The sequence below is a fragment of the Ranitomeya imitator genome, chromosome 1 (genome assembly GCF_032444005.1).
Source record: "Ranitomeya imitator isolate aRanImi1 chromosome 1, aRanImi1.pri, whole genome shotgun sequence".
NCBI lineage: Eukaryota > Metazoa > Chordata > Amphibia > Anura > Dendrobatidae > Ranitomeya > Ranitomeya imitator.
Window position 1 is genome coordinate 777,496,578 of NC_091282.1, and position 260,111 is coordinate 777,756,688.

The 260,111-nt window shown below is 46.3% G+C and overlaps 2 protein-coding genes across 3 annotated transcripts; both read right to left on the minus strand.

The window, feature by feature from the left end:
• Window positions 1-100,878: 100,878 nt before the first annotated feature.
• On the minus strand, window positions 100,879-184,230 carry KCNK10 (potassium two pore domain channel subfamily K member 10). Of its 2 annotated transcripts, XM_069736412.1 has the most exons (8): window positions 182,701-183,509; window positions 182,467-182,662; window positions 148,763-149,121; window positions 125,797-125,914; window positions 124,737-124,897; window positions 121,116-121,302; window positions 104,243-104,385; window positions 100,879-103,188 (listed from the first exon to the last, which is right to left on the minus strand). In XM_069736412.1, exons 2-8 carry the CDS (start codon window positions 182,516-182,518, stop codon window positions 102,571-102,573), a joined length of 1,638 nt encoding a protein of 545 aa, XP_069592513.1. In that variant the 5' UTR covers window positions 182,519-182,662; window positions 182,701-183,509; the 3' UTR covers window positions 100,879-102,570. The 2 variants fall into 2 exon arrangements, with proteins under 2 accessions (XP_069592513.1, XP_069592518.1); XM_069736417.1 differs by lacking the exons at window positions 182,467-182,662; window positions 182,701-183,509 and adding an exon at window positions 183,684-184,230.
• A 19,310-nt stretch (window positions 184,231-203,540) lies between these two features.
• On the minus strand, window positions 203,541-223,356 carry LOC138658107 (uncharacterized). Its single transcript, XM_069745647.1, has 3 exons — window positions 223,276-223,356; window positions 205,480-205,580; window positions 203,541-205,053 (listed from the first exon to the last, which is right to left on the minus strand). Exons 2-3 carry the CDS (start codon window positions 205,567-205,569, stop codon window positions 203,785-203,787), a joined length of 1,359 nt encoding a protein of 452 aa, XP_069601748.1. The 5' UTR covers window positions 205,570-205,580; window positions 223,276-223,356; the 3' UTR covers window positions 203,541-203,784.
• Between the last annotated feature and the right edge of the window lie 36,755 nt (window positions 223,357-260,111).

The window sequence follows — 260,111 nt, forward strand, 5'->3', positions numbered from 1 at the left end:
ACCCCTAACCCTACCCCTAACCTAACCCTACCCCTAACCCTACCCCTACCCCTAACCCTACCCCTAACCCTAACCCTAATTTTAGCCCCAAATGCTGTTCTCCTGCCGGCCGGCAGATGGAGACAGATGGCGGGCGCACTGGGCATGCGTCCGCCATGTTCTGCTGCCGGCGGCCAGGAGGAGCAGCAAGAGGATCCAGGGACCTAGGTGAGTATGCTAGGGTCCCCGAATCCCCCTATTTCTCTGTCCTCTGATGTGCGATCACATCAGAGGACAGAGAATTACACTTTACTTTTTTTTTTTTTTTGCGGTCGCCGGTAAACAGTTAATTACCGGCGATCGCAAAACAGGGGTCGGTAATACCGACCCCGATCGTGCTCTTTGGGGTCTCGGCTACCCCCGGCAGCCGAGACCCCAAAGATTCTCCCGGTGCCGGCCGGCGGGCGCACTGCGCATGCGCCCGCCATTTTGAAGATGGCGGCGCCCACCGGGAGACACGAGGAGCATCGGGGGAGCTAGGTGAGTATTGGGGGGCCACCTGGGACCCCTTTTCTCTGTCCTCCGATGTGCGATCACATCGGAGGACAGAGAAATTAAAAAGAGATCGCTTTTTTTTTTTTTTGCGATCGCTGGTAAACGGTTAATCACCGGCGATCGCAAATGCGGGGTGGGTTAAAAACCCCCCGAATCATGTTCTCTGGGGTCTCGGCTACCCTCGGCAGCCGAGACCCCGGAGAAAATCGGCCTCTGGGGGGCACTATGGACTTTTTCCACAGCGCCGTTAATTAACGGCGCTGTGGTTTAAGTACCCTTAGCGGCCGCCGTTAAAAGGCGTATCGGCGGTCGCTAAGGGGTTAACATACTGTTTGTTTATGAAAAGATAGCATATGTATACTACAGTATTGGGTAAAAATGAGTTAATTATATTAGTCCGGCCTTCTGAAACCATCCGAATTTCTCATGCGGCCCCACGGCAAAATTAATTGCCCACCCCTGCTTTAAGGGGTCCGCTGGGGTGATGTTATGGCAGCTAGATGGTATACCTTCCCACTTGTGAAGTATATCCCCAGGGCTTGCCGGTGTGTAAATGGTGGTATGGTGAATGTTGCAGAGAAGAATTAGGACACAAGGTTGCAGTCTCTTTACCTTTTACTGAAGGCTTCAGCATCCACAGTCCAGAGCACCAGACCACAGGGCAGGCAGAGTCCGGCCGGTTTGGAGGCAAGTCCAGAGTCCCCTTGTCCAGGTGGAAATCAGAAGCCTTCCCTTGCGCTGCAGTGGTGTAGTTCCTTACTGCCTATGGCTTCACAAAAGGGTCTCACAGATGCGATGTTTCGCTCTCTCTGCCCTCCGTATAGGATAAGACAAAACCCGTATGACTGGTGATTTGAGCCTGTTTATAGGGACTCTTAGATAACCCAGCTGTGTGGGTGTCACCGTGCCTCCTGGGTGTAGGTGCGGACAGGTAATCTGCAATTAGCTGTCCTGCCAGTCACTGAAATAAGGCGTAGAGGTCCTTACTCCCTCGGTGTTCTGGCTACCAGGATTTTGCGCCTCAGAAGGAGGCAGCCTGTTCGGGGCTGGTCCCCTTCTGGTATCCTCTCCTTTGCTTCGACTTCCTTCACGCTCGCTGCAATACAATTCTGCCTTTCAATGTCTCTTTCTGGGAGCTTTCTCCTGTCTGGAACTAACTTTCCCTACAGACTACTAGTTATATATACAGTGGGGCAAAAAAGTATTTAGTCAGTCAGCAATAGTGCAAGTTCCACCACTTAAAAAGATGAGAGGCGTCTGTAATTTACATCATAGGTAGACCTCAACTATGGGAGACAAACTGAGAAAAAAAAATCCAGAAAATCACATTGTCTGTTTTTTTATCATTTTTTTTGCATATTATGGTGGAAAATAAGTATTTGGTCAGAAACAAACAATCAAGATTTCTGGCTCTCACAGACCTGTAACTTCTTCTTTAAGAGTCTCCTCTTTCCTCCACTCATTACCTGTAGTAATGGCACCTGTTTAAGCTTGTTATCAGTATAAAAAGACACCTGTGCACACCCTCAAACAGTCTGACTCCAAACTCCACTATGGTGAAGACCAAAGAGCTGTCAAAGGACACCAGAAACAAAATTGTAGCCCTGCACCAGGCTGGGAAGACTGAATCTGCAATAGCCAACCAGCTTGGAGTGAAGAAATCAACAGTGGGAGCAATAATTAGAAAATGGAAGACATACAAGACCACTGATAATCTCCCTCGATCTGGGGCTCCACGCAAAATCCCACCCCGTGGGGTCAGAATGATCACAAGAACGGTGAGCAAAAATCCCAGAACCACGCGGGGGGACCTAGTGAATGAACTGCAGAGAGCTGGGACCAATGTAACAAGGCCTACCATAAGTAACACACTACGCCACCATGGACTCAGATGCTGCAGTGCCAGACGTGTCCCACTGCTTAAGCCAGTACATGTCCGGGCCCATCTGAAGTTTGCTAGAGAGCATTTGGATGATCCAGAGGACTTTTGGGAGAATGTCCTATGGTCTGATGAAACCAAACTGGAACTCTTTGGTCAGAAACACAACTTGTCGTGTTTGGAGGAAAAAGAATACTGAGTTGCATCCATCAAACACCATACCTACTGTAAAGCATGGTGGTGGAAACATCATGCTTTGGGGCTGTTTCTCTGCAAAGGGGCCAGGACGACTGATCCGGGTACATGAAAGAATGAATGGGGCCATGTATTGTGAGATTTTGAGTGCAAACCTCCTTCCATCAGCAAGGGCATTGAAGATGAAACGTGGCTGGGTCTTTCAACATGACAATGATCCAAAGCACACCGCCAGGGCAACGAAGGAGTGGCTTCGTAAGAAGCATTTCAAGGTCCTGTAGTGGCCTAGCAAGTCTCCAGATCTCAACCCTATAGAAAACCTTTGGAGGGAGTTGAAAGTCCGTGTTGCCAAGTGAAAAGCCAAAAACATCACTGCTCTAGAGGAGATCTGCATGGAGGAATGGGCCAACATACCAACAGTGTGTGGCAACCTTGTGAAGACTTACAGAAAACGTTTGACCTCTGTCATTGCCAACAAAGGATATATTACAAAGTATTGAGATGAAATTTCGTTTCTGACCAAATACTTATTTTCCACCAATATATGCAAATAAAATGTTAAAAAAACAGACAATGTGATTTTCTGGATTTTTTTTTCTCAGTTTGTCTCCCATAGTTGAGGTCTACCTATGATGTAAATTACAGACGCCTCTCATCTTTTTAAGTGGTGGAACTTGCACTATTGCTGACTGACTAAATACTTTTTTGCCCCACTGTATATGTGGGGAGTGACCTAATAAATAGGAGCTAAAGCTCCCCCTGGTGGCCTGGAATGTGAATGTGTTGCATGTTTGTGATACCTGGATCTAGTTATCCTTCCTTGCCTCCAAACGTAGCATCACCCTCCCTTGGAGGAAAGCAATACTACTGTGATGACCAGGACCCTGGGGCACGCATGTACACAGTGACTGCACCGGCGGAATAGTGAGTGCAGTTCTGGGGTATAATACAGGATAATAATAATAATCTTTATTTTTATATAGCGCTAACATATTCCGCAGCGCTTTACAGTTTGCACACATTATCATCACTGTCCCCGATGGGGCTCACAATCTAGATTCCCTATCAGTATGTCTTTGGAATGTAACTCAGGATCAGTACAGGGTCAGTAATGTAATGTTTGTACACAGTGACTGCACTAGCAGAATAGTGAGTGCAGCTCTGGGGTATAATACAGGATTTAACTCAGGATCAGTACAGGATCAGTATTGTAGTGTAAATACAGTGACTGCACCAGCAGAAAAGTGAGCGCGGCAGTGATATACTATATATGTAGGGCATGCTCCCAGGATGCTTGTGGAGTTGCATGAACCAATAGCTGGTCACCAGGTCCATTCCCAGCTCACAGAGCTGTAAGTACAAAACCTCTTTTTATCATGTTGTAATATTAGAGACTTTGACATTTATAATTTTGCTTTCAGATGATTCACAAACCACAAACAGAGAAGGAAATGACAAAAAAATCAGTGAGGAGGAGCCGTGTGTAGAAAGCTGTCGAGCCGCAGGCGATGGTCACTCAGCAGTTCTGTCTGTAAACTTCTCACACGTTACCAATCGGATTGAAGACTGGTTTTGAGCAGCATCTCAGCCACGCGGTGAGGGCTGCATGCGCTGGCGGACACAGGCAGAGGCCCCTGTGTAAGAATAGTATATGGGCCCTTAGCTCTGATAATGCACAATCTCACCTGCCATGGAGATAGAAGTGGCCCTGTTGCCGCTAGTGCCTATGCAAAGTGCAGCTGCGCAAGTTGCACTAAAGTTGTGTCCTAACGTCCAACAGGACGTGTTATCTGGGGGATCAAAATTGTCAGCGGTCGTTGTTAAAAATGCTTATTTCGCACATTTATTTAATCAGGACTAGTGTTGAGCATTCCGATACCGCAAGTATCGGGTATCGGCCGATATTTGCGGTATCGGAATTCCGATACTGAATTCCGATACTTCCCGCGTATCGGATACCGGAATCGGAAGTTCCCAGAATTCAAATTGAACGCAGCAGCCAATGAGGAATGAATGAAAGTGTGGGCACATCCTGTTTAGCATGGTGGGCATGTAAGTACTGGCAAGGCTTGGATTGGCTGCTGAAATGATGTCACTCTGCACTATAAAAAAGCGCTGCCGCCATTTTGCGCTCACTCTGCTGTGATTTCAGTTAGGGACAGGACGCTGTGTTCTAACTGAGGGCCAGTTGAGCTAGCTAATTGCTTTATTTTCCTTTCCAAAGGCTAATTTAGCAAAACGCTGTGTGTTCTTCACTGTTCACCTTGCTCTTGCCTTGCAGCGCTGTTTTAACAGTGTTCTGCAAGGTCTCTGTGTGTGTGTGTGTGTGTGTGCAGCTCACTCTGTAGTCTGTGTGCAGCCATATACCCGGTTGTATTCAGCTCAGGGGGGGTTCACACTGCCTCACACAGTTGTTCTTTTTTGCTCTTAGTGCAGCCTGCTGCACATTTTTTCTCAAATTTCCTATTAGTGTTTTTCCACCAGTCTCCAGCTCTATTGTGGAAAAACACTACATAGGATAACCTAGAGGGGGGTTTTTGGGCCTTGCAGCGCCGTTTACGGCTGTCTGCACGGTCTCCGTGTGAGCCCAGCTCGCCCTGTAGTCTGTGTGCAGCCATAGCCGGTTGGATTCAGCTCAGGGTTCGTTACTGGCTCATACCTTGAGAAAAATTTTCCTTTTTTTCAAATAGTGCAGCCTGTTTAAAATTTGAAAAAAAAAATTCCTATTAGTGTCTTTCCACTCGTATCCAGCTAAATAGTGGAAAAACACTATATAGGATAACCTAGAGGAGGGTTTTTTGGCCTTGCAGCGCCGTTTACGGCTGTCTGCACGGTCTCCGTGTGAGCCCAGCTCGCCCTGTAGTCTGTGTGCAGCCATAGCCGGTTGGATTCAGCTCAGGGTTCGTTACTGGCTCATACCTTGAGAAAAATTTTCCTTTTTTTCAAATAGTGCAGCCTGTTTAAAATTTGAAGAAAAAAAAAATTCCTATTAGTGTCTTTCCACCAGTCTCCAGCTCAATTGTGGAAAAACACTACATAGGATAACCTAGAGGTTTTTTTGGGGGCCTTGCAGCGCCGTTTACGGCTGTCTGCACGGTCTCTGTGTGAGCGCAGCTCGCCCTGTAGTCTGTGTGCAGCCATAGCCGGTTGGATTCAGCTCAGGGTGCGTTACTGCCTCATACCTTGAAAAACAATTTCCTTTTTTTCAAATAGTGCAGCCAGTTTAAAATTTGAAAAAAAAAATTCCTATTAGTGTCTTTCCACTTGTATCCAGCTAAATAGTGGAAAAACACTATATAGGATAACCTAGAGGAGGGTTTCTTGGCCTTGCAGCGCCGTTTACGGCTGTCTGCACGGTCTCCGTGTGATTTAAACTAGCTCTGTAGCCCGATCTGCACCAAAAAAAAGGTTAAGTTCACCAAACACAACTTACACTTGTGTAGGCCACATTTGAAAAATAATAAAGTTTAGTCCACAATTTACAACATTAGTGTTTCTTACACCTGTTAGGAGGAGCATTACAGGAATAAGCACACTAAGGCCTTAGTACTTTTCTGCTTATCTTTATCTGTCAACCAAGATGAAGAGGGCAGGGAGTAAGGCACGTGGGCGTGGGCGCGGAGCAGGGAGAGGAGCAGGGAGAGGACGTGGTGATTCTGTGCCTGCTGCGGGCGCCGGTGACTCGTCGTCACTCAGTTTCAGCAGGGAACAGTCCTTCATGCGCAGCTTTGTCGGAGAGCGCCGTGCACCGCTGCTGCGTGAAGACCAAATTGAAGCCGTTGTCGGGTGGATGGCAGCTAACGCCTCGGCATCGACTTCAGTTAGTGCCACATCCTCTCAGGCACAGAGCACTGGAGAGCAGCCATCTGTCTCTTCACCACCTGCCAAATTGGCCAGGCAGTCAGAGAGCCCAGGACAGGAGCCGTCTCTACTTCTGTTCTCTGAATCTCTTGGCTTGGAAACAGGGGGCCAGCCAAGCAGCATTGGAGAAATGGAAGAAGAGGCAGTGTGCAGTGATGCCCAACACCTTTTTCTCTCTGACTCTGAAGAGGCAGGTGGGCCAGTGCCTCCGGTGACCACAGCGCAGTACGCATCTGATGATGAAACTCAGGTGCCGCTTTCTCGTGCGTACTGTGCTGCTGAGACTACCCAGGAGGAGCAGTTGGTGGCAGAGGGTAGTGGAGATGATGAGGTCCTTGACCCATCGTGGCGTGAGGAACAGGAAGGTGGTGGGAGCAGCTCAGAGGAAGAGCTTCCTCTTACGGGCCAAAGAGGGAGAGGGAGGGGGAAGACTGCGGAGCCTGTAGCCTCCACTTTGGCACCCGTTAGGAGCCTGTCTCTTTCCAAAGCCAAAAAGGGCGCTCCCAAGACTTGCAGTGCCTGGTCCTTTTTTGACACAGTTGCAGATGACATTTGTTTTGTCAAATGCAAGCTGTGTCATCATAAAGTAAAAAGAGGGAAAAATGTCAGCAACCTCAATACCACAAATATGTGGAAACATGTGCGGACCAGGCACGCGGTGGAGTTACAGAAACACACTGAAGATGTAGGCCAACCAACAGCGGCAGCTACCACCTCTTCAGCTCGTGTTGCCTCTTCCTCCAGCTCACGCACAGCTGGTTTGGCTTCCTCCCAGAGACCTAGTGTAATTCCACCCACAGCACCACCTTCCCAGTCATCCTCACACTCCCAGTCTACTCTACAGCCATCGGTAGTCCAGGCATGGGAGAAAAGGCGGGCATTCTCGGCCAACCACCCCCGAGCACAGGCTCTGAATGCAGGCATTGCCAAACTGTTGTCCCTGGAAATGCTCTCGTTCAGGCTGGTGGAGACTGACAGCTTCCGTGACTTGATGGCATTGGCAGTCCCACAGTACAAGGTGCCCAGCCGCTTTTACTTCAGCAGGCAGGCTGTCCCTGCCCTGCACAGGCATGTTGAGGCAAACATAAAACATGCGCTACTGAACGCCGTCAGTAGCAAGGTCCACCTCACCACCGATGCGTGGACCAGTCAGCATGGACAGGGGCGATATGTTTCCCTCACTGCCCATTGGGTTAATGTTGTTGAGCCAGGTACAGATCGTGCGAGTGGCGCAGGACGTGTCCTGCCCACTCCAAGGATTGCAGGAATCCAGTCTGTACGCATCGACTCCTCCTCTTACACCAGTTCCTCTGATTCCTCTCTGCAGGATCCGTCACAGTCCACCCCCACATGGACCCGTGAACGTTTACCTATGACCGACATGAGCACAGTCGTGGCCAAACGTCAGCAGGCCGTCTTGAAACTAGTTTCATTGGGGCATCGAAGCCACACAGCGCAGGAGCTCTGGAATGCCATAAAGCAGGAGAGCGATGTGTGGTTACTGCCAGCGAATCTCCAGCCAGGCATGGTAGTGTGTGACAATGGCCGAAATCTGGTGGCAGCTTTGGCCCTTGGCAACCTCACTCACATCCCATGTCTGGCACATGTGCTCAATTTGGTTGTGCAGAGTTTTCTGAGGGACTATCCGGATCTTGATGCCCTGCTGCACAAGGTCCGCCTAGAGTGTGCTCACTTGCGGCGTTCCAGCTTGGCCAGATCCCGCATTGCTGCTCTGCAGCGCCGATTCCGCCTTCCGGAACACCGCATCATATGTGACCTACCTACCCGGTGGAATTCCACGTTACATATGTTGGAGCGGTTGTGTGAGCAGCAGCAAGCAGTTATGGAGTACCAGCTGCATCAGGCGCAAAGAAGTCGCAGTCAGCGCCGATCAGACTTCACAACCACAGAGTGGGCCACTATGAAGGACGTCTGCCAGGTTTTGCGTCCTTTTGATTATTCCACGCGGATGGCAAGTGCAGATGATGCACTAGTCAGCATGACTGTCCCCCTTATCTGCCTGCTTCAGCAAACTTTGCAAGGGTTAAGGGATGATGTGGTGGAAGAGGTGGAGGATGAGGAGTCACCTTTTCCATCAGCTTCTGGAGAGTCAGCGCCACGTGGTTCCTCACAAAGGGGTACGCAGGGGCCAATTTGTGAGGAGGATGAGGAGGAGTCAATGGAGGAGGAAGAGCTCCGTCCAGAGGAGGGAGCGACACAATTGTCCAGTGGTCAGTGTGTACAGCGAGGGTGGGGTGATGACGAGCGGGCAGAGATCATGTCTCAAGCAGGGGACAGCGTTTCTGGGCCGGTTGGCACTCTGCAGCACATGGTGGATTTCATGCTGCAGTGCCTGAGAAACGACCGCCGCATCGACCACATTCTCAACATGCCTGATTATTGGGTGTTCACCCTCCTCGATCCTCGCTACCGGGACAACGTCCAAAACCTCATCCCTGCGTTGACCCGGGAGCGTAAATTGCGGGAGTACCACGACACACTGGTCAATTCCATCATCTTCTCCTGTCCAACTGAGAGGAGTGCTGCTAGTGCTTTACAAAGCAGCTCAGTGCGTCGAGGCAGTGGGGGAGGCTCTGCCCAAAGAGGGAGCAGAAGCAGTGCCTCTGCCCAAGGCAAGCCCAGTATGGCACAACTCTGGCACACTTTTGTGTGCCCGCCCCAAATGTCTACACCATCACCGGCGGCTCCAGTCAGCAGGAGGCAACGGTTCCGTCAGATGGTGACAGACTACATGGCTTGCCCTCTTACTGTACTCCCAGACGGCTCTTCCCCGTTCAAGTTTTGGGTCTCTAAGCTGGATACATGGCCAGAGCTAAGCCAGTATGCATTGGAGGTGCTGGCTTGCCCTGCGGCTAGTGTCTTATCGGAACGTGTCTTTAGTGCCGCAGGTGGTGTACTAACAGACCGTCGCATGCGACTATCCTCCGATAACGTTGACCGGCTTACTTTCCTGAAAATGAACCAGGCCTGGATCTCGCAGGAATTTGCCACTCCTCTGCCTGATTAAGTAATTGGGTGTCATCCAGGTCTCCTGCTGTGTTCATCTTTCTACCACCTGATCTGCTATTCCTGGGCTCCAACACCGCCAGTTGCGGCTCAGAAGTGCAGGCTGCACAGTAAAAACATACGACCCAGTGTTATTGGGTTTCAGTAACGTCAGCTGATCCCCAGCTGTGTAGCCGGCAATGTGTCCTGCGACCGCCACGCTGGCACAACAACCTAAATGTAAGGGAACCTCTCCCCCCCCCCCCCCCCCGTCGTTTGTTACTGAAAGAGCCATCTTGTGCAGCAGTAATGCTGCGCAAGGAAAAGGTAGCTCTTTTTTTTTAGCTCTTTGCACACGCAGAACTTAACACTTATAAAATGTGTTCACTGATACCGTTATACCGTCCCGGAGCTGGGACTTTCCTTCGTAATGTGACGCAGCACAGCCGTCATTCCTACCCCCTTGGTGCCATGCGCTGCCTCCTCAGCGTTGTTTTAAGCTGTCACGGAGCCTGCGCTGTTCTGTTATCCCTTGGGCATGCCCTATTTGCGCTGCCTGTCTTCTGACATAATTTGGTGTCAGGCTGGCTGCGCCTGTGCGGCCGCGGTGCCCGAGATCCCGCCTCGCAGTGTCTTCTGATTGAGTCACACTGCGGGCCTGGGATCCATGGGCATGCGCAGTGCATATCTTCCCCTCGGGCTCTCGCTCATTTCCCTCCGCCTTCTTTAGACTGTGCGCCGTCAGCTGATCCCTAGCATGCCACGGCCGTGACACCGCACAGTCTGAAGAAGAGGGAAGGAGGGGAGTGAGAGTCGAGGTTATGCACTGTGCATGCCCATGGTTCCAAGGCCCGCAGTGGGATTACGTTAGATGAGACTGCGAGGTGGGATCTGGAGCAGCGTGGACGCACAGGCACTGACAGCCTGACACCAAATTATGTCAGAAGACAGGCAGCGCTAATTGGGCATGGCCAAGGGCTAACAGAACAGCGCAGGCTCCGTGGCAGCTTAAAACAACGCTGAGGAGGCAGCGCACGGCATCAAGGGGATAGGAATGACAGCTGTGCTGTGTCCCATTACGAAGGAAATTCGCACCTCCGGAACGGTTTAACGGTATAAAGGGACACATTTTTAGTGTTTACTTCGGTGTTTGCAAGGAGCATAATTAAAAGAGCAACCTTTTCCTTTTGCATCCTTAGTGCTGCACAACATGGCTCTTTCAGCTACAAACGTCTTGGGGGGGGGGGTTAAAGGTTTCCTTTCAACTTGCTCCAATCAGGCTTCGGCCTACACTCTGTTCCTCTGCTCCTCCTGCTGTCCCTGGGCTCTAATACCGCCAGTTGGTGCCTGGAAGTGCTGTGTGCACAGTCAACAGTCGCTCCTCTGTTATTGGGGTTCAGTAACGTCAGCTGATCCCCAGCTGTGTGTGCGGCAATACCTCCAATCTGCTCCTCCTGCTGTCCCTGGGCTCTAACACCGCCAGTTGGTGCCTGGAAGTGCTGTGTGCACAGTCAACAGTCGCTCCTCTGTTATTGGGGTTCAGTAACGTCAGCTGATCCCCAGCTGTGTGTGCGGCAATACCTCCAATCTGCTCCTCCTGCTGTCCCTGGGCTCTAACACCGCCAGTTGGTGCCTGGAAGTGCTGTGTGCACAGTCAACAGTCGCTCCTCTGTTATTGGGGTTCAGTAACGTCAGCTGATCCCCAGCTGTGTATCCGGCAACGTGTCATGCGACCGCCACGCTGGCACAACTAAAATGTAAGGGGACCTGTCCCCGCCCCCCCTAGGCGTTTGTTACTGAAAGAGCCACCATGTGCAGCACTAATACTGCACAAGGGAAAGGTCGCTCTTGAAATTATGCTCCTTGCAAACGCTGAACTACACACTCATGTAATGTGTCCCCTCACACCGTCCAACCGTCCCGGAGGTGGGACTTTCCTTTGTAATGTGACGCAGCACAGCCGTCATTGCTACCCCCTTGGCACCGTGCGCTGCCTCCTTAGCGTTGTTTGATTCCGTCATGGACCCTGCGCTGTTATGTTATCCCTTGGCCATGCACAGTTTGCGCTGCCCGTCCTCTGACATCATTTGTTGTCGTCCTGGCTGCGCCTGTGCGTCCACGCTGCCCGAAATCACACCTCGCAGTGTCGTCTAATGTGATCCCACAGTGGGCCTGGTATCCATGGCCATGCGCAGTGCATATACTAGCCTCTCACTCCCCTTCTTCACGCTTCTTCAGACTAGGCGGCGTCAGCTGATCCCTAATAGCATGCCACGGCCGTGACGCCGCACAGTCTGAAGAAGCAGGAAGGAGGTGAGTGAGAGGCGATGATATGCACTGCGCATGCCCATGGATCCCTGGCCCGCAGTGGGACTACATTAGATGACACTGCAAGGTTGGATCTCGGGCAGCTTGTACGCACAGGCACTGCCAGCCTGACACCTACATGATGTCAGAAGACGGGCACCGCTAACTGTGCATGGCCAAGGGATAACATTACAGTGCGGGCTCCGTGACAGAACCAAACAACGTTGAGGAGGTGGTGCCCGGCACCAAGGGGGTTGGAATGACGGCTGTGCTGTGTCACATTACAAAGGAAAGTCCCACTTCCGGGATGGTTTGACGGTGTGAGGGGACACATTATATGAGTGTGTACTTCAGCGTTTGCAAGGAGCATAATTTTCGGAGCCACCATTTTCCATGTGCAGTATTACTGCTGTACAAGATGGCTCTTTCAGCAACAAATGCCTGGGGGGGGGGGTTAAAGGTTCCCTTTCAACTTGCTCCACTGCAGGCTTCGGCCTACACTCTGCTCCTCTTTGATTCCCTGGGTTTCAACACTGTCAGTTGCCACCTGGAAGTGTTGTCTACACAGAAAAAAACACTAGGTGATGTGTCAGTGGGGTTCAGCACCGCCAGCTGTTCCCCTGCTGTGTAGTCGGCAACGTGTCCAGCACAAGCCACGCTGGCACAACAGAACAAAAGCTGCCACCAGTGCAGGCTTCGGCCTACACTCTGCTCCTCTCCTCCTCCTGCTGACCCTGGGCTCAAACACCGCTAGTTTTTGCCCGGAAGTGCTAGCTGCACAGAGAAAAACACCAGCCAATGTGTTAGTGGGGTTCAGCAACGCCAGCTGTTCCCCTGCTGTGTAGCCGGCAACGTGACCTGCAAACGCCATGCAGGCACAGGAACTGAAATTAAAAGGGAACCTGGCCCCACCCCCCCAGGTGTTTCTATGTATAACAGCCACCTAGTACAGCAGTACTGCTGCATTTGTACAAGGTGGCTGACTTTTTCTCCTTGCCCACGTGGAACTCAACACGTACAAAATGTGTCTCATTGAGACCATTCCACTGTCCCTGAGGTGTGACTTTCCTTTGTAATGATACGCAGCACCCCCCTTGGTAGCGTTTCCCGTCTTTTGTCATCATGGTTAGCTGGCTGCGCCTGTGCATCCGCCCTGCTAGAAACAACGCCCCTCGTTGTCATATTTATTTTGTCAGCGAGGGTGTGGTTTATGGGCACGAGCAGTGCATATGTTCGCCTGTCTTAACTCATCTCCTTCCGCCTTCTTCAGACTGTGCGGCCTCCTGGCCGTGGTAGGCGATAAGGGATCAGCTGAATCCGCCCAGTCTGGAGCAGGTGTAAGGACATGTGTAAGCGGCAAACCTATTTACTGCACAAGGCCACGAATCCCAGCCACGCAGTGTGATTTTTTGAAAACACACTGTCGGTCTGGGATTCATGTCCATCGCTAACCGCAACGGCCGACATGAAATGAGGTCAGAAGACAGGAAGCGCTCACAGCGCATGGCCAAGGGATCACAATAGCGCAGACTCCTGTACAGCAAATAACAACGCTCAGGAATCTGCGCCCAGTACCTAGGTGCAAATTTTGACACCTGTGCTGCGTCTCGTTAAAAAGACAAGTCACGCCTCCACAACTGTTTGACAGTATAATGGGCTAAATAGTGTACGTGTTTTAGTCAGCGTGTGCAAGGAGCAAAACAAATAGAGCAACCTTTTACTTGTGCAGCATTAATGCTGCACAAGGTGTGGCTCTTGTACCTTGCAACACCTGAGGGGGGGGTTAAAGGTAACCTTTGAAATTGGTTCAACTAGGCTTCGGCCTACACTCTGCTCCTCTACTCCTCCTGCTGACCCTGGGCTCAAACACCGCTAGTTTTTGCCCGGAAATGCTAGCTGCACAGAGAAAAACACCAGCCAATGTGTTAGTGGGGTTCAGCACCGCCAGCTGTTCCCCTGCTGTGTAGTCGGCAACGTGTCCAGCACAAGCCACGCTGGCACAACAGAACAAAAGCTGCCACCAGTGCAGGCTTCGGCCTACACTTTGCTCCTCTCCTCCTCCTGCTGACCCTGGGCTCAAACAACGCCAGTTTCTGCCCGGACATGCTAGCTGCACAGAGAAAAACACCAGCCAATGTGTTAGTGAGGTTCAGCACCGCCTGCTGTTCCCCCGCTGTGTAGCCGGCATCGTGTCCAGCACAAGCCACGCTGGCACAACCGACCAAAAGCTGCCACCAGTGCAGGCTTCGGCCTACACTTTGCTCCTCTCCTCCTCCTCCTGCTGACCCTGGGCTCTAACACCGCTAGTTTTTGCCCGGACATGCAATCTGCACAGAGAAAAACACCAGTCAATGTGTCAGTGGGGTTCAGCAACGCCAGCTGTTCCCCTGCTGTGTAGCTTGCAACGTGACCTGCAAACGCCACGCAGGCACATGAACTGAAATTGAAGGGAGCCTGCCCCCCACCCACAGGTGTTTCTATGTATATCAGCCACCTTGTACAGCAGTACTGCTGCATTTGTACAAGGTGGCTGACTTTTTCTCCTTGCCCACGTGGAACTCAACACGTACAAAATGTGTCTCATTAGAGACCATTACAATGTCCCTGAGGTGTGACTTTCCTTTGTAATGACACGCAGCACCACCCTTGTTAGCGCTGCCCGTCTTTTGACATCATTGGTTAGCTGGCTGCGCCTGTGCATCTCCCCTGCTCGAAACAACGGCCCTCGGTGTCTTATTTTTTTGGACAGCGAGGGTGTGATTGATGGGCATGTGCAGTGCATATGTTTGCCTGTGTTCACTCATCTCCTTCCGCCTTCTTCAGACTGGGTGTCCTCATGGCCGCGGCAGGCGATAAGGGATCAGATGAGGCCGCCCAGTCTGAAGCAGGTGTAAGGACATGTGTGAGCGGCAAACATATTTAGTGCACCAGGGCACGAATCCCAGCACCGCAGTGTGATTTTTTAAAAACACACTGTGGGTCTGGGATTCATGTCCATCGCTAACCGCAACGGCCGACATGAAATGAGGTCAGAAGACAGGAAGCGCTCACAGCGCATGGCCAAGGGATCACAATAGCGCAGACTCCTGTACAGCAAATAACAACGCTCAGGAATCTGCGCCCAGTACCTAGGTGCAAATTTTGACACCTGTGCTGCGTCTCGTTAAAAAGACAAGTCACGCCTCCACAACTGTTTGACAGTATAATGGGCTAAATAGTGTACGTGTTTTAGTCAGCGTGTGCAAGGAGCAAAACAAATAGAGCAACCTTTTACTTGTGCAGCATTAATGATGCACAAGGTGTGGCTCTTGTACCTTGCAACACCTGAGGGGGGGGTTAAAGGTAACCTTTGAAATTGGTTCAACTAGGCTTCGGCCTACACTCTGCTCCTCTACTCCTCCTGCTGACCCTGGGCTCAAACACCGCTAGTTTTTGCCCGGAAATGCTAGCTGCACAGAGAAAAACACCAGCCAATGTGTTAGTGGGGTTCAGCACCGCCAGCTGTTCCCCTGCTGTGTAGTCGGCAACGTGTCCAGCACAAGCCACGCTGGCACAACAGAACAAAAGCTGCCACCAGTGCAGGCTTCGGCCTACACTTTGCTCCTCTCCTCCTCCTGCTGACCCTGGGCTCAAACAACGCCAGTTTCTGCCCGGACATGCTAGCTGCACAGAGAAAAACACCAGCCAATGTGTTAGTGGGGTTCAGCACCGCCAGCTGTTCCCCCGCTGTGTAGCCGGCATCGTGTCCAGCACAAGCCACGCTGGCACAACCGACCAAAAGCTGCCACCAGTGCAGGCTTCGTCCTACACTTTGCTCCTCTCCTCCTCCTCCTGCTGACCCTGGGCTCTAACACCGCTAGTTTTTGCCCGGACATGCAATCTGCACAGAGAAAAACACCAGTCAATGTGTCAGTGGGGTTCAGCAACGCCAGCTGTTCCCCTGCTGTGTAGCTTGCAACGTGACCTGCAAACGCCATGCAGGCACATGAACTGAAATTGAAGGGAGCCTGCCCCCCACCCCCCCAGGTGTTTCTATGTATAACAGCCACCTTGTACAGCAGTACTGCTGCATTTGTACAAGGTGGCTGACTTTTTCTCCTTGCACACGTGGAACTCAACAAGTACAAAATGTGTCTCATTACAGACCATTACAATGTCCCTGAGGTGTGACTTTCCTTTTTAATGACACGCAGCACCCCCATTGTTAGCGCTGCCCGTCTCCTGACATCATTGGTTGGCTGGCTGTGCCTGTGCGTCCCCCCTGCCCGACACAACGCCCCCCGTTGTCTCATATATTTTGACTGCGAGGGTGTGATTGATGGGCACGAGCAGTGCATATGTTCCCCTGTTTTCACTCCCCTCCTTCCGCCTTCTTCTGACTGTGCGGCCTCATGGCCGCGGCATGCGATAAGGGATCAGCTGAGGCCGCCCAGTCTGAAGCAGGTGTAAGGACATGTGTGAGCGGCGAACATATTTACTGCACAAGGCCACGAATCCCAGCACCGCAGTGTGACTTTAGGAAAAGCCACTGTGGGTCTGGGATTTATGGCCATCGTTAACAGCACCGGCCAACATGAAATGAGGTCATGAGACGGCCTGCACTAACAGGGTATTGCCAAGGGATAACACAAGAGCGCAGTTTCCTGTACTGCAAATAACAACGGTAAGGAATCTGCGCACAGCACCTAGGTGTAAATTTGTACACCTGTGCTGCGTCTCCTTAAAAAGACTAGTAGTCACGCCTCCACTACTGTTTGACAGTATAATGGGCTAAATAGTGTACGTGTTTAATTCAGCGTGTGCAAGGAGCAAAATTAAATAGAGCAACCTTTGACTTGTGCATCATTAATGCTGTTCAAGGTGTGGCTCTTGTACCTTGCAACACCTGAGGGGGGGGTTAAAGGTAACCTTTGAAATTGGTTCAACTAGGCTTCGGCCTACACTCTGCTCCTCTACTCCTCCTGCTGACCCTGGGCTCAAACACCGCTAGTTTTTGCCCGGAAATGCTAGCTGCACAGAGAAAAACACCAGCCAATGTGTTAGTGGGGTTCAGCACCGCCAGCTGTTCCCCTGCTGTGTAGTCGGCAACGTGTCCAGCACAAGCCACGCTGGCACAACAGAACAAAAGCTGCCACCAGTGCAGGCTTCGGCCTACACTTTGCTCCTCTCCTCCTCCTGCTGACCCTGGGCTCAAACAACGCCAGTTTCTGCCCGGACATGCTAGCTGCACAGAGAAAAACACCAGCCAATGTTTTAGTGGGGTTCAGCACCACCAGCTGTTCCCCCGCTGTGTAGCCGGCATCGTGTCCAGCACAAGCCACGCTGGCACAACCGACCAAAAGCTGCCACCAGTGCAGGCTTCGTCCTACACTTTGCTCCTCTCCTCCTCCTCCTGCTGACCCTGGGCTCTAACACCGCTAGTTTTTGCCCGGACATGCAATCTGCACAGAGAAAAACACCAGTCAATGTGTCAGTGGGGTTCAGCAACGCCAGCTGTTCCCCTGCTGTGTAGCTTGCAACGTGACCTGCAAACGCCACGCAGGCACATGAACTGAAATTGAAGGGAGCCTGCCCCCCACCCCCCCAGGTGTTTCTATGTATAACAGCCACCTTGTACAGCAGTACTGCTGCATTTGTACAAGGTGGCTGACTTTTTCTCCTTGCACACGTGGAACTCAACAAGTACAAAATGTGTCTCATTACAGACCATTACAATGTCCCTGAGGTGTGACTTTCCTTTTTAATGACACGCAGCACCCCCATTGTTAGCGCTGCCCGTCTCCTGACATCATTGGTTGGCTGGCTGTGCCTGTGCGTCCCCCCTGCCCGACACAACGCCCCCCGTTGTCTCATATATTTTGACTGCGAGGGTGTGATTGATGGGCACGAGCAGTGCATATGTTCCCCTGTTTTCACTCCCCTCCTTCCGCCTTCTTCTGACTGTGCGGCCTCATGGCCGCGGCATGCGATAAGGGATCAGCTGAGGCCGCCCAGTCTGAAGCAGGTGTAAGGACATGTGTGAGCGGCGAACATATTTACTGCACAAGGCCACGAATCCCAGCACCGCAGTGTGACTTTAGGAAAAGCCACTGTGGGTCTGGGATTTATGGCCATCGTTAACCGCACCGGCCAACATGAAATGAGGTCATGAGACGGCCTGCACTAACAGGGTATTGCCAAGGGATAACACAAGAGCGCAGTTTCCTGTACTGCAAATAACAACGGTAAGGAATCTGCGCACAGCACCTAGGTGTAAATTTGTACACCTGTGCTGCGTCTCCTTAAAAAGACTAGTAGTCACGCCTCCACTACTGTTTGACAGTATAATGGGCTAAATAGTGTACGTGTTTAATTCAGCGTGTGCAAGGAGCAAAATTAAATAGAGCAACCTTTGACTTGTGCATCATTAATGCTGTTCAAGGTGTGGCTCTTGTACCTTGCAACACCTGAGGGGGGGGTTAAAGGTAACCTTTGAAATTGGTTCAACTAGGCTTCGGCCTACACTCTGCTCCTCTACTCCTCCTGCTGACCCTGGGCTCAAACACCGCTAGTTTTTGCCCGGAAATGCTAGCTGCACAGAGAAAAACACCAGCCAATGTGTTAGTGGGGTTCAGCACCGCCAGCTGTTCCCCTGCTGTGTAGTCGGCAACGTGTCCAGCACAAGCCACGCTGGCACAACAGAACAAAAGCTGCCACCAGTGCAGGCTTCGGCCTACACTTTGCTCCTCTCCTCCTCCTGCTGACCCTGGGCTCAAACAACGCCAGTTTCTGCCCGGACATGCTAGCTGCACAGAGAAAAACACCAGCCAATGTGTTAGTGGGGTTCAGCACCGCCAGCTGTTCCCCTGCTGTGCAGCTTGCAACGTGACCTGCAAACGCCACGCAGGCACATGAACTGAAATTGAAGGGAGCCTGGCCCCCACCCCCAGGTGTTTCTATGTATAACAGCCACCTTGTACAGCAGTACTGCTGCATTTGTACAAGGTGGCTGATGTTTTCTCCTTGCCCACGTGGAACTCAACACGTACAAAATGTGTCTCTTTGAGACCATTCCACTGTCCCTGAGGTGTGACTTTCCTTTCTAATGATACGCAGCACCCCCCTTGGTAGCGCTTCCCGTCTTCTGACATCATTGGTTGGCTACTTGCGCCTGTTCGTCCGCCCTGCCTGAATAAAATGCTCCTCGTTGTCTTAATTATTTTGACTGCGAGGGTGTGATTGATGGGCACGAGCAGTGCATATCTTCGCCTGTCTTAACTCATCTCCTTCCGCCTTCTTCAGACTGTGCAGCCTCATGGCCGCGGCATGCGAGAAGGGATCAGCAGAGGCCGCCCAGTCTGAAGCAGGTGTAAGGACGTGTGTGAGCGGCCAAAATATTTACTGCTCAAGGCCACGAATCCCAGCACCGCAGTGTGGCTTTATGAAAAGACACTGTGGGTCTGGGATTTATGGCCATCGTTAACCGCACCGGCCAACATGAAATGAGGTCATAAGATGGGCAGCGCTAACAGGGCATTGCCAAGGGATAACACAAGAGCGCAGACTCCTGTACAGCAAATAACAACGCTCAGGAAGCTGCGCCAAGCACCAAGGCGTTATTTTGGACACCTGTGCTGCGTCTCATCAAAAAACCAAGTCACGCATCCACTACAGTTTGACTGTAGAATGGGGTAAATTGTGTATGTCTTTCATTCAGCGTGTGCAAGTAGACAAATTAATAGAGCAACCTTTCACTTGTGCAGCATTAATACTGCACAAGGTGTGTCTCTTGTACTTTGTAACACCTGAGGGGGGGGTTAAAGGTTTCCTTTGAAATTGGTTCAACTAGGCTTCGGCCTACACTCTGCTCCTCTCCTCCTCCTCCTGCTTCAACACGGGCTCTAACATCGCTAGTTTTTGCCCGCAAGTGCTAGCTGCACAGATAAAAACACACGCCATTGTGTTAGTGGGGTTCAGCAACGCCAGCTGTTCCCCCAGTGTGTAGCCGGCAAAGTGTCCTGCAAACGCAACGCAGACACAAAGCTGCCTCCAGTGCAGGCTTCGGCCTACACTCATCTCCCCCTGCTTACCCTTTGCTCCAACACCGCTAGTTGGGGCTCTAGGAAGACAATCTTTAATAGGCAAGGCAACGCATCCGGGTTCCAGCACCGCCAGCTGGTTCTCGGCAGTGTTCTTGTCACAGGTACTCCCTCGTGCCAAGCCTGGTTTCAGCACCGTCAGCTGTTTCCGGGTTGTGTCAACTTCACTGAGACGCCTATGCTTGCCCCGTCGTGGGGCGGTCGAGTTAGCCAACTCCAGGGTGCCTCCAGTTTAGGAGCTTCCTATGTGGGCTGCGTGAACTGGTAGTCAAGGCTGGTTCTGTAGTGCCAGTAGGCCCAGCTCCCCCTGTAGGACTGTTGGGGTTCGGTAACTGCGGCTGCCTCGCGGCCTAGCTGTTCTCTCCTCTCCTGTGGGCCTTGGGGTCCACCACCTGGTTCCAGCACCGTCAGCTGGTTCCGGGCCGAGCCTTTGGCTTAGGTGCCTCCTCCTGGGTATCCGAGTTCCGCCAACGCCAGGCGGTCCTTGGTAGTGCTTTTAAGCGCGGGCACCTACAGCTTAGTAACCGGGTTCCAGCACCGTCAGCTGGTCCTCGGTCGTGCCATTGGCTCTTGCACACTGGGGCAACGCATCCGGGTTCCAGCACCGCCAGCTGGTTCTCGGCAGTGTTCTTGTCACAGGTACTCCCTCGTGCCAAGCCTGGTTTCAGCACCGTCAGCTGTTTCCGGGTTGTGTCAACTTCACTGAGACGCCTATGCTTGCCCCGTCGTGGGGCGGTCGAGTTAGCCAACTCCAGGGTGCCTCCAGTTTAGGAGCTTCCTATGTGGGCTGCGTGAACTGGTAGTCAAGGCTGGTTCTGTAGTGCCAGTAGGCCCAGCTCCCCCTGTAGGACTGTTGGGGTTCGGTAACTGCGGCTGCCTCGCGGCCTAGCTGTTCTCTCCTCTCCTGTGGGCCTTGGGGTCCACCACCTGGTTCCAGCACCGTCAGCTGGTTCCGGGCCGAGCCTTTGGCTTAGGTGCCTCCTCCTGGGTATCCGAGTTCCGCCAACGCCAGGCGGTCCTTGGTAGTGCTTTTAAGCGCGGGCACCTACAGCTTAGTAACCGGGTTCCAGCACCGTCAGCTGGTCCTCGGTCGTGCCATTGGCTCTTGCACACTGGGGCAACGCATCCGGGTTCCAGCACCGCCAGCTGGTTCTCGGCAGTGTTCTTGTCACAGGTACTCCCTCGTGCCAAGCCTGGTTTCAGCACCGTCAGCTGTTTCCGGGTTGTGTCAACTTCACTGAGACGCCTATGCTTGCCCCGTCGTGGGGCGGTCGAGTTAGCCAACTCCAGGGTGCCTCCAGTTTAGGAGCTTCCTATGTGGGCTGCGTGAACTGGTAGTCAAGGCTGGTTCTGTAGTGCCAGTAGGCCCAGCTCCCCCTGTAGGACTGTTGGGGTTCGGTAACTGCGGCTGCCTCGCGGCCTAGCTGTTCTCTCCTCTCCTGTGGGCCTTGGGGTCCACCACCTGGTTCCAGCACCGTCAGCTGGTTCCGGGCCGAGCCTTTGGCTTAGGTGCCTCCTCCTGGGTATCCGAGTTCCGCCAACGCCAGGCGGTCCTTGGTAGTGCTTTTAAGCGCGGGCACCTACAGCTTAGTAACCGGGTTCCAGCACCGTCAGCTGGTCCTCGGTCGTGCCATTGGCTCTTGCACACTGGGGCAACGCATCCGGGTTCCAGCACCGCCAGCTGGTTCTCGGCAGTGTTCTTGTCACAGGTACTCCCTCGTGCCAAGCCTGGTTTCAGCACCGTCAGCTGTTTCCGGGTTGTGTCAACTTCACTGAGACGCCTATGCTTGCCCCGTCGTGGGGCGGTCGAGTTAGCCAACTCCAGGGTGCCTCCAGTTTAGGAGCTTCCTATGTGGGCTGCGTGAACTGGTAGTCAAGGCTGGTTCTGTAGTGCCAGTAGGCCCAGCTCCCCCTGTAGGACTGTTGGGGTTCGGTAACTGCGGCTGCCTCGCGGCCTAGCTGTTCTCTCCTCTCCTGTGGGCCTTCGGGTCCACCACCTGGTTCCAGCACCGTCAGCTGGTTCTCGGCAGTGTCTTTTGCTCTTGTACCTTCTGCTCCCCATCCTGGTTCCAGTACCGTCAGCTGGTTCCGGGCAGAGCCTTTGGCTTAGGTGCCTCCTTCTGGGTATCCAAGTTCCACCAATGTCAGGTGGTCCTTGGTAGTGCTTTCAGGCACGGGTACCTCCTGCTTAGTAACCGGGTTCCAGTAACGTCAGCTGGTCCTTGGTAGTTCCATTGGCTCTTGGACATTCGGCTACCCATCCGGGTTCCAGTACCGTCAGCTGGTTCTCGGCAGTGTCTTTTGCTCTTGTACCTTCTGCTCCCCATCCTGGTTCCAGTAACGTCATCTGGTTCCGGGCAGAGCCTTTGGCTTAGGTGCCTCCTTCTGGGTATCCGAGTTCCGCCAACGTCAGGCGGTCCTTGGTAGTGCTTTTTAGCACGGGTACCTCCTGCTTAGTAACCGGGTTCCAGTAACGTCAGCTGGTCCTCGGTAGTTCCATAGGCTCTTGAACCTTCGGGTAGCCATCCGAGTTCCAGTTCCATCAGCTGGTTCTTGGCATTTTCTCAGCCTTCTTGTACCTTCTGCTACATTTCCAAGTTGAAGACCCTAACGTCGACAACCCGGAAGACCACCCCGATGACGACGACCCGGAAGACCACCCCGATGACGACGACGACGACGACGGCGGAGACGACGACGGCTGAGACGACGACGGCGGAGATGACGACACTGGAGACGAAGACCCTGGAGACGACAACATGGAAGACCGAGAAGCAGAAGAACAAGAGGCTGCAGAACAAAGAGCAGAAGAACATTAAGCATAAGACTTAATATCAGAGCAAAAGATATTATCTAAATTATATGCAGAAGAAGACTAAGCAGTGTATGGGGGTGAGTCCGTTCCTCCTCGTGGTGCCCCTGGATAAAGCCTGATGCTGCAGGCCAAACTGAACGCGGACAAATGTAACTTTTGTGACTGGCAGAACGGAAGGTGTAATCTTCCAACTTTTATAGATAACAACTACGGGAATGCCTGTCACAAATGAGAATATGATGAAGAAGTAGAATAGGAAGAATAATAACAGTGGAATAAAAAGAATATGTAGAATAGGAAGAATAATAATAGTTGAAGAAAATGAATATGAAGAATGTAATAAAAAAAAAAAATAGGTAGAAGATGAAGAAGAAGATGAATAAGGTGAAGAAGTTGATGTCAAGGATGCTGATGATGATGAAGATGAAAGTGTGGGAAAAGAAAAAAAAAAAAAGAAAAAAAGAAGGGGAAGGGCGTGGAATAGTGAAACATCAATATCTGACAAAATAAAAAAAATTTACATACTCAATATCTTTTTCAATCCGAACGTCTTTAAAAAAAAAACAAAAACATGCTATTCTATTTGATTGGACTAATCCTCATTGCCTTTAATGTCTCCGCCACCTCCCCCATACATCCTACATTATTCTTAGTTGTTTTCCTTCAGGTAGAATGAACCTACAAGGAAAGAAAGGGTTTATTTTAATTCCGATATTTTGGTCCCATTGACTTGCATTGGGATCGGGTATCGGTATCGGCGATATCCGATATTTTTTGAATATCGGCCGATCCAAACCGATACCGATACTTTCCGATATCGGAAGGTATCGCTCAACACTAATCAGGACTATTCACCAGGTGCTTACTCTTAAAGAAAAATGTCATGGTATTCTCCTAAAAGGTATAGTGATTTATTGAATTGTCCACAGAAAAACCACATTGCAGCAAAACATAAAAATAGATGAAATAGTTACGAACAGATTGTCCATGTGTAAATATCAGAGCTTGTCTTGTTACTCATCTTTTCCAAGGTCCTGAATGGTAAAACCGTCTGTCTGTGTGAACTCTGAAGTCATCATGGCTACCGGCTGTTGTTCCTTGTGTCTTGTCTCATGTCCATGGAGAATGATGGTGAAGGCAGGAGGTGGCAGCCCCCACATGACAAAAAGCCCCCACCCTCCTAAGAGACGTTATTTATATGTCCCACAGATCACGTGTTTTCTGTATATGGTGTTAACTTATACTCTGAGCTACATACACAGAAATAGCTTCTGTAATGTCAGCAAGAAGCAATGTGCTCAGTACAGAATAAGAATAATTCAATTAATTAATATTTAATAGTCAATTAATTAATATTTAATAGTCGTATCACTGTTACGGCCGTGTTCACGTGTTTTAGATTTGCTGTTGACATTTATAAAATCTCATCTGCTGCAGACGTCTCGCTCCCAGCAGAGCTTCCATGTCGGCCTCTGATTGACTGTGACAGTCACATGATTCTGGGGCTGGGAGACCCCAAAACCGGAGTGGAAACCTACTGGGAGCAGAGAAATTGGTAACAGAGATGAATATTAATATATTTTTTATTTATTTTTTAATTTAATTTAGGATTATCAAATTTTGCTGTGGAATATCAGCTGAAAAATCAGGAAAAACAGGATTTGTGGATTTTTCCTGCTTCACTGGATTCAGCAGAGAAGAGCGTTATTGTAGGAAATGAGGATTCAAGAGATCAGCATCACAAATAAATAATAATTTTGCCTGACGCTCATTCTTCTAAATGTAGATTTGTGATGCGATTGATTCCATAATGTGTGGAGATCAGGGGACACCCCAATGCAGGTCACCCAGGGCCAGGTGACTACTCGTTCAGGTATTTCGGGCCTTCACTTCAGTCTTGAACCCCCCGCCCCCCCCCCCCCCCCCCCCCCCCACAGCTTCTTCTTTGTGTGAAGAGTATTTATCAGATCAGTCTCCGAGTTCAATGAACTGGCAAATGTTCGGGAAGCAGAGCTTACACTTAGGACGCGGTCAGACAGCCATATATTGTACCGAGATCGGAACACAGTGCACGGACTAAACAATGGCTCTCCTGGCCCAAACTTGACAGCTGTATAGACAAGAAGGTGTCATGCTTGGATCGAGAGAGCCGCCAGCCAGTCGGTGCATTGCAGTACAATGAACAGGCGGGTGTTTGGGAAGCTGAGCTTACACTTAGTACGCAGTCAGATGGCCGTATAAAGATCGGAGCGCAGTGCACGGACTGGCTGGTGGCTCTCCTGACCCAAACTTGACAGCCGCATAGAAATATAAGGTGTCACGCTTGGGTCGTGAGAGCCATTTGGTGCATTGCGGTCCAATAAACATGCCTATGTTCATGAATCAGAGCTTATATTTAGGACGCAGTCAGATGGCCGTATAAATTGGAGCGCAGTGCATGGATTGGCCAGTGGCTCTCCTGGCCCGAACTTGACAGGTGCATAGACAAGAAAGTATCACGCTTGGGTCGGGAGAGCTGCCAGCCAGTCGATGCATTGCGGTACAATGAACAGGCAGGTGTTCGGAAAGCCAACATTCCGCACACGTAGAACAGTGTACACTGTCCTCTGTGCGCATGGACAGCCGCGGGGAAAGCAGCGCTACTGTAAGCCGCTGTTCCCCTGCGTGTGGTGCTGAACCTGGCTTTCATCCATTGTCCCCTGCTCGGCCGGCGAACAGCAGAGAATGAATAAAGAAAAAAACGACGTGGGGTCCCCCCTATCTTTTACAACCAACCCGGCAAAACTCACAGGTGCGGGCTGCTATTCTCAGGCTGGAAAGGGGCCATGAATATTGGCCCCCAGCCTAAAAAAAAGCAGCCCACAGCTGCCCAGAAAAGGCGCATCTATTAGATGCACTAATTCTGGAGCTTTGCCCAGTTCTTCCCACTTGCCCTGTAGAGGTGGCAAGTGGGGTAATCAGTGGTTGATGTCACCTTCCTATTGTAAGGTGACATTAAGTCGGCTTAGTAATGGAGAGGTGTCAGTAACATTACTAATCCTATAGTTGTTAAAGGGTTAATCAAACACACCACACAGAAAGAAGTCTTTTAATGAAATAAAACAATATAGACATTTTTCCATCTGTATTAGTGTGCCATTCCAAGCGAAGCCCTCGATCTCCTGGAAAAATATTAACATAATAAACCAACAATATACCATACCTGTCCGGCGTTCAGTCAGTCCCACGCAGTAATCCATATCTAGGGGAATGTACAGTTTACAACTGGGAGTGCTGCTAATGCGACCACTCCTGGCGGTAAACTACTGGTGAATGAATTAAATGCTGGGAACGGAGCTTTGGTGAATAGCGGTGACGTCTCCGAAGCTGCGCTACCGAGCGGCCTGAACTAAAATGAACTCTTCAGTGTGGGAAAATGCCAGCTGAAAAAAAGCGGGCTGTGAGTTTTGCCGGGTTGGTTGTAAAATATAAGGGGGACCCACATCGTTTTTTTCTTTCATTCATTCTACCCTGCTTGCCAGTCGATCAGGGGTGAACGGATGACAGCCGGCTTCAGCATTACATGCAGGGGAACCGCTTACTGTAGCGCTGCTTCCTGGCAGCTGACCGTGTGGTCCTGATGCAGCACACGGGCAGCATACAGTTGCCACATGTGTGCCACATGGACGTATCAAATGTACACGGATATCTCCGGTACCGTGTTTACTGGTACCGGAAATATCAGGACGTGTGAAACCTGCCTATTAGTGTGGTATGCTGCCACCAGTTCCTCGTTAGATATAAGTCCCGTCCGACAACAAGCTTATATCTGGTCAGAAACCAACCCCGGGGTAGCGTATATTAAAGGGAAGGTACCGCGTTTGTAGATCATTAATAAATCAACGGACGATGTGAAAATTAAAAAATATAGTGATGTACTACAGAGATACTTGACTCATGTTAAACATGATGCAGAGGAGCTATCAACTTTAAAGATCATTAGCACTCCTGAATCTGATCACCAACAATTGTTGATTTCTGAAGCTGATAAAAATACAGATGTTTTTGAAATTGTAAGTCATGTAAATCCTCGATATAAAAAGAATGCAAACTTTTTACTAAGCAGGTTGTTACAGAACCAAAATATTACATCGTGGAATGACAAAAGTGAATTTACATTCAAAGGAACTGTAATTCCCAGCTCTAACATGCTGGATTTGGTGCTTAACACAACTCAGAGTCATGCCATGTCCAGGAAGAATTTACCCCGGACTGGGATACGTTTATGCAGGCTATGGCTGAATTAAATATGCCCTCCACCGTTGTGGGTAATTCCACTACTAGAGAACAATTTGATCGATTAAAAATTCCATTGAACTAAACTGATGGGGCATCTAAGCCACGATCTCTATTCACACCACGCCGTGCGATCCGTCCATTACACTCCACCCAAATAGGTATCGCTCAAGGGCCAATGAGGCTTAAAAAAAGAGTATCGCCGATACTACAATCCACGTGGTTCACTATGTAGCATTTATCAATTGTATTGCTATAAATTATTATGTAAGAAATATTATGTTTTCATCTATATGATTGTAATAGCGAGTGTTGAGTGATAATTGATTTGATTAAAATAAAAATAACTTTTATCTGAAAAAAGATTTGTTTAATTGCTCTGTATTTTGGATTTCAATTAATGTGGTGTAACTGATTGATTCTAATTGAACAATGAAATTTATTCATACGTCTTTATAAAATGTCGTTGATTTTGTTCAATAAACATTATAACTTTTATCTGAAAATCACGTCTCTCATTCTTTATTTTACTCCGTTTTAGCATATCAAATTGACAATAAAAGCATAATATCGACGCTATACATAATAGAACCTATATAAATAATAGCTGCAGCAAAAACCTATATAATTATTGTCCCTATAAAATAATAGGCACAATCAAATTCTGATTATCGTTACACTTTGGAATAATTATTGGCCCTGTAAAATAATAGGCACAAGGAAACAATTCTGATTAACGTATCAATCGGCTTATAAAACAAATTTGTTATCAATTTGTAGGAATCGTGCCAGTAATCAATTTAATACACTTTCATACACTACGATCACCGTATAATATCTATTTTATTCCCTTTAATACACTACGATAGCCGTACGATATCTATTTAATTCCCTATAAGATCAATTTGATACAATTTGATATCACTTTGATATCAATTTGATAGTGGGCGGGGCACCTGTCAGATTTCTTTTTGACAAGACATCCATCCCCCTTACTACTCATGTGAAGCATATTTTGTGTGTTATATAAGTTTAAGGAAGGCACTGGGGGCTGACATCTTGTTTTCACAGTAGCAGCACGACACTATCAGTGTCATAATACGGCACCCCATGGTCATAGGAGATAACAGATGGACACTACCACTCTCTCTAACATTGCAACCGCATTAGCAGTGAACTGGGCATGCCTCTGTGGGCTGCACAATTCACTGCTGTAGGTGTGGCTGGCTGCCATTTTATCATAGCCCAGTGCTATCCGCTGAGCTCCACTTACTCTCTATCACAGGACCTGTTCTGCCAGAAGCTGTACTGTTCACTTCTGTCATAACAGGTCCTGTGTTGTGAGGACAGGCTGTAGATGTGGAGAAGGTGGACAGCAGAGGAGAGAAGCGCTCACCGGAGCCGGAGGATGGAGAGTGGTGAGTTCGGGTGATTTGCCTCTGTGCTCCTCTGTCCTGTTACTTCAGGCACTGCACTGTGTGTCCTGAGCAGACATCCTCTGCTCCTCACATGCTGCCCTGCTTTGTGTCCTTCTCCTGCTCTGTCTCGCCTCCCCACTCACACACAGTCCCAGTGATCTCTGATCTCCAGTAAGCTGCACTCACAGCCTGCACAGAGAGGGAGCTGAGAAAGAGCAGGACAGCTGACAAGACATTGATTAAAAGGTCGGGGATGACAAGAATGTTATTCACGAAACAGGGGAGAGAAGTAGTTGCACAAAACAGGGATCATATATCCTTCCACCATATACAGTGCCTTGCGAAAGTATTCGGCTCCCTGGGACTTTTCAACCTTTTCCCACATATCATGCTTCAAACATAAAGATACCAAATGTAAATTTTCGGTGAAGAATCAACAACAAGTGAAACACATTTGTGAAGTTGAACGAAATTTATTGTTTATTTTACATTTGTTTGGAAATTCAAAAACTGAAAAGTGGGGCGTGCAATATTATTTGTCCCCTTTACTTTCAGTGCAGCATCACAACCGTGATACTGTTGTGGAGAAGCTTAAAGCCGGATTTGGATACAAACTTATTTCCAAAACTTTAAACATCCCAAGGAGCACTGTGCAAGCGATCATATTTAAATGGAAGGAGTATCATACCACTGCAAATCTACCAAGACCCAGCCGTCCCTCTAAACTTTCATCTCAAGTAGAAGATTGATCAGAGATGCATGAACTGCAGAGATCTACAGCTGAGGTGGTACAGTCTGTCCATAGGACAACAATCAGTCGTACACTGCACAAATCTGGCCTTTATGGAAGAGTGGCAAGAAGAAAGTCATTTCTCAAAGATATCCATAAAAAGTGTTGTTTAAAGTTTGCAACAAGCCACCTGGGAGACACACCCAACATGTGGAAGAAGGTGCTCTGGTGAGATTAAACCAACATCAAACTTTTTGGCAACAATATCAAACGATATGTTTGGCGTAAAGGCAACGCAGCTCATCACCCTGAACACACCATCCCCACTGTCAAACATGGTGATGGCAGCATCATGGTTTGGGCCTGCTTTTCTTCAGCAGGGACAGGGAAGATGGTTAAAATTGATGGGAAGATGGATGGAGACAAATACAGGACCATTCTTGAAGAAAACCTGTTGGAGTCTGCAAAAGACCTGAGACTGGGACGGAGATTTGTCTTCCAACAAGACCATGATTCCAAATATAACGCAAAATCTACAATGGAATGGTTCACAAATAAACATATCCAGGTGTTAGAATGACCAAGTTAAAGTCCAGACCTCAATCCAATCGAGAATCAGTGGAAAGAGCTGAAAACTGCTGTTCACAAACGATCTCCATCAGACCTCACTGAGCTCGAGCTGTTTGCCAAGGAAGAATGGGCAAGAATTTCAGTCTCTCGATGTACAAAACTGATAGAGACATACCCCAAGCGACTTGCAGCTGTAATCACAGCAAAAGGTGGCACAACAAAATATTACGTTAAAGGGGCCGAATAATATTGCACGCCCCACTTTTCAGTTTTTTGAATTTCCACAAAAATATAAAATAACCAATAAATTTCGTTCAACTTCACAATTGTGTTCCACTTGTTGTTTATTCTTCACAAAAAATGTACATTTGACATCTTTATGTTTGAAGCATATGTGGAAAAAGGTTGAAAAGTTCCAGGGAGCCGAATACTTTCGCAAGGCACTGTATCTCCTCTGTGATCTCCCATAGTTCAGCACACTACTTTCCTGAAATACTCTGTGCTGCGGACAACCTGCTCCTTCACCCATATATCTACCTCTGTGACCCTGGAGGTGACTGTCTCTCCCCATGTGTGCTGTTTCTTTCACCATTTGTGATCTCTATCCCTCTGTGCCTGGTCTCTGTCCCCATGTGTCATCTCTATCCCCCTGTGCTGTGTGCTCATCCTCCTGAGCCTGGTCTCTCTCCCCATGTGTGCCCTCTATCCTTCCTGTGTGCTCATCCTCCTGTGCCTGGTCTCTCTCCCCATGTGTGTCACCCGCGGTAATGCTACTGCCAGTACTGTTGGTCACAGCGCTGCGGGATCATGCTGGCAGATGTAGCTGACTGTGACCTGCAGCGGTGACCTGCGGTAAAAAAGCAGGCACGGACAGATGAGACTTCTGCTCCCATCGGGCTACGTCTGATGGGAGAGTAGTATCATCTGCCGGCACCTGTGCTCAAAGTTTAAAAAAAGTTTCATTATATTCATATTCACATAAAAATAAATTTATCCCCTTATTACCCCATATGCCACCTCTACAGGGCAAGTGGGAAGAGCCGAGCAAAGCGCCAGAAAAGGCGCATCTAATAGATGCGCCATTTCTGGGGCAGCTGAGAGCTGATGGTTTTAGCCTGGTGGGGCAATATGCATAGCCCCTTCCTAGATAATTAATGTTATCCCACAGCTGTCTACATAGCCTTTGCTGGTTATTAATTAATAGGGGACCCCACAATATTTTTTTTAGGTCCCCCATTTTAATAGCCAGTAAAGGCTAAGTATACAGTTGTGAGCGTCAGTGTGAGTGTTAGCACGCTCCCCCCCATAGAACAGCACACTGCTCTCCTGAAATACTCTGTGCTTCTGTCACCCTGCTCCCTCCACCATATATCTCTGTTACCCCCCATAGACCAGCACACTGCCATATGATCACACATAATGCCGCCATATCTATCACATATTACTCCCATAAAGACCACACATTTTACCGCCATATACTGTATATTTAATACATAATACTGCCATATAGATCACACATGATGCCGCCATATATATTTTTTACATAGTACTGCCATATAGATCACACTTGATGCTGCCAAGTATTATGTGTGATCTGTATTATGGCATTATGTGTGATCTATATGACGGTGTTATATGTGATCTGTATGGTGGTATTATGTTTGATCAGTATGGTGGAATAATGTAAAAACTATATGACGGTATTATATGAGAACTACAGTACAGACCAAAAGTTTGGACACACCTCATTTATAGATTTTTTTTGTGTTTTCATGACTATGAAAATGGTACATTCACACTGAAGGCATCAAAACTATGAATTAACACATGTGTAGGTGGCTACTTTGAAGAACCTAGAATATAAGACATAATTTCAGTTGTTTCACACTTTTTTGTTAAGTATATAATTCTACATGTGTTAATTCATTGTTTTGATGCCTTCAGTGTGAATGTACAATTTTCATAGTCATGAAAATACAGAAAAATCTTTAAATGGGAAGGTGTGTCCAAACTTCTGGTCTGTACTGTATATTGTGGGATTATGTGTGATCTATGTGGCAGTATTATGTGAGTATTATATGGTGGTTTTATGTGTGATCTACATGGTGGTATTGTGTGTGATCTATATGGCGGTATTATGTGAGAAGTGTATGGTGGTATTATGGGAGAAGTATATGGCGGTATTATGTGAGAACACTATGGTGGTATTATGTGTGATCTATATGACATTATGTGAGAACTATATGGCGGCATTATGTGTGATCTATATGGCGGTATTATGTGAGAACTATATGATGTTTATAGCCTAGGAAGGGGTTAATACCCATGGATCCTCCCAGGCTATGAATATCAGCCTGCAGCTGTATATTTAGCCTTCACTGGCTATTAAAATAGGGGGACCCCCCAAAAAAACGACGTGGGGTCCCCCTATCTACTATATAATTGTCTAAGGTTCACTTCCGTCTGTCTGTCCTTCTGTCACAGTTATTCATTCGCTGATTGGTCTCGCCAGCTGCCTGTCATGGCTGCCGCGACCAATCAGCAATGGGCACAGTCCGGAAGAAAATGGCTGCTCCTTACTCCCCGCAGTCAATGCCTGTTGCCCGCATACTCCCCTCTGGTCACCGCTAACACAGGGTTAATGCCGGCGGTAGCGGACCACGTTATGCCGTGGGTAACGCACTCCGTTACCGCCGCTATTAACCCTGTGTGTCCCCAACTTTTTACTATTGACGCTGCCTATGCGGCATCAATAGTAAAAAATGTAATGTTAAAAATAATTAAAAAAAAACAAAACCTGCTATACTTACCCTCCATTGCAGCTCGCGCCGGCCGCCATCTTCCGTTGCAGGTTCCGGTGGCAGAAGGACCTGCCATGATGTCACGGTCATGTGACCGCGACGTCATCACAGGCCCTGCGCGCCTGCGCGACAAGGACCTGCCATGAGGTCACAGTCATGTGACCGCGACGTCATCACAGGTCGTGTGCTAATACCAACCCTGGGACCGGAACCTGCCGTGGACGACAAGGGCTCCCTCGGAAAGGTGAGTATATATTTATTTTTTCACCTGTGACAAACCTGGCTGGGCAATATACTACGTAGCTGGGCAATATACTACGTGACTGGCCAATATACTACGTGGCTCTGTGCTGTATACTACGTCACTGGGCAATATACTACGTGGCTGCGCAATATACTACGTAACTGGGCAATATACTATGTGGCTGGGCAATATACTACGTGGCTGCGCAATATACTACGTCACTAGGCAATATACTACGTAGCTGGGCAATATACTACGTCACTAGGCAATATACTACGTGGCTGGGCAATATACTACATGTCTGGGCAATATACTACGTGGCTGGGCAATATACTACGTCGCTGGGCAATATACTACATAGCTGGGCAATATACTACGTGACTGGCCAATATACTACGTGGCTCTGTGCTGTATACTACGTTGCTGCCGTAAAGCTTGCACACTACACCAAATAATATATGAAAATATTTTTATTAGGTACAAAAAACACAGCAAAAAACACATATAAAACATAAGTAAAACCAGAAAACTGGTTACGGCGATACGCGTTGGGTCGCGCCCCACTCTCATTTTCATCTGGGGCCCGCTCCTGGTTGGTATCTCACTCTTTGTTGGCCTGCTGGTGTCATTTGCTATTTGGTCTTTGGCACTTGGCCCTGTGCCATTCTTGGTACACATATGACTGTGGCCGTGTTCTATGGCCTTTTCTATCTGTGTTGACCTGGGTATCTGTCCTTCATGGACGACTATGGCCCTTTTGGATCGTTTTTGAGTATTACTCACCCTCCGTTATAAGCCCACTGGGGTCCGTATATTATGCATTCTGGCCACTTTATTAGATGTGGCGGAGCGTTATATATGCTATAGGGTCACTATAGGGGGTTCATGTATTTTCCTTCCAGATGCATTGGCATTAGCTTAGATGGTTTTTATAACTATTATATACTGACATTTATATGCTTATTATTTTGTGTATCTGCTGTTACTACACCATCTTTGCTGTATGAGACAATTGCCATGCTTGTAGGGGGTCCATGAGTGGGGTGCCAGTTTTCTGGTTTTACTTATGTTTTATATGTGTTTTTTGCTGTGTTTTTTGTACCTAATAAAAATATTTTCATATATTATTTGGTGTAGTGTGCAGGCTTTACGGTAGTTCTTTTTTCTCTGTTTCGTTCATATGGTCCTTTACTACCGGCCTTTTGGCACCTCCCTGCTATTTGATTTATAGTTGTGCGTCTTGTTTTTCTTTATTATATGTATACTACGTTGCTGTGCAATATACTACGTGGTTGGGCAATATACTACGTGGCTCTGTGCTGTATACTACGTCACTGGGCAATATACTACGTGGCTGCGCAATATACTACTTAACTGGGCAATATACTATGTGGCTGGGCAATATACTATGTGGCTGCGCAATATACTACGTCACTAGGCAATATACTACGTAGCTGGGCAATACACTACGTGGCTGGGCAATATACTACGTCACTAGGCAATATACTACGTGTCTGGCCAATATATTACGTGGGCTGTGCAATATACTACGTAGCTCGGCAATATACTACGTAACTGGGCAATATACTATGTGGCTGGGCAATATACTACGTGGCTGCGCAATATACTACATCACTGGGCAATATACTACGTAACTGGGCAATATACTATGTGGCTGGGCAATATACTACGTGGCTGCGCAATATACTACGTCACTAGGCAATATACTACGTAACTGGGCAATATACTACGTAGCTGGGCAATATACTACGTCACTAGGCAATATACTACGTGGCTGGACAATATACTACATGTCTGGGCAATATACTACGTGGCTGGGCAATATACTACGTCGCTGGCAATATACTACGTAGCTGGGCAATATACTACGTGACTGGCCAATATACTACGTGGCTCTGTGCTGTATACTACGTTGCTGCCGTAAAGCTTGCACACTACACCAAATAATATATGAAAATATTTTTATTAGGTACAAAAAACACAGCAAAAAACACATATAAAACATAAGTAAAACCAGAAAACTGGTTACGGCGATACGCGTTGGGTCGCGCCCCACTCTCATTTTCATCTGGGGCCCTCTCCTGGTTGGTATCTCCCTCTTTGTTGGCCTGCTGGTGTCATTTGCTATTTGGTCTTTGGCACTTGGCCCTGTGCCATTCTTGGTACACATATGACTGTGGCCGTGTTCTATGGCCTTTTCTATCTGTGTTGACCTGGGTATCTGTCCTTCATGGACGACTATGGCCCTTTTGGATCGTTTTGGAGTATTACTCACCCTCCGTTATAAGCCCACTGGGGTCCATATATTATGCACTCTGGCCACTTTATTAGATGTGGCGGAGCGTTATATATGCTATAGGGTCACTATAGGGGGTTCATGTATTTTCCTTCCAGATGCATTGACATTAGCTTAGATGGTTTTTATAACTATTATATACTGACATTTACAGTTAGGGCCAGAAATATTTGGACAGTGACACAATTTTCGCGAGTTGGGCTCTGCATGCCACCACATTGGATTTGAAATGAAACCTCTACAACAGAATTCAAGTGCAGATTGTAACGTTTAATTTGAAGGGTTGAACAAAAATATCTGATAGAAAATGTAGGAATTGTACACATTTCTTTACAAACACTCCACATTTTAGGAGGTCAAAAGTAATTGGACAAATAAACATAACCCAAACAAAATATTTTTATTGTCAATATTTTGGTGCAAATCCTTTGGAGGCAATCACTGCCTTAAGTCTGGAACCCATGGACATCACCAAACGCTGGGTTTCCTCCTTCTTAATGCTTTGCCAGGCCTTTACAGCCGCAGCCTTCAGGTCTTGCTTGTTTGTGGGTCTTTCCGTCTTAAGTCTGGATTTGAGCAAGTGAAATGCATGCTCAATTGGGTTTAGATCTGGAGATTGACTTGGCCATTGCAGAATGTTCCACTTTTTGGCACTCATGAACTCCTGGGTAGCTTTGGCTGTATGCTTGGGGTCATTGTCCATCTGTACTATGAAGCGCCGTCCAATCAACTTTGCAGCATTTGGCTGAATCTGGGCTGAAAGTATATCCCGGTACACTTCAGAATTCATCCGGCTACTCTTGTCTGCTCTTATGTCATCAATAAACACAAGTGACCCAGTGCTATTGAAAGCCATGCATGCCCATGCCATCACGTTGCCTCCACCATGTTTTACAGAGGATGTGATGTGCCTTGGATCATGTGCCGTTCCCTTTCTTCTCCAAACTTTTTTCTTTTTTTCTTCCCATCATTCTGGTACAGGTTGATCTTTGTCTCATCTGTCCATAGAATACTTTTCCAGAACTGAGCTGGCTTCTTGAGGTGTTTTTCTGCAAATTTAACTCTGGCCTGTCTATTTTTGGTATTGATGAATGGTTTGCATCTAGATGTGAACCCTTTGTATTTACTGTCATGGAGTCTTCTCTTTACTGTTGACTTAGAGACAGATACACCTACTTCACTGAGAGTGTTCTGGACTTCAGTTGATGTTGTGAACGGGTTCTTCTTCACCAAATTAAGTATGTGGCGATCATCCACCACTGTTGTCATCCGTGGACGCCCAGGCCTTTTTGAGTTCCCAAGCTCACCAGTCAATTCCTTTTTTCTCAGAATGTACCCAACTGTTGATTTTGCTACTCCAAGCATGTCTGCTATCTCTCTGATGGATTTTTTCTTTTTTTTCAGCCTCAGGATGTTCTGCTTCACCTCAATTGAGAGTTCCTTTGACCGCATGTTGTCTGCTCACAGCAACAGCTTCCAAATGCAAAACCACACACCTGGAATCCACCCCTGACCTTTTAACTACTTCATTGATTACAGGTTAACGAGGGAGACGCCTTCAGAGTTAATTGCAGCCCTTAGAGTCCATTGTCCAATTACTTTTGGTCCCTTGAAAAAGAGGACGCTATGCATTACAGAGCTATGATTCCTAAACCCTTTCTCCGATTTGGATGTGGAAACTATCATATTGCAGCTGGGAGTGTGCACTTTCAGCCCATATTATATATATAATTGTATTTCTGAACATGTTTTTGTAAACAGCTAAAATAACAAAACTTGTGTCACTGTCCAAATATTTCTGGCCCTAACTGTATATGCTTATTATTTTGTGTATCTGCTGTTACTACACCATCTTTGCTGTATGAGACAATTGCCATGCTTGTAGGGGGTCCATGAGTGGGGTGCCAGTTTTCTGGTTTTACTTATGTTTTATATGTGTTTTTTGCTGTGTTTTTTGTACCTAATAAAAATATTTTCATATATTATTTGGTGTAGTGTGCAGGCTTTACAGTAGTTCTTTTTTCTCTGTTTCGTTCATATGGTCCTTTACTAACGGCCTTTTGGCACCTCCCTGCTATTTGATTTATAGTTGTGCGTCTTGTTTTTCTTTATTATATGTATACTACGTTGCTGTGCAATATACTACGTGGTTGGGCAATATACTACGTGGCTCTGTGCTGTATACTACGTCACTGGGCAATATACTACGTGGCTGCGCAATATACTACTTAATTGGGCAATATACTATGTGGCTGGGCAATATACTACGTGGCTGCGCAATATACTACGTCATTAGGCAATATACTACGTAGCTGGGCAATATACTATGTGGCTGGGCAATATACTACGTCACTAGGCAATATACTACGTGGCTGGCCAATATATTACGTGGGCTGTGCAATATACTACGTAGCTCGGCAATATACTACGTAACTGGGCAATATACTATGTGGCTGGGCAATATACTACGTGGCTGCGCAATATACTACATCACTGGGCAATATACTACGTAACTGGGCAATATACTATGTGGCTGGGCAATATACTACGTGGCTGCGCAATATACTACGTCACTAGGCAATATACTACGTAACTGGGCAATATACTACGTGGCTGGGCAATATTCTGCGTCACTGGGCAATATACTACGTGGCTGGCCAATATACTACATGTCTGGGCAATATACTACGTGGCTGGGCAATATACTATGTCGCTGGGCAATATACTATGTGGGCTGTGCAATATGCTACGTGGACATGCATATTCTGGAATACCCGATGCGTTAGAATCGGGCCACCATCTAGTAATTAATAACCAGAAAAGGCTATGCAGACAGCTGCAGTCTAATATTAATAGCCTTAGAAGGGGCCATGGATATTGCCCTCCCCCGGCTACAAACGCCAGCCCACAGCCACCCCAGAAATGGCGCATCTCTAAGATAATATACTATGTAGCTGTGCAATATACTACGTGGCTGGGCAATATACTACGTCACTAGGCAATATACTACGTGGCTGGCCAATATATTACGTGGGCTGTGCAATATACTACGTAGCTCGGCAATATACTACGTAACTGGGCAATATACTATGTGGCTGGGCAATATACTACGTGGCTGCGCAATATACTACATCACTGGGCAATATACTATGTAACTGGGCAATATACTATGTCGCTGGACAATATACTACGTGGCTGCGCAATATACTACGTCACTAGGCAATATACTACGTAACTGGGCAATATACTACGTGGCTGGGCAATATACTACGTCACTGGGCAATATACTACGTGGCTGGGCAATACACTACATGTCTGGGCAATATACTACGTGGCTGGGCAATATACTACGTCGCTGGGCAATATACTACGTAGCTGGGCAATATACTACGTGACTGGCCAATATACTACGTGGCTCTGTGCTGTATACTACATTGCTGTGCAATATACTACGTGGCTGGGCAATATAGTACGTGGCTCTGTGCTGTATACTACGTCACTGGGCAATATACTACGTGGCTGCGCAATATACTACGTAACTGGGCAATATACTATGTGGCTGGGCAATATAGTACGTGGCTGCGCAATATACTACGTCACTAGGCAATATACTACGTAGCTGGGCAATATACTACGTGGCTGGGCAATATACTACGTCACTAGGCAATATACTACGTGGCTGGCCAATATATTACGTGGGCTGTGCAATATACTACGTAGCTCGGCAATATACTACGTAACTGGGCAATATACTATGTGGCTGGGCAATATACCACGTAGCTGCGCAATATACTACATCACTGGGCAATATAATACGTAACTGGGCAATATACTATGTGGCTGGGCAATATACTACGTGGCTGGGCAATATACTACGTCACTGGGCAATATACTACATGGCTGGGCAATATACTACATGTCTGGGCAATATACTACGTGGCTGGGCAATATACTACGTCGCTGGGCAATACACTACGTCGCTGGGCAATACACTATGTGGACTGTGCAATATGCTACGTGGACATGCATATTCTGGAATACCCGATGCGTTAGAATCGGGCCACCATCTAGTAATTAATAACCAGAAAAGGCTATGCAGACAGCTGCAGTCTAATATTAATAGCCTAAGAAGGGGCCATGGATATTGCCCTCCCCCGGCTACAAACGCCAGCCCACAGCCACCCCAGAAATGGCGCATCTCTAAGATGCACCAATTCCGGCACTTAGGCTCGCTCTTCCCACTGCCCTGTAGTGGTGTCATATGGGGTAATATTTGTGGGGTTGATGTCACCTTTGTATTGTAAGGTAACATCAAGCCGGCTTAGTAATGGAGAGGAGTCAATAAGACACCTATCCATTACTAATCCTATAGTTGTTAAGGGGTTAAATAAACACACAGCCAGAATAAAGTATTTTAATGAAATAAAACACTACACAGTTTCCCATCTTTATTATTCAACTAATCTATGTGACGCCCTCGATCTGTAAAAAAATAAATAAACCAACAGTATACTCCCTGTTCCCACACTCACCCGCACACACACATACACGCAGATACACACTCACACAGTCTCTGCCCACACACATAGTCTCCACCCACACACTCTTCCTCCTCCCTATCTGCAGCGTTTCTCGCATGCAACACCGCAGCAAAACCACAGATTTTTAAACCTGCGGTTTTGCTGCGGGTTTGCCTGACTCAATGATTGTAAATGGGTGCAGAAACACTGCACATCCACAAAAAGAATTGACATGCTGCGGAAAATAAAATGCTGCAAATCTGTGGGTATTTTTCCACAGCATGTGCACACCAATTCTAAACTTCCCAATGACTAACATTGGTTGTGCACTACACTGCGGACTTGATGCAATTCTGCTTGTCCAAAAACGCTGCGGAAACGCATCCAAATCGGCAATGTGTGCACATAGCCCAAGTGTCTCATGCCTGCTATTCCATGTCCATCTCTCTCCCCTGATATTCGATGTGTATCTCTCTCTCCATCAGGCTCCATGGGTCTCACTCATCATACTACATGTCTCTCTCCCCATCGCTCTCCAAGTGTCTCACCCCTGCTATTCGATGTGTATCTCTCTCATCATACTACATGTCTCTCTCCCCATCACACTCCAAGCGTCTCACTCCTGCTATTCCATGTATATCTCTCTCATCATACTACATGTCTCTCTCCCCATCACACTCCAAGCGTCTCACTCCTGCTATTCCATGTATATCTCTCTCCCCATCACGCTCCATATGTGTCTCACTCATCATACTACATGTCTCTCTCTCTCCCATCAGACTCTCTCAGCCAGATTACACAATGCTCTCACCCCCTACACATTGCCTGGCCATTCACTGCAGACCTGGGGCTCCTTATCATACTGACGGATGAGTCACAGACAGCTACACTGCGGATTTGATGTTTTTGCGCTCATCCAAAAACGTTGTGAAGCGCATCAAAATCCGCATCGTGTGCACATAGCAAGTGTCTCACACCTGCTGTTCCATGTCCATCTCTCTTCCCTGTTATTCGATGTGTATCTCTCTCCCCATCACGCTCCATATACAGGTCCTTCTCAAAAAATTAGCATATAGTGTTAAATTTCATTATTTACCATAATGTAATGATTACAATTAAACTTTCCATATATTATAGATTCATTATCCACCAACTGAAATTTGTCAGGTCTTTTATTGTTTTAATACTGATGATTTTGGCATACAACTCCTGATAACCCAAAAAACCTGTCTCAATAAATTAGCATATTTCACCCATCCAATCAAATAAAAGTGTTTTTTAATAACAAACAAAAAAACCAACAAATAATAATGTTCAGTTATGCACTCAATACTTGGTCGGGAATCCTTTGGCAGAAATGACTGCTTCAATGCGGCGTGGCATGGAGGCAATCAGCCTGTGACACTGCTGAGATGTTATGGAGGCCCAGGATGCTTCAATAGCGGCCTTAAGCTCATCCAGAGTGTTGGGTCTTGCGTCTCTCAACTTTCTCTTCACAATATCCCACAGATTCTCTATGGGGTTCAGGTCAGGAGAGTTGGCAGGCCAATTGAGCACAGTAATACCATGGTCAGTAAACCATTTACCAGTGGTTTTGGCACTGTGAGCAGGTGCCAGGTCGTGCTGAAAAATGAAATCTTCATCTCCATAAAGCATTTCAGCCGATGGAAGCATGAAGTGCTCCAAAATCTCCTGATAGCTAGCTGCATTGACCCTGCCCTTGATGAAACACAGTGGACCAACACCAGCAGCTGACATGGCACCCCACACCATCACTGACTGTTGGTACTTGATACTGGACTTCATGCATTTTGGCATTTCCTTCTCCCCAGTCTTCCTCCAGACTCTGGCACCTTGATTTCCGAATGACATGCAAAATTTGCTTTCATCAGAAAAAAGTACTTGGGACCACTTAGCAACAGTCCAGTGCTGCTTCTCTGTAGCTCAAAAGTGGCTTTACCTGGGGAATGCGGCACCTGTAGCCCATTTCCTGCACACGCCTGTGCACGGTGGCTCTGGATGTTTCCACACCAGACTCAGTCCACTGCTTCCTCAGGTTCCCCAAGGTCTGGAATCGGTCCTTCTCCACAATCTTCCTCAGGGTCCGGTCTCCTCTTCTCGTTGTACAGCGTTTTCTGCCACATTGTTTCCTTCCAACAGACTTACCATTGAGGTGCCTTGATACAGCACTCTGGGAACAGCCTATTTGTTGAGAAATTTCTTTCTGGGTCTTACCCTCTTGCTTGAGGGTGTCAATGATGGCCTTCTTGACATCTGTCAGGTCGCTAGTCTTACCCATGATGGGGGTTTTGAGTAATGAACCAGGCAGGGAGTTTATAAAAGCCTCAGGTATCTTTTGCATGTGTTTAGAGTTAATTAGTTGATTCAGAAGATTAGGGTAATAGGTCGTTTAGAGAACCTTTTCTTGATATGCTAATTTATTGAGACAGGTTTTTTGGGTTATCAGGAGTTGTATGCCAAAATCATCAGTATTAAAACAATAAAAGACCTGACAAATTTCAGTTGGTGGATAATGAATCTATAATATATGAAAGTTTAATTGTAATCATTACATTATGGTAAATAATGAAATTTAACACTATATGCTAATTTTTTGAGAAGGACCTGTATGTCTCATTCATCATACTACATGTCTCTCTCCCCATCACACTCCAAGTGTGTCACCCCTGCTATTCCATGTGTATCTCTCTCCCCATCATGCTCCATATGTGTCTCACTCATCATACTACATGTCTCTTTCCTCATCACACTCCAAGTGTCTCACTCCTGCTATTCCATGTGCATCTCTTTCCCCATCACGCTCTATGTGTCTCACTCATCATACTACATGTCTCTCTCCCCATCACACTCCAAGTGTCTCACCCCTGCTATTCCATGTGTATCTCTCTCCCCATCACGCTCCATATGTGTCTCACTCATCATACTACATGTCTCTCTCTCTCCCTTTAGTCTCTCTCAGTCCCACACCCCCCTCCACAATGCCTGGCCATTCACTGCAGACCTGGATCTCCTTCTTATCTTACTGAGGGATGAGTCACAGACAGCTCCCGCTCCGATAATGCTATAAGGCTGTGTGCCCACATTCCGGATAGTATGCAGAATTTTCCTGATAAAATCCGGACTCACTTCGCAGGAAATCCGCTTGCATTTTTTTCCGCATTTTTATGGCGGATGTGTCGCATTTTTTTGTGGATTTATAGCGTTTTTTTTACAATGGTCCACATACCGCTGATTTTCAGCAAAATTAATGAACATGCTGCGTTTTTTTCCACAATACTTTTCTGCTGTGGAAAAATATGCAACAGGGACACAAATATTGCAGAATGCATTAAAATGACGGGATGCTTAATGTAAGCGTTTTTAAGCGTTACTGCAGCAGAAAACCGCTGCAAAAACGTTAAAATGCTAAAAATCCGGAACGTGGGCACATATCCTTGTGCTGCTCCATACACACCAGATGTCTTTACTCTTCCTCAGGTCCACGATGCTGCTGAGTCCAGTGTCTTCTGCTCCTCTCTAAACAAGCTGCGCTTCTGATGAGTAACTGCTGGTGATATCAGGTCACAGGGCAGTCACACATAAAATGGCGCTGCCCTGTGATGCAACTCTTCATTTTGCCCCAGGGATACTAGGCCACCCAAAAGGGTCAAATGGTGGTGCCAGCAGTTGCTGCCCCAATTTTCCAGCTAACAGTAAAGCTGGTAAGTCTCACTATAGCTACTTGAGGTCTAAAAAGAAAATGCTCCCCCTAGTGGTAAATATATATATTTGTAAGAAAATATATAATATTTTTCATATAGAAATATTTGCAAACATTGCATTAATACATTTTAATTACTATTTTAAGCTTAATTTCACACAAAAAAACTACAAGAAAACTGGTGGCACCTTCCCTTTGAGCAACCGAGCGTGCGGATGTGGAATCGAGATAAAAGAGCAGCCCAAGATTAATTTTATATTTAATCGCCAAAAGGTGCACTAGAAAGATACAGGTATATATATACAAGAGTAAATATACAAGTATACAGTCAAAAGTGTAATACAAGGGTGGGATACAGATAGATTACAATTACCATGTTATGTAGCATGTGACTACAGGGAGACGCTGATGAATCACAGGTCCAAAGCTTTGTTACGTAATTCTCTGGCTGCGTCACCTAACGGGTCTCCTGCCAGTAGAAGAACTGAGCCCAAATTGAGGAGCTGCCTGTTATCCCCTAGGCTGCCCTCTCCCACACGCTGTGCCAACCCCTGGGCTGTGCAGCCTCTCTCCCATATCTGAGAACATGGTTTTCTGGCTAGAACTGTGGAAGCCCATAACTTTCCACCCAAATATCTAAATGGGACGGCGGTGGCGCCATTGAGTTCTGCTGGATTTTATCTGTGCAGGGAGACCAAATATAGCTACCGTATTTAATTCCTGGTAGCTAGGTCATTTTCTAGATTTTCTAGACTGCACAAGAGTTCACACCCCTGTGATAATTGCAGAACTTGGTGCTGGGGGATGCAGGGTCTATGCCTTCCCCCCCCCCCCCCTCCCCTCCAAGAGCGTTTCAAAGTCCTTTTTTGCTTGGGTGAGGTGGGGGCTGAGTTTGTGAGCAAGTATTTTGGACCAAACTGTATCTGATAGGAAATTCCATCAGATATCAAAATAATATCAATTAGGTTTAGCATAGAACAAGTTGAATTCTTTGCTTTTTGGCACGGTGCAGTCAGTGCCAGATACAATGGAGCATTCACCTGCGTTGTAGCTGCCGCTCATATTGCTTATTGACCACCTAGCCTGTGTCCCAACCAAAGACGCGCTCAAGAAACGATTTCATGGTAGCTGTGCCAATTGGAAATATTTGCAGATTGTGATGTAATTGTGGTAAGTTTTAGATCTCCGTGCATCCCCATAGGAAATCCTTAGACAAACTGTTGCACAACACGTCTCCCTTCAGTCCCTTGGAGCTTTGCTGTACTGTTGTGTGGGCTGTACGCTTGGTTCCTACTTTTGGGAAAAAAATGCACAGTAAAGAAATTGCAATAAGAAGCAGAGTGAACTGGGTGTTAAATAAATGATCCTGTATTATGGCTGAGCAGTCTGTTGTTGTACATTATAACCACTAGATGGCAGCATTGCTCTGTTCTCTACACTGGGAAAACTGATAATTCTGCAGATAGAGTGAGAGGATAGGAGGAGTTAACCCCTTCACAACCTTGGGGTTTTTGCATGTCTGGCTTTTTGCTCATCTTCTTCCCAGAGCCATAACTTTATTTAGTTTTCTGTCCATATGGCCTTATGAGTGCTTGCTCTTTGGCAGGACCAGTTGTACTTTTGAAGAACACAATTGGTTTTACCATATAATGTACTAGGAAATATTTCAAAGCTGCGGTGAAATTGCCAAAAAAAAGTGCAATTCCACAATTCCTTTTTCTTTTTTCTTATTTCCTATTTTATCTTTCTCTCCTCCTCTCACCCCTTCCTATCTTCGCCCCCTTTGGACATTGCATGTCAACTACTCATTGTCGGATACATCCCACGTATATACCCACTACATGCATCTACCATGCGCACTACCTTATTTTCCTATCCCCAGCACCGCTTATGGGATAGGCGAACCCGGCGTGATCCTACCTATTATGGTGGAACACACCACCATTGTACTTCCTGCCATTTGTGGAACGCATATTATGGTGGAACGCACCACCATTCCACTTCCTGCCCCCTGTGACACGCATGTAAACACCGGCATTTGGGTTGCGTCACTTCCGGTGACGCACTTCCGGTATACAGCTGGTAATGGGTCCCGCCCGCAACATACAAAAGAGCGCTCAGCATTATGGCACCTCACCACAGAACAAGCGGCGGACACCGCGTTCCTTACGGATACCTGTGCCATTCCTGGGTAAGACACTCTGTACTAGTCGGCGCTTCATTTAAGGAGGTTACTCTCCCTGCATGTCCACTTATATGGCCACAATTTTCCTTATATCTAGGCAGGGACATCAGTCCGGTCCACTCATTGGATCTGCACATGATCTTAAATCTCCATAGGGTATGTATACTTAGTCCCCTACTGCTCTAGTATATGCACTCTTGCTCATTTTATTTGCTCTCATTTAGATACATCTTATATCCCTGAAGAGGAGTACTACTACTCGACCCTCTCCACATATTATCCTCATTAGGATTGTCATACGGGTCAGTCTTACAACCTACTTTGCATTGATACATACCCCATGTGAATCATCATCTTCTCATTTATGGTACGCTCTCACTCCTATTTAGGATCCACATACTCATATTATCTCTAAACAACAAGGTATGATCTTTTTTCCTCTCCTTTCTTCCTTTTCCCTCATATTATCCTCATCCCTTCTCCCATCCATCACTATATATGCACGATACATGGTTATGTATTAGTCTCCTTATTTTGTTTATGTATTTTGTTACTTTTTGTTATGCATATTGATTGTTAATCTTTATTTTGATATTACTGCAGTACACTGAAGAAGGTCAACATCACTGACCGAAACGTTTGTATAAGTGGCTGCCAATAAAATACTTACATTTTACTAAAGTTGAGTGCCAAAGTTTATTCTATATAGTTTCTGGTTTGGGAACCTTCTTTGTGCACCACCACAGCTGTGCCACGTTACACTATAATATTATGAGTTCACAGACCCCAAACATGTCTAGGTTCTTTTTTATTTAACCCCTTAAGCCCCAAGGGTGGTTTGCACGTTAATGACCAGGCCAATTTTTACAATTCTGACCACTGTCCCTTTATGAGGTTATAACTCTGGAACGCTTCAACGGATCCCAGTGAATCTGAAAATGTTTTCTCGCGACATATTGGGCTTCATGATAGTGGTAAAATTTCTTTGATATTACCTGCGTTTATTTGTGGGGAAAAAAAACGGAAATTTGGCAAAAATTTCGCAATTTTTCAACTTTTAAGTTTTATGCCCTTGTCACACAAAATACTTAATAAGTAACATTTCCCACATGTCTACTTTACATCAGCACAATTTTGGAACCAAAATTTTTTTTTGTTAGGGAGTTATAAGGCAATTTCTCATTTTTACCACACCATTTGTTTTTAGGAACCACATCACATTTGAAGTCATTTTGAGGGGTCTATATGATAGAAAATAACCAAGTGTGACACCATTCTAAAAACTACACCCTTCAAGGTGCTCAAAACCAAATTCAAGACGTTTATTAACCCTTCAGGTGTTTCACAGGAATTTTTGGAATGTTTAAAAAAAATGAACATTTAACTTTTGTTTACCAAAAATTTACTTCAGCTCCAATTTGTTTTATTTTACCAAGGGTAACAGGAGAAAATGGACCCCAAGAGTTGTTGTACAATTTGTCCTGAGTACACCGATACCCCATATGTGTGGGTAAACCACTGTTTGGACACATGGCAGAGCTCGGAAGGGAAGGAGCGCCATTTGACTTTTCAAAGCAAAATTGACTGGAATTGAGATGGGACGCCATGTTGCGTTTGCAGAGCCCCTGATGTGCCTAAACATTGAAACCCCCCACAAGTGACACCATTTTGGAAAGTAGACCCCCTAAGGAACTTATCTAGATGTGTGGTGAGCACTTTGACCCACCAAGGGCTTCACAGAAGTTTATAATGCAGAGCCGTAAAAATATAAAATCATATTTTTTCACAAAAATGATCTTTTTGCCCCCAATTATTTATTTTCCCAAAGGCAAGAGAAGAAATTGGACCCCAAAGGTTGTTTTGCAATTTGTCCAGAGTACGCTGATACCCCATATGTGGGGATAAACCACTGTTTGGGCGCATGGCAGAGTTCGGAAGGGAAGGAGTGCCATTTGACTTTTCAATGCAAAATTGACGGGAATTGAGATGGGACGCCATGTTGCATTTGGAGAGCCACTGATGTGCCTAAACATTGAAACCCCCCACAAGTGACACCATTCTGGAAAGTAGACCCCCTAAGGAACTTATCTAGATGTGTGGGGAGCACTTTGATCCACCATGTGCTTCACAGAAGTTTATAATGTAGAGCCGTGAAAAAAATAATATTTTTTCACAAAAATGAAACTTTCACCCCCAATTTTTTTATTTTCCCAAGGGTACTAGAAGAAATTGTACCCCAAAAGTTGTTGTGCAATTTGTCCTGAGTACGCCGATACCCCATATGTGGGGGGGAACCACCGTTTGGGCGCATGGCAGAGCTCGAAAGGGAAGGAGCGCCATTTGGAATGCAGACTTAGATGGATTGGTCTGCAGGCGTCACGTTGCATTTGCAGAGCCCCTGATGTACCCAAACAGTAGAAACCCCCCACAAGTGACCCCATATTGGAAACTAGACCCCCAAGGAACTTATCTAGATGTGTTGTGAGAACTTTGAACACCCAAGTGTTTCACTACAGTTTATAAAGCAGAGCCATGAAAATGAAAAATCAATTTTTTTTTAGCCCCCCAAATTTTTATTTTCCCAAGGGTAACAAGAGAAATTGGACCCCAAAAGTTGTTGTCCAATTTGTCCTGATTATGCTGATACTCCATATATTGGGGTAAACCCCTGTTTGGGCACGCGGGAGAACTCGGAAGGGAAGGAGCACTGTTTTACTTTTTCAACGCAGAATAGGCTGCAATTGAGATCGAACGCCATGTCGCGCTTGGAGAGCCCTGATGTGCCTAAACAGTGGAAACCCCCAATTGTAACTGAAACCCTAACCCAGACACACCCCTAACCCTAATCCCAACCACACCCCTAACCCCAACCACACCCCTAACCCCAACCCTAACCACACCCCTAACTCCAACACACCCCTAACCCTAATCCCAACCATAACCCTAACCACACCCCTAACCCTGACACACCCCTAACCCTGACACACCCCTAACCCTAACCAACGCGTTTCGAGGGACTGATGAAGAAGGACGGAGTCCCTCGAAACGCGTTGGTTAGCTTTTTTGCCCTAGCAAGGCTCCGTAGCTTCGTGACGTCACACGCTGCAGAGCACCGTCGGCCATTTTTTTCAGCCGCGCATTCAGGAACGCTACCGGCCGGGGCGCTCTGGCTCTGTGCGTCCTCTAACTTACTCCTGCCGCCCGGGTAACCTGAACCCCCACCAGCAACACCCGCAGGCCTTTATACCTACGGGCATATCTTCCACGATCTAGGAAACAAGTAAGTTTTTAGTGTCACCACCGATATCATTATCATTATTGTTAGTTCCAGCATTAGTCGTTTATGGGCGCACTACAGGTTCTATGTAAGAACCCACATGTTTAGTTTGTTGTAGCTGTTCTAGCGCAATACCTCACTTTTTAGATTTTCTTTCTTTCACATTGTAGGTGCGACAGGGGTGGCACGGCACCTGTCTGGTATCAGCAGCTTTAAACCCACTCATTCTTAGCGCCAGTGTGTCACCACCATTTTCTCATGTGAGGTCTTGTTTTTTGTGAGACGAGTTGATGTTTTTATTGGTAACATTTTCGGGCACGTGACATTTTTTGATCGCTTTTTATTCCACTATTCATGAATTTCTTTTGTGGGGGGCATTTATACCGTTCCATGTTTGGTAAAATTTATAAAGCAGTTTTATTCTTCGGGTCAGTACGAATACAGTGATACCTCATTTATATCATTTTTTTATGTTTTGGCGCTTTTATATGATAAAAACTATTTTATAGAAAAATAATTATTTTTGCATCGCTTTATTCTGAGGACTATAACTTTTTTAATTTTTCGCTGATGATACTGTATGGCCGCTCTTTTTTTGCGGGACAAGATGACAGTTATTTACATCCGTCTTTTTGATAGCGTGTTATTTCACTTTTTGTTTGGCGGTATGATAATAAAGCGTTGTTTTTTGCCTTGTCTTTTTTTTTTCTTTTTTTTTAACGGCGTCACGATTCACACCGTGACCGTCACCCCTACGTCAGGGGTCGGGGTGACTTTAGGCCAACAGACGGCTATCACATGTGCAGGGGGGCTTATCTTAGTTATTCCTCCACTCCACAATGTGATGAAAAAACACACACAAGGCTATTGACCTCTTAGTTTACAGCAGGGGCTTATTTTAGGTATCCCACTGCTCTTCAATATACCACGAACGGCAGGGATTTATGTATATCCCAATTACAGTTCCACTTAAGACTTGCAGCTCTCTGGCGCCCCCTTACTCTCAGGTCAGATTAGGTACTGCACCTGGGGTAATTAGTCGCCAGAAAGACTGCCTGCTATGTACTGGCTATTGGGCACGCTGCAGCAATGCGATAAACTACTCCCACTCAGGCAGGAACAATAATTATCAATGCCACAGTCGCTACAACAACACCCAGAGGCCTGCACACGGTAAGCTGCCACCAGCTTCGATTAAACGGGTCTGAAGCTAACCCAAAACAGTAGCGTAATTCCCTTCAGAAGACTTAGGGTACGTTTTAGAGCATGAAGAACGAAAACTAGTAATTTATATATTTTACTCCGAAAGAAGTCAGTGTTTATAAAAAAAGTTATATAAAGATGTTACAATATGAGACAATTGAAAAAATATGTACAAGGTAATTATAAAAATAAACAGGGATTAAATAAGAAAAGGTACAACTCACATGTTCTCAGTTCATATCAATTCAGGCAACCAGGCTAGGTCCATATGTCCCAACGCATTAAGACTGGTTAGGAACAGCTCTTCAGGTCATACTCACATGGCTTCCAGCAGCAGACTGACTGCTGGGATCTGGCCAAAACCTTATAGCTGCAGCCTGTGACATCACAGAAAGGGGTCGGTTTACTCCGTCCCTCCTACCTCCTCAGTTTAAACTAACTTTCCTAAATTTCTCTAATGCTTGTAACTCCGCTACAGAACATGTCATGGTCATAACAAACCCAGCATTCATCTCGTATTAACATTGGCATTCTAATGAGATCAAATATGTCATATGTGTGATGCGTCATTACAGAGAAATCCCTATTTTTTTACCTGATGGAGTTAGAAGCTCAGGTTTACCGTGATGGATAGAGGCTCCGATGGACTTTAGCAATATCTAATTAATATTCTCTTACGCCCAGTAGTTGGCCCAATATCTTATCATATTGAAACAAAGGACTTCCATGGATTTCTGGAAACTTCTAGATAGTTCTGCTAGAGGGAGAAGGGAGATTTGAGCCTAGTCGTAAATACCTTCCTTCAATAAAACTCCCCCACATGCATTGACAAGACAGGCTCTTGCCTGAGTGGAAGGGAAGGGGGGGTTTTAGCCTACCGCCTGGCTAACAAGAGAAACTAAACTTTTATGATATTTCATACAATATCGTGACAAACGGTGTTCACTGAAGGGGTTAACTTGTGGGACAGTTTTATAGGTTGGGTCGTTACGGACGTGGCGATAATAAACATGTGTACTTTTATTGTTTGTTTGTTTTTTTATTTAGATAAAGAAATGTATTTATGGGAACAATATTTTTTTTTCTTTATTTAGGAATTTTTTTTTTTTTTACACATCTAAATATTTTTTTTTTTTACATTATCACATTGTCCCAGGGGGGGACATCACTATATAGTGACAGATCGCTGATCTGACACTTTGCAAAGCACTGTGTCAGATCAGCAATCTGACGTGCACTGCTCCAGGCTTACAGGCGCCTGCTCTGAGCAGGCGCTTGTAAGCCACCTCCCTGCAGGACCCGGAAGTAGCCCCGCAGCCATTTTGGATCCGGGGCCTGCAGGGAGGAGACGCTCGGTACAAGGTGAGCACATCGCCTTGTACCGAGAGTCTCAGGGAAGCCCGAAGGGAGCCCCCTCCCTGCGCGATGCTTCCCTATGCCCCCGGGACGCTGCGATCATGTTTGATCGCAGTGTTCCGGGGTTAATGTGCGAGGAGCAGTCCGTGACCATTTCTGGCACATAGTGCCGGATGTCAGCTGCGATAGCTGACACCCGGCCGCGATCGGCTGCGTTCCCCCCATGAGCCCGGCCGATTGCATATGACGTACTATCCCGTCACTGGGAATTAAGTCCCAGGTCACCTCGACAGGATAGTACGTCATATGGGATTAAGGGGTTAATCTAAACATTAAAAAACAACAACACTTTTTTGTGATCTGGGGCTGGGTGAGGCCTTATTTTTGCGTGCTGAGCAAACTGACCTTTTTATTGATACGATTTGATGGTAGAGACTACTGTAGGTTTTGATCGCCTAATATTGCATTTTATTGCAATATTGCAGCGACTAAAAAAAACTATTCTGATTTCTTTTTTTTTCTCTCACTCGTTATGCCGTTTACTGGCTGGATTAATTATTTTTACATTTTGATAGATCGTGCGATTCTGAATGCAACAATACCAAATATGTGTAGTTTTGATTTTCTTTTCCTTTTTTTTACTTCAATAGTCTCCATGAGAGACTAGAAGCTAATCAGAAAAAGGTTTAGACTATGGCACAAAATAGATGGGACTTTACGAAAAAAAAAGTTACTTTGGATTTCGATCTACCTCTTTAAATCAAAACAACTGCAACCAGCCCAGTATTACTATTAGAATAGAAAATCTGCTGGTCCAACCCTGCCCGCTACCACTGACTATCAGCTTTCTGCCTATGCACAGTGCTGTGGACGGGGTTATACACAGCTCAGCAATAAAAGAGCTGCTACAGCTGCAGCAGAGAAAACACTGATGTTATCAAAACTACAGCAAGCAACCCAGTAGGTGATGCATCGCTTGAATCAGCATCTCGGCCCCTACACAGTGTAGCATATCTTTACATAATGACTTATAAGTACCCCAATGATGGAGGTGGGACAAATTTCATCTGCGGGTCCCTAAGCTAAGTCACCATGATCACAACTACAGTGGCACTCCCTAATCCTGGTGGGAACAGGGGAACGTCACAGGTGCCCGTGCTGACGAATATTCCTGACATATGGTCAGTGGCAGATGCCAGTCCTACCGAACATATAAGAGATTACTGCACAGTTAGGCTGGAGTCACACTAGCGAGTTTTACGGATGTAAGAGCGCAGAAAATATGTCCGTAAAACTCGCCAAACAAACGGCACAATTATTCTCTATGCCCCTGCTCCTATCTGCCGTATTTTACTGATCCGTATTATACTGGCTTCTACGGCCGTAGAAAATCGCTGCATGCTGCGTTTGTCACCGTACTGCGCAAAAAATACGCCAATGAAAGTCTATGGAAGCCAGAAAAATACGGATCACACACGGACCAGCAGTGTAACTTGCGAGAAATACGCAGCGGTGTTAGAGAGAAAAGCCGGTAATTCAGTGCGGTGTACAGTAAAATCACACTGACAGCTTACAGTAGAATAGGTAGAATAAATGTGTGCACATAGAATAGGTATATATATATATATATATATATATATGTCATTGAGACACATATATGTATATATATTATTACTTCAAACAGCGCTAGATAGCTTTAAAGCCGGTAATTCAATTACCGGCTTTTGCTATCTCCTTCCTAAACTCGACATGATATGAGACATGGTTTACATACAGTAAACCATCTCATATCACCTTTTTTTTTCCATATTCCACACTACTAATGTTAGTAGTGTGTATATGCAAAATTTGGCCGTTCTATCTACTAAATTAAAGGGTTAAATGGCGGAAAAAATTGGCGTGGGCTCCCGCGCAATTTTCTCCGCCAGAGTAGTAAAGGCAGTGACTGAGGGCAGATATTAAAAGCCTGGAGAGGGTCCATGGTTATTGGTTTCCCCCCCCCCCCCCGGCTAAAAACACCTGCCCCCAGCCACCCCAGAAAAGGCACATCTGGCAGATGCGCCTATTCTGGCACTTGGCCACTCTCTTCCCATTCCCGTGTAGCGGTGGGATATGGGGTAATGAAGGGTTAATGCCACCTTGCTATTGTAAGGTGACATTAAGCCAAATTAATAATGGAGAGGCATCAATTATGACACCTATCCATTATTAATCCAATAGTAGTAAAGGGTTAAAAAATAACACAAACACATTATTAAAAATTATTTTAATGAAATAAACACAAAGGTTGTTGTAATATTTTATTCAACGCTCAATCCAATCACTGAAGACCCTCGTTCTGTAACAAAAAAATAATAATAAACCAACAATATCCTTACCTTCCGAAGATCTGTAATGTCCAACGATGTGAATCCATCTAAAGGGGTTAAAATATTTTGCAGCCACGAACTCTGCTAATGCAACGTTGTTCGTGGCTGCAAAACCCCGGGGAATGAAGGTAAAGCGCCCTCTGCTGGTTGTTCCTCTTATGAACTCGAGCCTGGGAGCTTTCTAGGAAAGTTCCCACGATCTAGGAACAACCAGCAGAGGGCGCCTCACCGCAAATGAAGATAAATATAGGTCATTGACCTACTTTACCTTCATTCCCCGGGGTTTTGCAGCCACGAACAACGTTGCATTAGCAAAGCTTGTGGCTGCAAAATATTTTAACCCCTTCAGATGGATTTACATCGTTGGACATTACAGATCTTCGGAAGGATATTGTTGGTTTATTATTTTTTTTTTGTTACAGAACGAGGGTCTTCAGTGATTGGATTGGGCGTTGAATAAAATATTACAACAACCTTTGTGTTTATTTCATTAAAATAATTTTTAATAATGTGTTTGTGTTTTTTTTTAACCCTTTACTACTATTGGATTAATAATGGATAGGTGTCATAATTGACGCCTCTCCATTATTAATTTGGCTTAATGTCACCTTACAATAGCAAGGTGGCATTAACCCTTCATTACCCCATATCCCACCGCTACACGGGAATGGGAAGAGAGTGGCCAAGTGCCAGAATAGGCGCATCTTCCAGATGTGCCTTTTCTGGGGTGGCTGGGGGCAGGTGTTTTTAGCCAGGGGGGGGCCAATAACCATGGACCCTCTCCAGGCTATTAATATCTGCCCTCAGTCACTGGCTTTACTACTCTGGCGGAGAAAATTGCGCGGAAGCCCACGCCAATTTTTCCCGCCATTTAACCCTTTAATTTAGTAGATAGAACGGCCAAATTTTGCATATACACACTACTAACATTAGTAGTGTGGAATATGCAAAAAAAAAGGTGATATGAGATGGTTTACTGTATGTAAACCATGTCTCATATCATGTCGGGTTTAGGAAGGAGATAGCAAAAGCCGGCTTTAAAGCTATCTAGCGCTGTATGAAGTAATAATATATATATACATATATGTGTCTACTGATATATATATATATATATATATATATGTATATATATATATATATAGACAGTATATATGTTTTTGGTTTTTTTTTACACATGGATCCCTTGTATAGCCGTATGTTGGTTTTGCAAGCCTGCGAGAAAAACACGCAGTACGGATGCCATACGAATTACATACGGAGGATGCCATGCGCAAAAAACGCTGAAACACCCTGCCTACGGAGGAGCTACGGACCACTATTTTGGGGACTTTTCAGCGTATTACGGCCGTAATATACGGACCGTATTGTCTTACGCTGAGTGTGACTCCAGCCTTATAGATGATGACTTACCGCTGACGTCCTTTCTGAGGGAATCTTTCACTTATCCCGTCTTTTCCATCTCGCCCAGACCAACACGACAACTTCTTCCAGCCAGGACTCGGCTGCAGAGATTACACCTATAAACCGCACTTAAATCATTATTACGCCAGGCAAGTAGTCATAAATACACCAAAGAAAAAGCACTAAGCGAAAGAGTAACAAAATATATAAATTTTATTATAACACCAATAAAATCAATCAAGTAAATACCATACATAACCAAGGGGAACCAAAAAAAAAATACAGAAAAACCACAAGGTATGGCTGGAAAAAGTGGTAACAGTCAAAATGGAGTAACCTTCACAATATCAGCATCATCATAATGACAGCAAAGTAATCACATGACCAAAGGACTATATATAAAACATTAATAATACACTTGATACCACAGCCGTCAATGATAATGAACCCAAAGCCAGTGCATAAATATGATGATAAAAATAATAGACATACTGATAGGAATTCAAGATTGTGAGCCCAATCGGGGACAGTGATGATAATGTGTGCAAACTGTAAAGCGCTGCGGAATATGTTAGTGCTATATAAAAATAAAGATTATAATAGTTTATACAGATAAGGTGCAAAGTACCAGCTAGGAATAAATATAAGTATCAACAAATAGTAACGTTTTTAAGGGTTCAGGATCATTGTAAGCTGAAGCATCAGAGGATATAATAACAGCATTAGAAAGAAGCAAGTAAAGGGAACATATTTACCCAGTATAAACCACCAACCAGGGAGCCACGACACCCGACGCACGTTTCGCTCAGGAAAGCTTCGTCCAGGAGATTACACCAGATTACACGTTGGTGCTACCAGTGCTCCACACGGCAGTAGTTCCCAGTACTGTGCCCCTCGCATAGTAATTGTGGCCTGTTGTGAATTCTGTGGCTGAATTCACTCCTGTGGTCACAAGTGGTACTGCAGCTTCTGAGCTTCCTCCCTCAGGTGTTCTGGTGAGCTCGTTAACTGCTTCATTACTTAACTCCGCCTGATGCTGCTATCCTTGCTCCTTGTCAATGTTTCAGTGTTGGATCTGAGCTTCTCCTGATTGTTCCTGTGACCTGCTGCTCTGTATAGCTAAGTGCCTTTTGCTTTTTGTTGCTTTTTTTCTGTCCAGCTTGTCTTTTGTTTTGCTGGAAGCTCTGAGACGCAAAGGGTGTACCGCCGTGCCGTTAGTTCGGCACGGTGGGTTTTTTTTGCCCCCTTTGCGTGGTTTTGCTTTAGGGTTTTTTGTGGACTGCAAAGTTCGCTTTACTGTCCTCGCTCTGTCCTAGAATATCGGGCCCCACTTTGCTGAATCTATTTCATCCCTACGTTTTGTCTTTTCATCTTACTCACAGTCATTATATGTAGGGGGCTGCCTTTTCCTTTGGGGAATTTCTCTGGGGCAAGTCAGGCCTATTTTTCTATCTTCAGGCTAGCTAGTTTCTTAGGCTGTGCCGAGTTGCCTAGGTAGTTGTTAGGCGCAATCCACAGCCGCTTTTAGTTGTGTTTAGGATAGGATCAGGTGTGCAGTCTACAGAGTTTCCACGTCTCAGAGCTCGTTCTTGTATTTTTGGGTATTTGTCAGATCACTGTGTGCGCTCTGATCGCTAAGCACACTGTGTTTCTGGATTGCCTTCATAACACCTGTCATTAGCAAACATAACAGTACAAGGAGCCCAACTAATGATTCTCAATAGAGGGAAAGAAAAAGTTCTGACATCATTTTTTTTTTTTTTTCTGCTCTGTGTTCACTTTTTTTTTCCCCTAGACATTTGGGTGATTCTGGACACAGGTGTGGACATGGATATTCAGGGTCTGTGCTCTTCAATGGATAATCTCGTTATAAATGTACAAAAAATTCAAGATACTAGTGATCAGAAATCTATGTTAGAACCAAGAATTCCTATTCCTGATTTGTTTTTTTGGAGATAGAACTAAGTTTCTAAGTTTCAAAAATAATTGTAAGCTATTTCTGGCCTTGAAACCTCATTCTTCTGGTAATCCTATTCAACAGGTTTTGATTATTATTTCTTTTTTGCGCGGCGACCCTCAAGACTGGGCATTTTCTCTTGCGCCAGGAGACCCTGCATTGAGTAGTGTCGATGCGTTTTTCCTGGCGCTCGGATTGCTGTACGATGAGCCTAATTCAGTGGATCAGGCTGAGAAAAATTTGCTGGCTTTGTGCCAGGGTCAGGATGATATAGAAGTATATTGTCAGAAATTTAGGAAATGGTCAGTACTCACTCAGTGGAATGAATCTGCGCTGGCAGCTTTGTTCAGAAAGGGTCTCTCTGAGGCTCTTAAGGATGTCATGGTGGGATTTCCTATGCCTGCTGGTTTGAATGAGTCTTTGTCTTTGGCCATTCAGATCGGTCGACGCTTGCGCGAGCGTAAATCTGTGCACCATTTGGCGGTACTGCCTGAGGTTAAACCTGAGCCTATGCAGTGCGATAGGACTATGACTAGAGTTGAACGGCAGGAATACAGACGTCTGAATGGTCTGTGTTTCTACTGTGGTGATTCCACTCATGCTATTTCTGATTGTCCTAAGCGCACTAAGCGGTCCGCTAGGTCTGCCGTCATTGGTACTGTACAGTCCAAATTCCTTCTGTCCATTACCTTGATATGCTCTTTGTCGTCGTTTTCTGTCATGGCGTTTGTGGATTCGGGCGCTGCCCTGAATCTGATGGATTTGGATTATGCTAAACGTTGTGGGTTTTTCTTGGAGCCTTTGCGGTGTCCTATTCCATTGAGAGGAATTGATGCTACACCTTTGGCCAAGAATAAACCTCAATACTGGGCCCAGCTGACCATGTGCATGGCTCCTGCACATCAGGAAGTTATTCGCTTTCTGGTGTTGCATAATCTGCATGATGTGGTCGTGTTGGGGTTGCCATGGCTACAAACCCATAATCCAGTATTGGATTGGAATTCCATGTCGGTATCCAGCTGGGGTTGTCAGGGGGTACATGGTGATGTTCCATTTTTGTCGATTTCGTCATCCACCCCTTCTGAGGTCCCAGAGTTCTTGTCTGATTATCAGGATGTATTTGAAGAGCCCAAGTCCGATGCTCTACCTCCGCATAGGGATTGTGATTGTGCTATCAATTTGATTCCTGGTAGTAAATTCCCTAAAGGTCGATTATTTAATTTATCCGTGCCCGAACACGCCGCTATGCGCAGTTATGTGAAGGAATCCCTGGAGAAGGGACATATTCGCCCATCGTCATCACCACTGGGAGCAGGGTTCTTCTTTGTAGCCAAGAAGGATGGTTCGCTGAGACCGTGTATTGATTACCGCCTTCTTAATAAGATCACTGTTAAATTTCAGTATCCCTTGCCATTGTTATCTGACTTGTTTGCTCGGATTAAGGGGGCTAGTTGGTTCACTAAGATAGATCTTCGTGGTGCGTATAATCTGGTGAGAATCAGGCAAGGAGATGAATGGAAAACTGCATTCAATACGCCCGAGGGTCATTTTGAGTATCTAGTGATGCCGTTCGGACTTGCCAATGCTCCATCTGTGTTTCAGTCTTTTATGCATGACATCTTCCGTGAGTATCTGGATAAATTCCTGATTGTTTACTTGGATGACATTTTGATCTTCTCAGATGATTGGGAGTCTCATGTGAAGCAGGGCAGAATGGTTTTTCAGGTCCTGCGTGCTAACTCTTTGTTTGTGAAGGGATCAAAGTGTCTCTTCGGTGTGCAGAAAGTTTCATTTTTAGGGTTCATCTTTACCCCTTCTACTATCGAGATGGATCCAGTTAAGGTCCAAGCCATCCAGGATTGGATTCAGCCGACATCTCTGAAAAGTCTGCAAAAGTTCCTGGGCTTTGCTAATTTTTATCGTCGCTTCATCTGTAATTTTTCTAGCATTGCCAAACCATTGACCGATTTGACCAAGAAGGGTGCTGATTTGGTTAATTGGTCTTCTTCTGCTGTGGAAGCTTTTCAGGAGTTGAAGCGTCGTTTTTGTTCTGCCCCTGTGTTGTGTCAGCCAGATGTTTCTCTTCCGTTCCAGGTCGAGGTTGATGCTTCTGAGATTGGAGCAGGGGCGGTTTTGTCACAGAGAGGTTCTGATTGCTCAGTGATGAAACCGTGTGCTTTCTTTTCCAGGAAGTTTTCGCCCGCTGAGCGTAATTATGATGTGGGCAATCGAGAGTTGCTGGCCATGAAGTGGGCATTCGAGGAGTGGCGTCATTGGCTTGAAGGAGCTAAGCATCGCGTGGTGGTATTGACTGATCATAAGAACTTGACTTATCTCGAGTCTGCCAAGCGCTTGAATCCTAGACAGGCCCGTTGGTCGTTATTTTTTGCCCGCTTCGACTTTGTGATTTCGTACCTTCCGGGCTCTAAAAATGTGAAGGCGGATGCTCTGTCTAGGAGTTTTGTGCCCGACTCTCCGGGTTTATCTGAGCCAGCGGGTATCCTCAAGGAAGGAGTCATTGTGTCTGCCATCTCCCCTGATTTGCGGCGGGTGCTGCAAAAATTTCAGGCGAATAAACCTGATCGTTGTCCAGCAGAGAAACTGTTCGTCCCTGATAGGTGGACTAATAAACTTATCTCTGAACTTCATTGTTCGGTGTTGGCTGGTCATCCTGGAATCTTTGGTACCAGAGAGTTAGTGGCTAGATCCTTCTGGTGGCCATCTCTGTCACGGGATGTACGTACTTTTGTGCAGTCCTGTGGGATTTGTGCTAGGGCTAAGCCCTGCTGTTCTCGTGCCAGTGGGTTGCTTTTGCCCTTGCCGGTCCCAAAGAGGCCTTGGACACATATTTCGATGGATTTCATTTCTGACCTTCCCGTTTCTCAAAAGATGTCAGTCATTTGGGTGGTCTGTGATCGCTTTTCTAAAATGGTCCATCTGGTGCCCTTGGCTAAATTGCCTTCCTCCTCTGATTTGGTACCTTTGTTCTTTCAGCATGTGGTTCGGTTGCATGGCATTCCTGAGAATATTGTTTCTGACAGAGGTTCCCAGTTTGTTTCAAGGTTTTGGCGAGCCTTTTGTGGTAGGATGGGCATTGACCTATCCTTTTCCTCGGCTTTCCATCCTCAGACTAATGGCCAGACCGAACGAACCAATCAGACCTTGGAAACATATCTGAGATGTTTTGTTTCTGCAGACCAGGATGATTGGGTGTCCTTTTTGCCGTTGGCTGAGTTCGCCCTTAATAATCGGGCCAGCTCGGCTACCTTGGTTTCCCCATTTTTTTGCAATTCTGGGTTCCATCCTCGTTTCTCTTCAGGACAGGTTGAGTCTTCGGACTGTCCTGGTGTGGATTCTGTGGTGGATAGGTTGCAGCAGATCTGGACTCAGGTAGTGGACAATTTGATCTTGTCCCAGGAGAAAGCTCAACTTTTCGCTAATCGCAGACGCCGTGTGGGTCCCCGACTTCGTGTTGGGGATCTGGTTTGGTTATCTTCTCGTCATATTCCTATGAAGGTTTCCTCTCCTAAATTTAAACCTCGTTTTATTGGTCCGTATAGGATTTCTGAGGTTCTCAATCCTGTGTCTTTTCGTTTGACCCTCCCAGACTCCTTTTCCATACATAATGTATTCCATAGGTCGTTGTTGCGGAGATACATGGCACCTATGGTTCCATCTGTTGAGCCTCCTGCCCCGGTTTTGGTGGAGGGGGAATTGGAGTATATTGTGGAGAAGATTTTGGATTCTCGTGTTTCTAGACGGAAACTCCAGTATCTGGTTAAATGGAAGGGTTATGCTCAGGAAGATAATTCCTGGGTTTTTGCCTCTGATCTTCATGCTTCCGATCTTGTTCGTGCCTTTCATGCGGCTCATCCTGGTCGGCCTGGGGGCTCTGGTGAGGGTTCGGTGACCCCTCCTCAAGGGGGGGGTACTGTTGTGAATTCTGTGGCTGAATTCACTCCTGTGGTCACAAGTGGTACTGCAGCTTCTGAGCTTCCTCCCTCAGGTGTTCTGGTGAGCTCGTTAACTGCTTCATTACTTAACTCCGCCTGATGCTGCTATCCTTGCTCCTTGTCAATGTTTCAGTGTTGGATCTGAGCTTCTCCTGATTGTTCCTGTGACCTGCTGCTCTGTATAGCTAAGTGCCTTTTGCTTTTTGTTGCTTTTTTTCTGTCCAGCTTGTCTTTTGTTTTGCTGGAAGCTCTGAGACGCAAAGGGTGTACCGCCGTGCCGTTAGTTCGGCACGGTGGGTTTTTTTTGCCCCCTTTGCGTGGTTTTGCTTTAGGGTTTTTTGTGGACTGCAAAGTTCGCTTTACTGTCCTCGCTCTGTCCTAGAATATCGGGCCCCACTTTGCTGAATCTATTTCATCCCTACGTTTTGTCTTTTCATCTTACTCACAGTCATTATATGTGGGGGGCTGCCTTTTCCTTTGGGGAATTTCTCTGGGGCAAGTCAGGCCTATTTTTCTATCTTCAGGCTAGTTAGTTTCTTAGGCTGTGCCGAGTTGCCTAGGTAGTTGTTAGGCGCAATCCACAGCCGCTTTTAGTTGTGTTTTGGATAGGATCAGGTGTGCAGTCTACAGAGTTTCCACGTCTCAGAGCTCGTTCTTGTATTTTTGGGTATTTGTCAGATCACTGTGTGCGCTCTGATCGCTAAGCACACTGTGTTTCTGGATTGCCTTCATAACACCTGTCATTAGCAAACATAACAGTGGCCCCCAGACAGTACAATTGCTCCTTAGAAAATGCAGGTGGCATTATTTGTGCCAAAAGTCAAAAAACTGACTGACACATCTAGACTAGTGTGAATAGGTGAGTACCAGGCGGAGCTACCTCCATATACAATATACAAAAAAGGTTGCACTCTATCATACTAATGCATGTCAATGTGAAATACAGTATGTGAAATTGGAATAGCAATACAGCTTTGGTGTATTAGGAAAAAATATGAGACGCTTAGCATAAAATTTGGTCAAATATTATCTGCCCATCAACCATTGTCAAGGTGGTCTCAGGTCCCTACTTACCCATAAATGCAGGCATTGCTGACAGATGTGTCCACATTCACCCAGGAATTCAGACATCAGCCTTAGGGCTCATGCCCACTTGCGCTGAAATCGGACGAATTCAATCCGATAAAAAATCGGATTGAATTCGGACCAATGTTAATCTATGATTGTGTGCTCACCTGCATTTTTTTCCAGCTCGGATCGGATCATTATTGGGCTGGAAAAAAATCGCAGCATGCTGCGATTGTAATTGGAAATCAGATCGCATCCCGCAATAGAAGTCAATAAAAATTCATGGTGCGAGTGCTGTGCGATTATTACGCACCGGTGTCCTTTGAAAAGTTGACATTTCATATGCGGCTAATGTAAAAAACACACTGACAGGTTATAATATAAAAAATAGATTACATATATACACGTAGAATAGGTGTGTATATGTGTGTGTGTATATGTATATATATATATATATATATATATATATATATCTTTATATTTCATAGACAGAGAGGAGACATGGTTTACATACAGTTGGTTTGTTATTTTTTCATTTTTTACGGGAGATCGAGGACTTCACTTGGATTATCAGTAACAATAAAATTGTCATACAGTGTTTAGTGTTTTATTTAATTAAAACACTTTATTCTGCATGTGTGTGTGTTTATTTAACCCTTTACAAACTATAGGATTAGTAATGGATAGGTGTCTTATTGACACCTCTCCATTAGTAAGCCGGTTTAATGTCACTTTATAATACAAAGGTGACATTAACCTCTTATTACCCCATATGCCAACTCTACAGGGCAGTGGGAAGAGAGAGGCTATCTGCCGGAATTGGCGCATCTTACAGATGCATCATTTCTAGGGCGTCTGAGTGCTGGTGTTTGTAGCTGTGGGGGGCGGCAATAACCATGGTCCCATCCTAGGCTATGAATCTCAGCCCGTAGCTGTCAATAGCCTTTTCTGGCTATTAATTATAGGGGGACCCCACATTATTTTTTTGGGGGGTCCCTGTATTTTAATAGCCAGTAAAGTCTAAATATACAGCTGCGGGCTGAGATTCATATCCTGGGAAGATCCATGGGTATTAACCCCTTCCTAGGCAACAAACATCGGTCTCCCAGTTGCCGGCTCTCCCTCTCTCGCGCAAAAAAATTGCGCGGGAGCCCACGCCAATTTTTCCCCGAAAAGATTATTTTATTAAATACATACATGTCCCCTAATTTGGACACACGCTATTCTAATTGTATTGGTCACTGAGATCTATATAACTATTCTGCATGGATTAACTGTATGTAATCCTTGTCTCTTATCCTGTCGGCTTCTGCATTGATATTACAGAAGCCAACAAATAAATTAACGGCTATTCTCCTATCTATCTGTCTATGAACTATAAAGATACATATATATACAGTATACTGTATATGTGTGTGTCACTGACTCATTTTCTCCGTTACACCTCTCATTTTCCCCCTCACTCCTCTTATTTTCCCCCTCACTCCTCTCATTCCCCCTAACACTTGTCATTTCGACCTCACATCTGTCATTTTCTGATCACTCCACTATTTTCCCTCACTCCTCTCATTTTTCACTCACACCTTTTCATTTTCACCTCACACCCCTCATTTTCACCTCAGTATATACATGTTTGCCATCTCCCTTATATATAGTATACACCTGTATGTCTTCTCTTGTATATAGTATATACCTGTATGTCATCTCCCCTGTAAATAGTATATACCTGCTGTATGTCATCTCCTCCTGTATATTGTATATACCAATGTGTCATCTCCTCCTGTATATACTATATACCTGTATGTCATCTCCTCCTATATATAGTATATACCTGTATGTCATCTCCTGTATATAGTATATACCTGTATGTCATCTCCCCTGTATATAGTATATACCTGCTGTATGTCATCTCCTCATCTATATACCTATGTGTCATCTCCTCTTTTATATAGTATATACCTGTATGTCATCTCCTCCTGTATATAGTATATACTGTATGTGTGTCATCTCCTCCTGTATATAGTATGTACCTGTAAGTTATCTCCTCATGTATATAGTATATACCTGTGTATCATCTGCTCCTGTATATAGTATATACCTGTGTGTCATCTCCTCCAGTATATAGTATATACCTGTATGTCATCTCCTCCTGTATATAGTATATACCTGTGTGTCAACTCCACTGTATATAGTATATACCTGTGTGTCATCGCCCCTGTACATAGTATGTACCTGTATGTCATCTCCCCTGTATATAGTATATACCAGGTTGTCATCTCCTCCTGTATATAGTATATACCTGTATGTCATCTCCTCCTGTATATACTATATACCTGTATGTCATCTCCTCCTATATATAGTATATACCTGTATGTCATCTCCTCCTGTATATAGTATATACCTGTGTGTCATCTCCCCTGTATATAGTATATATGTGTGTGTCATCTCCTCCTGTATATAGTATATACCTGTGTGTCATCTCCTCCTGTATATAGTATATACCCGTATGTAATCTCCTCCTGTATATAGTATATACCTGTAAGTCATATCCTCCTGTATATAGTATATACCTGTATGTCATCTGCTCCTGTATATAGTATATACCTGTATGTCATCTGCTCCTGTATATAGTATATACCTGTGTGTCATCTGCTCCTGTATATAGTATATACCTGTGTGTCATCTCCTCCTGTATATAGTATATACCTGTGTGTCATCTCCTCCTGTATATAGTATATAACTGTGTGTCATCTCTCCTGTATATAGTATATACCTGTGTGTCATCTCCTCCTGTATATAGTATATATCTGTGTGTCATCTCCTGTATTAGACCACGTTCACACGTTATTTGGTCAGTATTTTTACCTCAGTATTTGTAAGCTAAATTGGCAACCTGATAAATCCCCCGCCAACAGGAAGCCCTCCCCCCTGGCAGTATATATTAGCTCATGCATACACATAATAGACAGGTCATGTGACTGACAGCTGCCATATTTCCTATATGGTACATTTGTTGCTCTTGTAGTTTGTCTGCCTATTAATCAGATTTTTATTTTTGAAGGATAATACCAGACTTGTGTGTGTTTTAGGGCGAGTTTCATGTGTCAAGTTGTGTGTCTTGAGTTGCATGTGGCGACAAGCACGTAGCGACTTTTGTGAGATGAGTTTTGTGTGGCGACATGTGTGTAGCAACTTTTTGTGTGTCAAGTTGCATTTGACAGGTTAGTGTAGCAAGTTGTGTGCAGCAAGTTTTGCGCATGGCGAGTTTTGCGCATGGTGAGTTTTATGTGTGGTGCGTTTTGAGTATGTGCAAGTTTTGTGTGAGGCAACTTTTGCATGTGGCAATTTTTCGCGTGTGCAAGTTTTGCATGTGGCGAGTTTTCCATGAGGTGAGTTTTGCACGTGTGGCGAGTTTTGCGTGAGCCTAGTTTTGCATGTGACGAGTTTTGCGCGTGGCAAGTTTTGAGCGGCGACTTTTGTGTTTCGACTTTTATGTGGCGAGGTTGGTGTATGTGTGGTGAAATGTGTGCTGAGGGTGGTATATGTGTTCAAGCACGTGGTAGTGTGTGGCGCCTTTTGTGTGTGGTGAGTATCCCATGTCAGGGCCCCACCTTAGCAACTGTACGGTATATACTCTTTGGCGCCATCGCTCTCACTCTTTAAGTCCCCCTTGTTCACATCTGGCAGCTGTCAATTTGCCTCCAACACTTTTCCTTTCACTTTTTCCCCATTATGTAGATAGGGGCAAAATTGTTTGGTGAATTGGAACGCGCAGGGTTAAAATTTTGCCTCACAACATAGCCTATGACGCTCTTGGGGTCCAGACGTGTGACTGTGCAAAATTTTGTGGCTGTAGCTGCGACGGTGCAGATGCCAATCCCGGACATACACACATACAGTACATACATACATACACATACACACATTCAGCTTTATATATTAGATTGACGCAGTGACCCGTTACAGCTAGGGGACGCTGTATGTTCTCCTCAGAGTACGCACGGAGGCGTATTGAGGCCATGGGAGTGCATGGCAGTCGCAGGTGTAACTGTGATAATGAGACGGTTTCTGGTGTCATTGGGTGTGGCCAGTATGGGTCGCAGAGGAGAATCTCTGCGCTGTAAGGCAGTAATGTTGTTCTTCTGGGACCTGTAGTCCCACAAGTGTTTGTGTAGTTTATAATAAGAGAGGCTTGCAGGGTTAGTCAGAGAGCTGGGCAGGTCTGGCTAACCCCACACACCTCCCACTTATGGGAGTGGCTACTGTGATATAATGTGACTGAGGTCTGGTCACATTGTCGAAATGTGCAAGGTCCTGAAGGCCTGTGTGTTGAAATGTCCTGGATGCAGGACTGGATTCCTGAAGAGCACGGGGTGAGGCCATGGTCCTGCAGAGCCTGTGACGGCTACTGTGTTGGGAAGCTACCGTCCTTCTGTGGGTCTGGAACTGTCGGGTGGCCTGGCGAGCAAGGCATGGTTCGGGACGGTGATGCCAGTTAGGCAGTTTCCCCGGGAGAGAGGACTGACGAGGAGTCAGCGTGTGGAGCAGGAGCTCCTGTAAGGTAACTCCAGATAAAGGGGGTTATGGGCAGACGAGTATCTGCCAGTGGAACAGACTGTCAGTGCCTATGATGTTCTATGGAAGTTAACGAACGGTGGGGTCGCCCACGGTAACTGGATGGAGTATGTTCCAGCATGTTTAGAGACTGCAACCTAATGTCGTGTAATGCTAAGTGAATAGAGACAGTGATACGGCACATGGACAACCCCGGGAACTAGTCAGAGGAGGATTGGTGGGTGTAGTGTCTGTCAAATGAAGGAAGCCATGTACTATGAACTATGTGTGTGATGTGTAACATGGCGGTTTACGACATATAAATAAACCGCATGGACTATTTAATGGAGAAAATCATGCCTGACTGAATCCCGTTGCTAAGTGAGTGTCCCCCAACACATGCAGTAAGTGCTATCTTACAATATATACAGTACAGACCAAAAGTTTGGACACACCTTCTCATTTAAAGATTTCTCTGTATTTTCATGACTATGAAAATTGTACGTTCACACTGAAGGCATCAAAACTATGAATTAACACATGTGGAATTATATACTTAACAAAGAAGTGTGAAAGAAATGAAATTATGTCTTATATTCTAGGTTCTTCAAAGTATCCACCTTTTGCTTTGATGATTGCTTTGCACACTCTTGGCATTCTCTTGATTACCTTTAAGAGGTAGTCACCGGGAATGGTCTTCCAACAATCTTGAAGGAGTTCCCAGAGATGCTTAGCACTTGGTGGCCCTTTTGCCTTCACTCTGCGGTCCAGCTCACCCCAAACCATCTTGATTGGGTTCAGGTATGGTGACTGTGGAGGCCAGGTCATCTGGCATAGCACCCCATCACTCTCCTTATTGGTCAAATAGACCTTACACAGCCTGGAGGTGTGTTTGGGGTCATTGTCCTGTTGTAAAATAAATGATGGTCCAACTAAACGCAAATCGGATGGAATAGCATGTCGCTGCAAGATGCTGTGGTAGCCATGCTGGTTCAGTATGCCTTCAATTTTGAATAAATCCCCAACAGTGTCAGCAGCAAAGCACCCCCACACCATCACACCTCCTCCTCCATGCTTGCCTGGTCCATCCGTTCACCTTTTCTGCGTCGCACAAAGACACGATGGTTGGAACCAAAGATCTTAAATTTGAACTCATCAGACCAAAGCACAGATTTCCACTGGTCTAATGTCCATTTCTTGTGTTCTTTAGCCCAAACAAGTCTCTTCTGCTTTTTGCCTGTCCTTAGCAGTGGTTTCCTAGCAGCTATTTTACCATGAAGGCCTACTGCACAAAGTCTCCTCTTAACAGTTGTTGTAGAGATGTGTCTGCTGCTAGAACTTTGTGTGGCATTGACCTGGTCTCTAATCTGAGCTGCTGTTAATCTGCGATTTCTGATGCTGGTGACTCGGATAAACTTATCCTCAGAAGCAGAGGTGACTCTTGGTCTTCCTTTCCTGGGGCGGTCCTCATGTGAGCCAGTTCCTTTGTAGCGCTTGATGGTTTTTGCCACTGCACTTGGAGACACTTTCAAAGTTTGCCCAATTTTTCGGACTGACTGACCTTCATTTCTTAAAGTAATGATGGCCACTCGTTTTTCTCTACTTAGCTGCTTTTTTCTTGCCATAATACAAATTCTAACAGTCTATTCAGTAGGACTATCAGCTGGGTATCCACCAGACTTCTGCACAACACAACTGATGGTCCCAACACCATTTATAAGGCAATAAATCCCACTTATTAAACCTGACAGGGCACACCTGTGAAGTGAAAACCATTCCCGGTGACTACCTCTTGAAGATCATCAAGAGAATGCCAAGAGTGGGCAAAGCAGTCATCAAAGCAAAAGGTGGCTACCTTGAAGAACCTAGAATATAAGACATATTTTCAGTTGTTTCACACTTTTTTGTTAAGTATATAATTCCACGTGTTAATTCATAGTTTTGATGCCTTCATTGTGAATGTGCAATTTTCATAGTCATGAAAATACAGAAAAATCTAAATACAGAAAAATCTTTAAATGAGAAGGTGTGTTCAAACGTTTGGTCTGTACTGTATGTTTAATGAATATTTTGTTTTAAAATGATGTGTAAATGACTTAAAGAATTTCTCTATGTAAATGTTCATGTTAAGATCGCATTGGAGTCTGATAGCAATCGCACTGCATTCGGTTGTAAAGCAGATGCTAGGTGTAAAAAATCAGATTGTACTCGCACAAAAAAAGCATGACACTCTCATGACAATTGCATTGCACTCGTCTTACTCTCCAACATCAAAATTGGATCGATTTTTAAATCGCTAGTGTGTCTCCAGCCTAGAGAGGTTTTCACACAGGTCAGGGACCCATCAGACTGAGACCACCTTGACAACTGTTGATGGGCAGATAATATTTGGCCAAACTTTATGCTAAGCGTCTCATATTTTTTCCTAATACTCCAAAGGCGTATTGCTATTCCAATTTCACATATTCCACATTGACATGCTTTAGCATGATAGAGTGTAACCGTTTTTGTATATTATTTGTGCTAGACAGTAACAGTGACCTTTTTTTGCAATGCTCGGAGTACAATCATGGCCAGAAGTTTTGAGAATGACACCAAAATTATATTTTCACATGATCTGCTGCCCTCTGGTTTTTATTAGTGTTTGTCTGATGTTTATATCACACACAGAAATATAATTGCAATCATATTATGAGTACCAATAGGTTATATTGACAGTTAGAATGAGTTAATGCAGCAAGTCAATATTTGCAGTGTTGACCCTTCTTCTTCAAGACCTCTGCAATTCTCCCTGGCATGCTCTCAATCAACTTCTGGACCAAATCCTGACTGATAGCAGTCCATTCTTGCATAATCAATGCTTGCATTTTGCCAGAATTTGTTGGTTTTTGTTTGTCCACCTGTCTCTTGATGATTGACCACAAGTTATCAATGGGATTAAGATCTGGGGAGTTTCCAGGCCATGGACCCAAAATCTCTATGTTTTGTTCCATGAGCCATTTAGTTATCACCTTTGCTTTATGGCAAGGTGCTCCATCATGCTGGAAAAGGCATTGTTGGGCGCCAAACTGCTCTTGGACGATTGGGAGAAGTTGCTCTTGGAGGACATTCTGGTACCATTCTTTATTCATGGCTGTGTTTTTAGGCAAGACTGTGAGTGAGCCGATTCCCTTGGCTGAGAAGCAACCCCACACATGAATGGTTTCAGGATGCTTTACAGTTGGCATGAGACAAGACTGGTGGTAGCGCTCACCTCTTCTTCTCCGAATAAGCTGTTTTCCAGATGTCCCAAACAATCGAAAAGGGGATTCATCAGAGAAAATTACTTTGCCCCAGTCCTCAGCAGTCCACTCCCTGTACCTTTTGCAGAATATCAGTCGGTCCCTGATGTTTTTTCTGGAGAGAAGTGGCTTCTTTGCTGCCCTCCTTGAAACCAGGCCTTGCTCAAAGAGTCTCCGCCTCACAGTGCGTGCAGAAGCACTCACACCAGCCTGCTGCCATTCCTGAGCAAGCTCGGCACTGCTGGTAGTCTGATCCCGCAGCTGAAACAGTTTTAAGATACGGTCCTGGCGCTTGCTGGTCTTTCTTTGGCGCCCTGGAGCCTTTTTGACAACAATGGAAGCTCTCTCCTTGAAGTTCTTGATGATGCAACAGATTGTTGACTGAGGTGCAATCTTTGTAGCTGCGATACTCTTCCCTGTTAGGCCATTTTTGTGCAGTGCAATGATGGCTGCACGTGTTTCTTTAGAGATAACCATGGTTAACTGAAGAGAAACAATGATACCAAGCACCAGCCTCCTTTTAAAGTGTCCAGTGATGTCATTCTTACTTAATCATGACTGATTGATCGCCAGCCCTGTCCTCATCAACACCCACACTTGTGTTAATGGATCAATCACTAAAACGATGTTAGCTGCTCCTTTTAAGGCAGGACTGCAATGATGTTAGCGTGACTCTTACAAGCCCACTCGTCAATTATTGTCCAGAGTGCCAATTAATGCTACCACCAAAGAATAATACCTCCGTATTAATAGGAGAAATGCCCCCTGAACTCCTAAGTTATAAATTCCACAAAAAGGTAATGGTTCCCTCAAGCAGCCTACAAAACTGAGTATTTAGATCAGAGACCATGGCTCCTCTTCTACCTGAATTACATTGGCGTCCCAGGTGGTCCATGTCGGTGGGCGCCTCGCCCCTCACCCCTCTCCCTCCCTTATATACAGAAGACCTCTGTTGTTTCCGAATGCAGTAACTTAGTGTATTCGGACCAGACATGTAACACTAGGTGCACTACCTCTTCCTGCGCACTAGGGGGCACTCTTGGATCAGACGATTAGCCGGAGGCTTCAGTCATTTTGACTCCATTATAATCTAACTTGATAATTATCCACTGTTATTGTTCCATCTTGTCCTCAAGGAAATGTCATATTTCCATACAGCTGATTTATGACCCAATGTGAGGTTTGGTGCAACCGCTTATCTCTAATAAATTCTCATTTTCACTTCTAGTCTCTCGGGAACAAGATTCAGAACCACAAGATAATCTGAGCAGAGGATGAGGCTCTACATGGAGCCGTATACTAAATGCATGGGGGCTTATTGGGGGGAATGCTCCATAGCAAGATCAGATATCTAACACTCCTATATACAGTTCTCCACAGATTTGCCTGGTGGGTCCAGAATTCTGCACGCATTAATTATACAATTTAATTTTATTGCAATCCGAGCTCTTATTTTCTGCTACAAAGCTCCACAACTTCAGCATAGACGGTTACAATATAGTCTTGCATGTACTTACAGCCACCACTAGGGGGAGCTCTTTGTATACACAGATACATGATAAGATCCTGTCTACAGCCACCACTAGGGGGGAGCTCCCTGTATACAGAGATACATGATAAGATCCTGTCTGCAGCCACCACTACAGGGAGCTCCCAGTATACAGAGATACATGATAAGAGCTTGTCTGCAGTCACCACTAGGGGGAGCTCCCTGTATACAGAGATACATAACAAAATTCTGTCTGCAGTCACCACTAGGGGGAGCTCTCTGTATGCAGAGATAAATGATAAGATTCTGTCTGCAGCCACCACTAGAGAGAGCTCCCTGTATACAGAGATACATGATAAGATCCTGGGGGCAGCCACCACTAGGGGGAGCTCCCTGTATATAGAGATTCATGATAAGAATCTGTCTACAGCCACCACTAGGGGAAGTGTTATGATCAGGTGACCTTGGAGCAGCATGAAAACTTTCACTGGAGTAGGTTGTAACTATACTGACCGCAAACCCTGATCATATCACCGCAACTAGAAGTAGCCGTGGGGTGTGCCTAACAAAACCTAGACACCTCGACACAGCCGGAGGACTAAATACCCCTATAGATGGAAATAGGAATTTCTACCTTGCCTCAGAGCAGAACCCCAAAGGATAGGCAGCCCCCCACAAATATTGACTGTGAGTAGTAGAGGAAAAGACATACGTAGGCAGGAAACAGGATTTAGCAAATGAGGCACACACTAGCTAAATAGGAAAGGATAAGACAGGATACTAAGCGGTCAGTATTAAAAATCCTTCCAAAAATATCCACAGCAGAAAATACAAAAACTCCACCAACTAACTAAAGATGTGGAGCGTATATCTGCATCTCCAGAGAATCCAACAAGACCGAGAAAACACTGACACAGTCTAAGCTGGACAAGAGAAAAACAAATGAATAGCACAGAATATAAGCACACTGCATGTGTGCCACAGAAACAAAAACCAGACACTTATCTTTGCTGAATTGACAGCTGAGCAGGAGAAGCCAGAAAGTGATCCAACACTTCAGAAGAAACATTAACAACTGGCAAGGACTAAAGAATCCTGCACACCTAAATATCCCAGTCAGAACTGCAATCAGCAGATACACCTGGCCAGGACTGTGACTCAGAGACAACTGCATTCCCACCTACAACCACTGGAGGGAACCCAAGAGCAGGATTCACAACAGGGAAGCTCCCTGTATACACAGATACATGATAAGATTCTGTCTGCATCCACCAATAGGAGGAGCTTCCTGTATACAGAGATACATAAGATCCTGACTGCAGCCACCATTAGGGGGAGCTCCATGTATACAGAGATAAATGATAAGATTCTGTCTGCAGCCACCACTAGGAGGAGCTCCCTCTATACAGAGATACATATATGAAAAGATTCTGTCTGCATCCACCAATAAGAGGAGATGCCTGTATACAGAGATACATTAGATTCTGTTTGCAGTTACCACTAGGGGAGCTCCCTGTATATAGAGAAACTTGATAAGATTCTGTCTACAGTCACCACTAGGAGGAGCTCCCTTTATACAGAGATACATGATAAGATTCTGTCTGCAGTCACCACTAGGGGGAGCTCCCTGTATACAGAGATACATGATAAGATCCTGTCTGCAGCCACCACTAGAGAGAGCTCCCTGTATACAGAGATACATGATAAGATCCTGGGGGAAGCCACCACTAGGGGGAGCTCCCTGTATATAGAGATTCATGATAAGAATCTGTCTGCAGCCACTACTAGGGGAAGCTCCCTGTATACACAGATACATGATAAGATTATGTCTGCATCCACCAATAGGAGGAGCTTCCTGTATACAGAAATACATAAGATCCTGACTGCAGCCACCACTAGGGGGAGCTCCCTGTAGACAGAGATACATGATAAGATTCTGTCTACAGTCACCACTAGGGGGAGCTCCCTGTATACAGAGATACATGATAAGATCCTGTCTGCAGCCACCACTAGAGAGAGCTCCCTGTATACAGAGATACATGATAAGATCCTGGGGGCAGCCACCACTAGGGGGAACTCCCTGTATATAGAGATTCATTATAAGAATCTGTCTGCAGCCACTACTAGGGGAAGCTCCCTGTATACACAGATACATGATAAAATTCTGTCTGCATCCACCAATAGGAAGAGCTTCCTGTATACAGAGATAATAATAATAATAATAATAATAATAATTTTTATTTATATAGCGCCAACATATTCCGCAGCGCTTTACAAATTATAGAGGGGACTTGTACATACAATAGACATTACAGCATAACAGAAATACAGTTCAAAACAGATACCAAGAGGAGTGAGGGCCCTGCTCGTAAGCTTACAAACTATGAGGAAAAGGGGAGACACGAGAGGTGGATGGTAACAATTGCTATAGTTATTCGGACCAGCCATAGTGTAAGGCTTGGGTGTTCATGTAAAGCTGCATGAACCAGTTAATTAATTTTTTTTTTTTTTTTAATATAGGCCACACAGGGATCGTTAGGTTAATGCATTGAGGCGGTAGGCCAGTCTGAACAAATGAGTTTTTAGGGCACGCTTAAAACTGTGGGGATTGGGGATTAATCGTATTATCCTAGGTAGTGCATTCCAAAGAATCGGCGCAGCACGTGTAAAGTCTTGGAGACGGGAGTGGGAGGTTCTGATTATTGAGGATGCTAACCTGAGGTCATCAGCGGAGCGGAGGGCACGGGTAAGGTGGTAGACTGAGACCAGAGAGGAGATGTAGGGTGGTGCTGAGCCATGGAGTGCTTTGTGGATGAGGGTAGTAGTTTTGTACTGGATTCTTGAGTGGATGGGTAACCAGTGTAATGACTGGCACAAGGTAGAGGCATCGGTGTAACGGTTGGTGAGGAATATGATCCTGGCAGCAGCATTCAGGACAGATTGGAGCGGGGAGAGTTTGGTAAGAGGGAGGCCGATTAGTAGAGAGTTACAATAGTCCAGACGAGAATGAATAAGTGAAACAGTAAGAGTTTTTGCAGAGTCGAAAGTAAGAAAAGGGCGAATTCTAGAAATGTTTTTGAGATGCAGGTAAGAAGAGCGAGCCAGTGATCGGATGTGGGGGGTGAATGAAAGGTCAGAATCAAGGATGACCCCAAGGCAGCGGGCATGTTGCTTTGGAGTAATGGTGGAACCGCAAACGGAGATGGCAATGTCAGGCAAAGGTAGGTTAGTAGAGGGAGAAAACACGAGGAGTTCAGTTTTTGACAGGTTTAGTTTCAGATAGAGGGAGGACATGATGCTAGAGACAGCGGTAAGACAATCACTGGTGTTTTCTAATAAGGCAGGCGTGAGATCAGGAGAAGAAGTGTATAGTTGGGTGTCGTCAGCATAGAGATGGTACTGGAAGCCAAATCTACTGATTGTTTGTCCAATAGGGGCAGTATACAAAGAGAAGAGGAGGGGGCCTAGGACTGATCCTTGAGGAACCCCAACAGTAAGGGGAAGGTGAGAGGAGGAGGAACCAGCGAAACATACAGTGAAGGATCGGTCAGAGAGATAGGAGGAGAACCAGGAGAGAACGGTGTCCTTGAGGCCGATGGAGCGGAGCATAGTGAGGAGGAGCTGATGATCCACAGTATCAAATGCTGCAGAGAGATCCATAAGATACATAAGATCCTGACTGCAGCCACCACTAGGGGGAGCTCCCTGTAGACAGAGATACATGATAGGATTCTGTCTGCAGCCACCACTAGGGGGAGCTCCCTGTAGACAGAGATACATGATAAGATTCTGTCTGCAGTCACCACTAGGGGGAGCTCCCTGTACACAGAGATACATGATAAGATTCTGTCTGCAGCCACCACTAGAGGGAGCTCCCTGTATACAGAGATACATGATAATATCCTGTCTGCAGCCACCACTAGGGGGAGCTCCCTGTATACAGAGATACATGATAAGATTCTGTCTGCAGCCACCACTAGAGGGAGCTCCCTGTATACAGAGATACATGATAATATCCTGTCTGCAGCCACCACTAGGGGGAGCTCCCTGTATGCAGAGATACATGATAATATCCTGTCTGCAGCCACCACTAGGGGGAGCTCCCTGTATACAGAGATACATGATAAGATTCTGTCTGCAGCCACCACTAGGGGGAGCTCCCTGTATACAGTGTGAGGTGCCAAGGGGAGAAGTACTAGAAAACAGATATGTTTCTCCCCGTTTCATTTCATATGTATCACGGTATTGATTGTGAAGCTGTTTATTTCTCTGTAATCCGGTCCTGGTTTCTTTAGTGATCAGCCTGAAAGCTCTGGTGCTTCCCTTCCACACATACGATCCAGCTTTTGCTTCAGCTGATATAATCAAGGAACTGCTGGGATCTCAGTCTCTCATCTGCTGGTCTGGGAGCTGACACAGTAAGGTTGCACAAACTTCTTTCTTGTTGTGTAGGTTTATTTTGCAGTTAGTATCTTGTTGTTAGTTAGTGGCCAGACGGCCTTAGACATTTTATTTCATGTTTGGCACGTGTAACATTGTACGGCAAATGTGTACAATAAATACACCTGACACATACCTGTGTGGAACTCGCTAGCCTGCTATTGTTCGTTGTGACTCCATAGCCACCTGCTTGGGCCAAAGCAGAGATCCCTGATGAGCTATATTCCCACAAATGGTTTTGAGAATGCGGGCATAGTGGCTGTTGGACTGTGACTGCAGATAAAGTGCTCTGTGTATGTCCTGGCTGAAAGCTCATGTGCTTTTGAAGAGCCAAGAGTCCAGTAATATGGAGGAACTAGTGAAACAGTTATTGCAGGCAAATGTGCAACAACAGCAGACCAATACTTACTTCCAGCAAGCCCTGGACCAGCAAAACCAGATTCATCAAGAGCAGTTGAATGCAATAAAGCAGGCTTTGATTCGGCAGCCCCGAGATGAGAGGGATCATGCACAAAGTGTTGCTGGTGCACGGAAAGCCGTACAAAAAACCCTGCTTAAAATGACTGCTGACGATGATGTAGAAGCGTATCTCACCGTATTTGAACGTATTGCAGAACGTGAGCATTTACAGGTGGACACGTGGGCTGAAGTGGTTGCGCCATTTCTGAGTGGAGATCCACAAAAGGCCTATTACGATTTAAGTGGAGTGGATGCTATGGACTATACCAAATTAAAAAGCGAAATCCTGGCAAGGCTGGGAGTAAACACATATGTACGAGCACAGAGGGTACATTTATGGACTTTTGTAGAAGATCAGCCAGCCCGCTCACAAATGCATGATCTTATCCATCTAGTAAAAAAAATGGCTGCAACCAGAGATTTTGACATCTGCAGAGATGGTGGAACGTGTTGTTCTAGACAAGTATCTGCGGTCCTTGCCCCCTAAGTTACAGAGCTGGGTTGGACAAGGTGACCCATATACAGCCGACCAGTTGGTGAATATGGTCGAACGCTACAATGCTTCCGAAAGCCTACTCCAAGGGACGTTATCACCTCGCTGAGCTCCCAAGAAATCGCCAGAAAATACTGCGAGACCTACTTCATCTTCAAAAGAAGAGAACGTTGCAATTAAGGGTAGCAGACCCACAAAGAACTATGGAGGCGGTACAGTCTCACAGCAATTCAGCAGACCCTATCAGGCGTCTCCGGCGAGGAAGCAAGGACCTATACAATGTTGGCGATGTCGCGGGCTTGGCCATGTAGCAGCTAACTACCCAATGACTACAGAGCCAATGGACTGTAACGCTATGAGACGCCTTTCGTTATATGTACAGTCAGTCTGTGTTGCAGAGGTCCTCACAGGAAATGAACGACACGTGTGTTGCCTCGAGGTCGACGGCCATAGTGTGAATGCCGTCTTGGATTCCGGCAGTCAAGTAACTCTGGTACATGCCAGTTTGGTGGACCCTAGAGCCCTAACGAACTCAACCCTGGGCATTAGTTGCATCCATGGCGATATAAAAAACTACCCCACTGCCTGGGTCACCCTTGCCACGCCAGTAGGAACCAAAAGACATCAAGCGGCAGTCCTAAAGTCTATGGGACATAATGTAATATTGGGGAGAGACTTTCCCTTATTTTGGGACTTGTGGAACCTTAAAAATGGCATGAGCACTCTAGTTGAGGAGGGTGCCGTGGGGCTAACCCCTGAGCTATTGCAGCAAGAGGGGGGGAGTCCATCTCAGAGGTAACTCCAGAATCTGTAGACTCACCTCTGGCTGTATATGCAGGCGACGCAAGTGAACTAGAGGAGGCTATAGAAATGCCAGGTCTTGAGGTGGCCCGTGGTAAGTTCGGGACCGCTCAACACCAGGACCCTACTCTGGCAAGGGCATGGGAAAATGTAAAGGTCTCTGAGGGAAGACCATTGTACCCAGGGGCTCAAAATGAGTTCCCACACCTAGCTGTGCAACAGGGTATGCTGTATCATATAGACAAAGTGCGGGGGGTGGCGGTAGAGCAACTAGTGGTGCCCAAGTCCTTTCGCCAGGTAGTTTTGGAACTGGCACATAAACATCCCTTGGGGGGACACCTGGCCGGAGAAAAAACAAAACACCGTATTCTGCAGCGTTTCTTTACATACATAGTAACATAGTAACATAGTTAGTAAGGCCGAAAAAAGACATTTGTCCATCCAGTTCAGCCTATATTCCATCATAATAAATCCCCAGATCTACGTCCTTCTACAGAACCTAATAATTGTATGATACAATATTGTTCTGCTCCAGGAAGACATCCAGGCCTCTCTTGAACCCCTCGACTGAGTTCGCCATCACCACCTCCTCAGGCAAGCAATTCCAGATTCTCACTGCCCTAACAGTAAAGAATCCTCTTCTATGTTGGTGGAAAAACCTTCTCTCCTCCAGACGCAAAGAATGCCCCCTTGTGCCCGTCACCTTCCTTGGTATAAACAGATCCTCAGCGAGATATTTGTATTGTCCCCTTATATACTTATACATGGTTATTAGATCGCCCCTCAGTCGTCTTTTTTCTAGACTAAATAATCCTAATTTCGCTAATCTATCTGGGTATTGTAGTTCTCCCATCCCCTTTATTAATTTTGTTGCCCTCCTTTGTACTCTCTCTAGTTCCATTATATCCTTCCTGAGCACCGGTGCCCAAAACTGGACACAGTACTCCATGTGCGGTCTAACTAGGGATTTGTACAGAGGCAGTATAATGCTCTCATCATGTGTATCCAGACCTCTTTTAATGCACCCCATGATCCTGTTTGCCTTGGCAGCTGCTGCCTGGCACTGGCTGCTCCAGGTAAGTTTATCATTAACTAGGATCCCCAAGTCCTTCTCCCTGTCAGATTTACCCAGTGGTTTCCCATTCAGTGTGTAATGGTGATATTGATTCCTTCTTCCCATGTGTATAACCTTACATTTATCATTGTTAAACCTCATCTGCCACCTTTCAGCCCAAGTTTCCAACTTATCCAGATCCATCTGTAGCAGAATACTATCTTCTCTTGTATTAACTGCTTTACATAGTTTTGTATCATCTGCAAATATCGATATTTTACTGTGTAAACCTTCTGCCAGATCATTAATGAATATGTTGAAGAGAACAGGTCCCAATACTGACCCCTGCGGTACCCCACTGGTCACAGCGACCCAGTTAGATACTATACCATTTATAACCACCCTCTGCTTTCTATCACTAAGCCAGTTACTAACCCATTTACACACATTTTCCCCCAGACCAAGCATTCTCATTTTGTGTACCAACCTCTTGTGCGGCACAGTATCAAACGCTTTGGAAAAATCGAGATATACCACGTCCAATGACTCACCGTGGTCCAGCCTATAGCTTACCTCTTCATAAAAACTGATTAGATTGGTTTGACAGGAGCGATTTCTCATAAACCCATGCTGATATGGAGTTACACAGTTATTCTCATTGAGATAATCCAGAATAACATCCCTCAGAAACCCTTCAAATATTTTACCAACAATAGAGGTTAGACTTACTGGCCTATAATTTCCAGGTTCACTTTTAGAGCCCTTTTTGAATATTGGCACCACATTTGCTATGCGCCAGTCCTGCGGAACAGACCCTGTCGCTATAGAGTCCCTAAAAATAAGAAATAATGGTTTATCTATTACATTACTTAGTTCTCTTAGTACTCGTGGGTGTATGCCATCCGGACCCGGAGATTTATCTATTTTAATCTTATTTAGCCGGTTTCGCACCTCTTCTTGGGTTAGATTGGTGACCCTTACTATAGGGTTTTCATTGTTTCTTGGGACTTCACCTAGCATTTCATTTTCCACCGTGAATACCGTGGAGAAGAAGGTGTTTAATATGTTAGCTTTTTCCTCGTCATCTACAATCATTCTTTCCTCACTATTTTTTAAGGGGCCTACATTTTCAGTTTTTATTCTTTTACTATTGATATAGTTGAAGAACAGTTTGGGATTAGTTTTACTCTCCTTAGCAATGTGCTTCTCTGTTTCCTTTTTGGCAGCTTTAATTAGTTTTTTAGATAAAGTATTTTTCTCCCTATAGTTTTTTAGAGCTTCAATGGTGCCATCCTGCTTTAGTAGTGCAAATGCTTTCTTTTTACTGTTAATTGCCTGTCTTACTTCTTTGTTTAGCCACATTGGGTTTTTCCTATTTCTAGTCCTTTTATTCCCACAAGGTATAAACCGCTTACACTGCCTATTTAGGATGTTCTTAAACATTTCCCATTTATTATCTGTATTCTTATTTCTGAGGATATTGTCCCAGTCTACCAGATTAAGGGCATCTCTAAGCTGGTCAAACTTTGCCTTCCTAAAGTTCAATGTTTTTGTGACTCCCTGACAAGTCCCCCTAGTGAAAGACAGGTGAAACTGCACAATATTGTGGTCGCTATTTCCTAAATGCCCAACCACCTGCAGATTTGTTATTCTGTCAGGTCTATTAGATAGTATTAGGTCTAAAAGTGCTGCTCCTCTGGTTGGATTCTGCACCAATTGTGAAAGATAATTTTTCTTGGTTATTAGCAGAAACCTGTTGCCTTTATGGGTTTTTGGCCGGGTCTAGGGGGGGACGTGACCAGGTATTGTCAGTCCTGTCCTACGTGTCAATTGACCACACCTATGTCACATTTTAGAAGCCCCCTTGTGCCCTTACCAATAATAGAGGTGCCCTTCGAGAGGATAGCAATGGATATAGTGGGTCCATTGGTTAAATCTGCCAGGGGACATCAGTACATTTTGGTAGTACTAGATTATGCCACTCGTTACCCTGAAGCAGTGCCTCTGCGGAATGCCAATGCGAAAGCAATTTCAAAGGAGCTTGTTAATATGTTTTCTCGCACCGGCATTCCGAAAGAAATACTAACAGATCAGGGAACCCCCTTTATGTCTCGAATACTTAAGGACTTGTGTAAGCTACTAAAAATCTCCCACTTGCGTACTTCAGTATATCACCCTCAGACTGACGGGTTGGTGGAGCGATTTAATAAAACCCTGAAGGGAATGTTGAAAAGGGTGGTAGATAAGGACGGGAGGGATTGGGATGCTCTCCTACCATATCTCCTGTTCGCTATACGGGAAGTACCCCAATCCTCCACAGGCTTTTCGCCTTTTGAGTTAGTTTACGGGCGATGTCCTAGAGGCCTGTTAGATATTGCTAAAGAGACTTGGGAACAAGAGGTGACTCCTTATCGCAGTGTAATTGAACACGTAATGCTTATGCAAGATAGAATTGAGGCGGTAATGCCAATAGTTAAAGAATGTTTAGAACGTGCGCAACAGGCCCAAAGCACGGTATATAACCGAGCGGCTAAAACACGAGTCTTTCAACCCGGAGACAGGGTGTTAGTATTAGTACCCACTGTAGAAAATAAATTTCTTGCGAAGTGGCAGGGCCCATACGAGGTGTTGAAGAGAATAGGTGAAGTGAATTATAAGATATATCAACCAGACAAGAGGAAAACCGAACAAATCCACCACATAAACTTGCTTAAGGCCTGGCGGGATAGGGAGAGTCTAATGACAAAAGCCACCCTTAATGATGGACCTCGTAGGGCACCCCCATCTGTGGTAAATGACCCCCAGGTAGCATTGCCAGAGGTGGGTATTGCAGAGACACTATCCGAAAGTCAAAAACGAGAGACTAAGGAATTTATACAGAAAAACGCAGAGGTTTTTTCAGAGCTTCCTGGTCGTACTCACTTAATTAAACACAACATTGTTACTGATCCACAGGTCCGTGTACGACTAAAACCATATCGAATTCCGGAGGCTCGGAGACAAGCCATTGCCCAGGAAGTCGAGAAAATGTTAGAACTTGGAGTCATTGAAGAGTCCCGGAGTGATTGGGCTAGCCCAATCGTGCTAGTGCCCAAACCCGATGGGACTATTAGGTTTTGTAATGATTTTCGGAAATTAAATGAGGTGTCATGATCCCAATGGCAGGGGATCACAAAAGGACAAGCACAAAAACAAAACAAGCTCTAGGGTGATGGAACCTGAGCTGACCGCGATCCTGAACCTAAACACACAACTAGCAGTAGCCGGGGAACGTGCCTACGATGATTCCTAGACGTCTCGCGCCAGCCGAAGGATTAACTTCCCCTATAAGAAGAAACACAGACCTCACTTGCCTCCAGAGAAACACCTCACAGAAATAGCAGCCCCCCACATGTAATAACGGTGAAATGAGAGGAAAGCACATACGTAGTTATGAAAATAGAATCAGCAAAAATGAGGCCCGCCAAAGCTAGATAGCAGAGGATACAAAAGTGAACTGCGCGGTCAGCGAAAAACCCTTAAAAAAAAAACCATCCTGAAATTACTTGAACTCATGTGCCAACTCATGGAACATGAGGAGTAATTTCAGCCCACTAGAGCAACCAGCAGCAAGGAATCACATCTCTGCAAGCTGGACTAAGACAAAAATTAAGCAAAACGTGGAACAGGAAAATGAAAACTTAGCTTGTCCTGAAGATAACAGACGCAGGGAGCAGAGGTAAAAAGACACGCTGATTACATTGATAGCCGGCGAGGAAATGACAAAAAAGCCAGGTTAAATAGGAAACTCCCATAACCTGATGGAACAGGTGGACACCAGAGACCGCAGAGAACACAAGTCACCCAGTACCATCAGTAACCACCAGAGGGAGCCCAAAAACAGAACTCACAACAATGAGGTATCAAAATTCGATGCCTACCCGATGCCGAGAGTTGATGAACTTATAGAGAGACTGGGTTCGGCCAGGTACATATCTACTATCGACTTAACAAAAGGTTATTGGCAGATTCCCCTCACGGATTCAGCCAAAGAGAAAACGGCCTTTGTAACGCCCCAGGGACTGTTCCAGTACCGTGATATGCCATTTGGGTTGCATGGTGCTGCAGCCACCTTCCAACGTCTAATAGATATTGTCCTTAAACCCCACGTCCGGTATGCGTCCGCATACTTGGACGATATCATTGTCTTTAGTGATGACTGGGACACACATTTGTCAAAAGTACAAGCCGTCTTAGACTCGATAAAAACTGCTGGGTTAACTGCCAATCCTAAGAAATGTACCTTGGGATTGGAAGAGGCTCGCTATCTGGGATATAGCATAGGGCGAGGAGTCGTAAAGCCACAGACCAATAAAGTGGACGCTATTCAGAATTGGCCACGACCGGTCAACAAAAAACAGGTCGGAGCCTTCTTAGGGATCGTTGGCTATTATAGGCGCTTCATTAAAAATTTTGCCACCATCGCGGCCCCTCTCACAGAGCTTACCAAGGGCTCAAAATCTATCACAATAAAGTGGAACGCAGAAGCAGAGAAGGCCTTTCAGTATTTGAAAACGGTCCTCTGTGACCAACCAGTGTTGGTTGCCCCTGACTTTAAACGGGAGTTTATTGTCCAAACGGACGCCTCTGGTGTCGGCCTCGGTGCAGTGTTGTCACAGGAAGTGAATGGCGAGGAACACCCAGTAAGCTATCTGAGTAGGAAGCTTACCAGGGCAGAAAAGAATTATAGCGTGGTTGAGCGCGAAGCCCTGGCTGTGAAATGGGCCCTATTCACCTTACGCTATTATTTACTAGGTCGCCAATTTAGGCTAGTAACGGACCATTCACCCCTAACATGGATGTCCCGCGCAAAAGAGGGCAATGCGAGGGTGACACGCTGGTTCTTGGCATTACAACCTTTTAACTTTTCCGTTGAGCACAGGGCAAGCGCAGCGCACGGGAATGCAGATGCGTTATCCAGAACACACTGCTTAGTGACTCATCGTGTCCGACCCTACAGGCTCGAACAAAGGAAGGGGGTATGTGAGGTGCCAAGGGGAGAAGTACTAGAAAACAGATATGTTTCTCCCCGTTTCATTTCATATGTATCACGGTATTGGTTGTGAAGCTGTTTATTTCTCTGTAATCCGGTCCTGGTTTCTTTAGTGATCAGCCTGAAAGCTCTGGTGCTTCCCTTCCACACATACGATCCAGCTTTTGCTTCAGCTGATATAATCAAGGAACTGCTGGGATCTCAGTCTCTCATCTGCTGGTCTGGGAGCTGACACAGTAAGTTGCACAAACTTCTTTCTTGTTGTGTAGGTTTATTTTGCAGTTAGTATCTTGTTGTTAGTTAGTGGCCAGACGGCCTTAGACATTTTATTTCATGTTTGGCACGTGTAACATTGTACGGCAAATGTGTACAATAAATACACCTGACACATACCTGTGTGGAACTCGCTAGCCTGCTATTGTTCGTTGTGACTCCATAGCCACCTGCTTGGGCCAAAGCAGAGATCCCTGATGAGCTATATTCCCACAACAGAGATACATAAGATTCTGTCTGCAGCGACCACTCGGGGGAGCTCCCTGTATACAGAGATACATAAGATTCTGTCTGCAGTCACCACTAGGGGGAGCTCCCTGTATACAGAAATCCTGACTGCATGAATTTCTGTTTGCATTTCCCTCACTTTTAGGTCTACCTGACCCGCTTGCTGCAGGGTTAGGATATGTGTCCACGTTCAGGATTGCATCAGGATTTGGTCAGGATTTTATGCAGGTAAAATCCTGACCAAATCTGCCCCTGAGGTCACTGGCAGGTCAGCTGCGCTGTCCTTGCGTTGTTTCTGCAATGTAAGGACATGCTGCGTTCTTAAAAGACGCGCCACATGTCCGTTTACGCGGGTATGCTGCATGCGTCTTTTAATGCATAGTGGAGACGGTATTTAATTAAATCCCCTCCACTATGCTGTAACATCTGGACACTGCGTTTTTGATGCTGCGGCTCTACGCAGCGTCAAAAACGCAGCATTTCCTGAACGTGGAAACATACCCTTAGAATACAGAAATAGGAGGAAGAGATTTTTATTGGTGGCTTTTTTTTCTGCACCTTGTCAATTTCTTTGTGATTATCATCAGTTTTCTATAATCTGCATTGTGAGAATCTTCCCTTATATTCGTGTCTCCATGTTTCATCATTTGAATTCTTTCTAGTTACTGACAAAACCTTTATCCTCTAGTTGTGGAGATTTGAGACACGGCTCCTTCCCCCGTGATCTATATATTGTGCAATCTCTCAGAACAGGTGGATTTATTTAATTAGATGTCACCGATTATAACAGCGATGAAACTGACGGCTCCAAGATGGGAATCGAACCCCCAGACCCTCCTCCAGAAGATGAGATGCATTGCCATAATACTCAAGAAAATGTCCAATCTCCTCCTGACCTCTCATCCATCAGATATTGACCGTCTGCTGTGCACAGACAGGAAGGAAACGGAAACATGGCTGTTTTAAAGGGACCTAGCATGAAATAGTAATAATCTTTATTTTTATATAGCGCTAACATATTCCGCAGTGCTTTACAGATTGCACACATTATCATCGCTGTCCCCGATGGGGCTCACAATCTAAATTCCCTATCAGTATGTCTATGGAATGTGGGAGAAAACCGGAGTGCCCGGAGGAAACCCACGCAAACAAGAGAACATACAAACTCCTTGCAGATGGTGCCCTTGGTGTGATTTGAACCCAGGACTCCAGCGCAAACCACTGAGCCACCATTCTGCCCTGATAACAGGGAGTAATAGATTGTAGTCTCGTGTCCTACAGTCACCTCCTACGGTGATGGCTGATACCAGGGAGTAATAACTTGTAGTCTCGTCTTTCCTGCATGATGTCCTCTGTCCACTGCTTGCTTCACCATTTGCCTTTCCCCCTCTGACCGCTACAGTGAGATCCATTGCTGGGAGATGGTTAATCTTCGGCTGCTCCTGATTTCTGGCTTCCTCTCTCGCCCTCAGTAAATCACATCCGCTTCGGTGTCAGGACTTGAAGCCAATCAATGACCATTCAATAATCCGGAGAGCAAAATGTGAGTCTGAGAAATTTTACCTGTGAGGAATTAGAACTGAGCCAAGTGAAGGATCTAACATATACCTGCAGTCTTACAGGTGCTTCTCACTAAATTAGAATATCATCAAAAAGTTAATTTATTTCAGTTCTTCAATACAAAAAGTCAAACTGATATATTATATATAGTCATTACAAACAGAGTGATCTACTTCACGTGTTTATTTCTGTTAATGTTGATGATTATGGCTTACAGCTAATGAAGACCCAAAAGTCATTATCTCAGTAAATTAGAATAATTAACACGATACACCTGCAAAGGCTTCCTAAGTGTCCCTTAGTCTGTTTCAGTAGCTCCACAATCATGGGGAAGACTGCTGACGTTGTATATGTCCAGAAGGAAGTCATTGACACACTCCACAAGGAAAGTAAATTTTGCATTTCATTTGGAATTCAAGGTCGCAGAGTCTGGAGGAAGAGTGGAGAGGCCACAATCCAAGCTGCTTGAGGTCTAGTGTGACATTTCCACAATCAGTGATGGTTTGGGGAGCCATGTCATCTGCTGGTGTAGGTCCACTGTGTTTTATCAAGACCAAAGTCAGTGCAGCCGTCTACCAGGAAATTTTAGAGCACTTCATGCTTCCATCTGCCGACAAGATTTTTGCAGATGGAAATGTCATTCTCCAGCAGGACTTGGCACCTGCCCACACTGCCAAAAGTACCAATACCTGGTTTACAAACAACAGTATCACTATGCTCCATTGGCCAGCAAACTCGCCTGACCTTAATCCTATAGAGAATCTATGGGGTATTGTCAAGAGGAAGATGAGAGACTCCAGACCCAACAATGCAGACGTGCTGAAGACTGCTATCAAAGCAACCTGGGCTTCCATAACCCCTCAGCAGTGCCACAGGCTGATCGCCTCCATGCCACGCCGCATTGATGCAGGTAATGATGCCAAAGGAGCCCCGACCAAGTATTGAGTGCAGTTACTGATCATACATATCAGTAGGCCAACATTTCAGATTTTAAAATAATTTTTCAAGCTGGTGTTATAAAGTATTCTAATTTACTGAGGTAATGACTTTTGGGTTTTCATTGGCTGTAAGCCATAATCATCAACATTAACAGAAATAAACACTTGAAATAGATCACTCTGTAATGACTCTATATAAAATATGAGTTTCACTTTTTGTATTGAAGAACTGAAATAAATTAACTTTCTAATGATATTTTAATTTAGTGAGAAGCACCTGTATGTAATCACACAGATAATGTCACTTGCAGTCCTATGTAACAGCACAGATCCTACCATATATGGAGGGTCCAGGTAGCAGAATATAACCACTTTCTTATGGCAGGAACCTCCTCTTTGCCTCCTCCATTATCTGGCTCGCTGGTTTTCCGTTGTCTCTCCAGTTCTGGAGTCAGATGCGACCTCTCTATTTCCATGTTGTCATTGTAATGTTCCTTGATGTCTCACTGCTGATCTCTTTACAATGTGTCGCTGATTGTTTTGTTGTCTTCTGTCAGATGTGATCCTGACAGTGGCTCTCACCAGCTTTTCTACTCCACAGTGCCCCCCGGCAGATTACTAGTGGTCTGGTGGTGATGGTAACAGCAGATAATGCTCTGTTTTCAGTTTTCGCAGCATCCTGGTGAAAGGTCACAGCAGACAACGTGCTGAGGACTTTGCTGTGAGACGGTGGATTTTGCACTTGTGAGACGCAGATTATAAAACTCTTCTCAGGACTTTCTTATGCATCACGTAGTGACAGCAGAATAGATACCAAGAAGCCAAATCAAAATATAGCAAAAATGGTAATTTTTCCTACAAATTGCAGTTCCCTCACTGACCAGCAGATGGTGATGAGCAGAATAGAGTTTAGCGCTCACCTCGGGCAGGATTCCACTATACTTTGGATTTCCAGCTTACAAGCAATGTGACTAGTCCTGTGCACACAGCTGCAGGTTCAAGCACTGAGGGTGTAACACAGGGGAAGGTGTGCAAAGGTGCAGGTCGTCGATGCAGCCGCACAGGGGCCCAAGAGGTCAGAGGCAGGGCCGGCGTCAGCACCCGGCACAGCGGGCAAATGCCGGGGCCCTGGGGAGAGAGGGGGGCCCACTGTCATAGATACAGCTGGGAGAGCAGAGCAGGAGATAACATGCTCTCTCCCCCCACAAAGTCGCTGGCTGCGTTCTCTTAACCCCTATGTGCCAGCTCTGACACAAGGATCTTCTCACTCAGTCAGTGCAGCCAGGCAGGCACACATAGGGGTTAACAGAAGGCAGCCAGTGTGACTGTTTGTGGGCGGAGAGAGCATGTTCTCTGCTCTCCCCCCTGGGTGGCTGCAGACAGTGCTGAAGTTTATCAGGCAGATTCCGGAGGAGCTCCGTCCTACTAGTGCCTGAGTGAGTGTTATGGTATCCAGCAGTGGTTGCAGTTGTGCCTCAGTCTGTGCTGTCTCCGCTGCCTAAAAATGTGGGTGATGTCTGGAGGAGGAGATGGTGGAGAGCAGCCTGCAACCTGCAGCCGCCCAGCTCACCCAGAACCCCAGAATACATGCATTCCTCACCAACCTGCACCAGTGGGGTAGGAAGAAGCTTAACCCCTTCCCATCTGTATGAAGGTTATTGCTGAACCTTAAAGATAACAATCCGACCCGCATAAATGGGGTTAACCAGATGCCAGGAGGAAGGGGAGCTGCTGCCATGGATAAAACTGAGCTGTGGGCTGTATGTTGGGGCCCTGTGGCCCCAGGCTGGTGACAGGAGGGACTCTGCCCAGTGCTGGCATGTGGGTGATTTCTGCTCCGGAGTCTCAGCTTCTCTCCTCCAGGTCACACTGTGCAGTCACAGCAACATTGGTTGTCTCTGTCCAGGTCCCAGCAGCTGCCACTGCTCCCACCAAGGACATGGCATCACTTAACCCTTCCCCTGCAGCCACCGGCAACAAATCCACATTATTCCTTGATTAAATCAGGTTCCAACCCAATAGAGGAGCAGACATTTCCTGCTGCCATTAGGGTCCAGGAGGGGGTGACATTGGCTGCCCTGCTACTCTGTAGTGGGGGGTGACAAGTGTAACATGGGGTAACGATGACAGAGAAATGCACAGGATAATAGTGAGAGCGACAGAGGGCAGTGTATGGTATGGAGCAGTCAGGGGGTGGGCTGCAGGATCCCCCCATACTGTACATGACTGCTCGGGACAGGGAGGCGTTTAATGAGCTTCTAATGACGGGGCACTAATTGGGTCATTAGGGTTTGTGGAAAGGATTCAGCATCAGGTCCCTCATTAATGCCCGAGCCGCCTGTTACTTTGTAGCACAGATCTGTTAGGGCCGCAAAACCAAACAACGTTGTTTATGTAGAAAAGTATTTGTTTCATAGAAAAACTCAAAACAGAAAAGCACCTCTCCTGTATATATACACTGCACAGCACCTTTCCTCCTGTATATATACACTGCAGAATCTACAATAGCTGTCACTCATGTAAGAAGTGAAATCTGGCATTGTACTATACATTTCTCTGCCGTATCTGTGCATCATAAATCGGGGTATGTGTTAAAGGGGGGGGGGGGGGCCCACTGAGACTCTTTCGTCCGGGGCCCTCGAAAACCTGGAGCCGGCCCTGGTCAGAGGGCCACTACCACCTCCAAAGCATGTGGAGTTGTGCGTCACGATGAGCTGTGGGTCTGCATGGGGCTCACATAATGTTCCTGACCCAGGGCCGCTTCTGTCTGCCCCTACTTCGTACCATATAATTTTGGGGGGGCATTTTCCTTCCATGCCATGTGTGTTGTGAATTCTGTGGCCAAGCTCCCTCCTGTGGTCGAGAGTGGTACTTCGGCTGGTTCTGTCTATGAGCTTCCTTTGGTGGATGAGAGTGGTACTGCGGCTTCTGAGTTTCCTTCCTCAGGTGATGAGGTTAAGTCGTTAGGTGCTGCTCTATTTAACTCCACCTGGTGCTTTGATCCTGGCCTCCAGTCAATGTTCTAGTATTGGTCTTGCTTCCTCCTGGATCGTTCCTGTGGCCTGTCTATCCTGCATAAGCTAAGTTTTGCTTGTGTTATTTTTGTTTGCTATTTTTTCTGTCCAGCTTGCTATATTGGTTTTTCTTGCTTGCTGGAAGCTCTGAGACGCAGAGGGAGCACCTCCGTACCGTTAGTCGGTGCGGAGGTTCTTTTTGCCCCTCTGCGTGGTTGTTTGTAGGTTTTTGTGTTGACCGCAAAGCTATCTTTCCTATCCTCGGTCTATTCAGTAAGTCGGGCCTCACTTTGCTAAATCTATTTCATCTCTGTGTTTGTATTTTCATCTTTACTCACAGTCATTATATGTGGGGGGCTGCCTTTTCCTTTGGGGAATTTCTCTGAGGCAAGGTAGGCTTATTTTTCTATCTTCAGGGCTAGTTAGTTTCTCAGGCTGTGCCGAGTTGCATAGGGAGCGTTAGGCGCAATCCACGGCTACCTCTATTGTGGTGTGATAGGATTAGGGATTGCGGTCAGCAGAGTTCCCACGTCTCAGAGCTCGTCCTATGTTTTTGGTAATTGTCAGGTCACTTTGTGTGCTCTAAACTTCAATGTCCATTGTGGTTCTGAATTACCTGCTCATAACACATGTGCCTCCGTTTTCCCAGCTAAAGCCTTGTTGCAATGTATCAGTTCCTTGGATGTGATCCAGTTCTGTGCTTGGATACAACATGCTGCACATTCTCATCCACTGACAGCAAGCAGAGAAATGAAAAATGCAAAGAATTATTTCTACATCCAAGAATCCTGGAGCCGATCTCATATGTCAGAGGATGCAATGAAGCAGATTGCTATGGTTTGGATAGTAGTTGGTGAGTTGTAGGTGGGCAGTACCTCTACCCATGACAGGCGGCTCCTGTCCCGCTGCCACTAATTGTGATGGCGTCCAGCAGCTGGTTCTGACATAACTTGTATCTATCCCTGAAGTCTCTGGTGGTCACAGGACCTCAGGGTGAGAAATTGCGGGCAAGGACCTGGTGTACTCCACCTGTGCTTTAATTTGTCCTGAATGCCCACAGGGTCTAGAGGGTCTCCAGACTGGCTAAGGGTTTGGGTCGAAGAGGGCAAAGTTTTTACAAATGCTGTTGGATGGAGGATGGATGGATGGATCTATAGCTGGAGGATCTCCAGTGTCTCGGTCGGCTCATCACCGTGGTCATATTTCATCCTGCCAGTCATGGATGGCCAGTGCTGACCGTCCAGAAAGGCAGCTCTGAGAGCAGGTAATGGTCACAGGAGAGGTGGGAAATGGATTCCATCGTGTTTAATGGTCATGCATCATTGTTGTAGACCACCAGTCAGCGAGCGGCCGTAGAGGAGACAACAAGTAGATCGATCAGTCTATAGCTTTTGTGTTGTAGTCCCCACTGTTCGGACAGGGACCGAAAGTGATAGAATCCCATCAATTCATGTACCAGTACCCTATAACATCTGGGTGATGTTTTAAGAGTGGGAACCTCCACTGATCTCCAGGACTAAGAGGCCATGATGTGTGGAGAGGAGAATCAGCCTATTACATGCCAGGCAAACTGAAAGGCCCCCAGAGAAAGTCCTGAACCAGCAATGGCCTTCCACAAGAAGAGGGTCCTAGACCACTCATAACAAGGGAGTGTCCTTGAGATGGGGCCACGCCAAGGGAGGGTCCCAGGCAGCCACTGGGTCGTGTCAATACCATCTTTGGCTGAATAATGGTGGTGCCCCCTTTAATTCTGCAGATGGAAGATGGTACCAGTTAGTCCTCACTGATTCCCCCCCCACCAGGTGTGACCCTCATCCGCTGTCACCAGTTAGTCCTCACTCATTACCTCCCCCTCCACCAGGTGTGACCCTCTGCTGTCACCAGTTAGTCCTCACTGATTCCCTACCCCTTCACCAGGTGTGACCCTCCTCCGCTGTCACCAGTTAGTCCTCACTCATTACCTCCCCCTCCACCAGGTGTGACCCTCTTCCACTATCACCAGTTAGTCATCACTGATTCCCTCCACCAGGTGTGACCCTCTTCCGCTATCACCAGTTAGTCATCACTGATCCCCCTCCACCAGGTGTGACCCTCCTCCGTTGTCACCAGTTATTCATCACTGATTCCTCCCTCCAGCAGGTGTGACCCTCTTCCATTATCACCAGTTAGTCTTCACTGATTCCCCCCTCCACCAGGTGTGACCCTCTTCCACTATCACCAGTTAGTCTTCACTGATTCCCCCCTCCACCATGTGTGACCGTCTTCCACTATCACCAGTTAGTCCTCACTGATTCCCTCCCCCTCCATCAGGTGTGACCCTCCTCCACTGTCACCAGTTAGTCCTCACTGATCCCTCTCCACCAGCTGTGACCCTCCTCCGCTGTCACAGGACCTGTTGGCTGGAGATCTCTTCCCCACCATTAAGCAGGGATTTCTGGGAAATGTCTTCATATAGACGCGATTCAACCCCCACGAGACCCTCCAACCTCTTAAGTGCAAAATTATAGTAATTGATTTCTCTTCCCTGAATTGCTGACTCGTCCGGAGCAGGCAGCGCTCCTTGGCCTCCGCACGTCCTCTGATTCACTGGGGAACACAATTTTTTAAGAGTTCGGTCAGACAACTGTTCTTAATTAATTTTTGGATGCTGAATCCAGAAATGATCTCTCTTTTTCTCTATCACGTCAAGTTTTTGAACTATAGGATTTTTGTCTTCTCAAAACTATGTAAACTACTGTACCTAAAAAGTGTTTTTTTTTTAAATAGTACAAATATGAACAAAAAATGAAATATATAAGAAATAGGCATGACAAAGTTGTGACTACTCTTACAAGTTGCCACGTAGCTCTATATGAGTTGAATTGTAATCAGATAACAAGTCTTATTACAGATATCAGTGCAATTGTGCTTCTCTGGCAGGTAAGTTGTGTAGGAAAAACTTGATGTGCTAGAAAAAAAACTGACTACATTTTTGGAATCAGCATGCCAATTTTAGTATAAATCAGCTCAAAAACCTAACTCAACAGAAAATGTTTTTCAACTTGTTCCCCTGTGTTATTTTATTGGAAGCAGCAAGAAATAAAAATCTCCAGCGACGGCTCCTCTGGGGGCATCTCCACAAATGTATAGTCCTGCTACTAAGTCTTGGCCAACCTGGTCACATTCTGTCTGACAACCACTGCTGCACTACTCTTTGAGGTTGTTGGCAGTAATCGTGAACATGGAAGAGAGGGACACTGGTGCCAATAACCAAAATCAGTCCCTACCATCTCAATTATATTGCCGGAATTTGCCACCAAGGACATGATACTGGATGGACCATATCATCTATCCCTCATGCTATGTAAGGGGATGAGAACTTCTGGGCCCTTTCCTCCCAGGGACACACATCTGCTATCTGTACAAGTGTCCGTTTTCTCCGCTCTAGTCATGAATCAGGAGGTTCTGGGTTTAGTGAATATTGGGGGGCCAAAGGTAATGGGGGGGGGGGGGGGGGGGGGCATTTCTGCTACCTCCAAAACAGCAAGGAGCTTCTGTCATAGGAAAAATATTGGGCTGCAAGTGTCCATGTCATGCTCCTGCACAGGGGCCCGGCTCTGCCTGTGTCTGCCCTGGAATTATCTTGTGTACAACTATGGAGCATAGAGAGGATAACCCGGGTCCTTCGGACTGCCTGCTGTTACTCGCACCCCAGAATAGAGCATGGGGCCCCCCTATGACTGTCACATGTTTTATACAGATGTATAGATGTGGCCTGTGTGTTACCTGCTGTAGTTTGGTCCCTTCTCTGATCTGCAGAATCAATAATTCCAGAGGATATGAAAATCTTAATATTCAGGATGTTCTTGCACAATAAACTCTGCAGTAAAAAAAGGTCACTACACCTCCATCATTCATTGTACCAAGACTCCCATTATTGTACCGCAGACCAAAATGATGCGCTTCACAGGACTGTGAGTAACAAGGTGTCATAAATCTGTCCCTGCTGTACCACAACTCTCAGCAGGACACATACAGCACATGACGTAACTGAGGATCTGTATAATCCTCCAGAGCAAGACATTCACTATTCTGGTGGAGCAGTCACTGTGTACATACATTACATTACTGATCCTGAGTTACATCCTGTATTATACCCCAGAGCTGCACTCACTATTCTGCTGGTGCAGTCACTGTGTACATACATTACTGATTCTGAGTTACATCCTGTATTATACCCCAGAGCTGCACTCACTGTTCTGCTGGTGCAGTCACTGTGTACATACATTACATTATTGATTCTGAGTTACCTCCTGTATTATACTTCAGAGCTGCAATCACTATTCTGCTGGTGCAGTCACTGTGTACATACATTACATTACTGATCCTGAGTTACATCCTGTATTATACCCCAGAGCTGCACTCACTATTCTGCTGATGCAGTCACTGTGTACATGCATTACATTACTGATCCTGAGTTACATCCATTATTATACTCCAGAGCTGCACTCACTATTCTGCTGATGCAGTTACTGTGTACATACATTACTGATCCTGAGTTACATCCTGTATTATACTCCAGAGCTGCACTCACTATTCTGCTGGTGCAGTCATTGTGTACATACATTACATTACTGATCCTGAGTTACATCCTGTATTATACTTCAGAGCTGCACTCACTATTCTACTGGTGCAGTCACTGTGTACATACATTACTGATCCTGAGTTATATCCTGTATTATACTCCAGAGCTGCACTCACTATTCTGCTGGTGCAGTCACTGTGTACACACATTACATTACTGATCCTGAGATACATCCTGTATTATACTCCAGAGCTGCGCTCACTGTTCTGCTGGTGCATTACTGTGTACATTACTCCCCCTGTGTGGTGACGTACCCTATATTACACCGGTGATGACGGTGGATGATGTGTTGTCGGGTCGCCACCGCCTGGACTGTGAGGTGCGGAGAGAAGACACAGACTCTGCTTGGTTACATTGTACTGTATTGTTTCGGCTTTCACCATCTGACACTTGTTCCCCGCGTACTTTGTGCCCATTTACAAAGCTGCAGAGCAAATTAGTGCAACATGACGCGCCTTCCAGGTAATCGTCCTCCATCTTCACAGTACAATGTGTCCTGTTTTACAGATGAGCTGGGAAAATCTCAACAGACAAGTTATCAAGTCATAACAGAGAGCGAGGTCCGGCCCAGCAGAGGACCCCACCACCACCACCGCATGACTTCTGAATGGGTTAAACCAGACTGGGCAGGACAGAGTCAATTTATTCAAGGTCCTTGGTGGAATGCATACAAAATCAGCTGGATTTGGTGTCCTAGAGCAAGAAATGACATTCGCTGCTGATTACGAAAAAGTCTTTAAAAAGTGAGACGCCAACATGAACGGATGGAGAGTCCAGATCATCTGTGGGGCTCCAGAGACAACAGGTGAGGACATGATGGGTGGTCTGCAGAAGACCATTGCTGCACATGGACAAGGGACACAAGCACAAGCTTTGCATAGTAAATTTCCATCCTGCAAAATCAATGAGCAGAATTGTCATCTCCTCCTAAAACGTCCCCGTAGGGTTTGGAGCGAGCTCAATCATTCCATCCTTTTCTTTGTTACAAGTCATGTGAATCAAGGAAAGTACATGAATGTATCCCCTGGTATAAACGTGACTGACCCTGGCTGCCGATAGTCTAATGTGTATGGGCTCTTACAGTCCCTAATATCAGTCGAATCCAACATTCTGGTGACAAAGCCACAGTCTAATGTGTATGGGGCCTCACAACTTTCCTCTGACGTCGGGAGATGAGGCTCTCGTGTCTGATATCAGACTGCCGATGTCTTGTTCTCTAGACATAATCTGGCACTGGAGGAGTCGGTCAGCGACTCTCGTAGAGAACACAGGAGCTCGGCAGAGCTGGATTACAGGGGGAGAGCTGCAGACCAAACCGTTGTCTGTATAAGGCCCTTAATATGATCAGCTGAGATCTGGATATTCTCAAGCATTTCATAAAATGTTCAAAAATAACAGTGGAACCATAGCAGAGACCTCCATGTAAACCATCCTGCCCTTAATGATCCTCTTTCATGATGGGTGGATAAACGTCTGGGAAGCTTTTCGGTTAGTTGGCAGCATAGACTGGTGAATGTTGGGATAGGTGGATGGTAGCATAACTTAGTATATGACTAGATGGAGGGACAGATGGTTGCATGGATGGTAGCGTAGCTTGTTGGACTGGAAAGATGACCAGACCGCTGGTTGCATGGCTTGGAGGATGCTTGGATGGTATCATAGCTTGGTGGATGGTTTGATGGATACCTGACTAGATGACTGTTTTCAATGGTAGCATGTTTGGATGGTTGTGTTTGCTGGTAGTAATGGTGGATGATGACTGGATGAATGGACAGATGGCATCAAGGTTTTGTGGATTCTTGTTTGATTACCATCCATAAATGTGGAAGCATGGATGTGTTAAGTGGAAAGTATCATGACTTGGTGAACAGTTGGATCTATGAATGATTTAATGGACAGTTTGGTGGATGCTTGCATAGCTGAATATGTTTTTGGACTATAGGATGGCTTGATGGATTTGTTGTACGGTATAATGGCTTGGTAGATGGTGGTATGGCCTGGTTGTCATTTAGGTGAATGTGTTTGTTGGGGATTAGTATGGCGTGGCTTCGCTGCTTGATTGGATTGGAGGATGATCTGTTAAATTAATGTGTTGGATGGACAGGAGCTTACACTGGTGGATGTTTGGGTAAATGGATGCATTGAATTGGAGAATGTCGTGATGGACATTCAGTCTGATGGGTCCTTGGATGGATGGTTGTCTGAGTGAATTCCCATTTTTAGGTGGATCTTGATGTGGATTGTTGGGATATTGGAGGCTTGGTTGGGTAAAGCAGTAGATGGATGTTGTGTGGATGGACATTGAGATGTATCTAGATGACTGGACTGATCTATTACATAGCAGAACAGAATTGCACATACCCATTGATTCCTGTAATACGTGTAGATTGTAAGCTCTTTACTCCAGGATCCACCTTCCTCTGTTCTGCTACAATCTGACCTCATACTAATAGGACGTCTCTGTGTTAAGTATGATAGAGGCTAAGCTGTATGGGGGTGACAATCCCCAATACTGCAACTGATGGGCCTCAACCCCTAGGGTATCTGATATCTCACGGCTTCATGTCTCAGAGTGCAGCAGGAAAATGAGTGTATGATAATGGACTTGTAATATCATTAATTTCATAAAGTCAGATGGAAACCTTAATAATGTAGGAGCTGAGGCCCATGTCTACTGGAAGCATCACTGATGGTGAATACTGGAGCGGCCATCTGCTGACTCATGAGATGATTCATGCTGAGTCCAGACCAGTAAGGTCTGAGCTCTCTGCCACCCTAATGGAAAGCGTCCATACTAAGCTCCCCTCCCCCTCTGCCACTATTACTATTGCTGGACATCACACAATCACATACAAATGTGCAGCTTCTCCAAATTCTTCCCATCAAGGAGCTGTAGAAAGGATAAAACTAAACCTGTAATGGGAGAATGCATCAGTTTCTGTTTTCTTTTTCACAATTTTTTGTTCCATTTAAAAAAATAATAAAGCCTCCATTGTCAGCACGATCTGGCCTGGATATCGCCCTAATATATAAGGATTAGTGATGAGCGAGTGTACTCGTTGCTCGGGTTTTCCTGAGCATGCTCAGGTGTCCTCCGAGTATTTTGGCGTGCTCGGAGATTTCGTTTCTGTCGACGCAGCTGCATGATTTGCGGTTGCTGGACAGCCTAAATACATGTAGGGATTACCTAACAAACAGGCATTCCTCACATGTATTCAGGCTCTCCAGCAGGTGTAAATCATGCAGCTGCATCGACAGCAACTAAATCTCTGAGCATGCCGAAATACTCTGAGACAACCCGAGCATGCTCAGGAAAACCCAAGCAACGAGTATACTCGCTCATCACTAATAAGGATGTCTGCCTGATAACAGACCCTTCGGCACTGCCTTATAATGTTCTTATTTGCTCGGCACCCCTGATCCTGTGCAGCACGTGAGCGTCCGGTCTGCAGATCTGCGGTACAGTGATGAGCACCAGGAGTCCAGAAGATAAGTCTGATTTATAAAGGTTATCTAAGATTCAGAGAGATCCCAAAAACCTACAATAAATCAAATCCTCCAGCCCTCATGAGTTGTGTGTAAACGAGGCCTACAGCAGCGACGCGGCAGCCGCCCCTGTTCATGCACAGCCAATGACGGGACGAAGGGTCTGCACCTCTTACATTCTGTTATCGTTGGTTGGGGCTGGGTACATTTATCTTTTGTTCTGCTTTGTTCATGATATCCTGTTTCGTCACCAACATGTATAAAAGTACCGTCACATTAAGCGACGCTGCAGCGATATAGACAACGATGCCGATCGCTGCAGCGTCACTGTTTAGTCGTTGTGTGGTCATGCCTACAACCAGGCACAGCACCTATCTCTGATGTGTCCTTAGCACACGGATTCTGACTTACCCATACGCCTCCTGAGGAACCATATCATGGGGGGGAAACGTGTAGAGGCGAGACCTGAACACAGATAAGTGTATCTGGTCTTTTAATTGTTTGTTTTTTGGTATTTCACTATTTGCACATTTACAATTGGGGCACCGCTTTAATGTTTATATACTAGTTGGATTGTGCCCTAGGTAATACTATATCTCTCTCTATCATCTGAGTTAGTGTTGTGGCTATAAGCATCTATTATCTATATATAACTTTACCTGGGGGAGGTCATTGTTATACCGACTTCGTAGCTGTTAATATCTGTTAAATACTCTGGTGTGCTTTAACAATTATACTGTCTTAGACTACTGTGTGCTTGTGTCATTTGGTGGTTGATTATTGTCTGACCGAGTAATAGGGGTAGTTTGGTGAGGCACACCAGTGTAGCCCCCTAGACACCTATTTATCTATAGGATCTCCATTTGATAGGTCAGTAGGGACAGCCGCCGAGGAGCGGGGGCGCCACTTTGCGTTCAAGAGGGTGCCAACCTCCGCTGGCAGGCAGGTACTACCGGGTAGGGTTTTTGTGAGGGTGTAATAGCCATTCAGTAGGAGAGCTAGATATTTATACATCTGTAGGGCTCGGTACGGTCAGATTGGGCTTTCCTAACTTAGTGTTTGGTGATTTACTGTCTGTTTTTTTGGTGGTATATGCAATCTGGTGTGTCTGGGTGCTAGATATTAGGTATGCAAAGGCATTATTAGCATTGGCATCCCCACATTATTATAGGGACTTGTAGGGCTTTTAGGGTTAGCCGTCGACGAGCGGGGGCGCCATATTGCGTTCAAGAGGGTGCCAACCTCCGCTGACAGGCAGGGAATAATCAGGGATGTATAGGGTTTTCTATCCCGCTCCCACCCGTTTGCCCTTTAACCAATAGGCCAGATTTTTATTTACCCATTCCCTGACTATAGGGATTTTGGGCGTTGTGCTAGTTTTTAATCCCATTCTGTTTTTTTGGTATTTGAAATAAAGTTATTGTTTATATTAGTTTTGGAATTCTTCTTTTTTGATTAATACTAATTTGGTCATCTGGTACTATACTTTTCTCGTTGTGTGGTCGCTAGAGAGCTGTCACACAGACAGCTCTCCAGCGACCAACGATGCCGAAGTCCCCGGGTAACCAGGGTAAACATCGGGTTACTAAGCGCAGGGCCGTGCTTAGTAACCCGATGTTTACCCTGGTTCCCATTGTAAATGTAAAAAAAAAAAACACTACATACTTACATTCCGGTGTCTGTCGCGTCCCCCGGCGTCAGCTTCCCTGCACTGTGTAAGCGCCGGCCGTAAAGCAGAGCGGTGACGTCATCGCTGTGCTCTGCTTTACGGCCAGCCGGCACTGACACAGTGCAGGTAAGCTGACGCCGGGGGACGCGACAGACACCGGAATGTAAGTATGTAGTGTTTTTTTTTTTTTTTACATTTACAATGGTAAGCAGGGTAAATATCGGGTTAATAAGCGCGGCCCTGCGCTTAGTAACCTGATGTTTACCCTGGTTACAAGTGAAGACATCGCTGGATCAGTGTCACACACGCCGATTCAGCGATGTCTGCGGGAGATCCAGCGACGAAAAAGTTCTGGACTTTCAGCTCCGACCAGCGATGTCACAGCAGGATCCTGATCGCTGCTATGTGTCAAACACAACGATATCGCTATCCAGGACGCTGCAACGTCACGGATCGCTATCGTTATCGTTCTAAAGATGCTCAGTGTGAAGGTACCTTTAGGCTGTGGAGATGATGTGTTGAATGCGGACCCTGTATACACTGAGGACTTAATGCTAATTTGCACGTTGACACATTGTATCCCTCCCAGGTTTATCTCCAAAGCAGACCTGGTGCAGACGATTATATTGCTATTCTTCAAACTATGTAAGAAATGCATAAGATTTAATGGTAAAATGCGGAGGGAGAGTTTAATACAAAATGCTCCCATGTATATGTACAGCGCCGCAGGATGACGCTTTAAATGCGTCCATTTAATGGGGGATGTGCTGGGAAGTCCGAGGCCTTCAGCACACAGTAAGACAGTGGAGATTCCTTATACTTCTAATCCAGTGAAATCGTAAATCGTACACCCCCGTCCTGATTGCACTTCTAATCTCGGGACAGTGGTGGCGCTATTGGGGTAGCGGAGGTGAAATTGCAGCTGGACCTTTCTAGAAAGCACCACTTTTAGTCTGCGAATGATGAGCGCCACTGCCATATAGTCCCACAATACCAGCGCTCTATGGTGCTGACATAGAAACTCTGTGGCCTCAATCCTCATCATGAACTACAAGATTGGGGCGCAGCAATGGTTCTACCCATAGGGCAATTGCAGCTTTTGCAAATTTCATCTTTCAGTCCTTGTATATTGAGGCATAATGACATGTTACTGATGAGCAATGATGTACAGGGTGAGAGATGATGGGCCGAAGTATCAATACTACTAGGGTCCACTGGAAGCAGAAGAGGGCGAGGTGGACGGGGCGACTATCCTGACTGCACTTTGTTGGCAGAGGAGCAGATATAGTCCAGAATCTGCACCTCTGCCATCGCATGGCGCCACGTGGCACAGTGTATGAGCCGCTTTATCCTCCATCTCCTAATGATTTATTGTTCTGGGTATAAAACCCTCTAATCCCATTAAAGTTGCAGGATGAGCAATAGAAGAACACTGACAGCAGAACCGAGCAATGCAAAAAACTAATTATTGAAAATACTCTTAAAAAGTTACAAAATAAGATGGCACAAAGCGGTGAGCACTTCTCGTCCCTCGCCAGCCGGACTACACGGAGGGACACTCATGTTATGGTGGGTGTTTTTGTTTGTTTTTTTCTTTTGGGTGCCCATGAAATCCTTCATTTTTCAAAGAAGGGAACGAGTCCTGAGATTTGCACATTACATCCCCATGGTTGTGTCTGTAGGTCCTGGGGCTGTTGAAGTCTAATAGCGCGGGGTGGCTTTGAACCACATGCAAGACGCTCCGCTGCCTCCATGTTATACAGCATTGCGACATGACGTTATTTTCAGCAAATATAAAGTGTTTTCAATATAAAAAGATCTCACATGATCTGTTCTTCATTGTTAGAACTGACCTCTTTATGTTCCTCTAGGCGCTGGCCGTGCCAACATCTACAGCTAGGGGCGCTGTCAATCTCTGCTGTTTTCATTGGTAATGGTTGCTGCCACAGTGCTTAAGGGTTAAAAAGCTGACGCAGGGTTTGCTGTAGGGTTTGCTGATGTCATCACTGGCCAGGAAAGGATCCGGCTCATTGAAGAGGTTAAAAACATTAGTGTCACTTTACTATTCCTTCTCCTAGTTGTGTGCCACACAATGCATATATTTATTTGCAAGCTTAAGAATGCTTACTACCACGTTTGAAGTTAGACAGCGAAACGCGTTGCTGTCACCACATTTCCTTGTATTCTGGACCTGCAGGCTTTGCAGTTGCTCCTTGTCTTGTGAGTTGGAGAGTGAATGCGTTGATATCTTTCTATTGTAAGCCTATGATAAGCTCAGACATTGTATCCAATGCATCTGAATCAGAGTGAAACGCATTATCTCCATCTTTTATGAAGCACTGTGTTACAATGTAGGCTCAGATGCTGTACCCAACTAGATATGAATCGGCGAGAGACTCATTGCTTTCCTTGTTTACCCTTCTGTAGACTCGGACGTTGTATGGGATCACATCTGAATCGGCGTGAAACGCGTTGCCACCTCCATATTTCCTTACATAACTGACTTGCAGGATTTACAGCTTTTTGAGTGAAACACGTTGCTGTCTCCATCTTTCCTTGTACACCCTATTGTAAGCTCAGATGTTGTATGGAACCATGGAGTGAAACGCGTTGCAGTCGTAATATATTTTGTTTGCTCTTTCGCCAGTATGGGAAACTCTTCCATTCCATCTCAGTATCGCCTGTAAAGATTGATTCCTGCTCGGGTAACACAGTGCAGTTTTCCACATTCTGTCTGCAATTTCATGGTATCGTTGTTTGTACTCAGAGGTGGTGGGTAACTTTTTTTTGGCAGTCAGTTATGGCACAGTAAACGTTACCACCAATGCAGATTACGGAGCTTGGGTTAATCGGAAAGTCTACATAAGGCACATGTCTCGAACTCCTCTGAAGTCAACGAGTTCTGGTTTACACTCCAGGGCGATTTGGTTTTAACCCCTTCTGTGTTGGAGGGGGCAGTCCACACACCAGGTTGCTGCCTCCTCCAACACAGAAGGGGTCAAAGGTTACTGCTGAGTCAAAGTACAAAGTAACTCTGGGCTCCAGTATGGCAGTGAAAAGTCACCAGTCCGTCCCACATTGCAGCCCACAGCTTGGTTGTGCCATGACCGAGCAATGATCCTCCGCTTTGCCCCGTTAGTTTCGTTCTTCAAGTAATGCTTTGTTCTCGTGCTCCTCATCTTTGGTTTCGCAGGGGACTGAGCCGTTCTCTATGATGGAGTGCTGGATGAAGTCTGAGAGGGTCGCCGTGTCGGAGGTGGACATCCTATCGCCCTCACTCCCATCCTTCTTCTCTTCGTCTGCTGAATACTTTCGAAAGTTCTCGTAAATCTTCCGTACGTCCTCCGGAAGGTTCTTCTTCAGATCTTTATTTTTCCTTTTGGTCAACTTGGCTGAGCTGGAGCCGAACTTATTGATGATATTGTCTTCCGAGAGGCCCTGACCATGCAGACTGTTGAACTGCTCAGTCCCCTTAAGTCTTAGATTGTTGGGTCTGTTGTTAATACTTTCTTGGGACGAGGCCTTGAATCGCCCATTCTCCAGCTCTGCAAACACTGAGCGCTTTTCAGGGGAGAGCATGTCGAGGGAGTGAGCTCTCTGGTCGAGGCCGAGCCGCCTGCGCTCCATGCTCCTGATGGTGGCCGCCCTCTGGAGCTTGTCATGGATCTCCACGCTCAGGCGCCTTCTCGTCTCTCTGAATTCGGCGGTCACGTTGGCTTTCCACTCTGCTGCGTGGGCCTTGATTTCTCCAACCTAGAGCAAAACAAAACAGGTCACACAGGTTCTCTCACATTCACCATTGGGCATTGCCCAGAGAATTCCCTCAACCTCAGCATCAGTAGACTGCCTGATAAGCCTCCACCTCTCCTCCCTCCATGTTCATTCATGGACTGTATGTACAGGGTGTTTCTCACTCCTACGATCAGGGTCTTTTGGCCCCTGGTCATTAGATTTGTGGGGTTCACTGCAGTCAGCACTTGATATTTCTGGAGCATTAATATCTGATTATCCTGAGGCCGCAGACACAGTGTGCACGGTTTATTGCATCCGCTGTCCATTGTGCTGACGCTTCAGGCTATGCAGATAGCTTATCATGATCTGTAAGCCACCACAGAGGGGGTCACAAGTGTAGTGTGTTGTGGGGTTACCTCTGCGGCTCTGCTACATCTGTGTAGTGTTAAAGTACCTTCACACATAACGATATTGTTAACGATATCGTTGCTTTTTGTGACGTAGCAACGATATCGTTAAGGAAATCGTTATGTGTGACAGCGACCAACGATCAGGCCCCTGCTGGGAGATCGTTGGTCGCTGAAGAAAGTCCAGAACTTTATTTCGTCGCTGGATCTCCCGCGGACATCGCTGGATCGGCGTGTGTGACACCGATCCAGCGATGTCTTCACTGGTAACCAGGGTAAACATCGGGTTACTAAGCGCAGGGCCGTTACTAAGCGTCACCGCTCTGCTTTCCGGCCGCTGTGCTCACAGCCAGTACAGGAGGAGTGCAGAGAAGCTGAGCGCCGGGGACAGATAGCGTTAGGTAAGTATGTAGTGTTTGTTTTTTTTACTTTTAGGATAGTAACCAGAGTAAACATCGGGTTACTAAGCGCGGCCCTGCACTTAGTAACCCGATGTTTACCCTGGTTACCGGCATTGTTGGTCGCTGGAGAGCTGTCTGTGTGACAGCTCTCCAGCGACCAAACCGACGCTGCAGCGATCCGGATCGTTGTCGGTATCGCTGCAGCGTCGCTTAATGTGAAGGGGCCTTTACAGAACAATCAGCCAATTTAGTCAGCGACTACTTTACCTCCTCTTTCGTTTTCTTTGATATGACTCGGAGCCAGTCACCGATCATGCTCAGGACTGCGGCAAAATATGCGAGACCCACCAGGATCCAGAACCAGACGAGCGGCTTGTACCACTCCCGGTACTTTATACCTGTATTCCCACCTGTAAGAGCAAAGTCATGTTATGTGGGTAGACCAGACAAGGAATATATCAATATATTCAATACAAACACAGGTTTATGCAATGTAATATGAGACCCGCATGATGTAGGGGAAGAGACACTAATTCCAGTTATGTCACTTAATTTACTGGGTGCAGCAGTTATAATAATAATAATAACAACCTCACTTTTCACTTTTCTCTGCTGCAGAATTATCAGTGCTCAAATGCTGAGCTGTGTAGAACTCCGCCCACTACACTAGCAGGGTGCTGACAATGCACACAAGAAGTGACCAATCAGTGATGGAGGCACGGTTACACAGATTAACTGGACTGCTGTACACTGGAGACCTAGTCTCCTCTAATGATAATATTTTGCTGAAAAAAACATTGATTGTATTGAAACTACAGCACACAGCCTAGTATGTAACCCACCCCTGGAATTGGGGTATCTGCCATTTAATCTGAGCAGCAAGTGCAGCGCCCCAGAGATCTGGTTGTTGCAGTATGACGCTCTGCCGCTAAGGGGAGTGATGGTACGTCTGATGGCACTGAAGGAATTCTACTGACCAGGTATCACCAGCACACATTACACTTCACAATCCGGCCACTAGGGGGAGAAAAAGGCTTTATTTATTGGGCCACTCCTCACACTGGTAAAACTAGGGGTTGGATAGGAAGTTAGTCAGAAGCTGACTGGGTTGGATTCAGGCAACATCCCGTGTCAGGGGGTGTTGCAGGGAGAAGACACAGGGGGGTCCCTGTTGGGCGTGGGAACCTGGCAGGTGCCTAGCGAACAGAGCAGAATGTTACGGAACCCCGCCTGCACACCCCGCGGCGGTATCCTAAGAAAGTGACACGAAGGGAAGGATATTGTGGAACAGTGAGAAACGAGATCAAGCACAAAGGAGAGCCAGTAGGAGTCGTGCCACGAGACCGAGGCAACATCCTACTGAGGCGCGTAGCCGGTGGCCGGAACACCGCGGGAGTAACTGACTCTAGGCCTTACTTCGAACTCCGCAGGACAGTTAATTATAGGTTGGCTGTCTACCTTAAATTTCCTACGAAGACATAGGGGGCAACGTGTGGATAGGGGCGTCTCTAGGGTGCCGGAAGAGCTCCGAGCCTTCCCGTCATACGGGTGCGTCCTAGCCATAACATATCTGGGGACGAGAAACTAGTAATATCTGGAACAAGCGAGAGAGAATTAGAAAGAACAAACGAACGAGAACAGCAGTTGTGAGGACTATTCCGAATGCTCAGCAGGGTAGCACTACAACACACAGGCGCTAGTGGTAGGCACTGATTTCCACCTGCAAAGGGAACTCTGGATGTGCCATCGGACCGGCCGGTCTCTGAGGCTGCCGTCACACTTGCAGTATTTAGTCAGTATTTTACATCAGTATTTGTAAGCCAAAACCAGGAGTGGAACAAATAGAGAAAAAGTATAATAGAAACATATGCACCACTTCTGCATTTATCACCCACTCCTGGTTTTGGCTGAGAAATACTGATGTAAAATACTGACCAAATACTGCTAGTGTGACGGCAGCCTAATAGCCCTGTTAAACGTGCTCTGGATTGAGGATCCTGAAGTCTTCAGTAAAGAGGTAAAGAGACTGCAACCTTGTGTCCTCGTTATTGCCTGCACCTCACACCATCACCATCCATCTTACTGGGAAGCCCTGGGGATATACTTCACCTGTGGGAAGGTATACCATCCAGCTGCCATTCCATCACCCCAGCGGACCCCACAGCAGCGTCGGTCACCCTGACCGAACACCACAGGTGGCGTCACAAATCCCTGATAGACTGTACCACCTTTATTGGACGCCCCTTAGCAGGGTCGCGGACAGGGTCTAGCCACCGTGACAGCCTCAGAACCGAACCAGAGAGGCCCGGTACCGAGAACTCGTGGCCCTGTGTCTGGGGGCGCTCCAACTTGGCGTCATGAACAGGATCGTACTTAAGCCTGGGAAGCAGGTCATGTGTGCCTTGGAACTGTGATTGAAACGTGTTCGGACTGTGATTTATTGCAAAGACTGTGTATTGCTATCTGCCGCGAGATTCCCGCCAAAACTGCCGCCATTGCCGTGCCACAGGGAGCGCAGGAGAAGAAGAAGGGCGTGGAAGTGGGCGTGAAAGAACTGAAGAGCGTGAAAGATAATGGCCGCCCAGTCTAAGTATTGTTGTATCCTGAGGGCGGGCTCGTCAGCCGCTGAGGTCCGCCTTCTCATCCTCTATGGAGGGTGGGGACAGTGGGGACGGAGCCGCCCCCGAAAAAGAGCCCGGGAAGAAGATCCAGAGGAGGGGACAAAGATGGCGACTTCCCGGCCACCACATGGAGACGACCCGGCCAGGCGCAGGCCTGCATCACCCGCAGCGACTCCGGAGTCACCGCCGCTGCAGGGATTGACCGTTGCAGAGCTGCCTGAGGGAAAACCCGGCGGACGGATGCCTGATGGCTGGGTGGCCGCCGCTGAGGCTCGGTGGCTGGCGTGCTGCCTGGAGGCCCGCGCTCGGGTGAGTTCCCGGTTGGGCCACCCGACGGAGATCCGTCTCTCCCCCGTGTCCCCTCCTCTACCCACTCCGGCCGCGTCAGATCCCCGCACCCGACTAGGGAATCGCGCTCCGCAGGAGCCAGACGTGAGGATCCTGCCGGTGACGGAACACCAGCAACGCCTAGTGGCGGCATGGAGGAAACAGCCTCGACCTGTGACCATGATTGACCTCACAGAAGAGGAGAAGGTCCCACCATCACAGTGGGGGGTGGTGGTCTTCTATAACCCCAAGGAGGAGAGGGGGGTCATCCAGGAGATTGGAGAGCCCTTACAGGTCCGTGTCAACCGGAGCGAGGTGGAGCCCTGTTATGGAACGGTCGATGAGGATCGTGACCTGAGGCCTGGGGATGCTGTGACCTACACCCGGTGGCAGAGGGAGACCGGCTGGGTGGCCAGGGGTGTTCAGAGATGCGCAGTCCTTTAGGTTGCAGCTGAGGTTCCAGAGGGTGAAGCCCCTGCTGCGGACCACCAGACAGACCAGGCCCCGCATGTCATTGGGGGTCCCACCCATTCTCGGCCGAAAGGGGTGGTCTGCGAGGTAAGACCGCAACCGTCGCAGCAATAAACCTCGAAACCCCGACAAATGTAAATAGTTAACTGTTTCCTGCTTTTGCTGCCTTAAACCCGTCCAGGGTTATTCCTTAAAGGGGTCCCTTCGTTTACCCAGGATCCCTATTGTTTTGCATTTCTTTTTGCATTGTTTCAAAGACGGCCGGATCATGAACAGTGAATGATTCCAAAACTGTTTTGTATATAGTTTGCACCTTCTTAAAGGTGCTCCCTACTGGTTTTACAAAAGAAAGAAGACTTTGCGAAGATAATGCTTTTGGACATGACGCAGAAGGTCTTGCTTTCATTGGACTTGCAGACAGAGAGAATCTGCACTACTTCCTAGAGACTCGGCTCCCTCTTAAAGGGAATGTTTACATGTTGCCTTAGGAAAGGTTGAAATGTTGATAATGTTGAAATTTAGAAAAGTTTGATAATGTTGATAGAGATTGAGGACAGGAAAGATTGAAAGTGAACCCGTAGGGGTTAGAGAGAGAGTCCTCCTGAGAACCGTAGAACGACAGTTGGTTGTTGGAAGAGAAACAATGACAGTAGGCCCAGCCCGGGAGCTAGGCGGTCCTGCATTGGTGAAGCTAGAAAGAAAAGTTGAGTTATTTTATAGTATTTCATAGTAGGCCTTTAGTGGGTTCAGTGTTGTGAATTCTGTGGCAGAGCTCTCTCCTGTGGTCACAAGTGGTACTTCGGCTGATTCTCTCTGTGAGCTTCTGTTGGTGGAGGGAAGTGGTACTGCGGCTTCTGAGTTTCCTCCCTCAGGTGATCTGGTGAGGTCGTTAGGTGCTTCTCTACTTAACTCCACCTAATGCTTTGATCCTGGCTTCCTGTCAATGTTCCAGTGTTGGACTTGCTTTTCCCTGGATCATTCCTGTGGCCTGCTGCTCTGCATAGCTAAGTTCTTCTTTGCTATTTGTTTGCTATTTTTTCTGTCCAGCTTGTCTAATTTGTTGCTGGAAGCTCTGGGACGCAAAGGGTGTACCTCCGTGCCGTTAGTTCGGTACGGAGGGTCTTTTTGCCCCCTTTGCGTGGTTTTCTTTAGGGTTTTGTGTAGACCGCAAAGTTACCTTTTCTATCCTCGATCTGTTAAGAAAGTCGGGCCTCACTTTGCTGAATCTATTTCATCTCTACGTTTGTCTCTTCATCTTAACTCAGTCATTATATGTGGGGGGCTGCCTTTTCCTTTGGGGTATTTCTCTGAGGCAAGGTAGGCTTATTTTCTATCTTCAGGCTAGTTAGTTTCTCAGGCTGTGCCGAGTTGCATAGGCAGAGTTAGGCGCAATCTACGGCTGCCTCTAGTGTTGTTTGGAGAGGATTAGGGATTGCGGTCTGCAGAGTTCCCACGTCTCAGAGCTCGTTCTATGATTTTGGGTTATTGTCAGATCACTGTATGTGCTCTGACAGCTATGTCCATTGTAGTACTGAATTGCCTTTCATAACAGTACAGGAAGCCAAAAGTACTAATGATTCTCAATAGAGGCAAAAAAAGAAGTTCTGAGACCATTTTTTTTTCTTTGCACTGTGTTTTGCCTTTTTTTTTTCCCCTAGACATTTGGGTGGTTCAGTACACAGGTGTAGCGATGGACATTAGAAGTCTGTCTTCATTTGTGGATCAGCTCTCGGCAAGAGTACAAAAGATTCAAGACACTATTGATCAGAAAGCTATGTTGGAACCAAGAATTCCTATTCCTGATTTGTTTTTTGGAGATAGAACTAAGTTTCTGAGTTTCAAAAATAATTGTAAATTATTTCTGGCCTTGAAACCTCGCTCCTCTGGTGATCCAGTTCAACAGGTTTTGATTGTTATTTCTTTTTTGCGCAGCGACCCTCAGGACTGGGCATTTTCTCTTGCGCCAGGAGATCCTGCATTGAGTAATATCGATGCGTTTTTCCTGGCGCTCGGATTGCTGTACGATGAACCTAATTCAGTGGATCAGGCAGAGAAAAATTTGCTGGCTCTTTGTCAGGGTCAGGATGAGATAGAGGTATATTGTCAGAAATTTAGAAAGTGGTCCGTGCTCACTCAATGGAATGAATCTGCGCTGGCAGCTATGTTCAGAAAGGGTCTCTCTGAAGCCCTTAAGGATGTCATGGTGGGATTTCCTATGCCTGCTGGTTTGAATGAGTCTATGTCTTTGGCCATTCAGATCGGTCGACGCTTGCGTGAGCGTAAATCTGTGCACCATTTGGCGGTATTACCTGAGCTTAAACCTGAGCCTATGCAGTGCGATAGGACTTTGACCAGAGTTAAACGGCAAGAACACAGACGTCTGAATGGGCTGTGTTTCTACTGTGGTGATTCCACTCATGCTATCTCTGATTGTCCTAAGCGCACTAAGCGGTTCGCTAGGTCTGCCACCATTGGTACGGTACAGTCAAAATTTCTTCTGTCCGTTACCTTGATCTGCTCTTTGTCATCGTATTCTGTCATGGCATTTGTGGATCCAGGCGCTGCCCTGAATTTGATGGACTTGGAGTATGCTAAGCGTTGTGGGTTTCTCTTAGAGCCCTTGCAGTGTCCTATTCCATTGAGAGGAATTGATGCCACGCCTTTGGCCAAGAATAAGCCTCAATACTGGACCCAGCTGACCATGTGCATGGCTCCTGCACATCAGGAGGTTATTCGCTTTCTGGTGTTGCATAATCTGCATGATGTGGTCGTGTTGGGGTTGCCATGGCTACAAGCCCATAATCCAGTATTAGATTGGAAATCCATGTCGGTGTCCAGCTGGGGTTGTCAGGGGGTACATGGTGATGTTCCATTTCTGTCAATTTCGTCATCCACCCCTTCTGAGGTTCCAGAGTTCTTGTCTGATTACCGGGATGTATTTGATGAGCCCAAGTCCGATGCCCTACCTCCTCATAGGGATTGTGATTGTGCTATCAATTTGATTCCTGGTAGTAAATTCCCAAAAGGTCGACTGTTTAATTTATCCGTGCCTGAGCACGCCGCTATGCGCAGTAATGTGAAGGAATCCCTGGAGAAGGGGCATATTCGCCCGTCATCGTCACCATTAGGAGCAGGGTTCTTTTTTGTAGCCAAGAAGGATGGTTCGCTGAGACCTTGTATAGATTACCGCCTTCTAAATAAGATCACGGTTAAATTTCAGTACCCCTTGCCATTGTTATACCAAAGCGTTTGATACCGTGCCGCACAAGAGGTTGGTACACAAAATGAGAATGCTTGGTCTGGGGGAAAATGTGTGTAAATGGGTTAGTAACTGGCTTAGTGATAGAAAGCAGAGGGTGGTTATAAATGGTATAGTCTCTAACTGGGTCGCTGTGACCAGTGGGGTACCGCAGGGGTCAGTATTGGGACCTGTTCTCTTCAACATATTCATTAATGATCTGGTAGAAGGTTTACACAGTAAAATATCGATATTTGCAGATGATACAAAACTATGTAAAGCAGTTAATACAAGAGAAGATAGTATTCTGCTACAGATGGATCTGGATAAGTTGGAAACTTGGGCTGAAAGGTGGCAGATGAGGTTTAACAATGATAAATGTAAGGTTATACACATGGGAAGAGGGAATCAATATCACCATTACACACTGAACGGGAAACCACTGGGTAAATCTGACAGGGAGAAGGACTTGGGGATCCTAGTTAATGATAAACTTACCTGGAGCAGCCAGTGCCAGGCAGCAGCTGCCAAGGCAAACAGGATCATGGGGTGCATTAAAAGAGGTCTGGATACACATGATGAGAGCATTATACTGCCTCTGTACAAATCCCTAGTTAGACCGCACATGGAGTACTGTGTCCAGTTTTGGGCACCGGTGCTCAGGAAGGATATAATGGAACTAGAGAGAGTACAAAGGAGGGCAACAAAATTAATAAAGGGGATGGGAGAACTACAATACCCAGATAGATTAGCGAAATTAGGATTATTTAGTCTAGAAAAAAGACGACTGAGGGGCGATCTAATAACCATGTATAAGTATATAAGGGGACAATACAAATATCTCGCTGAGGATCTGTTTATACCAAGGAAGGTGACGGGCACAAGGGGGCATTCTTTGCGTCTGGAGGAGAGAAGGTTTTTCCACCAACATAGAAGAGGATTCTTTACTGTTAGGGCAGTGAGAATCTGGAATTGCTTGCCTGAGGAGGTGGTGATGGCGAACTCAGTCGAGGGGTTCAAGAGAGGCCTGGATGTCTTCCTGGAGCAGAACAATATTGTATCATACAATTATTAGGTTCTGTAGAAGGACGTAGATCTGGGTATTTATTATGATGGAATATAGGCTGAACTGGATGGACAAATGTCTTTTTTCGGCCTTACTAACTATGTTACTATGTTACTATGTTATCTGATTTGTTTGCTCGGATTAAGGGGGCTAGTTGGTTCACCAAGATAGATCTTCGTGGTGCGTATAATCTGGTGCGAATCAGGCGAGGAGATGAATGGAAAACTGCATTTAATACGCCCGAGGGTCATTTTGAGTATCTAGTGATGCCATTCGGACTTGCCAATGCTCCATCAGTGTTTCAGTCCTTTATGCATGACATCTTCCGAGAGTACCTGGATAAATTCCTGATTGTGTACTTGGATGACATTTTGATCTTCTCGGATGATTGGGAGTCTCATGTGAAGCAAGTCAGAACAGTTTTTCAGGTCCTGCGCGCTAATTCTTTGTTTGTGAAGGGATCAAAGTGTCTCTTTGGTGTGCAGAAGGTTTCATTTTTGGGGTTCATCTTTTCCCCTTCTACTATCGAGATGGATCCTGTTAAGGTCCAAGCCATCCATGATTGGACTCAGCCGACATCTCTGAAAAGTCTGCAAAAGTTCCTGGACTTTGCTAATTTTTATCGTCGCTTCATCTGCAATTTTTCTAGTATTGCCAAACCATTGACCGATTTGACCAAGAAGGGTGCTGATTTGGTCAATTGGTCTTCTGCTGCTGTGGAAGCTTTTCAAGACTTGAAGCGTCGTTTTTCTTCTGCCCCTGTGTTGTGTCAACCAGATGTTTCTCTTCCGTTCCAGGTCGAGGTTGATGCTTCTGAGATTGGAGCAGGGGCTGTTTTGTCGCAGAGAGGTTCTGATTGCTCAGTGATGAAACCATGCGCTTTTTTTTCCAGGAAGTTTTCGCCTGCTGAGCGAAATTATGATGTGGGCAACCGAGAGTTGCTGGCCATGAAGTGGGCATTCGAGGAGTGGCGTCATTGGCTTGAAGGAGCTAAGCATCGCGTGGTGGTATTGACTGATCATAAGAACTTGACTTATCTTGAGTCTGCTAAGCGGTTGAATCCTAGACAGGCTCGTTGGTCGCTGTTTTTTGCCCGTTTTGACTTTGTGATTTCGTACCTTCCGGGCTCTAAAAATGTGAAGGCGGATGCTCTGTCTAGGAGTTTTGTGCCCGACTCTCCGGGTTTGTCTGAGCCGGCGGGTATCCTCAAGGAAGGAGTAATTGTGTCTGCCATCTCCCCTGATTTGCGGCGGGTGCTGCAAAAATTTCAGGCTAATAAACCTGATCGTTGTCCAGCGGAGAGACTGTTTGTCCCTGATAGGTGGACCAATAAAGTTATCTCTGAGGTTCATTGTTCGGTGTTGGCTGGTCATCCTGGAATCTTTGGTACCAGAGAGTTGGTGGCTAGATCCTTTTGGTGGCCGTCTCTGTCGCGGGATGTGCGTGTTTTTGTGCAGTCCTGTGGGATTTGTGCTCGGGCTAAGCCCTGCTGTTCTCGTGCCAGTGGGTTGCTTTTGCCCTTGCCGGTCCCGAAGAGGCCTTGGACACATATCTCTATGGATTTTATTTCTGATCTTCCCGTTTCTCAAAAGATGTCAGTCATTTGGGTGGTCTGTGATCGCTTTTCTAAGATGGTCCATCTGGTACCCTTGTCTAAATTGCCTTCCTCCTCTGATTTGGTGCCATTGTTCTTCCAGCATGTGGTTTGTTTACATGGCATTCCAGAGAATATCGTTTCTGACAGAGGTTCCCAGTTTGTTTCAAGGTTTTGGCGAGCCTTTTGTGGTAGGATGGGCATTGACTTGTCTTTTTCCTCGGCTTTCCATCCTCAGACTAATGGCCAGACCGAACGATCCAATCAGACCTTGGAAACATATCTGAGATGCTTTGTTTCTGCCGATCAGGATGACTGGGTGTCCTTTTTGCCTTTGGCTGAGTTCGCCCTTAATAATCGGGCCAGCTCGGCTACCTTGGTTTCGCCATTTTTCTGCAATTCTGGGTTCCATCCTCGTTTCTCTTCAGGACAGGTTGAGTCTTCGGACTGTCCTGGTGTGGATACTGTGGTGGACAGGTTGCAGCAGATTTGGACTCATGTAGTGGACAATTTGACCTTGTCCCAGGAGAAGGCTCAACGTTTCGCTAATCGCAGACGCCGTGTGGGTCCCCGACTTCGTGTTGGGGATCTGGTTTGGTTATCTTCTCGTCATATTCCTATGAAGGTTTCCTCTCCGAAGTTTAAACCTTGTTTCATTGGTCCGTATAGGATTTCTGAGGTTCTTAATCCTGTGTCTTTTCGTCTGACCCTTCCAGATTCTTTTTCCATACATAACGTATTCCATAGGTCATTGTTGCGGAGATACGTGGCACCTATGGTTCCATCTGTTGATCCTCCTGCCCCGGTTTTGGTGGAGGGGGAATTGGAGTATATTGTGGAGAAGATTTTGGATTCTCGTGTTTCTAGACGGAAACTCCAGTATCTGGTTAAATGGAAGGGTTATGCTCAGGAAGATAATTCCTGGGTTTTTGCCTCTGATGTCCATGCTCCCGATCTTGTTCGTGCCTTTCATGTGGCTCATCCTGGTCGGCCTGGGGGCTCTGGTGAGGGTTCGGTGACCCCTCCTCAAGGGGGGGTACTGTTGTGAATTCTGTGGCAGAGCTCTCTCCTGTGGTCACAAGTGGTACTTCGGCTGATTCTCTCTGTGAGCTTCTGTTGGTGGAGGGAAGTGGTACTGCGGCTTCTGAGTTTCCTCCCTCAGGTGATCTGGTGAGGTCGTTAGGTGCTTCTCTACTTAACTCCACCTAATGCTTTGATCCTGGCTTCCTGTCAATGTTCCAGTGTTGGACTTGCTCTTCCCTGGATCATTCCTGTGGCCTGCTGCTCTGCATAGCTAAGTTCTTCTTTGCTATTTGTTTGCTATTTTTTCTGTCCAGCTTGTCTAATTTGTTGCTGGAAGCTCTGGGACGCAAAGGGTGTACCTCCGTGCCGTTAGTTCGGTACGGAGGGTCTTTTTGCCCCCTTTGCGTGGTTTTCTTTAGGGTTTTGTGTAGACCGCAAAGTTACCTTTTCTATCCTCGATCTGTTAAGAAAGTCGGGCCTCAATTTGCTGAATCTATTTCATCTCTACGTTTGTCTCTTCATCTTAACTCACAGTCATTATATGTGGGGGGCTGCCTTTTCCTTTGGGGTATTTCTCTGAGGCAAGGTAGGCTTATTTTCTATCTTCAGGCTAGTTAGTTTCTCAGGCTGTGCCGAGTTGCATAGGCAGAGTTAGGCGCAATCCACGGCTGCCTCTAGTGTTGTTTGGAGAGGATTAGGGATTGCGGTCTGCAGAGTTCCCACGTCTCAGAGGTCGTTCTATGATTTTAGGTTATTGTCAGATCACTGTATGTGCTCTGACCGCTATGTCCATTGTAGTACTGAATTGCCTTTCATAACAGTTCAGCTTATACGCCCTTAAAGGAAAAGTTAAATTATTGTTCAGAATTTGCACTTAGTAGAATACCCGGCTGGGTGATAAGAGTTATTTATAATCATAATGTTATTTAAAAATATTTAATCTTGTTTTTGTTTGTAACGTTCAAGTGTCCTCACCTCCCATAAAGGGAAGCATTGTTCTATTTACTTGTTTTAAGCATTTCAAAATTTTGTGTGTCTTTTGCTGAAATGTATTGATGTTCTTCTTCCCAGTCCAGGAGTACTGGATTTAACCGGGGGGGGAGTGCAGCGCCCAAGAGATCTGGTCGTTGCAGTATGACACTCTGCCACTAAGGGGAGTGATGGTACGTCTGATGGCACTGAAGGAATTCTACTGACCAGGTATCACCAGCACACATTACACTTCACACTCCGGCCTGCAGGGGGAGAAAAAGGCTTTATTTATTGGGCCACTCCTCACACTGGTAAAACTAGGGGTTGGATAGGAAGTTAGTCAGAAGCTGACTGGGTTGGATTCAGGCAACATCGAGTGGCAGGGGGTGTTGCAGGGAGAAGACACAGGGGGGTCCCTGTCGGGCGTGGGAACCTGGCAGGTGCCTAGCGAACAGAGCAGAATGTTACGGAACCGCGCCTGCACACCCCGCGGCGGTATCCTAAGAAAGTGACAGGAAGGGAAGGATATTGTGGAACAGTGAGAAACGAGATCAAGCACAAAGGAGAGCCAGTAGGAGTCGTGCCGCGAGACCCAGGCAACATCCTACTGAGGCGCGTAGCCGGTGGCCGGAACACCGCGGGAGTAACTGACTCTAGGCCTTATTTCGAACTCCGCAGGACAGTTAATTATAGGTTGGCTGTCTACCTTAAATTTCCTACGAAGACATAGGGGGCAACGCGTGGAGAGGGGCGTCTCTAGGGTCCCGGAAGAGCTCCGAGCCTTCCCGTCATACGGGTGCGTCCTAGCCATAACATACCTGGGGGACGAGAAACTAGTAACATCTGGAACAAGCGAGAGAGAATTAGAAAGAACGAACGAACGAGAACAGCAGTTGTGAGGACTATTCCGAATGCTCAGCAGAGTAGCACTACAACACACAGGCGCTAGTGGTAGGCCCCTATTTTCCACCTGCAAAGGGAACTCTGGAAGTGCCCATCGGACCGGCTGGTCTCAGAAAGCCCTGTTAAGCGTGCTCTGGATTGAGGATCCTGAAGTTTTCAGTAAAGAGGTAAAGAGACTGCAACCTTGTGTTCTCGTTATTGCCTGCACCTCACACCATCACCATCCATCTTACTGGGAAGCCCTGGGGACATACTTCACCTGTGGGAAGGTATACCATCCAGCTGCCATTCCATCACCCCAGCAGACCCCACAGCTGCGTCGGTCACCCTGACCGAACACCACAGGTGGCGTCACGAATCCCTGATAGACTGTACCACCTTTATTGGATGCCCCTTAGCAGGGTCGCAGACCGGGTCTAGCCACTGTGACAGCCTCAGAACCGAACCAGAGAGGCCCGGTACCGAGAACTCGTGGCCCTGTGTCTGGGGGCGCTCCAAATGATGTAGGGGCAAACACTTTCTGACAGACTCCCTTTAATGATGTCATCTCCTGTACAATATAACTGATGTCTGGAGAACGATGATGTACCAAGAGAGGCTGATACTCCCCGCCTTACCAGAGATTTACTATGAAGCATACATATCTCAGGTTTTAATCCATTTATAACAATTAATATAACTGACTAGATGGTGGCCCGATTCTAACGCATCGGGTATTCTAGAATATGCATGTCCACGTAGTATATTGCACAGCCCACGTAGTATATTGCCCAACCACGTAGTATATTGCCCAGCCACGTAGTATATTGCCTAGCCACGTAGTTTATTGCCCAGTCACGTACTATATTGCCCAGTCACGTAGTATATTGCCCAGCTACGTAGTATATTGCCCAGTGACGTAGTATATTGCCGAGCCACATAGTATATTGCCTAGCCACGTAGTATATTGCCCAGTCACGTAGTATATTGCCCAGTCACGTAGTATATTGCCCAGCCACGTAGTATATTGCCCAGCCACGTAGTATATTGCCCAGCGACGTAGTATACAGCACAGAGCCACGGAGTATATTGCCCAGTCACGTAGTATATTGCCCAGCCACGTAGTGTATTGGCCAGCCACGTATGTAACAGGTTAAAAAAGACTTAAAATAAAAAATAAACATATACTCACGTTCCGAGGGCCCACTGTAGTCCTGTCGCCTGTGTGCGGTGCACGCGGCAGCTTCCGGTCCCAGGGTTGTTATGAGCGCAGGACCTGTGATGACGTCGCTGTCACATGACCGTGACGTCATGGAAGGTCCTTCTCGCATAGCATCCTTGCCTCCGGAACCTGACGCTTGCACTGCCGAGGAGAGGGCGCACATCGGAGGGTGAGAATACCCTTTTTTTATTATTATTATTTTTATTTGTAACATTAGATCTTTTTACTATTGATGCTGCATACACAGGGTGAATAGCTGCGTTAATGGAGTGCGTTACACCGCGGCATAACGCGGTCTATTAATGCTGCCATTAACCCTGTGTGAGGGCTGACTGGAGGGGAGTATGGAGCGGGCACTGACTGCGGGGAGGAAGGAGCGGCCATTTTTCCGCCAGACTGTGCCCGTCGCTGATTGGTCGTGGCAATGGTCGTGGGCGTTTTGCCACGACCAATCAGCGACTTGGATTTCCATGACAGACAGAGGCCGCGACCAATGAATATCTGTGACAGACAGACAGAAAGACAGACAGACGGAAGTGACCCTTAGACAATTATATAGTAGATATCTGGAGAGTGGTGATGTTACCGCATGAATTATATAAGTTGCAGTATATCTGGGAAATAGTGATATGATCGGTGTATAATAAATGGCACCTTGAAACAGGGGAACTGCTGCAGATTTTGCACATTGCGCCCCATATGACGGCTGCACCACTTTCCATTGATCAGCGAATACATGAGCTCTCGCTGACTCTCCTCCTGGGTCTGACGGCTGCCTCATTGTAGCGCCTCCTCCTTGTTCTGCCGGCTGCTTCATTGTCGCGCCTCCTCCTGGGTCTGCCGGCTGCCTCATTGTCGCGTCTCCTCCTGGGTCTGCCGGCTGCCTCATTGTCAAGAAACCACCGGAGACTAGATGGAGGTGGACATGACTTGGGGATGGGTGGACCGAGAACTCCTGCAGCTTTTGTTTGTATTGCGGTGTAGATTTTAAACAAGAGAGTTCTTGATTTAAGAAGAAGTTTAGATGTTTGTGTCTGGTGTATTACTGTGAGGAGGGTGGGGCTTATATAGGGGAGGCAACTCTGGCTCTCCCTCTTTCTCTCACAGGATGGACAGGAGGAAACATTACCCGCCCTCCCGCACTGTTTATAATCTCTGTCCTTAAACTTTTTAATTATTGCTTGTATAATGATAAATGATTTATTGTATTTTTGTATTTGTCATTGCATAGCTTGTACCAGGTTCAATTGTATATTGGCTATAAGTTATTATTTGTGGTAACCTTCTAAGCCTAAGGGAAGCGCAATCCTTCAGCCATGGTTCCCTGGAGGTTTCCTCCACAGGGGGTTTTTCCTCTCCTGAGGCTTTAGGATGACTCTTTGTGAGTCGGGGTTTGCCAAGTTTAGTCCCATTAATGCTTTTGCAGGGCCTTCTAGTTTTTAAGTTTACAAAAATGATTTAATTATTAAATAAAAAAAAGTATCAAATGAGACTTGGAATTTATAACCCATCACAGCTTTGTGGTTTAGGAGTCAGGTGGAAGTTGCAGACAAGTTAAGGTGGACTAATTTTAACTAATAGAGGATGTTAAACCTCATGGTGGTGAGCAGGCTCGGCTTTGGTGGCCAGCCTCAAGGACGTTGTAATGGTAACATCATTCACGGGTGGGCACAGTGGTTAAGCACAGGAGTGAGGATAATAGGGTCATTGGTGTCCTGAAAGTTTACTGACTCTGCTTGAATGGCAAGCCATTGCATGCCGCCCCTTTATGGCTGTCTGTCCTGGTGCTGTATGTCAGACAGCTGGGGATATCGCAGTACTTGTGAATCCCAATGTACTAGCACTCCACCTGACTCCTACTGTGATTATTTAATCCTGTGATTTGAATAAAAGCTGTGGCCATTTTGACAACCAAAATAATTTGTTTTGTGTATTTATTTTAGTACCTAGGTATACAGTAGTAATGGTGGTTTTAAGAAGGAGTGGGGTCCATCCCATATCCAAAAGTCATGTCTCCTCCTGTCTGCTGGCTGCCTCATTTTCACGTCTCCTCCTGTGTCTGCCGACTGCCTCATTGTCGCGTCTCCTCCTGGGTCTGCCAGCTGCCTCATTTTCGCATCATCTCCTGGATCTGCCAGCTGCCTCATTGTCGCATCTCCTCCTGGGTCTGCTGGCTGCCTCATTTTCGCATCTCCTCCTGTGTCTGCCGACTGCCTCATTGTCGCGTCTCCTCCTGGGTCTGCCGACTGCCTTATTGTTGCGCCTCCTCCTAGGTGTGTCGGCTGCCTCATTGTTACACCTCCTCCTGGGTCTGCCACCTGCCTCATTCTCGCACCTCCTCCTGGGTCTGCCGGCTGCCTCATTTTCGCGTCTCCTCCTGGGTCTGCCGACTGCCTCATTGTCGCGCCTCCTCCTAGGTCTGCCAGCTGCCTCATTGTTACACCTCCTCCTGGGTCTGCCAGGTGCCTCATTGTCGCACCTTCTCCTGTGTCTGCCGACTGCCTCATTGTCGCACCTCCTCCTGAGTCTGCCGGCTGCCTCATTGTCGCCTCTCCTCTGCTGCATCACTTGTGTGTGGGGTTTTTTTGGAGGGGGGAGGATCAACCAGAATAGTTATAACCTAATAATACAGATGGATCTGAGCAGCTCCAAGTCTGCGATGTCTCATTCTTAAAGTAAATCCGGACACTGCAAAGAAGCAGAACCTCCTTCTCCAGTAATAATGTTGTGTGCAGCACGAGGGCGATGCCTCAGAGCCGTACCCGGCCTCCATCGCTCCGCAGACCCTTATTCAAAGGCCTCGCTGCTTACTCTAATTGGAATGAACATAATTAATTTAAAGCTGCTTTAATTGGATGAGATAACATCTAATGACTCTGAAGATGGCGTCTGATTCCTCTCCGTAAACCCATAAATGCAAAATCCAAATCGTTTGTATCTATGCTATAAAAAGTAACACAATAATGCAAAACATGGGATAAAAGTTACAAAATATAATGCGAAAGAACAAAAATAAATGTCACTATGGAAAATAATAAAACTCTAAAGACGCCGTTTAAGAAATATATAACATCACACAAAATGTGATTAACAAGGATCAACTATATATTGTCCTAAAATAAACACGAATATAAAATATACAAGAGAACCTGATATGGGACAAAAGTGAACTAAAATTCACAAAATAATATAAAAGTAATAAAATGTTAAATAAAGAATTTTATATATTATAATATAATTTTATTTTTTTTACTAGGAAAAAAACAAAACCTAATTCGAAAAAAAAAAAAAGAACCTGATCTAACATCTGTATGCCTCATAGTGACCTCCGCTGTGGAGCATCCGCCTCTCTCCTGTAGAGCATCTCCCATGTGCTTCTTCAACCTTTGCTCAGTAACGCAGATAGACCCCCCTGCCCCCAGTGGTAGGTGCCCAATTATTAACCTTGGCACGTGCCTCATTCATAATTCATGGCGGGATGGGCTCATTGGATTATTATAGCGGGGGGAGGGGCACTGTGCAGAACATGTGTATACAGAGGGGGCTCAGCAGTACATGATAGGGGGAGCAGTGCTTTGCGGTCCCCAAAGACCGTCTCGCACATGATGAGATTGGATACACAGCTCAGACATGATCACCCAACATAAGGATTAGATGCACAGTGCTGCAGATGTATTGCACATGACCGGATTAGATACATGCAGCGGTTCTTGCAGTCGCCTACCTGCCACATAGTCCCCAAAGCCGACAGTTGTGAGTGTAACCACCACAAAGTAAATGGACTCCAGCTCCGTCCATCCCTCGATCTGTTTGAAGATGACGGCCGGGATGGTGACGAACACCAGACACCCGGCCACGATGAACAAGATGGTGGAGATGACGCGGATCTTGGTCTGGCTCACCTGCTTCTTCTGGAACAAAGACTCCTGGTTAGATACATTGTTACTGCACGTGCATAATGGAGGGCACCGGATACGGGGGAGGTCAGATACAGATACTAGGGGTTAGAGCGGAGTACGACTCCCATCGGACATGTACTAGATCTATGAACACAGGAGCCGAATCCTTCTCTACATTTGCTCCTTTGTTGCATTTTCCTGGTTTTATATATATATATATATATTTTTTTTAAGATAAAAAACATGTAAATGAGCCTGTATGCAAATGAGGCACTAATGTAACAGGGAAGGGACGGGATGCCATCATGCTCGGCCTCAGAGGAGCCTCCTGGGAAAGTAAAAGACCCAGAGGCGACGAGCGCAGAATCTTGCTGATCTGATATGTCGGGGGCGTTACATTTTATTACTGTTTCCATGGTAACAGTCAGGGGTTTCCTCTGCCTAAAGAAATGGTAATGCCCCTGACAATGAATCAGCAGCGCATCCTCCTCCATAACCAGAGCTGAGAAATGATACAAAGTATTAGGAGGAAGGAGCTTGATTCAGATTCTCTCTACCCATTAACGTAGGTGATTCCAGTGAAGTAGGGCTGGGACCCTAGGGCTCCAGGGGTCTCATAATGGCAACGTTGGGACATGGATCAGTGCACTTGTGGAGATCTGGCAATGCCCTCACTGTAATGGAGAGGTTGGTGACCGGTTTGCCCTCAGCAATGGAGGGAGAAGAGGGCATCTAGTGTATTCTAGTCACCTCCAGAGCTGCAATCACAAAGCTGCTACTGCTCCCATTAGTGGGAAGACTTGATCATGTCGACATTCTATAATGTATTTACGACCATTCATCACACTGGAGCTCGCTCTCTATTACCGGCCACCACGGCGGGCGCTCTCTCTCTTATTCCTTCTCGTTCTCTCTGACTTGCTCTTGTTTGCTCTCCACCACTGTGGGACACTTCCTCTTCCTTTTCGTTCTCTGGCTCGCTTTTGTTTGCTCTCCACCATGGTGGAGCGCTCTTTCTCCCTTCTCTGTCTTGCTCTCCTCCACGGTGGAGCGCTCTTTCTTCCTTCTATTCTCTGGCTTGCTCTCCACCACGGTGGGGCGCTCTTTCTTCCTTCTCGTTTTCTGGTTCGCTCTTGTTTGCTCTCCACCACAGTGGGGAGCTCTTTCTTCCTTCTCATTCTCTGGCTTGCTCTCTGCCACAATGGGGCAGTCTTTCTTCCTTCTCATTCTCTGGCTTACTCTCCGCCACAGTGGGGCGCTCTTTCTTCCTTCTCATTCTCTGGCTTGCTCTCACCACAGTGAGACGCTCTTTCTTCCTTCTATTCTCTGGCTTGCTCTCCACCACGGTGGGGCGCTCTTTCTTCCTTCTATTCTCTGGCTTGCTCTCCGCCACAATGGGGCAGTCTTTCTTCCTTCTCATTCTCTGGCTTACTCTCCACCACAGTGAGACGCTCTTTCTTCCTTCTATTCTCTGGCTTGCTCTCCACCACGGTGGGGCGCTCTTTCTTCCTTCTATTCTCTGGCTTGCTCTCCACCACGGTGGGGTGCTCTTTCTTCCTTCTCGTTTTCTGGTTCGCTCTTGTTTGCTCTCCACCACAGTGGGGAGCTCTTTCTTCCTTCTCATTCTCTGGCTTGCTCTCCGCCACAATGGGGCGCTCTTTCTCCCTTCTTATTCTCTGGCTTGCTCTCCTCCACAGTGGGGCGCTCTTTCTTTCTTCTCGTTTTCTGGCTTGCTCTCCACCATAGTGGGGCGCTCTTTCTTCCTTCTCATTCTCTGGCTTGCTCTCCATCATAGTGGGGCGCTCTTTCTTCCTTCTCATTCTCTGGCTTGCTCTCCACCACAGAGGGGCGCTCTTTCTTCCTTCTCATTCTCTGGCTTGCTCTCCACCACAGTGGGGCGCTCTTTCTTCCTTCTCATTCTCTGGCTTGCTCTCCACCACAGTGGGGCGCTCTTTCTTCCTTCTCATTCTCTGGCTTGCTCTCCACCACAGAGGGGCGCTCTTTCTTCCTTCTCATTCTCTGGCTTGCTCTCCACCACAGTGGGGCGCTCTTTCTTCCTTCTCATTCTCTGGCTTGCTCTCCACCACAGTGGGGCGCTCTTTCTTCCTTCTCATTCTCTGGCTTGCTCTCCACCACAGTGGGGCGCTCTTTCTTCCTTCTCATTCTCTGGCTTGCTCTCCACCATAGTGGGGCGCTCTTTCTTCCTTCACATTCTCTGGCTTGCTCTCCACCACAGAGGGGCGCTCTTTCTTCCTTCTCATTCTCTGGCTTGCTCTCCACCATAGTGGGGCGCTCTTTCTTCCTTCTCATTCTCTGGCTTGCTCTCCACCATAGTGGGGCGCTCTTTCTTACTTCTCACTCTCTGGCCTGCTCTCCGCCACAGTGGGGCGCTCTTTCTTCCTTCTCACTCTCTGGCCTGCTCTCCACCACAATGGGGCGCTCTTTCTTCCTTCTCGTTTTCTGGCTTGCTCTACACCACAATGGGGCGCTCTTTCTTAGTTCTCATTCTCTGGCTTGCTCTCCACGACAGTGGGGCGCTCTTTCTTCCTTCTCTGGCTCGCTCTTGTTTGCTCTCCACCACAGTGAGGCACGCTCTCTGTTATTCTTTCCCATTCTTTATTCTCTCTCACTCTACTACCTACCAGCATCATTCTGAAAGCAGCTTTGGCTGTGACTGGAGTAGCAAACTATGAAATAAAGGAAAGGTCTCCTCCCTAATTTTACCTGGCAGCAGAGATGGACACCTCAATCGCTCTGCACTAATCACCTCCATATCTCTGATCTGCCCAAATTGACATCACACAAGAACTGATGTCACTGTCTACAACAGAAATGTGCCGCCATTAGGGCTGATGAGCAGTAACGACTGGGGTATAAAGGCTGCTTTGTACACGTGATGCAGGGTGAATAATGGATTAGCCCAATGTGTTGGTATTATCCCTGTGCTGCCTTTATTCTCGCCATTCACCTCCTGCAGTGTCAGACCACTGTAACGAGCACTTTATATAATTACTTGTAACTTTTACTTTCTATTTTTTTTCTTGGAGACCTGTCTATAAAGTCACTGTGTCTGGGGTTTACGCACCATGAGCCCAATTTACACGCTCCTCACTGCGCTGCGTCTTCGGAGACTTTCACAATGCAGCTCATTAAATATATATACAGCATTTTATAGCTATCTGCTCATTAGGGTAATGGGCTCAGCAGGAATTAGGGGGCTCCGCAGCAGTACAGAGGCTGGTTCTGACTAATAAGGGACTCTGGGGGCATCGTCTCTGGGTGGGCAACGTGCACATCCTTTTTAATAGGGAGAGAACAAAACGAGGCGAGGGTCAACCCACCCCAATTATCATCTAATATATTGTGCCTGGGCTTTCTAAAGATCCCTGAATAATCAACTTTCACCTACAAGATGCACAAAGTAACTGCTCCTCTGCAACACTTACCCTAAAGACTTTCTCCACCCTCGCGATGCTTTTTCCAAAAATTGTGCCCAGTTGGTCCCCAATTCCAGCCAACAAGAAGCCAAAGAGAGGAATTCCGAAAATTGCGTACAGGATGCAGAAAATCTTCCCTCCTTCTGTACTGGGGGCAATGTTCCCATATCCTGGAAACAGAAGGTGAATCATCACATTTGAAACATTCGGGGGTCTACAGATCGCACTTTTGGGCACGAGAGGAAAACCAAAAATCTCTCAAGTCTGCAACCTTAAGAGATAGTCGCTGCAGTTTGCGCTGCATATATTTGCTCCATGACACTGTACTTTACACCCTGTGTACAATTATGTAGTAATATTGATTATTTTTTTCCTCTATATTCTGTGAATGCTTTTGGTTATGAATAGTACCAAAATCATAAAAGGCAAATAACTGTCCTGAAAAGTGCATCATCTAAGGCTACTTTCACACATCAGGTTTTCAGTGTCAGGCTCAATCCGGCTAATTTTCAAAAAAACGGAACCGGCGAATGTTGCCGCAGGATCCCTTTTTCTCCCCATAGACTTGTATTAGTGTCGGATTGCGTCTGATGACCTTGCGATTCGTCCGGTTTTCGCAGGATCCCTCAAATCTGCCGTTTTTGATTTCTTGAAAAAACGTCCGTAGCAACGTCTTTTGTCTCCGGCGAAAAAGCCAGAAGCGCCGGATCCAGCGCTTCCGGCTGTTTGCAAGAATGGAAGTCTATGGGAGCGGGAAGGTGCCGAATCTGGAAAATGATGGATTCCGGCGCCGGATTCTGTATTTTTAAACTGAGCATGCTCCAATTTTTTTTTTCCAATAATCTAGATATGTTAGCCGGATCTGTCGAAAAAACGGAACCGTCGCATCAGTTTTTCACAATCTGCCGCGGATCCAGTTTTTCCAACATTCGCCAGATTGTGCCTGATGCAAAAAACATGATGTGTGAAAGTAGCCTAAAAGCAGAAAGTAATAGAGTGAAGGGTGGGGGTCTTGGAAATGTAAAGGGCAAGATGGAAGCCACCTGAGAACCTGGCAATTAAAACTCACCTATCGTGGTTATTACTGTCCCAGCAAAAAAGAAGGCGCTGCCGAGGTCCCAGTGGCTGCTGCTATTTGAGTAGTTCCCAATGGGATTAACTCCAGCATTATCTGCTTCAATGGCTTTCTAAAAAAAAGAGAGAGAGGAGGGAAGAAAGGTTTAGGTTAGTAATAAACCTACAAATTGTTGTACTGTAATATAATGAATACTGCCCCTATGTACAGGAATATAACTACTATAATACTGCCCCTATGTACAGGAATATAACTACTGTAATACTGCCCCCTATGTACAAGAATATAACTACTATAATACTGCCCCCTATGTACAAGAATATAACTACTATAATACTGCTCCCTATGTACAAGAATATAACTACTATAATACTGCTCCCTATGTACAAGAATATAACTACTATAATACTGCCCCTTATGTACAAGAATATAACTACTATATTACTGCTCCTACGTACAAGAATATAACTACTATAATACTGTCCCCTATGTACAAGAATATAACTAGTTCCATAATTTCCCACGGGATCAATAAAGTGTATCGTATCGTATCGTACTATAATACTGCTCCTATGTACAGGAATATAACTACTATAATACTGCACCTATGTATAGGGAAAACCTTATTGTTTATGATTGCAGACTTCAGATAATTATTCTTTTCAGAATCTGGGAATGGGGGGGGGGAATTGGTTGCATTAATGGTAATGCTTGGAGTTAGATCTAACACTTCGGGGAAAAGGAGTTGGAGAAGAAGCTTCTTCTTTAATATGAGCTGCTCAACATAATATCAATGTCACGGGTTTACCGTGACAGAGGAGCTAGAAGACCGCAGCGTCTGATTTCTCCTACTCCTTTACTGATTAGATACAATTCACCTTCTTATTAAATGGTGTAAATTTCTTTTAGCAGTGCAGGGGTTAATCTGCTCAGTTGAGAGCTCCTGTAAGCTTTCTTGCATTAAGGCTCTCAGCTGTGCACTATTAGCCACTCCCATCTCCTATATTATCTGGGTTCTGGCTAGCACTCATTGTCAGAGAGAGCTTATGCTGCATGGCTGGAGGTTGTTGGTGGTTGTTATTGGAGAAGGCGTTTGGTGGATTTATCTGTGACTGTTGCTAAGTTTAGTGAGTGTGATTCCCTTTTTGTCCTACTTTGTTTTTACCCCATCCTCCTCTCCCCTGTACATTCCTCTGTTATATGTGTGGGTATAGTTGTATGTTTAGTATTTTTCATTTCCCCTGTTCGTATTACCTTGTTAGTTTGGTTGATGTATTATGGTACACTACTACTCCTTTCTTCCCTGAGTGGAGGAGGGGTACAGACTGAGGGTGGATTCAGGAGATAAGGCAAGGTACGTGACCCCGGCATCTTCACCATCAGAAGTTAGCCGGGGAACATGGCAAGCTAGGGTGCCCTCTGGTGTTAGGGACAAGGAAGGAGCCTCTGGTCCTGGGACACCCAACAACAGTCATAACAGTCAGAGTGTGCGATGGTGTTGGTCGGCTTATCTGCTGACACTCTTACATGGAGATTCAGTGCCTGCTTGCCCAGTGAGTTTTTCTGCTGCCTCCTCACGCTTTTGTTCTAACACACAATTTGTTCATACATTCGTAACTGGCCACTTTTCGCCCTCTATCTGTCTCATCTTTGTCATTGTCTTGTTCTACACTGGATTTTTTTTTTGCGTTTTTTGTTTCTTAATTCAACTAAACCTCTAATGAGTCATTGAAATCTCCTTCCACATCGAGGAGCCTGACATGTGCCAAGTGTGATTACATCCCTGTCCATTAGACACACATCTGCCCTTTTGTGCCAGTCATTAGTGCCTGGCTGCTTGGCAGAGATGAAGCGGTGTGTATGCATGTAAATGTTTGGAGACCCCTGGTCAAAATTACTGTTACTGTGAATAGTTAGGTAGGTTGAAGCTGAAATGATCTCTAAAAGGGCTGAAGTTGAAATGTGTTATCTTTGTATTTTAGGCAAGAAAAAAATTAAATATTATAATAAATCATATAATTTTTATTATATATGATATATTATGATTTTTTTTATTTTTTTTACCTAAACCCAATTGAGCATCTCTGGAGAGACCTGAAAATGGCTGTCCACCAACGTTCACCATCCAACCAGACGGAACTGGAGTGGATCTGCAAGGAAGAATGGCAGAGGATCCCCAAATCCAGGTGTGAAAAACTTGTTGCATCATTCCCAAGAAGACTCATGGCTGTACTGGCTCAAAAGGGTGCTTCTACTCAATACTGAGCAAAGGGTCTGAATCAGTAGAGTAGCTACCGGGGAGGCAGAGGGGGCGGTCGCCCAGGGCCCTGCCCCCAGGGCCCTGCGCTCTGAGGAGGCCCACCCGGAGCTAGGCTACTGTAACTGTATCAATCTCCCTGCTCTGCCTCCCGGCCGCTATGGGCCCCTGAGCAGGTGGCGGGGCGGTGCCAGCAGTGGGCCCCCTGCCTGTCATCGCAGGGTCAGCTGTATCGGCATCTAGCCAATGTAGGTGACCGCATTGATGAGGGAAGGAGTGCTACGCTCCTTCACCCATCATCCCCCTGTCAGCGTCTGACATCACCGACACTGACAGGGGGCGGGATGATGTCACTGCCCGGTGCCCGCGGTCCAGAGGTGAGTGGGAACAGGGAGCAACACAGGAACCAGGAAGAAGCGAGGTGAGTATTTATTTATTGTTTTTCTTTATGGGGGCTGCCTTATATTACAGGGTCTGCCTGTGTGGGGGTGTGTGTTGCCTTATACTACATAGTCTGCCTGTGGGGGGTGCTGCCATATACTACAGGGTCTGTCTATGGGGTGCTGTCTTATACTACAGGGTCTGCCTATGGGGTGCTGTCTTATACTATAGGGTCTGCCTATGGGGGCTGCCTTATACTAGAGGATCTGCCTATTGGGTGCTGTCTTATACTACAGGGTCTGCCTATGGGTGCTGTCTTATACTACAGGGTCTGCCTATGGGGGCTGCCTTATACTAGAGGGTCTGCCTATGGGGTGCTATCTTATTCTACAGGGTCTGCCTATGGGGTGCTATCTTATACTACAGGGTCTGCCTATGGGGTGCTGTCTTATATACTACAGAGTCTGCCTATAGAGTGCTGTCTTATACTACAGAGTCTGCCTATGGGGTGCTGTCTTATACTACAGGGTCCGCCTATGGGGGGCTAACTTATACTACAGAATCTGCCTATGGGGTGCTGCCTTATATTACAGAGTCTGCCTATGGGGTGCTGCCTTATACTACAGAGTCTGCCTATGGGGTGCTGTCTTATACTACAGGGTCTGCCTATGGGATGATGCCTTATACTACAGAGTCTGCCTATGGGGTGCTGCCTTATACTAGAGGATCTGCCTATGGGGTGCTGTCTTATACTACAGGGTCTGCCTATGGGGGCTGCCTTACTAGAGGGTCTGCCTATGGGGTACTATCTTATACTACAGGGTCTGCCTATGGGGTTCTGCCTTATACTACAGAGTCTGCCTATGGGGTGCTGTCTTATACTACAGGGTCTGCCTATGGGATGATGCCTTATACTACAGAGTCTGCCTATGGGGTGCTGCCTTATACTAGAGGATCTGCCTATGGGGTGCTGCCTTATAATACAGGGTCTGCCTATGGGAACTGCTTATGCTATAGAGTCTGCCTATGGGGGTGCATTATACAATATAGAGTAGGCCTATGGGGAGTGCATTATACTATATGGAGTCTTATGGGGAGTGCATTATACTATATAGAGTCCTATGGGGAGTGCATGATACTATACTGAGGACTATCTAGGGGGCTATTATACATTGTGAAGATTACAGTGAGGGGGTCATCTTACAGTGTTGGAGCCATTAAACAGTTTGGGGCTACTAAGGGGCTAGTATACTGTGTGGGTGGTACTATACAGTAAGGGGGCATTATACTGTGTATAAAAGAGCATCATACTGAATAGAGGAGCTGTAAAGGGGGATACTCTGGACATTATTCAATGTTAAGTGGGCACTTATTGTTATAGGGGTACTCAGGTTACTGTGACTCTTTATAGGACAAAATGTGGGCACTGTTTTCTAGGGCACTTGCACCCGGCATTACTGTATTCTAGAGAGTTGCTTTAGAATTTAGAGGGCACAGAGAACCACACAGCAGGTGCAGTAATAGGGACACATACGGCAACAGCGGCTCAGTATTGAGGTATCAGGTACAGTAATAGGGTCACATACGGCAGCAGCAGCTCAGTATTGGGGTATCAAGTGCAGTAATAGGGACACATACGGCAGCAGTGGCTCAGTATTGGGGTATCAGGTGCAGTAATAGGGACACATACGGCAGCAGTGGCTCAGTATTGGGGTATCAGGTGCAGTAATAGGGACACATACGGCAGCAGCGGCTCAGTATTGGGGTATCAGGTGCAGTAATAGGGACACATACGGTAGCAGCGGCTCAGTATTGGTGTATCAGGTGCATAGGGACACATATGGCAGCAGCGGCTCAGTATTGGGATATCAGCAGGATGAGCAGTTTGTGCAGGATGGGAATAGATGGTGATGGGGCTGGACTAAGAGAACTGAAATATGTCTTTGTTGTATTCTCTGTAGACGAGTCGTTGCTGGAAGAAGTTGTCAGGTCGGTCTTGGCCAGATGGAAAAGACAGGAAAAGTGACGACTCCATCAGAAAGAACATCAGTGGTGAGTCATTATCTGTAACTGTGCTGTGATCTGTTATATGTTCTGTAGGGCTGGTATCTACCACTGACCATATGGCGGTAATATCAATGTTGGTGTTTATATAGAGATTATCTTCAGTAACAGCGCGGTTATCTGCTGAGGTTCTCCTACACTATTAAGGTGCGTCACCCAGTTGAAATCAAGGTTACCTGGTTAGGGGCCCACTCAGAAGTTTCGCCCCCCCTGAACCACAACCCTAGCTATGCCTCTGGTCTGAATACTTATGACCATGTGATATTTCAGTTTTTCTTTTTTAATAAATATGCAAAAATTACTACATTTCTGTTTTTTCAGTCAAGATGGGGTGCAGAGTGTACATTAATGAGAAAAAAATGAACTTTTTTGTATTTACTAAATGGCTGCAATGAAACAAAGAGTGAAAAATTTAAAGGGGTCTGAATACTTTCCGTACCCACTGTATATTATACCTGACCAGCCATTGATCACTAGTTATATTAAGGGTTCATGTCTTTTTGATCTTCAGCACTGGATCAAGGAGAGAAATTCTGCAGCAGCATGGATGTGTAGACAGAATAAGAAAACATCTTTCTTTACACCAGGGCAGGATGAGACCCTCCCTAACCCCGATCAGTAGGGGGTCCAAAAAAGTGGAAAGATTTCATTTTTTGCTTTATTCACACACCGCTTTTGCCATTTTTTTTTTTAAATAGATTGTTGATAAAGAAAGAGGAAGAGCGGCCTGGACATCAGACTGATCCATTGTAACAATCTAACAGACATTTGTGCTGATGATGTACATTGTCTTCTCTGGATGTATACCCTTCTCAGCTTTGTGCAGGATTATTGCTGATGTATACCAGTGATCTCATTCTTCAAATGCAAGCAAAGCTCCTGAAAAATCTTAGTAAATTGTAGAACTTTTCACTTATACACAGATTAAACTTTTCTACAAATTGGAGACTCTGTGTCCTCTTGGGTATTTTATAGAATCTGGGTATTTTTATATTTTCTTTGGGGAGCAGAAAAGTCCTTCAACTAAGAACCCGATAGATGAGAAAATAAAATTCAACGTATTTCACCAATTTACTAACAAATCTTGTCACAGGGAACTGAAACCTAAAAACAATTGGGCAGCAGGTTATTGCAGGCAGGGGCAGTCATGTATGAAAGTTCTGCATTAATAGTAAATCCCAGCATATAGTGGAGTTCTGCTGCCGCACCCAATGGTGTTTGCTGTAAATCCTGCAGGCATCGGGATGTGTCATCCTTGCTGTGTACCTCCAACCCGAGCTGTCGCCTCCTTTCTGCATGTGTTGGTGCTGGATCCTGCTGCAATGCAGTATAGAATGGAAGCCACAGATGCTCCGACATCAGCCTACTACCAGCGTGACTGAGCGAAGGATGGGCCACAGACACTCGGGAGGCCGAGACACGAAATGTGTCCCTGCAAAAGAGCAGCGGAATATTGGCACTTAGCTAAATGTTTACATCCAGATGCAGTAATCCAGCCTAAAGCTCTACAGAGGAGACTAAATACTCATGGAGTCTAAATCTGATGACGATCATTTGAACTTGGCTCACTCTGTTCATTTCCTGCTCACTTATTCCTTCTAATTTCTCCTACCATCCCTTCTTTCTACCTTGCTTCTTCCTTATTTTGTCTCTCCCTGCTCACTCTTGCCTGCCTTCCTTCCTTTCTTCGCCCACTCGCTCTTGCTTCCTTTCTTCCCCCACTCACTCTTGCTTCCTTTCTTCTCTCCCCCACTCGCTCTTGCTTCCTTTCTTTCCCTCCCCATTTGCTGTTGCTTCCTTTTTTTTCTTCCCCACTCGCTCTTGCTTCCTTCCTTCCCCCCACTCGCTCTTGCTTCCATTTCCCCCAACCGCTCTTGCTTCCTCCCCCCCACTCGCTCTTGCTTCCTTTCTCTCCCCCCCACTCGCTCTAGTTTCCTTTCTTTCCCCCATTCGCTCTTGCTTCCTTTCTTCCCCCCCACTCGATCTTTCTTACTTTCCCCCCCCACTCGCTCTTGCTTCCTTTCTCCCCCCCACTCGTTCTTGCTTCCTTTCTTCCCCCCCACTCGCTCTTACTTCCATCTTTTTCTCCCCTCACTTGCTCTTACTTCCTTTCTTACCTCCCACTTGCTCTTGCTTCATTTCTTTCCTTCCCACTCGCTCTTGCTTCCTTTCTTCCCCCTCTCGCTCTTGCTTCCTTTCTTACCTCCCTCTCGCTTTTACTTCCTTTTTCTCCCACCCCACTCGCTCTTGCTTCCTTCTTTTTCTCCTAACCCACATACTCTTTCTTCCTTTCTTTGCCTCTTGCCCATGTGTCATTCTTCATTTTTCTCAATAATAGTGAAGTAATATTTTGCAGTTTTCTATTCGGGCTCATTGATCACACAATAAAGTAAAGTTGTGTGCGTTGTAGACAATGCTCTGTAAGCTAAATGTCCTTAATACGTTGTAATTAAGTAGCATAAACTTTTCAGCTGCTGATGTTTAGTTCACAGAGAATGGTCTACACTGGATACAATGATCCCAATTTCATAATTTGGGAGGGGGGTGTTTAGTTCCTTAACTTTTTTTACTTCCAGTATTATTTGCTAATCTTTATGCTATCATTTTCAAAATGTCGTACGCGATTCATTAACTATATACGAGTTGGCGACTCTAGGTTCAGCACCTGTTCACACTTAGTCTATGTTTGGATGTGCCGGTCAGGTTTTTGAAATGTATTCTTTAGCCTTCTGATCGTGCACTCCGCCTCCTAGCTTCAGGTGTTTTAATTACAGCAGGTCCAATACCCCTCCACAGAGAGAGAGAATTTTAGTCTAGGAAGAGGTTTTCACATGTACCCATTCAGATGGAGACGTTTATTCTCAGCGAGGTAAGGCAAGCGTAGGACCTGGTATAAGAGAGATGCTGTAAAGGGGCTACCAGGTACACATAAAATTGGCCATTTTTATGCGCTAAAAGCTCTCATTTTTCATATTTCTAGTGCAGTAATGCAGTTCAAATTTCGTGTTTTCAAGTTTACATGTTTTAGCGCTGCAGTGTGCTGCCTTATTTACTTAACTATATACGAGTTGGCGACTCTAGGTTCAGCACCTGTTCACACTTAGTCTATGTTTGGATGTGCTGGTCAGGTTTTTGAAATGTATTCTTTAGCCTTCTGATCGTGCACTCCGCCTCCTAGCTTCAGGTGTTTTAATTACAGCAGGTCCAATACCCCTCCACAGAGAGAGAGAATTTTAGTCTAGGAAGAGGTTTTCACATGTACCCATTCAGATGGAGACGTTTATTCTCAGCGAGGTAAGGCAAGTTTTAGGACCTGGTATAAGAGAGATGCCGTAAAGGGGCTACCATAAAATTGGCCATTTTTATGCGCTAAAAGCTCTCATTTTTCATATTTCTAGTGCAGTAACGCAGTTCAAATTTCGTGTTTTCAAGTTTACATGTTTTAGCGCTGCAGTGTGCTGCCTTATTTACTTAACTATATACGAGTTGGCGACTCTAGGTTCAGCACCTGTTCACACTTAGTCTATGTTTGGATGTGCCGGTCAGGTTTTTGAAATGTAAGCTAAATGTCCTTATACGTTGTAATTAAGTAGCATAAACTTTTCAGCTGCTGATGTTTAGTTCACAGAGAATGGTCTACACTGGATACAATGATCCCAATTTCATAATTTGGGAGGGGGATGTTTAGTTCCTTAACTTTTTTTACTTCCAGTATTATTTGCTAATCTTTATGCTATCATTTTCAAAATGTCGTACGCGATTCATGAATCTGGTCACATTTTTATTTCTGTTCTAAGTAGTTTTTATGACTTTTTGATGCTAAAAGCTGCTCGTTTCATAAAATGGCGCAAAAACAGCATAAAAAAACTGACCCTCAAACGCACCAAAGGGCGACTGGAGTTGCAGCTTTTTAAAGTCAAATTGTAGCGCAATTGCTGAATCAGGTGACAACATATGGCATCACTAAGCTGCACCCACAAAGTGTGGAGGGGGGAAGCAAAACAGCTGAGCACATATCAAAGACTTAAAAAAGGCAAAAAATAGAATCCTGAATTGGGTGCCAACAAAAAACAGGCGCAAAGACAATGATGAATCTGTGCCCCGGTCAGCCGAGATGGGACGAGCCGTGTACAGAGACGCTGTGTCACGGTGTTACCGCAACAGAGTGGAGCCAGAAGACCACAACGTCTGGTGGCTCCTACTCCGCCGCTGAGAAGAAGTACGTCTCCAGTGTATTAAACCTGTTTGTTTCTTTCAGCAGAACATGGGTTATTCGGCCATGTTGGAAATTCCTGCATTCAGCTGTGCTTGGTTAGCCACTCCTCTTCCCTATAAAAGCTGGGCTCGATTACCAAGTCCTTGTCTGAGTTAGCATTAGCTACATAGATCTGGAGTGGGAGAAGCTGGTGTTGTGAAGGAGAGCTGGAGCAGTTTAATAGCGACTGTTGCTTGGTTTGTACACTAGGAAATTCCTTATCCTTTCCCGTTTTACTTTCTTCCTCCTCCCTACACACCCTGGTGAATATGTGAGTGTATATTTTGTGTGTGTCGTTTACTTTTTACCCTTGTCTGTGTCCCCCTGTCTGTCGGGTTGGTGTACTGCGGTGCACAGTAGCAACTCTCTTCCCCGGGTGGGGGAAGGGGACAGACGAAGGGCTGTTATATGAGATAGGGCAAGGGCGAAGGCCCCAGAATCTTCGCCATCTGAAGTATGCCAGGTAACAGGGCGAGCTAGGGCTCCCCTAGTGTTTGGGCCAGGAAAGGTGCCCCCTGGTCCCAGGTCACTCACCAGTCGAATCGTGACACGCTGCCTCTGAATGGAAGCTGGAAACGTCTCCGTTACTGACTGCAAACCGAGCTCTGCAATATGGTGAGCAACAGTCTAGAAGAGAAGCAGCTTCAACAACTTTGATTTCATGTCACTTTTTAAAAAGAGATTTCTATCTTGATAAGTAATGGTTTATCTCTAGGGTACGACCTCACTTAATTATTGTGAGGGGTCCAATTCCCGCACAGCTGCGCTCCTGTGCACCGAATTATGAAAGGTATTTCAGCTTGCATTGTACACCTTTATTCCAGCCACGCTGCAGTGCATCACTGAGGAAAAACTGTGCAGGGGCACAGAAGCCCCCAAATTCTCCAAATCTACAGTATGTGGTTAGAAGAGGGCGGACCCCTACCACCCCTTAGCCTACATTATAGGGGTATTTCCTGGATAAGTGATAACTGTTAACTCAGTGAGGATCTCACTGATGTGCGATCACCTATTCATTGTATTGGAAACAACTTGTGTGGACTGGAATACTCCTTTGCCCAACGGCGCATACTAGTGGAGTGCCCCTGTCATCGGTTTAAGGTGACAGAGAGGAGCCAAAATACCACAGTGTCTGATTTCTCCTACTCCTGCACCTATTAGAAGCACTTCGCCTTTTTATTAAATGGTACAGGTTTCTTTTAGCATTGCAGGGGTTAATCTGCACAGTTGAGAGCTCCCAGAAGCTTTCCTGCATTAAGGCTCTCAGCTGTGAACTGTTAGCCACTCCCATCCCCTATATAATCTGTGCCCTGGCAAACACTCATTTTCAGAGCTACCTTATGCTGCATGGCTGGAGATTGTTGTTGGTTGTTATTGGAGAAGGCATTTGGTGCATTTATCTGTGACTGTTGCTGGGTTTTGGGTGTATGATAATTCCCCTTCTTTTCCTACTTTGGTTTAACCCTATCCTCCACTCCCCGGTGTTTACCTCTGTTACATGTGTGAGTATGATTTGTATTTTCCTTTATCCCTGTTCGTATTACCTTGTTAGTCTGGTCGGTGTATTATGTTACACTACTGCTCCCCTCTACCTTGGGTGGGGGGAAGGGTACAGACTGAGAGCGGATTCAGGAGATAAAGCAAGGTATGTGGCCTCTGCATCTAAACCATGAGAAGAAATCCGGGAAACAGGTCGAACTAGGGCACCCCTAGCATTGTGGACAGAGATGTAGCCCCTGGTCCCGTGATATCCGACAAGAGTCATGATATTAGCTTTGATCGAAACCCTTTTTTGATACATTATGGTTCATATCCCTGCTCTGACAGGGCATCTGAAGCAGCTCAGCCTGGAGGTGGCAGATCTATGAACTGTCATTTTGCAACACCCTAACATATCAGGTTTGGGGACCGTGACACCCAGGCAACCCTTCGTGGAGCCCGAGATCTCTTTGCCTAACAGGTTATCTGGGGACCATGACAGGTTTGTTGTTTTCAGGGAGGTTGTGACGGGAGTACTGGGTAGACAAAGGCTGGTTACCCGGGCCCCTGTGATATCCCTCAGGCTAGGAAAACCCTGTCTGACCCTCTCCCAGAAGTTACACTAAAGGTGTGCATGTCTGGGCCGCCAGGCTTGACCCTGTCTCCTGTTTCAGCCCTAAGCTGAAACCACCTCCCGCCACCCAGTGAAGAGACCACACACCAATCCCCACAGAAAGTAGACAGGGAAAACTGAAAAACGCGCACCATGCCGCAGTCACACAGGAATACACGAAAATGTGCACAGGGCAAAACAAATAAAAATATAGGAAGAAATATGACAAAGGATAATACATCACCAGATACGATATTCCTTCTCCTAGACCACCACACCAGACCGAGATCACCAGGCACAAGACACAAGCTATAATCGGCGACGCCCAAAGTTCAGCAGAACTATTTAAAGGCAGAGGGCGTGACCCAGCCTCCAATCCGAGTACCAGCTAGATTAACCCCGGACAACCTAGATAAAATCTAGCCGGCGCCACTGAGCGCATAGTGGACGAATGCGGAATTACCGCTGTCTGTCGGACGCCCTAGTGTGAATAGCGTCTGACATGACAGAGGTCTGGAAACTGTACTTGAGAATACGTACTTGTTCCTCAGGAAGTGAGGAGCAACGGGTGGGGATAATCCCTCTCCTTTGGGGAAACCCTCCCCCGTCTTTTCCCCCCAACATGGTCATTCTTTCTCCTGTCTGACTTCCAGTCGCTCCAGACGGTAGAGGAATTTTTTCTGGCGCTGGGTTTTTTATATGACGACCCCAACCGCATCTCCCTGGCTAGGTCCACACTATGTGTCAGCTCCGACAGGCAGACCGGCCGGTGGAGAATTGCTTTGAGCTTTGGAGGTGATCCACTGGCACTTAGTGGAATGACCTCGCACTCAGTTCTGTGAAGGACAATCTGAAAGGGTGAAGGATGCCCTAGTTGTATGAGACTCCAGTTTCCCTTGAGGCAGCCATGCCTCTGGCTATCTGGGTGGATTGACATCTTCACAAGAGACATAAGAGACACCCCAATGTGCCGTAGGTCCGGGGCCAAGGGAAATCTGGTCTGAGTCATCTGAGGAACCCATGCAGTTGGATGGGCAACTTGTTCTGGAATGCAGTCTGTTGTTTGGCGTAAAGGGGAGTGTGTTTTTTACTGTGGTAGAAAGGGCCATTTCGTGGGCACGTGTTCTTCCCGACCTCACACTAAAAAGCCGCTGGAAAAGTAAGAGGCCTGGGTTGCTGGGAGATTAGCAACCCGGGTGTACATATCTCCTCCGTGGGTAGGACACAATTTTTTCTGCCTGCTGAAATCCAACTGGGCAAAAATAAGGTGGTGATTTCTGCCTTTCTGGACAGTGTGGCGGGTTTAATTTGATCGATGCTAGGTTCGTCCAGGGCCTCAAACCACATACACTGTCTAGACTCATACCCATATTCGCTATCGACTGTTGTAAATTCTGCTCTTGGGTTCCCTCCAGTGGTTGTAGCTGGGAATGCAGTTGTCTCCGAGTCACAGTCCTGGCCAGGTGTATCTGCTAATTGCTGTTCTGACTGGGATATTTAAGTGTGCAGGATTCATTAGCCCTGGCCAGTTGTCAATGTTTCTTTGGAAGTATTGGATCTCTGCCTGGCCTCACCTGCTTAGCTGCCAGTTCTGCAAAGATAAGTGTCTGTTTCTTTTTCTGAAGCACACTTGCTGTGAGCTTATTTTCAGTGCTGATCTTTTGTTTCTATTTGCTCCAGCTTTGACTGTGTCAGTTGCTTTTCTCAGTCTGGTTGGATTCTCTGGAGTTGCAGTTATACTCTCCACATCTTTAGTTAGGTGGTGGAGTTTTGTATTTTCTGCTGTGGATATTTTTGTAGTATTTTTATGCTGACCGCTTAGTATCCTGTCCTGTCCTTTTCTATTTAGCTAGAAGTGGCCTCCTTTGCTAAGCCTGTTTTCTGCCTGTGTGTGTCTTTTCCTCTCCAACTCACAGTCATTATTTGTGGGGGGCTGCCTATCCTTTGGGGGTCTACTCTGAGGCAAGATAGTTTTCCTATTTCCATCTTTAGGGGTATTTAGTTCTCCGGCTGTGTCGAGGTGTCTAGGTTTTGTTAGGCACACCCCACGGCTACTTCTAGTTGCGGTGTTAAGATCAGGGTTTGCGGTCCGTATAGTTACCACCTACTCCAGAGAAAGTTTTCATGCTGCTCCAAGGCCACCTGATCATAACTACAACTGGCCAACAATGAGTTAAATGCATCTCAGAAGAAGGGAGGAAAGGTCTTGAGCCATTTTTTTTTTCTTCAGTCTACTTTGTCTTCTCCTCCCTCTTAATCTGTGGGTGGCTGAAGAGCCTTGTGCTAGCATGAATGTTCAGGAATTAGCTTCTCGTGCAGACCAGCTTGCTGCTAGGGTACAGGGTATTTCTGATTACATTGTTCAGACTCCGGCTTTAGAAACGAAGATTCCTACTCTTGATTTGTTTTTTGGTGACAGGTCCAAATTTTTGAGTTTTAAAAACAACTATAAACTGTTTTTTGCATTGAAACCTCGATCCTCCGGTGATTCCATTCAACAAGTTAAAATCATCATCTCCCTGCTGCGTGGTGATCCACAGGATTGGGCATTTTCCCTGGAATCTGGGGATCCTGCTTTGCTTAATGTAGACTCCTTCTTTCATGCGTCAGGATTACTGTATGATGAACCTAATTCGGTGGATCAAGCGGAGAAGACCTTGTTGGCCCTGTCTCAGGGGCAAGAGGCGGCTGAATTGTATTGTCAGAAATTCAGAAAATGGTCTGTGTTGACTAAATGGAATAATGATGCTTTGGCGGCAATTTTCAGAAAGGGTCTTTTGAATCCGTTAAAGATGTTATGGTGGGGTTTCCCACACCCTCCAATCTGAGTGATTCTATGTCTCTGGCCATTCAGATTGACCAGCGCTTGCGGGAGCGCAGAACTGTGCGCGCTATGGCGTTATCCTCAGAGCAAATTCCTGAGCCTATGCAGTGTGATAGGATTCTGTCTAAAACAGAACGACAAGGTTTCAGACGTCTCAATAGGTTGTGTTATTATTGTGGCGACGCTTCCCATGTCATTTCTGTCTGCCCTAAGCGGACAAAGAGGATCGCCAGTTCATTTACCATCAGTACTGTACAACCTAAATTTCTGTTATCTGTGTCCTTGATCTGTTCATTGTCATCATTTTCTGTCATGGCGTTTGTGGATTCAGGCGCTGCCTTGAACTTAATGGACTTTGACTTTGCTAGGTGTTGTGGTTTTCCCTTGCAGCCTTTGCAGAACCCTATTCCTTTAAGGGGCATTGATGCTACACCCTTGGCTAAAAATAAGCCCCAGTTTTGGACACAGGTGACCATGCGCATGGCGCCAGCCCATCAGGAAGATTGTCGATTTCTGGTGTTGCATAATTTGCATGATGCTATCGTGCTGGGTTTTCCGTGGTTGCAGGTACATAATCCTGTGTTGGATTGGAAGTCCATGTCTGTGACTAGTTGGGGTTGTCAGGGGGTTCATAATGATGTTCCTTTGATGTCAATCTCCTCTTCTTCCTCTTCTGAAATTCCAGAGTTTTTGTCTGATTTTCAGGATGTATTCGATGAGCCCATGTCCAGTTTCCTTCCACCGCACAGGGACTGCGATTGTGCTATTGACTTGATTCCGGGCTGTAAGTTTCCTAAGGGCCGACTTTTCAACCTGTCTGTACCTGAACATGCCGCCATGCGGAGCTATATTAAGGAGTCTTTGGAGAAAGGGCATATTCGGCCATCTTCTTCACCGTTGGGAGCGGGGTTCTTTTTTGTTGCTAAAAAAGATGGTTCCTTAAGACCCTGTATTGATTATCGCCTCTTGAATAAGATTACGGTCAAGTTTCAATACCCGTTACCTTTGCTTTCCGATTTGTTTGCTAGGATTAAGGGAGCTAGTTGGTTTACTAAGATTGACCTTTGGGGGGCATATAATCTTGTTCGTATTAAGCAGGGTGATGAATGGAAAACTGCGTTTAACACGCCCGAAGGCCATTTTGAATACCTTGTGATGCCATTCGGACTCTCTAATGCTCCATCTGTTTTTCAGTCCTTCATGCATGATATCTTCCGGAATTATCTTGATAAATTCTTGATTGTATATTTGGACGATATTTTGATTTTTTCCGATGATTGGGAGTCTCATGTGCAGCAGGTCAGGATGGTATTTCAGATCCTTCGTGACAACGTTTTGTTTGTGAAAGGTTCTAAGTGTCTTTTTGGGGTGCAGAAGGTCTCCTTTTTGGGCTTTATTTTTTCTCCCTCGTCTATACAGATGGATCCGGTTAAGGTTCAGGCCATTCATGATTGGATTAAGCCCACATCCGTGAAGAGCCTTCAGAAATTTTTGGGTTTTGCAAATTTTTATCGCCGTTTCATTGCTAATTTTTCCAGCGTGGTTAAACCCTTGACTGATTTGACGAAGAAGGGCGCTGATGTGGCGAATTGGTCCCCTGCGGCTGTCTCTGCCTTTCAGGAACTTAAAGGTTGTTTTACTTCTGCTCCAGTGTTGCGTCAACCGGATGTTTCTCTTCCGTTTCAGGTTGAGGTTGACGCTTCTGAGATTGGGGCAGGGGCTGTTTTGTCTCAGAGGGATCCTGTTGGTTCCTTAATGAAACCGTGTGCCTTCTTTTCCCGTAAGTTTTCGCCTGCTGAACGCAATTATGATGTCGGCAATCGGGAGTTGTTGGCTATGAAGTGGGCATTTGAGGAATGGCGACATTGGCTTGAGGGTGCTAAGCACCGTATTGTGGTCTTGACCGATCATAAGAATCTGATTTACCTCGAGTCTGCCAAATGGTTGAATCCTAGACAGGCTCGATGGTCCTTTTTTTTTTTGTTTTGATTTCGTGGTCTCGTACCTTCCGGGTTCTAAGAATATTAAGGCTGATGCCCTCTCTAGGAGTTTTTTGCCTGATTCTCCTGAGGTCTTGGAACCGGTCGGTATTCTGAAAGAAGGGGTGGTCCTTTCTGCCATTTCTCCTGATTTACGACGGGTTCTTCAGGAATTTCAGGCTGACCGTTGTCCTGTGGGGAAACTGTTTGTTCCTGACAGATGGACTAGTAAAGTGATTTCTGAGGTTCACTGTTCCGTGTTGGCTGATCATCCTGGCATTTTTGGTACCAGAGATTTGGTTGGTAGGTCCTTTTGGTGGCCTTCTTTGTCGCGTGATGTGCGTTCTTTTGTGCAGTCTTGTGGGACTTGTGCGCGGGCCAAGCCTTGTTGCTCCCGTACTAGTGGGTTGCTTTTGCCTTTGCCGGTCCCTGAGAGGCCCTGGACGCATATTTCTATGGATTTTATTTCCGATCTTCCTGTTTCCCAGAGGATGTCGGTTATCTGGGTTGTTTGTGACCGATTCTCTAAGATGGTTCATTTGGTGCCTTTGCCTAATTTGCCTTCTTCTTCTGATTTGGTTCCGTTGTTTTTTCAGCATGTGGTCCGTTTGCATGGTATTCCGGAGAATATTGTGTCCGACAGAGGTTCCCAGTTTGTTTCTAGGTTTTGGCGGGCCTTTTGTGCCAAGCTGGGCATTGATTTGTCTTTTTCTTCTGCATTTCATCCTCAGACAAACGGCCAGACCGAGCGAACTAATCAGACTTTGGAGACTTATTTGAGATGCTTTGTGTCTGCTGATCAGGCTGATTGGGTGGCTTTTTTGCCATTGGCCGAGTTTGCCCTTAATAATCGGGCTAGTTCGGCTACTTTGGTTTTGCCTTTCTTTTGTAATTTTGGTTTTCATTCTTGTTTTCCTTCTGGGCAGGTTGAGCCATCTGACTGTCCTGGTGTGGATTCTGTGTTTGACAGGTTGCAGCAGATTTGGGCTCATGTGATGGACAATTTGGTGTTGTCTCAGGAGGAGGCTCAACGTTTTGCTAACCGTTGTCGGTGTGTTGGTTCCCGGCTTCGGGTTGGGGATCTGGTTTGGTTGTCTTCCCGTCATGTTCCTATGAAGGTCTCTTCTCCTAAGTTTAAGCCTCGGTTTATTGGTCCTTATAGGATTTCTGAGATTATTAATCCGGTGTCTTTTCGACTGGCGCTTCCGGCCTCTTTTGCTATCCATAATGTCTTCCATAGATCTTTGTTGCGGAAATATGTGGAGCCCGTGGTTCCCTCTGTTGATCCTCCGGCCCCTGTGTTGGTTGATGGGGAGTTGGAATATGTTGTTGAGAAGATTTTGGATTCCCGTTTTTCGAGGCGGAGGCTTCAGTACCTTGTCAAATGGAAGGGTTATGACCAGGAGGATAATTCTTGGGTTTTTGCCTCTGATGTCCATGCTGCTGATTTGGTCCGTGCCTTTCATCTGGCTCATCCTGATCGTCCTGGAGGTCCTGGTGAGGGTTCGGTGACCCCTCCTCAAGGGAGGGGTACTGTTGTGAATTCTGCTCTTGGGTTCCCTCCAGTGGTTGTAGCTGGGAATGCAGTTGTCTCCGTGTCACAGTCCTGGCCAGGTGTATCTGCTAATTGCTGTTCTGACTGGGATATTTAAGTGTGCAGGATTCATTAGCCCTGGCCAGTTGTCAATGTTTCTCTGGAAGTATTGGATCTCTGCCTGGCCTCACCTGCTTAGCTGCCAGTTCTGCAAAGATAAGTGTCTGTTTCTTTTTCTGAAGCACACTTGCTGTGTGCTTATTTTCAGTGCTGATCTTTTGTTTCTATTTGCTCCAGCTTTGACTGTGTCAGTTGCTTTTCTCAGTCTGGTTGGATTCTCTGGAGTTGCAGTTATACTCTCCACATCTTTAGTTAGGTGGTGGAGTTTTGTATTTTCTGCTGTGGATATTTTTGTAGTATTTTTATGCTGACCGCTTAGTATCCTGTCCTGTCCTTTTCTATTTAGCTAGAAGTGGCCTCCTTTGCTAAGCCTGTTTTCTGCCTGTGTGTGTCTTTTCCTCTCCAACTCACAGTCATTATTTGTGGGGGGCTGCCTATCCTTTGGGGGTCTACTCTGAGGCAAGATAGTTTTCCTATTTCCATCTTTAGGGGTATTTAGTTCTCCGCCTGTGTCGAGGTGTCTAGGTTTTGTTAGGCACACCCCACGGCTACTTCTAGTGCGGTGTTAAGATCAGGGTTTGCGGTCCGTATAGTTACCAACTACTCCAGAGAAAGTTTTCATGCTGCTCCAAGGCCACCTGATCATAACAATCGACTCCACACCCTTGAAACAAGGGTATTTTACTCAAGTCGTCCGAAGGTTACATCTTCAGGTAGGGGCCATGCATTCTGAAGTAATAGACTGTTGTGTGCTGGAGGGTCTGCCCTCTCCTGTGGTTCTTGTACTTCCTTGGTTTTCTCTGCACAACCCTGTGGTAGATTGGCAGACTCAGGAAGTGATAAAGTGGAGTGAATATTGTCAAGGACACTGCTTGGGTACCCGGCTTGCAAGGGTGGATACCCAGTCAGTACCTAAATAGCTTTCTGACTTTGGGGATGTGTTCTCGGAGCAGGGGTGCCAAAAACTTCCTCCCCATTATTCTTATGACTGCGCCATTAATCTTGTTCCTGGGGCAAAGCTGCAAAAGAGCAAACTATATGATATATCTGGTCGAGAGAGGCAAGCCATGAAGGACTATATCGCGGAAAGTTTGGCAAAGGATCATATCAGACCAGCCTCATCCCCCATTGCTGCAGGGTATTTCTTTATAAAGAAGAAAGATGGAGGGTTACACCCCCTACCTAGATTTCCACGAACTCCATCAGAACACGGTCCAGGATCCATATCCGCTCCCTCTCATCCCGAACCTCTTTAATCAGCTTGCAGAAACAAAATAGTTTTGAAGACTGGACCTCAGGGGGGTATATAATCTCATTCACATTAAAAAAGGGAATTAATGGGAAAATAGCACTCAAAACACATGAGGGACACTATGAGAACCTTGTGATTCCATTTTTGTTGACGAATGCTCCCGCTGTCTTTCATCACTTTGTAAATTACATCTTTAGTCATCTGGTAGGAAGATTTGTGGTTATCTATCTTGATGACATATTAATTTATTCACCTGACCTTGAGTCACATCAGGTACATGTCAGGCAGGTCTTACAGATACTCAGGGACAATAAATTATTTGTCCAACCAGAGAAATTAATGTTTCTGGTTGAGGAGATCCCTTTTCTGGGGTATGTGTGGAGTCATCCACCAGTTTTCGTATGGATCTGGCGAAAGTCCAGGCAGTACTGGATTGGGATCGTCCTGAAGATTTGAAGGCGTTACAAAGGTTTTTGGGTTTTGCCAACTACTACCGTAAGTTCATCAAAAACTTTTCAGTAGTGGCCAAACCTCTGACCGAAAAGTCTGTCCCCTTCCCGGTCATATCCAAGTAGTGCCATCCAACCAGGGAGTCATTTGATACCTAGAAGGAGTATTTTGGATCAGCGCTGATTCTCATACAGCCTGACTTCACTCAGCATTTTATTGTAGAAGTTGACACGCCTGAAGTGGAGGTGGGGGCTGTATTGTCGCAGTGTATGTCTCCTGGTAAATGGCATCCATGTGCATACTTTTCTGTCATCTCTGGATTGAAGTTATGACATTGGTAACAGGGAACTCTTGGCAATCAAGTGGGCCTTTTGCAGAGTGGCGTCATTTTCTTAAGGGGGCAGTTCATCAAGTTATGGTAATCACAGATCATAAGAATCTCGTATATCTAGTATCTTCGAAACGTCTAACGCCTTGGAAGGCAAGATGGGCGTTGCTCTTCATCAGGTTTAACTTGTTTGAAACATATAAGCCAGGGAACAAGAACATTAAGGTGGATGCCTTATCTCGTTGTTTTCCTAGGGGTGGAGATAATTGTGAACCGGGTCCTATCCTACAAAATGGGGTGGCTATTGCGTCTATATGCTCCGATCTTGAGAAAGAGGTTGTTGAGGCTCAGGGAGATGACCCTGCTGCCTGTCCGTTAGGGAAACTGTACTTGTGAATCTCCGTGAGCGAGTTCTTAGTGAACATCATGATTCGGTCTTGGCCGGATATCCTGGTAATAAAGCCACCACAGATCATTTTACTCAGCGTTTTTGGTGGTCATGGGTACATCAGGATGTCTAGGAGCATGTAGCTGCCTGCAGTGCCTGTGCGCGTTCTAAAACCTCTGATACTTGTCCATCTGGGTCTCTCCAACCATTATCAATTCAAAGTAGACCTTGGACTTACTTATTGGTCGATTTGTTTTTTTTTATAAGATTGTAAAATTACATGGAATCCCTACCGATATGTTTCTGATCAGTGGGTGCAATTTATTTTCAAATTTTGGAGGGCGTTTTTGCACTCGTTTGGGAGATCCATCTGTCGTTCTCGTCAGCATTTTACCCGCAGTCTAATGGGCAAACTGAACGGGTTAACCAGAATCTTGAGACTTATCTTAGGTGTTTTTTGTGTCTGAGAATCAGGAGGATTGGGTTACTTACTTACCCCTAGCTGAATTCGCGGTAAATAATCGTTGTCATGAGTCTACCAATAAACAGGCTCTCCATGCATGTGCTGTGACTGTCACACAGCCGCGACACATGCAGCTGTGGCGCCGATCAGCTGATCAGCCGGCGCGATCCAGGAAGCCGGGTTCCCTCTGCAGCTTATTCGGCAAGCGTTATAGTTTGCTGAATAAGAGGGAACCCAAACAAATTCACTCAACTCTACTGGTAAGTCCCCGTTTTTTGGGGCATGCAGGTTTCCTCCTCCGTTCAGCTCATTTAATAGGAATCGTTTTTCTGGAAGACCTGAACGATTTTCATCATCATTTAAGTCTGTGTGGCAAGGGGTTCTTGATAATTTGTGTAAGATGGGATCCAAATATAAGAGTGTGGCTGATTGGAGACATTTGGTGGGTCCGGGCCTGTGTGGTGGTGACTTGGTGTGGTTGTCCTCTAGGAACATTAAGCATCTTGGCAACGGGGTCCCAGGTTCATCAGTCCTTATAAGATTGTGACCGTCGTCAATCCTGTAGCATTCCACCTTACTTTGCTGCCTAGCTTTAGGATTCATAATGTGTTTCCTCGATCTATACTCAAAAAAAAACCTTGAGACCTCTGTACCAACACTGCTACTACCATCTCGCTTAGTTTGTCGGTCGCTTCAGTATCTAGCACACTGAAAGGGATACGGTCCTGAAGAGAGGATGTGGGTACCATCATCTGACATCCATATGGCCAGGCTGATCTGGTCTTTTCACCTGGCAACCCTGATAAGCCATTTTCTGAGGTCCCTCGTAGAAAGGGGGGGCTGGCACTCATTGTCAGAGCTATTTTATGCTGCATGGCTGGAGGTTGTTAGTGGTTGTTATTGGAGAAGGCGTCTGGTGGATATATCTATGACTGTTGCTAGGTTTTGGGTGTGATAATTCCATTTCTTCTCCTACTTTGGTTTTACCCATCCTCCATTCCCTGGTGTATACCTCTGTTATTTGTGTGAGTATATTTGTATGTTTGGTATTTTTTGTTTCCCATGTTCGTATTACCTTGTTAGTCTGATTGGTGTATTGGGTGGGGGAAGGGTACAGCCATGACGGCGGAATAAGGAGCTAAGGCAAGGTATGTAGGGACGGAGAAGGAGCCCCTAGTACCGGGACACTGGTGCCGGTTTACCCCTCCAATTAAGGCTGCGTAGTACGTGGTGGGCAGGATACGTGACGGTGAAGGCAGGGGATTCCACACCCCTGAGTGACACAACATTTACCGTTTCCAGCTGCACAATACGTTTATTGTTAGGATCAGTGATGGTTTATGGGACTCCTTGTCTGAGTGACACTAAGTGCAGTAAACATATATCCATTCCATGCAGACGGTCGAGCTCAGCCGCTAATCGCCAGAAAAATCAACTCACAGATCAATTACACGACCAGACAGAAGGGTTTCCAGCAGATTCAGAGAGCGCTGTGTTATAACTGCATAGACACCATGAACAACGGGTAATATCATAGAGGGAGGGGAAACCCAAATGTATGAAAACATTAAACCGTGTTATTAAGTAACTGATTGAGTCAGTGACATGGAAAACAAAGCGGCATCCTGGGGATCATCCGTCTTCCCATCCACTAATTATACTCAGTGATCTAAATATATAAGGGTATAATGTGCATATGGTCCTCAACCTCAAAATTGTGCCATGGTGCAAGAATTTTGTAATTTTTACTGATCCTGAGTTACATCCTATATTATACTGCAGAGCTGCACTCACTATTCTGCTGGAGGAGCCTACAGTAAAGGAGACTTTATGTACAGACTCACATTTTTTTTCTAGGCTGTGCTTCTAAAATACAAGGGGACAGTTAGATTCCTCACTTTAGATGAAAGAAAGATGTCCATTGAAAAAAAAAAAACACATAATAAACTTCAGAGCAGCATTCACAAGTCTACAGGGCTCCTATGACAAAGGGCTATACTGAGCAGTGCTCCATAGAACATATAGCCGCAGCACTGTCTGTCTGTGTTGTGTATTCTGAAGCCAAATCTTAAATCTTTGCCACAAAAAATTGCATCCTTCTGACTTTCTATCCATACAATAGATGAGAATGAAATATAAGTTAAATACATTTAATTCCTCACTGGTGCAATTTATCATCCATTGAGTATGCTATTACACAGGGATCCACCAACAGCACTAGATCTGCATTACAGAAACTAATACCCAGCCTGCCGCTCACTGACCATGGAGTCCTCGTGGGGTGGATACAAAGTGTAAGATCTGTATACGTCCTTATTACGCTTCTGCATAAAACAAGATCATATAAAAGTTCATCATGTCTGACTCCTTGTAACATAGTTGTTAATGGACAAGGAGGGGGAGAGGAGGGAGATGCAGTTGCAGCATCGCTCTGACAGGATGTGAGAGGGGAAGAAGGAGCAGACATGGAAACGTCTGACCATCTGATCGGATCTGGTGCCATCCGCCCTCCCCATTGTAGGTTCTTTTAACAATTGTGACCATTTTAATAACTGCTCAGTTTAGATCGGTACCTTTATCAGCGCGTCCAGCTCCTGTGGAGTGACACATGAATGAGCCTGCAGGAAATCCAGCTTCTCTTGGGCTATCGTGCTCTTTTGGCTGCTTTCGAAAGGCTGTTCAAGAGCCCGGAAGACGAGGCCGCCACTGACCAAATAAACCACCACCACCACAAAGATTGCCAAGACTGTCTTCCACTTCATGACGGAGCGTAGACCTCTGGAGGTGTTGTCCATCGTGGTGACCATTGTCGTCCGGGAACATACTGACATTCTAGGGGTCGGCGTGGGACTAGTGTGATGCCCGTTTGGCTTCGGATCAGATGGGGGCACAGGTAGAGGGGCAGGCGTGGGCACGGTTGATGGTACAGCCACTGCAAGAAAAATACAAGAATGATTGGTGACAGTTCCACAAGTCTGATACGTTTATTGGGGATGTGGACTCCTGGTCCGGACCCATCGCTATTACATAAAATGAGGACCCACATCAAGATTCCCTGGGTTTTGGTGACCCCGTCATAAAGTAACCTGAAAAATCATGAACCCCTACTGTCTCCAGACGGTCCTGCTGGTTAGTATGAAAATGATCACAATGAGCGTCCATCCATCCACTCACTTGTATTTAGTGGACAGGTGATTATTTAGAAGCTGAAATCTGCCAGTATAAATGAGCCTTTAGCCTCACCCCAGTAATGGCTGATATCAGGGAGTAATAGGTTGTATTTACTTTCCCTGTAAATAAGCATCAGATAGGGTAGTGTCCCTTTAAGAAGTCATGGCTTTGACTGCAAAGAGACAGAAACCAGTGCAGCAGATGCGGCTGCCGATCCCTACAGACGAGCTCATCGCTCCCACATCCAGGACATGATGTTCTCGTCTCTTCCTGCTCATTACTAATCTTCATGAAATGTTTATCAGTCACAGGCGTGATGTACACAACCGTCCGGTGAGATGATCATAGAGCAGTCAGTACTCTCACCTGACAGCGTCCAAACAGTAGCTATATAATGGAGATATACAGGTGCATCTCACAAAATTAGATCATCAAAAAGTTAATTTATTTCAGTTCTTCAATACAAAAAGTGAAACTCAGATTATATAGAGTCATTACAGAGTGATCTATGTCAAGTGTTTATTTCTGTTAATGTTGATGATTATGGCTTACAGCCAATGAAAACCCAAAAGTCATTATCTCAGTAAATTAGAATACTTTATAATACCAGCTTGAAAAATGACTTTAAAATCCGAAATGTTGGCCTACTGAAATGTATGTTCAGTAACTGTACTGAATACTTGGTCGGAGATCCTTTTACATCAATTACTGCATCAATGCGGCGTGGCATGGAGGCGATCAGCCTGTGGCACTGCTGAGGTGTTATGGAAGCCCAGGTTGCTTTGATAGCAGCCCTCAGCTCCTCTGCATTTCCTGGTAGACGGCTGCGCTGAGTTTGGTCTTGATAAAACACAATGTACCTACACCAGCAGATGACATGGCTTCCCAAACCATCACTGATTGTGGAAACTTCACACTAGACCTCAAGCAGCTTGGATTGTGGCCTCTCCACTCTTCCTCCAGACCCTGGGACCTTGATTTCCAAGGTCTACTGTGAATTTTCCACAATCAGTGATGGTTTGGGAGCCATGCCATCTGCTGGTGTAGGTCCACTGTGTTTTATCAAGACCAAAGTCAGCGCAGCTGTCTACCAGGAAATTTTAGAGCACTTCATGCTTCCCTCTGCTGACAAGCTTTTTGGAGATGGAAATGTCATTCTCCAGCAGGACTTGGCACCTGTCTACACTGCCAAAAGTACCAATACCTGGTTTACAAACAACAGTATCACTGTGCTTGATTGTCAGCAAACTCACCTGACCTTAACCCCATAGAGAATCTATGGGGTATTGTCAAGATGAGAGACTCCAGACCCAACAATGCAGATGAGCTGAAGGCTCCTATCAAAGCAACCTGGGCTTCCATAACACCTCAGCAGTGCCACAGGCTGATCGCCTCCATGCCACGCCGCATTGATGGGGCGAGATCCTCCATAACCTTCCTTTATCAATGTTTCCAGGTACACTTACACACTAGGGCGGTCAGACCAAATCTGGATTTACATTGTTTTTCTTCATTTATTTAAAAATGTACGCATTCTAATTTGGAAGCATTCTTACTTTGCAATTGATGCAAAACGAGCCCCGACCAAGTATTGAGTGCAGTTACTGAACATACATTTCAGTAGGCCAACATTTTGGATTTTAAAATCATTTTTCAAGCTGGTGTTATAAAGTATTCTAATTTACTGAGATAATGACTTTTGGGTTTTCATTGGCAGTAAGCCATAATCATCAACATTAACAGAAATAAACATGGGAAATAGATCAATCTGTTTGTAATGACTCCATATAATATATGAGTTTCACTTTTTGTATTGAAGAACTGAAATAAATTAACTTTTTTGATGAAATTCTAATTTTGTGAGAAGCACTTGTATATGCACGGTGCATGCTCTACTAATGTCAGTAATGTGATCATTAATAATAGAATGGTAATCCATTATCTGGCCAAATAGATCCCTGATCTCTCATCATCCCGTCTATCACATGAAGTGATAGAAGGGTCTGCACAAGCCTCATAGACAGGAAATCTGGGGTCAGGTCTCCAAGATGTTTGGCACAATCTCCTGCCGAGATCCTCCATAACCTTCCTTTATCAATGTTTCCAGGTACACTTACACACTAGGGTGGTCACACCAACTCTGGATTTACATTGTTTTTCTTCATTTATTTAAAAATGTACGCATTCTAACTTGGAAGCATTCTTACTTTGCAACATTTTCCACACCGTGCTTAAATCATTAAGATCTCACCTCTGTATAGCGCTCACACACATTAACATCTCTAATTGAAGAAGAAATCTTGTGGACAATTCAGTGACTTTTCAATCTTTTTAATGATCTCCCTCCTCTAAAGAAGAACTTGTATGGTAAAGAAGGCGACTGACACAGTGTAACAGATCACATTCCTTTCTTCACAAGTAGCGACCTCCGGTCCTAAGAGCCCTATGCCAATCATAATGTCCCTGGCGAGCCGTCCACCACTATATACCCATCCTGCTCTGACCTTCTCTGCTACCCATAATCTGTCCTAGGAGACTTTCCCAGAAAGCAAAATGTAATTCCTCCATGATAAACAGCCCTAAATAGAAGCCCTTACCTGCACACAGTGGCCCCCGCCTTGTAGTTATAGAGATGGGTAGCAAATGTGCGAGGGTTAATCTGCAGGATTGGAACTGAATTAATGTATATTCACCTGACCTAATACATGTCAACATGAAGCCTCTGAGCTCCGGGACTCGTCTACATCACAGAACCAAACCTTAGAGCACCAGGGACCACGCTAGTGTTACCAGACGACGATCTGCAGGGAGCAAGACCGTGATCTCATTGCTGGATACACAACAAACACAACCGCACGATACCAGACTGCATCATACCGCAGCTCCAAGACAAAACCCTTGTATAGAGGGCAGTATTATAATACTTATATTCTTGTACATAGGGGCAGTGTTATAGTAGTTATATTCTTGTACATAGGGGCAGTATTATAGTAGTTATATTCTTGTACATAGGAGCAGTATTATAGTAGTTATATTCTTGTACATAGGAGCAGTATTATAGTAGTTATATTCTTGTACATAGGAGCAGTATTATAGTAGTTATATTCTTGTACATAGGAGCAGTATTATAGTAGTTATATTCCTGTACATAGGGACAGTATTATAGTAGTTATATTCTTGTACATAGGGGCAGTGTTATAGTAGTTATATTCTTGTACATAGGAGCAGTATTATAGTAGTTATATTCTTGTACATAGGAGCAGTATTATAGTAGTTATATTCTTGTACATAGGGACAATATTATAGTAGTTATATTCCTGTACATAGGGACAGTATTATAGTAGTTATATTCTTGTACATAGGGGCAGTGTTATAGTAGTTATATTCTTGTACATAGGGGCAGTATTATAGTAGTTATATTCTTGTACATAGGAGCAGTATTATAGTAGTTATATTCTTGTACATAGGGACAGTATTATAGTAGTTATATTCTTGTACATAGGGACAATATTATAGTAGTTATATTCCTGTACATAGGGACAGTATTATAGTAGTTATATTCTTGTACATAGGGGCAGTATTATAGTAGTTATATTCTTATACATAATGGCAGTATTATAGTGGTTATATTCTTGTACATAGTAGCAGTATTATAGTAATTATATTCTTGTACATAGAAGGCAGTATTATAGTAGTTATATTCTTGTACATAGTAGCAGTATTATAGTAGTTATATTCTTGCACATAGGGGCAGTATTATAGTAATAATATTCTTGTACATAGGAGGCAGTATTATAGTAATTATATTCTTGTATATAGGGGGCAGTATTATAGTAGTTATATTCTTGTACATAGGGGCAGTATTATAATAGTTATATTCTTGTACATAGGAGCAGTATTATAGTAGCTATATTCTTGTACGTAGGGGGCAGTATATAGTAGTTATATTCTTGTACATAGGAGGCAGTATTATAGTAATTATATTCTTGTACATAGGGGGCAGTATTATAGTAGTTATATTCTTGTACATAGGAGCAGTATTATGCTAGTTATATTCCTGTACATAGGGGCAGTATTATAGGATTTATATTCTTGTACATAGGGGCAGTATTATAGTAGTTACAGTTAGGGCCAGAAATATTTGGACAGTGACACAAGTTTTGTTATTTTAGCTGTTTACAAAAACATGTTCAGAAATACAATTATATATATAATATGGGCTGAAAGTGCACACTCCCAGCTGCAATATGATAGTTTCCACATCCAAATCGGAGAAAGGGTTTAGGAATCATAGCTCTGTAATGCATAGCGTCCTCTTTTTCAAGGGACCAAAAGTAATTGGACAATGGACTCTAAGGGCTGCAATTAACTCTGAAGGCGTCTCCCTCGTTAACCTGTAATCAATGAAGTAGTTAAAAGGTCAGGGGTGGATTCCAGGTGTGTGGTTTTGCATTTGGAAGCTGTTGCTCTGAGCAGACAACATGCGGTCAAAGGAACTCTCAATTGAGGTGAAGCAGAACATCCTGAGGCTGAAAAAAAAGAAAAAATCCATCAAAGAGATAGCAGACATGCTTGGAGTAGCAAAATCAACAGTTGGGTACATTCTGAGAAAAAAGGAATTGACTGGTGAGCTTGGGAACTCAAAAAGGCCTGGGCGTCCACGGATGACAACAGTGGTGGATGATCGCCGCATACTTAATTGGGGGAAGAAGAACCCGTTCACAACATCAACTGAAGTCCAGAACACTCTCAGTGAAGTAGGTGTATCTGTCTCTAAGTCAACAGTAAAGAGAAGACTCCATGACAGTAAATACAAAGGGTTCACATCTAGATGCAAACCATTCATCAATACCAAAAATAGACAGGCCAGAGTTAAATTTGTAGAAAAACACCTCAAGAAGCCAGCTCAGTTCTGGAAAAGTATTCTATGGACAGATGAGACAAAGATCAACCTGTACCAGAATGATGGGAAGAAAAAAGTTTGGAGAAGAAAGGGAACGGCACATGATCCAAGGCACACCACATCCTCTGTAAAACATGGTGGAGGCAACGTGATGGCATGGGCATGCATGGCTTTCAATGGCACTGGGTCACTTGTGTTTATTGATGACATAAGAGCAGACAAGAGTAGCCGGATGAATTCTGAAGTGTACCGGGATATACTTTCAGCCCAGATTCAGCCAAATGCTGCAAAGTTGATTGGACGGCGCTTCATAGTACAGATGGACAATGACCCCAAGCATGCAGCCAAAGCTACCCAGGAGTTCATGAGTGCCAAAAAGTGGAACATTCTGCAATGGCCAAGTCAATCTCCAGATCTAAACCCAATTGAGCATGCATTTCACTTGCTCAAATCCAGACTTAAGACGGAAAGACCCACAAACAAGCAAGACCTGAAGGCTGCGACTGTAAAGGCCTGGCAAAGCATTAAGAAGGAGGAAACCCAGCGTTTGGTGATGTCCATGGGTTCCAGACTTAAGGCAGTGATTGCCTCCAAAGGATTTGCAACAAAATATTGAAAATAAAAATATTTTGTTTGGGTTATGTTTATTTGTCCAATTACTTTTGACCTCCTAAAATGTGGAGTGTTTGTAAAGAAATGTGTACAATTCCTACATTTTCTATCAGATATTTTTGTTCAACCCTTCAAATTAAACGTTACAATCTGCACTTGAATTCTGTTGTAGAGGTTTCATTTCAAATCCAATGTGGTGGCATGCAGAGCCCAACTCGCGAAAATTGTGTCACTGTCCAAATATTTCTGGCCCTAACTGTATATTCTTGTACATAGGGGCAGTATTATAGTAGTTATATTCTTGTACATAGGAGCAGTAATTATATTCTTGTACATAGGAGCAGTATTATAGTAGTTATATTCTTGTACATAGGGGCAGTATTATAGTAGTTATATTTTTGTACATAGGGAGCAGTATTATAGTAGTTATATTCTTGTACATAGGGGCAGTATTATAGTAGTTATATTTTTGTACATAGGGAGCAGTATTATAGTAGTTATATTCTTGTGCATAAGGGACAGTATTATAGTAGTTATATTCTTGTACATAGGAGCAGTGTTATAGTAGTTATATTCTTGTACATAGGGAGCAGTATTATAGTAGTTATATCTTCCCTAGGACATGACTAAGAATATGTTGCAGTCTGTCTCCAGCAATGCATTTTCGGTCTCACCATAAGGATGGTATTAATCTTTTGCAAATGCTGCAGTTTTTCCATATGGCTTTCATCTTCCATCATTAATTATGGATAATTCTGGATTGGAAAATGCACAGAACAAGCAAGAAAATTCTAGATAACTCAGCTTCATTCTCTCACAGAAACTCATTACTGGTAAAATCAATCCAATAATAAGTTTATAAACCTCAACTGTAAATTCAGTTTGTGAAGCAGCTTTTAAAAACCTCACACATCGGCCGCGCTACGGTAAAGTGAACTCCACATAACTAAAACCGTCCAAGAAGGTTTTTCCTGAATGTTAATATCTGACTATTAACTGCCACATGAGTCCAGGGCAAAATGCTGCATTATCCAGCGCTCCATTTTATCTTGTTCTGGTCCCTTTTTTCGAGGACTGATGACCAAGGATGGCAGGGACTGATAACTTACTTCTCTGGTTTTACATACATTCCCTCCTCCAGACTTTTCTAGAAAGCTGCAGCTTTTGAGCATCTGCCCATTTCCCCTCCGTCAGATATTGGGGTCAATAACCGATCTATGGAGTCCTTCAATCACATCACTGAGAAGAACAATCAAACTACAAAAGTAAGAATCAAAACCAGAAAGAATCCAAAATATCAGACTTGTTATTGAGCTTTGTTACATTCTTCAACATCGAAATTGCAAGAAGCGATGGAAACGTGGAGACGTCTCTGATCTGCAAATGATGGAAAAATGAAAAGAACAATTTCATGACATCTGGTTTTATCCATTTCGGAGTCTGATCCCCATACAGAAATCTGGGCAACCCCGGCCTCGGCTGCTGTCACTGAGGTCATTAATGGTCGTCTGAGGAAGGTTCTGCCACTGATTGTAGAAAGCATCCATATATGCTGCCGGAAGCTCCTGTGTGCTCCTGTGTAATCACCAACTAGTGACATCCTCGGTATGCTCGATGGAGACCAATCTGGAGATGCTGAAGCCATGGTGGTACGCTGGGGTTTGTCATGTGGAAAATGAAATGGCCTCACCGCCACCACCAAATAAATGTAACATCTAGCTTAGTGCGCCTGGAATGAAGATGAGAGGGGTCTGAGTACCCTACATCACAACCAAAATCCTGGATTTAAGGTTGGTGTGATATTCCTTCGTGAAGCCTTTTCATGGAGTGAGCCCACGCGGTCTCCACAACAATCTCTGGCCATCATTGCATCCATGACAAAAGTGGGACAGACCTCCCAGTTCCCCTCTGGAAACCACATTGGCAATGCCATGAAGAGGCCATCACGAGGGAGCATCAAACTGCTCCTACTCCCTGGATTATGGTTCGGTGGCATAATGTACGGTGCACTAACAACTCGGCGCTACCTTGAAAAAATGGACGCATCATGTCCAAATCAAAGTATCCAAGGACAGGTTTCATTTTTTTTCACACTGCAACCCCCATATTGCACTACTGTGAGCACCTGCGTGGCCTAAACCTGCACCCGTGGCTGTAGTGTCTCTGGACTTGTCTCGATCAGGAACGTCACTGGTGGATGATTACACAGGAGCTGCCGGCAGCGTCTCTGGACTTGTCTCCATCAGGGACGTCGCTGGTCGGTGATTACACTGGAGCTGCTGGCAGCGTCTCTGGACTTGTCTCCATCAGGGACGTCATTGATCGGTGATTACCGGTGATTACACAGGAGCTGCCAGCAGCGTCTCTGGTCTTATCTCCATCAGAGACGTCATTGATCGGTGATTACACAGGAGCTGCCGGAAGCGTCTCTGGACTTGTCTCCATCAGGGACGACACTGGTCGGTGGTTACACAGGAGCTTCCGGCAGCGTCTCTGGACTTGTCTCCATCGGAGACGTCATTGATCGGTGATTACACAGGAGCTGCTGGCAACGGATGCTGATGATTTGTTCAATTAGCGGCAGAACATTCCTTAGAGGACCATTGATAACCGCAGTGACAGCAGTCGAGGCTGGAGGTGCCGGGATTACTGCACGTGGCTTCAGAATGAAGAAATCCAGAGGAATTGGAAAGTTTTTCAACATTTTCAAATCAGTAACATCTCCATCCTGTGATTTCCATCTTTCACCACTTCCTCAATGTAGAGGGTATATCTGGTGCTTTATATAGAGATCTGCAGACCATCGTTCCTCTCCCCCTGACAGACCCATAGTGATGTTCTGCAGATGATTACACCACTTCATCCTGGCAGACGCCTGTTGTTTCTTCTGCGCAGGTTTAGTTTTGGCTCCTCTTGAGATCATTATAAGTAGTCTTGACCATATAAGTTCCTGTGATGTCATCCGAATCCCCTCCCCCATACTCACAGTGACACCCGAATAGTGGCATCCTATAGCGGTCCGTCAATAAGGATCCAGTCTATGGGCGCGTCCTCTGCACCATAGTGATTCACAGGAGTTGTAATCCGCACTCGGGCATCAGCACCGGGATGTGATTTGCTTCTGGGCAGCGACAGCTTTTGCTGGGTATGAATTTAGCCATGGTTAATTAATGCATTTGGGCTACTAAAATAGCAAGACCAGCCCAGGGATGAATATTTTATCAGGACATGGAGTACAATGGCTCCGGAGAACACAAACACTTACAATGAGCCTGTAACAACCCGTGGCCTTTGCCGCTCACTGCCCTACATCAGGGAAGTGTCTCTGACCGATCCCAACCACAGAGCCACCAGGGGGGCATCTCTACGGTGACCCGTGCCACAGGTGACATGACCTGGGCGAGGGAGAGGAGTAACAACCCAGCTCTATGTAACTCTGTGGGACCCCAATTACCAGCATTTGAGGGAAGCGGATGCAAAGTTCTGAACACTTCCATTGTACGTCGTGCTCCTCTAGTCAGCCCTGTGCTAGTCCGGTGTCTTCATCTGGAACGACCGGAGTTTCCTTCCATGAATATGGAGGCGCTGATCTGCAGCACTCAGAGATCTGCTTTACAGCGGCAATGTGCACCATAGGCAGCAATAGACATGATCTGACTCATTGGCTTTTATATTAGCATGTTGTGGGCATACTCCGTGTCCTGTGCAGAGGGCATTGTGAAGAGAGGGAGGAGGTGAGCTGTGACATAACACATTGTGGTCGCTGGATCAGATCTTATTTATTATATATGCAGCGCCCCAGAGATCTGGTCGTTGCAGTATGACCCTCTGCCACTAAGGGGAGTGATGGTACGTCTGATGGCACTGAAGGAATTCTACTGACCAGGTATCACCAGCACACGTTACACTTCACACTCCGGCGACTAGGGGGAGCAAAAGGCTTTATTTATTGGGCCCCTCCTCACACTGGTAAAACTAGGGGTTGGATAGAAAGTTAGTCAGAAGCTGACTGGGTTGGATTCAGGCAACATCCCGTGGCAGGGGGTGTTGCAGGGAGAAGACACAGGGGGTCCCTGTCAGGCGTGGGAACCTGGCAGGTGCCTAGCGAACAGAGCAGAACGTAACGGAGCCGTGCCTGCACCTCCTTGAGGCGGTATCCTAAGAAAGAGACAAGAAAGGAAGGATATTGTGGAACAGTGTAAACGAGATCAAGCAAAAAGGAGTACCAGTAGGAGTCGTGCTGTGAGACCGAGGCAACATCCTACTGAGGCGCCTAGCCGGTGGCCGGAACACCGTGGGAGTAACTGACTTCAGGCCTTACTTCAAACTCCGCAGGACAGTTAATTATAGGTTGGCTGTCTACCTTAAATTTCCTAAGAAGACATAGGGAGCAACAGTGGGAGAGGGGCGTCTCTAGGGTCCCGGAAGACCTCCAGGCCTTCCCGTCATACGGGTGCGTCCTAGCCAAAACATACTGGGGGACGAGAAACTAGCAACATCTGGAACTAAAGAGAGAGAGAGAGCTGTAAAGAACGAACGAAACGAGAACAGTAGTTGTGAGGACTATTCCGAATGCTCAGCAGGGTAGCACTACAACACACAGGCGCTATTGGTAGGCAACGATTTCCACCTGCAAAGTGAATTCTGGAAGTGCCCATCGGACCGGCCGGTCTCAGATAGCCCTGTTAAACGTGCTCTGGATTGAGGATCCTGAAGTCTTCAGTAAAGAGGTAAAGAGACTGCAACCTTGTTTCCTCGTTATTGCCTGCACCTCGCATCATCACCATCTACCTTACTGGGAAGCCCTGGGGACATACTTCACCTGTGGGAAGGTATACCATCCAGCTGCCATTCCATCACCCCAGCGGACCCCACAGCAGCGTCGGTCACCCTGACCGAACACCACAGGTGGCGTCACGAACCCTTGACAGACGCCCCTTAGCAGGGTCGCGGACCGGGTGTAGCCACCGTGGCAGCCTCCGAACCGAACCACTGAGGCCCGGTACCGAGAACGCGTGGCCCTGTGTCTGGGGGCGCTCCATATACATAGTTAACTTTCATTGTAATCCTACCTGACATGATAATGAGACCACTGAAAAGTCACTTATACAGAAAAGGGAGCCCTAGTCTAATATTAAGATTAGTCTGAAAAATGGCAAGATTTCAGAGTTGTTTTTCATTTATATTATGGAAATATTAGCTTGTAAACGTTATATACTGATTGCCACCCTGGGTAACAGATTCTGCTTTGCATGATGTTGCCCAAACATGTAATGACGCACAGCTCTGCTCTCCTACCCGGTGACACAGATCCCACTGCTGGCACCTACTGTGATGTCCAGAACCTGGGTGATGGAGCAGAGCTGTGTCATTACATACACCTCTCTGCGTGATCCATAAATGCAGAGCATGTAGTGTCGTATGTACCGCTTTCCTCCCCGCACAGTGATCGCCGGCAGTGAGGTCTGCATGACCTGGTGACAACCCCTGGCCAGCTTTCATACATCCTATATGGGGAGAGAGGAGAAGGCTCCTGCTGTACTCCCCTGTCCTCCCTCTTTGTCACGGGGCTACCGCGACAGAGAGGTTCCAGAGAACCGCAACGCTCAGACAGTGAACAGAAGCTCTTCTCCTGTATTTTGACCTGGCTGCTTTGTGCCAGCAGTGCAGGAGTTAACCTTCTTGCTGAGTTGCTGTGAGCTGGGTCTCTCAGCTGAAATGGATTTTGTAATCTCCTCCTCTATATAGACCCAGCCTGGACTACAGCTATTGTCAATGATCAGTTCTGCTGCCTGGCTTGGAGGTTGAAGGAGCGTAGTGTTGGAGCTTGGAGGTTTATTTACAGAGATTGGTGTCTGCTGTTTTGGTTGCATGTTAAACCTGTTTTCCTTCCTTAATAATAATAATCTTTATTTTTATATAGCGCTAACATATTCCGCAGCGCTTTACAAGTTGCACACATTATCATCACTGTCCACGTTGGGGCTCACATTCTAAACTCCCTATCAGTATGTCTTTGGAATGTGGGAGGAAACCGGAGTACCCGGAGGAAACCCACGCAAACACGGAGAGAACATACAAACTCTTTGCAGATGTTGTCCTTGGTGGGGTTTGAACCCAGGACTCCAGCGCTGCAAGGCTGCTGTGCTAATCACTGCGCCACCGTGCTGCCCTAGTTTATTCCTTCTCTTCCCATCTCCGTGTTTCCTCTGTGGTTGTGTGAGCATTTGGTGAGTTTGAGACTTTTAGTTACCTTGTCTGTATACCCTGTTTATTGTTGTATTTATACACTAGTGCAATCCACCTCCCTAGGGGGGCCACTGATAGGGCCTGCACAGGAGACAGGGATACGCTGGTGGCTCAGGCCTCCTAACCATCATAGGTACCCTTGAGATAAGGGAAAGCCAGGGCCCCATTATAGTGGCAGGGACAGGTGCGGGTCCCAGTACGCCATCCTGCCCTTATCGCCGTTATCGGCGTGATACTCTTCTTACGGACTCCCGTGTCCTGGATCACCCCCTCACTTCTCAGGGGCCAGGAGCCTAGAGGAGACCAATTGGGCATTGAATGTGTGGTGCCCCCGGGTCCTGGTCATCACAGTAGCATTGCTTTCCTCACGGGGAGAGTGATGTTACGATTGAAGGGATAACTGTAACCAGGTACCACAAACATGCAACATATTCACACTCCAGGCCACCAGGGGGAGCTTTTGATCCTATTTACTAGGTGACTCCTCATATAAATATATATAACTGGTAGTCTGTAGGGAAAGTCAGTCAGTTCTTGCCAGGAAACAGACTGGACCAGTCTGAGGCAGAGGAGAGTTTACGGAGCTGCGTAGCCGCAGCGCAGCAGTTTCTGGAAAGAGACATTCAGAAAGCCGAATTGATTGCAGTGAACGTGCAGGAGAGCAAAGCACAGGAGAGGATATCAGGGGGAGACCAGCCCTGAGCAGGCTGCCTCCTTCTTAGGCGCAGAGACCGGTAGCCAGAACACCGAGGTTGTGAGGACCTCTATGACTTACATCAGAGACCGGCAGGACAGCTGAACTCCAAGTTATCTGTCCGACCTAATACCCAGGAGGCACGGTGACATCCTTAGAGGCTGGGGCGTGCTAGAGTCCCTATAAACCGCCTCAAGTCACCAGTCATATGGGTTATGTCCTATCCTACCCGGGGGACAGAGAGAGAGAGAACAACTGTGAGGACCTTATGTGAAGCCATAGGCAGTAAGGGACTACACCACCACGGCACTAGAGGAAGGCTACTGATTTCCACCTGGATAAGGGGACTCCTAACTTGCCTCCAAGCCGGCCGGACCCTGCCTGCCCTGTGATCTGGTGCCCTGGACTGTGGCTGCCTGAAGTCTTCAGAAAACAAGGTAAAGAGACTGTAAACCTGTGTCCTCATTCTTTACTGCGCCATTCACCATCTTTCATCTACACACTGGGAAGCGCTGGGGACATACTTCACCTGTGGGAAGTTATACCATCTAGCTGCCATAACATCACCCCAGAGGACCCCTTAAAGCAGCGTCGGTCCCCATTGACCGAATACCACAGGTGGCGTCACAAACACAAACTTTATTCCCTTTAACCCCTTTACCCCCAAGGGTGGTTTGCACGTTAATGACCGGGCCAATTTTTACAATTCTGACCACTGTCCCTTTATGAGGTTATAACTCTGGAACGCTTCAACGGATCCCAGTGAATCTGACATTGTTTTCTCGTGACATATTGTACTTCATGACAATGGTAAAAATTCTTTGATAGTACCTGCGTTTATTTGTGAAAAAAACGGAAATTTGGCGAAAATTATGAAAATTTCGCAATTTTCCAACTTTGAATTTTTATGCAATTAAATCACAGATATATGTCACACAAAATACTTAATAAGTAACATTTCCCACATGTCTACTTTACATCAGCACAATTTTGGAACCAAAATTTTTTTTTGTTAGGGAGTTATAAGGGTGAAAATTTGACCAGCAATTTCTCATTTCTACAACACCATTTTTTTTTAGGGACCACATCTCATTTGAAGTCATTTTGAGGGGTCTATATGATAGAAAATACCCAAGTGTGACACCATTCTAAAAACTACACCCCTCAAGGTGCTTAAAACCACATTCAAGAAGTTTATTAACCCTTCTGGTGCTTCACAAGAATTTTTTGAATGTTTAAATAAAAATGAACATTTAACTTTTTTTCACAAAAAATTTAATTCAGCTCCAATTTGTTTTATTTTACCAAGGGTAACAGGAGAAAATGGACCGCAATCATTGTTGTACAATTTGTCCTGAGTACGCCAATACCCCACATGTGGGGGTAAACCACTGTTTGGGCGCATGGCACAGCTCGGAAGCGAAGGAGCGCCATTTGACTTTTCAATGCAAAATTGACAGGAATTGAGATGGGACACCATGTTTCGTTTGGAGAGCCCCTGATGTGCCTAAACATTGAAACCCCCCACAAGTGACACCATTTTGGAAAGTAGACCCCCTAAGGAACTTATCTAGAGGTGTGGTGAGCACTTTGACCCACCCAGTGCTTCACAGAAGTTTATAATGCAGAACCGTAAAAATAAAAAAATCATATTTTTTCACAAAAATTATCTTTTCGCCCCCAATTTTTTATTTTTCCAAGGGTAAGAGAAGAAATTGGACCCCAATAGTTGTTGTACAATTTGTCCTGAGTGCGCTGATACCCCATATGTGGGGGTAAACCACTGTTTGGGCGGATGGGAGAGCTCGGAAAGGAAGGAGCGCCGTTTGACTTTTCAATGCAAAATTGACAGGAATTGAGATGAGACGCCATGTTGCGTTTGCAGAGCCCCTAATGTACCTAAATAGTAGAAACCACTCACAAGTGACACCATTTTGGAAAGTAGACCCCCTAAGGAACTTATCTAGATGTGTGGTGAGCGCTTTGACCCACCAAGGGCTTCACAGAGGTTTATAATGGAGAGCCGTAAAAATAAAACAAAAATTTTTTCCCACAAAAATTATTTTTTAGCCCCCAGTTTTGTATTTTCCCGAGGGTAACAGGAGAAATTGGACCCAAAAATGTGTTGTCCAATTTGTCCTGAGTGCGCTGATACCCCATATGTGGGGGGAAACCACTGTTTGGGCGCATGGGAGGGCTCGGAAGGGAAGGAGTGCCATTTGAATGCAGACTTAGATGGAATGGTCTGCAGGCGTCACATTGCGTTTGCAGAGCCCCTAATGTACCTAAACAGTAGAAACCCCCCACAAGTGACACCATTTTGGAAAGTAGACCCCCTAAGGAACTTATCTAGATGTGTGGTGAGCGCTTTGACCCACCAAGGGCTTCACAGAGGTTTATAATGGAGAGCCGTAAAAATAAAACAAAATTTTTTTCCCACAAAAATTATTTTTTAGCCCCCAGTTTTGTATTTTCCCGAGGGTAACAGGAGAAATTGGACCCAAAAATGTGTTGTCCAATTTGTCCTGAGTGCGCTGATACCCCATATGTGGGGGGAAACCACTGTTTGGGCGCATGGGAGGGCTCGGAAGGGAAGGAGTGCCATTTGAATGCAGACTTAGATGGAATGGTCTGCAGGCGTCACATTGCGTTTGCAGAGCCCCTAATGTACCTAAACAGTAGAAACCCCCCACAAGTGACCCCATATTGGAAACTAGACCCCCCCGGGAACTTATCTAGATGTGTTGTGAGAACTTTGAACCCCAAGTGTTTCACTACAGTTTATAACGCAGAGCCGTAAAAATAAAAAATCTTTTTTTTCCCACAAAAATTATTTTTTAGCCCCCAGTTTTGTATTTTCCCAAGGGTAACAGGAGAAATTGGACCCCAACAGTTGTTGTCCTATTTGTCCTGAGTACGCTGATACCCCATATGTTGGGGTAAACCCCTGTTTGGGCACACGGGTGAGCTCGGAAGGAAAGAAGCACTGTTTTACTTTTTCAACGCAGAATTGGCTGGAATTGAGATCGGACGCCATGTCGCTTTTGGAGAGCCCCTGATGTGCCTAAACAGTGGAAACCCCCCAATTATAACTGAAACCCTAATCCAAACACTCCCCTAACCCTAATTCCAACGGTAACCCTAACCACACCTCTAACCCTGACACACCCTTAACCCTAATCCCAACCCTATTCCCAACTGTAAATGTAATCTAAACCCTAACTGTAACTTTAGCCCCAACCCTAACTGTAGCCCTAACCCTAGCCCTAACCCTAGCCCTAACCCTAGCCCCAACCCTAACCCTAGCCCTAGCCCTAACCCTAGCCCTAACCCTAGCCCTAACCCTAGCCCTAACCCTAGCCCTAACCCTAACCCTAGCCCTAACCCTAGCCCTAACCCTAACCCTAACCCTAGCCCTAACCCTAGCCCTAACCCTAGCCCTAACCCTAGCCCTAACCCTAACACTAGCCCTAACCCTAGCCCTAACCCTAGCCCTAACCCTAGCCCTAATGGGAAAATGGAAATAAATACATTTTTTTATTTTTCCCTAACTAAGGGGGTGATGAAGGGGGGTTTGATTTACTTTTATAGCGGGTTTTTTAGCGGATTTTTATGATTGGCAGCCGTCACACACTGAAAGACGCTTTTTATTGCAAAAAATATTTTTTGCGTTACCACATTTTGAGAGCTATAATTTTTCCATATTTTGGTCCACACAGTCATGTGAGGTCTTGTTTTTTACGCGACGAGTTGACGTTTTTATTGGTAACATTTTCGGGCACGTGACATTTTTTGATCGCTTTTTATTCCGATTTTTGTGAGACAGAATGACCAAAAACCAGCTATTCATGAATTTCTTTTGGGGGAGGCGTTTATACCGTTCCGCGTTTGGTAAAATTGATAAAGCAGTTTTATTCTTCGGGTCAGTACGATTACAGCGACATCTCATTTATATCATTTTTTTATGTTTTGGCGCTTTTATACGATAAAAACTATTTTATAGAAAAAATAATTATTTTGGCATCACTTTATTCTCAGGACTATAACTTTTTCATTTTTTTGCTGATGATGCTGTATGGTGGCTCGTTTTTTGCGGGACAAGATGACGCTTTCAGCGGTACCATGGTTGTTTATATCTGTCTTTTTGATCACGTGTTATTCCACTTTTTGTTCGGCGGTATGATAATAAAGCGTCGTTTTTTGCCTCGTTTTTTTTTTTTTTTTCTTACGGTGTTTACTGAAGGGGTTGACTAGTGTGCCAGTTTTATAGGGCGAGTCGATACGGACGCGGCGATACTAAATATGTGTACTTTTATTGTTTTTTTTTTTTTTTATTTAGATGAAGAAATGTATTTATGGGAATATTTTTTTTTTTTTTTCATTATTTAGGAATATTTTTTTTTTATTTTTTTTACACATTTGGAAAATTTTTTTTTTACTTTTTTACTTTGTCCCAGGGGGGGACATCACAGATCAGTGATCTGACAGTTTGCACAGCACTCTGTCAGATCACTGATCTGACATGCAGCGCTGCAGCCTTCACAGTGCCTGCTCTGAGCAGGCTCTGTGAAGCCACCTCCCTCCCTGCAGGACCCGGATCCGCGGCCATCTTGGATCCGGGACCTGGAGCAGGGAGGGAGGGCGGCAAGACCCTCGCAGCAACGCGATTACATCGCGTTGCTGCGGGGGTCTCAGGGAAGCCCGCAGGGAGCCCCCCTCCCTGCGCGGTGCTTCCCTGCACCGCCGGCACATCGCGATCATCTTTGATCGCGGTGTGCCGGGGGTTAATGTGCCGGGGGCGGTCCGTGACCGCTCCTGGCACATAGTGCCGGATGTCAGCTGCGATAGGCAGCTGACACCCGGCCGCGATCGGCGCCGCTCCCCCCGTGAGCGCTGCCGATCGCATATGACGTACTATTGCGTCCTTGGGAAGTAGGGCCCACCCCCCATGGACGCAATAGTACGTCTGATGGCAGAAAGGGGTTAAAGACCTTTCCCTTTTAAATGGGCACCCAGGGCCACGGACCGGGTCGCCACCGTCACATCCCCCTGTGAACCGCAGGACCCGGTACCGAATACCCCACGGACCATGGCTGACCCTTTTCTCCCTTGATATCATCAGGGGAGATTTAGGAGGCCCCATACATTATGGTCTGTTTAAAATCGGCCGGTTCAATCAACTTTAAAAGCCCCCATATACATAAAAGTGCTTCTGTATACAAAGCTGTCCGGGCACTCCCATGCCATAAACCTACTTTGCGTTTTGGTTCCTTAACATTTTAGATCAATTGAAGAACCCCTTTACGATGATGAATTCTGCGCCGTCCCCTTAAATGTAGGTAACCTTTGAAGTTAGACTAGATGTACACATCTCCCGTGATGAAACGTATCACCTGGCTCAGGACAGAGCTTCTCTTCGGTGACATTTTTAAAGGCAATGTTGTGGATATGGGATATTCATACTCGCATGGGACGGACACATTATGATGAAGTTGGCTGTACAGCGACCTCCTCTGGTCACTTTATGTATACATGCAGAAAAGAATAATAACTGTATTTCTTCTATCTAAAGAAGCAAATGGCATAGCCAGTAGACGTAGCAAACCTTGGACCCCATTTATAAGATTCAGTGGTCCCTATCAGGTGTAAATATTGGCCGCCTTCTCCTCGTAATTGCTTCATCGCATCTCTCCACTACTTAGACATTGAACCTTGCTCAAGCTGCTGCCAAACTACAGATCCCAGAATCCTCAGCCAAGAAGTAATTTAATTCTGAAGACAAGCTAATTATCTGGAATTGGCAGCAGAAGACAAATGGCACCGCGATCAGCGGCCAAGATCAGCGGCTAATCTGACTAATATGCCGACATCTTCACCTGTAAAGAAGTAACAAGATGTTGTCCAAGACCAGTAAAAACAACACTAATAAAAAAAAAGCCACCACAGGGTAGAAGGAGTCCAGCATCAGTCAGTGACGCCCCTGATCGGTCCTCACCATCCGCACCGCGACGGTATTAGACAAGGTGGGGCCCCAAATATTCATATTCCAGATCACAGACAAACATGTCGGTTGTATTTCCATGCGCTCAGGTCAGTTAAGGTCGATGAACGATCGTAATCGACAATATTTAAGTCCTTCAGTGATTGTTTCCCGGACTCTTTCCACTGGCTGAGGAAGAATAATGGGGACAGAACAATCACAATTAGATCAATCTGTCCCCATACAGTATCATGTTATCAGCACAACTACAGTTTACACCGGCTATGTGCTGCTGAGAACAAGGATTTCTGTTCCCACATAAACAATCCAATCACCCAATGAATAGGCAGCATTTTGCTTGTTTAGCATAATACATGCCATAGTCCTCCATATAGTATAATGCACACACCATAGTCCTCAATATACTATAATACACATCCCATAGTCCTCCATATCGTAGCATGCTCCCATAGTCCCCCATATTGTATAATACACAAAGCATACTCCTCCATATAGTACAATGCACTCCCCATAGTTTAATGCACCCCATAGTCCTCCCTGCAGTATAATGCACTCCCCATAGTATAATGCAGCTCCCATATAGTAGATACAATATACTGCACTCCCTATATTACTCCTGTATTCTGGTCACCACGTAATCGCTGATTTAAAAAAAACATTCTCTCCTCTTGCCATTCCCCTGCTGCACCGATCTCTTCAGTTCGTTTCCTCAGTAGTGTTTGCACACGATGAAGGGACGTGATCGCGGCCACTGCGTCAGACACAGAGGGGAAATGATTGGAGAGGTAGCGTCATCTGACTCTCCTCCATCATTGCTTTCAACTGTATCGGCATCTACAATATCGATACAGTAGAATGGGGCATCTACAATATCGATACAGTAGAATGGGGGTAGCCAGCCGCTAGCACTGGCCCTGCATTCACCACAATATCCGACCCACTGATGCATTGTACCAATAACATCCTCACGTATAAAGAGCAGACTTGTATTTACGAAAAAAAAAAAAAAGTATTTTGTCTCACATTTACCAGTAGATACTCTTGTACATAGGAGCAGTATTATAATAGTTAGATTCTTGTACATAGGGAGCAGTATTATAGTAGGTATATTCTTGTACATAGGGGCAGTATTGTAGTAGTTATATTCTTGTACATAGGAGCAGTATTATAGTAGTTATATCCTTGTACATAGGGGCAGTATTATAGTAGTTATATTCTTGTACATAGGAGCAGTATTGTAGTAGTTATATTCTTGTATATAGGAGCAGTATTATAGTAGTTATATCCTTGTACATAGGGGCAGTATTATAGTAGTTATATTCTTGTACATAGGAGCAGTATTATAGTAGTTTTATTCTTGTACATAGGGGAAGTATTATAGTAGCTATATTCTTGTACATTAGGCCAGTATTATAGTAGTTATATTCTTGTACATAGGGGCAGTATTATAGTAGTTATATTCTTGTACATTGGGCCAGTATTATAGTAGTTATATTCTTGTCCATAGGGGAAGTATTATAGTAGTTATATTCTTGTACATAGAGCCAGTATTATAGTAGTTATATTCTTGTACATAGGGGTCAGTATTATACAAGTTACTGTATGTTCTTGTACATAGTAGCAGTATTACAGTCGTTATATTCTTGAACATAGAGGGCAGTATTATAGTAGTTATATTCCTGTACATAGGGGGCAGTATTACAGTAGTTATATTCTTGTACGTAGGAGCAGTATTATAGTAGTTATATTCTTATCCATTGGAGCAGTATTATAGTCGTTATATTCTTGTAGGTAGGAGCAGTATTATAGTAGTTATATTCTTGTACGTAGGAGCAGTATTAAAGTACTATAGTAGTTATATTCTTGTACGTAGGAGCAGTATTATAGTAGTTATATTCTTGTACATAGGAGCAGTATTATAGTAGTTATATTCTTGTACATAGGGGCAGTATTATAGTATTATTATTTATTATTATTATTTATTTATATAGCACCATTAATTCCATGGTGCTGTACATGTGAAAAGGGGTTACATACAGGGTTATAGATATCGTTAACAGTAAACAAATTTACGATGACAGACTGGTACAGAGGGAAGAGGACCCTGTCCTTGCGGACTTACATTCTTCGAGATAATGGGGAAGAGACAGGAGGTCGGTGTGCTGCAGCACTGGTGGTGGTGAGGCGGCAGCTCTGGTGGTGATGAGGCAGCAGCTTGCGTGGTTGGTGAGGCGGCAGCTTGGGTGGTTGGTGAGGCGGCAGCTCGGGTGGATAGTGAGGCGGCAGCTCGGGTGGTTGGTGAGGCGGCAGCTCTGGTGATGGTGAGGCAGCAGCTTGGGTGGTTGGTGAGGCGGCAGAATGGTTATTGCAGGCTGTAGGCTTTCTTGAAGAGATGGGTTTTCAGGTTCTGTCTGAAGAATCCGAGGGTGGTGGATAATCGGACATTTTGAGGTGTGAAGTTCCAGAGGATGGGGGATAGAAATCTTGGAGGCGGTTGTGTGAGGAACAAATAAGTGTGGCGGAGAGTAGGAGGTCTTGGGAGGATCGAAGATTATGTGCGGGAAGATAGTGGGAGATTAGTTCAGAGATATAGGGAGGGGACAGGTTGTGGATGGCTTTATAGATCAGTGTTAGTAGTTTGAACTGGATTTGTTGGGGAATTGGGAGCCAGTAGAGGGATTTGCAGAGGGGTGAAGCAGGGGAGTAGCGAGGAGAGAGGTGGATTAGCCGAGCAGCAGAGTTGAGGACAGACTGGAGTGGTGCAAGGGAGTTTGCGGGGAGGCCACAGAGGAGGGTGTTGCAGTAATCGAGGCGGGAGATAATGAGGGCATGCACAAGAGTTTTAGTAGATTGTGGGCTGAGGAAGGGACGGATTCTGGCAATATTTTTGAGTTGGAGGTGGCAAGAGTTTGGACGTGCGATTTGAAGGACAGGGCAGAATCGAAAGTTACCCCGAGGCAGCGGATTTCAGGTGCAGGAGAGAGCGTGATGCCGTTTACCGTAATAGATAGATCAGGTAGGGGGGATACACGAGATGGGGGAAAGATGATGAGTTCGGTTTTGTCAACATTGAGTTTTAGGAAGCGAGAGTTGAAAAAGGAGGATATGGCTGATAGACACTCCGGGATTCTGGACAGAAGAGAGGCGACATCTGAGGCAGTATTATAGTATTGGTTTATTCAGATCCATTTGCACAGTATTATAGTAACTATATTCTTGTACGTAGGACTAGTATTATAGTAGTTATATTATTATACATAGGAGCAGTATTATAGTAATTATATTCTTGTATAGGAGCAGTATTATAGTAGTTATATTCTTGTACATAGGGGCAGTATTATAGTAGTTATATTCTTGTACATAGCGGCAGTATTATAGTAGTTATATTCTTGTCCATTGGAGCAGTATTATAGTAGTTATATTCTTGTACGTAGGAGCAGTATTATAGTAGCTATATTATTATACATAGGAGCAGTATTATAGTAATTATATTCTTGTACATAGGAGCAGTATTATAGTAGTTATATTCTTGTACATAGGGAGCAGTATTATAGTAGTTATATTCTTGTACATAGGGGCAGTATTATAGTAGTTATATTCTTGTACATAGGGGCAGTATTATAGTAGTTATATTCTTGTACATAGGGACAGTATTATAGTAGTTATATTCTTGTACATAGGGGTCAGTATTATAGAAGTTACTGTATGTTCTTGTACATAGGCGCAGTATTACAGTCGTTATATTCTTGTACATAGGGGGCAGTATTATAGTAGTTATATTCAGATCCATTGGCACAGTATTATAGTAGTTATATTCTTGTCCATTGGAGCAGTATTATAGTAGTTATATTCTTGTAAGTAAGAGCAGTATTATAGTAGTTATATTATTATACATAGGCGCAGTATTATAGTAATTATATTCTTGTACATAGGAGCAGTATTATAGTAATTAAATTCTTGTACATAGGGAGCAGTATTATAGTGGTTATATTCTTGTACATAGGGGCAGTATTATAGTTGTTATATTCTTGTACATAGGGACAGTATTATAGTAGATATATTCTTGTACATAGGGGGCAGTATTATAGTAGTTATATTCTTGTACATAGGGCCAGTATTTTAATAGTTATATTCTTGTACATAGGGGTCAGTATTATAGAAGTTACTGTATGTTCTTGTACATAGGAGCAGTATTACAGTCGTTATATTCTTGTACATAGGGGGCAGTATTATAGTAGTTATATTCAGATCCATTGGCACAGTATTATAGTAGTTATATTCTTGTCCATTGGAGCAGTATTATAGTAGTTATATTCTTGTACGTAGGAGCAGTATTATAGTAGTTATATTATTATACATAGGCGCAGTATTATAGTAATTATATTCTTGTACATAGGAGCAGTATTATAGTAATTAAATTCTTGTACATAGGGAGCAGTATTATAGTGGTTATATTCTTGTACATAGGGGCAGTATTATAGTGGTTATATTCTTGTACATAGGGACAGTATTATAGTAGATATATTCTTGTACATAGGGGGCAGTATTATAGTAGTTATATTCTTGTACATAGGGCCAGTATTTTAATAGTTATATTCTTGTACATAGGGGTCAGTATTATAGAAGTTACTGTATGTTCTTGTACATAGGAGCAGTATTACAGTCGTTATATTCTTGTACTTAGGGGGCAGTATTATAGTACAGTAGTTATATTCAGGTCCATAGGAGCAATATTATAGTAGTTATATTCTTGTCCATTGGAGCAGTATTATAGTAGTTATATTCTTGTATACAGGGGCAGTGTTAATCCATCATACTTGTGTATCACTGTTATCACACAATATGTCATTATGATTGATGTCCTCAAACCACATAATGCAGATGCCTCACATAACTCTACATTTTCTGCTTTCATTTAGAAGACAACAGATAATTACCCAGAAAGTAGAACAAACATTTAATTTCTGGACTGGGTGTAATTACAATAGCTCTTAATTTAGGAGACAAATTGTAAACATTTACCACAAATGCACCAGAAGTTTTTGTACAATTGTGCAGCCAATAATAAAAGCAAGCAGAGTACCAAACTCCAGATTATAGAGTTGGAGCCTTTATTGTGTCAATTGTTTCATATCATTTGCATAAGAAGATATTCTGCGGTTTGAAGGTTATATCAGCACTGGAGTGTTATAAGAGGCTGATATCAGTCACATATTATGTAATCTCTGGAGATTTTATCAGTACTGGAGCATTATAAGGGGCTGATATCAGTCACATATGGTGTAATGTCTGGAGGTTATATCAGTACTGGAGCGTTATAAGAGGGGCTGATATCAGTCACATATGGTGTAATGTCTGGAGGTTATATCAGTACTGGAGCGTTATAAGAGGGGCTGATATCAGTCACATATGGGGTAATATCTGGGGGTTATATCAGTACTGGAGCATTATAAGAGGGGCTGATATCAGTCACATATGATGTAATGTCTGGGGGTTATATCAGTACTGGAGCATTATAAGAGGGGCTGATATCAGTCACATATGGTGTAATGTCTGGAGGTTATATCACCACTGGAGCGTTATAAGAGGCTGATATCAGTCACATATTATGTAATCTCTGGAGATTTTATCAGTACTGGAGCATTATAAGGGGCTGATATCAGTCACATATGGTGTAATGTCTGGAGGTTATATCAGTACTGGAGCGTTATAAGAGGGGCTGATATCAGTCACATATGGTGTAATGTCTGGAGGTTATATCAGTACTGGAGCGTTATAAGAGGGGCTGATATCAGTCACATATGGGGTAATATCTGGGGGTTATATCAGTACTGGAGCATTATAAGAGGGGCTGATATCAGTCACATATGATGTAATGTCTGGGGGTTATATCAGTACTGGAGCATTATAAGAGGGGCTGATATCAGTCACATATGGTGTAATGTCTGGAGGTTATATCACCACTGGAGCGTTATAAGAGGCTGATATCAGTCACATATTATGTAATCTCTGGAGATTTTATCAGTACTGGAGCATTATAAGGGGCTGATATCAGTCACATATGGTGTAATGTCTGGAGGTTATATCAGTACTGGAGCGTTATAAGAGGGGCTGATATCAGTCACATATGGTGTAATGTCTGGAGGTTATATCAGTACTGGAGCGTTATAAGAGGGGCTGATATCAGTCACATATGGGGTAATATCTGGGGGTTATATCGGTACTGGAGCATTATAAGAGGGGCTGATATCAGTCACATATGATGTAATGTCTGGGGGTTATATCAGTACTGGAGCATTATAAGAGGGGCTGATATCAGTCACATATGGTGTAATGTCTGGAGGTTATATCACCACTGGAGCGTTATAAGAGGGGCTGATATCAGTCACATATGGTGTAATGTCTGGAGGTTATATCAGTACTGGAGCATTATAAGAGGGGCTGATATCAGTCACATATGGTGTAATGTCTGGAGGTTATATCAGTACTGGAGCATTATAAGAGGGGCTAATATCAGTCACATATGGTGTAATGTCTGGGGGTTATATCACTACTGGAGCATTATAAGAGGGGCTGATATCAGTCACATATGATGTAATGTCTGGGGGTTATATCAGTACTGGAGCCTTATAAGAGGGGCTGATATCAGTCACATATGATGTAATGTCTGGGGGTTATATCAGTACTGGAGCCTTATAAGAGGGGCTGATATCAGTCACATATGATGTAATGTCTGGGGGTTATATCAGTACTGGAGCCTTATAAGAGGGGCTGATATCAGTCACATATGATGTAATGTCTGGAGGTTATATCAGTACTGGAGCGTTATAAGAGGGCTGATATCAGTCACATATGGTGTAATGTCTGGAGGTTATATCAGTACTGGAGCGTTATAAGAGGGGCTGATATCAGTCACATATGGTGTAATGTCTGGAGGTTATATCAGTACTGGAGCATTATAAGAGGGGCTGATATCAGTCACATATGGTGTAATGTCTGGGGGTTATATCACTACTGGAGCATTATAAGAGGGGCTGATATCAGTCACATATGATGTAATGTCTGGGGGTTATATCAGTACTGGAGCATTATAAGAGGGGCTGATATCAGTCACATATGGTGTAATGTCTGGAGGTTATATCACCACTGGAGCGTTATAAGAGGGGCTGATATCAGTCACATATGGTGTAATGTCTGGAGGTTATATCAGTACTGGAGCATTATAAGAGGGGCTGATATCAGTCACATATGGTGTAATGTCTGGAGGTTATATCAGTACTGGAGCGTTATAAGAGGGGCTGATATCAGTCACATATGGTGTAATGTCTGGAGGTTATATCAGTACTGGAGCATTATAAGGGGCTGATATCAGTCACATATGGTGTAATATCTGGAGGTTATATCAGTACTGGAGCGTTATAAGAGAGGCTGATATCAGTCACATATGGTGTAATGTCTGGGGGTTATATCAGTACTGGAGCGTTATAAGAGGAGCTGATATCAGTCACATATGGTGTAATATCTGGAGGTTATATCAGTACTGGAGCGTTATAAGAGAGGCTGATATCAGTCACATATGGTGTAATGTCTGGGGGTTATATCAGTACTGGAGCGTTATAAGAGGGGCTGATATCAGTCACATATGATGTAATGTCTGGGGGTTATATCAGTACTGGAGCGTTATAAGAGGGGCTGATAGCAGTCACATATGGTGTAATGTCTGGAGGTTATATCAGTACTGGAGCGTTATTAGAGGGGCTGATATCAGTCACATATGGTGTAATGTCTGGAGGTTATATCAGTACTGGAGCGTTATAAGAGGGGCTGATATCAGTCACATATGCTGTAACGTCCGGAGGTTATATCAGTACTGGAGCGTTATAAGAGGGGCTGATATCATTCACATATGATGTAATGTCTGGGTGTTATATCAGTACTGGAGCATTATAAGAGGGGCTGATATCAGTCACATATGGTGTAATGTCTGGAGGTTATATCAGTACTAGAGCATTATAAGAGGGCTGATATCAGTCACATATGGTGTAATGTCTGGAGGTTATATCAGTACTGGAGCGTTATTAGAGGGGCTGATATCAGTCACATATGGTGTAATGTCTGGAGGTTATATCAGTACTGGAGCGTTATAAGAGGGGCTGATATCAGTCACATATGGTGTAATGTCTGGAGGTTATATCAGTACTGGAGCGTTATAAGAGGGGCTGATATCAGTCACATATGGTGTAATGTCTGGAGGTTATATCAGTACTGGAGCATTATAAGAGGGGCTGATATCAGTCACATATGGTGTAATGTCTGGAGGTTATATCAGTACTGGAGCGTTATTAGAGGGGCTGATATCAGTCACATATGGTGTAATGTCCGGAGGTTATATCAGTACTGGAGCATTATAAGAGGGGCTGATATCAGTCACATATGGTGTAATATCTGGAGGTTATATCAGTACTAGAGCATTATAAGAGGGCTGATATCAGTCACATATGGTGTAATGTCTGGAGGTTATATCAGTACTGGAGCGTTATAAGAGGGGCTGATATCAGTCACATATGGTGTAATGTCTGGAGGTTATATCAGTACTGGAGCGTTATAAGAGGCTGATATCAGTCACATATGGTGTAATGTCTGGAGGTTATATCAGTACTGGAGCGTTATAAGAGGCTGATATCAGTCACATATGGTGTAATGTCTGGGGGTTATATCAGTACTGGAGCGTTATAAGAGGGGTTGATATCAGTCACATATGGTGTAATGTCTGGAGGTTATATCAGTACTGGAGCATTATAAGAGGGGCTGATAGCAGTCACATATGGTGTAATGTCTGGAGGTTATATCAGTACTGGAGCGTTATAAGAGGGGCTGATATCAGTCACATATGATGTAATCTCTGGAGGTTATATCAGTACTGGAGCATTATAAGAGGGGCTGATATCAGTCACATATGGTGTAATGTCTGGAGGTTATATCAGTACTGGAGCGTTATAAGAGAGGCTGATAGCAGTCACATATGGTGTAATGTCTGGAGGTTATATCAGTACTGGAGCGTTATAAGAGGGGCTGATAGCAGTCACATATGGTGTAATGTCTGGAGGTTATATCAGTACTGGAGCGTTATAAGAGGGGCTGATAGCAGTCACATATGGTGTAATGTCTGGAGGTTATATCAGTACTGGGGCGTTATAAGAGGGGCTGATAGCAGTCACATATGGTGTAATGTCTGGAGGTTATATCAGTACTGGAGCGTTATAAGAGGGGCTGATATCAGTCACATATGGTGTAATGTCTGGAGGTTATATCAGTACTGGGGCGTTATAAGAGGGGCTGATAGCAGTCACATATGGTGTAATGTCTGGAGGTTATATCAGTACTGGGGCGTTATAAGAGGGGCTGATAGCAGTCACATATGGTGTAATGTCTGGAGGTTATATCAGTACTGGGGCGTTATAAGAGGGGCTGATATCAGTCACATATGGTGTAATGTCTGGAGGTTATATCAGTACTGGAGCGTTATAAGAGGGGCTGATATCAGTCACATATGGTGTAATGTCTGGAGGTTATATCAGTACTGGAGCGTTATAAGAGGGGCTGATATCAGTCACATATGGTGTAATGTCTGGAGGTTATATCAGTACCGGAGCGTTATAAGAGGGGCTGATATCAGTCACATATGATGTAATCTCTGGAGGTTATATCAGTACTGGAGCGTTATAAGAGGGGCTGATATCAGTCACATATGGTGTAATGTCTGGAGGTTATATCAGTACTGGAGCGTTATAAGAGGGGCTGATAGCAGTCACATATGGTGTAATGTCTGGAGGTTATATCAGTACTGGAGCATTATAAGAGGGGCTGATATCAGTCACATATGGTGTAATGTCTGGAGGTTATATCAGTACTGGAGCGTTATAAGAGGGGCTGATAGCAGTCACATATGGTGTAATGTCTGGAGGTTATATCAGCACTGGAGCATTATAAGAGGGGCTGATATCAGTCACATATGGTGTAATGTCTGGAGGTTATATCAGTACTGGAGCATTATAAGAGGGGCTGATATCAGTCACATATGGTGTAATGTCTGGAGGTTATATCAGTACTGGAGCGTTATAAGAGGGGCTGATAGCAGTCACATATGGTGTAATGTCTGGAGGTTATATCAGTACTGGAGCGTTATAAGAGGGGCTGATATCAGTCACATATGGTGTAATGTCTGGAGGTTATATCAGTACTGGAGCGTTATAAGAGGGGCTGATAGCAGTCACATATGGTGTAATGTCTGGAGGTTATATCAGTACTGGAGCATTATAAGAGGGGCTGATATCAGTCACATATGGTGTAATGTCTGGAGGTTATATCAGTACTGGAGCGTTATAAGAGGGGCTGATAGCAGTCACATATGGTGTAATGTCTGGAGGTTATATCAGCACTGGAGCATTATAAGAGGGGCTGATATCAGTCACATATGGTGTAATGTCTGGAGGTTATATCAGCACTGGAGCATTATAAGAGGGGCTGATATCAGTCACATATGGTGTAATGTCTGGAGGTTATACTTTACACTTGTGGTCTTTTATCTCTGAACTGTCATATGAAACAACAATCTGAGTACATTCCCCGTTGATCATGGCTGCTTCATGAGAACACCACTAAATAATTGTGGGTACGTCCGTGAATGCATGAGATAATCTCGCAGCAGGGATCACTGTGCAGTATATCGGGATAACCATGAACTAATATTAGTGGATACATTGTTGCTTCTATCCATACTCACAGAATGCGGTCATTGTATGATACATGGTGGCAATTTCAATGTGGATGAATGTACAGTATTTAACACCAGGAATGGAAAAATTCTGGAGTTATGGAGATCGCAGGATGGAGACATCACTGATCTGCAAATGAGGAAAAAATCGGAACATCTTTCAAAACATTAGGCTGCTTTCACACATCGGTTTTTGCCGTCAGTCACAATCCGTCGAATGTTGAAAAAAACAGATCCATCGCAGATTGTGAAAAACTGATGCGAGGGATCCGTTTTTTTTTTTACGGATATGACTAGCTGATACAGCTAATTAGATACTAAAAAAATCGGAGCATGCTCAGCTAAAAAAAAACGGAATCCAGCGTCGGAATCCATCATTTGCCGGATCTGGTGCCTTCCGGCACCCATAGGCTTCCAGTCTAGCAAAAAGCCAGAAGCGCTAGATCTGGCGCTGTGTGGTTTTTCGCTGGAGACAGAAAACGTAACTTTGTATGTTTTTTCCAGACGCCGGACAAACAATTTTTGCTGAGAAAAAAACGGATCCGGCGATATCATCCGTGTCTTTCAAAAATCGCCGGATTGAGCCTGATGACACAAACCTGATGTGTGAAAAGCAGTCTTATGAATTCTTTGTCTTGCGTATAAGAATCAAATGCAGAAATCCCGGCACCTGCAACCTCGTCCGCCATCACTGAGGTTATTAATAGTCGTCTAAAGAAGATTCTGCCCCAATTGCACTTGGGCAAATCTTGATGATCCCCTTCCAGCAGCTCCTGTGTAATCACCAACCAATGACATCCCCGATGTGCTCGATGGAGACAAGTCCGGAGACCCTGCAGCCATTAGAGCACATTTAAGCCACACAGACTATTTGCAATAGGTAGAGGAACATGCAGCCTGATATTTTCGGGATGAAAAACTGCTCCTGGAACACCGGAGAAATGGCCAAACCACTGGTTCTACCACCAGATCAATGCAACGTAGAGCTGTTGGTGACCTGGAGTGAAGGCCAGAGGGGTCCGGCTACCATACTGTCACGCCATTCTGTCTGTATCTGGTTTTCGGCGTGACAATGCATGTTTTCTTTAACCCTTTACTCTTTTCCCCCTAATTTGAGCTGGGATACTGTTGGCTGTTACCTGGATGGAGCCTTCTCAGTTCCCTGCTCTGCTGCGCAGCCGTACATGGTGGCCTTTTCTATTGCATGACCATCCGCATGTGCGGTCCCTGGTTGCCGCTGTGGAAAGCTGTCCACGGGTTGTGAGGTCATTTGCAGCTGGTGCATGACTTTCCACGTGTGTCAGTGCGTGCAGTCGCAGCCTGGTGCCCTAAGTCTCAGTTCCTTGTCCATATGCTCAGCTGCCACAGAGCCCCGGTCTCTGCCCTCCTCTAGTTCGGGTAGGCCCGGGTCCCTCTCTGTGGTATAAAGGGTCTGTATTGGGTCCCTGGGGAACGCGTGCCCCATGCCCTCGTGGTCAGTCGGCGTGGGGGCCGCACCAGCGGCTGCAGCTGATTGTGACACATACATTATGTCCCCCACACCATACTCCTGGAGTAGGACCAGTGTGATGTTTCATCCTCATGGCCTCTTTGTGGCGTTACCCACATGGTCTCTAGATGGGGGCCTCAATCGAGATCTGTCCTTTTTTTGTCTTGGAGATTGGTCTGTAGACCACATGGACAACGCCATGAAGAGGCCTTGAGGATGGAATGTCGCTACTCTCGAGATTCTGGTGCGCTGGGGCATAATGTACAGTAGCCGGACCCCTCTAACCTTCATCTCAGGTGCACTAACAACTCAGTGTGACATTGTGGTAAGACCACATCTCCAGTGTTCCTACTTGTCTCCCATCGAGCACATCAGGGACGTCACTGAACGGAGATCACGAAGGAGCTGCCGGCAACGGATCATGAATATTTGTCCAAGTGCATTCGGTGGCAGAACCTTCTACAACTTCTTTTTTATGCTAGGGAATGTGCATGACAATGGGGAGAGAAAGATACAAATTCCACACACAGGAAGTAATTCATGGCCTTTTGAGTTAAAAACCTCGATTTTTCTATCGGTTAGGTAATCTACTCCTGGACTAAACAAGAAAAAAGCCTCCAGTTATGGTTCTAATTGCCATAATAGTTTCTACATTGATGGTATGGTCACCACTTCACCTGTGCTCTCAGTTTAATGCCATGTTCTCTGTAAATGTCTTTATAGGTGTGGTCTCTAGAGTCATGGTCATCATTGCACCTAGGGTAATTGTCTCTATGGCCTTGATCTGACATTTACTATCCCTTTTCCTTACCAGTAGAGCCCCTCACCTTCTTGTTGAACTTTACATAATCTTTCTAACATGGTCACTGACAAGCCAAAAACTGAATGCGGGGTCCAGACCACACCCAGTGTGACGCCATGACCCAGACCTGTTCACAAGGGTTCTCATATACTCCATACATGTCACATCTGCAGTATCTCTCATGTCTGTTTTGTCTCGTAGCCTTCTCATGTCACAAACTCCAAGCTCCATCCTGGCTTTGATCATTAGCCACATAGTGTATGTGCAGAAAGTACAATGGTGGCTGCACTCTGCGCTCGGCTGTGACCATCATCTCTTGGCTGCATTTTTCAACCAGCTAATTTATAACTGATCAATGTTAATTGAAATATAATGAAGTATTAAGTCAAGTTGGTGACCTTGTGAATTGCCTTACTGCATGTTGCAGCAATACATGATGTATGACCCCCCGCCCCACCCCATCTTGTAAGGAAGTTTCCCAATGTCCCAACTGCACTGTTTATTTCATGCAGGTAGAAATCTGCATTACGTGATGTCTGGGCACCTTTCTCATCTCTCCACCAAACACCAGCCAGACCCAAAGAACAAAAACAATGACGTCATGCGGATGGTCCAGCCAGCGGCATAGTAAACAGGGTGGGAGCAATCGCCACCCCGAATATTGGGATGCCTCTAAACCAAAGCAGTTAGCCCAGTGCCTGGGTCTCCAGAGGTCACATCGTGTATGCGGCCGCTGCAATCACGGGGCTCACATAGGTTACATGGGGAGTCTCTATAAGTGGAGGCCCAATACTGATACTGAACCCCACATACTAGATGGTCAGCTCATCAGTGCGTATATGATTGGGGACTTATCTTCACAACTTTTTGTCAGTAATTTAATGTTGATTAGTTATTAAAAATCCAGTGTTTTAGGGGGCACATGAGGCCTCGGTATATGGTCACCCTGTGTAGCCGAGAGCCACTATTGTTGGTGCATTTACCATCTCCGAGACACAATGTATGTATACTGATGGAGGTAGGTACATTGTGTCTCGGAGATAGTAAGTGATGTACAATATATAATGTTTATCAGTATCATCACTAATAATTATCCAATTCCCAGCTGATGCTCAATTTAACCCTTTATGATGGCAGACCGATGAAGAACCCTCATTATGTGGATGAGCCCCAGTATAACTACATTGGTATAAAGTGCAAACACCAAGCCTCTAATTTGTGACTGCACCCAGATGTGTGAATACAGACCTATAAAACAGCCCCAACACCTGCCTATACACAGACACTAGCAATAACTTCTATGGGCAGCAGGGAAGTTTGTAGCAGTCAGTGGGGTCTTATTGTTGTGCACATGCTGGGGGGGGGATCACGCAAAACTCTGGCATTAATGGGTCTGAGAGGAGGTTGGAGCAGCCCTTGAGCAGCTTTCTAGAGCTGGGGCTCAGCTTGTGGCACAAGGGCAGGAGACAAACAGCACCCACCCACCCACAGCAGCCCTGGTGCAGATACCAGTTTAGCAAGCAGAGGGCATTGTGCTCTGCGGCAGAGCCTGCACCCATGTGCGAAGACGGTGTGCACCCACCTTGGGGATCCCAGATCACCTGCTTCCTCGGGTTCTCTATGGGGAATTTCATGGCTCCTGTAAATGAGTAGTAACCAAGACAGACACAAATCCCAGCCGGTCCGGTCACTGCACCACGAATGTGGAGGGATGGGTAGTCCTACAGATGAGACAGTCCTGGAAAGGGGGTCACAGTCCTGGAGAGGGGGTGACAGTCCTGGAGAGGTGGTGAGACAGTCCTGGAGAGTGGGTGACAGTCCTGGAGAGGTGGTGAGACAGTCCTGAGAGGGGGTGAGACAGCCTTGTAGAGGGGGTGACAGTCCTGAGAGGGGGTGAGACAGCCTTGTAGAGGGGGTGACAGTCCTGAGAGGGGGTGAGACAGTCCTGAGAGGGGGTGAGACAGCCTTGTAGAGGGGGTGACAGTCCTGAGAGGGGGTGACAGTCCTGGAGAGGGGGTGAGACAGCCTTGTAGAGGGGGTGACAGTCCTGGAGAGGGGGTGAGACAGCCTTGTAGAGGGGGTGACAGTCCTGGAGAGGGGGTGAGACAGCCTTGTAGAGGGGGTGACAGTCCTGTAGAGGGGGTGACAGTCCTGGAGAGAGGGTGACAGCCTTGTAGAGGGGGTGACAGTCCTGGAGAGTGGGTGAGACAGCCTTGTAGAGGGGGTGACAGTCCTGGAGAGTGGGTGAGACAGCCTTGTAGAGGGGGTGACAGTCCTGGAGAGTGGGTGAGACAGTCCTGGAGAGTGGGTGACAGTCCTGGAGAGTGGGTGAGACAGTCCTGGAGAGTGGGTGACAGTCCTGGAGAGGGGGTGAGACAGTCCTGGAGAGGGGGTGAGACAGTCCTGGAGAGGGGGTGAGCTGGTCCTTCCTCTGATCACATCAGCTCCAGGCTGGAGGCTGACCCTCTTCTGGATTGGAGCAGCCTGGCATAGCCTGATGGAGCGGTGACTGCAGCATTACACATGTTGTTGCCGCTGGTGGCCACCTCTGCTGACAGACACCCAGGCAGGGTGAGGATGAGGAGCATCTGAAATAACGTCATGGTTGGTGGAGAAGACTGCAGTGTGTGATCTGGGAAGGACCCCAATCATCCCTCCCCCCTTGGCAGGATGAGAAGTTGCCTCCTGGTGAGGCCAGAAGATGAGGACACACGAGGCCCCCTCCCTTATCACACACTGTATGGCAGTGCAGAGTGGGGTGATGATGGTGAGGATGATGGTGATGCCACTGGTACTTACTGGCCGGGAGAGGGGAGCGCAGTGTTCCTGGCTGGCTTTCCTGGCTGGGGCTACGCTTGGCTGGTCAGCAGCACATGGCAGATACATGGGAACTCCCTGCAGCAGAGGCTGGCTCCTCACAATACATATTCAGATGCAGAGCACAAAGCAGCAGACAATGGCAGAGCCCTCAGCCTGCCGCACATGGGCTTCCCTGGCAGCACAAAGCCTGCACAGCTGACAGCTCGCTCTGCCCCATCATCCCTGCACCAGCTGCTGCCGGTTTATATGCCCCAGGTGCCAGGGAGGAGGCTGCAGAAGGGTGAGAGCTGGGCATTCCCAGAGCAGGTGGAGGAGCCCGCCCCTGCCAGGTAACCAGGGAAGGATGGTGTGATGCCCCTGTCAGGGGAGCAGGGCTCCAGATTACCGGGTGACATCAGCTCCTCTGGCTCCAATGCACAAAGAAGGGGAGGAATCTGAGCCCCTCCACCCCCGAAAATGCTCAGCTGCTCCTCACTGGCTCCTCTGCAGAGGATGGCAGTGCCTTCTCATTCACTCCCCAGCCTCCCCATTCCCTGTTTTCACCATTCTTTATCTTTCTCTCCCTCTTCTTCCCATAGACCTGCCATAGCTGGGAGATATCAGCTCTGACTCCTCCATAAAGCTGTACAATAGGATTGAACGGAGATAAGTGGCTGCCTGGCAGCAAAGCCAATGCTGATCCTGGAAAAAAGTCTCTTCTAAAGACTTAAAATCCAGAAGACGTTTTTTCTGATGGCGTCTCATCCGCTAAAATGTGTTCTACCCCCAGGATCCTGCACATGGAGGCATTACTGCTCCCTCAGTGATGATGTCAGGATGTGTAGTAATGCATAGACTCTCCACCACTTCTATAGTAAATAGGAGAACGCGTCGGTCTGTCTCTGCCCTCTGTAGGGGCCCCATAGTGAGTGCTCCCCTATACTAGTCCTCCATCATTCGGGGACGACACCTCTCCATACACCCATATAAGATGTCGTTCTCTTGGATACTGAGTGTCCAGTGTTAAGAAATGACTGGGGGAACAATAAAGCACAATAGGGTGTTATAGCGTTAAATTAAAGGCGGCACCGCTCACCTAATGCGGCTGTGTGAGACTCAACACTGAAAAGGTTTCACACGAGAATCCCACACCTTGGCGGATCCAGAATTGTATGGAAGCAATTCGGAAGCGGCAGGTTATCGGCGCTGCAGGTATTGTAGCCAATAAAGGAGTCCAATTCAAGAGAGATCCCAACAAATGTATTTTCTCTACGCGTTTCGAAGTATTCTTAAGTCTTCAGGAGAACCTCAAAGAAGAAATAAGAATACTTTGAAACACATCAATTAAACCACACTGGAGTCCAATTCAAGAGAGATCAGTGCGGTCTATTCTCGACGCGTTTCGATGTATTCTTACCTCTTCTTCTCTGTGGTCTTTCTGAAGAAGTAAGATGCTTAGAAACACACCGAGAATAAACCGCACTGATCTCTCCTGAAGTGGACATCCGTGCGGTTTATTCAGCGCATTTCAATGTATTCATTACTACTTAAGGAGAACCACAGAGAATACTGCGAAACGCGTTGAGATCTCTCTTGGCTTGGACTCCTTTATTACCCACTACTCCCGAATTGCTTAAGTGTCCAGTTTTCACACTTTTTATTCTCTCTGCTCCCAAGTATTCCAGTGTTTCTTTGTTTTTATTTTGCCATATAGTACCAGAGAAAATGACTTTTTCTAATAGATTTTAGTTTATAAATGGGGTGTGTCTTTAGTCTGCTCTGCATAATTACCCTGAGTACCGCCTCCTTGTAAATTTAGCAGGCGGTGCATTGTGCAATATAGGGGTGTCTTTAGTTTTATGGCATTTGATTAACCTCGATTATATTCATGCAGTAGAGGGAAAATCTGGTGATTTACACTAGGTAGTGCTACATAAACTACCTGTCCTGTGACAGCAAGTGTGCTGTATGGCAGGTCCAATTGTGCAGGGAAAGCGAATGCGCCTGGACGAGGACCCGCTGCACAATCCGTGCACTTCATTGCCATTTGAATAATTTAAAGGGAGTTTCTGAACTTGTTTAATCACTGTATAAGAAAACTGTAAAACGCACCATTGAGGGACTGGTGGTCTGTACACCACTCTTGATCCACAGAGTAAGATGCACCAAATTCATTAAGAGGCGCGCACATCTCTCAGCTGCCTGTGCCAGCGACCAACAATGTGCTGCAGGCCCTTCTGTGGCATAAATTCGAGTGCACTTGTTGGCTGGTGTAAGACCTCACGTCCTTCCACCAAGCCCCACTCATTTATGAAAAAAATGGTGCAGCTTGTGAAAAACTCCACATTTTGTGTTTTTACACAACTATATATTGTGAAAAAATGTGCTTTTGATATTTCAGTTCTTCATATTCGAGATCTCCCGTCTACTTATCGGTGAAGGAATTCGGTTCAATGTAGCCGAGTAAAACTAAACAAACGGCACAAATCTCTTCCCTGTCTGCTGGGTTGCTACAGTGCCTTGCAAAAGTATTCGGCCCCCTGGAACTTTTCTACCTTTTCCCACATATCATGCTTCAAACATAAAGATACTAAATGTAAATTTAAGAATTAACAACAAGTGGAGCACAATTGTGAAGTTGAATGAAATTTATTGGTTATTTAACATTTTTGTGGAAATTAAAAAACTGAGAAGGGCGTGCAATATTATTCGGCCCCTTTAACTTAATACTTTGTTGCGCCACCTTTTGCTGTGATTACAGTTGCAAGTCGCTTGGGGTATGTCTATCAGTTTTGTACATCGAGAGACTGAAATTCTTGCCCATTCTTCCTTGGCAAACAGCTCGAGCTCAGTGAGGTCTGATGGAGATCGTTTGTGAACAGCAGTTTTCAGCTCTTTCCACAGATTCTCGATTGGATTGAGGTCTGGACTTTGACTTGGCCATTCTAACACCTGGATATGTTTATTTGTGAACCATTCCATTGTAGATTTTGCTTTGTTTGGGATCATTGTCTTGTTGGAAGAAAAATCTCCACCCCTGTCTCAGGTCTTTTGCAGACTCCAACAGGTTTTCTTCAAGAATGGTCCTGTATTTGGCTCCATCCATCTTCCCATCAATTTTAACCATCTTCCCTGTCCCTGCTGATGAAAAGCAGGTCCAAACCATGATGCTGCCACCACGTTTGACAGTGGGGATGGTGTGTTCAGGGTGATGAGTTGTGTTGCCTTTCTGCCAAACATATCGTTTGGCATTGTTGCCAAAAAGTTCAATTTTGGTTTCATCTGACCAGAGCACATTCTTCCACATGTTTGGTGTGTCTCCCAGGTGGCTTGTTGCAAACTTTAAACCACACTTTTTATGGATATCTTTGAGAAATGGCTTTCTTCTTGCCACTCTTCCATAAAGGCCAGATTTGTGCAGTGTACGACTGTTTGTTGTCCTATGGACAGACTATCCCACCTCAGCTGTAGATCTCTGATCATGGCCTCTTGGCTGCATCTCTGATCAGTCTTCTCTTTGTTTGAGATGAAAGTTTAGAGGGTCGGTCGGGTCTTGGTAGATTTGCAGTGGTATGATACTCCTTCCATTTCAATATGATCGCTTGCACAGTGCTCCTTGGGATGTTTAAAGTTTTGGAAACCATTTTGTATCCAAATCCGGCTTTAAACTTCTCCACAACAGTATCACGGACCTGCCTGTTGTGTTCCGTGGTCTTCATGATGCTCTCTGTGCTTCAAACAGAACCCTGAGAGACTATCACAGAGCAGGTGCATTTATACGGAGACTTGATTACACACAGGTGGATTATATTTATCATTGTTACGCATTTAGGACAACATTGGATCATTCAGAGATCCACAATGAACTTCTGGAGTGAGTTTGCTGCACTGAAAGTAAAGCGGCCGAATAATATTGCACGTCCCACTTTTCAGTTTTTGAATTTCCACAAAAATTTAAAATAACCACTAAATTTCATTCAACTTCACAATTGTGTTCCACTTGTTAATTCTTCACCAAAAATTTACATTTGGTATCTTTATGTTTGAAGCATGATATGTGGGAAAAGGTTAAAAAGTTCCAGGGGGCCGAATACTTACGCAAGGCACTGTACAATGTATCAGTCTGGAAGTCCAGATTATCTTGAATTGTTTCTGGATCTGATACCTCTCACAGCTGTGATTCTGCTTCAATTGTATCGGACCAGAGTGGGTTATCAGCCTGTGAGTATCAGTGAAGTTGCTGATTTACATTTTTACTAGGGAATCTATTTTGCATAATTTACATGAAATTTTGCTTTTGTGTTACAGCATTTTAAGGGCAAAAAGTAATTTTTGCTTTTAGAGTGAATGCCTGCGATTAGCGGCCGCTCGGTCACGGTCCACGGCCATTGTAGCTGTGCAGAATGAGCAGCGCTCTGGAGATGAGACTGCAACGCGGAATCTGCGACCTTCTGAAAGTCTGGAAATAAATCAGCTTGTCTCGTGATATAAACCATAAATGTGATGTTAGAACATGACTCTGCGCTCCCTCCCTGGGGACCTGGAGGAATGGCTGGTGCATGGTGTCAGGGAAGGACACAGAATGTGGATTATGACAGTGGCTGCTGCGATTATCACCATGTGCACAACTCTTTATAGTGTGGAATCAATACCGTTTCGTAAAATGTGCATTCATCTCCACCTAAAATGGTCAATAAATCTGCAGGCACAGACGTAAGGCAAGAATGGGGGAAAGCTGTGTCTCCGCCAGCGGCCGGTGCTGCGATTGCATTTTGCTTGTTCTGCTTTTCATGGAGGGGAGTGGTGGGGTTACAAGAACCAATATGTAGCTCTGCATTACAGTGGTCTATGTGCTCTATATGGGCGGCCATTGGAGTTGGCAACTAGTTATCCATACACAAGACCATGATAACCCAGGAAAGACTGTACTGTAGTGTTCAAAATACTAGCCGTCCAATATGATGAACGAGGTTAATCCCCGTTTTTGGTATAAATTATATCACTACATGTAACACAATTTACCAGTTGGTGCAGTAGATGCTAAGAAAACCACCAGACTCCACATTCATGATCTGCAGGTTTCTAAGTCTGTGTATTAGAATAATGAATTGAAGGGGAAAGTGTTCAGAATAATAGCAGTGAGGAGATGAATTAGTGCGGTCAATCTGTGAAGAACCAGGTGTGAATCAGGTGGCCTTTATGTAAGGGTGAAGCCAGGACATGTTGTACATGCATTTCTCCTTGAAAGCCTGAGAAATATGGGTCATTCCAGACATTGTACAGAAGAGCAGCGCACTTTGGGTAAAAAGTTGATTGGAGAGGGTAAAGAAGTGCAGACAATGATCGGCTGTTCAGCTAAAGTCATCTCCAATGCTTTACAATGGAAAGCCAAACCAGAGAAGAAAATGGAAGACGACCATTCTAATGGATGGAAGAATAGCCAGAATGGCAAAGGCTCAGCCAGTGATCGGCTCAAGGATGATCACACACCGCCTTAGGTTACCTGTGAGGACTGGGACAGTTAGAAGACACCTGTGCGAAGTGAGTCTCTTAGGCTAAGTTCACATTTGCGTTCGGCAGCCCTGCATACTTTTTCCCTTCATATCCGCACAGCTGCGCATGCATCCTGTGTACCTACCTTTAACATTGGGTACGCAGGGACATGCGTTTGTCTGCGGATGCATCCGCATGCGTCGTTTTGACGTGCCCGCCGACTGCACGGGAACACATGTTGCGTTCAGCGGCACGTCAAAATGAAGCATGCAGACGCATCCGCACACAGAGAGATGGAGAAACATTTTGTGGACTGATAGAAGTAAAATTGCTCTTTTTGGGTCCTAGGGCCGCAGACAGTTCATCAGACGACCCCTAAACCCTGCATTCAGCCACAGTACAGTATGAAGGCAGTGAAGCATGGAGGTGCCAGCATCATGATATGGGCAGGTTACTATGGTGCCAGACCTATTTATCGCATACTAGGAATCATGGTGCCGGACCTATTTATCGCATACTAGGAATCATAGACCACTTTGCATACATTAAAGGGAACCTGTCAGCAGATTTTGCTGCTATAAGATGCGGCCACTGCCTTTCGGGGCTTATCTACAAAAAAATATTATACTCCCCTGGGGGGGGGGGGCTGCGGTCCGGTCCAATGGCTATTGCAGGTCTGGGTCCGGCGCCTCCCATCTTCTTGCGAGCCACTCTCTTGCTTTTTCATCGTTCCCTGGCATCGCGCTCATGCGCAGGCGTACTGATTTGCTCTACAGTACTACAATGCGCAGGCGCTGGGCCTCTCTGACCCTTCCCGGCTCCTGTGCACTGCAGTTGAGGTTAAAGGGAACCTGTCACCCCCGTTTTTTCAGATTGAGATATAAATACTGTTAAATAGGGCCTGCGCTGTGCGTTACAATAGTGTATGTAGTGTACCCTGATTCCCCACCTATGCTGCGAAATACATTACCAAAGTCGCCGTTTTCGCCTGTCAATCAGGCTGGTCTGGTCAGATGGGCGTGGTGACATCGCTCTTTTCTTCCCCAGCTTTGCGTTGGTGGCGTAGTGGTGTGCGCATGTCGCAGTGACGAATCCAAATGCAAACTCGGCTTTGGGAAAATGGCCGCCGTGATCTCTTCTGCGCACGCGCGGCATCCCGCGGCCATTTTCCTGAAGCCCCGTGCAGCAGAGCACTCCATCTGCGCACGCGCGGCCCCAGGAAGATGGCCGCCCCCACCGATGACAGGGGGTAATAGCGCAGATCGCGCGCTGCTTCTTCACGTGCGCGCAGTGGATTCGTCACTGCGACATGCGCACACCACTACGCCACCAACGGAAAGCTGGGGAAGAAAAGAGCGATGTCACCACGCCCATCTGATCAGACCAGCCTGATTGACAGGCGAAAACGGCGACTTTGGTAATGTATTTCGCAGCATAGGTGGGGAATCAGGGTACACTACATACACTATTGTAACGCACAGCGCTGGCCCTATTTAACAGTATTTATATCTCAATCTGAAAAAACGGGGTGACAGGTTCCCTTTAAGGAGTTTCAGCCCAATCCCCGGACCTTAATCTGATAGGACACGGGTGGGGTGACATCAAAAATGCCATTTCTGAGGCAAAGCCAACAAATGCCCCAAAATTTAGGGATGTAGTCCTAGCGTCATGGGCTGGAATAACAGGTGACGGGCCAGAAGTTGGTGACTCTGTGCAACATAGATGTGAAGCAGATCTAAAAACTGTGGATAACAACTAAATATTAGGTCTATGATTCACAGGAATGAGAAATCCTCAAAAATACATATTGTGAGCTTGTAAAGACAAATACAGACACTGCTTTTTTTTTAGAACTGACAGTGTTCATTTTTTATTTTCTGTAAAGTAAAAAAATATTTACATTTCTCTTCATGTTTTGATTTAGAAAACAGTGTGCAATGTTCCTAATGCTGGAAATAAAAACTAGTATAAAGATTTTGTGATGCACTCGTGTTTTTGAACACAATGCTATTATTTTGAACACTACTGTATATAAGATCACACCTAAGGGGTTAATATTTCTATAACCTTGTTATTGATGCAAAAACTTCCATCAGGACATGACCATGGGTGTATGTAATGTTTTGGCTGTGTACACAGCATTAATAGGACTTTCCTATGAGAACACACACATTTAATACATTAGGAAGCATTAATTCTCCTGCAGATGTGTCCTGGCCAGATGCATTCAACACGTCCCCTCTGCACCTCCGTCCTGCACTATCCTCCTCTGTGTTATCTATTTGCGCCCTGGGTCTCGTGTCAAGCTCTTTACTCTGCTCCACCTATCACTCTCCATCATTTTCTCTTGCCTCCAGGTTTGACCATGCTGTATTAAGGCACCCGTGACTCCTCAGTGACATCTTTGGCAGGTGACCAAGGTCATAAACATAAGGGTTGGGGGCACTGGCACTTATCTTTATAGAGTTGAGCGTTCACATAATGATAACCACAACTAGAGGCCCCGGGCCCCCAAGGTCAGCCTTACATGGCCGATTCCCCACCCTTCACCATACTAAATACCTGTGGGTTTCTGAAGGACCCATCACTGTTTTCCAAAATGTGGTTCTTTGATAACTTAAAACTGTAACTCCCAGCCAGCCCTAGCTGGGCCCACGCTAGTGCATGTGAAGCCTGCAGGATCTGGTGTGGGTGAGACGTGCAGCACCAGGGACAGCAACCGCAGCACCAGCAGTAGAAGACTCCCAATTCATGTCAGGACTTCTGTGCCACTGCACAGTTTTGGGTCTGTGCTCTTCAGGATGCTACACAGTCAAGATCCTGTCTCTGTAGGTAGAATCTGAAAAAATAGTACATAGTAGTATTATAGTATAGTAGTTATATTCTTGTACATAGGAGCAGTATTATAGTAGTTATATTCTTGTACGTAGGGGGCCATATTATAGTAGTTATATTCTTGTACATAGGAGCAGTATTATAGTAATTATATTCTTGTACGTAGGAGCAGTATTATAGTAGTTATATTCTTGTACATAGGGGGCCATATTATAGTAGTTATATTCTTGTACATAGGAGCAGTATTATAGTAGTTATATGCTTGCACATAGGGATCAGTATTATAGTAGTTATATGCTTGTACATAGGGGCCGTATTATAGTAGTTATATTCTTGTACATAGGGGCCGTATTATAGTAGTAATATTCTTGTACACAGGGGGCAGTATTATAGTAGTTATATTCTCGTACATAGGGGCAGTACCATGTTCCAAATTATTATGCAAATTGAATTTAAGTGTCATAAAGATTTAGTTGTTTTTCAAATAAACTCATGGATGGTATTGTGTCTCAGCTCAATGGATCACTGAAATCAATCTTAAACACATGTGATAATTAGTTTTCCAGGTGATTCGAATTAAAGAAAAACTACTTAAAAATAATGTTCCACATTATTAAGCAGGTCACAGGTTTCAAGCAATATGGGAAATAAAAAGGATCTCTCTGCTGCTGAAAAGCGTTAAATTGTGCAATGCCTTGGACAAGGTATGAAAACATTAAATATTTTACGAAAACTTAAGTGATCATCATACAGTGAAGAGATTTGTGACTGAAACAGAGCTCAGACAGAATTCATGTAGATAAAGGCATAATGAGGAAGGTTTCTGCCAGACAAATTGATTGGATTAAGAGAGCAGCTGCCAAAATACCATTACAAAGCAGCAAACAGTTATTTGAAGCTGCTGGTGCCTCTGCAGTCCCACAAACCTCAAGGTGTAGGATCCTTCAAAGGCTTGCTATGGTGCATAAACCTACTATGCGGCCACCCTTTAACAGTGTTCATGAGCAGAAACGGTTGCAGTGGGCTCAGACATACATGAAGACTAATTTTCAAAGTCTTGTTTACTGATGAGTGTCGAGCCACCCTGGATGGTCCAGATGGATGGAGTAGTGGATGGTTGGTGGATGGCCACCATGTCCCAACAAGGCTGCAACATCAGCAAGGAGGTGGAGTCATGTTTTGGGCCAAAATCATGGGGAAACAGCTGGTAGGGCCCTTTAAGGTTCATGAAGGTGTGAAAATGACCTCTGCACAGTATATAGAGTTTCTAACAACTTTCTTCCATGGTATAAAAAGCAGAAACGTGCCTTCAGGAGCAAAATCATCTTCATGCATGACAATGCACCATCTCATGCTGCAAAGAATACCTCTGAGTCATTGGCTGCTATGGGCATAAAAGGAGATAAACTCATGGTGTGGCCACCATCTTCACCTGACCTCAACCGTACAGAGAACCTTTGGAGTATCATCAAGCAAAAGATCTATGAGGGTGGGAGGCAGTTCACATCAAAACAGCAGCTCTGGGAAGCTATTCTGACTTCATGCAAAGAAATACAAGCAGAAACTCTCCAAAAACTCAAGAATGCAAGAATTGTGAAGGTGATATCAAAGAAGGGGTCGTATGTTAACATGAAAGTTGGCCTGTTAGGATGTTTTGGAGTTAAATAGCTTTTTTGTTCAGTGAATGTGACCTACTAATGCTGCAAATTCCAGAAATTAGCATTTTCAGTTCTTTTTTAACATATTAAATGTTTAGAAATTCTACTTTGCTTAATAATTTGGAACAGTGCATTTTGAGTTTTTATTCATTTTGGAGATTATACTGTTATCATTGGAAGATTTCTTCAATAAAATTTGATATATAATCTAACGGGTGATGACTTTTATTAGACTGTCATTTGCACTGACCATTTAGGAAAATCCGAGAAAAATATCATTTGCATAATAATTTGGAACATGGTGTAGTAGTTATATTCTTGTACATAGGAGGCAGTATTATAGTAGTCATATTCTTGAACATAGGAGACAGTATTATAGTAGCTATATTCTTGCACATAGAAGGCAATATTTTAGTAGCTATATTCTTGTACATATGAGCAGTATTATAGTAGTTATATTCTTGTACATATTGGCAGTATTATAGTAGTTATATTCTTGTTCATAGGGAGCAGTATTATAGTAGTTATATTTTTGTACATAGTGGCAGTATTATAGTAGTTATATTCTTCTACATAGTGGCGGTATTATAGTAGTTATATTCTTGTAAATAGGGAGCAGTATTATAGTAGTTATATTCTTTTTCATAGGGAGCAGTATTATAGTAGCTATATTCTTGTTCATAGGGGGCAGTATTATAGTAGTTATATAGAAGAACATAGAAGAAGTATTAGGGTGGAGCCACACTACCGTAGAATACGGGCGAGTGCTATGTGAGAAAACATTGCATAGCATTAGGACCAGTGTTAATCTATGGAGCAGCTTATATCAGCGTTTATTTTCTTAGCCTTATTTGGTGTGTGTATAAAATCGCTGCATGCTGCGAATGTCACCGAGACTCGCCAATGCAAGCCTATGGGTGCAGGGAAAAAAAAAAATCACACAGCACTCAGACCATGTGAGTGCTGTCCACTTTTTACACACCGGTGTCCTTTGAAAAGCCACCAATTCATGTGCCATATACAGTAAAATCAAAGTGACAGGTTCGAATAGAAATATACACATAGATATATAGATGTCACTTCACTGAAAAACACAATTAGTACAGTGTGTGCAGCTTACTGTACATGCATTTAATAAACGATTTTTTTTTTTAAAAAAAGGCTCCCACATAGTTTTCTTAACCAGCAGAGGGAAATTTTCCCGCGGTGCTCCCGCTGACATCAGTTAGGTGAAGTGAGTTCATTGGCTATGAACTCCCGGGATCTGTCAGACGGCACTGCGAGCAGGAGACCTTTCTCACGCTCGCGGTGCCGTCAGATATGGAATAGGAGTTCACAGGGAAACACTGAGCACGTGGTGCTCAGTGTCCACTGGATGACAGTGTGTATGGTCGCATCATGCATCCATGCAGCCTGCCATCTAGATGTAGCAGAACTAGACCCGTTGTGGGACAAATAGATTAGCAGCATCTCCGCAGAAAGGTGAGGAATATTGTTTTTATTTTTAACTATTTTGCAGGAGACAATGGCATTGCTGGAATGTGCGAGGTCGTAAGAATGATTTAATTAAGAATATTAAAGGACTCTGTGTCATTCTTTCAATTATAGGACTTTTTTCTGGGTGTCTGTGTTTTCTTATAATGTGACTATGGGGTTAGTAATGGGGGCGTCTTATTGACATCTCTCCATTACTAACCTCGGGGCTTGATGTCACCTGACAATACAAAGGTGACATCAACACCACCAACTATCACCCCATTGGTCACCGCTACAGAGAAAGTGGGAAGAGCGAAGCCAAGTGCCAGAACTGGCACATCTTATAGATGCGCTTTTTCTGGGGCAGCTGAGAGCTGATGGTTTTTAGCATGTGGGGGGGGGCAGTATCCATAGCCCCTTCCTAGGCTTATTAATATCAGCCCGCAGCTGTCTGCATAACCTTTGCTAGTTATTAATTATAGGGGGACCCTATGTCATTTTTTTTAGGGTCCCCCATTTTAATAGCCAGTAGAGGCTAAGTATACAGTTGTAAGCTGATATTCATAGTCTGGGAAGCTCCATGGGTATTACCCCCTTCCCAGGCTATAAAGAATCTGCCCCCAGCTGTCGGCTTTCCCTCTGCTGGTTACAAAAATTTACGTGAGAGCCCACACCATTTTTTTTAAGAAAAAGTATCTTTTATTAAATACATGTACAGTAAGCTGCACCCACTGTGCTAACTGTATATGTCACAGACATCTGTATATCTACATATTCTATGTGTATATACTGTGTGTAATCCATCAATTCTATCCTGTCTACTCCTGCTGTGATTTTATACTATGCGGCGCTGAATTGCCGGCCTTTCTTCTATCTAATACATATGTATGAATGTATGTATTAGATAGATACATAGAAGAAAAGCCGGCATTTCAGCAGCCGCATACAGTAAAATCACAGTGACAGGTTAGAATAGATATATAAGGCAGCACACTGCAGCGCTGAAACTTGCAAACTTGGAACACGAAATTTGGATTACTGCACTAGAAATATGAAAAATGAGAGCGTTTAGCGCATAAAAATGGCCAATTTTATGTGTACCTGGTAGCCCCTTTACGGCATCTCTCTTATACCAGGTCCTACACTTGCCTTACCTCGCTGAGAATAAACGTCTCCATCTGAATGGGTACATGTGAAACCTCTTCCTAGACTAAAATTCTCTCTCTCTGTGGAGGGGTATTGGACCTGCTGTAATTAAAACACCTGTGGCTAGGAGGCGGAGTGCACGATCAGAAGGCTAAAGAATACATTTCAAAAACATGACCGGCACATCCAAACAGACTAAGTGTGAACAGGTGCTGAACCTAGAGTCGCCAACTCGTATATAGTTAAGTAAATAAGGCAGCACACTGCAGCGCTGAAACATGCAAACTTGAAACATGAAATTTCGTGTTTCAAGTTTGCATGTCTCAGCGCTGCAGTGTGCTGCCTTATTTACTTAAAACCCTGCTGTTCTGTTCGGTCTGGGGAGACCTATTTTGAACTTTGGTATTTTTTGGGGTGTTCAAGATGCGGTTCTGAAACTTGTGGTTGATTGACTTAAATGAGGATGGGTCGGTCGGCCACGGGTTTCAGAGCCGCATCTTGAATATTTTAAAGAATATTGAAGTTCAAAGTCGGTCATTTTTGACCAACAGAACAGCAGGGTTTAACTATATACGCAGGGCTGCCACTAGAAATTTCGGGGCCCCATACTGGCAAAATTTTCGGGGCCCCCTTGAGACTCCGCCCAGGCTCCACCCCAGCCCCGCCTCCAGGCTCCACCCCTCGAACTGTCCACAGTCCCACCGCTCTCTCTTGGAAAAACTCCACTTCTCACCAATCACACATTAACAGTTCCCATCACCAGATCACACATATAGCAGGCAGCTTTTGTTTTGGCCAAAAGATTTTTTAAGCCGCCACCATAACACGGTAGACACTATTGGCCGGGCCCTACTCTGCTGTAACCTATTAAATATTTGTTAAAATATGCAATACAATTTAGGTATATTTTTATTTATTTTTCAATTTTTAAAATGCCCAATAATATCACATAGAAGGAACAAATACCACAACACCATGACCAGATGACATATTACCACCACATTGATCGAATAATATCACATACAAGGAACAAATACCACAACACCATGACCAGACCACATATTACCACCACAGTGATCGAATAATATCACATACAAGGAACAAATACCACAACACCATGTCCAGACCACATATTACCACCACATAGTGACTGAATACTACAATTCTGATCAGTAATTTTTAAAAAAGCACCATACTATCACCATAAGTGCCATTATACACAGGAGATCTGTACTTAGTATGCAGTGTCTGTGTACAGATAATATAGTGATCACTAGTGAAATTATACACAGGAGCTCTGTATACAGTGTATAGTGTCAGTGTATAGGTAACACACTGACTCACCAGTGACGTCTCTAGGTGAAGTCCTTCATCTTTCATCCAGCACAGACCGCCATCATTTCATCCAGCCAGGACTTCTCTCTGCAGGAAATAACACAGTTATCTCGAGCTCCGCTTGCAGAACACATTACTTAATTTTTCACAACTTCTACATTACACCACATGAAGAAGGAGACATAGTATCACTCTATACAGTAACAGGACCGCCCCCCATTTAAAACAGTATACTCAAAAAATAAAATAAATACATCACTGCAGTAATAATATCCCTAAATTAGCCCCTATGGTATTAATAATATCACCCAGCCTGGCCCCGTGTGTCTCATTCCTGGCGTCAGCCAGATATTCTCCCATCCTGCCCTCATGAGTATCCATTCTGCCCCATATGATCTCCTTATCCTGCCCCATATGATCTCTCCATCCTGCCCCATCTGTCTCCATCATATCCATCCTGCCCCATGATCCTGCACGATCTGTCTGCAATTCTGCCCCCAGTGTCTCCAATCATGCCCCATGTCTCCATTCTGCCCCCTATGTCTCCAACCATGCCCCCATGTCTGCAATCCTGACACTTGTCTCCAATCATGCCCCCTGTGTCTCCATTCTGCCCCATCTGTCTCCAATCCTGCCCCATCTGTCTCCAGTCATGCCCCCATGTCTTTCATCCTGCCCCGTGTCTCCAATCATGCCCCGTATCTCCATTCTGCCCCGTGTCTCGCATTCTGCCCCTGGGTCTCACAGTCTGCCCCTGTGTCCAGCATTCTGCACCTGTCACTGTGTCCAGCATTCTGCCCCTGTCACTGTGTCCAGCATTTCTGCCCCACTGTGTCCAGCATTCTGCCCCAATGTCCAGCATTCTGCCCCTGTCACTGTGTCCAGCATTTCTGCCCCTGTCTCCAGCATTCTGCCCCACTGTGTGTCCAGCATTCTGCCCCACTGTGTGTCCAGCATTCTGCCCCACTGTGTGTCCAGCATTCTGCCCAACTGTGTGTCCAGCATTCTGCCCCACTGTGTCCAGCATTTCTGCCCCTGTGTCCAGCATTTCTGCCCCTGTGTCCAGCATTTCTGCCCGTGTGTCCAGCATTCTGCCCCACTGTGTCCAGCATTCTGCCCCACTGTGTGTCCAGCATTTCTGCCCCTGTGTGTGTCCACCATTCTGTCCCACTTGTGTCCAGCATTTCTGCCCCTGTGTCCAGCATTTTTGCCCCACTGTGTCCAGCATTTCTGCCCCACTGTGTCCAGCATTTCTGCCCCTGTGTGTCCAGCATTCTGCCCCACTGTGTCCAGCATTCTGCCCCACTGTGTGTCCAGCATTTCTGCCCCTGTCTCCAGCATTCTGCCCCACTGTGTGTCCAGCATTCTGCCCCACTGTGTCCAGCATTTCTGCCCCTGTGTCCAGCATTTCTGCCCCTGTGTGTCCAGCATTTCTGCCCCTGTGTGTCCAGCATTCTGCCCCACTGTGTCCAGCATTCTGCCCCACTGTGTGTCCAGCATTTCTGCCCCTGTGTGTGTCCACCATTCTGTCCCACTGTGTCCAGCATTTCTGCCCCTGTGTCCAGCATTTCTGCCCCACTGTGTCCAGCATTTCTGCCCCACTGTGTCCAGCATCCTGCCCCCATTGTGTCCAGCATCCTGCCCCACTGTGTCCAGCATTTCTGCCCCACTGTGTCCAGCATTTCTGCCCCATTGTGTCCAGCATTTCTGCCCCTGTGTGTCCAGCATTTCTGCCCCTGTGTGTCCACATTTCTGCCCCACTGTGTCCAGCATTCTGCCCCACTGTGTCCACCATTCTGCCCCACTGTGTCCGGCATTTCTGCCCCTGTGTCACTGTGTCCAGCATTCTGCCCCACTGTGTCCACCATTCTGCCCCTGTGTGTCCACCATTCTGTCCCACTGTGTCCAGCATTTCTGCCCCACTGTGTCCAGCATTTCTGCCCCACTGTGTCCAGCATTTCTGCCCCACTGTGTCCAGCATTCTGCCCCACTGTGTCCACCATTCTGCCCCACTGTGTCCGGCATTTCTGCCCCTGTGTGTCCAGCATTCTGCCCCACTGTGTCCACCATTCTGCCCCTGTGTGTCCACCATTCTGCCCCTGTGTGTCCACCATTCTGCCCCACTGTGTCCAGCATTTCTGCCCCACTGTGTCCAGCATTTCTGCCCCTGTGTGTCCACCATTCTGCCCCTGTGTGTCCACCATTCTGCCCCTGTGTGTCCACCATTCTGCCCCTGTGTGTCCACCATTCTGCCCCTGTGTGTCCACCATTCTGCCCCACTGTGTCCAGCATTTCTGCCCCTGTGTGTCCACCATTCTGCCCCACTGTGTCCACCATTCTGCCCCACTGTGTCCAGCATTTCTGCCCCTGTGTGTCCACCATTCTGCCCCTGTGTGTCCAGCATTTCTGCCCCTGTGTGTCCATCATCCTGCCCCCCGGGCCCCCCTGGATTGCAGCAGCTCTCAAAGAAAAAAAAAAACACAACTTCTTACCTGGCCAAGCTCCAGCGCCGGGTGAAGCTCCCTCTCCAGGCTCCACACAGACGCACTCGCCGCCGGGCCCGGCGGCTGACAATGACGTCAGACGCCGGCGGCGGCGAGTGCGCACTGCGGCCCTATTCAGCCGCCAGCCTCAGACTGGCTGGCGGCTATTAACTATTGACGTGCGGGCCCGCACGTCAATAGTGTGCCGCTGCCGCAGCGCCTGCAGGGGGGGCCCGGTGACCAGATGAGACGGGGCCCGATGCGGGCCCCCTCTGCTCACCGGGCCCCATACGCCACTCACGGCTGTCATGCCCTGATGGCGGCCCTGTATATACGAGTTGGCGACTCTAGGTTCAGCACCTGTTCACACTTAGTCTATGTTTGGATGTGCCGGTCAGGTTTTTGAAATATAAGAATAGATATATACACACAGAATAGGTAGATACTGTATACAGATGTCAGTGACACATACATATATATATATGTGTGTCACTGACATCTATTCTATGTGTATATATCTATTCTGTACATATCTATTATATTATATATATATATATATACAGTGGGGCAAAAAAGTATTTAGTCAGTCAGCAATAGTGCAAGTTCCACCACTTAAAGAGATGAGAGGCGTCTGTAACTTACATCATAGGTAGACCTCAACTATGGGAGACAAACTGAGAGAAAAAAATTCAGAAAATCACATTGTCTGTTTTTTTATCATTTTTTTTGCATATTATGGTGGAAAATAAGTATTTGGTCAGAAACAAACAATCAAGATTTCTGGCTCTCACAGACCTGTAACTTCTTCTTTAAGAGTCTCCTCTTTCCTCCACTCATTACCTGTAGTAATGGCACCTGTTTAAACTTGTTATCAGTATAAAAAGACACCTGTGCACACCCTCAAACAGTCTGACTCCAAACTCCACTATGGTGAAGACCAAAGAGCTGTCAAAGGACACCAGAAACAAAATTGTAGCCCTGCACCAGGCTGGGAAGACTGAATCTGCAATAGCCAACCAGCTTGGAGTGAAGAAATCAACAGTGGGAGCAATAATTAGAAAATGGAAGACATACAAGACCACTGATAATCTCCCTCGATCTGGGGCTCCACGCAAAATCCCACCCCGTGGGGTCAGAATGATCACAAGAACGGTGAGCAAAAATCCCAGAACCACGCGGGGGGACCTAGTGAATGAACTGCAGAGAGCTGGGACCAATGTAACAAGGCCTACCATAAGTAACACACTACGCCACCATGGACTCAGATCTTGCAGTGCCAGACGTGTCCCACTGCTTAAGCCAGTACATGTCCGGGCCCGTCTGAAGTTTGCTAGAGAGCATTTGGATGATCCAGAGGAGTTTTGGGAGAATGTCCTATGGTCTGATGAAACCAAACTGGAACTGTTTGGTAGAAACACAACTTGTCATGTTTGGAGGAAAAAGAGTACTGAGTTGCATCCATCAAACACCATACCTACTGTAAAGCATGGTGGTGGAAACATCATGCTTTGGGGCTGTTTCTCTGCAAAGGGGCCAGGACGACTGATCCGGGTACATGAAAGAATGAATGGGGCCATGTATCGTGAGATTTTGAGTGCAAACCTCCTTCCATCAGCAAGGGCATTGAAGATGAAACGTGGCTGGGTCTTTCAACATGACAATGATCCAAAGCACACCACCAGAGCAACGAAGGAGTGGCTTCGTAAGAAGCATTTCAAGGTCCTGGAGTGGCCTAGCCAGTCTCCAGATCTCAACCCTATAGAAAACCTTTGGAGGGAGTTGAAAGTCCGTGTTGCCAAGCGAAAAGCCAAAAACATCACTGCTCTAGAGGAGATCTGCATGGAGGAATGGGCCAAGATACCAACAACAGTGTGTGGCAACCTTGTGAAGACTTACAGAAAACGTTTGACCTCTGTCATTGCCAACAAAGGATATATTACAAAGTATTGAGATGAAATTTTGTTTCTGACCAAATACTTATTTTCCACCATAATATGCAAATAAAATGTTAAAAAAACAGACAATGTGATTTTCTGGATTTTTTTTTCTCAGTTTGTCTCCCATAGTTGAGGTCTACCTATGATGTAAATTACAGACGCCTCTCATCTTTTTAAGTGGTGGAACTTGCACTATTGTTGACTGACTAAATACTTTTTTGCCCCACTGTATATATATATGTAGTGCAATAATGCGGCAGTGACACAGGAAAGTTCAAAGCAAACGTATTTAATGTCCAAAACTCACAGAATGAACAGCACACGATATCTTCCGGATCGTAGCCGGGGCGTCACTAAAGTCTGTATCCAAGACCGGTCACCAAGGGTGACTGCACAACCAAATCATGCTGAAGGGTGCCATGCGTTTGCTGCTCTTGGCTGTGTGCTACCTCATACATGCTGGTTGTTGCAGAGCCATCTGCTCTGCCACTTGCAAACAAACACTGACACACCCAAACCCTTTACTGCAGGGTTTTTAAATGGAAATTTGTGGCCATGGGCTGCTTGTAAGACTCGGTCTGGAGGGAGCGAACTGCCCCACTACCATCCTGCAGTTCGCTCCAAAAATAAATGCCCATGCTGGGTTTTCTTAAATCTGCCTTGGACAAAAAGCTTGCCCAAGACCAGACTTACTTCTATTCTGCACTGCAACAACAGCTATACCTGTGACAGAAATGCACTCCAGCGTCCTTAATACGCTTCTATGCGCATCCTGGGGGATCTATACCGTCCATCGCATATAATACCCGTCACTGCCTCACAATATATATATATATATATATATATACACTCAGTATATATACTATATATATACTAGTGTGTGTATATTTCCTTTGAAAACTATATGTAAATAACAGAAAATTGCTCTATGTGAAGGCTTATGTTAAAATGGCACTGCATTCGGATATAAATCGGATGCTACGTGTGATAAATCGGATTGTACTCACATGACACTTGGATTAAACTTGTGCGACTCTCGTCAGGGAGACTCGGACCGATTTTTCATATGATTAGTGTGACACCCGCCATATAGCCTTGTAGATAGGGGCAGTATTATAGTAGCTATATTATTGTACATTGAAGCAGTATTATAGTAGTTATATCCTTGTACATAGCAGCAGTATTATAGTAGTTATATCCTTGTACATAGGAGTAGTATTATAGTAGTTATATTCTTGTACATAGGGGCAGTATTATAGTAGTTATATCCTTGTACATAAGGGAAGTATTATAGTAGTTATATTCTTGTGCATAGGAACAGTATTATAGTAGTTATATTTCTGTATATATGAGCATTATTATAGTACCGTAGTTATATTCTTGCACCCAGGGGCAGTATTATAGTAGTTCTCACTTACCATGCCCGACATGCATACCAATCACAATGATTATAAACTACAAGGAACTAAACCACAAATCACCAGAGCAAAATTTAAACTTTACAAATACTTAGTTTTATTGACCTTAAGGTACATCATGTCTTGCGTTAATCACATCCAGAGATGCATTAGCATGTTGTTTCCTATTACTCCTCACATACTGCGTTCTATGCATTGTATGTAAAATTATGCATTTGAAGTAAAACTATGTACTTTTTTTTTTGGCGTCTTGGTGATCCCACTTCATATAAAACTTGTGTTTAGCCGACAAACTAACTATGGAAACTATATTATTACTTCTAATGTTGATGAGGTCTTCTTTTCCTGGTGTGATCACTTAATTTACGTGACTTTATCTTTGACTCTTTCTTTATTTTCAGTATTGGCATTATTGGCTTTTCTATGCCAGGTTCTCCTTTCCCTTTGAAGTAATAGGAAGAGTTCAGGACAGTCTGGATGAACTTTGCTTCATCAGCCTTCTGCAAGAGGCTTCGTCTAGAAGCATTTGGGTCTACATGGGATGATTGAGACTCTACTACGATGACGTTCTCCTCAATTGTACTCCTCACATGCCTCTTGGCTCTAATTCGAGTGGGTAATGAGAGATTTAGGGCCTTCTCTGAACAACTAGGCAACACTTTGACCTTTTTGACAAGACTTCTCAAGGCCAAGTAAGAGAAGTTTTCATCAGTTTGAGTTGCCTTTTCTGCTAAGACTACTTTTTCTTGGCTTCCAGTGCCGGATTGGTAAACGCTATTGCCTGTAAGACAAAACTGGTAAAGCAGTCGTGGAGGGTTTGGGCTTCCCAACGAGTCCGTTATGCCACTGCCCTGCTTCTGGCCGAGAGGTGGGGAGTCTCCGCTGCTACCATGGGATGACGCAAACTGTTTCTGAGTAATAAATAGATCTTGACTGTTATCGGACACGCCGCTCACAGCTTCTGGTTTCTGATGGCCATTGGGCATGGTGTTACTTTTTATCTTGGGCCGTGATGTTGGAGAAGACAGCGGAGTACTGGTATACATGTGACTTTGATGTAGTGACACTGAATGTTTTTTTCTTCGTTGATTGATCCCATCATCATGCCTCAATATCACGTTGTGTATCTGGTCATTTGTGGCCTCTACTCCATTGCTCCTTCTGGACGTTTTTTCACCACTGATGTGTTTTGGAGCAGATGACCAGATTTCTTGGGGCATCTGCTGCTTTTTTTTCTTGTGTTTCTTCACTTTTCCAGATGACTCTGAATGTTCAGATCCCCGATGAGTGTTCTTAGCGTTGTTCTTTTCCTGAGCCAGGATATTCCTATAGGAGTCCATAGTAGCCTTACTCCTCGCTCGCTCCTCTCTCCTTACGGAGCTTGATTTACTGGAGGAGCCATGGACCATGCTTGTGTCTTGTCCTTCATCACAAAATTGGGATATGGTTTCACTCTTGAGTCGAGGTGTGCCACCCATCAGGTGACGCTTGCATTCCTTCCTAAGTTTATTTGTGTTTTCCGTAGTTTTTATAGAATTTCTCAAATAAATTAAAACTGAATGGTCCATCTCCATTATGGGTTCATCCAGCTTTCCAAAAAAAAAGAGAAAAAATAATAATCAGTTACATTCTGATGTTACAGCAAATTATGCAAAAAAACAAAACACAAATGTGAATGTCACGGTTTGTCTACTATGTAGCTATGACAAGACAATGTAATCTGGCTACAATAGCAGCCTGTGAAGGAACAATTTTTTCAACGAGTCCCTCTCTGCAGAGTATAGGACAGTGGGCCCATTGTACGCCAGTGGGCCCATTGTAGGCTAGTGAGCCATTGTAGGCCAGTGGGCCCATTGTACACCAGTGGGCCCATTGTAGGCAAGTGGGCCCATTGTAGGCCAGTGGGCTCATTGAACCTCAATGATGCGTGAGGTGTCGGGATGGCAAAGGGTCCAATATAAATAGGAGCCACAATGGAAATGAGAAGATGGCGAGGAGGAGACTGGGGTGAGTACCTTGTACTGCTGTGGGGCTGGAGGCTTCGGTGCAGAGGTCTGACTCGTATTGTGCGCATTCATCTTTTCCTGAGACGTTTTTGACTCCATGTTTTGCTCTGCTTTGAAAAAATTAAAATATCAACATAAGAATACTGAACCTAATGGGGAGGGGGGAAGGTGTCATTGTAGCCTGCAGTCTGGACTAAACGATGGAGTGACCATGGAATGATGTATGGGCTATGAAGGTCTGCAAACGCCCCATCCCCTTGCATCACAGCCTGGGTACTGCAATGGCTGCATCATACGGGAGTGTGTATACTGCACCCGCACATGATCACTGGGTGTACAGTACAGACCAAAACTTTGGACACACCTTCTCATTCAAAATTTTTTCTGTATTTTCATGACTAAGAAAATTGTACATTCACACTGAAAGCATCAAAACTATGAACTAACACATGTGGAATTACCGTATATACTCGAGTATAAGCCGAGATTTTCAGCCCAAAATTTTGGGCTGAAAGTGCCCCTCTCGGCTTATACTCGAGTCAAGGTGGGTGGCAGGGTCGGCGGGTGAGGGGGTGAGGGCGCTGAGGTATACTTACCTAGTCCCAGCGATCCTCGCGCTGTCCCTGCCGTCCCACGGTCTTCTGTGCTGCAGTTCTTCCCCTCTTCAGCGGTCACGTGGGACCGCTCATTACAAAAATGAATAAGCGGCTCCACCTCCCATAGGGGTGGAGCCGCCTATTCATTCCTCTAATCAGCGGTGCCGGTGACCGCTGATAGAGAAAGAAGCTGCGGCACCGAAGACCAGGCAGAGGGACAGCGCGAGGATCGCCAGGACTAGGTAAGTATAGCATATTCACCTGTCCTCGTTCCAGCCGCCAAGCGTCGCTCCATCTTCCCGGCCGGCGCCTCCATCTTCCCGGCGTCTGCGCTCTGACTGTTCAGGCAGGGGGCGCGATGACGCATATAGTGTGCGCGGCGCCCTCTGCCTGATCAGTCAGAGCAGAGACACCGGGAAGATGGAGGCGCCGGAACGAGACGCCGGGAGCTGCAATCAAGGGAGGTGAGTATGTGTTTTTTTTTTTATTGCAGCAGCAGCAGCGGCGGCAGAGATTTATGTGGAGCATCTATGGGGCACAGTGAACGGTGCAGAGCACCGTATATGGCACATCTATGGGGAAATATGAACGGTGCAGAGCACCGTATATGGCACAGCTATGGGGCACAGTGAACGGTGCAGGGCACCGTATATGGCACATCTATGGGGCACAGTGAACGGTGCAGAGCACCGTATATGGCACATCTATGGGGCACAATGAACGGTGCAGAGCACCGTATATGGCACATCTATGGGGCACAATGAACGGTGCAGAGCACCGTATATGGCACAGCTATGGGGCACAATGAACGGTGCAGAGCACCGTATATGGGGCACAGCTATGGGGCACAATGAACGGTGCAGAGCACCGTATATGGCACAGCTATGGGGCACAATGAACGGTGCAGAGCACCGTATATGGCACATCTATGGGGCACAATGAACGGTGCAGAGCACCGTATATGGGGCACAGCTATGGGGCACAATGAACGGTGCAGAGCACCGTATATGGCACAGCTATGGGGCACAATGAACGGTGCAGAGCACTGTATATGGGGCACAGCTATGGGGAAATAATGATCTATTTTTATTTTTGAAATTCACCGGTAGCTGCTGCATTTCCACCCTAGGCTTATACTCGAGTCAATAAGTTTTCCCAGTTTTTTGTGGCAAAATTAGGGGGGTCGGCTTATACTCGGGTCGGCTTATACTCGAGTATATACGGTATATACTTAACAAAAAAGTGTGAAACAACTGGAAATATGTCTTATATTCTAGGTTCTTCAAAGTAGCCACCTTTTGCTTCGATTATTGCTTTGCACACTCTTGGCATTCTTTTGATGAGCTTCAAGACGTAGTCTTGAAGGAGTTCCCAGAGATGCTTAGCACTTGTTGGCCCTTTTGCCTTCACTCTGCGGTCCAGCTCACCCCAAACCATCTCGACTGGGTTCAGGTCTGGTGACTGTGGAAGCCAGGTCATCTGGCTCAGCACCCCATCACTCTCCTTCTTGGTCAAATAGGCCTTACACAGCCTGGAGGTATGCTTGGGGTCATTGTAGTGCTGAAAAATAAATGATGGTCCAACTAAACGGAAAACCGGATGGAATAGCAGGCCGCTGCAAGATGCTGTGGTCGTATGCCTTCAGTTTTGAATAAATCCCCAACAGTGTCACCAGCAAAGCACCCTCACACCATCACACCTCCTCCTCCACGCTTCACGTTGGGAACCAGGCATGTAGAGTCCATCCGTTCACCTTTTCTGCGTCGCACAAAGACACGGTGGTTGGAACCAAAGATCTAAAATTTGGACTCATTAGACCAAAGCACAGATTTGTATTCTTTAGCCCAAACAAGTCTCTTCTGCTTGTTGCCTGTCCTTAGCAGTGGTTTCCTAGCAGCTATTTTACCATGAAGGCCTACTGCACAAAGTCTCCTCTTAACAGTTGTTGTAGAGATGTGTCTGCTGCTAGAACTCTGTGTGGCATTGACCTGGTCTCTAATATGAGCTGCTTTTAACCTGCGATTTCTGAGGCTGGTGACTCAGATAAACTTTTCCTCAGAAGCAGAGATGACTCTTGGTCTTCCTTTCCTGGGGCGGTCCTCTTGTGAGCCAGTTTATTTGTAGAGCTTGATGGTTTTTGCAACTGCACTTGGGGACACTTTCAAAGTTTTCCCAATTTTTCGGACTGACTGACCTTCATTTCTTAAAGGAATAATGGCCACTCGTTTTTCTTTACTTAGCTGCTTTTTTCTTGCCATAATACAAATTCTAACAGTCTATTCAGTAGCACTATCAGCTGTGTATCCACCAGACTTCTGCTCAACACAACTGATGGTCCCAACCCCATTTATAAGGCAAGAAATCACACTTAGTAAATCTGACAGGGCACACCTGTGAAGTGAAAACCATTTTCGGTGACTACGTCTTGAAGCTCATCAAGAGAATGCCAAGAGTGTGCAAAGCAGTAATCAAAGCAAAAGGTGGCTACTTTGAAGAACCTAGAATATAAGACATATTTTCAGTTGTTTCACACTTTTTTGTTAAGTATATAATTCCACATGTGTTAATTCATAGTTTTGATGCCTTCAGTGTGAATGTACAACTTTCATAGTCATGAAAATACAGAAAAATCTTTGAATGAGAATGTGTCCAAACTTTTGGACTGTACTGTATATATAGTGCACCTCCATGATCACTGGGTGTGTATATATCTACTATATAATTGTCTAAGGGTCACTTCCGTCTTTCTGTCTGTCCTTCTGTCTGTCCTTCTTTCTGTCATGGATATTCATTGGTCGTGGCCTCTGTCTGTCATGGAATCCAAGTCGCTGATTGGTCTCGCCAGCTGTCTGTCATGGCTGCCGCGACCAATCAGCGATGGCCACAGTCCGATTAGTCCCTCCCTACTCCTCTGCAGTCAGCGCCCGATGCCCGCTCCATACTCCCCGCAGTCACCGCTCACACAGGGTTAATGCCAGCGGTAACGGACAGCGTTATGCCACGGGTAACTCACTCCGTTACCGCCGCTATTAACCCTGTGTGACCAAGTTTTTACTATTGATGCTGCCTATGCAGAGTCAATAGTAAAAAGATGTAATGTTAAAAATAATAAAAAAAATAAAAAATCATTATATACTCACCTTCCGCTGCCTTTCTCGCTCCTGGCTACGCTCCGGTGACTGCTCCATGCAAGCGGCAGGTTCCGGTGGCAAGGATGGTATGGAGAAGCACCTGCCATGACGTCACGGTCATGTGACCGCGACGTCATCACAGGTCCTGCGCGCCTGCGCGGGAACAGCCTGCGTTGACGTCATGGTCATGTGACCGCGACGTCATCACAGCGCCTGCGCGAGGACCTGCCATGACGTCACGGTCATGTGACCGAACTACAAGGGGCCCTCGGAAGGTGAGTATATGTTTATTTTTTAACCTGTGACATACGTGGCTGGGCAACAAACTACGTAGCTGGGCAATATACTACGTGACTGGCCAATATACTACGTGGCTGGGCAATATACTACGTGGTTCTGTGCTGTATACTACGCCGCTGTGCAATATACTACGTGGCTCTGTGCTGTATACTACATCACTGGGCAATATACTACTTAACTGGGCAATATACTACGTGGCTGGGCAATATACTTCGTCGCTGGGCAATATACTACATCGCTGGGCAATATACTACGTGGCTGGGCAATATACTACGTGGCTGGGCAATATACGTGGCTGGGCAATATACTACGTGACTGGGCAATATACTACGTGGCTGGGCAATATACTACGTCACTGGGCAATATACTACGCGGCTGGGCAATATACTACGTCACTGGGCAATATACTACGTCACTAGGGAATATACTACGCGGCTGGGCAATATACTACGTGACTGGGCAATATACGTGACTGGGCAATATACTTCGTGACTGGGCAATATACTACGTGGCTGGGCAATATACTACGTGGCTGGGCAATATACGTGGCTGGGCAATATACTACGTGACTGGGCAATATACTACGTGGCTGGGCAATATACTACGTTGCTGGGCAATATACTACGTGGCTGGGCAATATACTACGTGGCTGGGCAATATACTACGTCACTGGGCAATATACTACGCGGCTGGGCAATATACTACGTCACTGGGCAATATACTACGTCACTAGGCAATATACTACGTGGCTGGGCAATATACTACGTGACTGGGCAATATACGTGACTGGGCAATATACTTCGTGACTGGGCAATATACTACGTGGCTGGGCAATATACTATGTGGGCTGTGCAATATACTACGTGGACATGCATATTCTAGAATACCCGATGCGTTAGAATCGGGCCACCATCTAGTATATATATATATATATATATATCTATATATATATATATATACAGTGGGGCAAAAAAGTATTTAGTCAGTCAGCAATAGTGCAAGTTCCACCACTTAAAAAGATGAGAGGCGTCTGTAATTTACATCATAGGTAGACCTCAACTATGGGAGACAAACTGAGAAAAAAAAATCCAGAAAATCACATTGTCTGTTTTTTTAACATTTTATTTGCATATTATGGTGGAAAATAAGTATTTGGTCAGAAACAAAATTTCATCTCAATACTTTGTAATATATCCTTTGTTGGCAATGACAGAGGTCAAACGTTTTCTGTAAGTCTTCACAAGGTTGCCACACACTGTTGTTGGTATGTTGGCCCATTCCTCCATGCAGATCTCCTCTAGAGCAGTGATGTTTTTGGCTTTTCGCTTGGCAACACGGACTTTCAACTCCCTCCAAAGGTTTTCTATAGGGTTGAGATCTGGAGACTGGCTAGGCCACTCCAGGACCTTGAAATGCTTCTTACGAAGCCACTCCTTCGTTGCCCTGGCAGTGTGCTTTGGATCATTGTCATGTTGAAAGACCCAGCCACGTTTCATGTTCAATGCCCTTGCTGATGGAAGGAGGTTTGCACTCAAAATCTCACGATACATGGCCCCATTCATTCTTTCATGTACCCGGATCAGTCGTCCTGGCCCCTTTGCAGAGAAACAGCCCCAAAGCATGATGTTTCCACCACCATGCTTTACAGTAGGTATGGTGTTTGATGGATGCAACTCAGTATTCTTTTTCCTCCAAACACGACAAGTTGTGTTTCTACCAAACAGGTCCAGTTTGGTTTCATCAGACCATAGGACATTCTCCCAAAACTCCTCTGGATCATCCAAATGCTCTCTAGCAAACTTCAGACGGGCCCGGACATGTACTGGCTTAAGCAGTGGGACACGTCTGGCACTGCAGGATCTGAGTCCATGGTGGCGTAGTGTGTTACTTATGGTAGGCCTGGTTACATTGGTCCCAGCTCTCTGTAGTTCATTCACTAGGTCCCCCCGCGTGGTTCTGGGATTTTTGCTCACCGTTCTTGTGATCATTCTGACCCCGTGGAGTGGGATTTTCGTGGAGCCCCAGATCGAGGGAGATTATCAGTGGTCTTGTATGTCTTCCATTTTCTAATTATTGCTCCCACTGTTGATTTCTTCACTCCAAGCTGGTTGGCTATTGCAGATTCAGTCTTCCCAGCCTGGTGCAGGGCTACAATTTTGTTTCTGGTGTCCTTTGACAGCTCTTTGGTCTTCACCATAGTGGAGTTTGGAGTCAGACTGTTTGAGGGTGTGCACAGGTGTCTTTTTATACTGATAACAAGTTTAAACAGGTGCCATTACTACAGGTAATGAGTGCAGGAAAGAGGAGACTCTTAAAGAAGAAGTTACAGGTCTGTGAGAGCCAGAAATCTTGATTGTTTGTTTCTGACCAAATACTTATTTTCCACCATAATATGCAAAAAAAAAGATAAAAAAACAGACAATGTGATTTTCTGGATTTTTTTTTCTCAGTTTGTCTCCCATAGTTGAGGTCTACCTATGATGTAAATTACAGACGCCTCTCATCTTTTTAAGTGGTGGAACTTGCACTATTGCTGACTGACTAAATACTTTTTTGCCCCACTGTATATATATCTATATATATATACAGTTGTGGCCAAAAGTATTGACACCCCTGCAATTCTGTCAAATAATACTCAGTTTCTTCCTGAAAATGATTGCAAACACAAATTCTTTGTTATTATCTTCACTTAATTTGTCTTAAATGAAAAAAAACACAAAAAGAATTGTCCTAAAGCCAAATTGGATATAATTCCACACCAAACATAAAAAGGGGGTGGACAAAAGTATTGGCACTGTTCGAAAAATCATGTGATGCTTCTCTAATTTGTGTAATTAACAGCACCTGTAACTTACCTGTGGCACCTAACAGGTGTTGGCAATAACTAAATCACACTTGCAGCCAGTTGACATGGATTAAAGTTGACTCAACCTCTGTCCTGTGTCCTTGTGTGTACCTCATTGAGCATGGAGAAAAGAAAGAAGACAAAAGAACTGTCTGAGGACTTGAGAAACCAAATTGTGAAGAAGCATGAGCAATCTCAAGGCTACAAGTCCATCTCCAAAGACCTGAATGTTCCTGTGTCTACCGTGCACAGTGTCATCAAAAAGTTTAAAGCCCATGGCACTGTGGCTAACCTCCCTAGATGTGGACGGAAAAGAAAAATTGACAAGAGATTTCAACACAATATTGTGCGAATGTTGGATAAAGAACCTCGACTAACATCCAAACAAGTTCAAGCTGCCCTGCAGTCCGAGAGTACAACAGTGTCAACCCATACTATCCGTCGGCGTCTGAATGAAAAGGGTCTGTATGGTAGGAGACCCAGGAAGACCCCACTTCTAACCCCGAGACATAAAAAAAGCCAGGCTGGAGTTTACCAAAACTTACCTGAAAAAGCCTAAAACATTTTGGAAGAATGTTCTCTGGTCACATGAGACAAAAGTAGAGCATTTTGGGCAAAGGCATCAACATAGAGTTTACAGGAGAAAAATCAAAGAAAAGAACACGGTCCCTACAGTCAAACATGGCGGAGGTTCCCTGATGTTTTGGGGTTTGCAGCATAATGTAGGGCCCAGTGTGAGAAAGCTGGGTCTCCCTCAGAGGTCATGGGTCTTCCAGCAGGACAATGACCCAAAACACACTTCAAAGTGCACTAGAAAATGGTTTGAGAGAAAGCACTGGAGACTTCTAAGGTGGCCAGCAACGAGTCCAGACCTGAATCCCATAGAACACCTGTGGAGAGATCTAAAAATGGCAGTTTGGAGAAGGCACTCTTCAAATATCAGTGACCTGGAACAGTTTGCCAAAGAAGAATGGTCTAAAATTCCAGCAGAGCATTGTAAGAAACTCATTGATGGTTACCGGAAGCGGTTGGTCGCAGTTATTTTGGCTAAAGGGTGCGCAACCAAGTATTAGGCTGAGGGTGCCAATACTTTTGTCTGGCCCATTTTTGGAGATTTGTGTGAAATTATCAATGTTTTGCTTAATTCTCTTTAAGACAAATTAAATGAAGATAATAATACCAAAGAATTTGTGATTGGAATCATTTTCAAGAAGAAACTGAGTATTATCTGACAGAATTGCAGGGTTGTCAATACATTTGGCCACAACTGTATATATAGTGCACCATTATCACTGGGTGTATATAGTGTACCCCCCATTATCACTGGGTGTATATAGAGCCCCCATTATCACTGGGTCTGTATATAGTGCACCTCCACATTATCACTGAGTGTGTATACAGTGGTATGGAAAGTATTCATACGCCTTTAAATTTTTCAGTTTCATTGAAGCCATTTGGTAAATTCATATAAGTTCTTTTTTTTCTCATTAATGCACACTCTTCACCCCATCTTGACTAAAAAAAAACAGAAATGTAGTAATTTGTGCAAATTTATTAAAAAAGAAAAACTGAACTGTCACATGGTCATAAATATTCAGACCCTTTGCTCAGTATTGAGTAGAAGCACCATTTTGAGCTAGTACAGCCATGATACTTCCTGGGAATGATGCAACAAGTTTTTCACACCTGGATTTGGGGATCCTCGGCCATTCTTCCTTGCAGATCCTCTCCAGTTCCGTCAAATTGGATGGTGAACGTTGGTGGACAGCGATTTCTAAGGTCTCTCCAGAGATGCTCAATTGGGTTTAGGTCAGGGCTCTGGCTGGGCCAGTCAAGAATGGTCACCGAGTTGTTCTGAAGCCACTCCTTTGTTATTTTAGCTGTGTGCTTAGGGTCATTGTCTTGTTGGAAGGTGAACCTTCGGCCAAGTCTGAGGTCCAGAGCAGTCTGGAAGAGGTTTTCATCCAGGATATCTCTATACTTGGCCGTATTCATGTTTCCTTCAATGACATCCAGTCATCCTGTCCCTGCAGCTGAAAAACACGCCCATAGCAAGATGCTGTCACCACCATGTTGGGATTGTATTGGGCAGGTGATAAGCAGTGCCTGGTTTTCTCCACACATACCACTTAGAATTTTCACCAAAAAGGTCTATCTTTGTCTCATCAGACCAGAGAATCTTATTTCTCAGAGCCTGGGAGCCTTCATGTGTTTTTCAGCAAACTCTATCTGGGCTCTCATATGTCTTGTTTACTATACACAGGTCTCCGCAGTCTTGCACTGAGGAGAGGCTTCCGTCGGGCCACTCTGCCATAAAGCACTGACTGGTGGAGGGCTGCAGTGATAATTGACTTTGTGGAACTTTCTCCCATCTCCCTACTGCATCTCTGGAGCTCAGCCACAGTGATCTTGGGGTTCTTCTTTACCTTTCCCACAAGGCTCTTCTCCCACGATTGCTCAGTTTGGCTGGACGGCCAAGTCTTGGAAGACTTCTGGTGGTCCCCAACTTCTTCCAATTAAGGATTATGGAGGCCACTGTGCTCTTAGGAACCTTGAGTAGTGCAAAAATTCTGTTGTAACCTTAGCCAGATCTGTGCCTTGCCACAATTCTGTCTCTGAGCTCCTTGGCCAGTTCCTTTGACCTCATGATTCTCATTTGGTCTGACATGCGCTGCGAGGTCTTATATAGACAGGTGTGTGCCTTTCCATATCAAGTCCTATCATTGTAATTAAACAGAACTAAACTCCAATGAAGAGTAGATACATCTCAAGGAGGATCACAAGGAAATGGACAGCATGTGACTTAAAATATGAGTATCTGAGCAAAGGGTCTGAATACTTATGACCATGTGATACTTCAGTTTTTCCTTTTTATTTTTTTATTAAAATTGCAAAAAAATCTACATTTGTTTTTTCCAGTCAAGATGGGGTGCAGAGTGTACATTAATGTGAAAAAATTAGCTTGTTTGAATTTAACAAATGGCTGCAATGAAACAAAGAGTGAAAAATGTAAAGGGGTCTGAATACTTTCTGTACCAACTGTATATAGCGCACCCCCACATTATCACTGTGTGTATACATAGTGCACCCCCCCATTATACTGGGTGTATATATAGTGCACTCCCCACCACCACTGGGTGTATATATAGTGCACCCCCATATTATCACTGGGTGTATACTGTATTTTTCGGATTATAAGACGCACTTTTTTCCCCAAAACATTTTGGGGGAAAATGGGGGTGCATCTTATAATGCCGATATACCTTACCGGTACCGTTCCTGGAGGCCACAGGCTGGGATGAGAGGGTGTCTGGCGGTGCTGCAGGTGCCCGGCACTGCTGCAGGGGTGTCCGGTGCTGCTGCAAGTGTTTCCAGTGCTGCTGCTGATATTTTGTGAAAGGCCAGAGCCCCTGAGATGTCATCTCCAGCGATCTTAGTGCCGAGATCTCCATCTTTGCATGCACTGCCCCAAGCTGCCATTTTCCACCGCACAGGAAACCATGGAACTACGGGGGCTCTGGCCTTTCACAAAATGTCGGCAGAGCCCCCCGCAGCAACACCAGAGACGCCCGCAGCAGCACCGGAGAAACCCGCAGCAGCGCTGTACACCCCCGCAGCAGCGCCGGGTACCCGTAGCACCACCAGAAACCCCCGCAGTAGTGCCGGACACCCACGCAGCAGCACTGAACACCCCCGCAGCAGCGCTGGGCACCCGCAGCACCGCCAAAAACCCCCGAAGTAGTGCCGGACACCCACGCAGCAGCACTGGACACCCCGCAGCAGCATTGGACACCCCCACAGCAGCATCCGACACCCCCACAGCAGCATCCGACACCCCCACAGTAGCACGGGACACCCCCGCAGCACCGGACACCCACCGCACATCGGAACACCCCCTCATCCCAGCCTGCAGCATCACTCCACACATGCCTCCTCCAGCAGCGACCCTGGGACCCCGCTTCACCGCAGCCATAACTCCTGGTAAGCAATAAAACGCATGAATTATAAGAAGCACCACCATTTTACTAAAAAAAAAAAAGTCCTATTTTTCTCCTCAAAATTTGGGTTGTGTCTTATAATCCGGAGCGTCTTATAATCTGAAAAATACGGTATATAGTGAACCCCCACATTATCACTGGGTTTATATATAGTGCACCCCCACATTATCACTGGGTGTATATCTATATAGTGCATCCCCCCATTATCATCGGGTGTATGGGTGTATATAAAGTGCACCCCCAACCATTATGACTGGGTGTATATATAGTGCACGCACACATTACCACTGGGTCTATTTGTAGTACACACCCACATTATCACTGGGTGTATATATAGTGCACCCTCCATTATCACTGGGTGTGTATATAGCGCACCCACACATTATCACTGGGTGTATATATAGTGCACCCACACATTACCACTGGGTGTGTCTTTAGTGCACCCTCCATTATCACTAGGTGTGTATATAGTGCACCCCCACATTACCACTGGGTGTATAAATAGTGCACCCACACATTACCACTGGGTGTGTCTATAGTGCACCCTCCATTATCACTAGGTGTGTATACAGTGCACCCCCACATTACCACTGGGTGTATAAATAGTGCACCCACACATTACCACTGGGTGTATATATAGTGCACCCCACATTATCACTGGGTGTATATATATTGCACCCCCACATTATCATTGGGTGTGTATATAGTGTACTCTCCATTATCACTGGGTGTATATATAGTGCACCCACACATTAGCACTGGGTGTATATATAGTGCACACCCACATTATCACTGAGTGTGTATGTAGTGTACCCCCCATTATCACTGGGTTTATATATATAGTGTACCCCCACATTATCACTGGGTGTATATATAGTACACCCCCATTATCACTGGGTGTAATAATAATTAATAATCATTTTATTTCTATAGCACCAACATATTCCGCAGCACTTTACATTTTAGAGGGGACTTGTTCAGACAATAAAAGACATTACAGCATAACAATAATCACATAAATCAGCAGACACAAGAGGAATGAGAGCCCTACTGCTCACAAGCTTACCAACTATGAGATATATTGTGCACCCTCACATTATCACTGGTGTATATATAGTGCACCCCCACATTATCATTGGGTGTATATATAGTGCACTCCCCCATTATCACTCGGTGTATATATATATAGTGCACCCCCACATTATCATTGGGTGTATATATATAGTGCACCCCCACATTAGAACTGGGTGTATATAGTGCACCCCCACATTATCACTGGGTGTATATATATATATATATATATATATATATATATATATATATTTATATTATATATATGTATGTATATATATATATATATATATAAATAAATAAATATATATATATATATATATATATTGCACCCCACATTAGAACTAGGTGTATATAGTGCACCCCCACATTATCACTGGATGTGTATATATAGTGCACCCACACATTATCACTGGGCGTATATATATATATATATACTAGATTGTGGCCCGATTCTAATGCATCGGGTATTCTAGAATATGCATGTCCTCGTAGTATATGGACAATGATGATTCCAGAATTCGCGGCAGACTGTGCCCGTTGCTGATTGGTCGAGGCAACCTTTATGACATCATGGTCGCCATGGCAACCGTTATGACATCATTGTCGCTGTGCCCGTTGCTGATTGGTCGAGGCCTGGCGGCCTCGACCAATCAGAGACGCGGGATGTCTACGTCCTTTATGACATCATCGTCGCTGTGCCCGTTGCTGATTGGTCGAGGCCTGGCGGCCTCGACCAATCAGAGACGCGGGATTTCTACGTCGATGCTGTGCCGGTCTCTGATTGGAGAGCAGGGATTTCCAGGACAGACAGACAGACAGAAAGACAGACAGACAGAAAGACAGACAGACAGACGGAAAAACCCTTAGACAATTATATATATAGATATATATATATATAGTGCACCCCACATTAGAACTGGGTGTATATAGTGCGCCCACACATTATCACTGGGTGTATATATATAGTGCACCCACATATTAGCACTGGGTGTATATATAGTGCACCCACACATTATCACTGGGTGTGTGTGTATATATATATATATATATATTAGCTGAAGAGCCCGGCGTTGCCTGGGCATAGTAACTAACTGTGGTTAGTTAAAACACCTTACTTCTCTCATTTTCCCCTTCACGCCTCTCATTTTCCCCCTCACATCTCTCATTTTCCCCTCACTCCTCCTCTCATTTTCCCCCTCACATCTCTCATTTTCCCCCTTACATCTCTCATTTTTCCCCTCACATCTCTCATTTTTCCCCACACCTCTCATTTTCCCCCTCACATCTCACATTTTCCCCTCACTCCTCTCATTTTTCCCCTCACACCTCTCATTTCCCCCCTAACACCTGTCATTTTGACCTCACATCTGTCATTTTTCTATCACTCCACTATTTTCTCCTCACTCCTCTCATTTTGCACTCACACATTTTCATTTTCACTTCACTCCTCTCATGTTCACCTCACACTTCTCATTTTCCCCTCAGTATATACCTATATCATCTCCCCTGTATATAGTATATACCTGTATATCATCTCCTCCTGTATATCGTATATACCTGTATGTCATATCCTCCTATATATAGTATATACCTGTATGTCATCTCCCCTTTTATATAGTACAAGCTTTGTTAGGCCGGGATCACACACAGCGAGATATGGCAGAGTATCGCAGGTTAAAACCAAGCTCTGGCATCGGCACTCCAGAGCGGAGTGTGCGGCCGCATAGCAATACATGGAGCTGCGCGCTCCTCTCCGGAGTGCCGATGCCAGATCTTGTTTTTAACCTGCGAGACTCGGCTGTATCTCGCTGTAGTGTGACTCCGGCCTTATACTGAGAATGTCCTTTGTTGCCTATATTTACAGAGCTCAGATTAATTAACTGTAGCAAAATAGAAGCTGAGCTGTGATTGGTTGCTATTAGCAGCATGATAAATCCCCAGCCAACAGAAAGCCCTCCCCACTGGCAGTATATATTAGCTCACACATACACATAATAGACAGGTCATGTGACTGACAGATGCCGTATTTCCTATATGGTACATTTGTTGCTCTTGTAGTCTGTCGGCTTATTAATCAGATTTTTATTTTTGAAGGATAATACCAGACTTGTGTGTGTGTTTTAGAGCGAGTTTCATGTGTCAAGTTGTGTGTGTTGAGTTGCGTGTGGCGACATGCATGTAGCGACTTATGTGAGATGAGTTTTGTGTGGCGACATGCGTGTAGCAACTTTTTGTGTGTTGAGTTGCATGTGACAGGTTAGTGTAGCAAGTTGTGTGCAGCAAGTTTTGCGCATGGCGAGTTTTATGTGTGGTGCGTTTTGAGTATGTGCAAGTTTTGTGAGGCAACTTTTGCATGTGTTGCAACTTTTGTGCATGTAGCAATTTTTCCGCGTGTGCAAGTTTTGCGTGTGGCGAGTTTCCCATGAGGTGAGTTTTGCACGTGTGGCGAGTTTTGCTTCAGCCTAGTTTTGCATGTGGCGAATTTTGAGTGGTGACTTATGTTTTGACTTTTATGTGGCAAGGTTGGTGTATGTGTGGTGAAATGTGTGGTGAGGGTGGTATATGTGTTCAAGCACGTGGTAGTGTGTGGCACATTTTGTGTGTGTGTGTTCATATCCCCATGTGTGATGAGTATCCCATGTCGGGGCCCCACCTTAGCAACTGTATGGTATATACTCTTTGGCACCATCGCTCTCATTCTTTAAGTCCCCCTTGTTCACATCTGGCAGCTGTCAATTTGCCTCCAACACTTTTCCTTTCACTTTTTCCCCATTATGTAGATAGGGGCAAAATTGTTTGGTGAATTGGAACGCGCAGGGTTACAATTTCGCCTCACAACATAGCTTGTGACGTTCTCGGGGTCCAGACGCGTGACTGTGCAAACTTTTGTGGCTGTAGCTGCGACAGTGCAGATGCCAATTTCGGACATACACACATACATACACACACATTCAGCTTTATATGTTAGACTAGATGGTGGCCCGATTGTAACGCATCGGGTATTGTAGAATATGCATGTCCACGTAGTATATAGCACAGCCATGTAGTATATTGCACAGCCACGTAGTATATTGCACAGCCACATAGTACGTATATTGCCCAGAGACGTAGTATATTGCACAGCACACGTAGTATATAATACAGGCCACGGAGTATGTAGCACAGCCCACGTAGTATGTAGCACAGCCCACGTAGTATGTAGCACAGGCCACTGAGTATATTGCACAGCCCACGGAGTATATAGCACAGGCCATGGAGTATATTGCATAGCCACGTAGTATATTGCACAGGCCACGGAATATATACTCACCTTCTGTCCGTAGCTGTCACCGCCGCATGTGCTGCGCGGTTTCCTGCTGTCGTGGCCGTCATCAATGACCATGGCCGTCATCACTGACCGCGGCCGCTAATTTAGTCCCCAGCTTTTGGGTGCAGTAGGCCCAACAGCTCCCATGGTCCCGGCCGGCTCCACCCTCCTCATGGCGACTCCGCCCCCTTTGCAGCGCTTCTGGCCGGGCCTGTACGGAGTGGGCGGGGACTAGCTCTGCATACTTCCTGGCTTCCCCTGCCCTTTTGTCTACGCCCACTGGCTGGCCACGACCAATGAATATCCGCGACAGACAGAAAGAAAAACAGACAGATAGACAGAAAGACTGAAGTGACCCTTAGACAATTATATAGTAGATATATATAGTGCACCCACACATTAGCACTGGGTGTATATATACTGCACACCCACATTAGCACTGGGTGTATGTATAGTGCACACCCACATTAGCACTGGGTGTATATATACTGCTGCGAAGCATGGTTCAAATCCCCTGCCAGTTCGCATCTGGACTGCGCCTGTCGCTGATTGGTCGCGGCCGGCTGGGCGCAACCAATCAGCGAAGCGGTGTTTAAATCCCGCACCAAAATCATTGATTGGTCGCAGTCGGCCGGGTGCGACCAATCAGCGAAGCGGTGTTTAAATCCCACGCCAATATCGCTGATTGGTCGTGGCAGGCCCAGCGCGACCCATAAGCGAAACATGGTTCAAATCCCACGCCAATATCGCTGATTGGTCGTGGCAGGCCGGGCGCGAACCATCAGCGAAACGTGGTTCAAATCCCAAGCCAATTCGCGGCCGGACTGCGCCAGTCACTGATTGGTCACGGCCGGCCGCGACCAATCACCGAAGCGATGTTTAAATCTCGCGCCAATATCGCTGATTGATCATGCACAGCCGGCCGCAACCAATCAATCAGCGAAACAGTGTTTAAATCCCACGCCAATATTGCTGATTGGTCGCGGCCGGCCGGGTGCGACCAATCAGCGAAGCGTGGTTCAAATCCCACGCCAATTCGCGGCCGGACTGCGCCTGTCGCTGATTGGTCGCGGCCGGCTGGGCGCAACCAATCAGCGAAGCGGTGTTTAAATCCCGCACCAAAATCATTGATTGGTCGCAGTCGGCCGGGTGCGACCAATCAGCGAAGCGGTGTTTAAATCCCACGCCAATATCGCTGATTGGTCGTGGCAGGCCCAGCGCGACCCATAAGCGAAACATGGTTCAAATCCCACGCCAATATTGCTGATTGGTCGTGGCAGGCCGGGCGCGAACCATCAGCGAAACGTGGTTCAAATCCCAAGCCAATTCGCGGCCGGACTGCGCCAGTCACTGATTGGTCACGGCCGGCCGCGACCAATCACCGAAGCGATGTTTAAATCTCGCGCCAATATCGCTGATTGATCATGCACAGCCGGCCGCAACCAATCAATCAGCGAAACAGTGTTTAAATCCCACGCCAATATTGCTGATTGGTCGCGGCCAGCCGGGTGCGACCAATCAGCGAAGCGTGGTTCAAATCCCACGCCAATTCGCGGCCGGACTGCGCCTGTCACTGATTGGTCGCAGCCGGCTGGCGTGACCAATCAGCAACGCGGGATTTCCGTTACAGACAGTTAGACGATTATGCACCCACACATTAGCACTGGGTGTATATGCATATAGTGCACCCACACATTAGCATTTCGTATATATATATATATATATAGTGCACCCCCATATTAGCACTGGGTGTATATAGTGCACCCACACATTAGCATTGCATGTATATATATTGTGCACTCACGCATTAGCACTGGGTGTATATAGTGCACCCACACATTAGCATTGCGTGTATATATATAGTGCACCCCCATATTAGCACTGGGTGTATATAGTGCACCCAAACATTAGCATTGCGTGTATATATATAGTGCACCCACGCATTAGCACTGGGTGTATATAGTGCACCCACACATTAGCATTGCGTGTATATATATAGTGCACCCCCATATTAGCACTGGGTGTATATAGTGCACCCACACATTAGCATTGCGTGTATATATATAGTGCACCCCCATATTAGCACTGGGTGTATATAGTGCACCCACACATTAGCATTGCATGTATATATATAGTGCACCCCCATATTAGCACTGGGTGTATATAGTGCACCCACACATTAGCATTGCGTGTATATATATAGTGCACCCCCATATTAGCACTGGGTGTATATAGTGCACCCACACATTAGCCCTGGGTGTATATAATACAGCCCCACACTATTACTGGGTGTGTATATATATATATATATATATATATATATATATATATATATATATATATATATATATATATATATACACATAGTGCACCCACGCATTAGCACTGGGTGTATATAGTGCAGCCCCACATTATTACTTGGTGTATTATATATATACATAGTGCACCCCCACATTATCACTGGGTATATATATAGTGCACGCACACATTATCATTGGGTATATTATATACATACATATATATATAGCACTGGGTGCATCCCCACATTCCGTACCTCATGCTGTTTTTTGCGCCGTTTCTCCCCCGCGGTTTCTGCTGTTCCCGGAGCACTGACGTCACGTTGGTAAACAGTGGCTGGTGAGGGGGCGTGTCCTGCAGAGGGGAGGCGAAAGTGAGCGGCCACGGGTCACCCGGCGGTCAGTGCGGCTCTTGTGAGTCTAGCTCCAGCATCAGCAACACAGTGCGGCAACATAGTGACCTGTGCGGCCTCCTGCACCTCACTACACGCACGTCATCCTCCATCACCGTGTATCATAAGCCCTTTACACTCCATACCTGGCTCATCAGCCCCTACACCTCACACATCAGCCCCTACACCTCGCTCATAAGCCCATACACCTCATACATCAGCCCTACACCTCGCACATCAGCCCCTACACCTCGCTCATAAGCCCATACACCTCATACATCAGCCCTACACCTCACACATCAGCCCTACACCTCGCTCATAAGCCCATACACCTCATACATCAGCCCTACACCTCACACATCAGCCCTACACCTCGCTCATAAGCCCATACACCTCATACATCAGCCCTACACCTCGCACATCAGCCCTACACCTCGCTCATAAGCCCATACACCTCATACATCAGCCCTACACCTCACACATCAGCCCTACACCTCGCTCATAAGCCCATACACCTCATACATCAGCCCTACACCTCGCACATCAGCCCTACACCTCATACATCAGTCCTACACCTCGCACATCAGCCCCTACACTCTACACCTCACACATCAGCCCTACACCTCGCTCATAAGCCCCTACACCTCGCACATCATCCCATACACCTCGCACATCAGCCCCTACACTCTACACCTCGCACATCAGCCCTACACCTCGCTCATAAGCCCCTACACCTCGCACATCATCCCCTACACCTCGCACATCGGCCCCTACACCTCGCACATCAGCCCCTACACCTCACACATCAGCCCTACACTCTACACCTCACACATCAGCCCCTACACTCTACACCTCGCACATCAGCCCCTACACTCTACACCTCGCACATCAGCCCCTACACTCTACACCTCGCACATCAGCCCCTACACTCTACACCTCGCACATCAGCCCTACACCTCGCTCATAAGCCCCTACACCTCGCTCATAAGCCCATACACCTCGCACATCATCCCCTACACCTCACACATCAGCCCTACACACTACACCTCGCACATCAGCCCCTACACTCTACACCTCGCACATCAGCCCCTACACTCTACACCTCGCACATCAGCCCTACACCTCGCTCATAAGCCCCTACACCTCGCTCATAAGCCCATACACCTCGCACATCATCCCCTACACCTCACACATCAGCCCTACACACTACACCTCGCACATCAGCCCCTACACCTCGCAAATCGGCCCCTATATCTCGCACATCAACCCCTACACTCTACACCTCGCACATCAGCCCCTACACTCTACACCTCGCACATCAGCCCTAACACTCCACACCTCGCACATCAGCACCTACACTACACCTCGCACATCAGTCCGTACACCTCGCACATCAACCCCTACATTCTACACCTCGCACAACAGCCCTACACCTCACTCATAAGCCCCTACACCTCGCTCATAAGCCCATACACCTCACACATCAGCCCTACACACTACACCTCGCACATCAGCCCTACACCTCACACATCAGCCCTACACACTACACCTCACACATCAGCCCCTACACGCTACACCTCGCACATCAGCCCTACACCTCGCACATCGGCCCCTACACCTCGCACATCAGCCCCTACACTCTACACCTCACACATCAGCCCCTACACTCTACACCTCGCACATCAGCCCCTACACTCTACACCTCGCACATCAGCCCTACACCTCACTCATAAGCCCCTACACCTCGCTCATAAGCCCATACACCTCGCACATCATCCCCTACACCTCACACATCAGCCCTACACACTACACCTCGCACATCAGCCCCTACACCTCGCAAATCGGCCCCTATATCTCGCACATCAACCCCTACACTCTACACCTCGCACATCAGCCCCTACACTCTACACCTCGCACATCAGCCCCTACACTCTACACCTCGCACATCAGCCCCTACACTCCACACCTCGCACATCAGCCCTACACCTCGCTCATAAGCCCCTACACCTCGCTCATAAGCCCATACACCTCGCACATTATCCCCTACACCTCACACATCAGCCCTACACACTACACCTCGCACATCAGCCCCTACACTCTACACCTCGCACATCAGCCCCTACACTCTACACCTCGCACATCAGCCCCTACACTCTACACCTCGCACATCAGCCCTACACCTCGCATATCAGCCCCTACACTCTACACTTCGCACATCAGCCACAACGTTCTACACCTCGCTCAAAAGCCCCTACACCTCGCTCATAAGCCCATACACCTCGCACATCATCCCCTACACCTCACACATCAGCCCTACAAACTACACCTCGCACATCAGCCCCTACACCTCACACATCAGCCCTACACACTAAACCTCACACATCAGCCCCTACACCAGACCTGGGCAAGATGCGGCCCGCGGGCCGCATCCGGCCCGCCTGACGTTTTTAAACGGCCCGTGGCACTGGCACTGCTCGGCCAGCCGCCAGAGACAGTGAGGCTGCTGCGCGTCGCTACGCCAGGCTCCCCTTCCCTTCAGGCACTCCAGCGCCTGCGCGCCCTGCATTGAAACAGTGAGAGGCGCTGACCGCTGCTGGCACTTCTGCATCAGGGAAGTGCCAGCAGCAGGTGACGTCACTGAGCGTGACACAGGCTGCTGCGCCGGACGCCGGTGTTTTGTGCGGCTGTGTACTGCAACTTGTGGGGTCGGTCGGTGCCGGTGCTCCATACCGCGGCTGCGGGGACCAGATAATGGAGCTGCCTGCCTGCCTGTATGCATGATAGGGGGAGGGAGCAGCGGCCAGCCCTGGGGGGGGATGCGGATGGGGGCAGCACAAACCGGACCATGGGCTGTGTGGGGCACAATTATCAGGAGTCAGGACAGTATGATGGGGGCATAAGTGACAAATCAGGACAGTATGGGCCCCATACTGTCCTGATTTGTCACTTGTGCCCCCATCCATACTGTCCTGATTTGTCACTATGGGGGCACAAGTGACAAATAAGGACAGTATGGGGACACAAGTGACAAATCAGGACAGCATGGGCCCCATACTGTACTGATTTGTCACTTGTGCCCCCATACTGTCCTGATTTGTCACTATGGGGGCACAAGTGATAAATAAGGACAGAATGGGGGCACAAGTGACAAATCGGGACAGTATGGGCCCCATACTGTCCTGATTTGTCACTTGTGCCCCCATACTGTCCTGATTTGTCACTTGTGCCCCCATAGTGACAAATCAGGACAGTATGGGGGCACAAGTGACAAATCAGGACAGTATGGGGCCCATACTGTCCTGATTTGTCACTTGTGCCCCCATACTGTCCTTATTTGTCACTTGTGCCCCCATAGTGACAAATCAGGACAGTATGGGGGCACAAGTGACCTCGCACATCAGCCCCTACACTCTACACCTCGCACATCAGCCCCTACACCTCACACATCAGCCCTACACACTACACCTCACACATCAGCCCCTGCACTCTACACCTCGCACATCATCCCTACACCTCGCACATTGGCCCCTATACCTCGCACATCAGCCCCTACACTCTACAGCTCGCACATCAGCCCCTACACTCTACACCTCGCACATCAGCCCCTACACTCTACACCTCGCACATCAGCCCCTACACTCTACACCTCGCACATCTGCCCTACACCTCGCTCATAAGCCCATTCATCTCGCACATCATCCCCTACACCTCACACATCGGCCCTACACACTATACCTCGCACATGAGCCCCTACAGTCTACACCTTGCACATCAGCCCTTCACCTCGCACATTGGCCCCTATACTCTACACCTCACACATCAGCCCCTACACCTCGCACATCAGCCCCTATACTCCACACCTCACACATCAGCCCCTACACCTCACACATTAGCCCCTATACTCCACACCACACACATCAGCCCCTATACTCCACACCTCACACATAAGCCCTTACACCTCACACATCAGCCCCTATATTCTACACCTTGCACATCACCTCCTACACCTTGCACATCAGCTCCTACACCTCGCACATCAGCCTTTACACCTCGCACGTCAGGCCCTACACCCTGCACATTACATCACCCCCTACATCCAGTATCCTCACTGCACATCATCATCATACCTTACATAATCTTCTATACCTTACTACTGGGGTGCACAACATCTTTTAGGCCAAGGACCAGACTGCCATACCGAACCAGTTCCAAGGATCATCCCCCCCCCAAAAAAAAAAATAATGGGGTGCTTGCATAAATGCATCACCAGAGCATGAAGAGTATTTATGCTTAAAGAAAAAAAAATCAACACGCACTAACATACACTGATTCTGTTTTTTTGGAGCAGAACTTCAGCAAAACCTCAATCTCAAATCATTAAATTTTGGGGATTTTTAATTGTAACATTGCAATGAAGCACATTATGGATTACTATGTGTACAAGATCAGAACCATGAATACAGCACCAGAACCACAGCCAGTCCACAAATGCAGCATCAGCACCGCAGTCAGCCCACAACTGCAGCACCACAGTAAGCCCACGACTGCAGCGTCTGTCAATCAATAAATCACCAAACCTAGTACAGTGATTTAATTGCAATGCAATGTGAGGTCAGCCAAATATATAATCGCATTTTGTGAACCTACAATTCCCAATGTCTTTAACAATGGTAAGGAGATACTGGGAGTTGATACCAGGCATCATCAGACTGCGGACCACACAGGACCCTGTTATGACCTGGTGGTTAGGAGCACCCGACCTGATAGTTAAACTCATACAGGACGAGCTCTGGGATGTGGGAGCTCTGCTGACCGCAAGCCCTAATCCTATCGCACACACTAAAAATAGCCGTGGAGCGCTCCTGACGCTCCCTAGGTGCCTCGTCACAGCCTCAGAGCTAGCTAGCCCTAGAGATAGAAAATAAAGCCTACCTTGCCTCAGAGAAATTCCCCAAAGGAATAGGCAGCCCCCCACATATAATGACTGTGAGTAAAGATGAAAGTCACAAACGCAGAAATGAAATAGGTTTCAGCAAAGGGAGGCCAGACTTACTAAATAGAGAGAGGCTAGGAAAGGAATCTTTGCGGTCAGCACAAAAACCTACAAAAGACGACGCAGAGTGTGCAAAAGGGTCCTCCGCACCGACTCACGGTGCGGGGTGCCACTCTGCATCCCAGAGCTTCCAGCTAGCAAGACAAAATCAGGATAACCAGCTGGACAAGAAACAATGAGCAAAAATAACAATAAGGAACTTAGCTTCTGCAGGAGAAGACAGGTCACCAGGCAGATCCAGGAGCGAACTGAACCAATGCTAAAACATTGACAGCTGGCATGGAGTAACGATCTGAGTGGAGTTAAATAGAGAAGCCAACCAAAGGATAAACCACGTCACCTGTGTAAGGAACCTCAGAAGCAGCAGCTTCACTCATAGCCACCAGAGGGAGCCCATAGACAGAACTCGCCGAAGTACCATTCACGACCACAGGAGGGAGTTCGACAACAGAATTCACAACAGGACCCACCGCGCTGATGAGACACAAGCAGGATCACACACATTTACAGGAGATCTTTATAGGTGACATTTTCTCTGCTTGGAGTCATTGCCGTCCTTTTTGTCTCCATGCATCACAGGCGCCATGATGAGAGTTCACGACCAAAACTTTTCTCTGCAGACGTCCCTCATCTTCATCTTCAGCAGCACTTCCTGACACTTTTATTTTTAAAGAAATTGTATCTCCTGTGCCCTTGAATAAACATCTGCTCCTCAATGTGCTTCCTGCACAAAATATTCCCCTCACGCTGCCACTCTCTATATACACTGCTCACAAAAATAAAGGGAACACTAAAATCCCACATCCTAGATATCACTGAATGAAATATTCCAGTTGTAAATCTTTGTTCATTACATAGTGGAATGTGTTGAGAACAATAACACCTAAAAATGATCAACGTAAATCCCAACTAATATCCCACAGAGGTCTGGAGTTGTAATGATGCTCAAAATCAAAGTGGAAAATGAAGTTACAGGCTGATCCAACTTCAGTGGAAATGCCTCAAAATGAGGAAATGATGCTCAGTAGTGTGTGTGGTCTCCACGTGCCTGTATGATCTCTCTACAATGCCTGGGCATGCTCTTGAGGAGGCGGCGAACGGTCTCCGGAGGGATCTCCTCCCAGACCTGGACTACAGCATACGCCAACTCCTGGACAGTCTGTTGTGCAATGTGACATTGGTGGATGGTGCGAGACATGATGTCCCAGATGTGTACAATTGGATTCAGGTCTGGGGAATGGGCAGGCCAGTCCATAGCTTCAATGCCTTCATCTTGAAGGAATTGCTGACACACTCCAGCCACATGAGGTCTGGCATTGTCCTGCATTAGGAGGAACCTAGGGCCAACCGCACCAGCATATGGTCTCACAAGCGGTCTGAGGATCTCATCTCAGTACCTAATGGCAGTCAGGCTACCACTGGCGAGCACATGGAGGGCTGGGCGACCCTCCAAAGAAATGCCACCCCACACCATTACTGACCAACTGCCAAACCAGTCATGCTGAAGGATGTTGCAGGCAGCAAATCGCTCTCCATGGTGACTCCAGACTCTGTCACGTCTGTCACATGTGCTGAGTATGAACCTGCTTTCATCTGTGAAGAGCAGAGGGTGCCAGTGGCGAATTTGCCAATTCTGGTGTTCGGTGGCAAATGCCAAGCATCCTGCATGGTTTAGGCTGTGAGCACAACCCCCATCTGTGGACGTCAGGCACTCAGACCATCCTCATGGAGTCGGTTTCTAATCATTTGCGCAGACACATGCACATTTGTGGCCTGCTGGAGGTCATTTTGCAGGGTTCTTGAAGTGCTCTCCTGTTCCTCCTTGCACAAAGGCTGAGGTAGCGGTCCTGCTGCTGGGTTGTTGCCCTCCTATGGCCGGCCTCCACGTGTCCTGGTGTACTGGCCTGTCTCTTGGTAGCGCCTCCAGCCTCTGGACACTACGCTGACTGTCACGATATTGGATGAAATATAATATGATGTTGTAGCTTTGCCCTTCAGCCCATGCTGTGGGCTAACCCTCCCCCCCTTCTCTCTTTGGCTTTCTTTGCTTCTCTGTGTGCTTCTGAATGTATGGTAGAAGGGAGTTTTATTGCCCTGGCCATAAATTCCAGGCTCGAAGCAAGTTACTCGTCCCCCTCCCAACTGCACTAGCTTAAACTGGTATAGATGGCTCCAAAATCCACGAGAGTCTTTGTTCTAATATAATAAGATTCTGGGCCAATGACTTGGGCTAAGAGAATAATAAATACATATTGCTAACGTCCATCGGCGCATCTATCTATCACTGTAAGCAGGAGTCTCCAAGTCCAACAGAGACAGAGTACAGATTACGCTGGAATGGAGTGTCCCTACTAGCCTGAGTTTAGTATCTATAGAGAGCAAATCCTAATACAAGATGAATGCTGGGTGTGTTATAATTCTGACATGTTCTGTAGCGGAGATACAGGCATTAGACAAACTTGTGTGAAATTTACTAAGGCTGAAGAGGTAGGAGGGTCTAAGGAAGCCAGCACTGTTGGTGATGTCATGGGCTGTGGTTTATAAGTTTCTGACAGACCCCAGCAGTTAGTTTTCTACCTGGGAAGCCCTGACTCCTAGCCTGATGCACTGGGACAGATGGAAACTCCACCAACTAGCCTGGTTGCCTGCAACGCTCTGAACACATGTAAGTGTTGATTTCTCATGTAATCCCTGTTTTTTTTATAATTACCTTTGTACATATTTTCAATTGTCTCATATTGTAACATCTTTGTATAACTTTTTATAAACACTGCCTTATCTTTCGGAGTAAAAATATTTAAAGTACTAGTTCGTTCTTCCTGTTCTAAAACGTACCCTAAGTCTTCTGAAGGGAATTACGCTACTGTTTTGGGTTAGCTTCGGACCCGTTTAATGGAAGCTGGTGGCAGCATACGTTTGTACTGGGTAGTTGGGAGTCGTTGTTGCGACTGCAGCGTTGATAATTATTGTTCCTGCCTGAGTGGGAGTAGTTAAATCGCTTCGCTGCAGCATGCCCAATAGCCAGTACATAGCAGGCAGCCTTTCTGGCGACTAATTACCCTAGGTGCAGTACCTAATCTGACCTGAGAGTAAGGGGGGCGCCAGAGAGCTGCAAGTTTCAAGTGGAACTGTAAGCGGGATATACATAAATCCCTGCAGTTCGTGGTATATTGCAGAGCAGTGGGATACCTAAAATAAACCTCTGCTGTAAACTAAGAGGTCAATAGCCTTGTGTGAGTTTTTTCATCACATTGTGGAGTGGAGGGATAACTAAGATAAGCCCCCCTGCACATGTGATAGCCGTCTGTTGGCCTAAAGTCACCCCGATCCGTGACGTGGGGGTGACGGTCGCGGTGTGAATCGTGACAAATTGGTGGCGAGGCGGTGGGATCTTAGAGCATTAGTGATGTGGTTTGAGTGATCATTCCTCTCACTAAAAACTTGCAAAGTTCTTGCAAGATCTTTGCGCAAATAAGTTTGGAGAACGAACTCAGTGTTTATTAGTCCTGAGACAATTGTGTGTACTGGTAATTATCGCTTCCCTTTCTCTTTGTTTTTCTGTCCTATCTTTTATTTGGCAACCATGGTTGTGCTGGGAGAAACCTTTTATGAGCAGCAGACCAGAGACAACCTTACTGCCTAATGCAAGTCACAGCACATTGACTTTGCAGGCAAAAATAAAGCCCAACTGGTCGCAGATCTGGTGCAATGGTAAGCCGCTCTAGACCACTCTCAGAGCCCAGTGGCCGCAGAAGCCAGCACAAGCGAACATGGTGCTGCAGCAGAGGTCCAACCACTGAATACAGGCCCGACTAGCAACCAGGGCGAATTGGACCCTCACCTGCTGGCGGCCTTGAAAGAATTCCCCACTGACGACCATGAGGGACGTCAGCAGCTGATTCAGCAATACCGGCAGGAGGCCCGAGCCGAGCAAGAGGCCCAGCAAGCCGAGCGGGAGGCTGAGAGAGCCGAGCGGGAGGCTTAGAAAGCCGAGCGGCAAGCGCAGCGGGAGTACCAGCTTCAGATAGCCCGACTGCCAATGCAGGGGTCGTCCCAGTCCAGCCGTGAGCCCAGCAGCGCTCAGATACCGAAGCCCCGGCCTGATCACTTTCCTGTTATGGAAAAGGATGTGGACTTGGCACTTTTCTGCGGGCCTTTGAGAAAGCCTGCAGACAGTACCAGCTGCCTGCACAAGAATGGGTACGATACCTGACCCCAGGGCTGAGAGGCAAAGCTCTGGAGTCATTTGCTGCCCTCCCTCAAGAACAAGATGGTGACTATGGGGCCATCAAGCAGGCCCTGATAGCAAAGTACCAGCTTACACCTGAGGTTTACCGTAGAAAGTTCCAGAACCTACAACGTGGCCCACACGACAGTTACAGTGATGTGGCACATGGACTGGGGACCCACTTTGACCAGTGGACCCAAGGACTGTCAGTGACCACCTTTGCACAGCTGCGAGACCTGATGATCAAAGACCAGTTCTTACATCTTTGCCCAGCTGAGGTACGACAGTTCCTGACGAACAGAGAACCTAAAGACGTGACGAAAGCAGCGTAGATTGCCGATGCCTATGAGGCCAACCGTAGATTGGAAGTGCGGAAGCCAGTCACCACCAGCTGGAGAGGGGGTAAGCCTGCAACCAACGCCAGTACCCCTGTCAGCCAACACACCAGAGGTCCTGTCTCCGTGGCCAACAGCACCAGACCTACCACCGAACCTCACCAGTGTTTCCACTGCAAGCTGACTGGCCATGTCAGTCCCTACTGCCCAGACAAGCCGAATAACCCCCCAGCCAAGGCCCCAGGGCCTAATGCAGCAGTTCTTTTGGTGGGTGGTGTGGTTGGGAGGGTGTGTGACACGTCACTGTGGAAGGCCATGTTGCTACAGGCCTCAAGGACACCGGGGCTGAACGGACCCTTATCCGACCCGAATTGGCGGCCCCTGAAGAAATCATTCCGGGGAAAACCCTAACTATCACTGGGATTGGGGGCATCAGCTGTCCCTTACCAATGGCCCGGGTTTATATTGATTGGGGTGTCGGGAGTGGGGTGAAGGAAGTGGGGCTGTCTGATAATTTGCCCACTAATGTTTTGTTGGGGACTGATTTGGGGAGGATGGTTGGATACTACGTTCCTGACACCCCTCCCCAATCTACTAATGAGGGTAACGTTAACCCTGATGATGATGATGATGGGAAATCGCATGTGTTACCCGACCATGCTTTATCTTGTAATGATGCATCTGATAACCATTTTTTTCCCTAGGATTGATGGTGAAAATGTTGTACCTGTGCCAACTGAACCTGGTAGCCATTTTTCTGCAAAGGTTAATGTGTCCATAGGTACAGGCGTGCTCATCCACGTCGCTCTGCGGAGTGAGGCGGCTGAGGAACCCCTAGCAGGGGCAAGTGTCGGTGCTACAGGAAATGGGGAGAAGCATGGGAACTGTGCGAAAGGTAATGCCATGAAAGTGACCAGTGCCACTGAGGAAGGTAACTGGCCCATGAGTAGCACTGCCCCTGGAGTGTTGGGGGTGGATGGGGAGGTAGAGCCCATAGCAGCGCCGGCTGATGGATACGTAGAAATCCCCGGGGAGACAGCCTACGTAGCTGCTGTCACCCGCAGTCAGAGTGCCCAGAACGCAGATAACTGCCTTCCGGACCCTCCTCAATCATCAATGTTACTGAACCAGAGATGGACCCAGAGCAGGTCCAAGAGGGTTCCCGTGGGGAAGAGACCCTGACATTGCTTCTGGCTTCCCCTAGCCAGGAGTTTCAGGCCGCTCTGCGCACAGATGCGAGCCTAGAGAGTATGAGAACTCTCGCCGAGACGCCCACCTCAGTGACTGAGAAGGAGAGGTTGTTCTGGGAACGAGGAAGGTTGTACCGGGAGACTGTCACGATCGCCGATACTTACCTGTCCGGCCGGCGCGCTCCCAACGTCCCTCCTCCTTCTAGTCGGCTTGGCTTCTCTGCTTCTCGGCGCATCTGCGGTCCGCGCATGCGCCGTAGGGCCTCTTCCGCCGCTCTGCCTGCTGGGAGGTTGTGACCCGGTGGCTCTGCCTCCAATATGGCGGCGCCCACCGGGTATTTCTGTTCGGCGCTTCCACAGGTAAGCGCCTGTGTATCTTCGCTGTAGCGTTCCTGCTAGCGCCAGCGTCGTATTTGGGCCCATCCTGAGGATTCCTTTCTGGGTTCCGTTTCTCCGGTTTCTCCCTGTTCCTCCGGTTTTCCTCTGTTCCCTGTTCCTGCTGGTTCCTGGTTCTGCCTTATCCTAACATTAGTGTTTTTCCTTTTCAGCTCTCCGCCTCGTCTTCCTCTGCGTTCCTGCTCCGCTGCTTCACCCAGTCGTCCCTTTGGCTCCGGCAGTTGCGGTTCCATCCTCCTTGGGCCTGCTCCTAACACTCCCTGTATAGGGGGTGCATCTATCAGGTTTGCTCGCCCTGGGGGGCTCTGGGACCGTGACCCAGAGGGTCCACTATTGGGTTCACTACGTCTCGTCATCTCACCCCCGTGTAGCGTTATAGTATACACAGGCCATGGATCCCGCTGGAGCCTCGGCTGCTCAGAAAGAGTTGCTCTTTCTTCGTGAAAATCAGTCCCGTATGATGGCTTTCATGAAGTCTATGGATTCCCGTTTGTCCTCACTGCAGTCTTCCGATCCCGGGAATGCTTCTTTGTTGCTTAGTTTGCAGCAAGAACTGGCGCAGCAGCGCGACACACAAACGCAAATTTTGTCTTATATGGCTGCGATAGATTCTCGCCTTCTCTCTCTGCAGACCTCTGCATCTGCTCCCGCTCCGGTCCCCGCTTCTCACGCACCACCTCGTCTGGCCAAACCCCCACGTTATAATGGAGACCCTAAATTATGTCGGGGTTTCTTAAATCAGTGCCGTCTCCACTTTGAGCTCTTGCCCTTACAATATCCCACCGATCGGGCTAAGATAGCTTTCATAATTTCTCATCTTGAGGGGGATGCGTTGGCGTGGGTAAATCCTCTCTGGGAGCGTGACGACCATCTTATGTCTCACTTAGCCGATTTCTTTGAAACCTTCCGTCGAGTTTTCGACGAACCTGGTTGTCTGGCCTCTACTACCGAGTCTCTATTCAGCTTACAACAGGGGACTCTATCTGTGGGTCAGTACGCCATTCAGTTCCGCACGCTGTCGTCTGATCTTGGGTGGAATAATGAGGCCTTGGTAGGGGCATTTTGGCGGGGACTGTCCGGACGCATTAAGGATGAGTTGGCGGGTCGAGATACTCCTACCAATTTGGAGGATTTGATATCCCTGGCTACCCGTATAGACCTCCGATTTCAAGAGCGTGCGAGTGAGAGAAGGATTCCTCGTCCTTCCCTGCCATTACGAAGACCATCTAGTCCCAGACCCAGGGCATCTACTATTGTGCCAGCGCCTGAGCCGATGCAAGTGGACCGGCTCAAGATGTCTGAGCAACAGCGCCAGGAGAGGCGCACCCAAGGCTTGTGTTTCTACTGTGGTAGTGCTTCCCATCTCCTCCGTGCTTGCCCTGATCGTCCGGAAAACTCCTCCGCCTAGGTCAGGTAAGAGAGGCCTCCCTAGGTACTTGTGATACCTCTCAACCCCTTACGCTTTCCGTCTTACTTCATGTCTCTGGTAAACGCTATTCTTTGCTAGCCTACATTGACTCGGGTGCTGCCGGGAATTTTATTAGACAAGAGGAGGTTGTTAGATTTTCTGTTCCCGTTAAGACCCTAGAAAGTCCTCTTTTTCTTGCTTCGGTGGACGGCAAACCCTTGCAGGAGACTGTAACCCAAGTCACTCAGGTAGTAGAGCTGCAAGTAGGGGTTTTACATAAGGAGAAAATTGCGTTTTACGTTTTAGCCAATATTTCTCATCCAGTCCTTTTAGGTTTACCCTAGTTACGGACCCACGAGCCCGCATTTGATTGGCATAATGGCAATATTCTTTGTTGGGGGGATTCCTGTCAGACTCGGTGTCTGTCGTCAGTACGTCCTGTGGGTGACTCTTCCTCTTCCCTTGTTCTTTCTGGTCTGCCTTCTGTTTACTCTTCTTTTTCTGATGTTTTCAATAAGAAGGAAGTGGAGAGTCTTCCTCCACATCGGTCCTACGACTGTCCTATAGACCTGGTTCCTGGTACCATGCCTCCACGAGGAAGAATCTACCCTCTCTCCCCTGCAGAGACTCAAGCCATGTCGGAGTACGTTCAGGAGAACCTTGCCAAAGGTTTCATTCGAAAATCCTCTTCGCCAGCTGGAGCCGGTTTCTTTTTCGTCAAGAAAAAAGACGGCTCTCTTCGTCCATGTATTGATTATAGAGGTTTGAACAACATAACGGTGAAAAACAAATATCCATTGCCATTAATCTCTGAGCTCTTTGACCGTTTAAGAGGAGCACGAGTGTTCACTAAGCTGGATCTCCTTGGTGCTTACAATCTGGTACGAATTCGTGCAGGAGACGAATGGAAGACCGCGTTTAACACTCGAGACGGCCATTATGAGTACTTGGTTATGCCTTTTGGACTCTGTAACGCTCCTGCTGTATTCCAAGAATTCGTAAATGACATCTTCAGAGATTGTCGGTATGTTAGTGTCGTGGTTTATTTAGACGACATTCTCATCTTCTCTCCGAATCTCACCACTCATCGACGTGACATCCGTCTGGTTTTACAACGTCTCCGTGAGAATCATCTTTTTGCCAAGATTGAAAAATGTGTCTTCGAACAATCAAGTGTACCTTTCCTGGGATATATCGTTTCCGATGCCGGTCTGAAAATGGATCCAGCCAAAGTGTCTGCGGTTCTGGATTGGCCACGACCAGTAGGAGTTAAAGCCATTCAACGTTTCCTCGGCTTCGCCAATTACTATAGGCAATTCATCCCACATTTTTCTTCATTGACCAAGCCCATCTCGGCTCTTACTCGCAAAGGAGTTGATTCCAATAACTGGTCAGCAGAGTCGCAAAATGCATTTCTAACTTTGAAACAGAGATTTGCTGAAGCTCCGGTGCTTCATCGTCCTGATGTCGACAGACCCTTTGTTCTTGAAGTGGATGCATCTTCCTTGGGAGTTGGAGCAGTCCTCTTACAAAAGGCAGCCTCTGGACGTATCGTCACGTGTGGTTTCTTCTCCAAGTCATTTTCGTCTTCGGAACGAAACTACTCCATCGGAGACAAGGAACTGTTAGCCATTAAGTTGGCTTTAGAGGAGTGGCGTTATCTCCTCGAGGGGGCTGTCCATCTCTTCACTATATTTACGGACCATAAGAATCTCGCCTATGTGCAGTCGACTCAAAGACTTAATCCTCGACAAGCTAGATGGTCCCTGTTTTTTGGACGTTTTGATTTCGAACTCCATTTTCGTCCTGGTGACAAGAATGTCAGAGCTGATGCTCTCTCACGGTCCTTTCAGCCGTTGGATGAAGTGGAGACTCCTGCACATATTATTGACCCTGCTAGGATCATTTCCGTTACTCCTTTAGAAGTAATCTCTTTACCTCCTGGGAAGACCTTCGTGGCAAGCGAGGACAAAAAGAGAGTTCTACTCTGGGGTCATTCTTCCAAACTTGCTGGTCATGCTGGAGTTAAGAAGACCCTTTCTCTTATTGCTCGCCACTATTGGTGGCCGTCCCTTCGTCAAGATGTCCGAGATTTCATCGCTTCGTGTCCTTCTTGTGCTAAAAACAAGGTTCCCCGGCAATTACCTTCCGGACTCTTACATCCGCTACCAGTACCTTCTACTCCTTGGAGTCATATCGCCATGGACTTTATCACGGATCTCCCTCGCTCCTTTAATTGCTCCGTTATCCTGGTGGTTGTCGATCGATTTTCCAAAATGGCTCACTTCATACCCTTATCTGGTTTGCCATCTGCTCCCGAACTGGCGAAGATCTTCATCCGCCATATCTTCCGACTTCATGGCTTCCCTCTTCATATTGTTTCGGATCGAGGAGTCCAGTTCACGGCTCGATTCTGGAGAGCTCTGTGTGGCTTAATGAAGGTAACTCTGGATTTCTCCTCTGCTTATCATCCTCAGTCTAATGGCCAAGTGGAGCGCGTCAATCAAATTCTCACATCCTATCTACGACATTTCTCCAATGCTCATCATAACGATTGGGTTTCCTTGCTTCCATGGGCGGAATTTGCCTATAACAATCATCCTAATGAATCTTCTTCTAAATCTCCTTTCTTTGTGGTCTTTGGGCAACACCCTGGCATTCCTTTTCCCATTTCCAGCACGTCAGGCGTACCGGCAGCTGATTCTCTGTCCCTGGAGTTCTCCAAGATTTGGCTAGAGACTAAGGAGTCACTTGTAAAGGCTACTGATCGTATGAAAAGGTTTGCAGATAAAAGACGACTAGATGCTCCTCCATATCTACCGGGGGATAAGGTTTGGCTCTCCTCTCGGTACATTAGGCTAAAGATCCCTTCTCATAAATTAGGTCCTCGCTACATTGGTCCTTTCGAAATTTCTAGCCGAATCAATGAGGTGGCATATAAGTTAAAATTACCAGCTTCTTTGCGTGTGCCTAATGCCTTTCATGTCTCGCTCCTTAAACCTGCTGTATTTAATCGTTTTCACTCTGCGTCATCTTTTGTCCCATCCTTTTCCTCTTCCGACGATCAGTTCGAGGTGAGGGATATTTTAGCTCAAAAGACAGTTAAAGGCCGAACGCTATTTCTTATTGACTGGAAGGGATTTGGTCCTGAAGAGAGATCTTGGGAACCTCGAGAGAACATCAATGCACCCCATATTTTGAAGAGGTTTCTTTCCAGCTCTAAAAGAGGGGGGAGTAAGAAAGGGGGTACTGTCACGATCGCCGATACTTACCTGTCCGGCCGGCGCGCTCCCAACGTCCCTCCTCCTTCTGGTCAGCTCGGCTTCTCTGCTTCTCGGCGCATCTGCGGTCCGCGCATGCGCCGTAGGGCCTCTTCCGCCGCTCTGCCTGCTGGGAGGTTGTGACCCGGTGGCTCCGCCTCCAATATGGCGGCGCCCACCGGGTATTTCTGTTCGGCGCTTCCACAGGTCAGCGCCTGTGTATCTTCGCTGTAGCGTTCCTGCTAGCGCCAGCGTCGTATTTGGGCCCATCCTGAGGATTCCTTTCTGGGTTCCGTTTCTCCGGTTTCTCCCTGTTCCTCCGGTTTTCCTCTGTTCCCTGTTCCTGCTGGTTCCTGGTTCTGCCTTATCCTAACATTAGTGTTTTTCCTTTTCAGCTCTCCGCCTCGTCTTCCTCTGCGTTCCTGCTCCGCTGCTTCACCCAGTCGTCCCTTTGGCTCCGGCAGTTGCGGTTCCATCCTCCTTGGGCCTGCTCCTAACACTCCCTGTATAGGGGGTGCATCTATCAGTTTTGCTCGCCCTGGGGGGCTCTGGGACCGTGACCCAGAGGGTCCACTATTGGGTTCACTACGTCTCGTCATCTCACCCCCGTGTAGCGTTATAGAGACATTACCCGGAAAATCGCAAAAGGAGTGGTTGAGGGAAAGACAGCTGGTCGTCCCGCAGCAATTCCGGGGTGAGTTGTTACGGATTGCCCATGAGATCCCGCTAGCTGGACACTTGGGGATCAGTAAAACTAAGGCCCGGCTGTCTCAACACTTCTATTGGCCTAAGATGGGGACAGATGTGTCAAACTACTGCCCGGTACCCAGAGGCAGTAGCTCTGTCGTCAACTAGGGCAGATAAGGTGGCGGATGCCTGTTGGCCATCTTTTCACGTGTAGGATTTCCCAGGGAGATACTTACCAATCAAGGGACCCAATTTATGTCTCGCCTAATGGAGGCTCTCTGTAACAGAATGCAGGTGAAGCACCTGGTATCGAGTGCGTATCACCCACAAACCAATGGCTTGTGTGAATGCTTCAATGGTACCCTCAAACAGATGCTATGCATGCTGGTTGAAACCCAAGGGCGCGACTTGGAGTGGTACCTCCCACACCTGCTCTTCGCTTACCGAGAGGTTCCGCAGGCCTCGACGGGGTTCTCCCCCTTCAAGCTCCTGTACGGCAGGCGAGTCCGGGGACCCCTTGGGTTGGTAAGAGAATCCTGGGAAGAGGAGCCGAACCCTTCTGAAGTGTCCATAGTGGAGTATGTCATGCGCTTCCGTGACAAGATGCAGACCTTGACGCAGTTGGTGCATGACAACATGACACAGGCTCAGGCTGACCAGAAGCACTGGTACGACCAGAACGCCCGGGAGCGGACCTACCACGTGGGTCAAAAGGTGTGGGTGCTGGTCCCCGTACCAAAGGATAAGCTTCAGGCAGCCTGGGAGGGCCCGTACGTCGTCCACCAACAGCTCAACCCGGTCACCTACGTGGTCACGCTTGACCACGCTCGGGGTATGCGAAAGGCCTTTCACGTCAACATGATGAAGGCTCATCATGAACGTGAACCTCTCGTCCTACCGGTCTGCAGCTTACTCGAAGACAGGGAGGAAGACACCCTCCTGGACATGCTGGCCCAAGCCAAGGCCGGTGGGTCCATCGAGGACATGGAGGTAAGCGCCTCGTTAACTGAACCCCAGCGGTTGCAGTTGCAAACCACACTGGAACCCTTCCGGGTCGTGTTCTCCAACCGACCTGGGAGGACTGAGTTAGCAGTCCATGAGGTGGACACTGGGAATCACGCCCCACTACGGCGAACACCCTATCGAATCTCTGACCAAGTGCAGCAAGTTATGCGCCAGGAGATCTATGAGATGTTACAGCTGGGGGTGATTCAGTGGTCAAAGAGCGCGTGGGCCTCACCTGTAGTTCTCGTGCCAAAGAAGGACCGGACCACCTGGTTTTGCGTGGACTACAGGGGGCTCAACGCCATCACAGCCTCTGATGTGCATCCAATGCCGCGCATCAAGGAGCTGCTTGAGAGGTTAGCTGGCGCAAAATACCTGACAATAATGGAGCTGAGTCGAGGATACTGGCAGATTCCCCTGAGCCCCGAGGCGCAGGGGAAGTCCGCCTTTATCACACCCTTTGGACTGTACGAGTCCACGGTCATGCCCTTCGGCATGAAGAATGCCCCTGACACTTTCCAGCGGATGGTCAACCTCCTGCTTCAGGGACTGGAGAAGTATGCAGTGGCGTACTTGGATGACATTGCCATCTTCAGTCCCTCCTGGGAGGAACACCTGCAGCATCTCGAGGAGGTGCTCAGGCGAATTCACCGAGCAGGACTGACTATCAAGCCGGGAAAGTACCAGATGGGCATGAGGGAGGTCCACTACCTGGGGCATCGGGTAGGCGGAGGCACCTTAAAGCCAGAGCCTGAGAAAGTGGGCGCGATCGTGAACTGACTCACTCCCGGGACCAAGAAACAGGTGATGTCCTTCCTGGGCACTGCAGGGTACTATAGGCGCTTTGTACAGCACTATAGTAGCCTGGCAAAACCCTTGACGGACCTTACCAGGAAGAAGATACCCCACATCGTCAACTGGACCGACGGCTGTGAGGGGACCTTCCAGGTGTTGAAAACAGCACTGTGCAATGCCCCTGTGTTGCAAGCAGTCGACAGCAGTCGACCGTTCTTGGTACAGACTGATGCCAGCGAGTTTGGACTCGGTGCTGTACTCAGCCAGGTTGACTCGGAGGACCAAGAGCACCCCATGTTGTACCTGAGCCGGAAACTTTTGCCGAGGGAAGTGGCCTACTCCACCATCAAGAAGGAGTGCCTGACCATAGTCTGGGCCCTGCAACGCTTGCATCCCTACTTGTACGGTCGCACCTTCACTGTGGTGACCGACCACAACCCTCTGCGCTGGCTAAACGCCATGTGTGGAACCAACGGCAGGTTGCTACGCTGGAGCCTTGCCCTTCAGCAGTTTGACTTTACCATTGAACACAAAAGGGCAGGGAGCATGGAAATACAGATGGACTGTCCCGCCAGGGGGAACCTACTGAGTTGCGCATGGAGGCATACCGAGGGGTTCTGCCTCCGTAGCGCAGACCAAAAGGGGGAGGTGTCACGATATTGTATGAAATATAATATGATGTTGTAGCTTTGCCCTTCAGCCCATGCTGTGGGCTAAAACCCCCCCTTCTCTCTTTGGCTCTCTTTGCTTCTCTGTGTGCTTCGGAATGTATGGTAGAAGGGGTATATTGCCCTGGCCATAAATTCCAGGCTCAAAGCAAGTTACTCGTTCCCCTCCCAACTGCACTAGCTTAAACTGGTATAGATGGCTCCAAAAATCCATGAGAGTCTTTGTTCTAATATAATAAGATTCTGGGCCAATGACTTGGGCTAAGAGAATAATAAATACATATTGCTAACGTCCATCGGCGCATCTATCTATCACTGTAAGCAGGAGTCTCCAAGTCCAACAGAGACAGAGTACAGATTACGCTGGAATGGAGTGTCCCTACTAGCCTGAGTTTAGTATCTATAGAGAGCAAATCCTAATACAAGATGAATACTGGGTGTGTTATAATTCTGACATGTTCTGTAGCGGAGATACAGGCATTAGACAAACTTGTGTGAAATTTACTAAGGCTGAAGAGGTAGGAGGGTCTAAGGAAGCCAGCCCTGTTGGTGATGTCACGGGCTGTGGTTTATAAGTTTCTGACAGACCCCAGCAGTTAGTTTTCTACCTGGGAAGCCCTGACTGCTAGCCTGATGCACTGGGACAGATGGAAACTCCACCAACTAGCCTGGTTTCCTGCAATGCTCTGAACACATGTAAGTGTTGATTTCTCATGTAATCCCTGTTTTTTTTTTTAAATTACCTTTGTACATATTTTCAATTGTATCATATTGTAACATCTTAGGGGGCAGCACGGTGGCGCAGTGGTTAGCACTGCAGCCTTGCAGCGCTGGGGTCCTGGGTTCTAATCCCACCCAGGACAACATCTGCAAAGAGTTTGTATGTTCTCTCCGTGTTTGCGTGGGTTTCCTCCGGGCACTCCGGTTTCCTCCCACATTTTCAAAAGACATACTGATAGGAATTCTAGATTGTGAGCCCAATTGGGGACAGTGATGATAATGTGTGCAAAACTGTAAAGCGCTGCGGAATATGTTAGCGCTATATAGAAATAAAGATTATTATTATTATCTTTATATAACTTTTTATAAACACTGCCTTATGTTTCGGAGTAAAAATATTTAAAGTACTAGTTCGTTCTTCCTGTTCTAAAACGTACCCTAAGTCTTCTGAAGGGAATTACGCTACTGTTTTGGGTTAGCTTCGGACCCGTTTAATCGAAGCTGGTGGCAGCATACGTTTGTACTGGGTAGTTGGGAGTCGTTGTAGCGACTGCGGCATTGATAATTATTGTTCCTGCCTGAGTGGGAGTAGTTAAATCGCCTCGCTGCAGCGTGCCCACATACCTACATAGCAGGCAGCCTTTCTGGTGACTAATTACCCTAGGTGCAGTACCTAATCTGACCTGAGAGTCAGGGGGGCGCCAGAGAGCTGCAAGTTTCAAGTGGAACTGTAAGCGGGATATACATAAATCCCTGCAGTTCGCGGTATATTGCAGAGCAGTGGGATACCTAAAATAAGCCCCTGCTGTAAACTAAGAGGTCAATAGCCTTATGGGAGTTTTTTCATCACATTGTGGAGTGGAGGGATAACTAAGATAAGCCCCCCTGCACATTTGATAGCCATCTGTTGGCATGGGGGTGACGGTCATGGTGTGAATCGTGACAAAATTACAGACACAGCAAAACTTGCCACAGTTCCCATTGATGTGCCATCCTGGATGAGCTGCACTACCTGAGCCACTTGTGTGGGTTGTAGAGTCCGTCTCATGCTACCACGAGTGTGAAAGCACAACCAACATTCAAAATGACCAAAACATCAGCCAGAAAGTATTGGTAATGAGCTGTGGTCTGAGGTCCCCACCTGCAGAACCACTCCTTTATTGAGTGTGTCTTGATAATTGCCAATAATTTTCATCCATTGTCTATTCCATTTGCACAACAGCATGTGAAATTGATTGTCGAACAGTGTTGCTTCCTAAGTGGACAGTTTGATTTTACAGAAGTTTGATTTACTTGGAGTTATATTCTGTTGTTTAAGTGTTCCCTTTTTTTTGAGCAGTGTATTATCCACTCATGCTGTCCCTCTCTATATAATATCGAGCCATGCTGTCCCTCTCTATAGTGTCCCCTCACGCTGCCCCTTTCTCTAGTATCCCCCCAAGCTGCCCCACTCTCTAGTATCCCCTCACACTGCCCCTCTCTATAATATCCCCCCAAGCTGCCCCTCTCTCTAGTATCCCTTCACTGTTCTGTCTCCACCATCAAATTTGTTACCCTGCGATTATCTGTTTGCATCATTTGCAGGTTTCTCAGTTTCCTAGTATACAGGACCTGATATATTTATACCTTTATTTGTAGTGTTTTGGCCCTAGCGGTCAGAGTCATGTTGACAGTTCTATTTTCTGTTTTTGTATTTTCCATGTCTGATTCTCCTCCCCCTTTGCAATGCATTATGGTAGCTCAGCCTCTATCTCCCTCCATTTTCTCTTCACTTCCTTCAGTCTTCTTTGAAGGAAAGACGCTTGTACATCATCCCCCTTGCGATTGCATTGCCGGTATGTCTTTATGTTTTCTCTAGATAATTCCTGCTCTATATTAGCCTAGCCTAGCCAGTTGTACTCCTAGTTCAGTTACTAGCCTTCTAAATGTTATGCATAATGTACATCATGTGTAGTATGCATTTCTTCTATACCATGCACTGATTCTATGTATATCATTGTTTACAGTTTCACCGCATCAATATACCCCTACATTTAATAAAGCACAAACTCAACCACAGTCTCCTTATTGGACTCCGGTATAGCGGTTTAGCTGCCTGTATAGCTATTTGAGCCTGCCTTTTTTAGTGAAGACAGAACAGTGAAACGGCAGCCATCCAACTAGTGGGAATCAAGACACCGGCTACACAGAGACTAAATAAAGCTACAGCAATCTCTGCACAGCCAAGCACTTTCCCAAGACACCATGTCTCCCAAATCACACAGGCAAGATCTGTTACTTCCTTCTCCTCAAAGACAACATCCATCAGTAGCGCGGTCGCCATTGCCCACGCAAATGCTGAAGCCGCCAAAATGGGAGCGAGCTTTGCTGACCAAGAGATGCAACTTAAATTAGAGAAAGCACGCCTGGATGACCAAGAGAGAAGGTCATGCTTAGAGAGAGCCGACCAAGAGAGAAGGACGCAGTTAGAGAAGGCACACATGGATGCCGCCTTAGAAAGTCTAGCGGCAAAAAGGGAAGCTGCCGCAGCCCTCGCTGAAGCAGAATCGCTAGAGGCCACGCAAAATCCCAAGCTGCATAGACAAAGCAGTATGTCGAGTCTGGAGTTTCCACTGCAAGACTCACCACAACGCACATCTCAGTATGTTAATGAACTTCCTGATCCAAACTATAACCCTGAACCAGTACCAAAACAAGAATACGATGTCTCCAGTGAAGTGAGCGAGAGTCGTCACGAGGCTCAGCTCCAGGACAGAAACAAACTCGAGGCAAAACAACTCTGCTAATTACTACCTTGCCCCTCACCAGGTAACCAACGTAGATCACCCTGCTGACACAGCGTACGTCAGCAATACGACACCGGCTGGCGCCACCCTGAGGACACTAACAGTTACGAACGCACCTCACATCACTATCATGGCGACCCATCTCCAGTATACTCTGCTGACAACCGGTTCACGACAGAATTTGCCAAGTTCTTCACACGACGTGAACTGGTTGCCAAGGGACTCATGAAATTCACTAATCAAGCTGAAGGTTACAGAGCTTGGAAAGCTTCCTTCCAAAATGTCATTAGAGACTTGGGGCTACAACACAGGGAAGAGATAGACCTGTTAGTCAAATACCTGGGAGAAAAGTCGGTCAAACACTCAGCAAGGATCAGAGACATTAATACAAACCACCCTGAGATTGGCCTCAAAGAGATCTGGAAGAGGCTGGATGAGTGTTATGGCTCAGCAGAGGTAATAGAAAGAGCCTTGTTCAAAAGAATCGATGACTTCCCTAAAATTTCTAACAAACTTCTCCCGAAACTTAGAGAACTAAGCGACCTACTAAGGAAGTCCAAGTTGCCAAATACGAGGACGACCTACAGGGACTTGCATTTCTCGACACAGCCAGAGGCAGGGCTGCCACTAGAAATTTCGGGGCCCCATACTGGCAAAATTTTCGGGGCCCCCTTGAGACTTCGCCCAGGCTCCACCCCAGCCCCGCCTCCAGGCTCCACCCCTCGAACTGGCCACAGTCCCACCGCTCTCTCTTGGAAAATCTACACTTCTCACCTATCACACATTAACAGTTCCCATCACCAGATCACACATATAGCCGGCAGCTTTTGTTTTGGCCAAAAGCTTTTTTAAGCCGCCACCATAACACGGTTGACACTTTTGGCCGGGCCCTACACTGCTGTAACCTACTAAATATTTGTTAAAATATGCAATACAATTTAGGTATATTTTTATTTATTTTTCAATTTTTAAAATGACCAATAATATCACATACAAGGAACAAATACCACAGCACTATGACCAGATGACATATTACCACCACAGTGATCGAATAATATCACATACAAGGAACAAATACCACAACACCATGACCAGACCGCATATTACCACCAATGACTGAATACTACAATACTGATCAATAATAAGAAAAAAACCACAATACTATCACCATCAGTGCCATTATACACAGGAGATCTGTAATTAGTAAGCAGTGTCTGTGTACAGATAATACAGTGATCACCGGTGACATTATACACAGGACCTCTGTATATAGTATACAGTGTATAGTGTCAGTGTATAGTTAACACTGACTCACCAGTGACGTCTCTAGGTGAAGTCCTTCATCTTTCATCCAGAACAGACCGCCATCACTTCATCCAGCCAGGACTCGTCTCTGCAGGAAATAACACAGTTATCTCAAGTTCCACTTGCAGAACACATTACTTAATTTTCCCAACTTCTACATTACACCACATAAAGAAGGTGACATAGTATCACTCTACACAGTAACAGGACCTCCCCCCATTTAAAACAGTATACTCAAAAAATAAAATAAATACATCACTGCAATAATAATATCCCTTAATTAGCCCCTATAGTAATATTCGCCATCCTAGCCCCCGTGTGTCTCATTGCAGGCTCCAGCCATATGTTCTCCCATCCTGCCCTCATGAGTATCCATTCTGCCCCATATGATCTCCCCATCCTGCCCCATCTGTCTCCATCGTATCCATCCTGCCCCATCTGTTTCCAATCCTGCCCCATCTGTTTCCAGCACTCTGCCCCATCTGTATCCAGCACTCTGCCCCATCTGTGTCCAGCACTCTGCCCCATCTGTGTCCAGCACATCTGCCCCATCTGTGTCCAGCACATCTGCCCCATCTGTGTCCAGCACATCTGCCCCATCTGTGTCCAGCACATCTGCCCCATCTGTGTCCAGCACTCTGTCCCATCTGTTTCCAATCCTGCCCCATCTCTGTCCAGCACTCTGCCCCATCTCTGTCCAGCACTCTGCCCCATCTCTGTCCAGCACTCTGCCCCATCTCTGTCCAGCACTCTGCCCCATCTCTGTCCAGCACTCTGCCCCATCTCTGTCCTGCACTCTGCCCCATCTCTGTCCAGCACTCTGCCCCATCTCTGTCCAGCACTCTGCCCCATCTCTGTCCAGCACTCTGCCCCATCTCTGCCCAGCACTCTGTCCCATCTGTTTCCAATCCTGCCCCATCTCTGTCCAGCACTCTGCCCCATCTCTGTCCAGCACTCTGCCCCATCTGTGTCCAGCACATCTGCCCCATCTGTGTCCAGCACATCTGCCCCATCTGTGTCCAGCACTCTGCCCCATCTGTGTCCAGCACTCTGCCCCATCTCTGTCCAGCACTCTGCCCCATCTCTGTCCAGCACTCTGCCCCATCTCTGTCCTGCACTCTGCCCCATCTCTGTCCAGCACTCTGCCCCATCTCTGTCCAGCACTCTGCCCCATCTTTGTCCAGCACTCTGCCCCATCTCTGTCCAGCACTCTGTCCCATCTGTTTCCAATCCTGCCCCATCTCTGTCCAGCACTCTGCCCCATCTCTGTCCAGCACTCTGCCCCATCTCTGTCCAGCACTCTGCCCCATCTCTGTCCAGCACTCTGCCCCATCTCTGTCCAGCACTCTGTCCCATCTGTTTCCAATCCTGCCCCATCTCTGTCCAGCACTCTGCCCCATCTCTGTCCAGCACTCTGCCCCATCTCTGTCCAGCACTCTGCCCCATCTCTGTCCAGCACTCTGACCCATCTCTGTCCAGCACTCTGCCCCATCTCTGTCCAGCACTCTGCCCCATCTCTGTCCAGCACTCTGCCCCATCTCTGTCCAGCACTCTGCCCCATCTCTGTCCAGCACTCTGTCCCATCTGTTTCCAATCCTGCCCCATCTCTGTCCAGCACTCTGCCCCATCTCTGTCCAGCACTCTGCCCCATCTCTGTCCAGCACTCTGCCCCATCTCTGTCCAGCACTCTGCCCCATCTCTGTCCAGCACTCTGCCCCATCTCTGTCCAGCACTCTGCCCCATCTCTGCCCAGCACTCTGCCCCATCTCTGCCCAGCACTCTGTCCCATCTGTTTCCAATCCTGCCCCATCTCTGTCCAGCACTCTGCCCCATCTCTGTCCAGCACTCTGCCCCATCTCTGTCCAGCACTCTGTCCCATCTGTTTCCAATCCTGCCCCATCTGTGTCCAGCACTCTGCCCCATATGTGTCCAGCACTCTGCCCCATCTCTGTCCAGCACTCTGCCCCATCTCTGTCCAGCACTCTGCCCCATCTCTGTCCAGCACTCTGCCCCATCTCTGCCCAGCACTCTGTCCCATCTGTTTCCAATCCTGCCCCATCTCTGTCCAGCACTCTGCCCCATCTCTGTCCAGCACTCTGCCCCATCTCTGTCCAGCACTCTGCCCCATCTCTGTCCAGCACTCTGCCCCATCTCTGTCCAGCACTCTGCCCCATCTCTGTCCAGCACTCTGCCCCATCTCTGTCCTGCTCTCTGCCCCATCTCTGTCCAGCACTCTGCCCCATCTGTGTCCAGCACTCTGCCCCATCTCTGTCCTGCACTCTGCCCCATCTCTGTCCAGCACTCTGCCCCATCTCTGTCCAGCACTCTGCCCCATCTCTGTCCAGCACTCTGCCCCATCTCTGTCCAGCACTCTGTCCCATCTGTTTCCAATCCTGCCCCATCTCTGTCCAGCACTCTGCCCCATCTCTGTCCAGCACTCTGCCCCATCTCTGTCCAGCACTCTGCCCCATCTCTGTCCAGCACTCTGCCCCATCTCTGTCCAGCACTCTGCCCCATCTCTGTCCAGCACTCTGCCCCATCTCTGTCCAGCACTCTGCCCCATCTCTGCCCAGCACTCTGCCCCATCTCTGCCCAGCGCTCTGTCCCATCTGTTTCCAATCCTGCCCCATCTCTGTCCAGCACTCTGCCCCATCTCTGTCCAGCACTCTGCCCCATCTCTGTCCAGCACTCTGCCCCATCTCTGTCCAGCACTCTGTCCCATCTGTTTCCAATCCTGCCCCATCTCTGTCCAGCACTCTGCCCCATCTCTGTCCAGCACTCTGCCCCATCTCTGTCCAGCACTCTGCCCCATCTCTGTCCAGCACTCTGCCCCATCTCTGTCCAGCACTCTGCCCCATCTCTGTCCAGCACTCTGCCCCATCTCTGCCCAGCACTCTGTCCCATCTGTTTCCAATCCTGCCCCATCTCTGTCCAGCACTCTGCCCCATCTCTGTCCAGCACTCTGCCCCATCTCTGTCCAGCACTCTGCCCCATCTCTGTCCAGCACTCTGCCCCATCTCTGTCCAGCACTCTGCCCCATCTCTGTCCTGCTCTCTGCCCCATCTCTGTCCAGCACTCTGCCCCATCTGTGTCCAGCACTCTGCCCCATCTCTGTCCTGCACTCTGCCCCATCTCTGTCCAGCACTCTGCCCCATCTCTGTCCAGCACTCTGCCCCATCTCTGTCCAGCACTCTGCCCCATCTCTGTCCAGCACTCTGCCCCATCTCTGTCCAGCTTTTTGCCCCTGTGTCCAGCGTTCTTCCCTGGGCCCCCGGATCGCCGCTCTCAAGAAAAAAAAAAAAAAAAGTTCTTCTTACCTGGCCGTGCTCCTGCGGCGGGCGAAGTCTCCACGCAGCTGCAGCGTGCATGCACTCGCCGGCGACTGACAATGATGTCAGACGCTGGCGACATGCACGCACGCTGCGGCTGACGTCAGCTGCCAGCCTCTGAGTGGCTGGCGGCTGTTAACTATTGACGTGCGGGCCCGCGCCCGCACGTCAATAGCTTTAAACAGCTGCAGCGTCGGCGACTCGGCGCTAAGGGCCCGGTTCAGCCTGCGGCTGCCGGTAGGGGCCCGGTGAGCAGATAAGACGGGGCCCGATGCGGGCCCCCTCTGCTCACCGGGCCCCATACGCCAGTCACGGCCGTCATGCCCTGATGGCGGCCCTGGCCAGAGGTGTTAACCCTATAGTCCAGAAGTTGCCCTACAATCTACAGGAGAGGTGGCTCACACATGGTTCCACGTACAAATACAAATACAGTGTTCCATTCCCTCCCTTCTCCGTTTTTGAAGACTTAATACACTAACAAGCGAGAATTAGAAACGATTCCAGCTTTGACTTTGCAATACCATATGCCACACCGTCACCACCTGCAAATCCACGCAGAACATCTGTGGCAGTACACAAGACTTATGTTTCTTCTCAAGGTTCTAATTACAGGTCTGCTGGCTACTCACAATCAGAGACAAAGGTGCAGGACCCTGACAAGCAGTGCCCACTTCATCAGAAGCCTCATCCTCTCCTGAAATGCAGAGCCTTCAGAAGAAAATCTATGCCAGATCGCAGAAGCTTCCTGAAAGAAAACGGTATCTGCTACAAGTGCTGCTCGTCCACAACTCATCTCGTCAAGGATTGCAAGGTCAATGTAAAATGCACAGAATGTGGCACCACAGACCATAATACTGCTCTACACCCTGGCCCAGCTCCATGGAGTACACAAAACACGCCAGCTGATATTGAGCATGGCGGGGAGGAAAGGAACACTGATACAGCTACGCCAGAGATCACTTCACAATGTACAGAAGTCTGCAAAGGGACAATAGACAGTAGGTCCTGCTCAAAAATATGCCTTGTCAGAGTATACCCAAAAGGCCATAGAGACCAAGCTGTAAGACTGTATGCTATCTTGGATGATCAAAGTAATCGATCCTTGGCAAGATCAACATTCTTTGACCTATTCAGCATCAAAGGGCCAAGCACTCCCTACTCCTTAAAGACGTGTGCAGGTACTGTGACAACAGCAGGCAGGAAAGCTACTGACTACCAAATCGAGTCTTTAGACGGACAATTCTGCCTACCGCTACCTACGATCATCGAATGTAACCAGATCCCAGACAACAGATCTGAAATCCCTACACCAGATGTAGCAATCCATCACGCTCACTTAAAACGAATAGCACACCTCATACCGGAACTCGACCATCAGGCCCAGATAATTCTGCTGCTGGGGAGAGATATCCCCAGACGTCATATCAATAGACTCCACAATGCTCCCTATGCCCAAAAGCTAGACCTAGGATGGGTCATAATTGGCAACGTATGCTTGGGACGCATGCACGCCACATCTTCTGTGACAAGCATGCTGACAAATACATTGGAGAAAGGACGACCATCTCTGTTTCAACCTTGTAACAAGTCAGGGAACTGCCACACAGCATCCAACTGCCCAACCATTTAATAGACTTTACTCACGACAGCAGTATAGTGTCGGGAAGCTATGAGGATCAGTTAGGGTGCACAGTCTTCCAGAGAACTAAGCAGGACAACCAAGTGGCAATGTCGGTAGAGGACAAGTTGTTCTTAAAGATAATAGACAAGGGACTTGCTAAAGATGAGACCAACAGCTGGGTCGCACCTCTTCCCTTCAAAACACTCAGACCACGTCTACCGAACAATAGAAATCGGGCATTATAACGTTTCTCCTCTCTCAAACATAATCTACAAAAGAAACCAGAGATGAAAGATCACTTTTTCTCCTTCATGTCAAAGATTTTTGAAAACCGTCACGCAGAACTAGCTCCCACTCTCAAAGACTCTGAAGAATGCTGGTTCCTACCCATGTTTGGAGTATATCACCCTAAGAAACCAGGCCAGATTAGAGTCATGTTCGATTCCAGTGCTAAGTTTAATGATGTCTCCCTGAATGACGTTCTACTGACAGGACCAGACCTCAATAACAAACTGCTGGGAGTACTTATGCGCTTCCGTAAGGATTCCATTGCCTTCATCGCTGACATCCAGCAAATGTTCCATTGTTTCCTTGTGAGAGAGAGAGACAGGAACTTCCTAAGATTCTTCTGGTACAGAGACAATGATCCTACTAAAGAAGTCACAGAGTATCGCATGAGAGTGCACATCTTTGGCAACAGTCCTTCACCTGCAGTCGCCATTTACGGACTCAAAAGGTCGGCTGAGGAAGGAGAAGCAGAATATGGAGCAGATGTCAGACAATTCATAGAAAAGGCACAAAGCGGCTAGGGGCGCTGCATCTAATATATATGAATGATGATGTCACTCCTGCTGCGGATATATGGACACCACTACCTAAAATGTCCAATGTTGTGAAAAAAACACAAGTAAATCTTATACATATATCTATATCTGCGCTGGGGACATCATAATGCGCAAGCCTGAACGTGCAAGAACTATAGAAATGTCTATTCTGATAGGTAATAACCCAATTGTACGATACTGCAGCATTCAGATGCACATATAAACTGAGAAAAAAAGAAAAAAATGATTACCGGGAAATAACTAGTGGTCGTCTGTTAGTCCGGATTCCTCCACTGTTTGTCCGTTGATGGGGAAAAAATTGTACTGTCTTAAGGTAGATATATATCTTGAGGTAGATATGTGAGGAGAGGGAGTAAAGAAGCCTGTCCCGGCCGGTGACAGACCCCACTCACACACTCACAAGATTGTTCGTTCTTCAGCGCTGCACGGCGCCTTCACACACTGATGGCCGGCGAGGTGCGGGAAGCTTGCAAGACCTCGCGTGAAATGCCCGTGTGAAAAATTGTATATAGGGCGCACCATCCGTCCCATGAATATACGCATAGCGGAACATCTGCGCAATATTAACAATAAATTTGCGGGACACCCGCTATCGAAGCATTTTGAAGAATATCACGGGGGCTCCATAAAAAATATTACAGTCACGGGCATTAAAATTGTGAAGAAGAACTGGCGGCGTGGCAATTTTATACATCAGATGTCACGGGAAGAAAGCAAGTGGATTTTTGAATTAAACACATTAATTCCAAATGGACTTAACAGTGAGATAGAACTCTTTGCTTTCAATACTTAGAACGTGACTTTTTGTATAAATCTACAGCAGCTGCACTTTTGGTTTTGAACCAATTAAATTCAACACTTCCACCCGCAATGCAATATAAATAAGCCTAATGATACGCACTGATACATCCCTGAAGAAGGAGTCCGCAGACTCCGAAACGCGTTGGACAGGACCAGCACCTTTTTGGCACAGTGTGTATTCCTTAGCCGTCCACGTGAACTATCACGTGGGTGTGACGTCACGCGAGGTCTTGCAAGCTTCCTGCACCTCGCCGGCCATCAGCGTGTGAAGGCGCCGTGCAGCGCTGAAGAACGAACAATCTTGTGAGTGTGTGAGTGGGGTCTGTCACCGGCCGGGACAGGCTTCTTTACTCCCTCTCCTCACATATCTACCTCAAGATATATATCTACCTTAAGACAGTACAATTTTTTCCCCATCAATGGACAAACAGTGGAGGAATCCGGACTAACAGACGACCACTAGTTATTTCCCGGTAATCATTTTTTTCTTTTTCTCTCAGTTTATATGTGCATCTGAATGCTGCAGTATCGTACAATTGGGTTATTACCTATCAGAATAGACATTTCTATAGTTCTTGTACGTTCAGGCTTGCGCATTATGAATTCATAGAAAAGGACTTTTATGTCGTCGACTGTCTAAAAGCCATGCCTTCAAATGAGACTGCCATCTGTCTTCTAAGGAGAGCCCAGGACATGCTTGCCTGCTCGAACCTTAGGCTTCATAAAATAGCCTCAAACAGCCAAGAACTCATGGAAGCATTCCCTTCTCAGGACTTATGTAATGGTCTCAGAGACCCGGACCTTGGGTCAGACCCCGCACCAATGCAACGCAGCCTCGGGCTTCTCTGGAATCTACAGTCAGACACTTTCACCTTTCAGGTCAACCAGGAAGAAAGGCCTTTCACACGTAGAGGTGTCCTGTCTACCATCAACAGTCTGTACGATCCCTTGGGTTTTGCAGCTCCTGTTACTATACAAGGCAAGGCCCTACTAAGAGACTTAACTAGGGAAACATCTGACTGGGATGCACCTCTGCCACCTGATAAGAGGATCCAGTGGGAAGGGTGGAAGAACTCGTTAGCTGCACTCTCCAACAAGAATGTGCCAAGACCATACGCCGCTGTCACGATTCAAACCGTGACCGTCACCCCCATGTCACGGGTCGGAGTGACTTTAGGCACACAGAAGGCTATCACATGTGCAGGGGGGCTTATCTTAGTTATCCCTCAACTCCACAATGTGATGAAAAAAACACACACAAGGCTATTGACCTCTTAGTTTACAGCAGGGGCTTATTTTAGGTATCCCACTGCTTTTCAATATACTACGAACTGCAGGGATTTATGTATATCCCACTTACAGTTCCACTTGAAACTTGCAGCTCTCTGGCACCCCCCTGACTCTCAGGTCAGATTAGGTACTGTACCTAGGGTAATTAGTCGCCAGAAAGGCTGCCTGCTATGTACTGGCTATTGGGCACGCTGCAGCGACGCGATTAACTACTCCCACTCAGGCAGGAACAATAATTATCAACGTCGCAGTCGCTACAACGACTCCCAAAGGCAGTGTACAAAGGTATGCTGCCACCAGCTTCGATTAAATGGGTCCGAAGTTAACCCAAAACAGTAGCGTAATTGCCTTCAGAAGACTTAGGGTACGTTTTAGAGCAGGAAGAACGAATCTAGTATTAAATATTATACTCCATCAAAGGTTTAAGGCAGTGTTTATAAACAGTTATATAAAGATGTTACAATATGAGACAATTGAAAATATGTACAAGGTAATTATAAAAATATCAGGGGTTAAATGAGAAATCAACACTTACATGTGTTCAGAGCATTGCAGGCAACCAGGTTAGTTTCCATATGTCCCAATGCATCAGGCTAGCAGTCAGGGCTTCCCAGGTAAAAACTAACTGCTGGGGGTCTGTCAGAAACTTATAAACCGCAGCCCGTGACATCACCAACAGGGCTGGCTTACCCAGACCCTCCTATCTCTTCAGTCTTACTAGATTTAACACAAGTTTGTCTAATGCCTGTATCTCCGCTACAAAACATGTCAGGATCATAACACACCCAGCATTCATCTTGTATTAGGATTTGCTTTCTATAGATACAAAATTCAGGCTAGTAGGGACACTCCATTCCCAAGAAATCCGTACTCTGTCCCTGTTGGACTTGGAGACTCCTGCTTACAGTGATGGATAGATGCGCCGATGGACGTTAGCAATATGTATTTATTATTCTCTTAGCCCAAGTCGGTGGCCCAGAATCTTATCATATTAGAACAAAGACCCTCATGGATTTTGGAGACTTCTATACCAGTTTCATCTGGTACAACTGTCCACTGCAGCTATGCGGTCGTAAAAATTCCTTTCTGGCTTGGGGGCTAGGGCAGAGCATTGAAGAAAAGCTTCACTCACACATAGAAGCAAAGAGAGCCAGAAAGAGAAGGGGGGGTTTTAGCCCACAGCATGGGCTAAAAGGCAAAGCTACAAAATCATATTATATTTCATACAATATCGTGACAGCCGCTGTGCCATCTACTGAAATACAAAGCCAAAGACTACGTATTTGCAGATGCTTCTGTCAAGGCAATTGCCGCTGTTGCCTATCTCAAAACTGTAGATTCCAAATGTCAGTGCCACATTGGTTTCATTATGGGAAAGGCCAAACTCGCACCACAACCAGAGCACACTATACCCAGGTTAGAGCTTTGTGCCGCAGACCTAGCTGTTGAGTTAGCGGAGTTCATCACATCCGAAATGGATATCGACTTGACACAGGCCAAGTTCTACTCAGACAGCAAAGTAGTCCTGGGATATATCCACAACGAAACCAGGCGATTCTACATTTATGTCAATAACAGAGTTCTACGAATCAGGAGATCAGTTCATCCAAAGCAGTGGCATTACATACCCTTGGTTCCAGTTCCTAACGACCCTGAGGAGCCCTTGTTATTGACTCCAGCTACTCACCCAGAAAATGCGACTGTCCAGTGCCCCTCCAGGAGGATTCGACGCTAAGGACCTCTACAAGCGCCAATGGAGACAGGTACAAAGTCTTGCAAATACTTTCTGGGACAGATGACGCAAACAATATTTGTCTACCCTGCAGCCACGGATGAAGTGGCAATCTACTAAGCCTAATCTGAGCATAGGTGACCTTGTTCTTGTGAAAGACTGTCAAATTCACCGGAACCAGTGGCCACTTGGTCTAGTTACCGCAACATTCCCAAGCAAGGATGGCAACGTCCGCAAAGTTGAACTAAGAATGACCAAAGGGAATGAACCTAAGACATTTTTCAGACCGGTATCTGAACTGGTCCTATTGTTGCCTTCAGAAGAAAGGAGTAGTGACATCCGTTGATGCCAGACCGGGAGTGTTCTGTCTCCGCCATCAAATTTGTTACCCTCCGATTATCTGCTTGCATCATTTGCAGGTTTCTCAGTTTCCTAGTATACAGGACCTGATATATTTATACCTTTATTTGTAGTGTTTTGGCTCCCTCTAGCGGTCAGAGTCATGTTGACAGTTCTATTTTCTGTTTTTGTATTTTCCATGTCTGATTCTCCTCCCCCTTTGCAATGCATTATGGTAGCTCAGCCTCCATTTCCCTCCATTTTCTCTTCACTTCCTTCAGTCTGCTTTCAAGGAAAGACACTTGTACTACTTCATCCCCCTTGCGATTGCATTGCCGGTATGTCTTTATGTTTTCTCTAGATAATTCCTGCTCTATATTAGCCTAGCCTAGCCAGTTGTACTCCTAGTTCAGTTACTAGCCTTCTAAATGTTATGCATAATGTACATCATGTGTAGTATGTATTTCTTCTATACCATGCACTGATTCTATGTATATCATTGTTTACAGTTTCACTGCATCAATATATCACTACGTTTAATAAAGCACAGACTCAACCACAGTCTCCTTATTGGACTCCGGTATAGCGGTTTAGATGCCTGTATAGCTACGTGGGCCTGTCTCATTTAGTGAGGACAGAACACTCACGCTGCCCCTCTCTCTATAGTATCCCCTCACGCTGCCTCTCTATAGTATCCCCTCACACTGCCCCACTCTCTATAATATCCCTTCATGCTGCCCTTCTCAATAATATTCCCCCAAGCTGCCCCTTTCCAAAATATTACCTTTCATTGCGCCTCTGTGTAATATCTGCACCTCGCTATACTATGCCCTTCACAATCCTCATCCCCCCCCATTGCTTCATAATGTGCAATCACAGTAAACCCCATCCCACCCAAACATCTAAAATAATAGCACATTTAATGGGGTTGTCTGGTCCAAATCGATAAGTCTACTGCAGATTTATGACTGCCCCCAGCGCACGCACTGTGCAGTGCGGGTATTCGCCGTTTTTTGAGTCAGGACTGAAGGGTATGTATGCGTTATACATACACCCGGCCCGAGCCCGTCTGGTGGCCATTGCTCCCTAGTGGGCTACACCCACGCATCACTAGACGGTCTTTGGCCGGGTGTATGTGTAATGAATACATATATACCCTCTATCCTGGCTCGGTCAGGATGGGTGATGACGAGCGCTCCTTGTCCCAGTCCTGGTGCCACAGTGTTGAAATGTCTGAAAGATGCAAACACGTTTGAATATAGATCATTCTGTGTGTGTGTGTGGCCATTGTATTGTGTGTTTGTGGGGGCATTTTAATGTGTGTGTGTGTGTGTGTGTGTGTGTGTGTGTGTGTGTGTGTGTGTGTGTGTGTGTGTGTCTGGGATGGGTGACCTTGTATTGTGTGTGTTTGGGGGCATTGTACTATGTGGTTGGAGGTAGCCCTTGTACTGAGTGTTTTATGAGGAGGGCATTGTACTGAATGTGGGGGGCATTGTACTGTGTCCGTGAGAGGGTATTGTACTGTGTGTGCGGTGGGGTACATTGTACACTGTTGTGGTTGGGGTGACCCCCTTGTACTGTGTGTGTGATGGGGATAATTGTCCTGTCTGTATTTGGCCATTGTACTTTGAGGGGAGTATTGTATTGCATGATGGTTGAGGCCATTGAACTTTTTGTGGGGGTTAGTACTGTATGGTGGTTGAGGGTAGCCCTTAGGCTATTTGCACACAGTGCATTTTTTATACGTTTTCGCAGCATTTTTTTACGTGCGGAAATGGGCCAAAAACACTATGGAATACTTATACGTATGTCAATTCTTTTTGCGTTTCTGCATCGTTTTTCACCCATTGACTTCAAAAGAGTCAGTCAAATTTGCAGCAAAAACGCAGGTATAAAAAGGTTTGCAGATTTGTTGAGCTTTTGTTTTGCTTTTTACTGGCTTCCTATGGTGTTTCCCACTCTGTCATCTTTGTGACAGCGTGGGAAACACAGGCGCGGTGGTTCTTATCATCGGTAACGCTACTGCCGGTAAGACCATTGGTCAGAGCGCTGTGGGATCATGCTGACAGATGGTGTGGGCTGATGAAACTACTGCTCTCATCGGGCTACGTCTGCTGTCACTGATAACAGTGACAGCAGGTGCTGCTGATGGGGAACGTAGTCTCACCTGCTGGTGTCTGTGCTCACAGTTTAAAAAAAAAAGTAAGGTTGCATACAAATTCAAATAAAAATAAAAAAATCATTATACTCATTATATATATATATATATATATATATATATATATATATATACACTGTATAGGTTTTAACGAATATTTGAGCCCATGGATCCATTGTATGTCCGTTTTGCAAGCCGGCGAGAAAATCTCTTTGCACGGATGCCATGCGGATTACATACGGAGGATGACATGCGCAAAATACACTGCCACACCCTGTCTACGGATCACATACGGATCACTATTTTCGGAACATTTTTGCGTATTACGGCCGTAAAAAACGGACCGTATTTTCATACACCTAGTGTGACGCCGGCCTTAGAGGAAGAGTATAATAGAAACATATGCACCACTTCTGCATTTATCACCCACTCCTGGTTTTGTCTTACAAATACTAACATAGTAACATAGTAACATAGTTAGTAAGGCCGAAAAAAGACATTTGTCCATCCAGTTCAGCCTATATTCCATTATAATAAATACCCAGATCTACGTCCTTCTACAGAACCTAATAATTGTATGATACAATATTGTTCTGCTCCAGGAAGACATCCAGGCCTCTCTTGAACCCCTCGACTGAGTTCGCCATCACCACCTCCTCAGGCAAGCAATTCCAGATTCTCACTGCCCTAACAGTAAAGAATCCTCTTCTATGTTGGTGGAAAAACCTTCTCTCCTCCAGACGCAAAGAA

Bases quoted from the DNA above. Each gene is read 5' to 3' on its own strand.
- KCNK10 (XM_069736412.1), bottom strand. From the start codon at position 182,518: ATGAAATTCCCCATAGAGAACCCGAGGAAGCAGGTGATCTGGGATCCC. The intron at 124,898-125,796 runs GTGAGTTTTAAT...TTCTGTTTCCAG, and splicing joins GACAGTAATAACCACGATAG to GATATGGGAACATTGCCCCC. The intron at 104,386-121,115 runs GTAGGCGACTGC...TTGCTCTTACAG, and splicing joins CTTTGGGGACTATGTGGCAG to GTGGGAATACAGGTATAAAG.
- LOC138658107 (XM_069745647.1), bottom strand. From the start codon at position 205,569: ATGGAGTCAAAAACGTCTCAGGAAAAGATGAATGCGCACAATACGAGT. The intron at 205,054-205,479 runs GTACTCACCCCA...TTTTTTGGAAAG, and splicing joins CAGCCCCACAGCAGTACAAG to CTGGATGAACCCATAATGGA.